Source organism: Leucoraja erinacea, chromosome 3, assembly GCF_028641065.1.
Source record: "Leucoraja erinacea ecotype New England chromosome 3, Leri_hhj_1, whole genome shotgun sequence".
Lineage (NCBI taxonomy): Eukaryota > Metazoa > Chordata > Chondrichthyes > Rajiformes > Rajidae > Leucoraja > Leucoraja erinaceus.
The window spans coordinates 59,166,567-59,454,924 of NC_073379.1; positions in this window are offsets into that span (position 1 = coordinate 59,166,567).

The window sequence follows — 288,358 nt, forward strand, 5'->3', positions numbered from 1 at the left end:
AACCAGGGGCCACAGTGTAAGATTAAGGGGTAAGCCATTTAGAACGGAGACGAGGAAACACTTTTTCTCACAGAGAGTGGCGAGTCTGTGGAATTCTCTGCCTCAGAGGGCAGTGGAGGCAGGTTCTCTGAATGCTTTCAAGAGAGAGCTAGATAGGGCTCTTAAAAATAGCAGAGTCAGGGGATATGGGGAGAAGGCATGAACGGGGTATTGATTGGGGATGATCAGCCTTGATCACATTGAATGGCGGTGCTGGCTCGAAGGGCCGAATGGCCTACTCTTGCACCTATTGTCTATTGTCTATTTATTATCTATCCCTGGAGGAGTTTAAGGATTTGAGGAACATACCCAAGAAGAAAATCAGAATGTCAAGTATAAAGTACATCCAGCCTCCCAACTCAGGACATTATGGAAGATCCCTGAACTCACTGGGGAATCCATGGAAAGAGACAAAGTTCTGGAGTCCCAGATGTTCTGCACAGTTGCACTGCAATGTGCAACCTGGGACATGTTATAGAGCTATAGTGTCATAGGGATGCAAGCAGAAGCCTCCACATGGCGCATGCCAGGCAATGCTGACGACAGAAACTGTACCACAGTGATTGACTGAAGTAGCCAATTCTGCAACCACCGACCATCAACTGTCACGGACCGACCGGAAAGACGTGATATAGAAGATGGCCGGACACGAGGAAGAAGAAGAATACAGCGTGATACTGTGTCAAAACAGGCCCTTCGGCCCAACTTGCCCACACCGGCCAACCTGTCCCAGCTACACTAGTCCCACCTGCCAGCATTTAGTCCATATCCCTCCAAGCCTGTCCTATCCATGATCCTGTCTATCTGCTTCTTAAACGTTGGGATAGTCCATGCCTCAACTACCTCCTCTGGTAACTTGATCCATACACCCATCACCCTTTGTGTGAAATTCCTATTTCTCAGATTCCTATTAAATCTTTTCCCCTTCACCTTAAACCTATGTCCTCTGGTCCTCGATTCACCTACTCTGGGCAATAGACTAACTAGCAAGAGATGTTGACACAGGGCCAGCTGACGAGCTGGTGATTCTCCATGGAATTGCCTGTGACGCTACTGCACCTTTTATTATGATTCACTATCCTACCCTTTCATCAGGATTACATAATTTATAATGTAAGATCATTGATCTGAAGCATTAACTCCATTTCTTTCTTCATAGATGCTACCTAAACTATTGAGTATTCCCAGGATTTTCTGACTCATTTAAAAAAATGTTAGGACAATTTTGTTTTTTAGTTTAATATTTAACAAATGCTTTCAGCTTTAAACTGATGTAACTATTTTAAGTAATTAAATTGAACTGAGTGGTCACTTTCAATCTTCAAACAGCTTGTCTTAAGTTGAGCGTTTCAAGTCGTATGTATTCCTCCATGGGATTGTAAATGACATCAAGATGCAGAGAACCAGGCTATGTCATTTTTGATTTTATTTGAAAATAGGAATGATTCACAATCATTTAGTGCAAATTTGAACACAGAATATGAGAAGCAACACCATAAATAGCTGGACTCTATCTAGAGGAGCCTTGGGCAATGTCATATTCATGCAATACAGACAAGTATTTGCTGTTTCTCGGATTCTGCATCCTTTTTTGGACAGACATGGATTGCAACCACCAGTACTTTATTCTGAAGACTAGGAGCAGCCAATTCTGTACATTATGTGGGAAAAATAGATGCACTGATGATTGAGTGTTTAGTTTAGAGATACAGCGCAGAAACAGGCCCTTCAGCCCACCAAGTCCACACCGACCAATGATCACTCGTACACAAGTTCTGTCCTACATACTTGGGACAATTTACAGAAACCAATTCACCTACAAACCTGCATGTCTTGGGAATGTGGGAGGAAACTGGAGCTTTAAGTCGTCAACCTATTTTTTTTAAATCACAGTACTGTGCTATAAAAAAGGTTTTACACTACTTTTCCTTGTGATCAATATGGGATAGATTTACCTGTCCAAAGAAGATCAAAATAGTTTGAAAAGTAAATGTGTTGACAAGTTTGGTTTCACAGGTACAGTATATTCTCTAATTGCCAGAATAGTGTAATGATGCAATTATTCCATTATCTGCAGCTAGAACAAACACAAAATAAAGAAATATGTTGTCACTGGTATTTTTGAAAACAAATGTTGCAAACATTGGTAAAAATACAGAAATTCGAAGTACTGTAATGTGGAGCAAGAAACAAACTTCTGAGGTATTCAGTGGGTCAAGCAGTATCGGTTGGGGGAAAATGAACTGTTGACCTTTTGGATCTGAATTTCTCAGTCAGTTCTTTCCCCTCACAGATTCTTGAAATGACTTCCTCCAGCAGTTTGCTTTCTGCTCCCGATTCCAACATCTGAACTCTCTCTTGTCTCCACTGTAACATGGACGTTCACCTCACTCCTGAAATTTAACTTTCTTGGCTTTAATGGAACTGAATTTCAGGATCAATTTCGTAGTTCGCTGGGCCCGTCACCATCTTAGTGTGAAGAATGAAGAGGAGATTTCCACCTTACAAGCTTGTTCATATATCCTTCCCATTATAACTGTGCTACTGCTACTAACCTGTTGTGACCCGGAGATTGCTCAGTGACCTCCAGTCTCCTCCCAGGTAGCATGTTAGTAGATTTATCGTGGAAATGCTTTTGCTATTAGAATGGCCATGTGATGCCTGGAAGGTATTCACCAACTGAAAGGCCTAGCCTGATTGATACCTTTCCCATTTGTGCCTCATGTCCCTACAAGGTGCAGGATGATAAAGAGATCAGCGATCACAGCATGCAAAGAACAAACATAGAACACAGTCAGTGCAGTACAGGAACAAGCCCTGCAGCTCACTATGTCTGTGCCGTACATGATGCCAAGATAAACCAATCTCAACTGCCTGCATTTTTTGTCCATATCCTTCCATTCGCTGCATATCCATGTGCTGAATTGTATTTGAAAGTGTCTGGACCAATATTATGATGGGCACAATTTTAACATCAAAAGGATCGCTAATACAATCTAACCTGAGTAAAACTGATATTATATGTATTTTGCACATTACAAATGTGTGCAAATGGATTCAGACTTTTGATTCATTTTCATTACTGAACTCTAAGATGATAGTTTTTCACGAGTAGCTGACTTCTCTTGCACATGTTTGGTGCTCCAGATGACCAGACAGTAGCAGAATACCACTACATTAATTGTTGATCACAGGGACTGGATTGTATAATATTTAGCATCACATATTATGGAGAGTGAGAGATAGTTCCTTCCAAGCAATGGAGCCACACTTCATCCAAAATCCCATTTCTCAAGCTAAGATCATGAAGTCAGCTTTTTCCTCTATTCTACCTTGACAACTTTCTTTTTTAACAACTGCAAGAACTACTCTGCGCACATATATAAATAGATATGCACAGAACTCTTTCTTGTTCGAGAACTCTATTATGGCCCAAGAGGCACACTCTGATTACATCTAATACAATACTCAGCAGTTTCAGAGAGATATCTGTCACTTAAATAAAGTAGCATTAAATAACTTCAAAGCCTTTACCCTGAGAAGCAAAATACAATTGTTAATCACTGGAATTTTCTGGCGAATGCTAATATCTACATTTAGCCTTCATGTTTTCACGTTTAGCATGCCTTCACGTTTAGCATTCCATTGGGATGATAATAATCTTAGCAAAAAATGATTATCTAAGTTGTAAATCTTAAAATCTAATTCTTAATTGATCATTTTAAGAAATCCAAAAGTGGCACAAGTTGTTAATGTTTGGGGTGATAAATCATAGCAATGGAAACTGACAGCTTTTTTTAACACAGACATAGGCTTTGTTCCCAGGTTTGAAAAATGGTGATTAAAGCTGCGTAAATGTATCATAATCACCTTTCAAAAGAATTTCATAGCCCTGAAAATGAGGTGTTGTTATTGATCATATGCTTGTCAGTGGTACGAATGATTTGTAAAACTGTTATTCACATTGTCCATCATATTGGCCTTGTATTTCTGAAATTCATAGAGGTTATTGGCACGAAGAAACCTGCATAGGATCTAATGCATCAATGTTGGATACTGAGGAATGATGCATGACTTTGCTTTGAGAAAGACTAAAAGACAATTGCCACAATATTTAACCTCAGCCTGTACTATACAGAGTATCTAAATGGAAGCGCACTGTGAAGGCAGAATACAACATGTGGCTGATTATTTTATGCTACCAACAAAGGGATGAATTTCTAGGCAAATATGAATTACAGTTTTTAGCTTGTTAATGGCAACATTTTATTTATTTTTTCCTATATGAGCTGCACTCGAAAGAAAACTGCACACTTTGATGAATTCTACTGCGCCATCATCAAATTTTCACAATTGGCTGAGGCACAGAAATATGTTGCCACATTCCAGCATTGCCACTTAAATAAATTTATATCAATATAAATCTCAGACTAATACAATTTTATGATGTACAAGTCTTGGGCACGGTTTCTTTTGATCAAGATAATTTGTGAATTGTAAACTCAGCAGAAGGCTCTCCTACGCTGTCTGCGTCTAGCAATTGAGAAAGACAGACAACAGTAAGGGTAGGTCTTCGGCCTCTGGGCCCTGCTTCACCATTCAATAATGTCATAGCTGAACATCCACTTCAACACTTTGTTTCCACCTTCCCCAGATATCCTCCATCACTTTGGCATTAAGAAATATTCCACCTTATTCTGGAATATACATACAAAGTTGTGATCCCTGGTTCTGGATTCTCCAGTCCTTTGGGGCATTATCTCTGTATTTAGTCTGCCCAGCCCTGTTAGAATTTTATAGGTTTCTATGAGGTTATTTTCAATCTTCTAACCTTCAATGTATATGATACAAGATAATATCTGGAAATGCTTTTAGTTCCCTCATGCATATACTGTAAATCTCTAGCTCTAGCCCAAACACGGACCCACCCTTATCCCCCCATCAACCAGTTTCTTTTCCTTCCCCCACCTATCCCGCCAATCAATCACTCATACTCCTCCGGATTGTTCCTCTGCCCACCATCCCTCCCTTATTTGGGTCTGTACTTCCTTTGTTATCAGATGCCATAATCTGCAGCCCTTTGTTTTCTCTACATGACCCCCCCCCCCCCCCCCCCCCACCCCCCCCCCCACACACGCCTTTCTCACCACTCCCCCTTTTCCTCTTACATATGACTATCTTCCAATCAACCCCCCTCAAATTGATCCACCTTTCACTTGCCAGCTCTTGACCCACCCTTCCACATCATTCTTTATACTGGCTCTATCCACTCTATACTTTCAGTCCAGACGAAGCATCTCAAACTAAAACACTGACAGTCCATTTCCCTCCATGGATGCTGCCTGACCTGATGAGTTGTTCCACGTTCCTACATCTCTTGCGTCTCCAACATCTCTTTTCCTTCCCCCACCCATCCCACCAGTCATTTCTGACTACCAGCCAGTCAACAATTCTTAATCATGCCAGCATAACGCAGTATAACTCCAATTACACAGCAATCAGCGGACTTGGGGCTATGGAAATGGCAGATTGTTCAGCACAGGGTTTCTTTAAACAGAAGTTTAAAGGGAACATAGAAAACATCAGCTGGTGAGCCAAATGCCAAGCCACCAGGATTTGTGAGCAGTCAGATGTGGACTATGAGGGTTTTATTGAAGACACAGACACAAACGACTAGAATAATGCAACAGGACAGGCAGCATCTTTTAAGAGATAGTTTAGAGACACAGTTTGGAAACACGCCTTTCGGCCCATCGAGTCCACGCAAACCAGTGATCCCCGCACACTAACAGAAGCCTACACACACTAGGGACAATTTTTTACAATTTTACCAAGCAAATTACCCTACATACCTGTACAAACGATGTCGGAAAGAAGGGGATGAATATTCTGCAGCGTGACTTCAGAGAGCTCGGAAAAATGCTGAAAAGCAGGACCTCCAGGGTTGTTATCTCCGGTTTGCTTCCAGTTCCTCGTGCTGGCGAGAGCAGGAACAGGGAGATACGGGACCTGAATGTGTGGCTGAGGAACTGGTGCACGGTGCAGGGATTAGATTCTTAGATCACTGGGATCTGTTTTGGAGTAAGGGGGTGCTGTACAAAAGGGGCGGATTGCATCTTAACAGGTGGGGGACCAGCATTCTGGCAGGCAGGTTTGCCATTGCTACACAGGTGGTTTTAAACTGAATAAGTGAGGTGGGGTGTCAAATTGGATAGTCGAGGATGAAGTTAAAGAGAAAGAGTTTCTTAAATGTGTGAGCATAGAGAGAGAGGGGTGTAAAATGAGGGTAGAAGCAATAGGTGGCAAGGTGAAAAGTAAAAGTGGCAAGTAGACAAATCCAGGGCAAAAATCAAAAAGGGCCAATTTTCACCATAATTGTATAAGGGGCCTACCAGAGGACTGGGAGAAATTCAGAGTCCAGCAGTGGAGGATAAAGGGGTTAATTAGGAAAGGGAAAATAGATTATGAAAGAAAACTGGCAGGGAACATAAAAACTGACTGCAAAAGTTTTTATAGATATGTGAAGAGAAAAAGATTAGTTAAAACAAATGTAGGTCCCTTGCAGTCAGAAACAGGTGAATTGATCATGGGGAACAAGGACATGGTGGACCAATTGAATAATTACTTTGGTTCTGTCTTCACTAAGGAAGACATAATACCTCAACAATATTATAATGGATGGGATCAAAAGCATCTAAGATTAATAAGAGACAACAATTACTGAAGGTAGAGAGTGAGATGAAACTAGTTCTGCCATTTTTTGGAAGGAACATATGTACTGTACGTACGTTGAATTTAATAATATCATGAGACCTCCTTTGTATGTTTAGATCTCCATATATTGCATATATGTAGCCTGGGGATCGCCTGTAGTTACGTTTTCGAAAACCCGCTCTCATGCGTGAAATAAGCGATCTCAGAAGTATGATGATGCTACTCTGGAAAACTGAGGGTATTAGTTGATAATGCCATGAAAAATAAATGTCTAGGTTTAAATATTTCCCAGCTCATAGGGTTTGCTTTGCTTTCATATAAAATGAAAAACATCATTTCTTTATTTGCTCTGTTTTAAAGCAAGACACTTCAAAGCTAATTTGCACCAATTAGTATCAGTGGGAGGTGAATAGATTTTATTTAGGAACTGTTTCTGCAGAATTATAGTTTCAAAAAAGGCATCATATTTTAATACCACCAGTGCTATGACTGGCTGCTGTACATTAATCCAGTTTTTAACATTTTAGACATACCATACGGACAGTTAAGGTCACAAAAAAACTCTTCAGATCACATTTATAAGGTATGCATCATATGAATTTGCAACATGGTTCTATCAATGTTCACGGTGGAAGGAGTAGAGTAGTCTTTACTGTGATCCAAGTGGTTATGCTGAAACCATAAGTTGTTTACGGCCAGGTGATACTGATGCTCTAACAGGTGCTTCCCAAGCCCCTGCCAATCCATGCACTTAGTAAATGCAATGCTGATTTAATCAACTCTTCCTCCCCTTCATCTCATCCCTACCCAACCTCAATACACTCTTTAAAGGGATTGAGTTGAGACTTTGACTCTGGGCTTTCCACATAAAGGTCATTGAGTTCTTATGGAGGGCCCAGACCTGTGTCTGGACCTCTGCCCACTGCTGTTAGGACTCATCGACATTCATCCAGAAACCTTACACTTCTATTGCCATATCATAGTTCACTGATAAAGCAGATCCTTCCCAGCCGGGGAACTGGGGACTTTCTATATCAATAGTCCTTGTCCTTTCAGCGTCTGCCCTTTGCAAAGTCAATGGAGACAGATATAGTGTATAATCCTGTGGGGGAGGTATAATTGCAGCCTTCTGAAATTATATTAATCATTGTTCATAATGATGCTAAATATGCAGGTTCCCAACACAGTGAACAGTATAATGACAACTAATTGATGGTCATTTTTTAACAGTTATCAAAACTCTGATATCATATCTGTAACTTGTTTCCAAATCAACTTGTTTCCAAGCATCTTCCTTCGCAATCCCTACAATCTCTTCCTGTACTGCAATCTTAAAGGATATCTGGATTTCTGATCCTGTTATCTTTCCTACATTGAGTTACTCCATCATTGCTGACCATGTGTCTACTGCCAGGACCTGGTGCTTAAGCTTACCTACGCTTATCTACATCTCCACATTTGCAAGTTTAAAGCATGCCTCTTTGGCTGGGATTTGGTCAATTATTATACGCGTGGATTATTTAGTCATTTTGTTTTGATGGTTACCCTGTGGATTCCCTTGGGATGTTTTATTATATTAAAGACATTATATAAATGATTTTGATTCTGTAATCATATTAAAAATTTACAGATATCCACTGTGGAGTCACAGCTAGAAATCATATGATTAATGTGCCTGTCATTTGAATTTGCAACAGTACATCTCACTCTTTGGCTCTCCTTCCTCTGGACTTGCACTCACTGTAGATGTGAACACTCTGAACTGAAACCTCAATCCGATCCAGCACTACTTGGATTTTACACAGCAAAATTGACCGGTGTAATCAGATCTGATCTAATCCAAGGGATCGCAAGGATGAAGTTGTTGGTCACACAGATAGATCATTCTCAACTCAACTCATCATCAACTGTTCCAGCCACTTCCTCTGTTTAACTCTCAATAATAGATTGTCCATGGAAATGTCAGGGCCCAAATATGCTTAAACAGACAGAAACGCTAATAAAATCAGTGATCAAGCAGTACAATCTTTATTTCGCCAGGTGGGTGTGGTAAAACTCTTAACGGTATGCAAATTACAGACTATACCATCCCCACAAAACGGGGCAGTGATCTAATTACATATATATACTCCAATAACCAACGATTCAGCAATAACTTATATACAGATCATAGCACAGCCTCTTGCTTCTTAAGATTGACAGATCCTTAAGATTGACAGCATCAGAAGATTGACAGGTTCTTCTGACAGAGGAAGGGTTAGCCATATATGGTTATATGAGAAGGTTATATTTCTGCAGAACAAGCATTTTGTTTTTTCTACTTATGAAGCACATCATAATCGTGTGGAACTAGGGTTAGTCTGAATTTTCTCCTATGTTTATGTTATAGAGGAGACATTCGTGAAACTTGTGCTTGTTAGCTCGCTTATGTTATTGGAAAGAGGATCGACAGTCTGATGACCTTGTTAATGTACTGAAAGCAAGGTGTAGTGCTTTTTTGCTAGCTTAGCAATTTAATAGAAGATGGTGAAAGCCTGTCTTAGTTTCATCGGAGTCCATTTTGTATCTTTAAATCATTATTAACTTCCACAGAATAATAGAAATTACAAAGCTTCTTACCGTCCGTCTTCAAGCTTCTGAATGGTCCTTGCATGAGCAAGGATACTGTCGGTCTCACTTCTTCTTTGTGGTCATTGGAGTTTGACTATGGTATTGATGTGCTGCAATACTGAGAACTCTATTCTGCACTCTGTATCCTCCCCTTTGCTCTATCTATTGTACTTGAGTTTGACGATTGTATTTATATATAGTACATCTGATCAGTTTGCGCAGCAAAGCAAAGGTTTTCCTAGTACCTTTTTACACATGACAAGAATAAACCTAAACCTAAACATCAACGTCAATTGGACAACAGTGTCTATCCTATGCTGATGCTCTCTCCTAGAACACCATTACACCTTTTTATAATAGTTTGTCATTCCATTTAAACTGAGATTGTAATCTCTTTCTCCATGACCATTTGAGAAGACGGATTCTTTGATCTAACAAGTCGAGGCTGCCGCAACACCGCCGCAGACCCAAAGTCGGCCAGCCTCGCGTTGGTAAGCCTTGTCTGGCTCTGCCTCCGGAGCCTTGAGTTCAGTCCCAGTTGGAGGCCGCCAGCTCCGCGATTAGGCCTCGGCGCAGACAGAGACGAAGATGGGGGATACGACAAGAAAAGGTCGCATCCCCTCCGAAGGAAGAGACTAGAACAAGTTTCTAGTCTCTTCCTTCATACACAACCAAATAAACCAAAATAAACTGTGACAACGGGACAAAAAGAAAACAAAAAAAGAAAAGATGAACAGACTGCAGGCGAGCCGCAGCTGCTAGGGCAGTGCCACAACTTCCTAATTGCATCTTCATCTATTCATCAATTTTTTTTACCATATATCCAGATAAAATTCCCACAACCACCACTTCTTAGATCCACCAAACCATGTCCCCATTGATATTGAATGGATAGACAGCATTTTAGGTTGGGACCCTTCCTCAGATTGATGGAGTAGGTTGAAAAAGCTGGAAAAGAGAATTAGCCAGCGATAAGCACAATTGTCTCCGCAGATTATTTCCATGCCTTTCCACCCAACCTGCCCCTTCCCTTGTAACAGCTGTTTTGTAAACCTCATTTATTGAATTTATTGGATTTGGTGCCCCTGGTGTGGCCTCCTTTACATCGGCGAGATTCAGCATAGTCTAGGTAGCCATTTTGCTGAACATTTGTGGGCTGACCAACAAGGCCTGGTGCTCAGTCAGTTGCTAATCATTCCCATTAACTCCCCTTCCTATTCCCACACTCCTGGGCCTCTTCAAATGCCCGGGTGAGGCTACATGCAAATGGAAGAACTGCACCTCAATATTCTGCGTCGGTAGCTTACAATCCAATACTACAAACATTGAACTCTCCAATTTCAAGTAATATTTCTCCAAATCCCCTCTCTTTCTACTATCCCTAACCCAATGTACATACAGTTCTCCCAGCACCCTGTCACCTTGCTCCTTTCCCCTCCTCAGTACATTCATCACCTATCTCCAAGTCAGATATTTCCCTTATATCCGCCTTTCTTCCCTCCCCTCTGATGATGTCACCCACATCCCTCCCTCCGGCTTTACATTTCACACATTTCCTTACCTGATACCCTTTTGTCTGTCTTTCACCTGGAGCCTTTGTCACCATCTGTATCCACCTATATCAACCCAACCTTTGCCTCACCCCCACCTCTCTTTTCCAGCTTTCTCTCACTACTCTATGAGTCGGAAGAAGGGTCTCAAACTGAAATAGTGTCTGTCTATTTCCCTCCACAATCACTGACTTCCTCCAGTAGTTTGTTTTTTGCTCAAGATTCCAGCATCTGCAGTTTATTGGACACATTCCCTTCCTGATTCCTCAGAAAATAATGAGCCTCATGCATATTTAATTCCCCAGCCTCCTCCATATCACAACCATGGTATCCACACTTCTTCATCCTCTGACCCCTCCCTTTTTTACATCCCTCGTCTCCTTCAACTCCTGCTCCGGTGTCATTTAAGTTCCATGTTAGGAACAACACTTCCTCTTCTACTCAGTCACATACTTCTTCTCCCCTCCCATATTGAGATCTACTTAATCCCCTATTGATCCTTTTCCAGCACACTACTCGGTCTACATCTCCTTTATCACGACAAATGTCTCTTTGAATCCTAGTCCTTCTTCTCCAAGAAATAAAGTCCTAGCCCAACGTGACGCTATAGCTCAGGGCCTTGCAACAGCCTGGCAACATCCTTGTACATTTTTTCTGAACCCTTCCCATCTTAATGACATACTTCCCATAGCAGGATGATCAAAACTGAACATAATACTCCAAATGCAGCCTTCCCAACATCTTGTACAACTGCAACATAATATTCCAACTTCTATACTCAATATCCTGACTGATGGCGGCCAATGTACCAAATGTCTTATTTACCAACCTATCTACCTGTAATGCCAGCAAGAAAATTAAATATGAAAGTTCTCCCGACTTACTATTCACCGTGTTTGAGAACATCATACATCCTTTTAGACACTACCAAACAACCAAGGAAATTAGCCATCTTTCACTGAATAGGGACAAAGTGTGATGTCCTTCATGGTGTATCCAACTTCACGCTGATTACGAATGTACATCCATCATAAGCTGTAAATGAAGAAATATGGGAGAGGAAGGCATCAAGGCATTAATTGCTTATTCACTTAATTTTTAAGGAATCTAATTCTGGGATGCATTTCAATTGTGTTGTTATTTTTTCTCTCTATTCCTTTCAGACTTTGGATATATTCAGATACAAGAACTATGTTCTTCTGACAATAGTCAAAATGGGGGTTGTTGAACCAATCTGAGAATAAGTGGTGACAGAATGGAAAAGCTGATTGTTAGCAGCTACCCATTTACTTTTAAGTGCCCAAATCATAAACCCAAATGTGGTCATTTTGAATGAATCCATTAACGTCATGAGTACTGCTAAAATAAGCTTTCGGCTGACACATCCAGACAGCAGACTTAAGCAGCAGATTGTCTGCAGTTATCCTCCACTCTGCACATTTTAAAGCATAGTTACAAGGTGCAAATGAAACTATTACTAAAAACATGGTACGTACCCGGTTAGTGATTTCAAACTGTGATGATAGATACTGGCAACAAAGGAGTAAGATATTAGCATGAAGAGCAAAATAAAATGTCAGTGCTTGAAATCTGAAACAAAATATAAAACGCTGGCAATATTCAGCAGATCAAACAGTATTTGTGAAGAGAGAAAAAGGATCAATGTTTCACATTGATGACCTTACAACAGAAGTGAAAAGAAACATGCAAACTCAAATACGTTATTGTAGTGCAGAGAAGGACAAAGGTTGAAGAAAACAATGGAAATGTCTGTGATGGGGAAAATAGATTTCATTTATTTATTTATTTATTTAATTAATTCTTTATTTCGAAAAGAATAAAAGAATAAAAAGCAAGTGTGAAACAACATACAAAAAACAAAAAAACAAAACAAGAATATTTATAAAATGTCATAAACAGTATCTATAAATAAATGAAATTGTATGTGTCCGAAAAGGAGCAGGAAGGAGCCAAAGCTTATTAATTCCCATCCCTTATTCAACTGCTTATAATTATCTTATAAAAATTTAGCAGTTGAATAAGGGGTGTACACCATATGTACACCAGCAGCCATATGTACACCAAATTATTTACATTTATACACCAATCAAATATTTACAAAGATCAAAATAAGTGTGGTGCTGCAGCTGCCTGATAAAGGGCAGTGAAAACCTATCAATTACAGACGATCCATACATTGAAGGAGACAAATAAAAACAGAGAAGGGGAAAAGGGGGAAAAGAAAAATAATGAATGCTGCAATAAAACGGTGCATTCCAGTTGGAATTTTAAATTAAAACAGAGAATTCTAATAATACTCAGCAGATCAAGTAGAATGTGAGGAACAAGAGATGGAATTAGCAGTTCTGTTTATCATTCATCAGAATTCCCCAATTCTGATACAAACATGAATAGTTTGTTATCTGAAAGTGTTCAATCCACTATTGAATTTGCAAAGGATGTTTAATACTTTGTCAGAAGATGAGCTGCTGCTCCACAAACTTGTCATGGATTCCTTGGCACGGCATAAGAGGCGAAGGACAGAGTCATCAGAGAAAGAATGGAACGAAGAATTAAAAGGACAGGAAACTGGACGCTCAGGTGTCTCTTTTGAGGAGGAGATCTGCACATTGCTTTCAGCTGCTTCTCTGGTAGGTTCATGGTCATCACCAATATTAGATTTCATATTCCAGATTTATTTAATTGATTACATTGAAACCCCAAGCCTCCATAATGAGACTCAGATACACCTTACTGCATCGTGAGTTCAGGCCCCTGAGTTACTAATTGAATAAAATAATCACCTTTCCAATGTGCCCTATAAATATGAATAGGAATTCAAAGCACCTCGGATCAAAACAAGACTGTTAACGGGGCGAATAAAACCCAGATCTATTTAATATCTACACACCAACAGAAAACAAGCTGTACAAAATATGGGGCATTTTGGACACTTGGTTGCACCGTTAGAGGCAACTGGACAAAACAGAACATTGAAACCATTGCCAAATCAACCATCTCCAGCAAATTAAAGCATGAAATCATCAAAGATCCAGAACATTCACATTAATGATTTAGAAATGAGGTGCTGAAAGCATCAGCTCTGCAATACAGATTGTAGAGCTAATTGGAAAATGATGCCTGAAGGAGACAACTCCTAGAAGACAGATTAGACATTGAGCTGAAGATAGGTCTTTGATTGCAACCGAATTTCTTGTAGTTACCCCAGGCAAGATAAAAATCTTTAAAAAATAATTGAGTTGATCTCCTCTGTTTGCTCACTGATAAGATCCTAGACGCATGTTTACAAAACTAAATTTGTTGGTTATATTTCCTGCAGTTGTGCTTGCCACCTGTTTGTACTGCAGTGAGTTCTATATTTATAGTAAATTGAAGAAAATAATTGAATTTTGCATCACAATTCACATTATGCCCTTTTTGCAAGGATTTTATTGTGTACCACAAAAATTAACGCTTTGCTTCTAGCTGACCTGATCCCCACTTCTGCAGTTGCTGCCCATGGTCTCCTCATTCTCACATTTACTTGATGCGGATTGCAAACCCCTGTACCAGACGTACCCTTGACTCCAGCTGTGTGATTTGCATGGCAGCAGAGCCTCTGGCAATACATTGAGGAAGGTGCATTCATGAAATGCTGGAAATTTCAGGTGCATGCTGGAAATGTTGCTAGTTGTGATGGACCTCTCTCCTGACGTTGACATCTTTTAAAATCTGTAATTTGTACCAGTTTGTAAATGTCACTGACTTTCAGACCATTCCACCATCATCATTGATTTGATTAGATTAGATTCGTTTATTGTCATTCAGACCTTTCGGTCTGAACGAAATTCTGTTTCCCTGCAGTCATACATATAATTTAAAAAAATGACAAAACACATAGTCAACACAAATTTAACATCCACCCCAGTGAGTTCACCAAACACCTCCTCACTGGGGTGGAAGGCAAAATCTTAAAGTCGCTGGCTCTTCCCTCTTTGTTCTCCCTCTGCGCCGAGGCGACGGTTCAAACTCCGTGGGTGGTCGCTGCCTCGCCACAGCTCAGAGGCCGAGTCAGGTCTCCGCTGCTGCTGCTGCTGCCGCTGCCACAGCTCCAGGGCCGAGTCAGGTCTCCGCTGCTGCTGCCGCCGCTACAGCTTCGGTGCCGAGTCAGGTCTCCGCTGCTGCTGCCGCTGCCGCCGCACTATCCACTATCAATCCTCTACCTCCACTATCAATCAGCAGACCAACAGTTCACCAAACCATCAGCCGCATGCCACCATCAACTAGAGTTAGATCCCCCAATACACCATCTCCTTTCCCTTGGTCTAGTAAATAATTAAAACTCTGATTTTGTTATCTTACTATTTGCACTAAAACAGTTTGTGATAGCACTACAAGTTTTCGCCAGTTCATCCACCGTTAGCCTGTGCTGCAAGTGCACCTAGTTTTGTTCCGATCGGTTGAATGTCATAAAGGTTAGCTAGGTTTAAAAATCTTAAAAAAACGCACGTGCACAGATCGATCACTTCTCCTGCCAGTCGGCGCCGCTTGGATTAATATCTTCCCCTGTGACTCCCCGGGATGATCCACCCCTTCCTGCGCCATCGCGTCTGTACTGGACCTGAGGATGGCCGGCGTGGGTTTCCAACCGGACACAATTTTTGGAGGGACCCAGCCGCAAGCAGCCCAGCCCCAAGAAGCACAGCATCAGAGACCCTGCCTAGCCCACCCAGAGTCAGAGATCCAGCCCAGCCCAGTCCAGAGTCAGAGACCCAACCCAGCCCGGAGTTGGAGATGCCACTGAATGGAAAGCGGAGACTCGTATACCGGCGGAGAACGACCAGTGACCAGCGCCCACTGTGAGTCCCCATCGCACCGCCAATTATAGCCAATACCCCATCGCACCTCCATCCCCCCTCCAATGCCTCCCTCGCTGGCTCTTCCCACATCCTCTGAGCTCCCCCCCCGATGCCACACCCCTCTCCCCCCATGGCTCTTCCCCCACACATCCCTCTTCCCTGAGCACAGTCCCCCCCCGCCCACACATTCCTCCCCCCCCCACAACTCCCCTGCCCGCCCCCACCACCCATCCCTCTTCCCCCCCACACACCCACCCACATCCCCCCTCCCACACACCCTACCCCAGCTCCCCCCCACAACCCCCCCCAGCCCCCACAACCCCCCACCCCCCACCCCCCCCATACACACCCCTCACCCCCACACACCCCCCCCATCCCATGCAAACCCTCCAGCCCCAAAACCCCCCTCGCAAACCCCCCCCCCCCCCCCCCCGGCTCCCACAAACAGCCGCTACCACCCACGACAACCCCACATGAAAGGGAAAGGCCCCCCGGTGCCCAGTTGATTCTGCAGCGGCAGGAAACAGTTGCCCATGGCCACAGCCACAGCCACAGCCGGGCAGGGAGGAGGAGGGAGGCGAGGGAGAGGGGGGAAGTAGGGAAAGAAGAATAGAGGAAGAGAGGGAATGCAGGGGAGGGCAGTGAGGGAGGGCAGGGCAGGAGGGATAGTGGGGGGAGATGGGGGGGATAGGGGTAGGTAGGGGAGATGAGGGAAGTGACTGAGTGTAGTGGAAAGGATAGGGATTGGGGGAGGGGAAGGGGTAAAATAAGAGGGAGGGTGAATAGGAGGGGGAGGGAGTGCTTGGGAAAGAGGGAGAGGGAGAGCAGGGGAAGTGGGGAAGGGGAGGAATAGGGGACAGGAGGGCAGTGGGGGAGGGCAGGATGGATAGTGGGGGGATAGGGGGAGGTGAGGAGTGGGGGATAGATGGATAGGAAGGGGTAGGAAGGGGAGAGGATGGGGAAAGAAGAGGGAGCATGAAGTGGAGGGGGAGGGAGTGCTGGGGGATAGTGGAAAATGAGCCACACCTGCGCAGTTGGGGGTGATGGGTAAGTGGTGCAATATTGCACGGGTTGTGTTGGGGGAATGGGTGAGTGGTGGAATATTGTGGAATATTGTGTCGGGGACCAGGCCTCCCATGGGGGCTATGGGTGAGTGGTGGAATATTGCGTTGTGGACCAGGCCTCACATGTGATAGGGAGCGACGGGTCCCAGTTTCTAGTATATAATAAATGAGAAAATAAAATTGTAACATAATATAAACTTTTTTTCTCTTGTTTATCATATTGTTTACATAGTACTATATTTACATATTCTGTTGTGCTGCTGCAAGTAGGAATGTCATTGTTTTAGCTGGGATATTTGACAATAAGACACTCTTGGCTCCCTTTACTTTTAAGTCTTGAGTTCCACCTGGTAAAGCAGACTTGCCATTCAGTGAACCCACCGCCTTCACATTCCCAATCCCTGTCAAGAAGCATACCTGTAGATGGAGCCACATAAAAAGTATCTCATCAGGTGCTGCATTTAAGATCTACAGGACATTCGTGAAACATTGCCGGACATCTGAGGTTTGGAAACAGTTGAACAGGTTTCTTGAGTGCTTTGCTGATTTTAAATTCAGATATCAAGAACCATTTAAACAATTACAATTTTAAAATATCTTGAATGAGCAATCCAAATTAAGAGCCAAAATTGAAACAGTGCGATTGCTTCTGATTATTTATTTATTTATTTTTATTTAAATTTTCCAAAAATTATAATAAATAATCTGAATTTAAATACTGAATTATGGGATTATTTAATAGTATCAAAATTATTACAAGACATATATTAAATACTGTATAAATCTAGGTAAATGTATAACAATTTTATTATGCAATTGTTGAAAATCCTTTGCAGTATCCTCCCATTTGTTCATGAACATTACTTCCTTTTGCTCTTACATATGGTTGTGCTGTTCCCTGAACCCCGCCCATTATCGATTGCATTGAATTTCCATTCATCACATTGTGTGACATTATAGCTCTGTCCTCCATGAAATGAAGCTCTCTCACATGTTTTCAATAGATTTGAGTTTTTGGGCTGCCTGCCAGCATGAAGCTCCATTTCATCATCTTTTGAAATTGCGAGCTGAAACTTAGCTACACTATTTGGCCCCTAAAACACCTACCACTTGCAATCAGAAGGACTGACAGCCAATTAGGGGAAAAGCCCATTTAAGAAGGCTCCTCTTTCACACTAGAAGTGCAGCAGGTCTAGTGTGAAGATCTTACAACCATACCAATGGCCGTGGAGGCTAAGTCAATGGGTAATTTTAAGGTGGAGGTTGACCAATTCTTGTTTAGTAAGGGTGTCAAGGGTTAGAGGAGAGGGCAAGATAATGGGGTTGAGAAAGAAAGATAGATCATCCACGTTTGAATGGCGGAGAAGACTTGATGGGCTGAATTGCCTACTTCTGCTCCTATGACTTATGAACACTCATGCTGATTTTATCAACTGTGCCTCCCAACTTGATTATCATTGTGTATTTTCTTATATTCATGTAACCTTTGGTAATTTAACGGTCAATTAATTACATTTAAATTAGCACTGCCCGTAAATAATTTGAGACTTTGGGTTATGGGCTTCAAGCTGTAAAGCAGCAGATATTTCAGATGCAATATTAATTTGTTAATTCATGTTCCCTACCATGCTCTTTCTGGTGTTTTTAATCTGATTATATATTTATTTCCCTTTCTCCCTTGAGGGTTTCCGATTTTGGCTGAAGTAAGCATTAGAATAGCATTGCCAATGAAAATTGTGTCCACTGCCAAGTAAGCAGTACTTAACCAGCTGCTTATTCACCACTGTCCACATCTAAACCATTGGCTCACTACAGCTGGAGTGTCTAAGGTCAACATCAATAGCATTGTTCAATATTATCCTTGATTTTTGGCAGATAACAGCCATCTTCACATGCACACACACAGCTCTCATCTGAAACAGTGCAGCGAGTTGGGAATTATTAACATATTCATAAGCTGAACTATTATAACTTACATGGCAGTAAACTTTAGGAATTGATTTCTTGAACGAGCTGTGCAAAGCTCAAATTTCCATCACACATCCTTTCTCCGTATTTTACTTCCTCTGTCTCTATCTTACTTGCATTTTGGGGAATAATATTGACTGGCAATGGTACAAAATGAGCAATATTAAATCAGCAGGCTAAGCTCATCTCACCTGATTCTTTAAAAAAGACTTGCAGTGCTGGAGTAACTCAGCAGGTCAAGCAGCATCTCTGGAAAATATGAATAGGTGATGTTTCGAGTCGGAACATCACCTATCCATGTTTTTCAGAGATGTTGCCTGAACCACTAAGTTACTACAGTCCAGTGTGTATTTTTCTTTTGAAAATCAACATCTGCAGTTCCTCGTTTCTCCTGAGGATAATTTGTATTTATGCAGCTTATTTCACGTAAAAATCGAACGTATGGATGATATGGAGGGTCCAAAAAGGAGGCAAAGAGGCGATTCTTCAAGTCAAGAGTGTTTTATTGTCATATGTCCCAGATAAATTCTTACTTGCTGCAGCGCAACAGAATATGTAGACATAGTACATTGTAAACAATATGATAAACGAGAGAGAAAAGAAAAGTTCAGTGTGTCTATATATACATACTCACAAGTACACACACACACATACACATACACACATACTCAAAAAACAAAGCTGTTCCTGAACCTGGACATTACAGTTTTCAGGCTCCTGTACCTTCTTCCCGGTGGCAGTAGTGAAATGAGTGTGTGGCCAGGATGGTGTGGGTCTCTGATGATGTTAGCTGTCTTTTTGAGGCAGCGACTCCGATAAATCCCTTCGATGGTGGGGAGGTCAGAGCTGGTGATTGGCTGGGCAGTGTTCACAACTTTTTGCAGTCTTTTCTGCTCCTGGATGTTCAAGTTGTCAAACCAGGCTACGATACAACCCAGTCAATACTTGTACGCCTGTCACCTGCACAGTAGAGAGCATATTCACTGAACCCTGCCCATTATAGATTGCATTGGCTTTCCATTCATCGCATTGTGTGACATTACAGCTCTGTCCTCCATGAAGTGAAGTTCTCTCTCATGTTTTCAATAGATTTGAGTTTTTGGACTGCCTACCAGCGTGATGCTCCATTTCATCATCTTTTGAAATTATGACCTGAATCTTAACTACACCATTTGGCCACTAAAGCACCTTCTACTTGAATTCAGAAGGAATGACAGCTAAAAAACGATTTAAGAAGGCTCTTCTTTCACAGGGTGGTTTCACACTAAGGTCACTATCCTCAACCCCAATTGAGAATGCACAATAAATGCAGATTTCCCCCAACAAAGCCTATGAGCATGACTGATAATGAATAAAAGCAAATTAGAATTCCCAAAGTGACACAGTCCCCCTGTTATCATTCCTCAGTTTATAATCAGAAGAGTATTTTCTTTTGCATAATCTGCAACCCAACCAACTGACACATAACAGTGATAGACAGTGAGAGTACAAGTGCAACGAAGGAATCACCAATACATTTTCACTGTGATTTTTCCTCATTCCTCCATCTGCCTTGGTCCACCTAAACAGTGTTTTTTCAAGCACTTAGATGGAGCCAAGCTGATATACAGATCTCCAATTGCAGTGGAAGGGGTTGCTGATTGTCTTCAGGGAGTTCAGCAAATAGGTGGCCAGACCTTGATCTGCAATGTCTTGCTAAAGGCACAGCAGAGTGGATTAAATGGCCAACAGGCAAGTGCAAGGACATAGTTGAAATAGTAGTGGTGAGAGTGCAAATGCTCTGCTCCCCTGAGAAGATAGCCTATTCATGTTCCATATAGTCATCTCTGCTCAGAAGAGATGGTTTTTCAACTAATATAGACACTCAAAGAACATGCCAACTCTCAGAATTCTCAGAGCTCTGAGTCGTCTCATAGCTCTGATATCAAATCTCTGAATTTGCAACGTGGGTGACTTGACTTAGCACGACAGAAGTCAATGATTCAATGCAAGTCACATTGAGCTGTTTCTACAGGGTGGTTTCTACTTGTGCTATGATGTAGGTCCAAGTAACACTCATTGTATGCCAAGGAAAGCCACAAAATGCTGGAGTAAGTCAATAGGTCAGGCAGCATCCCAGGAGAACATAGATAGGTGACTTTTCAGGTCATGACACCTCTGCAGACCTTTCTTCTGTGTTCTCCAGAGATTCTGCCTGACCCGCAGAGTTACTCCATCACTGCATGTTCCTATATTATCACTGGATGTCCCTGGTTGGGTTTACAAGTGTTAAGACAAAACTGATCAATGTTTCCATCCAGAAAGGACGGGCTCTACAATCCACACTCAAAATTTTAAAAAGTTGGAGTTGAATTCTGAAATGCCCCAGGCATCTTGCTCAGATTCCAAACAATTATGTTCACACTCATCAGTTTTTGGCAATGGAAATATCCATCATATTGCTTCAAGAAATTGAAGTGCATTAGAAATAGATTGAGAAACAGAAACATGCACCTTGAGACAGTTCAACTTGTCAATGTGATTATGACTGCACCTCTCTCCCCGTCACAACCACATGTTCCCAAAACTCTGTCTAACTCTACAGTGAACAAATTCATTGACTCCATTTCCACAGCTCTTTAAGGTTTATAACCCTTTCATCATAAACATGCGTCCCATTTTTTCTAGATTCCTGCACTCTGTGAATGAAAGATATGTAAAAGAGTAACAATGATAAATGAAACTGTCATTGTCAGCTGTTTGCAAGGTGAGAACAAAAAGCTGGTGTGACGTGGGTCAGGAAGGGATGGAGAGAAAGTGAATGCAAAGGTTACTTGAAGTTAGAGAAATCAATTTAGATACATCTGGGTTGTAAGCTGCCCAAGCGAAATATGAGATGCTGTTCCTCCAATTTGCATTTAGCCTCACTCTGACATTGGAGGAGACCTAGGACAGAAAGGTCAGTGTGGCAATGGGAAGGGGAATTAAACGTCTGGTCCCTCGACTGTCCAGGGATCCCGACAATCCTTTCAGGTTAGGCAGAGGTTAACTTGCACCTCCTCCAACCTTATCTATTGTATCTGTTTTTCAAGATGTGGACTCTTATACATCTAACATTTTTATGAATAGACCAAACGTAGACCGTGCGATCTTTTCGCTGAATACCTTCGCTCAGTCCGCATGGACCTATCTGATCTCCCACGGTTGCTGAACACTTTAATTCTCCTTCCCATTCCCACGCTGACCTTTCTGTCCTAGGCCCCCTTCATTGTCAGCCATTCCTCCCCCTACCTGGCCAACCGTTCAAGATCCTGCTGCAATGTTTGACAACCATCTTCGCTATCTACACTACCACCCACTTTAGTGTCATCTTCAAACTTGCTAATCATGCCTTATTCAGTCTCATCCAAACCATTCATATGATGACAAATGCAATGGTCCCAGCACCAACTCCTAAATCACAGGCCTCCAGTCCAAAAACCAACTGTCCACCATCACCTTCTACTTCCTTCCATGAAGCCAGTTTGTGACACAGTCAGCTATCTCTCCTTGGATCTCATGTGATGTAACCTTCCAGAATAGCCTACTATGCGGAACCTTGTAAACTGCCTTATGAAACCCATACATATAACGTCTACAGCTCTGACCACATCAACCTTTTTGGTCACATCTTCAAAGAGCTCCCACATACAAAACCATGCTGACTATATCTAATCAGCCCTTGTACATGCATGCATATCTTATTCCTCAGAATACTCTCCAGTAACTTTCTGACCACAGATGTTAGACTCACTGGCCTGTAGTTCCCTGGGTTTTCCTTGCAGCCATTCTCAACTAGAAACACAACATTTGCCACGCTCTAGTCTTCCGGCACATCATCCGTAAGGTCTTGACCCGAAATGTCACCTATTCCTTTGCTCCATATATGCTGCCTCACCCGCTGAGTTTCTCCAGCATTTTTGTCTCCCCATATTTTGTGATGACTCATAAGTCTCAACCAGGGCACCAGTAATTTTGAATTGAATTGAATTGAATACATTTTATTAGCCAAACATGTATACATACAAGGAATTTGCCTCGGTGCATTGCTCGCAAGTAACAACACGATGCACAGTAGACAATTAAAAATGAAACATTGTAATTTAAACTTGAGAAGAGTGAAATAAAATACCAGAGCAAAAGGAGGCTGTAGACATTTGGCTGTTGAGTAGAGCTACTGCTTGTAGAAAAAAGGTGTTTTAATGTCTGGCTGTGGCGGCTTTGACAGTCTGAGTCGCCTTCCAGAGGGAAGTGATTCAAAGAGTTTGTGGCCAGGGTGAGAGGGGTCAGAGATGATCTTACCTGCTCACTTCCTGGTCCTTGCAGTGTACAGTTCGTCAGTTGCAGTACAGTTGCAGCCAATAACCTTCTCGGCTGATCGAACAATGCGCTGCAGCCTCTGGGTGTCGTGCTTGGTGGCTGAGCCAAACCGGACTATGATGGAGAAGGTGATGACAGACTCTATGATGGCTATGTAAAACTGGACCATCATTGCCTGTGGCAGATTATGTTTTCTCAGCTGCCGCAGGAAGTACATCCTCTGTTGGGCCTTTTTGACTGTGGATTTGATGGTGGCCTCCCATTTAGGGTCCCTGGACATGATGGTTCCAAGGAACTTAGATGACTCCACAGGTGTGACTGTGGCATTGTTGATGGTGAGTGGGGGGAGGGGGGCTCTCCTAAAGTCTACAATCAAATCCACTAACTTAAGAGCATTGAGCTCCAGGTTGTTGCAATGGCATCAGGACACCAGCTGTGTCACTTCCTGTCTGTAGCCAGATTCCTCCCCATCCTTGATCAGTCCAATCAGGGTTGTGTCATCTGCAAACTTGAGAAGCTTGACAGAGGAGTCTGTGGAGGTGCAGTCATTCTGCACAGCCTTGCGGTGCTCCTCTGCGAAGGGTCTGCGGGTCCGAGATGTGCTTTCCCAGTCTCATGTGCTGCTTCCTGTCTGTCAGGAAGTTGATGATCCACTGACAGAGGGGTTCAGGCACAGTCAACTGGGAGAGTTTGGAGTGTAGCAGTCCTGGCACAATGGTGTTGAATACAGAACTAAAATCCACAAACAAAATTATTGCATAGGTCCCCTGATGGTCTAGGTGCTGGAGGATAAAGTGCAGGCCTAGGTTGTCTATGTCATCCACTGATCTATTTGCCCGGTATGCAAACAGCAGGGGGTCCAGCAGGGGGTTTGTGATATTTTTCAGGTGGGCCAGCACAAGTCTTTCATGGGTCTTCATGACAACAGAGGTCAGTGCGACAGGCCTGTTAGTCATTAAGACCAGTACTCCTTGGCTTTTTGAGTACGGGAACAAAAGTGGAAACTAAAGCAGGCAAGGACAGTGCAGGTTTGCAGGGCCCCGATTGTAAATGTCTGTGTAGACTGGTGCCAGTTGTTCAGCAGAGAGCTTGAGGGTAGATGGAGAAACATTGCCCGGTCCTAGAGATTTCCGGCTTTTCTGTCTCCTGAATAGCATTTCCAACTCCTCAATTGCCATTGTTAGTGATGGAGAAGTGGCCAGATTGATGTTGGGCAGCAAGGTAGTGGATGAGAGTAGTGGACGAGGGGTCTGTCTTTGCAGACTAGAGTCTGGCTGTAAGTATGTGTGAAGTGGTGATTGGGGAATAGTGGTTGGGGGAGGGAGGGAGGGGGTACCGAGATTATGTTTCTTCTCCAACTTCCCACAGTGTCCTTGGATATATCTTCCTTTCTTATCCATCTGCACCCTTTTGTCTTCCCCACATCACCTCCAGTCTTGATTAGTATCTCCACCACTCTATCCCAACCTGACACATCTGCCTATCAACCGCTCCTTACTTGGATCCACCCCTCACGTTAGCTCTTGCCACACCTCTTCCCCTCACCTCTTTATGCACCCATCTCTCCTCTGCTCCATCAGCCTGAAGAAGGGTCTCGATCTGAAACAAAGCCTGTCCACTTTCCTCCACATATGCTGCCTGACTCATTCGGTTCATCCAGCCGTTTCATTTTGACCCATGTATTCTGTCTCCCTCTGTTAGTTAGCCAAGTCCTCTGTCTGTGCCAGTGCATATTATGAACATATCATGTGCAGTAACTTTTTGTGTGACATCTTACTGAATGTATTTTGGAAAAAAGAATAGACGTGACATAGAAACATGGAAAAATAGGTGCAGGATTAGACCAATTGGCTCTTCAGGCCAGCACCGCCATTCAATATGATCATGGCTGATCATCTAAAATCAGTTTACTGCTTTTTCCCCATATCCCTTGACTCCTTTAGCCCCGAGAGCTAAATCTAACTGTCTCTTGAAAACATCCAGTGAATTGGCCTCCACTGCCTTCTGTGTCAGAGAATTCCACAGATTCACAACTCTGGGTGAAAATGTTTTTTTCCTCATCTCATTCCTAAATGGCCTATCCCTTATTCTTAAACTGTGACCCCTGGTTCTGGACTCCTCCAACTTGGGAACATTTTTCTTACATCTAGCCAGTCCAATAAGAATGTTATATGTTTCTTTAAGATCCCCTCATTAATTCCAGTGAATATGACTGTGAATACCAGTGAAAATAAATGTGGATAGCTAAGTATATGTTTCACAAAATGCTAATATGCAGGTAGAACACTAATTAGGGCAGCTAATAGAATGTTATTATGTACTGTGAGGAAAATTAATTACAAATTTGGCCGATTAGGAAAGGGGGAGATGCAACGAGACCTGGGTGTCATGGTACACCAGTCATTAAAAGTAGGCATGCAGGTGCAGCAGGCAGTGAAGAAAGCGAATGGTATGTTAGCATTTATAGCAAAAGGATTTGAGTATAGGAGCAGGGAGGTTCTACTGCAGTTGTATAGGGTCTTGGTGAGACCACACCTGGAGTATTGCGTATAGTTTTGGCCTCCTAATCTGAGGAAAGACATTCTTGCCATAGAGGCAGTACAGAGAAGGTTCACCAGACTGATTCCTGGGATGTCAGGACTTTCATATGAAGAAAGACTGGATAGACTTGGTTTGTACTCGCTAGAATTTAGAAGATTGAGGGGGATCTTATAGAAACTTACAAAATTCTTAAGGGGTTGGACAGGCTAGATGCAGGAAGATTGTTCCTGATGTTGGGGAAGTCCAGAACAAGGGGTCACAGTTTAAGGATAAGGGGGAAATCTTTTAGGACCGAGATGAGAAACACATTTTTCACACAGAGAGTGGTGAATCTCTGGAAATCTCTGCCACAGAAGGTAGTTGAGGCCAGTTCATTGGCTATATTTCAGTTGTAAGGACATTTGTGAAGTCACAACTAGGTGCGCTATTATTGTCCTTGTTTTATGAAATAATTTTAACGTAGTGGAAGCAAAAAACCTATTAGACTAATACCTGGAATGACCAGGTTTTCGTACAAGGAAAGGTAGGATAGGCTTGGTCTGTATCTGCTGATGGTTAAGAGTAAGAGGGGCCTCGATTAATGCATATAAGATCTTGACAGAGTAGATGTGGAGCGGTCCCTTCCACTTGTGGAAACATGTAGAATTATGATCATAGTTTTAGGAGAGGTGGTTACCCAATACAGTCGGGAGATGAGGCAAATATGTTTTTTCTCTTGGAGTGCTGCGAGTCTCTGAAACTCTCTTCCTCAAAGGTGGTGGAAGTAGAGACTTTGAATATATTAAAGGAAATCCAAATAAATCACTGATAAGCAAAGGCGTAAAATGTTATTGTGTGGATAAAATGTGCCTTCTTTTCTGCACCTTCACCTTAATATAGTCCTTTAACCTTTTATTTCAAAGAGGCATATAATACTACCTATGTGGTCGACCACCTACATAGCAGAGCCATTGGAAGAAGGAGGGGAAGTGGAACAAGATGATATAGAGGAAGGAGAAGAAGGTGAAGTAAGAGATAAAGAAGGAGAAGGCTCAGTGACTTTGGCAGTTACATCCATGAGCCCAGGTACAAATACAGATGAGAGAGGTTGAAAGGCAGGGGCTGCATGGATCACAAAGCATGAATAGACAACAGCCAGTCAAGTAGAAATTGTATTTGGGTTGAGTTTTCACAGCTGAGAAATTTAGCCGAGTTCTTTCAGCATGGAACAATCAAATTAAATCAAGGGGAACCAATGGATTTATGAACACAAGAATTAGGGGTCAACAACTAAGTTACAGAGATAGGTTGAATAAGTTAGGTCTTTATTCTAGGAGAGCAGAAGGAAGAAGGGGGGACCTGATAGAGATGATAAAATGATGAGAGGGATAGACAGAGTTGATGTGGACAAAGCTTTTCCCTTCAGAGACTAGGGAAGATTCAAACAAGAGGACATGACTTCAGAATTAAGGGACAGACAGGGGAATATGAGGGGGAAAGGCAGGGTGGTGGCGGTGTGGAATGAGCTCCCAGTGGAAGGGGTGGAGGCAGGTTCATTGGTATCATTTAAAAATAAAAGGGATAGGCATATGGATGAGAAGGGACTGGGGGGTTATGGTACTAGTGCAGGCCGGTGGGACTAAGGGGAAAAAAATTTGTTCGGCATGGACTTGTAGGGCCGAGATGGCCTGTTTCCGTGCTGTAATTGTTATATGGTTAGGGGCGAAAATACGGAACGTAGTCCCTCGAACCTGCTCCAACAATTGGCAAGATTGTGGAAGATTTAACTGTAATCTCAAATCTGCATTCGCGGTCTCCGGTAAGGAAGCGGCAGCTCCAGGCATCCCAAGCCGCTGAGAGGGTTCTCCCGACGCCAGAGCACCCTGCGAGAGGGGCCTGAAACTGCGGAGGCCTCAATAGGCCCGACTATGGGTGGACAAGGGGATGGGGACTGGACTTTGTGCCTTCCCTCACAGTGGAAACCATTGTGTGGGGATGTTTTTATGCTTTATGTTAAATTCTTCTTTAATGTTGTGTTGTATTCTTATTAGGTATTAATAATTAAAATATTTATCACCCTTAAAAAATTCCTCTATTCTTGATAAAATTATAAATCTTACCGGTTTTTTCAAAAATTTCTTGTCCCGACAATTGGTCATTTACCGTCACTCACCTTTGTTGAGCCGTCCCACATGGCTATAAATAGAATAGACGCGAACTTCCGACCTCAAAAGACCGCGGGATTCGAAAGTCCCCTACCTTGTGAATTTCTCCTAATTCGTGGGACAAGAAGCGTGTGAAAACTCCGCTTTTTACTGCACAACGAATGAGTACCTTTAATCAGCACCACCTCTGAAAGGTGCTGAACTCTTAAATCAAAAAAGACAATTTTTTTCCCTGTTCTGGAGAACAAATCGTGCCATCTACCATTCATCCAAACGATATGGCCAGGCATGGCCCCCAGACACTAGCCCTTACCCTAGCACTTGACCCTAGCCATGACCCTAGCCCTAGCCCTAACCATAACCTTAGCCCTATCATGAATAGAGAATTTTTTTTAAGGGTGATAAATAATCCTAGCCCTAGCCCTAACCCGAACCCTAACCCTAACCCTAACCCTAGCCATAACCCTAGCCATAACCCTAGCCCTATCTAGGATTTTTTTTTATTTTTTATTTTTTTTTTTTTAAAAAGGTGATAAATATTTTAATTATTAATACCTACCCTGGGGGGGGGGGGCATCGAACATCGGGGAAAAAGGTAAAAATATAACACTTTATTCATTTAGGGTTTAATCTTTATTTATGAAGATTATGTTTATTAACAATACAGCAAAGGAAGAAATGGGATAGAATTACATATTTTCCTTATATACAGCATCAAAATAGTGGGACACCAAAGTCGGCAAAGTCATCTCCAACACGTGACACTCTCGTACTTGATCATCTCCATCATGCTGAGTCATGTCTGTCACATGAGTATTTTATGCTCATCATGTGTAAAATAATACAACAATTACCATAATTATGAATTGTAATTTGATAAATGAACAGAATGCTTCTGCCTATTCATCTGAAGTTAATATTGTTTTAGAGGAAGTTGGTGAAAAGTTATGCGACAGTCACCATTCTTGCTGAAAATCACCACTTTTCAGCAGTAAGCTGTTACGAAGGTTTAAAATTAATGCGTTAGACTGAAGACGTTTTTTTTTTGGTGGTTTATTTGAGGAAATTTATAATTTGAAAGACTGTGACAAAAATTTGCTTTTATATTCTTAAATCAGGTATATTTTACAGTGTTGTTCATCATAAAAATGTGACGGATATGACTGAATGCAATGGCAACCTGGAAAAAAGAGGAGGAAAAAAGAATTAAATTCTCTAAAAGATTGCACCAAACATATTTTCCCCATAGTAGAGATGTTCATCTATGTGAAACAACATTCAAAGTTGCAAAAATGTAAGTTTTATAATCGGGTTTCCAGAAACTTCAAAGTGGACGCTTGCTGAAGAATCACCCACAGGTTTGTAGGCTAATTGGCTTTGTATAAATGTAAAAACATTATCCCGTGTATGTTTTGGATAGTGTTAATATGCAGGGATCGTTGGTCGATGGGCCGGAGGGCCTGCTTCCGTGCTGCATCTCTAAACTAAACTACTGGGACTGATGGGTACAGATCCCCACATTGTACTATTTTAACGCATTATTTTATGGCGTTGTGAATTTCTGGTCCTTTGCATTGAGAGCTAGGGCAAATGTGTAATGCATTAAGCAGATGGTTAAATCAAGCAGTCATCTCAAAAACAATTGATTTTTGACAGAATTTATCATTACAGTTGCTCCGTAATTTCTATCCCCAAGTCATCTTGGCAGTTCCATATCTTTATCGTTCCATTTTCACTTTAACATTTATGCCCTTCATACTTCATTGCTTATTTTTTTTTATTATTTTCAGCAACAATTCCTCAGTAGAATGATTTAATCAGCAGGTCATCACAATCTGTTGATGCAAAGATTTGAATTATTTTTATTTCAAACAGTTGTAACGGGTATAGCTTGGACCCAATAGCAGCACAGAATCAGGCATCTATAATTGGTAATGAACCTTATTACGATACTGTAACACAGAGTAGTAACACAGGAATGGGTACACCGTACTCACACAGAGGCTCAGGATTGAGCGAGGGTTCCAAACAGGGGCAGGCAGGAGACGTAGTCGGGGTAGCGGAAGGTCCGGTAACCAGGAGATCCAACACACGATGCAAACAAACCAGTGAGGGACAGACGAAAGGAGAGTCGAAGCCAGGCAGGTAGTCAAGGAGCCGTTGCAGGGATACACCAAACAGCCCAGGAGAGAGGCAGACAGAAACCAGGAGGTCGGGGACAGAAGGCTGAGGTGCTATCCGGGAAGATGACAGGATGCGTTGGTCAGGGGCAGGCGGGTTCGAATCTGTGTAGTTAGTCGGGAAATTGCTGGAGAGTCTTGCATGAATGCTGAGAACAATCTGGCACTGTGTGAATAGTGAGGAGCGTCTATATACCGGGTTAATAGGTGATCAGAGGCAACTGAGTGCAACAGGTGAGGAGAGTTAGGCTGATGAGAGGGGAGTGGCAGGCAGGCAGGTGAGGAGAAGGAGGGACCAGTGGATGAGGATGAGAATGAGAATGAGAATGAGAATGAGAATGAGAATGAGAATGAGAATGAGAATGAGAATGAGAATGAGAATGAGAATGAGAATGAGAAGAGGGCAGACTGTGATAACAGTCTGGTTTCCAATTTCAGCAAACCATCCCGTCAGTAAGATCCTAATATCTTGGCATCACCTGATGGTAAAATGGCTCGTGAAGATTAACACTTGAAGAAAGTTGTGCCTTTAGATCATAATCGTACTTGTTGAAAGTTGTCTGAACCCTTGAATTGGAAGTTATGCAAACTTCATGCAAGTCAACAATGGTACAATTTTGCATCTTAAATCAGGTAAGTGAGAAAATTGTAGTACTTTCATGTCGGGCTGAATATTGCTCACCACCAGCTCTCAAACTTTCGGCCAACATCATGTCCTGGATTTCCACGCATTCGCAACCAGTCACAAGACACCGAGGCAGGTTGCAAGTGAAATGCCAGCATTTTCAACCTCCAGTTCTACTGTTGGATTCACCCAGTGTGGGAAGAAGGAGGAAAGGATTGTGATGCACCTCATATCCAGCCATAAGACCATAATTAGGCAGAATTAGGTGCAGAATTAGGCCATTCACCTATACTTCGCCATTTAATCATTTCAAAGACATACAGGTTTGTAAGTTAGGCTTCAGTATTAATTATACCTCCAGTGTGTAGGATAGTGCTACTGTACGGGTGATCACAGGTCAGAGCTGTATCTCTAAACTATATCTGTACACTGTATCTCTAAACTAAATACAATCACACTCCACTTTTTACTGCATTGAAAACTAGATTGCAGTGTGTGGGACATCTGTCACTGAAATTGTTGATCTACATTGAAAAAAGATGCATGCACAGTAATGTGAAAGATATGATTTACTTTGTTTGCATTCATTAGCTACAGAAATAAAATGAGAAAATGGATCAGTTACATATTGCGAGCAAGATTCCTATTTGCATTGTAACTCAAATATACACTTTGGGATTGTGCTTTCAATCACATTTGTAAACAATGAAAACAATAACTTCCAATCTTTTCATTTATGATTTCCCATCAAAACAAAACTAATTAAACAAAGAATAGATTGAACCAATTTTTCTTTTTAAGCAGTCCCCGGGTGCTCCAGAGCTGTGAGATGACTGTGAGATACGAGGCATGCAGATGTGGTCACAAGTAAGGCAGTAGGTGCTTGGAGGGATGGTGGCTAGTTTATTTAACCATTCTGAGCAGTCCAGAACCATGGGCCTTAAAATTCTCAGTTTCCTCCTGTAAGGTCCTTTTCCATTTTAAGCAATTTTGGGCCATGGATTCTGGAGATGTTGGATTTATACAAGGGCAGTATAATGGAATACTCATGATACTTGAATCCTTTCCGTTGTCTTGTCAGGAATCTCCTCCTCTGACAGAACTTGGAATAAGGTCATGGTTTTGGTAATCTGAAGTAAGGCATGTGTTTGAGGGAGCCTGCACAACTGATCAAACTGATTGTAACTGGGGCATCAGTTCCGGGGAGGATCACCTCTCCTGCCATTTGGATTTGGAGGACATCATGGAAACCCATTTCGCATATCCCGGTGGATCATGAGCTTTCTGTTGGGTTCGGCGGAGTGTAGCGATGGATCTGAAGGGAGCCACTGACAATTAGTTGCACCCAGATCAGTATATCTTCCAAATTTGCATGGGGCTAATGTACCTGTCCCACTTAGGTGATTTTTCAGCGGACTGCCGGCGACTGTCAAGTTGCCAGCAGTTGCCAGAAAAAACGGGAACTGGAACGGCGACTGTCAGAGTGGAACACACACACAAACATATCGCAAAGGTGGGGGCCAGGGAAAGCAGGGAAGCGCTGTCTAAAAAATTCCCACGGTGCAAAGCCAAGGTGATACAGACACACACTGCGATGAACAGGAATGTTGGCGCTGTAATTAAGACGGCTAAAGCACAGTGTACGGTAAGTCCTTTAAAAGAGGGGATAGAGGGGGGAGAAGGAGTAGAGACAACGTTGAAGAAGCCAGAGATACACGACTGTGAAGTTCGTCAGACATTTATCATTACCTATTCTGAAAACTACTGCTTACCTTTTTTTTCCCCGATGAGCCGATGAAATTCATCGGTCAGCACCGGCTCCAACCTACGAGAACCTCCAAGAACCTTCGACCTCCTGGCAACCCATTAGGACATCCTTGCGACCCACCTACGGCTCGAGAATTCTCGCTAATCTCCATGGCGACCTCATTCTAGTCGCCACTAATTTTTCAACATGTTGAAAAATTCTAGGCGACCATAATGAGGCCGTGACTAGTTCCCAAAACGTGGGAAGGCGACTCCCCGGCAACCACCCGCGAACATGTGGCGACCATGTGGAGACTGCAAAGTCTGCTGCAGTCGCCTAAAAAGTGGGACAGGCCCATAAGTCAGAGGTTTGATGCACCCGTTTGTTAGGTGAAATGAAGAATTGTTTTGTGTATAAGATCATGATAAGAATAGATAGGGTGAAAGCACAGAGTCTTTGACCCAGAGTATAGGAATCAAGAATCAAAGGATATAGTTTTAAGGTGAGAGTGGAAAGATTTATTAGGAGCCTAAGGGGCAACTTTTTCGCAGAGGGTGGCGGGGAAATGGTACAAATTACCAGAGGAGGTAGTTGAGGCAGGTACCATCACAACATTTAAAACACATTTGAACAGGTACATGGATAGAAAAAGTTGAGATGGATAATGGTCAAACGCAGGCAGGTGAGACTAATGTAGATGGAGCACTTTGGTCGGCATGGACAAGTTATGCTGAAGGCCCTGTTTTTGTGCTCTATGACTCTATGGCCTGTTCTGGACTTGCCTGAGGAATCATGAGTCAGGAATTAGGAATTAAAAGATCAATTCAGTTAATTATTTTTAATTATTTTAATATTTTTTAGGATGTTAATGTATCTCAAACTGCAGTATGTATATATTAATTATTTAACATAACTAATAGATTTTAAATGTCATAAAGTTGAAAAGAAAAATCTTTACAAATCTTTTCTCCCTGTCTCCCCTCCTGTTAAATACTATCACAATGTTTTGGGGGCAAAGTCTCATAAGTTCATTGGTTAAGACCGTTTTGCCAATAAAACATTACCACCTGACTGTGTCCATATTAGTTTAGAAGTTAATGGGCAGGGATTGGGGAATGAAATAAGGCTACGAGCCAAATCAAACACAATTGGACCTATCTCAAATATATATAAATGAGGGTGATCCCTTGATTTCTGTAATTATGCATCTCAATAAACAAAACACTTTGTTTTACTCCAGTATTCTATCTAATCAAAGCCTATTCCAAAGTGGAGTTTATTATCCACTCAAAGTGCCAAGTCTTTCATGAAAAGTGCAATTCCCTGACATTGGGCATCAAACGTCATCTATCTACGAAGCACTAAAGGTCATACTTTCAAGTATTCAGCTATCAGTCCATCTAAGATCAATACAGAGCTGCTGAATTTGAGGACATGTTTTGATGATTTGTAAGCTATTGCATTTTATTCTGGTTTGCTGAACAATACAACTAACAGCTGATTCTCTCAATAGTTACCTTCAAAGTGCAAGGATCTGTAAAAGTCAGCAGAAAAGTGCCTTAAGAACAAAATCGAATAAAATAAATTCATAGTGATGTTAGAATGACTACTACGCCAGTTAAAGATTCTAAAAATATTGGAATCTTCTTGAATATTTGTTTCTTTGGGATTCTGGAGGGTTCTGAAAAATAAAGATGCAGGTACAATACATTACAATGCAATACATTCAGAAGCAAGCATGAAACTGATTAAGAAGTAATTTGGCTTATTAGCATATTCTGAAGCATGGTTCCTTGAACCATGATCATTGCTAGCTTAAGTGGTTGTGTTAGCTAGATAAAGACTCTGCTTCCAAAATTGCTAATGATAAAAGAACATTATCTGAGTGTATTCAAGGTTTAACGTAATGTCTGGATGAGGATATGATTAATCAACAGATATCTCTTTAAAACTAATAAACTTTCACGCAGAACCAATTTTCTGAAGATTTTCCATTGTTATATTGTTGTGTCCCTTGCACTTGACGAAGCACTTAGATGCACAGAGTCTCTTGCCCAGAGTAGGTGAATCGAGGACCAGAGGACAGTGTCTTAAAGTGAAGGGGAAAAGATTTAATACGAATCTGGGGGGTAACTTTTTTCGCACATAGGTGTATGGAACAAGCTACCAGAGGAAGTAGTTGAGGCTGGGACTATCCCAATGTAAGAAACAGTTAGACAAATACATGGATAGCACAGGTTTGGAGAGATATGGACCAAACGAGAGCAGATGGGACTAGTGTAGCTGGGACATGTCGGCTGGTGTGGGCAAGTTGGGTCAAAGGGCCTGTTTCCACTCAGCATTACTCGATGACTTTCTTAACTGATTAAAAAACTGCATGCAAAACCTTCTACTGCTCTGTTCATCATAGACTATATTGAATGCCAGGAGTACATATTGGTGCTTTGGTGAGAATAGATTGATTTGTATCGGATTCTCATTGACCATTTCATTTTGGTTGGCCCTTTAGCTGTATGGCATTTGCGTTGTGAATTTCACAGTGATTTTCTAGGATTGAAACACCCTGAGGTAGATTTTAATTTGCATTGGTGTGGAGTAATCATTGAGTATGGCACTGATTCCAGGTGCTATTCACAAGATGGGATGATTTTTGTGGTCTGTATCTTGTAAGGAGGCTTACTGAATCACCTGAAGATTAACTACGGAACTAATGCCATCATAATCTGAATATTTAGCTGCCAACATAATCTGAATACTGACAACTATAAATACATTGATCCAATGTTTCTCCTTTCACTGAATCCACCCTTGATATTTACATCCAAAGTTGTTTTTTCCTCTGGTACTTTCTTTTCCAGGCCTACCTGAATTGTACTCAGCATTTCGAATGATCTGATACAGTTGTGTTAGACTGATAGTTACACACCATTCACACTTGAAATTTAAAAAAAAAACAAAGATAATTTGGGACTATTTTATAACAACGGCAGAATTGTATTCCTCTCTGTCCTAGGACTTAACTCTCGCTGTGAATTGCAACAGATCTTAACTTCCTAACAGTATCAGTGGAGAGAGAGAGAGCAGAGTTAATGTGTCAGGCCAATGATCCTTCATCAGAAATAGATTCCCTGATTTGCTTTTTATTGTGAGGTTACAGAGTCGTCAACTTTAGTTTCTCTATCCCCTGATACTTCCGGCTGGCACGGACGATGGTGGCCACGGTGTACTGCTCCTTGCTGTTTTGTATGCGTTTGTGTCATCTGTGAAAACCCTACAAAGGTCACTTTGATAAGAGGGGTACTCATTAGCATCAGACTTCCGGATTGCTCTCACTCGCTGGATTATTTGGACATACTCGTCAGCAGGGTTGTGGCTGTGTTCAAAGTGTTGAGATGGAGGAGGACCCATTGGAAGCGCTCTGGAGCACTTACCTGACTCCAGTGACAGACATTTTCAATCAGTCCTTGCAAACCCTGCTGCTTCAAAGTCTCCACTATTGACCCTGTACCCAAAAAGACAAGGATTACTGGTCTTAATGATGACAGGCCTGTTGCACTGACCTCTGTGGTCATGAAGACCCTTGAAAGACTCGTGCTGGCCCAGCTGAAAAATATCACAAACCCCCTGCTGGATCCTCTGCGGTTTGCATATTGGGCCAATAGATCAGTGGATGAAGCAGTCAACCTAAGCCTGCACTTCATCCTCCAGCACCTAGACCGCCAGGGGACCTATGCAAGGATTTTGATTTTAACTCTGCATTCAACACCATTGAGCTACTACACTCCAAACTCTCCAAGTTGACTGTGCCTGAACCCCTCTGTCAGTGGATCACCATCTTCCTGAAAGACAGGAAGCAGCATGTGGGGCTGGGAAAGCACATCTTGGACATACAGACCCTCAGCATAGGAGCACCGCAAGGCTGTGTACTCTCTCCACTACTTTACTCTCTCTACACCAACGACTGAAGCTCCACAGACACCTCTGTCAAGTTTCTCAAGTTTGTGGATGACACAACCCTGATTGTACTGGTCCAGGATGGGGAGGAATCTTCCTACAGAAAGGAAGTGACACAGCTGGCATCCTGGTACCTTTATAACAACCTGGAGCTCAATGCTCTTAAGACAATGGAATTGATAGCAGACTTTAGGAGAGCTCCCCCTCCCCTCCTCCCACTTACCATCAACAACACCACAGTCACATCTGTGGAGTTTTTTTTTAATTCCTTGGAACCATCATCTCCAAGGACCTAAAATGGTGGGCCACCATTGACTCCATGGTCGAAATGGCCCAACAGGGGATGTACTTCCTGCGGCAGCTGAGGAAACACAATCTGCCACAGGTAATGATGGTCCAATTCTATACGGCCACCATAGAGTATGTCCTCACCTTCTCCATCATGGTCTGGTTTGGCTCAGCCACCAAGTACGACATCCGCAGGCTACAGCGAATCGTCCAATCAGCTGAGAAGGTTATTGGCTGCAACCTTCCCTCCATTGACGAACTGTGTGCTGCAAGGGCCAGGAAGCGAGCGGGTAAGATCATCTCTGACCCCTCTCACCTTGGCCACAAACTCTTTGAATCACATCCCTCTGGAAGGACTGTCAAAGCCACCACAGCCAGACATAAAAACAGCTTTATCCCATGAGCAGCAGCTCTACTCAATAACCAAAAGTCTGAAGTCTCCTTTTGCTCTGGTATTTTATTTCATTCACATGTTTAAACTATAATGTTTTTTTATTAATGTTTAATGTTTTATGTGTCATTCTTAATTGTTTATGTTGTGTTGTTACTGGCGAGCGGAACACCAAGGCAATTTCCTTGTATGTGTAAATACTTTGCCAATAAACTTATTCATTCATTCATAATCTCAATGTTTCCATTTAAGCAGCAGAACTGAAGATGAGGAAAATGGAGCAGAGTCTTCCCTTGAATTCAGTTCACTTGCTTGAGGATTTTTAGGGTATTTTAATATGGTAGCCTTAAGCCCCTGTCCGACTTTCCCGAGTTACTCACGAATTCTCTCAATTCCCCTTGCATCAAACTTGGAGAATGTCCATAGCGAGTTCGTAGGAGGCCGTAGCGAATCCGTAGAGGCCGTAGGCGTCCGTAGTTATTTTGTAGCGGCTCATAATGCCGACCGTAGGTACTCGGGGCATTAGGTAAGTCGGGACAGTTATCAGCATGTTGAAAAAGGTCCACGAGTAAAAAAATAGTCCCGAGTATCTACAGATGGCTATTACCGTAATTCTCCGAGTTTGAATCAAGGGGAAAACTCGTGAGAATTCGTGAGTAACTCGGGAAAGTGGGACAGGGGCTTTACATTATTTAATACCTCACTCAGCATTTACCATGTCGTTAAAAATATTTTAATTTGAGGTCAGTTTGTCCTCAAACTTCCAAAGTCGTAGGCATAAATATCACCAATAATTTGTCTTGAACCAACCACATTGAGGCTACAACAAAAAAAGCACACCAATGCATCTACTTCCTCAGAACACTAAGGAGGTTAGACGTGTCTCTGATGACTCCTGCCAACTTCTACAGATGCATCATAGAAAGTTTATCATTAGGTTGCATCACAGCTTGGTTTGGAAACAGTTCTGCTTCAGGTCGCAAGAAATTGCAGAGAGCTTTGGATGTGACCAGCCCATCATATAGACCAGACACGCCACTTTCGATTCCATCTACACTTTACTTTGCGTCAGGACGCAACCAACATGATGAAGGACTTTTTACACCATGGCCGTTCCCTATTCTCCCCATTCCTGCTCGGCACAAGATACTTATAAGCTCGTGCCACCAGATTCAGGAACAGCTTCTTTCCCTCTATTATCTGAATGGTCCTCCCAAGCCAGAATATATCTTAGTACATGTGACAAAAATAAACAACACCTTTTCAAATAAGTTTGAAGAAGGGTCTCTACCAAAAATGTCGCCTATTCCTTCACTCCATAGACGCTGCCTCACCTGCTGGGTTTCTCCAACATTTTTGTCTACCTTTGATTTTTCCAGCATCTGCAGTTCTTTCTTAAACTTTTCAAATAAATGTTGTTTCAGGCACATGACCATCATTACATGTGATCTACTACAACCTGACTGCATGTGGCTCGCTTTATTTCACAGTGTCCACCTGCCTCAGTTATTCACTCTCGTTGACCTCCCAGCTACCTCATTAGAGATTTTTGAATTATCTTTAATCACAATTTTTCAGACTTCATCTTGCACTAAATGTTTTACCCTTTATCCTTTATCTGTACACTGTGGATGGCTTGATTATAATCTTGTATTGTCTTTTCTTTGACTAGATAGCACACAAATAAAGCTTTTCACCGTACCTCGCTACATGTGACAATAATAAGTTAAACTAAACTAAAAAATATTAACATTTTTACATTTTGTTGCAGAACTAAAATGGCAATATGTACTTTTCTGGTTATATTTGTGTTAGGCAAACTATTGTAATCATGAAACAAATATATATATAGCATGCTGAACTACATTATATATTTAAATCTACTTTCAACTATGCAATGAGCACAGCCAAGGTATTTCATTCTTCAGAAAGGGGTTCCCTGGACCAGTTCTCTCTTCGCTGCTGTACCTCTATTAGAAAATCGAGTGGTGCTGCACAGTGGGCTATCATGTCACCAACACTCACTCTGCATCTATGGCAGCTTTTGCATTATTTAGTTTAGAGATACAACGGGGAAACAGGCCCTTCAATCCACCGATTCCGCGTACACCAGTGATCCGCGCACACTTAAAGCCCTATCCTACTGTACGAGTTCATTCAAAGAGTTCTCCCGAGTTTGCCCTGATTCGAACTCGGAGATTTACGGTAATTGCTGCTCGTGAATGAACTCGTACAGTGGGACAGGGCCATAACACTATCCTACACACACACTAGGGACAATTTACAATTATACCAAGCCAATTAGCTGACAAACCTGTATGTCTTTTGAGTGTTGAAGGAAACCAGAGATCCCCAAGAAAACCCATACAGATCATGGGCAGAAAGTATAAACTCTGTACAGACAAGCACCTGTAGTCGGGATCGAACCCGGGTCTCTGGCGTTGTTAAACCCCTGTCTCACGGTGCGAGTTGACCCATGAGTGACCCCGAGTTTAAAACAAATTAAACTCGTGGTAATCACCAACAATTAACGTAGCGGGAACGTCGGAACTCGTGGACGCAACTTAGCGACTCGTGGCGCTAACGGCAGGTACTTGGGAAACTTGTTAACTCCTGAAAAACTTTAAACATGTTTAAAGATTTCCACGAATCAAATTTACTCTTAAAGCTATAAGAACTCGTTGTGAGAACGTAGTAGCCCGTGAGTTTACAGTAGTGATTCATGAGTCTACCGTGGGCACTGTTTAACTCAGCGGGCAGGCAGCATCTCTAGAGAGAAGGAATGGGTGACGGGATGATGTTTCCAAATTTCTGCTGCGTCTTTGTGTTACTCCAGCACCGTGTTTTCACTTTATGTCAACCAGCATCTGCCCTTTCTTGCGTATGACATTATTTGTATCCGTGGTTCCCTTCAGTTTCCCAGGGGGTCGGGTCGGGGGACTGGAGTTGGGAGGGAAAGGTGTGGGGGGGGGGGGGGGGGGTGGAAGGGAGGGGGGGGGGGGGGTTGGGGTGACTTAGTATGGGTGACAAGTGTACTGACTGTGTGGGCAGACACTTTGGTAGTGATTACCATGGGGTTCACTGTCGAGGACTTAATAATGCAGAGAGCATTATAAACAGTGGAGCGATTAACCCTGGAAAGGGGAAAGACTTCTCTCTGAGCTGGACCCAGGAAAGTGAAGCAGGAATTTTCTTGAGGTTATTAACGACAGATAAATGGATGGGAAGGGTTTAAAGGGATATGAGTCACATGCAGGCAAATAGGACTACCCCAAGACGCCAGCTTGGATGGCACGGCCAAGCTGGGCCGAAGAACCTGTTTCTGTGTTGTACATCACCATGATTAAAGCCTATCCAGTGGGATTGACATGTTTTGTATTTTTCCCTTCACTACACAGTCAGTATACCTCTCCTACACTTGTTTCCCGTACTAAGGCACCCCAACCCCAACCCCCCTCCCCCCCCCCCCCCCCCCCCCCCCCCCCCCCTTCCTCCCCCCTTCCCCCGCCCCCCTCCCACCTTTCCCTCCCAACTCCAGGCCCGTCCCGACCCCCTGGGAAACTGAAGGGAGCGACAATAAATTTCTCCCTGCAGATAAAGCACTTAACCCTTTCTTCTTTCAATTTATTTTCCAATTGATTACTTCTCATGAGTCTTTCCAGTCTATGTTAATCATATAACACAAAACATTGCTCCTCAATTTCTTTATCTAACATCCCCTGTGACCAGAATGTGACTGCATGGGAATAAAACATTGACACAGTCACTCTGCCTCTGCCTTGGCTGATCTGCTGTTTCTCTGAGCACTGAATTTGCTGCTCACTTATTATTTTATCAGCAACACTTGGGAAATCTGCTGATGCACTGCTCCAGATGCCGAGTGAGCTATTGTGCCACTCAATACTGCTGTTGCTACTTAATAATTAACAATTCATCCATCTTGTGATAAAAGGGTATTAGGAAGCTTCACAGCTTCACATTAATTGGATTACATAAATCTCAGATTCCACATTTGTTTCTATTGCTGCTCCCACCCCCCCCCCCCCCCCCCCCCCCCCCCCCCCCCCCCCTCCTCTGCCAACACCCTCCCACCTCTCACTGAGAGTGACGTGGACTCACCACTAGGTGTATTGAGATAAGACAAGGAACATGGACTCAGCAGCCAAATGGAAAGCTTCAGAATTTACTGGGCTGGCTGAATCTACCTGAATCTGGATGCCACCAGGAGCTTCAAGCATTTTACCCTTGTTATGTTTTGACATAGTGCTGTTATACAACTGAATGGAATACTACTACGTTTCCAGCCATGAGTGGAGCAGAGTAGAGAGGCTGTGGGAAGGTTTAAAAGTGTTCAATCAGTTGATTGACATGTACAATGGCTAATAACAAGAATGGTTCTCTGGTCAATGGATCATGGATGCTTTATTTGTCACATATGCAACTGCACAGCAAAATTATTTTTGCATATATTACACTTGCAGGCGCCATCATTTTGGCAGCATTATTCAAGGTCCAAAGTCCAGTCAGCTCCCCATCAGGGTATTAGAGCCATTCCTGCAAACCAAAGTCCCTCTCCTCTCCTTGCCCGGCCATCTTGGTGTCCTGGGGGCGCAACCTGTAGCCTGGGGGGGTATTACCCCGGTTCACCCTCCTTCCAACCCTCACCCCTCGCATCCAATGTCCCCAGCACCCTGCTATCAGTAAAGGCATAGCAGCATGCCCTGTTGGGAGCAACTGTTTAGGAGATGCTGATTGTTGGGATGCAAGTGTTGTGTTTGAGGATAAGTGCAGAGGCTCTGGATCTAGATGCCTTGGTGAGAAGGATGTGCAGAGGGTGACAGCAAGATAAGACAAGGACATGTTTTTGTAACTTTCTTCTTTAGATTAAGTATCGTCAGGGATGGCAGTCAGGCCATTGGTATGCTCCTCTTGTAGGTTGTAGGAAGACAGGGATAGAGAAGATATGAATTACGGTTTTTAAAAGACATTTGGACAGATATGCTTAGGAACATCAGAGGGATATAGGCCAAAAGGAGGCAAATGGACTAGGACAATATGGAAATCTGGTCAGCATGGACAATGCAATACAATAATACTTTATTAGCCAAGTATGTTTTGCAAAATTCAAGGAATTTAATTTGCCAAGTCAGTCATACAAACATAAAGCAACGGAACAAACAAAATACATTTTAACATAAACATCCACAACAGTGTCTCCTCCACATTCCTCACTGTGATGGAAGGCGAAAAAAAGGTCAAGCTCTTCCCTTCTTTGTTCTCCTGCAGTCGAGGGCCTCTAACCGTCTGTTAACGGGACAATCTTGACCAATAGCCACTCCCGAGATTGCAAGCTCTTGATGTAAAGTCTGCAGGCCGCAGTTGGAGCCATCCCAGGCAAGGTATCGGCCCGATGTAAATCCACGCCCTGCGGTGGGGCTCAAAATCAGCCGAAGAGGCCTCCAGCTCCATGATGTTAGGCCGCAGAGCGACCAGAGAGGCGACCCGAAAATTAATCCCATCTCCGGCAGAGTAAGAGACTGAAAAAAAGTTTCCCCCTCCCCCTCCATAAAACAAACCGGAGAACATTTACACAAACTTTTTAAACGCACTAAAAATAACAAAAAAACCCGAAAAAACAGACAGACTGTTGGCGGGTAGTTGACTGTTGCATGTAAGGCCTCTTTTCTATACAACTCTTCGACTCAACGATTATTTGATCTTTTCAAGGGTTGGTGAAGTCTGGCAGGTTTCCTTTCATAAAGGAATCAAGTTTCCCACATGGACTTTATTTCAATTGTGGTTAATAATACTATCTTTTTATTCCACAATGTTCTATCAACTGCATTTTAGTTCTCCGGCTGCCATAACGAGATCCACTAGATCAGTTTGCCAGATTACTAGTCCATTCCCTCAACTTACATCCTACCTAATACCAATAGTACCAAACACTAAACAGATTTTCCATTATACCTCATTAAATTTAAAAAAAACAATTTTGTTTCTACTTTTTTAAGGTAGGATTTAAGATTTCAGTCTGAAGAAGGGTCTTGACCCAATACACTACCTGTCCAGACCCTCTGAATATGCTGCGTGACCTGTTTATTTAATTTAGCACTTTGTTTTTTGCACAGGATTCATGTATCTGTAGTTCCTTGTGTCTCTTCTTTAAGATTTCAGTGATTTTCTATGTTCATTTGATCGGTGTAAAGGAAATTGTCCTGGAGTCTGATTCAGATATGTATTCTCTTGCCTCCAGCCCATTAAATGAAAAACTATCAAAAGAAAAATCTTACAGCTTTTCTAATGTTTATCTCAGTTATTTCCAGTTTATGACTATTGCGCTTTTAATAAACATTGCATTAAATCCATTCTATGGAAGAAAAGAAAGAAAACAGTGATTAAAATCAGTAAGCTTCAACTTCTAAATGAGAGAAGTTTTTATCACGATAAAACTTTTATTTCATTATTGAGATTTTATTGCACCATGGCCCATGCCTTTCTCTGTGTCTAATCTCATCCAGCATTACAACTTTCCCGAATGTCCATATCCCTCCTCCTCCGCTTCTTGTATTTCTCTAATTACAATCACTCCAACATTGCCAACAAGACCATGACCTTTGCTGCCTTTACTTTGACTTTCAACTATAGAGACACAGCGTACAAACAGGCCCTTCGTACCACAGAGTCCATGCCAACCAACGATCGCCCCGTATGCTAGCACTATTCGACACACTAGAAACAATAGTAAGATTAAACGAGAACTTACCAGTTTAAAGTTTGATCGTTATTTTATGAGGAGTAACGTTGAGGGAATACATGAAGAACTCCGCCAGGACGCATGCGTGTCATTCTTCAAAGCAGCGGTGTGAAATCACAGATAACTGTAATGACTAAACATAGTAAGATTAGAGAAGAGATACCAGTTGAGTATATGATCAAGGGTGGGAGCGGAGGGCACGTATTCCCTCAACGTTACTCCTCATAAAATAACGATCAAACTTCAAACTGGTAAGTTCTCGTTTAATCTTACTATTTTACTTCAGAATTACGTGAGTGACTGCGTGAAGATTTTAAAGCTCTGTGATTTCATGCCGTGGAAACGAGTCCATGCATCACATCTGCCTTGATTATGGGGAGAATAGAGTTAACATCATTAGACATCAATACGATATTGAAACCCAACGATAAAAAAATATTTTTATCGTTGGGTTTCAATATCGTATTGATGTCCACCATTGACACCAATTATTGCCCCTATTTATGGGGTAAATTATATTACATAACTTAAATTTGTTTCTGCAAATATTCCAGGTTCAATGACTGGATTGTTATAAAGTCGTTGGAAAGTTTCCTCCGTTGACCATCCTGCTGTCTTGAGGATTTGGTCCATAGGAACGTCCAACTTCATAGCTGCCGATGTAGCTGCAGCCCTGATGGAGTGAGATTTAAAAATGCTAGTGTCTACTCCAGCCTTTATTAGGACCTGTTTTAGCCATCTAGAGATGGTCTGGACTGTCACTGTTTTGAGTGGCTGTTTGTAGCTGATTAAAGTGACATTTCTTCCCTCTGATGATCTTAGTATACTCCATATATAATAGTAAGTGTGTTACAATACAGAGACGACCATCTGTCGGGTAGGCCCTGAATTCCGTTTTTAGGCCTGCTGACCCCTGTCTGTTCTGTTTGACTATTTCATTAATGTGAAAAGTTAAATTTTCAGATTAAATAATCATGTTGTCCAACCTTTGTTTCTGTAGTGACTGGACCCTTAGTGCCGTGGCCAAGGCCATCAGCATGACTGTTTTCATAGTCAGTTTCTGTAGGGACAGAGCTGTAGCTGGAGACCAGTTTCTTAACATGGTCAGTACAACGCTCACATCCCATATTTGGGAGTACCTGGTTCTTGGGGGATTAACATTAAAATGCCCCTCATGAGTTTGGTTACCAGGGTGTGTCCCAACAGAATGCCGCTCTGTTCCTTGCCACAGGTATGTTGACAGAGCACTTCTGGCGCAATTGATGGCACTATGACCAAGCCTCTCATCGTAATGGAGGCTTGCCAGGAATTCCAGAACAGACGGAATGTCCATAGATCTGTGGGTGATGTTTATTGTTGTGACAGTACTTCCCATTTCTTGATGACACCAAGTACTGATTTTTTGGTGGACTGTCTTATGCCTTCTCCAATTCTCTCAAACATCAAAAAACCCGTAAAACTCACTGTTTTTAGTTGCCTGTTGACCCGTTATTCCAACATCTTCAGATGTGATTTTATTTGATAATGATGCAGGTGTCAGATGTCATGGGGAGAAGGCAGGTGAACGGGGTTAGGAGGAAGAGGTAGATCAGCCATGATTGACTGGCAGAATAGACTTGATGGGCCGAATTGCCTAGTTCTCCTCCTATCACATGATCTTATGATCTTACGATCTTTTGAATGTTCCCACATCTGTTTTTATACAAGGGTACCAATAAACACATTGTTTTTTTTGTCATGCACAAGCTCTGCCCTTTAGATTGATGTATAGATTTTAATACAGTACTGTGCTGATTGTGCAGCCTCTTAAAATACTTGCATCACTGTTTATTTTAATCTTTCTATGCTATTATTTTCATTAAATAATTTTTCCATGTACCAAAGTGTTGCCATAAGTATGGTTCTTCTTTCATTCCCAGCTCCTTTACTTCTAGAATTTGAGTTTAAATCTTTATTGTCTTTGGTTTATTTATTTGTGTTGATGGACAGTTAATCTCTTGATTTACTTTCCATGGCACTTGAAAGCATTTCAATAACTTTCTGCTTAATTTCCTTCAGGCCGCTTATTTCCAAGTAATGGCAAGTATCATATGTTATGAAAGAAATATTGAACATGAATACAATTATTATCTATCTTTGCTCCCCTTAAGAAAAACTGTTACAAAATCGAATGGTCAATTAATCTAGTATTGATGACAGTTTTAAGGAAAGTATTTGCAGATGAAAGTTGAAAGTGGCATCACAGGTGGTCAAATAGGCTTTGGCCTTCATTGGTCAGAATATTGATCATAGACGTTTGGAGGTCATGTTGCAGTTATATAAGATGTTGGTTGGGCCACATTTAAAGTATTGTGTTCAATTTTGGGACCATGTTATAGGAAACATGTTGTCAAGCTGGAAAGGGTCCAGACAAGATTTATGGCAATGTTGCCAGGACTCGAAGGCCTGAGCTATAGGGAGAGGTTGACTAGGTTAGGACTCTATTCCTTGGAGTGCAGGAGGATAAGGGGTGATCTGAAAGAAGTGTAAAAAACAACGAGAGGAATGGATCGGGTAAACACAGAATCTCTTACCCAGAGGAGGGGAAATGAGAATCCGAGGACATAAGTTTAAGCTGAGGGGGGAAGGATTTAATAAGGGTAACTGAGGAGTAACTTTTTCACACAAAGGATGACAGGTGTATGGAACAAGCTGCCAGAGGAGGTAGTTGAGGCAGGTACTATCGCAACATTTAAGAAACATTTAGACAGGTACATGGATAGGGTGGGTTTAGAGGGATAAGGACCAAACGCAGGCAGATGGGACTAGCGTAGATGGGACACGTTGGTCAGCGTGAGCACGTTGGGCTAAGGGCTTGTTTCCATGGTGTAAGACTCTATGACTCTCTATGTCTCTATGATGCTATGATCACAACATTTTATGACAAAGAATTCCCCCTAAATATTCCTAAATTACTCAGATATAATTTTCAATATTATACTCACTTGTCCTGCATCACCATTTAGGATAAATGTTAGCTCTTTTATCCATAGTTAATATCTTTGACATTTTCAACTATGATCAGGTCATCCCTTATCTTTTCCAAATCAGATTCAGATTCAGATTCAATTTTAATTGTCATTGTCAGTGTACAGTACAGAGACAACGAAATGCATTTAGCAACTCCCTGGAAGAGCGACATAGCAAACGATTTGAATAAATAATAATAAATGTCCGGGGGGGGGGGGGGGGGGGGGGGGGGGGGGGGGGGGGGGGGTGATTGGCAGTCACCGAGGTACGTTGTTGAGTAGAGTGACAGCCGCCGGAAAGAAGCTGTTCCTCGACCTGCTGGTTCGGCAACGGAGAGACCTGTAGCGCCTCCCGGATGGTAGGAGGGTAAACAGTCCATGGTTGGGGTGAGAGCAGTCCTTGGCGATGCTGAGCACCCTCCGCAGACAGCGCTTGCTTTGGACAGACTCAATGGAGGGGAGCGAGGAACCGGTGATGCGTTGGGCAATTTTCACCACCCTCTGCAATGCCTTCCGGTCGGAGACAGAGCAGTTGCCATACCATACTGTGATGCAGTTGGTAAGGATGCTCTCGATGGTGCAGCGGTAGAAGTTCACCAGGATCTGAGAAGACAGATGGACCTTCTTCAGTCTCCTCAGGAAGAAGAGACGCTGATGAGCCTTCTTGATCAGAGTAGAGGTATTGTGGGTCCAAGAGAGGTCATCGGAGATGTTGACTCCCAGGAACCTGAAGCTAGAAACACGTTCCACCTACGTCCCGTTAATGTGGATGGGGGTGTGCTTGCCGCCTCTGGACTTCCTGAAGTCTACAATGAGCTCCTTGGTCTTCTTGGAGTTAAGGGCCAGGTTATTGTCAGTGCACCATGCTGCTAAGTGCTGGACCTCCTCCCTGTAGGCCAGCTCATCGTTGTTGCTGATGAGGCCAATCACCGTTGTATCATCTGCATACTTGATGATGGTGTTAGTACCATGTACAGGTGTGCAGTCATAGGTGAAGAGGGAGTAGAGGAGGGGGCTCAGCACACAGCCCTGTGGAGCGCCGGTGTTCAGGGTGAGGGTTGAAGAGGTGTGCTTGTCTAACCTCACAGACTGGGGTCTGTTGGTTAGAAAGTCCAGTATCCAGTTGCAGAGGGAGGGGTCGATGCCCAGGTTACCGAGTTTGGTGATCAGTTTTGATGGTATAATGGTGTTGAATGCTGAGCTGTAATCGATGAACAGCATTCTTACGTAAGTGTCTCTGTTGTCGAGGTGGGAGAGGGCGGAGTGAAGTGCCGTTGAGATGGCATCCTCCGTACTCCTGTTCTTGCGGTAGGCAAACTGATAGGGATCCAGTGTGGGGGGTAGGCCTGGAAATATAAACCAAATTTTAGCAAACTATATCCCAAAAACCGCAAGTTCAGATATTCATTTATTATGTACCTGCACAAACCTCCTTGGACAATATCCTCTTCCTGAAATGGTGGCCCAAAACCCAGAAAATGTTCTGCAGCATTGTTGAAGCACACCTCAATCCCCTTTGCTTTCCAGCCTCAGTGAGCCAAAATCCATTAGACTTTTTGATTACAAAAAGCAATTATTGGCAACTGTCATTTAATGTGTTGAGATCTGTCATTTAAACAATTAAAGGTGAATGTGTGGTGTTCATACTCAGAGCGTATTTTCTCCTCAGTCCCTGATAGAGGTCTTCAGATGTCCTTTGCCTTCACTTCCAATACTTGCCAATTAGCCAAGTTTATTGCTGTAATATCTTTACTTCTACTGCTGAATTGTTCAAGTTGGTTGTGTAGAATGATTGCAATGCCATTCAATCCTGTCCTCATGGACACAGGTAATGGACCATCACAGTGCTCTAACATCCTTTGACCTAAGTGCCTATTTTGATTACATCCCCTTACCTCTGGTCTAGTTGTAACTATGAGGCTACCCATCGAATAACAGAGTCTTGAAGTTAGTGTGTTGACTTTGTTTCAGCTGATTGTAAATTGCAGAAATGATGCAAAAAAATTGCTTTCAAAACCTGACTACACTGTTAGAAAAAGAAATGGACAATAACATTCTTATTCTCAAGACCTACTCTGCTGCTTTTTGCCATCATTCATATCTCCCATGGTCATTCATGTCATCTGTCCACAGTTCTCTGCTAATCTTCTTCGCTCATAAGACTAATGCCACCTGTAACTAGGCACTATTCATGTCCTGATACTCCTTCAAAGTGACTATTTGCAGAAATCAGTGCTGGATTTTGAATATGTTGCCTGATTGATTCGCACAAAGGCAGATGATTTCATTTGTGTCCTCTTTGCGAGCCATTCATCTTACCATCTTGTGCCAAATTATTCACTATTATGTCGGTATATGAACTGTTTCACACTTTGTAAACGCACAAGCAATAAATTATGCACAAGCAGGTTTTTATTCCATCAAATGCTGACTTGTTTATTTTGGCAATTTATACATGATATTTAAATTCCCTCTCTGCTGAACAGAGATAATGACTATTCTCCATCACTTGTTAATATTCTCCATAGGAGGTGCACTGGACACAATAATTTCAGCAAAGGTCCAAAGGTCCAGGAGTGTTTGAATACTGTGGTAAATTACGGTAACATTTTATAATTAGAGCAAAATCTGCAGACTTATAAAATCCTCAGAATTGTTAGATGGGAAAGCTTAACTTGGATACCAAACACTCCAAGGGAAATCTCCAGGATCAACCTAATAACCTGTTGCATAGGCTCACCAAAATTTACAAATACCCCTCTCCGCATAACGGAACTGGTCCTTACCCTCAACAACTTTTCCTTTGACTCCTCCCATTTCCTCCAAATCCAAAGCATAGCTATGGGCATGTGCATGCGCCCTAGCTATACCTGCCTCTTTGTACGTCGAACAATCCCTGTTCGAGGCATACCGTGGCCCTATCCCCAAAATCTACCTCCACTACATTGACGACTGCATTGGTGCCACCTCCTGCACCCATGCAGAATTCCCTGACTTCATCAATTTCAGCACTAATTTTCATCCGGCACTCAAATTCACATGGACCATTTCCGACATCTCCCTACCGTTTCTAGACCTCACTATCTCCACCGCAGGCAACAGACTACTGACTGACATCTACTACAAACCCACTGACTCCCATACCTATCGACTACATTTCTTCCCACCCTGCTTCCTGTATGGACTCTATACCCTATTCCCAATCCCTCCGTCTACGCTGCATCTGCACCAAGGATGAGGTGTTCCATATCAGGGCATCGGAGATGTCCTGATTCTTTAGGGAACAAGGGTTACCCACTTCTATTATAGATGAGGCTCTCACCAGGGTCTCCTCTCCATCCCGCAGCTCCGCTCTTACTCCCCATCCCCCCCACTCATAACAAGGACAGAGTCCCCCTTGTCCTCACCTTCCACCCCATCAGCCGTCACATACAACATATAATCCTCTGACATTTTCACCACCTCCAACGGGATCCCACCACTGGCCACATCTTCCCATCTCCACCCCTTTCTGCTTTCTGTAGAGGCCGTTCCCTCTGTAACTCCCTGGTCAATTGGTCCCTTCCTACCCAAACCATCCCCTCCCCGGGTACTTTCCCTTGCATCTGCAGGAAATGCTACACTTGTCGCTTTACCTCTCCCCTCAACTCCGTCCAAGGACCAAATCAGTCTGTCCAGGTGAGGCAGACGTTCACCTGCACCTCCTCCAACCTCATCTACTGCATCCCCTGTTCTAGGCGACAACTTCTCCACATCGGCGAGACCAAGCGCAGGCTCAGCGATCGCTTCGCCCAACATCTCCACACGGTGAATGGCATGAGTTCCACAGATTAACTACCCTCTGACTAAAGAAGTTTCTCCTCACCTCCTTTTTAAAAGAGTGCCCTTTAATTCTGAGGCTGTGACCTCTGGTCCAGGACGAGTGGAAACATCCTTTCCACATCCACTCTATCTATGTCTTTCATTATTCTGTAAGTTTCAATGAGGTCCCCCTCAACCTTCTAAACTCCAATGAGTACAGGCCCAGTGCCGACAAATGTTCATCATAAGCTAACCCACTCATTCCTGAATCATTCTTGTAAACCTCCTCTGGACCTTCTCCAGAGCCAGTACACCCTTCTCCGGATATGGAGCCCAAATTTGCTCACCATCCTATTTCTTTCTTGACAAATGCTATGATTCTGCTGATTGGGTTCAATATTTTTTATAGTATTAGCCCCAGTTTTCATTCCTGTTCAGCAATCACTGGCAGGTAACACTTCATATGGATCCATACACAGAATCTCCCAGATCCAATGCAGCACACAGCAGTCTACCATTCAATCCTGTATAAGCTCCATCTCCCCCATACTTCGTCATCAGATTGCGTCTGATTTATTTCATCCATATCCCTTCATATGCTACTTTGTGACATTTTCAAAATAGTAAATGTGTCCTTTGATGCATTTATCAAATTGCTGAGGAAAATGATGATGAACTATGGTTCCAACATGAGTTGCGATGGCATAATGCTTCTCACTCAGCCTCTTGCAGAAGATAATTATATTCTCTGATTGTGGGAATGTTACCAATTCACAATACATCTCAAAATTCACCCACCAATCATATATAATGAAATCTTATTTAATAGTCTTTTATCCTATCCTTTAATCAGAGGTTTTGTAGAATCAAGGTACATTATCTAGAAGCCTTGCATCTTACATCAGTTTTATCACCATAACCTCTTTTTAACCTCTGCTTCTCCTTTAAAGTCTTTTAAACTTTCAAAAAAATCTTTCATTAATACTGCTAAATATATTGCTGTAATCATTGGTGCTTGGTAGGAAGATGATCACTGGATGTGTCTGTATTGTGTCCTTCTGTTTTGTCTGTGCTTTGTGTTTAAAAATAAGAGCAGTGGGGATTGAAACATTGTGATTTGATTCCTGCATATAGAGCTTCCTTCCTACTGTTTCCCAGCATGGCATGTGTAATGTAATTTATATAATCCTGTTATTAATATCCACTTGCTAACAGCTACCTCACACTCTATTTTCCTTATAACATTATGTTCTATACTGCAGCAAAGACTGCACTTCAAAAGCACCTTATTAGCTTGAAAGTGCTTTGAGACATACTGAGGTCATGAAAGGAACTATATGAATTCAAGCCTTTTTTTCTTAACCCTGTATGTCTGGTGCTGCCATGATTGAGCTAATAACCCCTTAACAAATATTTGAACAGATATCACTCTAACAATAGTTGCTAATATTTGTTGGGCATTGGTGGCATGGCGGTGGTTATATTAGGGTGCAGCAAAGCAGCTTGTGCTGCCAATGAAAGCAATAACATTTGGTGCTTGATGCTAACCTGCACTTGGCTGAAAGAATGGGAAAACTTTGCGAGATGTTGTCACCCCCTTTGCAGGGATATCTTCTCTGCCTGAACTGTCTCAACCCTGTCCAAGTTCTTGAACATAAGCATTTTTTACACTGTAGAAAATTGCTGTCCTCGATTGGTGGGACTAAATGGGCTTTTCTTGAGACTGAACTTACTTCACGAAAGCAATAGTTTGGGACCAAAACAAAAAAACAGTGGCAAGCTTCATGATCTATGAACCTTAAGTTCTTGCTTTTCTAATGCATAATATAACCACCACACATTCTGGCTGCTATCTCCATTAATGAAAAGGAACTGCAGCTGCTAGTATATACCTAAGATATAACTCAACGGGTAAGGCATTCGACAAGGATCCGCATAGTAGGCTGCTCTGGAAGGAAAAAACCCGAGGGTGATGGTGGAAGGTTGCTTCTCGGATTGGAGGCCTGTGATTAGTGGTGTGCCTCAGGGTTTGGTGCTGGGCCCATTACTATTTGTCATCTATGTCAATGATTTGGATAAGAACATACAGTACAAAACAAGATTAGCAAGTTTGCTGATGATACAAAAGTGGGTGGTTTTGCAGATAGTGAAGACGGTTGTGAAGGATTGCAGCGAGATCTGGATCGATTGGCCAGGTGGGCTGAGGAATGGTTGATGGAATTTAATGCAGAGAAATGTGAGGTGGTGCATTTTGGGAAGTCTAACATGGGCTGGACTTACACAGTGAATGGTAGAGCTCTAGGATGTGTTGTAGAGCAGAGTGATTTAGGTGTGCTCCAAAACCAATCTATCTGAAAGCAGCTAATCACCACAGACATTCATGCCACTGGTCAGCAGACATTGAGGCATGTCACCTTATGCTTCTTGGGCACCGGTATTATTGATGCCCTTTTAACAGCAGGGGAAACCTCAGACTTCAATAATGAGAGGTAGCAGATGTCTTCCAAAAACTCCAGCCAGTTGGTCTACACAGGCTTTATAGAACGTGACCAGGTATATCAAGAGGTCCAGATGCTTTCTGAGGGTTCACACCCGTGAAGGTCCGTCAGCTATGCAGGCACATGGCTGTTCTCCCTGTCAAAGCATGCCTAGAATGTATTGAGCTTATCTGGGAGTGATATCTATGCTATGAACTATAAAAATATCCCATAGTCCTTACACCATGTTTACATGGTGCCTATAATGTGTTATGAAGCAAAGTGGCATAAAGTAAGATAAACAAAAGAATTAGAAGTTAAAGAACATCTTCCAGGAAGATTGAAATGTAGAGAGGGAATTCCTGAGCTTTGGGCTCTGAGAACTGCAGACATGGCTGCTGAAGATACTTTGAATTTTGAAAGTAGAATATGACTTTTGTTTGAAGTACCCAAATGGCTGACATGATTTGGTTTCTCTTTCTTGGATAAAAATGATATTATATGCTAGCACAAATTATTATAGACTTTGGTATTGATTCAAATAAACTTTATTTTGTGTGTAACATTACCCAATCATTGATATTGTACAAGGTTTACAAAGCCTAAAACACTCAACTATCAATTGAGCAAACAAAATTGATGAGTTTGTCTACAATTATTTTAGAGTTAAAATTTCAAAACCTCTGTTAGTCTTGAGATTATATGTATGAATTAAATACATTCTGACTTATTAAACATGTTTCTCTGCTATTTACCTGACCAAATCGATTTATCTCATTATTTGGTAGTAAATCAGCCAACAGGTTTTCGTGGTCATTACGAATATTATAGCACTTGTGTTATTAATCTGGAGATTAATTGGTGTCAGTGTATGGCTCTTTCAGGAAAAGAAATCTGATATCTATGCTTTATCTTCACTTTGATCAGCAACTATCTTATTTTATATTTTGGTTGGCAGACAGGAAACAAAGAGTAGGGATTAATGGGTCCCTTTCAGAATGGCAGGCAGTGACTAGTTGGGTACCACAAGGCTCAGTGCTGGGACCGCAGCTATTTACAATATCCATTAATGATTTAGATGAAGGGATTAAAAGTTACATTAGCAAATTTGCAGATGACATGAAGCTGGGTGGCAGTGTGAACTGTGAGGAGGATGCTATGAGAATGCAGGGTGACTTGGACATGTTGGGTGAGTGGGCAGATGCATGGCAGATGCAGTTTAATGTGGATAAATGTGAGATTATCCACTTTGGTGGTAAAAACAGGAAGGCAGATTATTATCTGAATGGTGTCAAGTTGAGAAATGGGGAAGTACAATGAAATCTGGGGGTCCTTGTTCATCATGAAAGTAAGCATGCAGGCACAGCAGGCAGTGAAGAAAGCTAATGACATGTTGGCCTTCATAACAAGAGGAGTTGAGTATAGGAGCAAAGAGGTCCTTCTGCAGTTGTACAGGGCCCTAGTGAGACCACACCTGGAGTATTGTGTGCAGTTTTGGTCTCCAAATTTGAGAAAGGACATTCTTGCTATTGAGGGAGTGCTGCGTAGGTTCACATGGTTAATTGCCGGGATGGCGGGAGTGTCATATGTTGATAGACTGGAGCAGCTGGGCTTGTATACTCTGGAATATAAAGGGATACGAGGGCATCTTGTTGAAACATATGTTTATTAAGGGATTGGACATGCTTGAGGCAGGAAATATGTTCCCGATGTTGGGGGAATCCAGAACCAGGGGCCACAGTTTAAGAATAAGGGTTAGGCCATTTAGAACGGAGATGAGGAAAATCCTTTTCACCCGGAGAGTTGTGAATATGTGGAATTCTCTGCTACAGAAGGCAGTGGAGGCCAATTCTCTCAATGCTTTCAAGAGAGAGTTAGATAGAGCTATTAAAGATAGCAAAGTCAGGGGATATGGCGAGAAGTCAGGAATGGGACACTGATTGTGGACGATCAGCCGTGATCATATTGACTGAGGAACTGAAGGAAATCCACATTAGGCAGGAAATGGTGTTAATAATAATAATAATAATATATTTTATTGTCATTGCACATCAGTGCAACGAGATTTAGTATGCAGCTTCCAACCGATGTCAAAAAAGTAAAATAAATAAATAAGCTGTGTGACGTGACCATCTGAGGGAGACAGTCCAGGGGGGATGGGGGGCACTCAGCATTGGGTAGACTGATGGGACTGAAGGCTGATAAATCCCCAGGGCCTGATGGTCTGCATCCCAGGGTACTTAAGGAAGTGGCTCTAGAAATTGTGGATGCATTGATGATAATTTTCCAATGTTCTATACTCAGGATCAGTTCCTGTAGATTGGACGGTAGCTAATGTTATCCCACTTTTTAAGAAAGGCGGGGGAGAGAAAATGGGGAATGATAGACCAGTTAGCCTGACATTGGTGGTGGGGAAGATGCTGGAGTCAATTATAAAAGATGAGATAGCCACACATTTGGATAGCTGTAACAAGATCGGTCCAAATCAGCATGAATTTACGAAGGGGAAATCATGCTTGAATAATCTTCTGGAATTTTCTGAAGATGTAACTAGGAAAATGGATAAGGGAGAGCCCAGTGGGTGTAGTGTACCTGGACTTTCAGAAAGCATTTGATAAGGTCCCGCATAGGAGATTAATGGGCAAATTAGAGTACATGGTATTGGGGGTGTAGTGCTGACATGGATAGAGAAGTGGTTGGCAGACAGGAAACAAAGAGCAGGGACTAACTGGTCCCTTTCAGAATGGCAGGCAGTGACTAGTGGGGTACCTCAAGGCTTGGTGCTGGGACCGGAGCTATTTACAATATACATCAATGATTTGGATGAAGGGATTCAAAGTAACATTCGCAAATTTGCAGATGACACAAAGCTGGGTGGCCTTCTTCCTATTGAGGGAGTGCAGCGTAGGTTTACAAGGTTAATTCCCGGGATGGCGGAACTGTCATATGCTGAGAGAATGGAGCAGCTGGGCTTGTACACTCTGGAGTTTAGAAGGATGAAAGGGACTCATTGAAACATATAAGATTGTTAAGGGCTTGGACACACTAGAGGCAGGAAACATGTTCCCGATGTTGGGGGAGTCCAGAACCAGGGGCCACAGTTTAAGAATAAGGAGTAGGCCATTTAGAACGGAGACGAGGAGCCATGTTTTCTCACATAGAGTGGTGAGTCTGTGGAATTCTTTGCCTCAGAGGGCAGTGGAGGCAGGTTCTCTGGATGCTTTCGAGAGAGAGCTAGATAGGGCTCTTAAAAATAGCGGAGTCAGGGGATATGAGGAGAAGGCAGGAACGGGGTACTGATTGGGGATGATCAGCCATGATCACATTCAATGGCGGTGCTGGCTCGAAGGGCCAAATGGCCTACTCCTGCACCTATTGTCTTTTGAATGGCAGTGCTGGCTCGAAGGGCCAAATGGCCTACTCCTGCATCTATTGTCTATTGCTTAAGTTATGCACTAATAGTCTTCAAAAAGTAAATCACTTTTTTCTTCACTAAAGCCACATCCTAGCTCCAGTGTTAGTTTTATACCATTACCAATAAAGAATGGTCCCAATACAAATTGTCACCTATCCTTTTGCTGTCTGACCCCCAGAGTTATTCCAGCACTTTGTGTTTTACTCAAGATTTCAGCACCTGCAGTTCTTTGAGTCATCTCTTCTAATATGCTTCATCAGTCCCCGACAGATGAAGCTCCGGAGTCAGCCTCTTCTTACCGGAGAACGCGGCTTCACGGTGTTAAAGTCCACAGGCCCCGCAGTCGGAGCACTTCCACTGCGATCCTCGGCAAAGGATCGCCTGCTCCGCAATGATAAGTCCATGCTGCGCTTGCGGCTTGCGGCTCGGGTCGGTCCCAGGAAAGGTCACACTTATCCAAGTTGTTAGTCCACATGGGGGGGGACGGAGAAAGATCACATCTCCATCATGGTAAGTGACTGAAAAAGGTTTCCCCCTATTTCCCCACCCCCCACATAAAACATACCGAGAAACATTAAAACATATATTTTAGACACACTAAAATATAAAAAAAGTCAAAATGTCACACAGGCTGCTGGCGAGGCTGCTGGTGAGGCTGCCATCACGGTGTCACCCGGTGGACAAATCACAATAATACTTTATTAGCCAAGTATGTTTTGCAACATACAAGGAATTCCATTTGCCATGTCAGTCATACAAATAAAAAGCAACGGAACACACAAAACACATTTTAACGTAAACACCCATCATAGTGATTCCTCCACATTCCTCTCTGTGATGGGAAGTGAAAAAATGGCTAATCTCTTCCCTTTGTTCCCACATGGTTGGGGGCCTTGAGCCCTCCATTGACGGGATGATGTTGACTCCCGTAGCCGGGAGCGGGCCCTCCGCATCGAGGCGATCAGCTCCTGCATGTCAGCTCTCCAAGCCGGACGATCGAAACCCCACGCCGGATGATTGAACTCCGCTGGTCGAACCTTCCAAGACATTGGAGCTCCTGACATCCACGGCCTCTCCCGAGACTGCGAGCTCCCGATGTAAAGTCTGCAGGCCGCGGTTGGAGCAATCCCAGGCAAGGGATCGACTCTAATGTTAAGTCGACGCCTCCGCGGTGGGGCCCAAGATTACTTCGAGGAGGCCTCCAGCTTCATCGATGGTAGGCCGCAGAGCGACCAGAGAATGCAATCTGAAAATTAAACGCATCTCCAGTAAGTTAAGAAAATGTTTCCCCCGACCCCTTCCCTTCCCCCCACATAAAACAAACCGGAGAACATTTACACAGCATTTTAACACTCACTAAAAATAGAAAAAAGACAAAAAACCAAACAGACTGTTGGCGATGCTGCCAATCGTGCAGCGTCCATGATAAGGAGCAAAACTGCCTTCATTGGTGGCATGGGCAAGAAGTGGAGCTTACATACTCACAACAGGCGAAAGAGCCAAAGTGACAAAAGTTAAAATCTTTTCATTCTATAAGTAGTTAGGTTAGACTTCATTGCCAGGCAGAACAGTGGAATAGTTTCAGTGTGGCTTTCAATAAGGAATCAGATACAAAATTGAAGTTAAAAAAGAACCATAAGAAAAAGAGCCAGGAAATGAGACCAACTGGATTGACGCTATAGGAAGATGGCCTGGGGTAGATGCGTTGAATGATCTCCTACTGTGCAACAACAGTTTTATGATGCTATGAAATTAATTTCTTATGGTATTTCATTTTTAGCTTATGCCTTTAGACATTTTTGCATTTTAGCAGCTGCTTTTTTTGTATGCCCCTCCTTTTCTTTACCACTTAGATGCAACAGTAAAATAAAGATTAATTTTGGCTGGGAGAACTATCAAGGCAGACATAGTCTGCATGAGAGAACAGTAGCCCAGGGCTAATAGACCACTGAGTATTTGTCGTTCTTTCAGAAGGATATTGAAAATTCATGAGAATTGTGCTCCATTCCATTGAGGAATGTGCCCATAAATATGAAACTGCTTCCCGATTCAATTATCATCTATCATTATTTGTTCTCCTCTGGTCAAACAGGCATCGTCATTGAGATCCACTCTTTCCTCCTTGATTTTATTAAATAACCTACCGGAGTGTCAGCACTTTCTACAGGTGAAGGCTGCGTTTTACAGCAAATAATGTAATGTGCAAGCTATCATCATTCCTTATACAATGAAGTACAAAGATTTGCCGACGATCACATAATGAAATTCACATAAAAATTCATGGGATAAAGTCTTCCAAAGGTACAAAAGTGAATGACTATAAAGACCGTGAGATTAAAAAAAAGGGAGACAATGGCTTTTCCTCCGCTCAATATTCTGTGTGCAGACAAGAAATTGTGTGCTGGAATTACACATTACAGCATGCAAATCACTGAATTGCTTCAGGAAACTTCTGTCCACATTCAACCAGGTGCTACTGCAGCAGAGTGCACCTTAAAGCAGAAACAGTAGATGTTGCTGGTTATGTGCTTGGTAAGCACCAATTAGCGGCAAACAGGCAAATTAGTTGCAGATTCATTGTCAATTGCCCACTTTTGTAAAATATATTAAGTCAATGCTGGAGCTGGAAAAGGTTAAAAGGATGCGAGTATCAAAGAAAATTGATTTTTCTTTTACAAGGAACTCTACAAAAATAATGCTGCTGTGTGGGACTTGTAGCCAGTATCCTGCTGCTAATTACTACAGAAAGAGAAACAAAGAAAACATGGTTTTACTCTGCACAGTGTGAGCACTACAAGCTTCATGAAATCAATGGAAAGGAAAATTAAACACGCACAAAACCCTTGCACAACCACCCTGGACTCCAAATGATATTTCAGTCTCCAGTCTCTTTCCTTGTTTGCAAGTATGTTGTATATGTTAACATCAATTCAAGGAACACTCCATAGCATCCTGATTGTATAACTGCTGAATAGACGTCAGGATGAGGGCCGAGTTCCTGGTTACAATGTGTTATCTGGCTGGGAAATTTATTCAAGGAAACTCCATGTGTTCAAACTTTGAGAATAAATCGAGCTTAGGTCCCATGTTAATAAGTGACGGAGAGATCAGGAGAATGAAATATTCCATCAGGGATTTCCAACCTGTATTTGAAAATGTGATGGTTAAATATACATCTTATTTTCATTTTCATGTGTTTATTTCCTTGGCATAGATCAGAACATCTTTCAAAAGAGTGAATCCATGCAAAGCACCTGATGCAGGTGATGTTTGTGGCCCAGTACTAAAGACCAATGTAGACCAACTGCTGGCGTATTCAAGGATATCTTGATACTGTGGTCTGAGGTTCGCACTTGTTGCAAAACGGCATCTATCATAGCGGTGCCCCAAAAAAGCGTGGTGGCATTCTCAATCACAACTATTGATCGCACTTCATCCATTGTAAAGAAATGCTTTGAGAGATTGGTAATGACACAATTAACTCCTGCCTCAGAAATGACCTGGATCCATTTCAATTCACCTAATGCCACAACAGGTCAAAAGCAGAAACTATCTCATTGGTTTCCCAGTCTGCTCTGGACCTTTGGATAACAACAGCACATGCATGAGGCTGCTGTTCAACAAGCACAGCTCAGCATTGAACACAACATCCTCACAAAATACAGTACCAAGTTCCAAGACCTGGGCCAGTGTACCTCCCTTTGCTACAATGTCCCTCACTTCCTCATTGGTAGACATCAATCCATTGGGATTAATAACATCTCCTTCTCACTGACTACCAGCACAAATACACATCAAGGCTGCTTAGCCCCCTGCTCTACTCCTTTATATACAAGATTGTGTGGCTAAGCACAGCTCCAATGCCATCTATAAGTTTGCATAGACATGACTGTTGTTAGACAAATCTTAGATAGAGACGAGTCAGCGTTCAAGAGAGAGATAGAACATCTGGTTGAGTGGCACCACAACAACTCTCGCTCAACATCAACAAAACCAAGGCTTTCAGAACACTTCCGAACCCCTTTTGACTCAGTTGAAAGTATCTCTAATCTCCAGCCCTGAAGCAAAGTGATGGGTAAAAGCTGTTGGCTAGATTCACATGGTATCCACTGGCAATTAAATCCTGGTCATGCACAGATGTTGCAGAGCGAAGATTTCAATGTGGCCCATAGCTTCATGCACTTTTCCTCATTAATGTTCAAGTTGGAACATTTCTTCCTTTGCATTTCTCTCCTTTCTCATCCTCCATCTTCTTACAACTCTTCTTGTTCCACATGTCTTTCATATTCTCCCAGGTGAGCACGTTTCTAAGGAATATGCCTACTCCTTCACCTATGCCTTTAGCAACTTGTGTACACAGAAGCCTTGAAATCAGGGCAATGTCCTTTAGCATCTGCCAGATAATTCCCTTTGGAATTTCAAATTTATAAGTCACTTATAACACGGTTCATTAATGTTAAAATTGTGGCATTAGAGAGTGAAATTCAACCAGAAACTAACTTGTTAATTGTGTATTATTTTAAAATAACACTGATGGGAGTTCTTCCTGCTGCTAACCATGTATGCTTGATATGGAGTTAGCTGGAGCACTGAGCTCCCAAATGGCATCAGTCTAGCATTGCCAGCTGCATGTTGATTGACCACTCTAAATGTGCGATGCACGCTCCAATGTATCATTTCATAATTGCAAATGCATGAATGCATCAGACACATTGAACCAAATAGGCATGTATCACCCAAAGGATGTACACCTGAGCTGAATTTTGTAACATACTGTGGCTTGTTTTCTAATCCTTTGTGTGCAAGGATGCCATCTATCTTTGCTTTCATTCATCTTATAATAATCTTTTGTGCATATCCTCTCAAGAACTAGAAATTCTTAAATTCTGACGGACCCACATGGAAGAGTCCAATATAATCTTACTAGCATTATGTATGAAACCAATAATCATTAATTAACTTCATGTCCATTGTGATTCACTTAAAATCCATAATCCTTTTCTCTACCTAAATGTTCTCATTTTGAAATATGAGTACCAGCATCCTCGCCTTTCTGAGTCTTTGAAGGGTCTTACTTCTCTGGAAGTCATGGACTAATCAAGTATAATCAGCATAGATTTGTCAAAAGTAGGTCATGTGTGACCAGTTTAATTGGATTTTTCAGGACTTTGTAGATGAATGTGCACAACATAATCCCATGATATAACAGTAAGGCCAAAGAAACTGCACATACAAATATGGTGATTATTCAATATTAATAGTTCCTCCATCATTCATAATGATTAAGAAATCTCCCTCATGAAAATTTACAACACACCCTATAGTATTCTCACATGTCTTATATTAAAACTATTGCAAAGTGCTCAGGAAAGTGTAGTCATTTGTCAATTATCCTAAACATGGTTCAAATGTATAACATTTTCATTATGCCACAATGTGTTCATCTTTCATTGATATATGAATCATTGAAGAATAGTGACAATAGAACATTACAAATCCATTTCTTGCACTGCCATGGACTTTAAAAAAATGTGTTTTGCACTAATGTTGTGTTTTTTGCACAGTTTTCTTTCTTTTAGAATGTTGATGTGTTATTTATATATAATTTGTTTTTCTGTGTTAGTCTGAGTCTATCTGCCTTTGCTGTTGCTGCAATCAAGGCGAACTCACTGTCTCTCCACTGGTACACTTGGTCAATAAACGCACACTGTCAGGCTGTTGATCATATACTACAGCTTGGTGTTCAACGCCATCAAACTTGTTACCGAGCTCAGGGTAAGGGATTTCAGCACATCCCTTTGCAACTGGATCCTCAGCATTCTCATCAACAGAACACAATCGGTACGAATTGGCAACAACACTTCCTCCTCGAGAATCATCAGCACAGGGGCACCTCAAGGGTCTGTGCTCAGTCCCCTGCTCTACCCACGACTGTGTAGCTGGACACAGTTCCAACTCCATCTTTAAATTCACAGACAACATCACAGTTGTTGGAAGAATAATGGATAACGATGAGTCAGTATACAAGAGTGAGATCGATCATCTGATTGAATGTGTCAGAACAACAATCTTGCTCACAATGCCAGTAAAACCAAGCTACTGATGGTGACTTTAGGAGAGGAAGGATCCACAAATGTGTCTTCATCGATGAGTTGGTGGTGGGCATCAACAAGTTCCTGGGTGTGCATATCTCTGAAGATCTGCCCTGAGCCCAGCACATTGATGCGATCATAACGAAAGCCCATCAATGCCTCGACTTAGAAGATTGAGGAGATTCAGTATGTTGATGAATATTATCTTGAGCTTTTACAGATGTACAGCAGAGATCATATTGACGAGTTGCATCACGGCGTAGTTCAGCAACTTAAACACCCAGGAACAAAGGAAATTACAAAAAAGTGGTGTACCCTGCTCATTCCATCATGGGTACTGACCTCCCTACCATTGAAGGAATCTATAGGAGGCACTGTTGCAAAAAGGCAGCCAGCATCATCAAGGACCCACACCACCCTGATCATGCTTTTATTTCACTCTTGCCAAGAGGAAGTACGTAAGGGAGTCTGAAAACTATAATGTCCAGGTTCAGAAACAGCTTCTTCCCAACAACCATCTGGCTATTGAACACTAGGAACTTCAACAAGACTATAAACTGTTTTGGTTGCTTCCGGGACTTCAGACTTTGTTCTGGTTTGGATTTGTTATTTATTGAATTGGGTTTTTTTTGTTTCTTTATTATATAATCCATTGAGTACTGTGTTAACAAACCTATTGTGCTGCTCCAATTAAGAATTTGATTGTTCTGTTTCGACGCATATGACAATAAAATACTCTTGACTCTTTTCATAGTACCTGTGCATCACCATAACTGTACAGATGACAATAAAATTGACTCAACAGGTGAAAATTGACCTTAAAATAACAGGGATCACTCTTCTGGCAAACAAGCTGATGAAAAATGAGGTATGGAATATAGTATGGGGGAGAAAACTGGAAAAGAGCTGGTGGCTTGACAAAGTCTGACAAGTGGTATGTGGATACAGGTGAGGGAGGTCAGATTGGCAGAGATGGATGGAGAAAGTGACAAAAGGTAGGGATGAAAAGGAGACTTAGGCCTGTAAGATAAGGAGAGACGAGTAATACTGTAGAATGTAAAGCCAGAGGGAGGGATATAGGTGGGTGAGAACGTTGAGGGTGGGGGGCAGGTGGAATAGTAGAAGAAATGGATGAGCAGTAGCTCATGAGATGGATGAGCAATATGCACTCTTTCTGAATGTGCATATTGCTTCCAAACACTAAAAATAAACCTTGCTACTCATGGATTCTTCCTAATAGAGAAATGAAAAGAGTTTCTTCTTAAGCCTTCATTGCAATAAAATGTAGATGTGAAGCACACATTCAGACAACCTTATTGTGGCACAATGCATGTCAAAATCAGGGCTGTAAACAAATGCTAGATACAGTATGACCTTGATAACTACTCTACAATTTTTGAGCTCATTGTTATCACTGCAAAATGAAATTTCTTAATATCACAATCATGTTGTTTTCTTTATATTCATGGTTAAATTACAAAACCTTGATTTCCTGATGTTTTCATATAAATGTTTGATTGTAAACCAATTGAAATAATCCTAGAGAACATGTTCTACATTATACGATTTTAAGAGGAAACTCTTTTCATTTCTCTTAAAAGAGAAACAAGAGGGAATTCAAGAAAAGCAAGCTTGTTTTGAGTATTTGCAAGCCAAGTAGAGTTTGCCTTTCTGCTCTACATAGCAGAGACTGTTGACAATTGGTTAAACATTGGAGACACATGTTGTTCATTGTGCAGGTTGTGGGGCGGTTTTAGGCAGGCGATGTGCATGTACCTGCTTATGAAGAGCAATGCGTTGGAAGGCTCCTGCTGCTTTTCAGACTGATATTGTGCATTCAGGAGATGATGGAAATATGTGGGATGGAAACCCAAAGGGGAAATAATGTTGATAAAATCATGTCATCATGTACAGAAATCATAAAAACTGCATTGAAAAAAAAAAATTCCAATTATGATGTGATAATAGCAAGAAATGGATTACATGAGCTTGCATTGATTATTTGACAAGCTGTTCACGCTATCTGCCAAATAAGTATTGACAGGAAGAAATGCAGTTCTTATCTCTTCTCCAGGTATCCATTCATTAAACGCATCTCAACAAACAGCTAGTAAATTTAAGTTCTATGTACAAACTGCTAACGAGAGTAAATCTTTCAGGATTGTGGCTACCGTAGGAATTGTCTCTCCCTGGCGTTTTCTGGTAAAGATCAAATATTTATAGAAGTTACCTAAAATTAGAGAATTGAATCTTCATACCGCTGGATTGAAAGCGACTCATTTGAAATCTGAGGTGGTGTTCCTCCAATTTGCCTGTGGCCTCACTCTGGCAATGGAGAAGGCTATGGACAGAAAGGTCTGTATTGGAATGGGAAGGAGAATTAAAGTGGTTAGCAACTGGGTGATCTGGTAGGCTTTGGCGGACCGAGAGTAAGTGTTCAGCAAAACAAGACCTGAAGAATAGATGATGAGTGGAAATATCAAGGGAGGTCCAGTAACTTGCTGATAACTATGGCATATCTGAGGTCTTTAGCAGTGACAAGACAAAAGTTGAAAGGCCTAAAGCACTTCGAGCCAGCATCAGAGGCAGGGTTAACAAAGACACTGAGATAGTTGGTACCTGTTGCGAAGAGCATTTCAGAGAACTCGGCCATAATTGTCCTTGACAAAAATAGCCTTGACTCAGTCTTCTTGCAAGCCATTCAGTTCAGCCTCACTATCACCACAGAGAGACAAGTAAGAAAGGCTGCATGTTAACTGAAAGGAAACAAAGCCAAATCGACAAAATTAGCCTATGGAGATGAGATGATCATTGTGGATAACACAAGTAAAATAAAAGTCACGAGTCAAGAGTGTTTTATTGTCATAAAGGGCCAGAACACCCACGACCTTTGCAACACATCAATAAAAAAATGCCAACTGCTCTGTCGCTCGGCCTTATTTTGGGAAGTCTGATCAGCTAGCTTTGCTTCTGCTCCATGCCTACAAACAAAAATTTTCTTTACTCAGAGAGTGGTAGCTGTGTGGAATAGTGAGGATGGAGGCCGGTACATTTAGAGTTGGGAAAATGCTTGGGTTAAACACACATGGATGGGACATCTAACGGCACGGACTAGAAGGGGGTCAGATGGAATGGTTTCCATATGTTATATGGTTATTCCGATACAGAGCGTTAACCTTGTCACACACATGTCTAACGCACTTTGACAAAGGAGATAGTCTAGGATTCCACAGCTCAACAATGTCAGCAAGAAGCAACTTCAGGAAGCAAAGTGGTACACATACTCCAGTTTGCGTTGATGGCGCCGAAGTAGAGATGATTGAAAACTTCAAATTGCTAGGAGTTAATATCACCAACAACTTCTCCTGGAACACCCATATTGAAGCAACAACTGAGAAAGCATACCAACGTTTCTACTTTCTTAGATGGCTTAGGAAGTTCGGCATGTCACCAATAACTCTCACCAACTTCTACAGAAGCGCCATAAAAAGCATTTTATCGGAATGTATCACTGCTTGGTTTGGGAACAGCTCCATCCAAGACCGCTAGTAATTGTAGAAAATTTTGGACATAGCCCAGACCATCACACAAACCAACTTCCCTTCCATTGACCCAATTTATACCTCACGCTGCCTTGGCAAGGCCAGCAGCATAACCAAGGATAAGTCGCACCCTGGCCACTCCCATTTCTTCTGAATCTTCTGAAAATCTATATGTATTAGATACTCCTCATGAAATCACTCTTGTGGGACTACCAGAATGCAAATATCCAATGATTTTCTCTGAAATTCATCTTCAGCTGTTTTCGGAGAGCGTTAATCAATTTAAGATAAACATTAAAACTGCGAAAGAAGGAATTTGAAATGGAAATTATAAGCTTTTGGATGTTTGGTATCCCAAGGTATAATTTCAAACCATTGCTGCTGAAATAAAAATAAATTAAGCAAACATGAAAACTAAGCAGTGATGGATGAATACAATATGACAACTAATTGGTTGTGAGATGAAAGAAACAAGGCCTAACAAGTTTCGTACCCTTGGAATCAGAGAAAATTAAAACATGTTTCAAAAGCAATTTTGCAAGTTACTGCATCATGAACAGTATTTGAAACTACATGTAAGTGGTGACGTAAGTATGTCATGTTGAGTGCAAACGCAATATAGACAAAATGAGTACTATGGTGGGTAATATAGATCCATTTATTATTTATAATAATCAATATGCATTTTTCCTTCAACATTTAACACCCAAGATTCACACTAGTTTTATTCTATGATTAAGAAAGGAAATTATGAAATTAGCCATTGAATTGGGCAGCATTTTCTGAGAGAAAAGTAATTATAATTTCAGGTTATCAATTAGACATCCTCTTGAATTTGCATCACCTAAAATGTAAAGTCTGTTTAACTTTTCATAAATGCTTTGTGATTTGCTGTTTTTCTCTGGCATGCTTTGTTTATTTTTTAGATTGATAGAACCTGTCGTGTTTTTTTTTCACATAGAGCTTTCTAATTGCTCTCTCCCTATATTCCAACCTAATTTGTGATTAATGTTCCTCCATCACAGAATTCATGATGTCTAAATTGAGAATGTGGTATCTGCTGTATTTGATATATGATGGATTAATCTCTAATATGAAGGAAAATATCCAGGATCAAGAATCTGGTTTCGTAATGAAAATCTGAAAATCCTCAGCAGTTTCAGTTTAATTTATTGTCACATGAAGGTAACAACAAAGTAAACAGAGATAAACTGTGGTCGTGGACTATATTTCATCTCTGCTTATTTTGTTATTACCTTCTCCCAGCTAACAATGATCTGTTCTACATTGTCCTTGATCTCCATTCCCTTTGTCACGTTTTCACACCTTACACTTCCTTGTCTATGTATCTCCCTCTCCCCTGACATCAGACTGAAGAAGGGTCACGACCCAAAACGTCACCCATTCCTTCTCTCCTGATATGCTGCCTGTCCCATTGATTTACTCCAGCATTTTGTGTCTATCATGACAATTGATTCCATGGTTTAACTTATCAGAGTTACCAGAACACCATCTCAGAGAACATCTTTCTTTCTCCCTCTCTTCACTGGCCATTTGCAAATAAGACTCCACCAAGATAAAACTGTTTCCAAAGCATCATGCAGCATTTTACATGTGACACTATGCTGGTACCATCAAACCCCTGCACCTCAAAGTCTCAGCAATGAGATTCAAACTGAAACCATAGGGCTTCATCGACACCTGGAGGCTGCAGCGCATCGTCCGATCAGCAGAGAAGGTTATTGGCTGCAACCTTCCCTCCACTGATGAACTGTACACTGCAAGGGCCAGGAAGCGAGCGGGCAAGATCATCTCTGACCCCTCTCACCCTGGCCCCAAACCCTTTGAATCACTTCCCTCTGGAAGGCGACTCCAGACTGTCAAAGCTGCTACAGCCAGACATAAATACAGTTTTTATCCACGAGTAATTACTCTACTCAACAGCCAAAAATCTGTAGCCTCCCTTTGATCTAGTATTTTGTTGGTTCACATGCTTGATCAATGGTTTTTTATCAATAATGTTTTATTATTATTAATGTTTAGTGTTTTCTGAGTCATTCGTAACTGTCATGTTGTTACTTGTGGATGGAGCACCAAGGCTAATTCCTTGTATGTGAATAATTGGCCAATAAACTTACTTAGTTTATTTACTTCTATATTCGGTGTGGTTAAAATAAACAATAGTATGATCAATGAGTCAGTGCTTTGCACATGCTGATGTAAGTAGTTGCTCATTTACCCAAGGTAAACGTGTAACTTGACACAAGCAATAGCTGTACATTGCAAGAAAGTGGTTTACACCTTTGGATAACCTGCTGGAAAATGGATATTCTAGATGTCTTTACCGTGCAAATTCAGTAAATTGTGCAAATTCAAAATTGTGACAGAATGATGGATCAATCCTTCAATATCATTTTTAAATCTGCCCACCTCATTTTGAACAGGGTTATAAAAAAGGTCTCTAGTTATTCTTGCAAATGTATTCTAGTTGGCTTTATTTTGTGGCTTAAATTAACTATTCAATGAGATATGATTATTGCAGATATTTGGACGCTGGAAACCTATTCTATGTTTTCTATTTTCTCCTGGAATGTGATAGAAACATAGAAACATAGAAAATAGGTGCAGGAGGAGGCCATTCGGCCCTTCGAGCCAGCACCGCCATTCATTGTATCATGGCTGATCGTCCCCTATCAATAACCCGTGCTTGCCTTCTCCCCATATCCCTTGACTCCACTAGCCCCTAGCGCTCTATCTAACTCTCTTCTTAAATCCATCCAGCGACTTGGCATTCATAAATGAGCCAAATGAAGACTAGCCACCTTGAATTCCATAAATTCACAACTCTCTGGGTGAAAATGTTTTTTCTCACCTCGGTCTTAAATGACCTCCCCTTTATTCTAAGACTGTGGCCCCTGGTTCTGGACTCCCCCAAAATTGGGAACATTTTTCCTTGCATCTAGCTTGTCCAGTCCTTTTATAATTGTATATGTTTCTATAAGAGCCCCCCTCATCCTTCTAAACTCCAGTGAATACAAGCCTAGTCTTTTCATTCTTTCCTCATATGACAGATCCGCCATCCCAGGGATCAATCTCGTGAACCTACGTTGCACTGCCTCAATCACTAGAATGTCCTTCCTCAAATTAGGAGACCAAAACTGTACACAATACTCCAGATGTGGACTCACCAGAGCCCTATACAACTACAGAAGAACCTCTTTACTCCGATACTGAAATCCTCTTGTAATGAAGGCCAACATTCCATTAGCTTTCTTCACTGCCTGCTGTACCTGTAAGCCAACTTTCGGTGTACAAGGATGCCCAGGTCTCGCTGCAGCTCCCCCTTACCTAACCTAACCCCATTGAGATAATAATCTGCCCCCTTGTTTTTGCCGCCAAAGTGGATAACTTCACATTTATCTATATTATACTGCATCTGCCATGCACCTGCCCACTCACTCAACCTGTCCAGGTCACCCTGCAACCTCCTAACATCCTCTTCACAGCTCACACTGCCACCCAGCTTTGTGTCATCCGCAAACTTGCTGGTGTTGCTCCTAATTCCCTCTTCCAAATCATTAATATATATGGTAAACAGTTGCGGCCCCAACACTGAGCCTTGCGGCACTCCACTCGCCACTGCCTGCCATTCTGAAAAGGACCCGTTCACTCCTACTCTTTGCTTCCGGTCTGCCAACCAATTTTCTATCCATGTCAACACCCTACCCGCAATACCATGTGCTCTAATTTTAGTCACCGGTCTCCCGTGCAGGACCTTCTCAAAGGCTTTCTGAAAGTCTAGTTACATTGCATCCACTGGTACCCGTTCATCCATTTTACTTGCCATATCCTCAAAAAATTCCAGAAGATTAGTCAAGCATGATTTCCCTTTCATAAATCCATGTTGACTTGGACTAATCCTGTTACTGCTATCCAAATGCCCCATTATTACCTCTTTAATAATTGACTCCAGCATCTTTCCCACAACCAAAGTCAGGCTAACTGGTCTGTAATTCCCCGTTTTCTCTCTCGCTACTTTCTTGAAAAGTGAGATAACATTAGCTATCCTCCAATCCACAGGAACTGATCCTGAATCTATTGAACATTGGAAAATGATCACCAATGCGTCCACTATTTCTAGAGCCACCTCCCTGAGAACCCTGGAATGCAGACCATCAGGTCCAGGAGATTTATCATCTTTCAGTCCCATTAGCCTACCCAATACTATTTCTCGCTGAATGAAAATTTATTTCAGTTCCTCTACCCCCTTAGATCCTCTGTCCTCCAGTTCATCTGGGAGATTGTTTGTGTCTTCCTTAGTGAAGACAGATCCGAAGTACCTATTCAACTCTTCTGCCATTTCCTTGGTGCCCATAATAATTTCACCCGTGTCTGCCTTCAAGGGACCCACATTTGAGTTTGCTACTCTTTTTCCCTTAACATATATAAAGAAGCTGTTACTGTCCTTCTTTATATTCCTGGCCAGCTTCCCATCGTACTTCATCTTTTCAGCCCGTATTGCCCGTTTTGTTTCCTTCTGTTGTCCTATGAAAGTTTCCCAATCCTCTGGCTTCCGGCTACTCTTTGCTGCTACTCTTGTCAGCCACAGTTGCCTCCTACTCCCCTTAAAATCTTTCTTCCTTTTTGGAATGAAATGATCCTGCGTCTTCTGGATTATGCCCAGAAATTCCTTCCATTGCTGTTCAACCATCATTCCTGCTAGGATCCCTTTCCAGTCTACCTTGGCCAGCTTTCCTCTCATGCCTTCATAGTCCCCTTTGTTCAACTGCATCACCGACACTTCCGATTTAACCTTCTCCTTCTCAAATTGCAGATTAAAACTAATCATATTATGATCACTACCTCCAAGCGGTTCCTTTACCTTGAGTTCTCTTATCATATCTGGTTCATTGGACAACACTAAATCCAGCCTATTTCCTTTGCTACATAGATGCTGCTGCACCCGCTGAGTTTCTCCAGCATTTTTGTGTACCTTCGATCAACCAGCATCTGCAGTTCCTTCTTGAACACTAAATCCAGAATTGTCTTTTCTCTGGTCGGCTCCATTGCAAGCTGCTCTAAGAATCCATCTCGGAGGCATTCTACAAACTCTCTTTCTTGGGGTCCTGAACCAACCTGATTTTCCCAGTCTACCTGCATATTGAAATCCCTCATCACCACAGAGGCATTACCTTTGTTACATGCCAGTTTTAATTCCTGCTGCAACTTACACCTTACATCCGGGCTACTATTTGGGGGTCTGTAGATAACACCAATTAGTGTCTTCTTGCCTTGACAATTCCTCAACTCAATCCACAGTGACTCTACCTCGTCAGTCCTTATGTCTTCCCTCGCAAGGGAATGAATTCCATTCCTCACCAGCAGAGCTATCCGACTTCCTCTGCCAAACTGCCTGTCCTTTCTATAGGATGTATAACCCTGAATATTAAGTTCCCAGGTCCAATCCTCCTGCAGCCACGTCTCAGTAATCCCCACATTCATATCTACCAACTCATCTACTTTACTTCTTATACTTCGCGCATTCATATACAATACTTTTAATTCCTTACTCATCTCATCTTTCACATGGATCCCTATTACACTTGGCCATACTCTCCTATCCCTTCACAAGCTTCCTTTCCCGTTAATTCTGGGGTCATTAACCATCCCATTACTCTCTTTCCCTTTAACTCCATTCTCGACTATCCCATTTTTTCAACCCACCCCCCTTATTCAGTTTAAAACCACCCGTGTAGCAGTGGCAATCCTGCCTGCCAGAATGCTGGTCCACCACCTGTTAAGATGCAATCCGTCCCTTTTGTACAGTTTGCTCTTACCCCAAAACAGATGCCAGTGATCTTAGAATCTAAATCCCTGCCCCGTGCACCAATTCCTCAGCCACACGTTCAGGTCCCGTATCTCTCTGTTCCTGCTCTCACCAGCATGAGGAATTGGAAGCAAACCGGAGATAACAACCCTGGAGGTCCTGCTTTTCAGCATTTTTCCGAGCTCTCTGAAGTCAAGCTGCAGAATATTCATCCCCTTCTTTCCGCCATCGTTTGTGCCGACATGCACTACCACTTCCGGCTGCTCACCTTCGCCCTTGAGGATTTTCTGCACTCTGTCCATGACATTCTTGATCCTGGCACCAGGAAGGCAGCACACCATCCTCGCATCCCGTCTGTTGCCGCAGAAACCCCTGTCCGTACCTCTCACAATGGAGTCTCCAACTACAACGTTGTCTGACGTTTGGCCTCTTTGGTTTTGGCTCAACAGCCCTTTTTGCTTTGCCGGCCAGTACGCCGCTCAGTGTGATAACGTCTTCTGTACCGACAGCTTCTAAGTGTGTGAACCTGTTCACAAGAGGTACAACACCCGGGGACCTTTGCATTCCATGTTTCCCTCTCTTTCCCACAGTCACCCACCTTCTCTCTTCCAGTACCTTAGGTGTAACAATCTTACTGTAGGACTTGTCAAGGAACAACTCAGTTTCTCGGACGAACCGGAGATCATCCACTTGCTTCTCTAGTTCCCCAACACGGTCCTTCAGGAGCTGTACCTGGATGCACTTCATGATGGAGTTCTTCATCAAAGCTGCTAACAAACCATAGTGTTTCATTTAATTTAGTTTTAGTACAGAGATACAGCATGGAGACAGGCCCTTCGTCCCATCGGGTCCATATGTTATCTCATTTTTGCATCCACTCCCTGCGCACTAGGGGTAATATACAGGGGCCAATTAACCTACAAATAAGAGGCCAAATAATCTTGAATGGATTCAAGATTGTCCTTTTGGGGAGCAATTTTTTTCTGGAACTAGGAAAGAAATTCAGGAAATAGGATGTTCGGATTATACCCTTCTTATGAGAGGAATGGGCCTGTCCCACTTTGGCCGTCAGTTACGCGACAGGCCCATGGTGCACGAAGATTTCGTGCAAGACAATGTCTACACTCCTCCATGCCAGTCCACACTCCTCCACACCACTCCATGCGCCCGTCCCGCGCTACCCACGCGCTAACCACATTGCTACCCACACGCTAGCAGGTCGCTTAAATGGAGCGTGAATGACGGCCAAGTGGGACAAGCCCTTAAGTTAGACAGAAACTATTAGAAGGCCTTTCTGTGCCTGAAGCTGAAGTTCAGCACAGTTGGTTTGATTGCAACTTCACTGGTACAATTGGAAGTACAAACATGCACAGTTCAACCTTTTGCTTTAATTAGGTTTTTCCAAGAAAGCAAAGTGGGATGTTTATTTTCTTCATGTGTTTGGTGCAGCAGATCTAATTGAAGAGCTTGCTCTTGAATCTACAATTGAATTTTCCTTCTGGATTTCTTTAATAGTCTTGCCAGCATGTGCTGGGGATGTCTTAAAGTAATTGCAGAATCCATCATTTTGAGTGTGAGAAAGCTCCTGTCACCATAAACTGGCTTCTTTTGCTGCACCTGAAACCCTTGGCAATTGTGGCAAATTTAGCAAAATGACACTCGTAAGCATAGTGTATGCATCAGGCAAAGATAAAGATCTTTGTCGTGATTAAAATAGGGGTAATACTGGAGAGAATCAACCACAAACTTTGGCAGAATTTCAAGATGAGAGAGATAGTGGAACTGGGAATTTTCAATTTCAGCCACATGAACCATACACAATGAAGCCCCTTCTCCACTGTTCCAACCACATAACTGCGTCATTCAGAACAATCTTAATGAAGATGGGCAAAAAGCATTGCATGGAAGTGCTGGGCCGAAGGGCCCGTCTCTGTGTTCCAACACACTTCACCATTCCACATGACACCATTTCATGGTTAGCATTGCTAATTAGCAGTGAGCAAGCAATAACTGCATATCGCCAGGAGCTGGATAGAAAATACCTATGTTCATTTCCCCTACAGATCAGAGTTTCCTCTCATTAGCTTGGCTTGGCCATGAATCTGAATCCAGAATAATCCAGAATGTGAATCGGTAACCAGTGAATCTTAAAAAATCTGTGAATCTTAAAAAAAAACCTTACAAAGCCATTAATTTATACTTCTGCGTTGGTTACATTTTCTTTGTGACATGGCTTTAAGATTAATTTCAGTGGTAGAAGGAAAACTATTTGGACATGTTGCAGTGAATGTTCAGCATGTGTTGCCTGGAGTAAAGGGCATGGATAACCGGATTCGGGAATCCTGGTTGATGAGGGATTAAGAGCCTGGTCAGGAAAATGAGGCATATGTTAGTAGAGGCAACTGGGAGCAAGCAAGTTCCCTGAGGAATAATAGGGCTGTCATTTTACACTTAAGAAGGAAATAAGGCTATTAGATATAGCTGGTGATAAGGTAAAAGGGAATCTTAAAAAATTCTATAAGTATATTCAGAGCAGGTAATTAGGGTGGGGGTTAATCTGCCTAAGGATCAGTGTGATAATCTATGAATAGAGCCACAGGAGATGGGCAAGGTCTTAAATTGATTTTTCTCTTCAGTATATACCATGGAGAAGGTCATGGAAGAGGGTGAGTTCAGGGAAGAGAACAGTGATATCCTGAAGCACATTAATATTATGAAGGAAGAGGTGTTGGTCGTATTGAAGCGTGTAAATGTGAATAAACCTCCAGGGCCTGACCTGGTGTATTGTAGGACTGTGGGGAATAAGATAAAAGATTGCTGGGACCCTGGCAGAGATTTGTGTAACTTTGTTAACCACATATGAGGTATCAGGAAACTGGAGGATGGCTGATGTTGTGTTTTTATTAAAGAAGGGCTGCACAGATAAGACATGAAACTGCAAGCTAGTGAGCTCAACATCAGTGGCATAAAAGTTTCTGGAAGGGATTCTGAGGAATAGGATGCATTAATATTTGGAAAGACCAGGACTAATTGGATTTAGTCAGCATAGCTTTGTTCATAGGAAATTATGTTTCACATCTCTAATTATTTATTTTTGAGGAGTAGATCAAGAGGAGTAACATAGGGAAAGTTATGGATATTGTCTCCTTGGTCTTTAGCATGGTCTCTAACAAGGTCCTGCATGGTAGACTAATCGAGAAGGTTTGAGTACATGAGATCCAGGGTGATATAGCAAAGTAGGTAGAGGCAGGGAGGTGGTAGTGGAGGGTTGCTTTTCATATTGAGGGCTTGTGACGTGTGTGTGCCTCATGGTTCAGTGGTGCCCTTTATTATATGTCATATTTGTCGTAATGATTTGGAAGAGAATGAACGTAGCATGATCTGTACGTTTGTAGTGGGCACCAAAGTTGATGTTATAGTCAAAGAGAAGAAGGTTGTCTAAGGTTGCAATAGGATCTAGATGAACTGGGAAATTGGGCAAGGGAATAGTCAAACCAGGCCAATATATATACACAATGAATTTGTGGAATGGCCTTGGGAAGTGTTTGAATAGCTAGACACGGGAGTGGGTCCATAGATCTATGATTGTGATGACACAGGTAGACTGTGGTGAAGAAGGCAGATGGTATGCTTGCCTTCAACAACGAAGGCATTGAGTATAGGAGTGATGAAATGTGACAGTTGTGCAAATCATTGGTTAGGCTGCACTTGGAGTATTGTGTGCAGTTCTGCTTGTCACATTATAGGAAGGATGTGATTAAGCTGGAGAGGGTATAGAACAGATTCACAAGTATGTTGCTGGAAGGCTTGAGTTGTAACTAGGGATTGGATAGGCTGGGACAATATTTTTGTGAATGAAAGAAGCATAGAGTGACATAGAGATTTATAAAATGATGAGGGTCATAATTAGGGTAGATAGTCAAATATTTTCCCCAGTGTAATGGAATCTAAAATTAGATGACATAGGTTTATGGCAAGAAGGAAAAGATTTAAAGAAGATCTAAGAAAAAAAAAATCAAAAAAAAGGGCAAGTTCTTCACACAAATGGACAAGTTGCCAGAAAAGTGGTGGAGACAGGGATAATTACAACATTTAAATAAACATTTGCACAGTACGTGGATAGGAAATCTTTCGAGGGATATGGGAAATTGCAGACAAATGGGGGTTAGCATAGACAGGCATCTTGATCAGCATGACCAAGTTGGGCCAGAGAGCCTGTTTCTGTGCTGTATAACTCTATGAGAAATGGAATCAAAAGGGAATGTTTCACAATCTTAATTTAATCACTTAGCACAATACTTATGTTTGCATGTGCTACATGTGTTATGAAATACAATTGCATAGAAAAATTCTTCATCCAGCACTGGCCATGTACTTCAGAGGTGGAATTTTATCTTCAAGTCTTTTTGTGCATCTGGCACACTGGCACATGGATAATGGGCAACATACTGAAAACCTACCTCTTTGTAATGTGAAGGCCTCAGTGAACAAGCTGCATACCTGTACATTACTGAGAGCATGTTTCAGGTAGTTAAAACCATGCCCAGCACAGTAACTAAATCTCACCCAACCCTGATTTTGACCCTGACTCACCACACCGGCATCCCACCTCAGCAGCCAGTCGCAATCTATCTATCTATATATATATTACTAAAACTCTCATCTTGCTTGTGTGTGTGTGTCTGCCTGTCTGCGTGCGTGCATGCGTGTGTGTGAGTGAGTGCGCGAGCGAGTGAGATCCTGAAATTATGCCAAAACGGTACACAATAGCGTTACAATTGTCCTGTGGTGTGGTGTATCAAAGTTTGTTCCGATTGATGTTATAGTTTACAGGTTATTCCCCACAGGCTTTTATTTACAATATATTTACAAATCTCCAAGTTTGCCACTAAGCTGGGGGGCAGTGTTAGCTGTGAGGAGGATGCTAGGAGACTGAAGGATAGGCTGGGTGAGTGGGCAAATGTTTGGAAGATGCAGTTTAATGTGGATACATGTGAGGTTATCCATTTTGGTGGCAAAAACAGGAAAGCATACTATTATCTAAATGGTGGCCGATTGGGAAAGGGGGAGATGCAGCGAGAAAGGGTGTCAGGTACACCAGTCATTGAAGGTAGGCATGCAGGTGTCAGTAAAGAAAGCGAATGGTATGTTAGCTTTCATTGCAAAAGGATTTGAGTATAGGAGCAGGGAGGTTTCTACTGCAGTTGTACAGGGTCTTGGTGAGACCACACCTGGAGTATTGCGTACAGTTTTGGTCTCCATATCTGAGGCAGGACATTATTGCCATAGAGGGAGTGCAGAGACGGTGCACCAGGCTGATTCCTGGGATGTCAGGACTGTCTTATGAAGAAAGACTGGATAGACTTGGTTTATACTCTCTAGAATTCAGAAGATTGAGAGGGGATCTTATAGAAACTTACAAAATTCTTAAGGGGTTGGACAGGCTAGATGCAGGAAGATTGTTCCCGATGTTAGGGAAGTCCAGGACAAGGGGTCACAGCTTAAGGATAAGGGGGAAATCGTTTAAAACCGAGATGAGAGAACTTTTTTCACACAGAGAGTGGTGAATCTCTGGAACTCTCTGCCACAGAAGGTAGTTGAGGCCACAGTTCAATGGCTATATTTAAGAGGGAGTTAGATGTGGCCCTTGTGGCTAAGGGGATCAGGGGTATGGAGAGAAGGCAGGTACGGGATACTGAGTTGGATGATCAGCCATGATCATATTGAATGGCGGTGCAGGCTCGAAGGGCCGAATGGCCTACTCCTGCACCTAATTTAAAAAATAAAAAATAAAAAAAATAAATTAAAAAAAAAAGTGTTCCACCCAGTGCAATGAGGGATTTGTTACATTGTTGTAAGGAGAGGGAGGGAGTGGGGGAGGGGAGAAGGAGAAATGTTATTTAAACATTGTGTTTTGTGGGGGAGTGGGATAGGGGAGAGGTGAGGAGTGTGGTAGCAGGGAGAGGGAGAGGGAGGGGGGTAGGGAGGGGAGGGGAGGGGGTTATGGAGGGAGGGAGGGACGGAGGGGGAGGAGAGGAGGGAGGGAGGGAGGGAGGAGTGACTGAGGGTAGGGGAAATAAGAGGGAGGGAGAGGTGAGGGAGGGAGGGAGGAGGAGGGAGGGGAGAGGGAGGGAGGGTGAAGAGGAGGGGGGAGGGAGTGTTGGGGATGAGGGGAAATGAGCCGCGCCTGCACAGTTGGGGGCTATGAGTGAGTGATGGGATATTGCGTTGGGGGAACGGGTTGCATTGGGGTACAGGTTGCATTGGGGAAACAGGTGAGTGGTGGCAAATGGTCTAGTATATTACTAAAACCTTCACCTTTCATGTATATATGTATGTGCTCCAAATTCAGCCAAAACAGTACATTATAGCGCAACAACTTTAGGCCTACCTTACTCACCATTAGCCTGTGGTGCGCAGTAGCAAGTTTTGTTCAATTTGACAAAGTACTTCCCTTTATAAATTTTAAAAATATAGCTAAGAAGTGTCATATTTTATGCATGCCTCTATATGCCCGAAATACAGCCAAAAGAGTACACGATAGTACTACAATTTTAGAGGCACTTTACTCACCATTCACCTGGGGTGTGCAGTAGTAAGTTTTGTTTGATTTGACAAAGTAATTCCCTTAATAAACTTTGATTTACTTTTCACTCTACTTTATACTGTGAATCAACACGAAAGTCGCACCTGCGTAGTGCACTTGCTGGGCCACGTCCCAATTTAAAATAGTGCCGGTGATGCGCCAGTTGCGCCTGCGCATTGCTGCCCCGTCGGCCATGCATGCGCAGTTAGGAAAGGCTTGCCGGGCCGGGATCGCCATTTTTACTGAACATCGCCTCGTGTATGGGTGATTTTTGGAATATTGCATTGGGGGAGGGGGACCCAACGGGTCCACGCTTGGTCTAGTAACCTTTAAAGCCCAGACACAACCTTCGAAGTCCCAATTAGTCTATTGCTTTCTGCAATCTGCAATAAATGATAGCCTGTTCACAAAAGGTCATAAGTGATAGGAGAAGAATTAGGCCATTCGGCCCATTGCTTACTCCGCCATTCAATCATGTTTGATCTATCTCTCCTGTGATCTATCTATCTATCTATCTAACATCATACTACTGCCTTCTCCCCATAACCCCTGACACCGGCACTAAAATCCTCCCTCCACCACCACAACCACCTCAAAACCTTTCTCCAATTTAAGAGATATTCCACTTTAAGACATTTTGACATTGTTAAAATATAGCTGGAGTTAAAAATAAACTAGATTTTGATAAATTTGACAAGATAGAAAAACAATTGTAATTCAGAAGGTTATACGATTAGCAAGGCAGGAATAATTGATAGAGAGTGGCTTAAGTACTATTGACAGGAAGCAAAGATAACTCACAAGCTTAAAAGGCCAGTAAAAGGTCAAAGCATTTTTAGGAATGGAGAGAGAATGAAAAGATTTCCGTGGCTGGTCTGAAGGTTATTGCCTTCGACCTTCCGGAGAACATACCCAGCCTCCCAGGGCTGTTTTCTTGAATTTGTTTTCGAGCTGAGAGTGACAACAGCTGGGACTATCTAAAGAGATTTGCTTGAAGATGATATTAAGTAAAGGCTCATTTATGATATAGTAATTATGTTGAGTCTTTATCAGACATCCCATACTAACAGTAGAAGGCTTAAGTAAAATATTTCTTCCCCTCCAGTTGTTGATAATGTTCACTATTACTTTTAGGAAATAGCTTTCTCTAAATCCCAAGAGGTGCTCAGCAGTCATTTAAGATTAATTTAAAGCAGAGTTGATGTAAAATGTTCCTGTCTAGTAACATGCAACTACCAACCAGCAATTCTAGAAATAATGTACTATTATTGTACATTTAGGGCTGGCAAACAAATTTGGAATATTTTGTAATGACTAAATCATGCACCCTTTGATAATAATTATGAAAAATTAGCTTGGTAGATAAATTCATATCATTTGTAGATTTTCTACAAAAACTTGTGAAATCTATATTTCAAGCTTTTAACTGTCAAGAAAACAATTCCATTTGACAAGTAAGTCCATCTCACGATAAAAGATATTGTGCATTTACATGTACGGAGGACAGTCTGGTAGAAACCTAATTCCCTTACATAGCTTAAAAAAGGGCTCTGTGGGCAAGTCTAGCTTCTGTCTGCAGCTCTCCTCATTACAATTTGATGTGTTTAAACTATAGATTTGTTCCTTTGAGAGATAGTTGAATATTGTCGGTAGGGAAAAACATTATAATTGATATGAGTGGTCCATTATAAAACGGTAATCTGTGTCATCACCAAGAATTAAATTAGAATTGTTAATGAGTATGACCGGTTTGTGCATGTTGAGCAGGAGAAATAGAAGGAATCAGTGGAGATAAGCATGTGATAAGCATAAGCATATCTTGGACAAAAACAAATTAAATAATCTTATATTCTATAAGATTATGTTCCATATGTTAGAACACACCTGGCAGTGATCTCTGCAATGAGAGGGGAGCAGAATGGTGCACACGATGGCTGATTTCAGATCAATACTAAGTTGCATGTTTATTTCTGCTGAGCAGTGATCATTCCAAATTTATTTCCTCAAAAAATATATTGTCTTTTATAATTTAATGTCTGAAATGTATAAATGGATGAATGTCTTCAGTAGGTGGTAGATTACATGTGTCGTTGATTTCATTTGATGAAATAATATTGTTTATGGTATGGTGGATTAAGAATATGTGATTTTACTTCGGAGTCATGTGAGTGACTACATGAAGAACCCGTCCAGCCCGCATGCGCGACAAGAGCGTTCACGCAGTGCAACAGCGACGAACGGGTGTACAGGGCGCTCCCGCTACAGCTTAAAAAAGACGGACCGTCAGGTAAGTTTATTCTGAGGTCGTATTTCGAAAACGTTGCTTTGCTTTGTCTACACCAGGTCGAGACAACTGGGAAAAATGAGCAAAACAAGGCAAGCAAAAAAGACCGCCCGCCCCCCCCGTTCGACTCCAACAGAGGAGCGTTCCATCAGTGGGGGGCGAGAGGCAGCAAGACCGCACACGCTGCGGTCCGCTATTTCTGACACCGAGCCAAGTCCAGCGCCGCTAGCGCAGCCTGGGCAGTGGGCTGGAAGTAAATCAACATGTAAGACAAACCGGCCAGTAATGTCCGACATCTCCGACGAGGACGTCTCGCCACCCGGGAGCGGCAGAGACAGCAGCCTGAGCCGCATGGAGCGGCTCATGGAGCAAATGCTCCAGCGAGACTTGCTTCGGGAGCTGGAGCAGTCTCGCCAAGGGAATTCAGGCACTCCCGCCACAGCGCACTGGCCATCGCTTCTCCCTCAGCCGAGGGCAGCGTTGGTGACCAGGGCTGGGCTGGTCAGGAACAGGGGTCACTGGCTGAAGATGTCGGGAGTACGCTTGGGGTACAGGACCAGGAAGAGCTGCTGGGTGTGGTTAACCACTGCATGACTACACCACGAGCAGGACGGCCATTGGAGCCAAAACTGCCGGCCAGCATAGACTACCTGTCCTTCAAACCCCTACAAGAGCAGGTAGTCAATGAGGCACTAGAAGGTTACACAAAGAGGCTGGAGAAACTCAGCGGGTGCAGCAGCATCTATGGAGCAAAGGAAATAGGCGCTAGAGCTGTATTCGGCCCCAGAAAACTGCTCTTCGCTCAACGTACCGACCGTCAACAGCCAAATCTGGGGGCACGTTGGGCAGAACATCCGCAACAAAGAATTAAAATTACAGCGGATTGTCAGGCTCCTGACGTCAGCCATTACTTCTTATGCTCGTTCCATGGATGGGGTGGATATTACCACAAACCAGCAAGATACATTAGCTCTGCTGTGCAACACCCAATACGAGATAAACAACATCCGTAAGGAGATAATAAGCCCTGCCCTCAACCCGAAATTTGCAGTATTGTGCAAAACACCGGCCTCAGCCACAAATCCTGCTCTTTGGTAAGAACCTGTCTAAAAAAGTGAAGGACCTGGAAGAAGAGTCCAAAACATTTGGCCTCATGAAGGCAGGCCCCGGAACGAGCAGACCCACAAGACCCAGTCGGCAGCACCCCACCGCGTCCACCAGTCGACCTCAGCCTCATGGGACTGGTGAAAGCTCGGGGTCCGCATACCATCCCCGAAAGCCTTTTTTAGGCCAGGAGCGGACCCCATGGAAAATGCGCCACCCCCAACCAGCAGTACATCAGACAACACATCGTCCAATGAAGAAACAGAAGAAACACCCATAACCATGGAGGTAGGTGGGTCTAGTTCCTACCAGCATATAAAAAGTGGGGGATCTATACTAACAGGGGGGAGATTACACCTGTTTGTGGAAGCATGGAGGTCTATCACAAATGATAAATATATACTCGACAGTATTCGTGGATACAAAATATATATTTTTCAAGAAAACATGCCACCAGTTCAGCATACACCCCAAAGGGTCTTTACTCTCTCAGTTAAAGAAAAACTAGAGGGTCATGCAGAACTGGTGAGGCTACTTACAAAGGGTATCATTGAGAAAACCAAACATGGACCCTTGAAATGTGTCTCAAATATATTCACTTAAACCAAAAAAGATGGTGGATGTTGCATCATCATTGACTTAACTTCACTAAATATGTTTGTTAAGTATACACATTTCAAAATGGAAACATTTGTAACTGCCAAACAACTGATTTCCAAAGGATACTTCCTGGCAAGAATCGACCTTAAAGAAGCTTACTATTCAGTACCCATTCAAAAGGATCATCGCAGATACCTGAAATTTACCAGGATGGGGCAACTATGGCAGTTTAAAGCATTGCCTAATGAGTTAACATCAGCCCCAAGATTTGTTACCAAGATATTAAAACCAGCCTTGGCAATATTAAGAAAACAGAAACATATTGTCATGGCATATCTTGATAGTATGCAAAACTATGGAATTGGCTAAATCAGCAGTGTCAGCTATCAAACAATTGTTTGAAACCTTGGGATTTGTCATACATCCAGATAAATCTAAGTTGACGCCATCCACAACCATGGACTATCTGGGATTCACAATTAACTCAGTCCACATGTCTGTAACATTGCCAAAAGAGAAAGCAGTATAATTGGCACAAACATGTAACAATTTAATGGTCAACGATCGACCAACCATTCGACCAGTGGCAAGAGTAATTGGCAAAATGGTAGCAGCATTTCCAGCTACATAATTTGGACCTCTGCACTATCAAAACTTACAAAGAGCAAAAGTGCAGGCGTTAAAACGACATGCAGGTCACTTTGACCGAGTCATGAAATTACCCATTGAAGCAATATCAGAATTACAATGGTGGGTAGGGAACGTTTGGCATTGTTCCAGCCTTATCGTCATCATTAACCCAACATTAATTATTCAAATAGATGCCCGTGCTCAAGGCTGGGGCGCAAATAACACCATATCCAGCACAGGCGGTAGATGGACTACTCTAGAGTCATCTTTACTACAGATACTGGGCATAAATTATCTGGAAATGTTGGGTGCATTTTATGGTTTAAAAGCATATTCAACAAATATGCATCACTTGCATGTTCGTTTACAAATAGATACTTGCATGTTCGTTTACAAATAGATAATACCACGGTATTAGTCGATATCATGTGACAATTTGGTCAACACAATCTGGCAATGGTGTGTCGATAGACATATTTGGCTATCAGCAACTTACCTACCAGGTAAGCTAAATACAGTGACAGACACCAGGTCACGCACATTCAATGATAACACCGAATGGATGTTAAATCCCAAAGCATTTGCTAAAATTACAAAGCAATATGGCACGCCAGATATCGATCTGTTTGCATCCAGACTAAATCACCAGGTACCAATGTATGCCTCTTGGGAACCAGACCCTGAGGCAGCAGCGGTAGATGCGTTCGCGCTGGACTGGGTAAAATTCTTCTTTTATGCTTTTCCTCCCTTCTGCCTCATCAGTCGGGTACTATGCAAAATACAGATGGACTCTGCTACAGGTATTTTGATAGTACCCGACTGGCCTACACTGCCATGGTTCCCAGCGGTCCTCGACATGGTCATCGAAACCCCAATGACTTTTCCCAGTAACCCAGACTTAGTAACTCACCCGGTATCAGGCATAAGCCACCCATGCCACGATAAAATCAAACTACTGGGTTTGCAGATTTTGAAAAGACCTCTGCTGGGCCTGGGATTGTCAGACAGCACTATCAACACGATGACAACATCCACCGCATGTCCACAAGAAAACAATACTTGTCAAACATCAAGAAGTGGGAAAGATACTGTTCGAATACAGGAACTACATATTCAACTACTACAAATTCCAAACTTTTTTGGGATGCTTTCATCGATGAGGGATTACGTGCCCTCCGCTCCCACCCTCAATTATAGAGATCAACTGGTATTTAAGTTCTCCTTTTCTTTACTATGTTTATTTCAATTATTGTGTCTTTCTGTGATTCCACACCACTGCTTTGAAATATGTCACGCATGCGTGCTGGATGGGTTCTTCACGTAATCCCTCATCATAACTCCTCATAAAATACAGATCAAACTTCGAACTGGTAAGTTCTCGTTTAATCTTACTATTTTATTGCATGGTCTCAATAGAATTAGGAATATCTGGTGCTACACATAATATTTGCTCTTTCAAAGGATAATTTCTAAACATCTGTATAATTGACTAGATGCACCATGAAATGACTGCAGGCTGCTCAAACTCCATACAGTATACTGCAGCTAACATTACACACTTTTTTCTGGCACTTACAATATTTGCGAACACACTCATACAGTGGATTCCTCATGGTAACAACATTGGTTACAAACCATTTCTGGGGTCGTCATTAAGGACATGGGTAGTCATTCAAGATGGGTTGCACACTTAGCGATAGAAGGCAAAGGCCCTACTCCCACAGAGTCTTCAGGGGCACCGCATCACACCTACAACTCCCTGATGAACAATCTATCCACAGGTTCTGGTTTTCCAAGGCTGCCATCTTTGAAGTGTGTGATATTCCACAAGAAGAACTTCAGCCACAGTCCCCTGGCTGGGACTCCTCTTAAGGAGGTTAAAGGCATTTTAACACTTAGCTTCTTCAATTCAGGATCTTTCCAAGGAGCTGCAGTAGATCTTTCCCGTTTTGCTGCTCGCCTCTTCTATTTTTGATTCCATTTTTGACACCAACTTTGATTCCAGGGAGGAAAAGGGGCACCAGGGGCATTTGGATGTTCCTATGTTGCTGGTTTGCCCTCAGCACAGGCATCCTTTGAGTGTATGAGTCCACAAGGACTGACATTAAGAACCAGGGCTTTTCCATTCCTTGTTCCTGTTGTGGATCCTTATGTATCTTTCCCCGAGAACCTTGCAGAATGCCTCAAAGAACAGAGAAACTCCATCATTTGGAGCATGCTGCACTACCTTGTCCATTGTCGTCAGCAGCCAGAAGCTGAGGGAGAAGAACAAGGAGAACTGGAAGCTGAGGAAATCTGGAGAAAAGCAGGAGGAAGAGGAAGGTGGCCAGAATCATCTACACTAACAGTCTCATCTCCCAATAAGTGTAGAAGGCAGGCACTGACCACAGGGGATATAAGACTCAGTAACAGAGAGATGACTTTCAAAAGGAGCCTTCAAAATAAATTTCCATGGTGAAAAGCACACCAAAATCAAAATCAGAAATGCTGCACATCTACAATCAGCCGCAAGAGCCAGATGATGCATGCAATCCTCACTTCCTGCTGTGCTGGTCCATCTGCACTGACAAAAACACTTCAATTAATGATTTCCTGACCCTATAATATCAAATTCTTGTATTTCCTGATGAGTGGCACGTTATTTAAACAAATGCCACCTCTGCACCGAAAGCTCTCTCCTTGGAACAAATTCACCCCACACGTCTAAATATTCACTGATAAATAGAAGTCTTTGGAATGCTCCTTGCATCAAAGATAGCTGGTTAGCATTGCAGCTACATTAGCTGTGGGTACTGCAAAGAACATATTGATTAGATTGGCTTTCAACATGTATTGACATCCACTCAGGGGCTAGAAATTTAACGCTGATAATTTTCATAATTGATCAGCAACACAAAAAATCCCAAGTAATACTGCAAATGACCTTCTCCCTCTCCCTCTCCCTCTCCCTTCCTCTCCGTCTCTGTCTCTCTCTCTCAGAATGATCTACTCTTGCTTCTATTTCTTCATTCTCCATGGATATCTAATCGTCAAATACAGTTTTTGACTACCAATATGTGAGATTTATAGGAATTACTAAACTAAATGGGACCCGTTGGGTCCCTGTCACATGGGAAGCCTGGTCCCCCAACGCAATATTCCACCACTCATCCATTTCCCCAACACAATCCGTTTCCCCTATCCGTTCCTGACAAAACGCCTTCAGCGCGTGTGTGTGAACAAAAAAAACTCCGAATGGCATCCAGTGTTAAGTGGTACACCTCAGGGCACAGTACTTGGCCCACATCTGTTTTTGCTTTACATAAATTACATCCATGAAAAGGTCACGACCAGACTATTCGCTGATGATTGTTTGCTGTACCATCCAATTAAGACAGCTGATGATGAAGATGCTCTCCAAAAGGATCTCGATACTATGGTTGAGTGGTCACAACAATGGGGCATGCAATTCAACCCTTCCAAATGTGAAACCATGTGTATCACCAGAAAGAAGAATCCAGGCAAAACATCTTACAATATACTTGGTCCCACCCTTGAAGAATCCAAACAAACCAAGTATCTTGGCATCAAATTGCAGAACGATCTGTGTTGGAATGGTTAGACTCATCACGCAACAGTGAAAGCAACAGGTGTCCTAAATTTTCTGAGACGCAACTTTCATCATTGTTCAACTTCTGTCAAGGAGAAGCTATACTTCACCCTTGTTAGACCTCATTTGGACTATGCAGTTGTAGCATGGGACCCATACACAAATAAAAACATTTCTTCCATCGAACATGTCCAAAGACAGGCAGCTCGATTTGTTACTAATACCTATGAGAGAGAAGCGAGTGTTACCAAACTTCTGAATTCACTGGGGTGGAACCCTCACCGAGACAGACGTGAAGCTCACTGATTGACCTGTTTTTACAAAATGTTAATTGGACAGCTCGACATAGATTACAAAACCTACACCAAACGCAAACCAATTAGGAGCAGACGAGGGCATTCGATCCAATTTGAGATACCAGCTACCAAGACGTGTACAGCAATTCATTCTTCCCCCACACAATTAAAGCATGGTATAGTCTTCACCCTACCAGTTACCCAACCAGATGCAACTAAATTTAAGGTAGCTCTTTTTCCCCAAAAATCCTCTCTGGCTTACGTCCCTCTACCACCTCCAGTTTATATTCCATTTGAAATATTTTGGAGGACCAAGAAACCAAGAACCAACAACCATGAATGCAATATTCTACCAATCACCCATAGCCCCCAACAGCGCAGGCACAGCTCACGTCCCCTCATCCTCCAGCACACCGTCCCCCTCCTGTTTACCCACCCTCTTCTTTCCCCTCTCCTACTTCCCTCCCCCAATCCCGCCCTATTGTTTCCCCTATCCTACTCCATCCCTCAATAACTCCTCTCCCCTACCTACCCCCTCCTATCCATCTATCCCCCACTTCCCCCACTCCACATATCCCCGTTCCCCCCTCACTATCCCTCCTCACCTCCCCCACTTTCCTCCTCTCCCTCTATTCCCCACTCACTACCTCCTCCACCCCCCCCCTCCTCTCCCTCTATTCCTCTCCTCCCCCACTCTCCCTCCTCACCACCCCCCCCACTTCCCCCCCTCTCCCTCCATACCCCCTCCTCTCATTGAATACCCCCATTCTCCCTCCTCACCTCCCCAGGGTTTTGAGGGCACTGCTCCTTTCCCTCCTTGTGTGCCCGGGGGAGCAGCAGCCATCGGCCTCAGAGCCATGCTCAGCACCCAGGTCTCAGATCCTCAGTGCAGCCTCAGGCCGCCACACGGGCCCGGAGCAACTGCAGCAGCTGTCGGCCTCAGAGACAGCCTCAGCGGCCAGGCCCCGAATCGTCGGCAAGGCCACTCCCCGCCAGCTCTCCCCGCCCCTGTAGTCGGCCGCTGCCACCGCCGCCGCCGCCCACAGACACAGCCCCAGCGGGTCCAGGGTGGCAGAAATTAAAATGAAAGTAATCTTACCTTCCTCGCCTTTGTGAAAAAAAGATGGCGATCTGTAAACTGAGCAGGCGGTTGGGTGCTCTTTGCGGTGCTGGTAAAGATGCGCACGGGAACTCTCAACCAACTGCGCATGTGTGGGTGGGGTCGCTGTTTTAAGTTAGTTTTTTTTAAACATTAATAACTTTTAAAACATACTATTAATCTGAACAAAACTTGTTTCATTTACAGCACAGAACAATGGTGAGTAAGATGGGCCAAAATTGTAGCGCTCTGGTGTACCGTTTTTGAGGTATAATGCAAATAACAAGATGAGAGTTTTAGTTATATATATAGATATTTATCTGTTCCTATATTTACTTTTAACGGTTAATATTAATATTAACATTGACAGAGAGTATGTGTGAGGAGATTACAATAAGTCTGAAGAATTAATGATTCTGGTGTATTACTGAAAATGTGTTAGTGATAATTTGCTGTTGCTGACAGATTTCTTTCATCCTTACATCATTTATTTAAACAGACAAACCTAATTAGTTTGATACCCGTAGCCCCCACAGGAGACAAGGTCCTCCAACTCAAGCCGTTCCCGAACATAAGATTCCAGCAACCCCCTTGCCTCTCTCAGCAGTGCTCTTTAAAATAAATTCCAATTGCACTTGCCTTGCGTGTTGAAATAGCAATTTGCCCCCCCCTGCTAGTCGGTCTGCTCCCCCAATGCACCCGTTCCCTACCCATAGCCCCCGCGGGAGGCGTGGTCTTCCAACTCAAGCCGTTCCCAAAGTAAGATGGCCGGTTTGAAATTCAAGGTATTTTGATTTTTTTAAATTTAATCAGTAAGAAATAGTCGAGCAATATAGCATAAAAAGACAATCACATATACACACACATATAAACACGTACAAGATCAGACTGTGAATATGCACTAGAATAAGTGGGACCCGTTGGGTCCCATGTTCACACTTGGTTGGTACCCCAACACAATATTCCACCTGTCCACCAATTCCAATATTGGTGGCCATTGGAGCGCTAGTATGGGTGTTGTGGGCTGAAGATACTGATATCCAGAGGGCTAGTGTGGACATTGTGGGCCAAATGGATTATTGGCTCAGTCACACAGGCCTAGTGGGCTGGAAGCAAATGGATTATTGGCAGGTCAGTCACTCAGGGCTGGTCGGCTGGCAGCTCATTCACTCAGGGCTGGTGGGCTGGCAGCTCAGTCGCTCAGGGCTGGTGGGCTGGCAGGTCAGTCACTCAGGGCTGGTGGGCTGGCAGCTCAGTCACTCAGGGCTGGTGGGCTGGCAGATCAGTCACTCACGGCTGGTGGGCTGGCAGTTCACACACGGCTATTCCTTGAAATTCCATGTCAAGCGGAGTGCAGACCAACAAATTCGATTTCGTAGAATTTCAAGCAAAACGCAGGCCACCACATTCATTTCATAGTATTTCAAGCAGAACGTAGGCAACCACATTCAATTTCATAGCATTTCAAGCAGAATGCAGGCCACCGCATTCAATTTCATAGCATTTCAGGCAGAGTACAGGCCACCACATTCAATTTCATAACATTTCAAGCCGAGCGCAGGCCACCACATTCAATTTCATAGCATTTCAAGCAGAGCGCAGGCCACCACATTCAATTTCCAAGCATTTCAAGCAGAGCGCAGTCCACCACGTTCAATTTCATAGCATTTCAAGCAAAATGCAGGCCACCACATTCATTTCATAGCACTTCAAGCAGAACGTAGGCCACCACATTCATTTCATAGCATTTCAAGCAGAGTGCAGGCCACCACATCCAATTTCATTGCATTTCAAGCAGAGTGGAGGCAACCACATTCAATTTCATAGCATTTCAACCAGAGTCCAGGACACCACATTTACTTTCATAGCATTTCAAACAGAGTCCAGGCCATCACATTCACTTTCATAGCATTTCAAGCAGAGCACAGGCCACCCCATTCAATTTCCAAGCATTTCAACCAGGGTGCAGGCCACCAAATTGCCAAACATTGTCATTGTGATTGTTGGAGTGGCGGTGCCTTGTGACAGTGGCTACCTGCAGTCTGTCTGCCTTTTTTCATTTCTTTTGTTTTGTTGGGAGTATGTTTTTGGTTTTATTTTAGCTGTGTATATGTGGGGTCTGGGGGGCGGGTGGGGAAACTTTTAAATCTCTTCCCTGAACTGGGGATGCGACCTTTCCCTTGTCATATTTCCATTGTCGTTGGGCCTAACATCATGAGCTGGCAGTCTCCAACCGGAATCTACCTGAGGGCTTCAGCCGTAAGAGCCCGCGGACTTACCATTGTGGAGCTGGCTAACCGGAGCTGTGGCGGTGCTGAGTTGCGGCTGCGACCCGACTTCGGAGCTTAGGAGATTCGGCCGTGGGCCCTGTGGACGGTGGAGTTGGGAGCTCGCCGGTCCCTGGTGTGGGAGACCGATTGGCGGAGCTCCTGCAACGGCAACTACGCCCGCCCGAATCGAGGGTTTGAATCAGCCCAGAGCAGGGCCTTGCGTCGCCCCGCGTGGCTTAAATGGTCACGGGACTTACCATCGTCCACCGGGGGTTTAACATCGGGAGCCCCTGTCGCCTCGACATTGCAGTTTGGCTGCCTGAAGAATAAAGGACAGGGAAGTGATAAGACTTTTGCCTTCCATCACAGTGAGGAGGTGTTTGGAGATTCACTGTGATGGATGTTTATGTGGAATTGTGTTAATTGTGTGTTTTGGTCTTTTTTTGCTGTTATGACTGCAGGAACAAAATTCCATTCAAACCATGCATGTTTGAATGACAATAAACGGCAATTGAATTGAATTGAATTAAGGGTTAACAAATCATTTATTGCAAGTCCATTGCAGACTCACAGTTCAGTTGATTCATAGCTTAGAATCACAGTTGTGGACTCTCCCTCACGATCTCCCAGAGTGAATGACTCACGTCCAGGCATCTGGGGTTTTATAGTTCTGCCCCCCCCTCCCCTCCCACCCCCCCCGGAAGTGGCGTTACCTTCATCATGGCGATTGACAGGGGAGAGGACCAATCAGCTGATCTCAAGATTTTTTAAACACTCATAACTTTTTTTTTTTTCATCGATGGGAAAAATCCTCGGGACTGCCTCAGCCGAGGAGGACTGTGAGTAAGATGGCCAACAATCATAGCAATATAAGGTAGTGTTTTTTTGTAAAATCAATGTACATTGCAGACAGGAAGTGGTCAAGATGAGACTTTTAGTTATATAGATATGATATGATACATAGATATTTACCTGTTCCTATATTTACTTTTAATGGTTAATGTTAATATTAACATTGACAGAGAGTATGCACAAGAAGATTACAATAAGTCTGAAGAATTAATTATTCTGGTGTATTACTGAAAACGTGTTAGTAATAATATGCAGTTGCTGCCAGATTTCTTTTATACTTACATCATTTATTTAAACAGATGAACCTAGTTAGTTTGATTTAAAAATAATCGGGTGATCCCTGAAAATCCTGACATTTTTCTGCCATCAAACCTTTTCCCAGGATACTTCTAACTAGCACTAAGATTAGCTTTAATTATATCTAGCGTGTACTTCATGCTTCCCGAATTGATGAGCCAAATCACTGCATGAACATTACAATCGATTACTTGTGTTTAACTGAGAGAGGGAAAAGGTGTTAGTGGGCTAACAGAGTTAAACAGATTAATTTTGTTTCTGCATATGAATACATTAGGTGGACTTTTAGCCTAGTTTGCATTATCGTAATAACATTGCATACATTCATTGTAAAGCATTCATTTTTCTTTGTGTGGTTTAGTTATTTTAATTTAATGTGTTAAGTGCAAGATGGTGGCTTAAAAATGTAACTACACTGGTGTAAATGTATAAGATTTACAATCCTTGTCGAATCAACATCAGTTTGACCACAGGCACTAGTCGCCGTTACAGGGTGAAACTTTGGCACCAGTTAAATTGACTAATGATGATTAAATTCATGACAGAATCTCCAACCATTACTGGAATACATTGCGCAGCTTTGAAAGCTTCCAATGGCAAAAGAGGGGCACCTCAATTTGATATTGCTCTCGATCGATCAGTTGGAAATCAGAAGTGCCTAGATCTGAGATGGCATCAATAGATTTGGAGTTAGCAAAGAGAGAAGAAAACAAAGAAGGTTAGCGTCAGCAGTGTGCAGATGCAGATGGATTGTCTGAAAGGTTTGGTAATCTCACATAAATTGCCAAGGTCAGTGAAGACATCAGCAAATCACATCTCCCAACAAATGTATGTCACCCTCATACATTTTAAAATAGCACATCTCCATCTAGATGAAATCCTGTCTATCATTCAAGCTACCGACCCTACTCTCATGCATTTCTCACTATTCCAAGAGTCACAACCACGACTCTTAGCTAACAAATATTCTAAGCTTTTAACTATGGCAGACACAGTACGCAGTAATACAGAGATTGGTGAGTGTTTAATTGTACATTGAAATGTCCCCATACCAAACAGATAGACACAATGCTCTCAGCTACCTAGAGGGATGTGTGAGATCACTGGTATAGATTCCATGCTATCAATAATCTGAAATCATTGAAGTCAAAAGTATGCCCATAACTCATCCTTGTCTTCACATCCATGCATGTTTTTTTATCTGCACTTTCTCTGATAGCTGTAACATTATCTTTTGCATTCTGTTCAGTTTCTTTTTTCACCTGCAGTTTTACTCACATATGATATGATTTGTCCGGATAACAAACAAAACAACATTTTTCACTGTGTCTTGATGCACGTGACAATAGTAAATCAATACCTACACATTTAAATTTACAAAATCCTGCTTTGTCTTTCTTCTTTCACCTGCCTGAGTCCTGTTTTTAAGTATGGGAGTAAAGAAAGTAGCACTTCACTTGGTTCGATACATGCATCCTGTAGTTCGGTCATTGGCACACTGCACACAATGTGAAGTAATCTTGGCGCAGGATGTGCTTGTGATGTGTTGTTTGTGGAAGGAAATGTTGAGAGGGATGTAAGCCAAAAGTGAGAAATTTGGACCAGCTTAGATTAGACATCTTGGTTGGTACGGACAAGTTGGGCCAAAGGGCCTGTGTCCACATTGTATAACTCTATCACTCTATATGTCTTGAGGTCAAAACCAGGATAAGATGAGCTCTGCTTTCAGCTCCAGAGGGTGGATTGCACAAGAGCTTTGCTCTGGAGGTCCCCAGTGTGGTCTCCGAGAGAGCAATCTAAATTCAAAGGTTGGACATGCTCAACAGAATGCTAGACAATCATAAAGTCTGTCTAATAATCTGTGTGGAATGCGAAGGAGCACGAGAGGGTGCAGATCCAACCTCGGACATGGGCTTTGTGCAAAGCCTGAAGATCAACCTTGCCAGCATGGAGGTGGCCAACTCCATTTCAACACTCAGCCATCATGCTGTACTTTTGGACACCGTTTCAGTTGAAGCACAAACAGGAGCCAGCAGTGTGTGAGTGCTGCAGTGGGAACCCAGACTGCCCCCATCCTAGCTTGACTTGTTACCATTCAGACTCAAAATGCTACTGTTATAGCCATGTACATCAATATTCAAGGTGTCAAAGCAACCAAGCCTGATGGCCCTCATGGGACTGCTGGGAATGCTTAGATGCTACCCCATGGGAATGAGTCCAGCTCTATGAGGGACACATTAGCTGCTCTTTCTCAGGATGGCTGCATCTATAATTTCACTACCTTAATCCAAATGTCCCTTCCCAGTTTCCCATCAGCCAGTCCAGAAGACTTGCGAATCATACAGCCCAGAAACAGATCCTTTCAGCTCATTGCCAACCATTATATTTGTTTCATGTGCTTGCTTTAAGCCTGTATCCTACCTTTTCTTTCTTTCCTATCTTTCCTAAAGTGCCCATCCCGGGTAAACCTGGATTGTTTTCTCTAGAATGCAGGATCCTTGTGGTGGATGTTAAACTGTATTCATTGTGTGTTCTGTTATTTTATTTTTCTGTCATGACTGCAAGGTACACAATTTCGTTCAAACTAAAAGTTTGAAAGACAATAAAGGAAACCTTATAACTTTATAACCTTTTCTTAGGGTGGAAATGTCAAAGACTAGAGGGCATAGTTTTACGGTAAAAGGGGCAAAGTTCAAAGGAAATGTGTGGGACAAGTTTTACAGGTGTGTGACTGGAACAAGCTGCCAGGGGTGGTGATAGACGCAGATATGGTATTGGCATTTAAGAGGTTTTTAGACAGACATATGGATATGCACAGAATTGAGGGATATAAACCTTCTACAGGCAGAGGCTAAGGCACCTCCCGCTGCCTTAGCAGGGCAAAGAAGATCATCAAAGACAGCTCCCATCCTGCGTTTGGACTGTTCGACCTGCTGCCCTCTGGAAGGCGCTATAGGTGCATCAAATCCAGGACAAACAGACTCAGGAATAGTTGCTTTCCGAGAATTATATCTACTATAAATTCAAATTCACACATGCACTGACTACACCGCCCAACACGGACTTCCATCTGTATATATGTATATATGTATGTAGCGCCGCAGAATTTGTGCACCTATTCCCCCCCCCCCCCCCCCATCTCCCTTCTGTTTTTTGTTTTTTCTGTTTCTTGTTTTTTGTGCTAAATTGTATGTATGCACTGAGTACGAGCAGCTTTCAGTTTCACTGTACATGTATAGTGACAATAAATAGCATATCTATATATATCTATAGAATATTTGTTTACCACCATCATGTTCGACATAGACATTATGGGCCGAAGGGCCTGTTCTTCTGCTGTTCTGTTCTATGTTCTATGAATAAGTATTGGGAAATTGTTGTCAACCATTTAGCTGATTGTTGGAGCGTGGTGTGGTGGTAACAGTAGTTGATGAGATGCCAGTCATGTAAACTGCTTTGATCTGATGAATCCAGATTACTTCCAGTGAGGTTGCTGATATATTCACCCAACATAAAAATGGACAATATTCTCCACTGTAGTTAGTGTTGCAATCCTCCATGCACATGGAGAGGACCCATCAGTGTGGTTGAAGGTCGAATAATCAGGATGAATGGAGGGGATTATACAGTGCAGTTTTAAATGTGATTGTTTAGGAAAATGGAGAAAATTCTGTAGTAAGCCTGGCAAATTGTGAACATGGATATGCAGAGAATGGAGGGATATGGAACCTGTGCAGGCAGATAAAATTAGTTTATCTTGGCATCATGTTCCACCAAGATGCAGCACAGAACGCCACAGGAGATCCTTTTTCTCTGTGGCCATCAAACTGTACAACTCCTCATGGGCGGAAATCCTGGGGGGACGAGGGGGAGGCACGTCCCCCCCATGTTTTGAGAGGTGAGGTCAGCTCCCGATGTTAACATCCACAGGGCCCTCGGCCGAAGCCTCCGAAGCCTCGCATGCGTGTGTGTGAGCCCGCCAAGAAATTATGTCCCACTATGTCTTGATAGCGATTTCCGCCCTTGCAACTCCTCCTCCTTCGGTCACAGGGTAGACCGACTCCCCTACCCTCCCCCCTCCCCCCTACCCCCCCCCCCCCCCCCCCCCCCCCCCCCCCCCCCCCCCCCCCCCCCCCCCCCCACTAAGCAAGCACATCCCCAATCCTTTCCTCTTGTTACTTTAATTTCATGTTTCATATATCTTGTGTTTAATGACTGTTGGCAGATTAATGTCCTTCCTGGGATATATAAAGTTCTATCGTCTTGTATCGTATCGTATCATATCGTTTGACGTATTGATTATGTGCCAAAGGGCCTGCTCCTGCGCTAAACTATTCTACGTTCTAAGAAAGAGAAAATGGCAGTGAATCGTGGCAGTATCTAAAGTAGTACAACAATGACCAGAGGGACACACAGCAATGTCTCTCAGATTGGAATAAATGCTTTAAGTATAACTCACCAAAATAATACTCTTGAGCCAACCTCCTGTTTGGACAAGTGCTTATTCTCAGCGGAGATTGTTTGCAGACTCTTCAAAGGCCACATTGCAGGAACAAACAGGAAGCAGCATTTTGATGTGTGCTGACGGCATTACTGACATACACGAGGAAATCTCGGCATGCTTAGTCATTGCCTTGTGTAATTGATCAGTTGCTGCTCTTGAACTTTGAGTTAGCAGTAAAATCAGCTCCAAAGCTGTAATGCATTGTATGTCAGGAGAAATAATAACAGAGATCATTAAGTAAGACATATAGTAATATGCATTCTATTATCTGTACACATAATGAAACATTCAATATCGTTGTCATTAATTATTTAGGTTATATTACATCTTCTGATGGTTTAGGTGGCTGAGGCCTTTTGCAACAAAGTAACATGGGTCGGATAATCAAAAATATAATTCCTTATCTTTAATGAATCAGCAGATTTTAACAACAGTGAGCAACCTATGTTCAACGTAGGCCATAAAAGACTGACACAGCCAGGATTCCTCTTGCTGGGTGGAGTGAGTTGAGGTTTATTATTGTCACGTACTAATGTACAGTGAAAAGCTTTGCTTTGCACACCCTCCAAACAGATCAGCCATACCATAATTAGATACAAGCAGTTCAAACTCAAGTGCAATAGATAGAACAAAGGGTATAGATACAGGGTATAAAATATTGTTCTCAGCACTGTGGTGCATCAGTTCCTTAGACATAGTCCAATGTCTTCAATGGGGTAGAGATAAATCAAACAGTACTCTAGTTTATTGAAGGACAAATTCACAGCTTTAATAGAATGTGACCACATAAGGTTATTAAGTGAGGTTTTTATCTCCACTTGGTTAATTGGAAGATTGTACCTCATTAGATGTAACAACATTTTCTGACATTGCTCTAATGTTTGCTCTTCTCAGATGAACCGTGAACTTTATATCACTGTTCAATATTTACACTGAATTGGGCTTTAGATAATCTGTTAATATCTTACAAACATCTATTCTATCCACTTTCAGGATACATCTTTTGGAGAGAGGAAAATCTCATTTTCTCCAATATCACTATAATTCAATGAGGCCTACATGGCTATACAAAGCTTTCACATACATTGATCTAATGACTAAAGTTGAATGATGCTTGAGAGAGTCTGATCAAAGCACTGGGTCATATTAGAATTGCTTCTCCCCTGTACCCTTTCCATTTTACTCCATATTATCTAGTCCTAAGTTTGCTGACAAAACTAAGCCAAGCGGTGTTATTTTTCTCTAGAGTACCCGGCACTGCAGATACAGAATTGATTTGCTCTTAAATTGCTTGCGACATGTGTAGAATAAACATTGAGACAAGGTTCAAAGTTGTGCTCAACACCTGTAAAAAATGGATCATAGACATGATACCGCAGTTGCTATACTGAATATCATCCAAAAATGGGTGTAAGCAGGATGCATGATTATACTGTGCCCATTGATGTATTGCAGGCATCTTTACTGCATGTTCATTACGATGATTTCTGTGTGCAGCCACTCTTCACTGAGTCTTGAATTTAATTTATCTTTTGTCATCTTACAAAATTGCATAGATTTGAACACAATTTCATTAATTAAAAAGGAAGAGAGATAGGTAAAGCAGAGAATATGATCGAACTGTAATACTGGAAGTCATTTTTTAAGGAAGTGATAGTCTGGGACTCAGAAAACAGTATTGGCAGAGTCAACACAAAATAAAATTATGATTGCCAAGTTTGTTAGAGCTTATATGAGGTTGCAACCAGCAAAATAAATAATTGATATTGTGTACCTGGACTTTATAACTGTATTTGATGAACTGCTACACAAAGTGTGGTTAACCAAGGCCAGAGGACCTAGTGTTTGAGATACAAGGTCCTGGATGTTTGATTAATGGACAAAAAACAAAGTCATTTTTGTGTGGAGGCCTGTGACCACTGGGCTGCTTTGGTCCACCACTGTTCACAATCTATACCAATGATTTGGATGATGGAATGAAAAATGATTTTTTCCCCCCAGTTCTGCTAATGACATATAAAGCCAGGTGGCAGTGTGAGCTGTGATAAGGATACAGACATATTTCGGAGGCAGTATGGGGGGGATATAAATAGGTTAAGTGAAGGTACACAAACAACTGGAAAATAATGTGGAAAAAATAGAAAGGTTGAGAATTTATTTTTAAATGAAAGGTATTTTTGTTAAAAGAAACCTAGGTGTCCTTGTCCATGAATTAGTTAAAGTTATCATACAAGCTCAACTTACAATTTAGAAGAATTTTTTTATGATGGCTTATACTGCAAGGGAATTTGAGTAGAAGAGTAGAAATTAAAATTATATTGAGATCACCAGTGAGACTGGAACATACTGTACCATCTGATTGCTCTTTATATTCTTCTTTGGAGAAAATCCATGCAGGTCACGGGGAGAACATATAAACTCCATACAGACACGCAACCATAATCAGGAGTGAACCCGGGTCTCTGGTGCTGTAAGGCAGTAGCTATACCGCTGTGCCACTGTGCCATTCCGTTTGAAACATGCAAAGTTCCTACAGGGCCTGACACAGTTAAAGCACAATTGATGTTTCACCTGCCGAGATGATCTTGAACCAAGGGTCACTGTCACAAAAAAGGCCATCAGAAATTTAAACTGCCATGATTTTGAGATAATTACTGTAATTATTCCCTAATTGCAATGAGAATGCAGGGTGACTTGGACAGGTTGGGTGAGTGGGCAGATGCATGGCAGATGCAGTTTAATGCGGATAAATGTGAGGTTATCCTATTTGGTAACAAAAACACAAAGGCAGATTATTATCTAAATTGTGCGAAGTTGGGAAAATGGGAAGTACAATGGGATCTGGGGGTTCTTGTTCATCAGTCAATGAAAGTAAGCATGCTGGTACAGCAGGCAGTGAAGATGCTGAGAGAATGGAGCGGCTGGGCTTGTATACTCTGGAGTTTAGAAGGATGAGAGGGTATCTTATTGAAACATATAAGATTATTAAGGATTTGGACACGCTAGAGGCAGGAAACATGTTCCTGATGCTGGGGGAGTCCAGAACCAGGGGCCACAGTTTAAGAATAAAGGCTAAGCCATTCAGAACGGAGATGAGGAAACACTTCTTCACTCAGAGAGTTGTGAGTCTGTGGAATTCTCTGCCTCAGAGGGCGGTGGTGGCTTTCAAGTTACCTGGATACTTTCAAGAGAGAGCTAGATAGGGCTCTTAAAGATAGCAGAGTCAGGGGATATGGGGAGAAAGCAGGAATGGGGTACTGATTGGGGATGATCAGCCATGATCACATTGAATGGCGGTGCTGGCTCCAAGGGCCGAATGGCCTACTCCTGCACCTATTGTCTATTGTCAAATTAAACCTCACTCTCCTATAATAAAACACACTTCAAAAACTACAATAACAACCAAGGCTTTGGTCTATGGTCCAAACATCTTCTGTGAATCAGTATAATTTATTTTCTTTGATAATAATCTGTTGAAAAACACTAAGACTTTTTTTCTGTATGAAGTGCACAGTATAAATGACTTTTAGGACACAAAGTGCTGGAATAACATAGCGGGTCAGGCAGCATCTCTGGAGGACATGGATAGCAACATTTTGGGTCAGGACCAATTGGTTTATGTTGTTGCTGAGGTGGTTGAGAGTAGTCTGCTGGAAAACACAGTGCTTTTGGCAGTGGCTGGCCACAGAAAATAAATGGCACTAACATTTTCAAGTGCTACACTGAGAGTCCTGGTGTAGGACATGGAATGGAGATGTCCTACATATACACCAGAATGGCAGTGGGGTTGAGGAGGCCCTCTATCCACACAAGGAAATACCATTGGAAACAATGAACCATAGATGTCAATATCAGAAATGCCTCTGCCAGGCACAAGGCTGCAGAAAGTTTAATTACTTTATACAAATGGTTACAATTAGTAAATGAATCCCCAGATGTCTTGTTCCCTCAGCTGCACCATTAGCCTGAGCCACTGCTTAATTCACCATGCACATTTCAGTCACCTACAAACAAGTTCAATCAGTCATGACTCTGATTCAACATCCATATAGTTCACTGCACTTTCATACACTTAGCAAGTTTCACAGATACATGTCTCAGCATGCATACACTTTCAGCACTTCATTGCACATCAATCCAAGGCCCTGCATAATTCTCATTGATTACCTTCCAGGGACGAGTCAATACTGAGGTTCTGCCCGGAAGTGGGTCAGAAACCTTTCTTCCCCCTATCCCCTCATTCTATAATCCCAAATATAGATAAATATTTATCAACTGCAGATGGAAAATCATTCAGATCTACTTTCCACTTTCCATTCACCACAATCCTTACATTTCCTCCTTTATTTCAGATGACTGGTCGGGCAATAGAGAAAGCCCAGGAGAGGAGTCAGTGGTGTTTAACTGTCAAATATACTGAAACAGAACAATTAAATTCTTACTTGCAGCAGCTTAACAGGTCTGTCAATAGAGTACAAAATAAACACAATAAAAACATAAATGGGAAAGATAGACTTTCACTCAGCCGCAGATGTACAGCCACTAGCTCAGATACTGATACTGTAGGGCAAATCGGAGGCTAACATAAAGGTGGCACGTACACCTAGTAGACACCGGGCACATCCATTATGCAATGATAGAGGACAGGATTATCACAGTGCCAGTGTACTGGAAGATCATAATGTATTCTGCTGCTGATAAAGACATAAACAATTGATAGGCGCAATATTAAATGGAAGGTGCCATTCATCCTATGCACAAATGTTGAGGAATGTGTGGGAGTCCCACACATGCAGGCCTTTGTATAGATCTCGGACCCATTTCAGCGCAGGGTGGAACTGGCAGCCAATTCTTTCACCACACCCATGAAACCCTCTATAAAGGTTTGATTTGCATTGGAAAGACCTAACGCAGATTGAGTGATTTGCTCTGCAGGAGTGCCCTTAAGCTTCTGTTTGAGTACCAATTTAGTTCACCATCCTACTCTCATACATATCTGTGGTCTCCTCCATTGATAAAATCAGGCCCAATACAAGATTGAGGAACAATGCCTCATCTTCCATCTGGGCATGCAGCAGCCTACATAACCTGCATTAACCAACTTTTAGTAGCTCAATTTTTCCTTTCTTCACTTTTGTTTTGCTGAAGATTCCAACATCTGCTGTCTCTTGTGTCTTCACTTTTTCTCTTGGTCTGGTTCAGCACTGGCCATTCCTGACGGTCCTCATTGTGGCTCAGGTTTCCTTGCTCTACTTGTATCATCTGGTCTCCTGTACTAGTCCAATGGTCTCGTTCTTAATAATATATTTCACAGGTAGACAAATTTAATGTTTTGGTAACTATCCTCGTTAACCCATGGGAGGCAATGGTTCAATGTTTTTTTATTGGCACCAAAGGAACATTAAAATACATTTTTTTCCATATAGATCATTGCGATTATTTCCATACATAAAGACAGTCCCCGATTAAGTGCCCCATGCATGGAAACAGCCCATATGCAAGAGTTGCCGGATTTTGGTATCATTTTACACAGTCCAAGCTTCAGCTGGGCAAAATGGCCCATTGTAGTCATCACCTCTATTAGTTGCCAGCAAGCCGTCCTTTTGTTCTACCCATTTCTCCCCCACATTCACTGCTACTGAAAATTAATATGTCATGCTCTTTTTCCCAATTCTGATGAATTATCCTGGATCTAAAATGTTAACTGTTTCTTTATCTGCAGATGCTGCCTGACCTACTGCGAACTTGCAGTGATTTTTGTTTTTTCATGGCAATGTCATAGCACCATCACGAGGCACACAATATCTGAAGTGCTACATTGGGAGGTCAACATTCTGCTCCCATCATTCTAGATACTGTTCCTCAAGTAGGCTTCCAGAGATCAAAGCAAAAATCATTATATACTGTAATAGGTTTGTTAGATTGCTCTCGTATTACCCTGGGGGAAGTGGCAGTTCCCATGAAGAATGCATGAGCTGATGTTTTACAATATGACAGCGTTCGTGATCCTTCCTGTCACTCCACTCAATGCACTTGTTGTTGCCTGTCAGCCAGTCAGCATATTCTGCAGCTATGCTGACCAAGAATATACTGTCCAAAGTTGGCCCCTTATGGCACCAAACTACTCAAGGACATCTTGCTGCCTGTCCTGCTCAGTTACTCCAGCATTTTGTGTCTTCTAATGAGTCAATATTCTTTTTTCTAACATGCAGCTGGAGTAACACTGCATGTAACTGCACTAAAAAGGTGGGCACCATAGGAATTCATAGGGGTTAAATAATTTAAATTTGATTTGGAATATTTAGATTCAGAATTGACTTTTATTTTGCTTGACAATCATGAAAACAATGTGATAATCAAAATCGGAGTCATGGTAAGGAATGAAGGAGCAGTGGTATGTCTGGTGTTGGGATTGTCATTATTTTGCAATGGATTTTATTTTACACATTTGATATTACACTTCCTCTATATCTGCTTCCTTGACCTCAACTTCCACTCCTTTATGTTCTTCCTCCTCCTCTTTTTGATCCACTTCCTAAATCCATGCCTGCTAGGTAAGGAAGGAAAGGCCATACATTCCGTTGTGAAACCCATTTAGCCAAATATTGCAGTTTTCCTTCAGTGCAGGCAAGCTATCTGATTTGTTTCTTCAACACACCAACAGTCTATCACATTTGTTTGAAACCATATATTTCATTGTACATACACTGTGAACATACATCTGTGTAGTTTGGAAACTAGCCAGAAAACTGTGCTACCACAGATGCCCTCGCCAATGTATTGTCTGGGGTAGTGAGTCCAATACAGATGGCAGAGAGGATTGCCAAGAATTAAAACTTCATGGCTGATAAAGTACTCAATTTTAGCCTCCAACATGCTTGCCCATTGATCATGCACCAGACAGTCGTGAAGGAAACAGGAATTATCTTCTGCTTCAGATACACATTGCAGAGTTGATATTGGAAGCACACAAAGGACTTTCATGCACTCAATAATTCTGCACCATCAGAAGCTGCCTTTCCTTTCCTTTCCAACCAAAGATAGACACAAAATGCTGAAGTAACTAAGCGGGACAGGCAACATCTCTGGAGAGAAGGAATGGGTGATGTTTAGGGCTGAGACCCTTCTTCAGACTGATGTCAGGAAGGAGGGAGATAGCTAGATAAGGAATTTAGAAGGGGTGAAAACAGGGCAAAGGGAATGGAGATCAAAGAAAATGGAGAATGGATTATTGTTAGCTGGGAGAAGGTAACAACAAAGCAAACAGAGATAAAATGTAGTCGGAGACAGTAAGACTGCTCGGAGAACTGGAAAGGGATGGAGAGAGAGGGAAAGCAAGAGTTACTTGAAGTTAGAGAAGTCAACGTTCTTACAGCTGGAGTGTAAGCTACCCAAGCGAAATATGAGGTGATGTTCCTCCAATTTGTGCTGGGCCTCACTCTGACAATGAAGAAGGCCCAGGACAGAAAGGTCAGTGTGGGAATGGGAGGTGGAGTTAAAGTGTCCAGCAACCGGGAAATCAGGTAGGTTCAGGCGGACCGAGCGGAGGTGTTCAGCGAAACGATTGCCGTGCCTGCGTTTGGTCTCACCGATATACAGAAGTCCACACCTGGAAATTCAGCGGATACAGTAGATGAGGTTGGAGTAGGTGCAAGCTGAAAAGTCTTGAAAAGACTGCCTCACCTGAAAAGACTGTTGTGGTCCTTGGACAGAATTGAGGGGGAAGGTATAGGGACAAGTGTTGCATCTCCTGCGGTTGCAAAGCAATGGGGAGGAGGTGGTTTGGTGGGAAGGGACGACTTGGCCAGGGAGTTGCGGAGGGAAAGGTCTCTGTGGAAAGCGGAAAGGGGTGGAGCTGGGAAGACGTGAATAAGGGTGGGATCCCGTTGGAGGTGGCGAAAATATTGCAGGGTTATGTGCTGTATGCGATGGCTGACGGGGTGGATGTTGGGGACTAGGGGGACTTTGTCCTTGTTACGACTGGGGGGAGGGGGAGCAAGAGCAGAGCTGCAGGATATTTGACAATGAGGGAGACCCTTGTGCTGGCTCAGCCTGCTTCTCTGAAGCAAGAGGGAACAAAATAAAATTAAGTCATTTTGAATAGATAACCTCAGCAACCTTTAATCAATAAATCACTATAAATTACAATATGTGACATGTTCCGAAAATCTCCAGCATCAACATAAGGAGACAGAAGCATAAACATTTATTGCCACGGTCACCTACAAATTCATTGGCAGTCCTTGCCTTGTTCTGGTCAAGAGTTATGGTGGCAGGAATTTGGAAGGTAATTTGCAGACGTTTCAAATTTTGGTCATTGCTGAGGTTCAAGTCATAAGTCTGTCCAGAAGCACACCATAAAAGCTCTTCTGGAGCTGTAAAGGAACATAGTGTTCAAACAAAATAGATGCTCTTACATTTAATTTAATTCCACTTTAATGCTATTATGAAAGGCTGGAAAAAAAACTCATTGTAAGAGGGTTTGCATTATATATTTTGCATTATATGTTTTGTACCTGTTGAGTTTTAATTTTACTATATGTGTAATCATATATAATTCAAAATACTTGAAATTATTGTCAAATGCATACATGTATAACAAGGCAGGTTTGAATTTTTGTGTGCTACCAATTATATATACCCCAAAATAAGAGAATGACTAGGCTTTTGATAGTTTATTGTAATGATCTTTGCTAATAAGGTATTGCCTATTCAAAACTCTTTTCAGTATTACAGTTTATGTATTGATAATATACCATGAGCCTTTTGATCAGCGTGTCTGCATGATTTTGTCAGCAGTAGATGTTGTATTTCTCAATACACGTCAGTAGTAGTAAATATTTCATTATGCATACTGGAGTATTTCTCACTGCCATTCATTTGGAATTTCTGCTTTTAGAAAATTCAAGCTGTTGCATTATGCTACTGAATTTATTGTTAGCATACTGTCACATCAGTGCAAAGGTATACTGTATTTTGATTCATTTCTTGACAAGGTTGCTCTACAATGACAGCATTGATGTATTTTAGCGACGGCAAGATTTTTTCTCTTTTACTTCAGTGAACTACTCTTGTTTTAGCGCCACTTAAGTATGGTTCCTGACAAGTGTACATTATTTAAATTGTCTTTCCCCAGACTTGACTTGTTGCTTTGACTTACCTTAGAGTTAATTTTTTTCTTTTTCAGTCATAGCACTCTTTTTGTTCATTATTTAGAAGAAAAAAAACTGAATGTCAACCAATATTAAGGACGTTTAACTTTATTTATAAAGGGAAGTTTCAGCATTACCCACAAAGAAACAAGTGAACTAGGACCAATGGATGAGATTGTGCTCCACCTTTTAAGACAAATGTTCAGGAAAGAATTACCTGCTAAGAACATAACAAGTTTCATAATATTCCTGAATTCCAAGCCTGCACATTACAATGCGGAAGTACAGAGTCTGCTGGATGTTGGATGTCATTGGAGCTAAATGGGATCATGTACATTTCATAACTGGTCTATAAATGAGTAGGATAACATATGAGGAGCGTTGACGGCACCAGGCCTGTATTCGCTGTGGTTTAGCAGAATGAGGGGGTTCTCATTTAAACATACAGAATAGTGAAAAGCTTGGAGAGAATGGATGTTGAGGATGTTTCCGCTAGTGGGAGAGTCTAGGACTAGAAGTCGTTGCCTTAGAATTAGAGGACATTCTTTTACGAAAGAGATGAGGAGAAATTTATTTAGTCAGAGGATGGTAAATCTGGAATTCTGTGCTACAGAAGGCTGTGGAGGCAAAGTCAGTAGATATATTTAAGGCAAAGATACTTGATTTGCACCGTGTCAGAATTTAGGAGGAATGGGGTTAGGAGAGAGAGAGAGAGAGATCAGCCATGTTTGAATGGTGGAGTAAATTTGATGAGCCGAATGGCCTAATTCTACTATCACTTTTGATCTTATGATCTTACAGACATACGGTTGACATTTAATTGGAAGGGTGATTCATGTTTAAGAATGCTAAAGTGGTTGAGAAATAAGAGCAGAAAGAAATCATTTGTTGGTGTACTGTAGAGTACCTTTAACAGTAACTATATGATAGGACACGGTATACAGGAAAAAATAATGGGAGCTTGTTAGAAAGTTATTCGTGAGGTAAATGGTAAAATCTAATGGGCAATTGTGGCTGGGATGAGGAGTCCGTAGTGTATTTTACATTAGTTTCTTAGAATAGCATAGAAACATGGAAAAATAGGTGCAGGAGTAGGCCGTTCAGCCCTTCGAGCCAGCACCGCCATTCAATATGATCATGGCTGATCATCTAAAATCAGTACCTTTCCTGCTTTTTTTCGCATATCCCTTGATTCTTTTAGCCTTAAGAGCTAAATCTAAAGGCCCTGTCCCACTTACGTCTCCTTGGCACGCAAATTACGTAACCTCGTCGTCGCGTTGTGTGGCCGCTTGGGGCCGGTCCCAATGAGAAGCGCGGAGGGGTATGTAGTTGTGCGCGATATCGCGCGGCGCTCCAAAATTTTGTCGCGAACGAAATCTTCGCTCGCCACCAGCCTGTCGCGTAACTGACGGCCAAAGTGGGACAGGCCCAAGACCGTGACGCGATGCAATGTCTCACCTCCAACAGCAGCAGAAGCAGGTAAACGATCAAGCTCAGCCTGGGGCTCACGGCCGTTGCGGTCCAGATCCGCCCCCACTCTTTTCCCAGAACAGGACCAAGAAAATTGAAGATGGACACAAAATGCTGGAGTAACTCAGCGGGACCAGCAGCATCTCTGGAGAGAAGGAATGGATGACGTTTCGGGTCAAGACCCTTCTTTCAGACTGAAGAAGAATCTCGACCCAAAACATCACCCATTGTTTCTCTCCAGAGATGCTGCCGGTCCCGCTGAGTTACTCATGCATTTTGTGTCAATCTTCAAATGACATCACATGCTCCAGACGGCTGTGCATACGCATGAAGTCGCCAGCGACCTTCGCAGGACCATCGCGCCTCAACGCGACCACGAGGTTGTGTAATTAGCATGCCAGGGACACGTAAGTGGGACAGGGGCTTAACTATCTCTTGAAAACATCCAGTGAATGGGCCTCGGGAGCACTTTTCCTGCATCTAGCCTGTCTGGAGCCAAAGAGAGAGTAGACCATACTTAACGTGGTATTGTCTAATAAGTTAGGATTAATTCATGACACCAGCATGAAGGGATAATGAGGTAGAAGCAATCATAATATTATTGAATTTCCCTTTTTGTTTTAGGTAAAGGAGCCAAGATATGTATTTTGAAATAAATAATAGCTATTATAAAGGCATGATAGAGCAGTGAAGTGGCAAGTTTGTCAAGATGCATCAGCAGACATTTAAAGGTGGTTGTTAAAATATGCATAGTCCAACAAGCAAAAACAGTTATTGGGGTGAAGCCAATGTCTGCAGTTACCAAGTTAAAGATGGAAAAAAAAACCACAAAGTGCTGGAGTAACTCAGCGGGTCAGACAGCATCCCCAGACAACATGGACAGGTGGCGTTTTGGGTCAAAACCCTTCTTCTGATAGATTGTAGTGAGAAGAAAGAAATCTGGAAGAGAGACGGGGATGAATCAAGGTCTGGCAAGTGATCGGTGGATACGGGGGGGGGGGGGGGGGGGGGGGGGGGTTACTTAGCAATTAACCTACTAATCTGTGGGTTAGTTACCTAACATTGGATAATTCAATGTTCATACCGTTGGGTTGTAAGCTACTAGAATATGATGTGCTGTTCCTCCAGTTTGCATGTGGCCTCACTCTGGCAATGAAGAAGGCCCAGGACAGAAAGGTCAGTATGGGAGGTACACAAAAATGCTGGTGAAACTCAGCGGGTGCAGCAGCATCTATGGAGCGAAGGAGATAGGTAACGTTTCAGGCCAAAATCCTTCTTCAGACTGAAAGTATGGGAATGGCCTCTACTATCCTTATCTCCTTCTTTGACACTCATATTTTTCTCATATCTGGCCTTAGTCTGACTATCTGCCAAACAAAGCCTCTTCCTGTATCACTTGCCAAACGTTGTCCCACACTCACCTCTCTTCCCAGCTTTCCTCCACTACAATCAGTTTGAGGAAGGGGTCCCAACCTGGTATATCACCTATCCATGTTCTCCAGAGATGCTGCCTGACCCTTTGAGTTACTGCAGCACGTAATTACTTTTATTGAGAATTACCATTTGCAGTCCCTTGAGTTTACAAGTTAAAGCACCTACGTCAGGAGAAGTCAAGCTACGCTCATTGGCGTCAAGCCAACTTCCGCCAACTGTTCCCGCCAACTATTTGAACATTTCAAAATCCTGCGGCAATCAGAAAAATACTACGATTCTTTGGACGACTGAGGAGACTACTCACGGCCATACAGGCGACACCCCGGCGACCATGTGTCGACAGCCTAGTAGTCGCCTAAGCGGGACAGGGGCATTAGAGAAAAAAAATTGTATTACACAAAGATGGGTAGAAGATTGGACAGCATATAAGAAAACAGCAAAAAGGACAAAGAAATTAACAAGGAAAGAAAAAATAACAATACAAGATGCAGCTAGCCGAAAAAATAAAGCAAGAGGTTCTATCTAGATATTTTTTAAAAGAGTAAATTAACGTTGGATCTGTAGAAGATGAGTCTGGGAACTAACTAATTGAAAACAAGAAGCTGGCAGATGAATTACAGGAATTTTGCATCAATCTTTACTATAGAGAATACAAATAATGTGCCAGCAGTCGATGTAAATTGGAAACTGAAATAGACGATGGAAAATTACAATCACAAGTGAAATGGTACAGAGCAAACTTTTGGAGCTGTGGGCTGACAAGTTCTGATAGACTTCACCCTTGGGTCTTTAAAAAAAAAGGGATGAGTAAGATATTTCATGCATTGGTTTTAATGTTCCAAAATGTCCTGATTTAGGGAAGGAATAGCAAAAGTACAAGCATAGAGGAAGGCAGAATGCATGAAACTGTAGGCCAGTTAGTTGAACATATCTTAGGGAAAATATCAGAATCTATTATTTAATACAATATGTTGTAGGGAGGCACTTAGAAACATTCAAAGTAATCAGACAAATTCCACATGCTTTAGTGAAAGGGAAATCATGTTTGACCAATTTATTGGTGTTCTTTGAAGAAATCTTGATTAGTACGGGTGTCAGAGGTTATGAGGTGAAGACAGGAGATTGGGTTAGGAGGGAGAGATAGATCAGCCACGATTGGATGGTGTAGACGATGGGATGAATGGCCTATTTTTGCTCCTATCTCTTATAATCTTATGATCTTACAATCCTATGATCTTATGAAATAACATGCTGTGATAAAATGGAACCACTCTTGGACGGCATGTGATAAGCTGCCACTTCAAAGATTACAGCAAACAAAAATGTTCATGCTGTAAGCGGTAACAAATTGACATGGAGAGGACATTGTCTGAAATAGAGAGTGGGCAAAACATGGTCTTCTTCTGATAGGCGGGATATAACTAGTCATGTGCCATAGGGGTCATTGCTGGGCTGTTACTTGATGTAATTGCTATTGTGACAGCGCCTCCTCCCACCGATGCCACTCTGATTCCCATCACTGGCAGACAGGCCAGGAGAGGCCAAACCCTAGCGCCATTGACCCGAGGCCAGGGTTAAATAAGTTACTGCCGTGTGCAATTAGCTGATATTGGGTTGGCCACCAGAACCTTGTAATATTTCATGAAATATAGTGATCTGGGTGTTCCAGTGTATGATTCACGAAGACTAGTACATTGTTACTGCAAGATATTTGTAAAAATAACAGAATACTATTATTTATTGCCTGGGCAATAATCAGCCAATCAGACTTTACTTAGTGCTCTTGTTCCCCCCAAACTAAAAACATGGGTGTTGGTAGGTTAATCGGCCTCTGTAAATTCAGTTCATTTCAGTTTAGTTTATTGCCACGTGTACCGAGGTACAGTGAAAATCTTTTGTTGCATGCTAACCTGTCAGCGGAAAGACAATACATGATTACAAACAATCCATTTACAGTGTATAGATACATGATAAGGGAATAGTGCAAGGTAAAGCCAGTAAAATCCAATCAAGGAATGTTTGGGGGTCACCAAAGAGGTATAAAGTCGTTCAGCACTGCTCTCCAGCTAAGATGATCAGTTGTCTAATTGGGAAGAAACTGCGGTTGGTGGTGTGTTTTCACACATTATTATTAAATTGTCCACGTGTCATGATAGAATCTAGTCTAATGCAATGAGTTTGAGACAACAAAATGAATTCCCTCTGACTAGGCAGTATCATAAAAAAAAGATTATAACAAAAAAAAATAAAGAAGATCATCTGTGCTTTTAAATAAGCTTGAGGAGCTGAAATTCCTGCTTCCACATAAAATAAAATCATATTCAAAAACAGTAAATTAAATTGAAATAGAATATTTATTAAAAAAAGCAATCAAACAACTATATCTTCTATTTTTTTTTTGAATTATTCCACTGTTTTTACACAACATCACAAACCTAAATGGAACACCAAGGTTGTCAAAAGGCCATGGCACCAAGGCTAGGCTCCAGACAGCCTCCCCTCCGTGTTTCAAATTTATTGTCATTGTCCGTTTGAGACAACGAAATGAATTTCCCTTACGGGCAGTATCATAAAAAAGAATCATTAAGAAAATAAATAAATAATAATTAAATAATAAAACATATTAAAAATAAAATTGAAATTGAATTAAAAAAAAGCACAAACACATAAAATACAAGACACAACATAACATAAATGGCACCAAGGTGAGGATGGCACCATAGTCCAGACAGCCTCCCCTCCGTGTTCATCCGTGGTCGGGGCTTTCCGAGCACCCGCAGTCGCCGCCCCGGGTGGCCCGATGTTCAGGCCCTCACGCCGGGCTGGTGGAACGCCGACGCCGAACCCCAACGGTGAGCATCCTCCTCCTCAGCGGCCCGGACCTCCTGATCAGCCGCCTCTCGCTGCCGGAGTCTGCAGCTCCTGAGTCCACAGGCCGAGCCGGGCAGAGTCACAGGACCCCGCGCTGTCCATCAGCGCCGCCCGCGTTGGGAGCTCCGCAAACCGCAGCTCCAGGATGTCGGTGCAGCAGGTCCAACACTCCGGGCTCCAGACGGCGACCCCCGGTAAGGCATCGCCAGCCCCGCAATGTTTCAGCGCTGTCCCGCCGCTGCTGGAGCTCTGGTCGATCCCGGCAGGAACGCCGCGCCAATCCAGGTAGGTAGGCCGCTGTGGGGGGAGGGGGGGGGCGAGGACGCGACTCGAATAATAGTCACGTCCTCACCAGGAAACGGCTGAAGGACGGTATCCCCCGCACCGTGCCCTCTTCCCCCACATAAAAACACCAAAAAAACACAAAAAACCACACTTTTACATAACTAAATAAACAAAAAAACAAAAAGATATCGGGCTGTCGGTGGAGGCTGTTGGCACCAGCGCCACCGGAAGTACAACACACTTCATGAAACAGCCGCAGCAGGAAGTGAATCTGTGAGGCTGCAAATGTTAGAGTAGCCGTGGAGGTTTCCACGAGGATTTAAGCGCTAAGCACGAGCTAGATACAGAGCAGCACTGTGGTATAACTGGTAGACCTGCTGGCTCACAGCGTCAGAGAACCGGATTCAATCCTGACCTTGGTGCTGTCTATGTGGAGTTTGAACATTCTCCGTTAGACTGCGTGGGTTTCCTCCTGGCATTTTGGCTTTCCTCCCACATTCCAAGACTTCATAAGGTCATGACATCAAGTCAAGAGCCAAGAGAGTTTATTGTCATGTGTCCCAGATAGGACAATGAAATTCGTGCACTGCTGCAGCACAAAAGGATATTATAGTGATAAATACAGATCAGATCAGTGTGTCCATATACCATAGAATATATATATATATATATATATATATATACACACATCAGTAAACAGATAAAGTGCAATAGGTTGTTATAGTTCATAGTTTGCTTGAAGTTGGGTTTAATGGTCTGATGACTGTGGGGAAGAAGCTGTTCCTGAATCTGGATGTTGCAGATTTCAGGCTGCTGTACCTTCTACCCGATGGCAGCGGAGAGATGAGTGTGTGGCAGTGTAACAGACGTTAGTGCCACTGGTCGATAGTCATTGAGGCATGTCACCTTGCTCTTCTTGGGCACCGGTATTATTGATGCCCTTTTAAAGCAGGTGGGAACCTCAGACCTCAGAAGTGAGAGGTTGAAAATGTCCGTAAAAACTCCAGCCAGTTGATCCGCACAGGTTTTCAAAACACGGCCGGATATACCATCAGTTCCAGGTGCTTTCCGAGGGTTCACCCCTTGGAAGGATCTTCTGACATCGGCCACTGTGACTGTGACCATAATGCCATCACGGCGAATGGGGGCTCGGGAAGGCACATAATTATTCTCCCTATCAAAGCATGCGTAAAACGCATTGAGCTCGTCAGTGAGTGATGCTTCGCTGACATTTAAGCTGCCTCCTGATTTCGCCTTGTAGGAGGTGATAGCATTCCAATGTTTTCAATGTTTTATAGACTCAGGATCAGTTCCTGTGGATTGGAGGGTAGCTAATGTTATCCCACTTTTTAAGAAAGGCGGGAGAGAGAAAACAGGGAATTATAGACCAGAGGTACACAAAAATGCTGGAGAAACTCAGCGGGTGCAGCAGCATCTTTGGAGCGAAGGAAATAGGCGACGTTTCGGGCCAAAACCCTTCTTCGGATTGATGGGGGGTGGGGGGGAGAAGGAAGGAAAAAGGAAGGAGGAGGAGCCCGAGGGCGGGGGGATGGGAGGAGACAGCTCGAGGGTTAAGGAAGGGGAGGAGACAGCAAGGGCTAGAAAAAATTGGGAGAATTCAACGTTCATGCCATCCGGATGCAAGCAACCCAGGCGGAATATGAGGTGCTGTTCCTCCAATTTCCGGTGTTGCTCACTCCGGCAATGGAGGAGACCCAGGACAGAGAGGTCGGATTGGGAATGGGAGTGGGAGTTGAAGTGCTGAGCCACCGGGAGTTCAGGTAGGTTATTGCGGACTGAGCGGAGGTGTTCGGCAAAACGATCGCCCAACCTCCGCTTAGTCTCCCCGATGTAAACCAGCTGACATCTAGAGCAGCGGATGCAGTAGATGAGGTTGGAGGAGATACAGGTGAACCTTTGTCGCACCTGGAACGACTGCTTGGGTTCTTGAATGGAGTCGAGGGGGGAGGTGAAGGGACAGGTGTTGCATTTCTTGCGGTTGCAACGGAAAGTGCCCGGGGAGGGGGTGGTACGGGAAGGAAGGGAAGAATTGACAAGGGAGTTGCTCAGGGAGTGGTCTTTGCGGAAGGCAGACATAGACCAGTTAGCCTGACATCGTGGTGGGGAAGATGCTGGAGTCAATTATACAAGATGAGATAGCCGAATATTTGATAGCAGTCCGAGTCAGCATGGATTTACGAAGGGGAAATCATGCTTGACTAATCTTCTGGAATTTTTTGAAGATGTAACTAGGAAAATGGACAAGGGAGAGCCAGTGGATGTAGTGTACCTGGACTTTCAGAAAGCATTTGATAAGGTCCCACATAGGAGTTTAGTGGGCAAAATTAGGGCACATGGTATTGGAGTAGAGTGCTGACATGGATAGAGAAGTGGTTGCAGACAGGAAACAAAGAGTAGGGATTAATGGGTCCCTTTCAGAATGGCAGGAAGTGACTAGTGGGGGTACCGCAAGGCTCGGTGTTGAGACCGCAGCTATTTACAATATACATCAATGGTTTGGATGAAGGGATTCAAAGTAACATTAGCAAATTAGCAGATGACACAAAGCTGGGTGGCAGTGTGAACTGTGAGGAGGATGCTATGAGAATGCAGGGTGACTTGGACATGTTGGGGGAGTGGGCAGATGCATGGCAGATAAACTTTAATGCGGATAAATGTGAGGTTATCCACTTTGGTAACAAAAACAGGAAGGCAGATTACTATCTAAATGGCATCAAGTTGGGAAAAGGGGAAGTACAACGGGATCTGGGGGTCCTTGTACCTCAGTCAATGTAAGTAAGCATGCAGGTACAGCAGGCAGTGAAGAAAGCGAATGGCATGTTGGCCTTTATAACAATAAGAATCGAATATAGGAGCAAAGAGGTCCTTCTGCAGTTGTACAGAGCCCTAGTGAGTATATCAAGTATATCAAATATCCTTTATTGTCATTCAGACTTTTCAGTCTGAACGAAATTTCGTGCCTTGCAGTCATAACATTGTGTTAAATTTTTAGTGTGGTTTGGGTGTTCTTTATCATTGTACTGCTGTTGGCTAATTCATTTTACTTGTGACGAATAAAACCGTATTGTGTTGTATTGTATTGTATTGTGTTGTATTGTATGGTATTGTAACATAGATTAAAATAACAAAACACACAATAAACACAGATTTAACATCCACCACAGTGAGTCCACCAGGCCATCCTCACTGTGATGGAAGGCAAAAGTCTTAAAGTCCTTGTCTCTTCCCTCCTTGTTCTCCCTCTGCGTTGAGGCGATTCAAGCTTCCGATGTTGTGACCCCGCCAGGTGATGGTAAGTAAATTCATAGCAAAAGGATTTGAGTATTGGAGCAGGGAGGTTCTACTGCAGTTGTACAGGGTCTTGGTGAAACTACACTTGGAGTTTTGTGTACAGTTTGGGTCTCCTAATCTGAGGAAAGACATTCTTGCCATAGAGGGAGTATAGAGAAGGTTCACCAGACTGATTCCTGGGATGTCAGGACTTTCATATGAAGAAAGACTGGATAGACTCGGTTTGTACTCGCTAGAATTTAGAAGATTGAGGGGGGATCTTATAGAAACTTACAAAATTCTTAAGGGGTTGGACAGGCTAGATGCAGGAAGATTGTTCCCGATGTTGGGGAAGTCCAGAACAAGGGGTCACAGTTTAAGGATGAGGGGGAAATCTTTTAGGACTGAGATGAGGAAAACATTTTTCACACAGAGAGTGGTGAATCTCTGGAATTCTCTCCCGCAGAAGGTAGTTGAGGCCAGTTCATTGACTATATTTAAGAGGGAGTTAGATGTGGCCCTTGTGGCTAATGGTATCAGGGGGTATGGAGAGAAGGCAGGGATGGGATACTGAGTTGGATGATCAGCCATGATCATATTGAATGGCGGTGCAGGCTCGAAGGGCCGAATGGCCTACTCCTGCACCTATTTTCTATGTTTCTATGTTTCTATCCTCCAGCTTGGAACAGAAGTCCCTTTTGGCCTTTTTGATAAATTGTTGCCTGTAGGCAGGAAGAACCAGCACCGCAGTATGGTCGGATTTACCGAAGTGAGGGCGAGGGGTAGAGTGATAAGCATCCTTGATGGTGGTGTAGCAGTGGTCGAGGGTCTTTGGTCATAGCATAAGGAGCAGAACGTCAAGGTTTTGCAACAGCTTCTTCCCACGAGCCATCAGACTCTTGAATGCCATGTAATGGGCCGCCACCATTATCTATTTTATCTTTTTATCCATTTTGTCTTTTTATCCATTTTATCCTTTGTTTAATTTTGTGTTGCACGGGGAGCCAAATGCAAAGGAAATATGTTTAGGATTGCATATATCGATGTATTTCTAAATGACAATAAAGTTTTGATTGATTGATTTGATTGATTGGCCCTCTGGTGCTGCAGGTAACATGTTGGTGGAAGTAAGGGAGCGATTTCTTAAGGTTTGCTTTGTTGAAGTCCCCGGCTATGGTGGTAAACACCTCGGGTAAGCTGTCTGGTGTTTGTTGACCATGGCGTGCAGCTCCTCCAGTGCCAGACGGACGTCTGCCTGGTGTGGGATGTAGACCGTGGTCAGGATGATGGAGGAGAATTCGGTCGGTAGGTAGAAAGGACTGCACTTTACCGCCAGATGTTCGAGGTGTGGAGAGCAGGAGTTGGACAGGACTGCCACGTCTGCGCACCACGCAGAGTTGACTATGAGGCACACGCCCCCTCCTCTCCCTTTCCCAGATGCCTATGTACGGTCCATGCGGTGGATGGAGACCCCTTCAGGCTGGACCGCTGAGTCCGGGGAGCTGAGGGAGAGCCATGTCTCTGTGAAACAGAACACAGAGCATTCCCTCAGTTCCCTTTGGTGAAACAGCCTTGCCCTTAAGTCCTCCACTTTGTTTTCTAGTGACTGTACGTTGGCCAGTAGGATGGTAGGGAGAGGGGGCCGAAGTTCCCTACGCTTCAGTCTTACTTGTAATCCTGCCCGACGGCCAAGTTTCCAGACTCCGAAGGCCTCGCCGGTGTTTACAGGTACAGTATGTACTGTATCTGCGCGACTCCGCGAGGTCAGGGATTCCCCTCGGTTCGCGGATTCCCTTACCGTCGCTATCAATGGGAGTTCACAGTAGCGCTAATGCATTTAAATGTATAAGTAGAATCATAGGTAGAATTAGGCTATTTGGCCCATCAAGTCTACTCCAGCTGATCTATCTCTCCCTCTCACAACCCTATTCTCCTGCCTTCGCCCCATAACCTCTGACACCTGTACTAATCAAGAATCTATCTATCTTTGTCCTAAATATATCCACTTACTTTGCCCCCGCAGCCTTCTGTGGCAAAGAATTCCACATGCAGGTTCATTGGCCTCTGTAAATTGCCTCTAGTATGTAAGGAGTGGATGCAAAAGTATGGTAACACAGAACTAGTGTGAATAGGTGATTAATGCTTGTCTTGAACTTGGTGGACAGAAGGGCCTGTTTGGATGCTCTATCTCTAAATTAAACTAGATCAAACATTGACTTGACTTGACTTGATTTGATCTGGCCTAATAGTTATGTTTGAGACAGAAGGAACTGCCAAACCTGGTTTATAAAACAAAAACAAAGCTCTGGAGTAATTGGGTGGGGCAGGTAGCATATCTGGAGAACATGGATAAGTGTTGTCTCAAGTCTGGACCTTTCTTCAAATTGATTGTGAAGTGGGGAGGGGAGGTGAAATCTGGAAGAGAGCAGGGGCAGGACAAAGACAGGGAAATGGTAGGTGGATACAGGCGAGGGGTGCATTTGAAAGATGGTCAGACAAAGGCCAGAGATGAAGAGACAAAAAGTGGGAGATAAGGATAGAAGAGTTGTGAATTGTGATGATAGAGGTGCAAGGGGGCAGAGGAGGGAAAAAGGGAAGAATGGCTGCATGGCAGGGTGTGGTACATAGAAGAGATATGAATGCGGAGGGGGGGTTGATAGTAGGTTAGTTACCTGAAATTTGATAATTCAATGTTCATACCATTTTGTAGTAAAAGGTAAGGGCAAGGGAAATGATCCTTGTTCCATGAAGGCTCAGTTTCAGTTTAGTTTAGTTAAGATGGCTATGTTATGTATGTTAGCAAGGCCTTTGTAAGTCAACCATGGTATGGATTATCCCAAAGCAAAATACTACAAACTCTGGAAATCTGAAATAAAACAGAAAACACTGGAGATATTCAACAGGTCAGGAAAAAGAAATTGAATGAATTTGAGGGTAATATGAGGGGGAACTTCTTTACTCAGAGAGTGGTAGCGGTGTGGAATGAGCTTCCAGTGGAAGTGGTGGAGGCAGGTTCATTGGTATCATTTTAAAATAAATTGGATAGGCATATGGATGAGAAGGGAATGGAGGGTTATGGTATGAGTGCAGGGCAGGTGGAATATAAGGGGAAAAAAATTTGTTCGACACGGACTTGTAGGGCCGAGATGGCCTGTTTCCGTGCTGTAATTGTTATATGGTTATAAGGTTATATGAAGGTTTCAGGACACTAACATTTCATCAGAAAGAAATATGAAGTAACATTTAAAGTGAATGCGCCTACCAAAGTTTAATGATTCATTTGCCTCAAAGATATATAAACAGCCTAGACTATGAGTATCATGGTGAAGAGATGTGTTTTGGAATATCATAGATCATAAAAAGGGCAATAAAGGAGTTGGCTGATGCCTATTGAGTAAGAACCATGGATGAAGCATAAATTGTCTATGATTTTTTAAATGTTCCCAACAAAGTTTAATTTTATGTTTGAATTTGACATTTTTCCGCCAGCTTTATTATTGTGATAATAACAAAAACGTCAAGTTATTGTTCAAGTCTACAAGTTTGGGTGAACCCATATCCATGTGATTTCTGCTTTTTCCCTTTCCAAATGTCATTTGGCTCTTTGGGTGTTTTGCCTATTTGGCCAATTAGCAGCACATCTATACATAACTAATGTATCCGGTTTGCGTTGTTTTGACATTTGCACAAAATCGTAACGTGATAGCGTTACGATTTTTTGCCACCTTACTCGTCCTGTACTGCAAATGTACGAAGTTTTGTTCCAATCGATGCTATATTCTTAAAATTCTTAATAACCACGCATGCGCAGATTGGTCTCCTCTCCTATCAGTCACGGCCAGGACGGCGACACCACTTCCTGCACCATCGCCGCATTGATTGACCGCCTTCGCTGTCTGTCACCGGCTGCAGCCCGCCTTCCTGCTGGCACCCACCTTCCTGCCAGCGCCCGCCTCCCTGCTGGTGCGGCCCGGCTTCCTACAGGGTATCCCGAGGCCAGGGCGCTGAGCCTGGCTCTGAGGGCGCCGACGGCTGATGCTCCTCTGGGGCACGCAAGAAGGGAGAGGAGCAGCAACCTCGAGATCCTGGGGAGGTGAGGAGGGAGAGTGGGGAGATTGAGGGGGAGGAGGGGGTAGGGAGGGAGGAGAAAATGGGGGATGTGAGGAGGGAGAGTGGGGAGGAGGGGAGGTAGAGGGAGAGGTGGGGGGAGTGGGGGAGGTGAGGAGTGGGGAATAGAGGGAGAGGAGGGCAGTGGGGGAGGTGAGGAGGGACAGTGGGAGCAAATGGGGAGGTGAGGAGTGGGGGAGGTGGAGGATAGAGGGATAAGAGGGGGTTGGGAGGAGAAAGGAGTTATGGAGGGAGGGAGGAAGTGACTGAGGATAGGGGAAAGGAGAGGGAGGGATTGGAGAGGAGAGCGGAAAGAAGAGGGAGGGTGAAGAGGAGGGGGATGGAGTACTGGGGATGTGGGGAAATGAGCCGCACCTGCACAGTTGGGGGCTACAGGTGAGTGGTGGAATATTGCTTTGGTGGAATGGATTGCGTTGGGAGACCAGGCCTCCCGTGTGACAGGGACCCCACAATCAGGCTCTCTCATAGATGAACTGAGGCCCAGGCCAATATCAATTTTAAAGGCCCCGAAACCAAGATCAAGCAGAGGCACCTCAATTTTAGAGGCCCCCAAATCAAGATCCCTTTGAAGCAGATAGGCATGAGGCCCATGTCAAATGGCACTCGTTGACCCCCTGATAGGGCCTGCCCACAGTCTAGTTTTAAATAAAAGCACAAAATGTTTAAAATGCTTAGCATGTCAAGTAACATCTGTAGGGCAAGAAATAGAATAATCATTTCTGATCATTATATTTCCAACAAAACCTTCCATCAGTCAGTGGAGCTACAGTCATGATATCCTCTTTGACACCACCACAACAATGCTGATTTTTGGTTTGAATAATGAGGGGTAGATGTCCCAAAGAACAGCCAGTTCTGGTATGGAACTGAAACGTACTGAAAATTGCAATAATGATCACTGCAGGTGGGAGTGACATGTTGTTGCCATAAAGTTGCCAAATGTGTATGAGATCACTGAGAGACACCTCATTTTTACCTGCTCACGACCAACTTTCTTAAATTCAGCTACAGAATTCTTTAAAGGCAGACTGTTTGATAATAATATCATGGAAAATGAGGAGGAGGAGGAGGAGATTGAAGAAAGAAGTCAAGGCTAATATGAAGAGAATGCAGATTTGAATGGTGCCCCATATTCACTGATATCATTTTGACCAAATGTGTAGCCTAAACAATAACTTGACATTTTTGTTGCTATCAGAATAATAAAGCAGGCATAGAAATGTCAAATTCAACTCAGCATAAAATTATACTAGGTTGGGTACATTTTAAAAATCTTACATAATCCATTCTCAGTTCGTGGTTCTGATAGACACCAGCCAACTCCCTTAAGGGGCTGTCCCACTGCGGCAACCTAATTGGCGTGTTTAGAAGAGTTTAGGAGAGTTTGAAAAAGTATCATGTGAAAGACCTCCTTCGACTATGTAGAAGACCTCCTTCGACCTCCTTCGACTATGTTGAAGACTAGCTTTGACTAGCTTCGGGAAAATTGGACACCGAATAGTGGGGAGTGTCGACGACCTCCTTCGATCTCCTTCGACCTCCCTTCGACTATGTTGAAGACTATCTATGATTACCTTCGACTACCTTCGATTATCTTTGACTACCCTCGATTACCTATGAATAACATGTCGACCTACTACGACCTACTACGACCTACTTCGACTAAAGCTATGAGTAAAAAAAATATCAATTTTTTCCATGACGACCTTTTTTTTAACTCGCGAGCCAGTCCCACTGCGGCAACCTAATTCATGAGTTTAGAGGAGTTTGCCCTCGACTCATACTCGCAGCGGTCAACACGAGGTCCTAGGAGGTCTTTGTAACTCTCCTTCATGCTTGAGAGTAGTCCCCGCATACTCGAGGCCTCAGCTAGGTCGCACGTTTTTTTCAAAATGCTGAAAAATGCCCGGGAGTAAAAAAAGGTCGCCATGGAAAAAATCGATATTTTTTTTACTTGTAGGTAATCGAAGGTAACGCTCGTTGAGAAAAAAAGGTAAGTAAACCGACTGGTAATGTTAAATGGCCACTAAACTTTATTAAAAGTTGTCTAGCTTCTTAAAAGTGTCTCCACTCCTCCCTTCCTCCTCCCCTTCTCCCCCTACTCTCCTCTTCTCTCCCCTTCCCTCCCCTTCTCCCTCACCCCTTCCCTCCCCCTCTCTCCCCCTCAATCCCCCTCTCACACACACACACACACACCCCCCCCCCCCCCTGAGCTCTCAAAAGGACTTACCGTAAGTGTGCCAGCCGTCTTTCACCTTCCTGTCCATCGTGGGTGTGAATTTCAGCCAGCGCTCCCCCGCTTTCCCTGGCCCCCTCCTTTGCGATGTGTTTGTGTGTGTGTGTGTGTGTGTGTGCAGACGGTCGATCCGGCTCGCAGTTTCATTGCTGACGGTCGTTCCAGCTCGAGGTTTTTCAGGCGAGCGCCCTCGTGCTTGAAGGTCGAAGACTGTCGCTGAAAAGTCGCATTAGTGGGACAGGCCCTTTATTATTCACCATTTGAAGCTCAGTATTTGACACCTGAGGGACTTTATTAGTGGAGGTGCAGAGTAGGCACATGTTCATCAGCTGAATGATGCACTTTATGTCAGCCATAGAATTCAATGGGCCTGGATTCATGGCAGAGCAGCAGTGCAAAAATGTCATCCTGTTTTACAGAGAATAGCAGACTTTACAAAGTAGGATGCAAAGTGATGGAGTAACTCAACGGGTCAGGCAGCATCGCTGGAGAACACGGATAGATGACAAACAAGGTATTAGATGGATGTCTGAATGAGGGTCCAGACCCAAAAGGTCACCAGTCCATTTTCTCCAGAAATGCTGCCAGACCCGCAAAGTTACTCCAGCATTTTGTGTCTATCTATGGATAGGTGATTTTTAGGTCAGGACCCTTCTTCAATCTGAAAAAGGCTCCCAACCCAAAAAGTCCCCAATCAAGTCTGACGTAGATTCCTGACCCGAAACATCACCTATCCTTGTTTTCCAAGGATGCTGCCTGGCCCACTAAGTTACTCCAGCACCTTGACTCCTTTTTTTGCAAATCAGCATCTGTCGTTCTTTGCTGTTCTGTTGTTCTTTGTTTACAGCATCTAATGTTCTTGTTTACAAAGTGTTGGGTGCAATGGCTAATAATCCTGTTGCTTTGTTTGTTCCTGAGGACAACATCTCAGTTTATAAATGTTGTGTGTCAATTGTAGGATTGGATGACAATGGTTAAGAAACATTTGTCGTTGAAAATGTAGAAACAAAGAACTGCAGGTGGTGGTTAATACACAAAAGGAACACAAAGTGCTGGAATAACTCAGCAGGTCAGATAGCATCCCTGAAGAACATAGATTGGTGACGTTTCAGGTCGGAACCCTTTCCACAGGGACGCTGAGTTATTTCAGCACTTTGTGTTCCATTTGTTCTTCAAAGTTCAGAACAAATGCACACACACACACACACACACATATCACCCCTCATTTGCTACCCTTTTGTTCCCTCATATAATTTTCTCTATTTTGAGATGGCTGAAAAGCCACTGAGAAGGCATTACAAGGAAGCACATGTCAATAACAAAGTGTTCACTGACAGAATCATTGATTTCTGAAAAGGGCATTTTTGTTATTTTAACAAACTGGAAGGACTATTTAGCTTCAATTTGCTTCACTTCAAATTTCCTGCACAGCTACGAATAAATATTCTTCACACATCTGTGCTGAATGCGAACATTCCGAGCAGTGATATCAGAATCTACTGCCATGGCATCTTGTACACAAGGAGGTGTGCACCTGTCTGATCTATGTAGAGGAGCTGCCACTGAAGATGATAGCCATATTTGCCTTTTGCAGAGCCAATTATTTCAAATAATCCAACCTTTGTGTAATGTATAGCATCTACACAATCCTCTTTAGCTATGCTCCAGGCCACTCCAGAGTGATCTCCCAAACTTGGGGCCTTATTGACAGCAGAAATTAAAGGCAGCAGATGCAGGAAAAATCATCACCTTCATGTTCCCTTCCAGGCCGCATACTATCCAGATGTTGATCAGAGTTCCTCCAACATCGAAATCCTGGAGCCCGCTACTCAACAATACAGTGGAATACATTTAGCAAAGAGACTGCAGCAGTTCAACATTACCTTCTGAGGGGCATTTTGGCATGGCTGAACAACATTGGTCTTGACAGAGATGCCAGTGACCTGCAAATGAATAAAAAAAAATAGCTCATCAGATATCTTGTCTGCCTTGAGTCAGGGTCATAGAGTCATACAGCACGGAAACAGGCCCTTCAGTCCAAGTCATCCTTGCCAACCAAAATGCCCCATTTATGACAGCTAACAGTTATTTGATAATGCTATCTTTTAAAGACACAGTTGAGCAGGTAGAATATTATAGAATATTGAAGATTAGAGGACCAAAAGTGTTGATCGGCTTTAAATGCATTGAGTTATGATCAAAATAAATGTCAGTACAAGCTCATGTGGCTGAGTGGCCTATTCCTGCACATGTACTCATGGTCACTGAAGCCTTCCCTTTTTGTTCAGCACTGATCATCGCTGCCTTAATACCTTTTCCTTTTCTCTCAGGGATTGAACTTTTAATTCAGTTTTCATCTTAACACTTGCACACATCAGACCTCTATGCCCTTTGTGACTATACCAATAATAATCACCCGATTAACTAAGTCATCCCTTGACCTTCTTTCACCTGTCAGTGACAGATCGTGAGGTAGAAAATGTTCATCATATAAAACCTAAGCAAACCATCTTGGGCTGCTATTTGACAGTTAGCTGACATTGAACTGACATTGAACTGATTGATCTAAGTATTTTCCTACTTACCTGCACTGTCCCCAGGCTGTTGATGCAATCTTCAATCTCAATTGGCTTTTTTTTAAAGGCAGGGTTTCAATCTCCAGGCTCCTGCAGTACGTTGCTTCCATTTTGCATAGAATTTGTGAATACAGATCTTCCAATTAATATGGAAATGAATTAACCCATGAAATTTGGTGGATTCGTCACTGTGAAGCGTCAACAAGCAAAGCCTGTGACTGAATCATACAAACTGCATAATTCACCACATCAAATTACAAAGCTATGTTTCAGCATTTTAGCTGCATATTAGTCAGTACTTAAATAATAATTCTGTCTTCTGGCAAGACTGTAAGTAGCTAAGGTGCAAAATACATTTGTGAGCTACTTCCCTTGGCATGTTATAGGGTTTATTTTCCTAGAAATTAAATCACTGTGCAAATTTAGGAAAACAGGAAATGTGAGTGCTATTGGGTACTGAAATCACATGGCAGCATTTGTATTTCCTGTTTCCTTTCTCTTGATCTATATTAGGATACTACCACCCATTTGAAACACCAACCGTTTACCCACTGATTTTAACAATGTCCAACAATAGCCAGCAGTACCAAATATAATGTAATTTATTGTAGATAAAGATCCAAAGGAAAAACTTGGTCTTTATTATGAGAATCAAGGGGTGATTTTCCTTATCCCCAAAGGGCTTTCAGAGTCACAGATGAGATGAGTCATAGAGTGATACAGCACGGATAAAGCCTCCGACATAACCTGCCCACATCGACCTACATGCCTACCTACACTAGTTTAAGAAACATTTAGACAGGTACATGGACAGGACAGGTTTATAGGGATATGGGCCAAGCATAGGCAGGTGGGACTAGTATAGATGGGACATGTTGGCTGCTGTGGGCAAGTTGGGTTGAAGCGCCTGTTTCCACGCTGTATCACTCTATGACTATGACTAGTCTCATCTGTGTGTGTTTGGCCCATATCCCCCTAAACCTATCCTATCCATCTACCTGTCTAAATGTTTCTTAAATGTTGCGATAGTACATGCCTCAACTACCTCCTCCAGCAGCTCGTTCCATACACCCACCACCCTTTGTGTAAAAAAGTTACCCCACAGGTTCCTATTAAATCTTTCCCCCCTCACTTTAAACCTATGTCCTCTGTTTCTCGATTCCCCTACTCTGGGCAAAAAATACATATTTATTTCACTGGGTGATCTGACTGAATCTGATCACCTGACTCATATTTCTCTATTGATTTGAATGTAATCAAAATCATATAGATTGCAAAAAAGGGTAGGTGAAATCAGTTCCCAGGTTTCACTCAATAGCCAACATATTTGCCTCTGAATGCAATGAGCCACTATAAACACCAAGGTAATCTTTCCCTCTGCAAGTAAACTCACAGCTGCTAATTAGTCACTGGCTAAAATGAGAAACACATGGAGATTGTCTGTTTATACAACATGAAGTTAAGCAATTTGTGCACATTGCAATGTGTTAACAACAATCATTAATAAGGATGGGTTTTTTGGTGTGAGAAATTTATGAATACCACTGCTGTTTCTCTTGTGCCAGGTTTTACCAAATTATGTTAGTTGTGGTGTTACATCCTAACTTCATTTTTGGACAAGTTTTTCAATCTGATTGGTTCAAATTGTGGCTGATGCCTTTCCCTAATAGATTTAAAAAAAATCTTTCTAATAGTGCTCAAACCTCAAACTGAATGTTTTTCAATTTTAGTTTACTTTTAGTTTTAGAGATATAGCATGGAAACAGGGCATTCAGCCCACCAAGTCCATGCCAACCATAATCACCCCTACACTAGTTCTATCCTGCACTATAGAGGCAATATACCAAAGCCAATTAACCTATCAACCTGCATGTATTTGAGATGTAGGAGGAAACAGGAGCACCCAGAGAAAGTCCATGCTGTCTCAGGGAGAACGTACAAACTCCATACAGACAGCACCAATAATCAGGATTAAGTCGGAGACTCTGACGCTGTAAGGCAGCAATTCTACCACTATGCCACTGTAGGCCGCCCTAAAAAGATTACAAATATCCAAGCACCGATTGCAGGCACAATGTTGAGAAAGTATCTCTTAAGCAGACTGACTTAATTTGGGATCCCCATCATCTCATCCACAGGTGCTTTCAGCAGATGCATTCTCAAATGATGGGGATATCGATGGGGGGAAGCTTTGTGACATTCAACCTAATTTAATTGAAGGATTTTATATTTTTAGATTGCACTTGAGACAAGGGAACTATTATATTTGGTTGCCTATTTTCTATGTAGCAAACTTCAATGGTATTGTAAATGATAACTTTGGTCCTGGTTCCAGTCATTGCACTTACAATTCCTGTTTTCAATGTATAATCAAAATAGAAAGCAATTACATTAATTCTGAAGTGATATGGCAATTGGGAAATTAATTTCAATGAAAACTAAGCATAGCAATACTAGCTGATCACCTATGAGAAGCCTAACAGTACTATGACTGAATATAGAGCTTTATTTCACAGTAACAAGGACAACAACATTTGGTTGTGCAGGGGCCATTGTACAAATTCCCAGCCATGACCAATTGATGGATGTTCTAGATCTCACCATCTCCACCACAGGCCACAGACTACTACAAACCCACTGACTCCCATGGCTATCTGGACTACACTTCTTCCCACCCTGCGCCCTGTATGGACTCTATACCCTACTCACAATTCCTCCGTCTATGCCACATCTGCACCCAGTATGAGGTGTTCCAGACCAAGGCATCAGAGATGTCCTTGTTCTTTAGGGAACAGGGTTTTCCCCTCTTCTATTGTAGATGAAGATCTCACCAGGGTCTTCTCTATATCCCGCCGCTCCCCCTTGTCCTCACCTTCCATCCCATCAGCCGTCACATACAACATATAATCCTCTGATATTTTCGCCACCTCCAACGGGATCCCACCACTGGCCACATCTTCCCATCTCCTCCCTTTTCTGCTTTAAACAGAGACCGTTCCCTCCATAACTCCCTGGCCAATTCGACCCTTCCCACCCAAGCCACCCCATCCCCTTGCAACCGCAGGAAAAGCTACACTTGTCGCTTTACCTGCCCCCTCGACTACATCCAATAACCCAAGCAGTCTTTCCAGGTGAGGCAGAGGTTCACCTGCACCTCCACCAACCTCATCTACTGCATCCGCTGTTCCAGCTGTCAACCTCTCTACATCGGCGAGACCAAGCACAGGCTCGCCGATCGCTTCGCCTAAAACCACCGCTCAGTTCGCACTAACCAACCTGATCTCCCGGTGGCTCAGCACTTCAACTCCCCCTCCCATTCCGAATCTGACCTAGGCCTCCTCCATTACCAGAGTGGGGCCCAGCACAAATTAGAGGAACAGCACCTCTTATTTCGCTTAGAAAGTTTACACCCCAGCGGGATGAACATTGACTTCTCTAATTTCAAATAGTCCTTGCTTTCTCCCTTCTTCCCCTCCCCCTTCCCAGCTCTCCCACAAGCCTACTATCTCCGCCTCTTATTTTCTTTTTCCTGCTCCCCCCCCCCCAACCGACATCAGTCTGAAGAAGGGTCTCGACCCAAAACGTTGCCTATTTCTTGTCTCCATAGATGCTGCCTCACCTGCTGAGTTCCTCCAGCATATTTGTCCACCACCAATTGGCAGATGATGCCTTTCTCATTCTGACAAAGAAGGAGCCCATAGGTTTGTATAGTTATAGAGTTATGCAATGTGGGTCAGGCCCTTTGACCCAACTTGCCCACGCGATCAACATGCCCTGACTACACTAGTCCCATCTGCCCGCACTTGGCTCGTCTTTCTCGTCTTTCAGAGAACCCCATCAATTCCATTGCCTCAGTTTTGCATGCTCATCTGTAATGCACATTGCAGCAATCACCATATTGGGAATGGGGCATGAGCACTTTTGCCCTCCAAAGGTATGGAGTATGGAGAGACAGTGATGTCATTCATCATTGCCACAATGATCTCATTGATGTTAATGACAATGTGAGAATCAACAGCTAAGCAGCAGGATGGGGTCATCCACCTCACCACAATAGATAATTTGCTCGTTAATTGTTTTTTTTTTTAATTGCTGGTTCAAGTTATATTTGAAGAATGCAGTCTTCATCAGAACTTGTAAGTGCATAGGTACCAGATATTGGTACCTATGGATATTTCTTGGTAAACGTAACATGAAAGAGAGCATGAGCAGAAAGCATGCAAAGCATAACAATCTTCTAAAAGAGGGTGAGCATGGAGGAATTCCCCTCCATCCACCTTGGTGAGAAGCAACGCATGAAACGTTCGCAATTCAGTTTGAAGGGGGTCATTAAAAAATGTGCCGTGAAAAGTGTCACGTGAAGCTGGTACAACCGTGGTTACAGAACCGTACAAGAAGCAGTTTGACAGCAGGTATTAAAGTCATAGACATCAATAGTTTAATGTGCCAGACTCACAGAGGGGATATATCTCTGCACTATTGCTTTGGAATGAACACAGAAGCTCCTGATTCCAAGGCATCCTTTGTTAGAGACCAGCAGACAAAACAAACACAGGGATTTCAGGTTGCATTTGGCAATATGCTTTTCACTTAGAAGGTCCCCATTTTGAACTCTTTAAGGCCTGTCCCACTTAGGCGATATTTTCGGCGACTGCCGGAGACTATCAGAGTCGTAACAGACTGCTGAAAATGCGCCGACTGGACACCCCCCCCTCCCCCCTACAACAATGTCTACGACAAGCTAGGACAACCTACCACCTGGTCGACGTCAAGCTATGGCAAGCCACCCACAACCGGCAACCCATTAGGACGTCCACCTGCAATCACACCTACGACAACCTACGACCCCACAGGCAACAACTTACGACAACCAAAGTCAACCTACATCCACCCGCGATAAGCTGCAACAAGCAACGAACCTGTCGGCGACAGCTGAAGGCAAATGAAGACAATTCAGTCGCCGTTACCTGTCGCCGGTTGACGAAGGTTGACCTAGGTAGTCGCCAATGGAATTCATCGAAGACAGCACCCGGTGACAACCAACATCACTGGCGACAACCTGCGTCATCCTGGCGACAAGCTACGTCAAGCCCACAGTCGCCAAAACGTTTTTAACATTTCAAAATCCAGCGGCAACCAGAAAAATGTTAGGACTCTTTAGGTAACTTGAAGAGACTAGTCATGACCATATAGATGATAGCCTAGTCGCCTGTAGTCATCAAAAAAATCGCCTAAGTGGGACAGGGGCTTTAGACTTTAGAGAAACAACATGGAAACAGGTCATTCAGCCCACCAAGGCCACGTCGACCAGCAATCACCCCATACACTAACACTATCCTACACACTAAGAACAATTTTACAGAGGCCAATGAACCTACAAACCTGTACGTCTTTGGAGTGTGGCAGGAAACCGGAGCACCCGGAGAAAACCCATGTGGTCACAGTGTGAACATACAAATTCCATACAGGCAGCACCCATAGTCAGGATCAAGAGAGAGTCAAGAGTGTTTTATTGTCATATGGCCTGGATGGGACAATGAAATTCTTATACCCCTGTCCCACTTAGGAAACCTGAATGGAAACGTCTGGTGACCTTGAGCCCAACCAAAGGTTTCCGTGAGGTTCCAGGAGGTTTTCGTCACTCTCCCTAATGGTCAAAAGTGGTTTCCGTGTAGTCGAGGCTTCTTCTATGTTCCGGCGATTATTTCAACAAAATCAAAACCGGCCTTGACTAAAAATAGGTTGCTGTTTCGTCAAAGCCAGTGGAGTGGTGTTGCTATACTTACTTACAGGCAGTCGAAGGCAATCTCCTTCGCTGGCCGGCCATTTTAATTGGCTCATTGGAGTTTTCAGCATTGGTTTTCAGGACCTAGAAGATCCGCCAGAAGGTAAAATGCCCGCTAACTTTATTAAACTTCTTAAAACTGTCTCCACTCCTTCTTCCCCGCCCCCCTTCTCTCCCCTTCTCCCCCCTTCTCCCCCTTCTCTCACCCTTCTCTCCCCCTTTCTCTCACCCTTCTCTCCCCCTTCTCTCCCCCTTTTGTTCCCCCCTTTTCTCCCCCTTCTCTCCCCTTCTCCCTCCCTTTCTCTTCCCCTTCTCTCTCCCCTTCTCTGTCCTTCTCTCCCCTTCTTTCCCCTTCTCTCTTCCCCTTATGCAGTCCTAACAGCTCTGCTTTTCACAGCTGCTGAATGGCAAATAGCAATGAAACACAAAGAGCAAGTGAGGGGATTACATATCATTTTTAGATGGTCTCTTTGCATGATAGACTGACTGACTAATCCAACTGCCCTATCACCAAGCAAAACCTGAACGCCCCATTCATTCCAGTCATGGTGTTATCTTCTCTTTGTTGTTTACAATTGCAACAACCACCTAGCCACAAAGCAAACATACTGTAAAAATAACTATAAAAATAAAATAACCACCTGAAATATCGTACAATACCATGCGTTGTCATTTTGCCTGTTCATTGTATGGATTTTCTAATGCTAATACTCCTCTTTGGTGTCACACCGGTGGCAGCAACACGGCCCACAAAAAGGTTTTTGACTTTTATTCGCGGATACTGAAGGTGCCTTAGAAAGTAACGTTGAATAGCACTGGATCTATTTTCAAACTAAACCATTTCACATGAAAAACAGCAGTCTTTGCTAACCGCATGAGAGTCAACAGCAAAGGCAATGGTAAAAGGCAGAGTACTGTCTTCCTGGAAGAGGACAGCAGACTCATGTTCTAAACAACTACTTTATTCCCCTAGGGCACCTGTCAGAGCACAGATTGCTGTCTTTCTGTCAGGGCTGCCATTGTACTAAGCAATTTGTTGTGCATACCTGTCAGCATTCTCCTGTAGACTGGCCCATCAAAGTCCTTAGCTGAGTGCTTTGCTGGAGAAATCATCTGCACCATTGCCCTCGAGGGGCTGAATGGCCTACTTCTCTTCCCTTGTGCCAATGCCATGAATGTAAGCAAAACCTATCGATATTGCTTTAATTAAAAAATAACCCAAAATGAACATGGCAATCTGTTGCAGATAATATGAACTTAGCTACCAAGTTAAAAACTGGTTATTTTTTTAATTTTATGCAAGGTGCATAATTACACAAAATGTACACTGTCATTTGCTTTCATTTAACTCTTGACCTTGAACAATGTGGAGCAAATATTTGAAATTATGTTTTCTTGCAGACCTAACAGCACTAAAACAGATATTATTTAGCTTAATATGGCCAGAGCACGATTCATCATGCTCACACAGTTCAACTGAGAATCAGTGCAGCCGGAGGGAGCCAGGAGAGCTTATGACTTATGCCGCATTGAGACTGGCTTCAGTTGACTGAGTTTTCTTATTTCTAGGTCAAACTGATATGTGACTCCAATATGAGACCAAAAGGGCTGAGTAAGTGCACGTAACTAATGGAATTATAGACCTTTGTTTCTGGTGGGGGGGTGGGGTGGAAATTAGCACGCAAGCCTCCTCTGCCTTCGGATGTTTAAGTGCCTGCAAATTTATAGCAGCGTAAAAATCCTTTCAAGTGATGAAATGGTTTAGATAATCATAACGTACTCAGTCTTTTTATTCGTCCCCAAAACAACTGGTATCCATAATTAAGCATTTTAATCTATTTGAATGCAAGGGCATAGTAAAATATAAAGATGTTTTTGAGCGAGTATTTGTTTATAATGGTATTCTTTTTTGTGCAGCCATAAGGGAATGTCAAAAACAATAATTATTATTTTCTCCCCTAATGGTGATTCTTATAACCCATAATTCTCTTTACTACCCTAGTAATCAATGTCACCTTAAAACATAGTGAAGAATCTGAATTATATATCAAATGGTTTATCAAATGATAAAATATTTTCAATTTGTTTTTTAATTCACAAAGTAGCGGGTGCTGAGGTTCAATGGTTCATACAGCAAAGCTCCGAATTGCAAAATTAGCAAGCTGTATGGAAATAAAACACAAGTCTGCACTGCTGGGGGACATAAATTGACCAGAAAGCTTACTTACCAATTCCAACAATGCTCAGCACATTATGCAACATTAGTGCATGGAGGCGCCAACATTGATCATTTGATGGAAGCAGGTGCTTACACTCATCCAGCTGGCTGTGGGATAATTGGGCCGTTGAAGGTCCAACATTTGCCTGAATCGAGCCCTGAACTGGTTTGGATAGTGTACTCAGAGTGAGCTCCATTCATAATTAAACAATCTGAACAGGGTCTTCCCATTATCCAGCTTCAGAGTGTAGATAATAGATACATTTGCACATTGTGTACTCCCAGCTGAGAACTAGGCTGAAAAGACACACAGATTTGAGTATTGAGCATCGATCCCTCTGGAGGACTGAAATTAGGTAATGGTCCCTAGATGAGAGTAGTTACGACATCTCCCTCATTTAACAATCTGACATCACCTTTCACTTCATTACCATCCTCCTGTGACTTTGCTGGAACCTAAAATTAATGTTGCAGAACAGGATAAGGATTATTTATCTATTGGGAAATGATAGGCACTTCTCTCTCAATATGAAGTGGGAGATACATTTCCTGAAAGTATAGTATCTAATGTAGTTGTGAGAGGAGAAATGTATAATTTATACAACTAATTTATACAACACAGCACTCTCACAGTATAAGTTAATGAGTTTGTACACTATTAAGAGTAATCTGATTGTTGCATTGCCAGCAAATAGCTTAGTCAATATCTCGTAAATAGTTTAGTTATAAGTTTTTGGACTATTGAAACTCTTGGCAATGAATTCCGCTTCATGGTATTTTTGGAACTAATTTGCAGTCTTGTGCTTATATAAAATGAGAATTAATTTCATTGAGTGAGTTACTACATTATAATCTTTTTTAGCATCCAAAATTCAGTTGCTCACATCCTAACTTATAACAAATCTGTTCACCCCTAACTTCTATGCTCACACTTACATTCTGTGCTCGCAGTCATAAGTATTAAAAAAAAACTTAATATTAATATTCTCATCCCTACTTTCAAAACTGCCAATGGGCTCAGCCCCTCATGTCCCCATAATTTATCCAGTCCTATATATCTCTGAGAAATGTGCAGTCCTCCACTCCCATCTCCCTGTCTACATTTACATGCTCCACTATGGGTTGCATTTGCTTGAGCTACCTGTCATAAGTTCTGGAATTCCTTCTGTAAATCACTCAATCTTTCTTTGCTTCTTCAAGATCGTTATTGTTATTACACTAAGATACATTTTTAATCCAGTTCCTACAATTCATTTTCATTCTGGCTTTTTTTTTGTATGCTTGGTACCCTTTCTTTCTACAATGCCTTGCTTTGTGCATGTGTCCCTAGAAATATACCCCAGTCAATATAACTAAATGTTTTTGCATCAGCACATTGCACTATGGTATTTGAAATGTATTCCATTGAAGTCAAGAGAATTTCAGAGAAAGATTACTATGTGCTAATACAACAGTAGCATGCTGGACCAGGGATGAATTTCTAGGCAATGTTCTTTGTTAGCTTTGTAGCAAATGCAACTTCAGACCATCACACTCTCAAAATACGAAGATCATCTGCATTGATAGCCCAAAATTAATATCAGGAATTCTGAAATAATGGTTCATAGGCCACTACACGTTCAACTAAATATTTTAATTAACATCATCAATTACTGTTTCTGCAAAATACAAGCAACATCTTAAGAATGGCATGAGGCAGAGCCTATAAACATTAAGAATAGGTTTATTATAAACATTCAAAAAACCTATTCAGAATCTGGAAAAGCAATTTGGAATCAGGACTCAGATGAATCGATCCAGACTCTAATTTGGTGATCGAGTGTTACCGGTTGGTTCGGCGATGTCTGCAATCGACCAGAGTATTAGTGATTACAATATGGATGGCCTTATCATGAGCAGTAAGACAGGGGGAGGCAGTGCTGAGGTTGCTGTATTTATTATAGACCGATGTAGTTTTCTGCCCAAATATTTATTTTGGTTTTGGAAAGGACTTCCATGGTAGTCAATGCCTAATATGAGGTTACATAGTGTTTGCCTGTCTTTTGCTCCAGGACAAAGTCAGCTTGAGTCCTACAAACAATGCAGGCCTAACGTGTGTTCACACAGTTTGTTTAGCCATTTGAGGCCTGCCATCAAAGGTTGTCCAGCATTCCTATTTACTTTTTTCTGTGATAGCTAAACATTGCCACTATTTATATTAAAATAGAACACTGCAGCAAAGGAACTGCCCTTTGGCCCACAATTCTCTGCCTCAGAGAACGGTGGAGGCCGGTTCTCTGGATACTTTCAAAAGAGAGCTAGATAGGGCTCTTAAAGATAGAGTCAGGGGATATGGGGAGAAGGCAGGAACGAGGTACTGATTGGAGATGATCAGCCACGATCACATAAATGGCGGTGCTGGCTCGAAGGGTCTAATGGCCTACTCCTGCACATATTGTCTATTGTCTGTTGTCTAATGTCTGTGCTAACCATATGCCACTTCAAGCTGCACATCTGCCTCCCTCTATTCCTGCCTCTTCTGTTTAAATGCTTCTTACACATTGTTATAGATTCTGCTTCCACTATGTCCTTGGTAGTGCATTCTAGGTACCTAACAATGCATAAATATCATATAAACATGCTCCCTCTCAACTTAAAGCTATGCCCACTAGAATTTGACATGTGTACACTGTGAAAACTACTATGACAATCTGTCCTATCTATGCCACTCATATTGTTATATACTTCCACTGCTAATAACCTATCACACTCTAGAAAAAATAAATAAGTTTGTCCAAGCTTTCATAGCTTTTTGTGCTCCAGAATGTTTTCCATTCACCTTGTAGAGAACTAATATTAATGCCATCTTCAACAATGAGGCCCTAGTTACTCTCAGTCACCCGTGTTGGTCATGCCATATCCTTCAAAAGCCCAATGCCAGACTCCAGAAACTGATACTGCAGGTTTATGTTTAGGTTTATTATTGTCACATGTTTTGAGGTACATTGAATAGCATTGTTTTGCTTGCTATCTAAACAGATCAGATACACAATACATAGTTACAATTGGTTTAAATTAAAGTATAATAGAGAGCAAAGAGGAAAATGCAGAGTGCAGAATATAGCATTGTAGCACATTGCAGTTCATCATTTCCTCAGACAAAGTCCAATATCCTCAATGAGTAAAGGTGAATTGAACAGTACCCTAGCTTATGGAAGAACCATTCAGATACCTGATAATGGATGGGAAGAAGCTGATCCTAAGTTAGGTTTTTTGCACTTTCAAGCTTCTGTCCCTTTTGCCGGACAAGAGCAGAGTGAAGAAGGAATGTCTGGGGTGGGACGTCAAGTTTTTTCTTGTTGTAAACCAGCATCTGCACTTCTTTGTACTTCAATATAATTAGAGCGGGGCCAGGAATTCCCTCATTCCCAGGGAAAATCTCCAGTGAAATTAGTGTTGAAGGAATTTCCAGCAACTAAGTTATACATAATGAGAGTGCAAGAAAACATAGATACCACTATAAAATAACTTGTCTGGTTTTCCCTCACTTGATGTTTGGAAAAGATTTGAACTTGTGCAGTACAATGTCAACAGTACATAAAGTTTGCATCACAAACACCAATAAATGGCTTTAATGACATAAACTGCGCACTGTGGAATTGATGACAATACAGTCAGGCACAATGAATTCAGGATGGCACAAAGTTCTTTAATGTGAGCACTTTTATGGGCAGTTAGGTAGCAAGGGAAATCAGAGAGCATTTGTGCACATTTATTCTTTGCAAATTTGGGGTGAACTGTAGAAGATATATAATCACTAAATATTATAGAACCGTTGTGCTTAATTGGTTTTGTTATCCTGTGCTTCCTTAAAATATATCAAAATACTCTTGAATAGGTAGGGGAAGAATAAATGCAAGGTCTGATAGGATGTCATGTTAGAAATACTATTGAATATTATTGTGAAATTCAGAACATTATGTCAGCAAAACAGATAGAAATATTATGAACAAAAACAAAATACTGAAGAACACAGTGGGTCAATCAGTGTCTGTGGAAGTAACAGGTATAAGTTGATGAAGGAAGGAACTACAGATGCTGATTTACACTGAAGATAAACACAAACCTGGAGTAATGCAGTGGATCAAGCAGCATCTCCGGAGAAAATACAGGAATAGGTAACGTTTCAGGTCTGAAGAAGGGTTTCAATCCAAAAAGACACCTTAATCCTTTACTCCAGAGATGTTGCCTGACCCGCTGAGTTACTCCAGCATTTTGTGTCTATCTAAGGTGTAAGATGATGATTAAAAGAATCTCCTTCGTGACTGAGAGGAAACAGGAAAGATAGTAAGATTAAACGAGAACTTACCAGTTTGAAGTTTGATCTGTATTTTATGAGGAGTTACGATGAGGGATTACGTGAAGAAGCCCGCCACGACGCATGCGTGTCATTCTTCAAAGCAGCGGTGTGAAATCACAGATAACTGTAATGACTAAACATAGTAAGATTAGAGAAGAGATACCAGTTAAGTATATGATCAAGGGTGGGAGTGGAGGGCACGTAATCCCTCATCGTAACTCCTCATAAAATACAGATCAAACTTCAAACTGGTATGTTCTCGTTTAATCTTACTATTTTACTTCGGAGTCACGTGAGTGACTACGTGAAGATTTTAAAGCTCTGTGATTGCATGCCGTGGAAACGAGTCCATGCATCACGTCTGCCTTGATGACTGTAGGAGGAATTGTGTTAACATAATTTGGACATGAATTCGACATTGAAATCATAAAATTTATAAACACAAGTTATAACCCCTTTTTATGGGTTTAAATTAATTTACAGAACTTAAAATTGTTTCTGCAAATGTTCCAGGTTTCATTACTGGTTTGTTGTAAAATAATTGGAATGTTGTTTCCCCCAGACCATCCTGCTGCCTTGAGGATTTGGTCCATTGGTACATCCAACTGTATCGCTACCGATGTAGCTGCAGCCCTGGTGGAATGAGATTTAAAAATATTAGTATCCACCCCAGCCTGTGTTAGCACCTGTTTCAGCCATCTTGAGATGGTCTGGACCGTCACTCTTTTGTGTGGTTGCTTGTGGCTGACCAAAAAGTGCCTTCTCATTGCCTCTTAGGATTTTCGTTTTCTCCATGTATAACGACAGATGTCTTATTATACACAGACGGTCATCTGTTTGGGTATGACCTAAATTGTATATTGAGGTCTGCTGATCCCTGTCTGTTCGCTTTACTAACTCATAGATATGAAACGTAATATTTTCTGTTGAGGAAGTCATGTTGTCCAGTCTTAGTTTATGCAGTGACTGTACCCTCTGTGCCGTGACCAATGCCATTAGCATGACTGTTTTTAATGTCAGTCTGTGTAGGGACAGAGCTGTTGCTGGAGACCAATTCCTGAGCATCTTCAGGACAATACTTACATCTCATATTTGGGAGTACCTGGTTCTTGGGGGATTAGTATTAAAAATTCCCCTCATAAGTTTTGTTACCAGTGGGTGAGTCCCAACAGAGTAACGCTCTGTCCCCTGCCATAGGTAAGTCGATAGGGCACTTCTGGCGCAGTTGTAACTGAGCCCCTCATCATAGTGGAGGCCTGCCAGATATTCCAGAACAGACGGGATGTTCATGTCTCTGTAGGTGATGTTGTTTTTTGTGGCAGTACATCTCCCACTTCCTTATATTGACCAGATACTGTTTTTTGGTTGACTGTCTTTGGGCCGCCGAGATCATGTTCACTGTTCGGTCCATCAGTCCCAGTTGTAGTAGAGGTGTTTTTAAAAGAGGTGAAATTGAACCATTTTTAATATTCACATTATTTATACCATTTGTGGCTAGTCTCTGCGAACCTGAGGGCATTAATGAGTCATAAAGCGTGGAAATAGGCCCCTAGATACATATTGTATGTACTGGACATTGAGTACTCATGTCGACATTAAAACATCTACTGCCTTCCATCCTAATTTGCATCCACCCATTCATCCATCAGGCCTGTGCCTAGTTATCTCCACTGACTTCAAGTTAAACCATGCTCCATATTAAATTCTCACCTTTTTTTTTAATTATTCCACGGTCTTGTCATTCCCCATCTCTAATTTCCTCCAGCCCTGCAACTCGTCCAAATATGCAAGCTCCTCCAGCCCTGGACTTTTGTGCATTCCACTGTCACCACATTTTGGTCACAGTCCCAATTGTTTCCTTGCGTTAAACTTCCTACTGTGACCATATTCATGCTACCCCAAAATTAAATGTTGCAAGTCAAAGCTCCTGTCAACGGCCTTATAATGTTTTATTTTGTGAAAGGGGTAGCATGAATACAAGCCAATAAATTAATTCCAACTTGGTTCATCATTTATACCACAATCGCTCAATACCTGTGTTAATTTCATTTGTCATTACCATTTTTTTTGTTGTATGCTTACTGCATAGTATGTAAGGAAAATACATACTCAATAATAAAATATGCTGTCTAATCCACTGTAAGTTTTGTGCGTTATTCTGTCAACTTCATCGGCTACTGAATTGTTATTGCTAACTATTAAGCCCCTTCTAATCTCTATCTGAATTCAGACCTTGGCAAAGCTGTGCTTGGTCACCTCTGCTGTCTTCTCCGTGTTGGAAATGTTTATAGAGGCCATTGAAGCACAAAGAGACACTGGGGGTTTTAGCTGTGGACAGCCCCAACCATAAAATTAATTGCGTGTAGATGATATACAGCTGCTTATAAAAACTCACTCCCATTTCCAATGCTAAGTAAGCTCTCTGGTGTAGAATAAATAAGGTTACATTTATGGCTATAAAAGGCTTTGTTTAGTATTTTTGACTTTTTAAACAGGGTGTATGGATTTTCGTAAAATACACTGAATGATAGAATGTGCCTGCAGACCAAGTGTAGTTTGAAGTTATAACACATGTGCAATCTGTGTTTAGACCTGAATATCCATGCAAACCCATCTTATTAGCCAATAACATGAAATGTTACCCATGCATTTTATTAACAAAAATATTGGCTCAACTTGGCAAAACAAGGTTGCAGTTGGTTCATCGTTGCTAGGCCTGTTCATTATGATCCTCTAAACTTCATTATTTTTTTACATTGTTTCTTTTTTTTAAATGTATATTTTGCTTCAGATGCAGCTATTGGTATTTTAAATGGAAAAAAACACACTAATGATATGAACCTAGGCCTTGAAGTTAGAGCCTTTTAAGATTGTTTTCCATTCCACAACAGAAATATTGAGAGAAACGCTATTTATTCCTGGCAATGGACTGTCTGCAAATTTCAGCAGCTTTAGAAAAGTTCCAAGGAAATTCCCCCTCTTGATGTGCAGCAGAAGATGATATTGCAGTTCTTGTGACTTTCTTGTGTGTATGTTGGTTGTTTTCCATTGGAATAACAAAAAAATACACCCAGCTGTGTGTGGAAACTGAATCTTACTTCAGTTCAAGGAAGATACTGCCACAATAAATGGTTAAACATCTATTTTTGGCTCAATTAATCAATCTTTGAATTACAATGTTGTGGGTTAAAGGCCTAGCCCATATTGTGATCATGTAATTAAACGTAACTCTTTATTTCTGTCCTCAGACAGTGCTGCATTGTTGAAGGTGCCTTCTTTCAGATGAGCTGTTAAATAGAAACACTGTCTGTCATTTCAAATGGATGCAAGTCCTCTGAGCTGCTCCGAGAACATGCTGCGAGCACGGGAAAACAGTGAACTTATTTTTCTCATTGGCATCCAAGGTTTTTAGAGTTTAGGGTTTAGAAACACAGTGCAGAAACAGGCTCTTCGGCCCACCGGGTCCGCAGCGACCAGCACATTAACACTATCCTACACAATTTACATTTACCAAGCCAATTAACCTACAAACCTGTACGTCTTTGGAATGTGGGAGGAAATTGAAGATCTTGGAGAAAACCCATGCAGGTCACAGGGAGAAGTTCAAGTTCAAGTGAGTTTATTGTCATGTGTCCCTGTATAGGACAATGAAATTCTTGCTTTGCTTAAGCACACAGAAAATAGTAGGCATTTACTACAAAACAGATAAATGTGTCCATATACCATGATATAAATATATACACACATGAATAAATAAACTGGTAAAGTGCAAAAAACAGAAAGTGGTTATTAATAATCAGAGTTTTGTCCAAGCCAGGTTTAATAGCCTGATGGCTGTGGGGAAGTAGCTATTCCTGAACCTGGTTGTTGCAGTCTTCTGGCTCCTGTACCTTCTACCTGAAGGTAGCAGGGAGATGAGTGTGTGGCCAGGATGGTGTGGGTCTTTGATGATACTGCCAGCCTTTTTGAGGCAGCGACTGCAATAAATCCCCTCGATGGAAGGAAGGTCAGAGCCGATGAGGGACTGGGCAGTGTTTACTACTTTTTGTAGTCTTTTCCTCTCCAGGGTGCTCAAATTGCCGAACCACGCCACGATGCAACCGGCCAGCATGCTCTCTACTGTGCACCTGTAGAAGTTAGAGAGAGTCTTCCTTGACAATCCGACTCCGTAATCTTCTCAGGAAGTAGAGGCGCTGATGAGCTTTTTTGATAATTGCGTTAGTGTTCTCGGGCCAGGAAAGATCTTCAGAGATGTGCCGCCCAGGAATTTGAAGTTCTTGACCCTTTCAACCATCAACCCATTGATATAAATGGGGCTGTGGGTCCTCCTCCTACTCCTTCCAAAGTCCACAATCAGTTCCTTGGTTTTGCTGGTGTTGAGGGCCAGGTTATTGCGCTGGCACCATATGGACAGTTGCTCGATCGCTCTTCTGTATTCTGGCTCATTCCCATCAGTGATACGCCCCACAATAGTGGTGTCGTCAGCGAACTTGATGATGGAGTTCGCACTGTGGTTCGCTACGCAGTCATGGGTATAGAGTGAGTGCAGCAGGGGGCTGAGCACGCAGCCTTGAGGTGCTCCCATGCTGATTGTTATCGAGGCTGACACATTTCCACCAATACGAACAGACTGTGGTCTGTGGATGAGGAAGTCGAGGATCCAGTTGCAGAGGGATGCGCAGAGACCCAGTTCTGCGAGTTTGGTAACCAGCTTGGAGGGGATGATTGTGTTAAATGCCGAGCTGTAATCAATGAATAACAGCCTGACATATGAGTTTTTGTTGTCCAAGTGGTCCAGTGCGGAGTGGAGGGCCAGTGAGATCGCATCCACCGTTGATCTGTTGTGGCGGTAAGCGAACTGCAGTGGGTCCAGGTTTTTGTCGAGGTAGGAGTTGATTTGCTCCATGATCAACCTCTCAAAGCACTTCATCACCACCGGCGTTAGTGCCACTGGTCGATCGTCACCTTACTCTTCTTGGGCACCGGTATAATTGATGCCCTTTTAAAGCAGGTGGGGACCTCAGACCTCAGAAGTGAGAGGTTGAAAATGTCCGTAAAAACTCCCGCCAGTTGGTCCGCACAGGTTTTTAGAACACGACCGGGTATACCATCAGGACCAGGTGCTTTTCGGGGGTTAACCCCTCTGAAGGATTTCCTGACATCGGCCTCTGTGACTGAGACTGAAATGCCATCTCAGCGAATGGGAGCTCGGGAAGGCACATCAGTATTCTCCCTGTCAAAGCGTGCGTAAAACGCATTGAGCTCGGCAGGGAGTGATGTTACACTAACATTCGAGCTGCCTCCTGGTTTTGCCTTGTAGGAGGTGATTGCATTCAGGCCCTGCCACAGCTGCCTAACATCTGTCTTGTCCTCCAGTTTGGAGCAGAAGTCCCTTTTGGCCTTTTTGATGGCCTTACCAAGGTCGTATCTGGTCTTCATGTAGGCCATGGTATCATTGGAGGTGAATGCCCTGTGTCTGGACTTCAGGAGAGTGCGGATCTCAAAGTTCATCCAAGGTTTCTGATTGGGAAACACTCGGAAGGTTTTTGTAGGGATGCAGTCCTCCACACATTTCTTTATGAAGTCTGTAACGACTGTGGCATATTCGTTGAAGTCCGTTGCCGAGTCCTTGAACATTGCCCAGTCTACAGACTCCAAACAGTCCTGGAGTTGTTCCTCTCCCCCCCCCCCTTCCCCCCCCCACCCCGACCAGCTCTGTACTGTCCTCACTTCTGGGGGTGCGCTCTTTAATTGTTGCCTGTAGGCAGGAAGAAGCAGCACCGCGGTATTGTCGGACTTACCGAAGTGAGGGCGAGGGATAGAACGATAGGCATTCTTAATGGTGGTGTAGCGGTGGTCAAGGGTGTTAGGTCCTCTGGTGCAGCAGGAGACATGTTGGTGGAAGTTGGGGAGTGATTTCTTGAGGTTCGCCTTATTGAAGTCCCCAGCAATGGTGGTAAATGCCTCGGGGTAAGACGTCTGGTGTTTGTTGACCACGGCGTGCAACTCCTCCAGTGCCAGACGGACGGCTGCCTAGGGTGGGATGTAGACCGCAGTCAGGATAACGGAGGTGAATTCTCTCGGGAGGTAGAAGGGACGGCACTTCACCGCCAGATGTTCCAGGTGTGGAGAGCAGGAGTTGGACAGGACTGCCACGTCGGAACACCACGCAAAGTTGACCATGAGGCAGACGCCCTCCTCTCCCTTTCCCAGATGCCTGCGTATGGTCCATACGGTGGATGGAGAACCCTTCAGGCTGGACCACTGATTCTGGGGAGCTGGGGGTGAGCCATGTCTCTGTGAAACAGAACACAGAGAATGTACAAACTCCATATAGACAGCACCCATAGTCGAGATGAAACCCGGGTTTCCGGCACTGCATGCACTGTAAGGCAGCAACTCTACCACTGCACCACCATAACTTGTTGTAAATAAGTTGTAAATATTTCCTGTTACAAATAGGTATTTTATCATCCTTTTTCTGGAGTGTGAACATTGCAATATAAATGAAAAAGAGGTGTGTACGTAATGTAGTTCGTGGTATACATAGAAGTTACCTTATCTTCCAAAAATAAATGTCTCGGGTTGTCTAATCTTCCTGAAACTATTAGCAATGCATCTCATTTGATTTAAAAAATACTGTTCCAAATTTAATTTTATGACTAAGACAGGAAAATTGAGACACTTGGGAGAAAATAACCACAGCCTCAACGCAATATCACACTAGCCCATTTCCTTAATAATACTTGCGAGAGATAAAGGAAGTGTTCTGAGGCACAGTCCTTTGATAAACTCAGTGTGGAGCTGCATATCGCAATTTCTAGCATTACCTTTACGCTCCATACATTTTATCATACAAGGATAAGAGCAGTGAGCTTTAAAGCTTTATATTGTACCTCTTAAATGCAGGATCCATATTTTATATTATTTATAACATTGAGTCATCTTTCCATGTTACCTCCTGCATAATAATGTAATTTAAAAAATCATTTTATTTTACATGACATATCAGAATTAATTTATTCTTTATGTTACGTAAAGAAATTAAATGGTGCGCTCAAGGATCTATCTGCCCATGCATTCGATGTCGGCTGTCTGATTATACTTTGACCTTGAAAGCTGTAATGACTATTAGAATTTGAAGCAGATGAACAATAAAACCAGTCTCCATACTGTTACTATGGCGATGAGTCCTGTAGCTGACTGCACAGTGGATTGTTCAATCCTATGTCTGTCTGACATGATTTTCTTTTTGCAACAAAGATTGTAGCCATGGAATTGGAAATCTTATTAAAAGAAAACTGGTTTGAGGCTCCTAATTGCCCCCAGGAACTAGCTGTGAAATGCACGTTGCTTAGTCTGCAACTGTGCAAAAAATAAAATGAAAGAATAATCTTTGTGTGTTTGATCCATACAGCCTCTGCAACCTTTGATGCCTTGGTTTCCTCTGAAGGGTCCATTACGGGCAGTTTTCCAGCAAATTTCATAATGACCAAAACCATTGTGAGAGGAATGAAAGAATGGTGCAAAGGCACAAGGTAAATACTCCTCCTACTTAAATAATATTGTAGCATGTGGCCATGTATTGTCTCATTTTTTCATGCTTTTGCAAATTATTGTGATTAAGTTTAACATATTTTTGTCAACTTCCTTCCTTCATGTGGTTTCTGTGGTTTGTTGGGTCTCCATCCAATCGCATCTTTCCAACTCTCTGTAAAAGATTGGTAATTTGATAGAAACTGATTAGAAAGGAAATTAGATTGAGTAGTTTCACAATTGTATGCGACATAATTAAATTTCAATGACAAACAAAATGGCAATGAACATTGCAAATTTCCCTTGAGGATGATGAGGTCTGTGATTTTCATTACCACTTTCTATTGTGGCCATTCTCGCAGTGACAAGCTTCCAACTCACCTGTGAAGACTGTTTCGAAATGAATTAAATGGTTCTCTATATAACCTGGCTCCATGTTAGTATTGGTCCCTATTCCTTACTGGCACTCCCTCCGGCCTCACACTAGTTTCCTGCATGGCGCTGACCTAGACTATCTCACCGCATCTGACCCAACCCACTGATCATCTCAATAGAACTCCTATGGTACCTAATTCCTCACCCCAGCTAATGACCCACCACCATCACCACAACCAGTGAATGTAATACCTCAATTCATGCCACTGTGACCAGTGACATTAGTCTTCCCATTCACCCGCCACCATTGATTAGCAGCACCCTACCCTCCCCCACTTCCGATTTACAATCATTCCCTGCTCCTACCCTGAGTCCCCTCCGCTCCACAAACTCTGAATGCACAAACTCTGACCTGATGTTGGACTTGAGTAAATTATTGTCCACACCACACTCTGGAATGATCTGACCTTGGGTAAGACTGATTCAGTAGTGTTTGATACCTTGATCCTCAGGTGCTATTGAATTTCTACCATGAGATCTGCAATAAGACCACCTCAAAATGCTTGTTTAATGTGCCCTCAAATGAGCCTTGGAAATTCTGGGCCAGAATTATTTTGTAAGACCAGAACTGGCCCTATGATGCATTTCAGGAGCATGTTATGTTCAAGGCGCTAAACAAAAACATGCTGTAGTTAGAACACTTGACTATTTAACAAAGTACGTTGCAACATCTTGCGTTAAGTATTGCAAAAGCAACTTTCATAGGGAAAACAAAGAAACTTCATCATCAAAATGAAGGATAATTATTGAGCTTTCATAGGGAAAACAAAGAAACTTCATCATCAAAATTAAGGATAATTATTGATAGTGAATAGTAAGATTAAATGAGAACTTACCAGTTCGAAGTTTGATCGTTATTTGGTGAGGAGTACATTGAGGGAATTCGTGAAGAACCCCGCCAGGACGCATGTGTGTCATTCTTCAAAGCAGCGGTGTGAAATCACAGATAACTGTAATGATTGAACATAGTAAGATTAGAGAAGAAATACCAGTTGAGTATATGATCATGGGTGGGAGCGGAGGGCACGTATTCCCTCAACGTACTCCTCACAAAATAACGATCAAACTTAGAACTGGTAAGTTCTCGTTTAATCTTACTATTTTACTTTGGAGTCACGTGAATGACTACATGAAGATTTCAAAGCTCTGTGATTTCATGCCGTGGAAACGAGTCCATGCATCACATCTGCCTTAATGACTGTGGGAGGAATTGTGTCAACATAATTTAGACATGAATCCGACATTGCAATCCATGAAAAATTTATTAACACCAAATTATACCCCTATTTATGGGGTAAATTAAATTACAGAACTTAAAATTGTTTCTGCAAACGTTCCAGGTTTAATGACTGGTTTATGATAAAATAGTTGGAATGTTTTTTCCCCTGACCATCCTGCTGTCTTGAGGATTTGGTCCATTGGTACATCCAACTGCATAGCTGCCGATGTAGCTGCAGCCCTGGTGGAATGAGATTTTAAAATATTAGTATCCACTCCAGCCTGTGTTAGAACCTGGTTCAGCCATCTTGAGATGGTCTGGACCGTCACTTTTTTGTGTGGTTGCTTGTGGCTGATTAAACGTGCCTTCTCATTGCCTCTGATAATTTTTGTGTTCTCCATGTATAACAACAAATGTCTTACTATACAGAGACGATCATCTGTTGGGTAAGACCTAAATTCTATATTGAGGCCTGCTGATCCCTGTCTGTTCTGCTTAACTAATTCATAAATATGAAACGTAATATTTCCAGTTGAAGAAGCCATGTTGTCCAGTCTTAATTTATGTAACGACTGTACCCTTTGTGCCATGACCAAAGCCATTAGCATGACTGTTTTCAGTGTCAGTCTATGTAGGGACAGAGCTGTTGCTGGAGACCAATTCCTTAGCATCGTCAGGACAATACTCACATCCCATATTTGGGAGTACCTGGTTCTTGGGGGATTGGTATTAAAAATTCCCCTCATAAGTTTTGTTACCAGGGGGTGAGTCCCAACAGAATGATGCTCTGTTCCTTGCCATAGATAAGTTGATAGGGCACTTCTGGCGCAGTTGATGGCACTATAACTGAGCCCCTCATCATAATGGAGACCTGCCAGGAATTCCAGAACAGACGGGATGTTCATTGATCTGTAGGTGATGCTGTTTCTGTGACAATACATCTCCCATTTCCTGATATAGACCAGATACTCTATTTTGGTGGACTGTCTGTGGGCCGCCGAAATTATGTTCACTCTTCGGTCCATCAGTCCCAGCTGTAGTAGAGGTATTTTTAGACTCTACAAATTAATAAATTCATATAGTAACGACATGGGTTATTATAATCCCTTGTTACGGGATGAACCAATAAATCTGGTCTATTCGGGATGGTAATACATGGTTCTAATACCATGTTGAGTATCACAGGGAACCATGGTTGAGTAGGCCAATCGGGTACTACCAAAATACCAGACGCAGAGTGTTGCTGTATTTTCCTTAATACCCGACTGATGAGGCAGAAAGGAGGGAATGCATAAATAAACAATTTCCCCCCAATGCAGCGAAAATGCATCTGTTGCCACTGCCCCAGGGTCTGGTTCCCACGAAACGTAGTTTGATAACTGGTGATTAAGTCTGGATGCGAATAGATCGATATCTGGTGTTCCATACCATGCTGTAATATCAGCAAATACTTTTTTATTCAACATCCATTCGGTGTTTTCATGTGGTTGATATATGCTACCACGGTGGTATTGTCAATCTGTAGTCTAACATGCTGGTGATATAACCCAGAACAATATGACTTTAGGCCATGGAATGCACCCAACATTTCCAGGTAGTTTATGCCCAGTGTTTGTAATAATGATGCCTCATGTGCAGTCCATCTACCTCCACAGCTGGAGATGGAACTGGTGGCATCCCAACCAAGTGCACTGGCATCAGTTTGTAGCACCATTGAAGGGTTGCTGATAATGATTGGATTGAAACAAAGCCGAATGTTATGTTTCCACCATTTTAGTTCAATTATAGCTTTGATTGGTAGCTTCATTGGTCTGTCAAAATGACCAGCATTAATTTTGAGTGCTCGTACTTTTGCTCTCTGTAAATTTTGGTAATGTAAATGTCTGAATTGTGTGGCTGGAAAAGCAGCCACCATTTTGCCAATTACTTTTGCTACCAATCTGATGGACGGATGACTGATGTCAATGAGGTTATTGCAAGCCTCTATTAAGTCTATAGCCTTTCCCTTTGGCAAAGTCACCGACATGTGAACTGAGTCAATGGTGAACCCCAAATAGTCCATAGTAGTGGAAGGCGTTAATTTAGATTTAACTGGATGGATAATAAACCCCAGTTTTTCAAATAACTGTTTTGTGGCTGTTACGGTTTGTTTGGCCAATTCCAAAGTTTTGCCCACAATAAGTATGTCATCTAGATATGCCATGACCATGTGTTTTCGTTTCCGTAGAAACGCTAGGGATGGTTTCAAAATTTTTGTGAACAGCCTGGGGGTTGATGTTAACCCATTTGGCAGCGCTCTATACTGCCAAAACTGTCCCATCCAGTTGAATTTTAAGTAACATCTGTGGTCACCTCGTATAGGCACTGAATAGTAAGCATCTCTTAAATCGATACTAGCCATGAAGTAACCTTTTGAAATCAATTGTTTTGCAGTAACAAAGGTTTCCATTTTAAAATGAATATATTGTACAAATGTATTCAATTTGGTCAAATCTATGATGATGCGACAACCACCATCTTTTTGGTTTTTGGTAAAGATATTGGACACGAATTCTAGTGATTCGTGTTGGGATTTTTCAATTACCCCTTTTGCATAAAGCCGCTCCAGTTCAGCTTGCGCTTCTGATTTTTCTTTACCTGAAAGTACGAACAATCGGTTCGGTACATGCTAAACTGGAGGGCTGTATTTGTGTATAAATTCTATGGTATATCCCTGGATATTGCTTAAAGTATAAGTGTCGGTAGTTAACATACTCCATGCATCCAGAAAGGAGTGTAATCTCCCCCCAACCTCCATGCTCCTTGCAATTTGTAGGGAACCAGATCCACCTACCCCCATAGTTACCAGTGGCAGGTTTACTTCTTTTTGTAAATCCTTTGTTGATGTTGAGGCGCCGGTGTCTGGGTTTGTGGTTGGGTTGGTGTTGGAGGTTTGCGTATCTTCCAAAAAGGCCGGCCTGGGCCATGGCCTAAAAAAGACTCATGTTTGGTGTACCGGACCTTTGAGCTTTCACCAGTTGTTCTACTGGTGGGTGCGTAAGGATGCTGTTTATGGCCGTAGTAGGTTTTTGATGAAGTCGCTTTTATGAGCCCCAGGGTTTTTGCCTCCTCATCGAGCTCCTTGACTTGCTTCGATAGGTTACCTCCAAATAGTAAAATTGGTGGTTTTACGTTTCCAGGTTTGCACAGACCTGCGAATTCCGGGCTTAGAGCACTCTTCCTGATGCTGTTTATTTCATATTGTGTGTTGCAAAGCAGTGCCAGTGCATCCAGTTGGTCCTGCGACATGTCCTTCTCATCTACTGTGCGGGCGAAAGCTGTTATTCCCGCTGTTAGGAGCTTTAGTACCTTTTGGAGTTTGACATCCATGCCTCTAACTCCTGCTCCGATATGTTTCCATATGCAATTATTTACAACAGGAACATTCAGGAATATACAGTTACCCGGTGCCAAGTGTCTTGCCGTGGTGTCCAATACAGCCTGCTCCTGTAGCTGGTTAAAGGACATATAATCTATACTGGCAGCTAGTTTTTGTTCCAGGTTTTGGCCAGTCTGGTCTGGCTGTATGAAGTTGGACACCATGTCCAGAAGATTTTCACGTTCCTGCACCCCTTGCACACTTGATTTCTCTTCTGTAAACCCCTTTCAGGATCAGCCCAGAACTGACCCTCAGTACTCCCCTCTGACGAGGGAGATGCACTGTGCAGCCCCACAAGAGGTGCTGCTGTGGGTTTAACATAGTGCCCACAGTGACTGGACTCCATCTCCCGGAGCCTGTCACGTTGGAGCAACTGTTCCACACACCGCTCCATCCGGCTCCAGCGCTCACGGTCGCTGGCCGCTCGCGGCTGCTCTAAGTCGGACTCATCTGAGTCAACGACTTTGTTGGTTTTTTGTTTTGCCTTACCGCCCGGCCGCGGAGTGGATCTGGCCAGTGCGGAGGCGAAGTCGGGCACAGCTGTTCCCATTACGGGTGATTCATGTGCCGCTGTTCGCTTCTGGTTGCCCGCAACTTCGTGGTCCTCCCCCGCCAGCTTTATCGCAGCCCTCGTTGTTTTCTTGGACTTGTCCATTGACTCCCCACCTGTAAATCAGTATAGGAACAACACAAAAGACCGCAAAGTATCTCTTACTGCAGGTTCCGGCTTTTAAAACTGCCGCGGGGGAACGTCGTTCCACCCCGCCTGACTGTTTCGCAATGCGTGTAGCGATATGACACGCATGCGTCCTGGCGGCGTTTATCACGTAGTCACTCACGTGAAGAACTGTGAGGAGGATGCTAGGAGACTGCAAGGTGACTTGGATAGGCTGGGTGAGTGGGCAAATGTTTGGCAGATGCAGTATAATGTGGATAAATGTGAGGTTATCCATTTTGGTGGCAAAAACAGGAAAGCAGACTATTATCTAAATGGTGGCCGACTAGGAAAAGGGGAGATGCAGCGAGACCTGGGTGTCATGGTACACCAGTCATTGAAAGTAGGCATGCAGGTGCAGCAGGCGGTGAAGAAAGCGAATGGTATGTTAGCTTTCATAGCAAAAGGATTTGAGTATAGGAGCAGGGAGGTTCTACTGCAGTTGTGCAGGGTCTTGGTGAGACCACACCTGGAGTATTGCGTACAGTTTTGGTCTCCAAATCTGAGGAAGGACATTATTGCCATAGAGGGAGTGCAGAGAAGGTTCACCAGACTGATTCCTGGGATGTCAGGACTATCTTATGAAGAAAGACTGGATAGACTTGGTTTATACTCTCTAGAATTTAGGAGATTGAGAGGGAATCTTATAGAAACTTACAAAATTCTTAAGGGGTTGGACAGGCTAGATGCAGGAAGATTGCTCCCGATGTTGGGGAAGTCCAGGACAAGGGGTCACAGCTTAAGGATAAGGGGGAAATCCTTTAAAACCGAGATGAGAAGAACTTTTTTCACACAGAGAGTGGTGAATCTCTGAAACTCTCTGCCGCAGAGGGTAATCGAGGCCAGTTCATTGGCTATATTTAAGAGGGAGTTAGATGTGGCCCTTGTGGCTAAGGGGATCAGGGGGTATGGAGAGAAGGCAGGTACGGGATACCGAGTTGGATGATCAGCCATGATCATATTGAATGGCGGTGCAGGCTCGAAGGGCCGAATGGCCTCCTCCTGCACCTAATTTCTATGTTTCTATATTTCTATGTTTCTATGTAAGTTTTATTATTGTAACTGCCTTAACTACTTCCTCTGACAGTTCATTCCATATACCCACCGCCCTCTGTATGAAAATGTTGCCCTCAGGTTCCTGTTAAATATTTCCTCTCTCACCTTAAACCTATATCCTCTGGTTCTTGATACCCCTATGCTGGGAAAAGACTATACATTCACTCAATCTTCATGATGTTACGTACCTCGATAAGATCATCCCACACCCTCCTGCACTTCAAGGGATAAACACCAAACAAGAGGACGGCAGGGTGGCGCAGCGGTAGAGTTAATGCCTTACAGCGCTTGCAGCGCCGAAGACCCAGGCTCAATCCTGACTATGGGTCCTGTTTTTACAGTGTTTGTACATTGTCCCATTGATCGCGTGGCTTTTCCCCAAGATCTTCGGTTTCCTCCCACACTCCAAAGACGTACAGGTTTATGGGTTAATTGGCTTAGTAAAATAAATTGTCCCTGGTGTGTGTAGGATAGTGTTAGTGTGCGGGGATCGCTGGTCAGTGCGAACTCGGTGGGGCGAAGCGCCTGTTTCCATGCTGTATCTCTAAACTAAACAAAACAACACTAAAGGGCCTGTCCAACTTGGCGATTTTTTCGGCAACTGCCGGCGTATATATCAGCGACAAAAAATGTTGCGACACTTGAAAAAATACCGCTCGGCATACGTCGTCACTCCGCATCACACCACGTCACGTCACACCACGCCGTGTCACACCGCATCACGCCGTGAATTTTTCGGTGACCTGATACGTCAATCAATGATGCCGGCAATCGTCAAAAAAAGCACCAAGTGGGACAGGCCCTTAAGACTTATGAATGTTTGTAAATTCAAAACACGTTTGTTACCCACGGACAGTTCTATGATTCAGCCACCAAGAAAGGAATCATTATTCATGGTGTTTTGAATAGGATCCCACATTTAAAACGTGGGTGGAAAAATTCCCTCAGATAACTTTTAATTTGTGTACAAACAAAAAACTAGTTACTGAGCGTTGGCAACCTATCACAAAATTGATTTTCCTTCCAAAAGGAACATTCGCTCAAAGGTAAGATCAGCAGATGATTGGCAAGTAACATTTCCCACCGAACCAAAATAAGCAGCACTCTACTTTTTCTGAAAAGTTAAATAGCAGGGTGAAGGTTCAAGGTTAATAAAGTACAAGTATATATTTGGGTAAAATATATATTTGGACGTATTTACATCCTAGAAGAAATAAGGAAGGGAATATAACAAGGAACTGAACAATAACTGAATACAAGAAAATGTAGCCAAGCTGATCTCAGATTCAGATTCAAACTTTATTGTCATTGTGCAGTGTATAGTACAGAGACAATGAACAGCAGTTTGCATCTCCCTAGGAGAGCGACAAAGAATATGAGCAATAAATAAATATATTTACGTGCATATAGTCACAGTAGTGCAATTATTTTTTTTCCTGGTGGAGTGTCCTTCCACCAGGAAGGGGGGGGGGGGGGGGGGGGGGGGGGGGGGGGGGGTAATCTACATTCCAGTGTTTTGATGGGGTGAATTTAGAGATAGTGGTTTGTCTGGTTGTTATCTTGCATGGTTCTATTGATTCAGTAATTGTTTGTGTGGATTAAGAAAGCAAAGAAAGAGAAAACAAGGAACTACCAACCTGGTAACCATGTGAGAGTGTCAAAAAAAAGCTAAAATCTTCACCGAAAGGTAAAACAACAGTACACCTTGAAAAGGATTTGCCAAAGGTAAATTTTGTTTGACTGATCTGTTGTTCTTTGAGAAGGTGAATAAAAGAAAAGATAAGGAGGAACCAATCAATTTGTTGTATTTTGATTTATGAAGGCTTTTAATAAAGTTCCAAACAGGAGGTAGGTCAACAAGGTTTGAGCGATGAATTGGGGCTGATATACTGACCCTAACATAGAATTGGTCCTCAGACAGAAAGCATAGAGCAATCATATCATTCTCTGGTTGGTAGGCTGTGACAGGTGGAGTATTGCAAATATTTCACTTAGTCGCAGCTATTCACAATCTACGTATATCAACTGTTTTCCAAGCTTGCTATCAATGTTAAAGTAGACAGAATTGTAAGTACATAGGAGGATGTTTAGATACTTCATGGGTTGTGGACACGCTGAGTGAGTGGCTGAGAACATGGTGGATAGTACATAATGTGAAATAATCCATTATGGTGAACATTAACGGAAAAATTAGTTTCTATTAAATGGCAAAAAATTAGCGAGTATTGAATTTTAAAGAGATCTGTAGGGGAATAAAATGGAAAGCCAATGTGCAAGTACAGCAAAATATTAAGAGGGTGAATGGTATGTTAATCTTTATGAAAATGCAGGTTTGATTATAGGAGTAACATAGTCATATTGCAGTGTATAGGAATTTGGTGACACTGCACCAAGGATACTGCATACAGTATAGTTTTATTCTCCCAATCTGAAAATATTGTATTTACCACGGAGGAAGATCAGTAAAGGCTCACTTGACCACTTCTGAGGACGACAGATTTATCAACTGTTGAAAGATGGGAAGGACTGAAAATGTTTTCTGCAGAATTTAGCAGAATGAGAGTAGACCTTATCAAAACTTGCAAAGCTGTTAAATGCTCAATGTTGGGTGGATGGTTCCTCTGACTGAAGTGCCTAAGATTGGGAGACACGGCTTGAGAATGAGGGGTTGATCATTTGGAAGTGAGATGAGAAACATAGAAACATAGAAATTAGGTGCAGGAGTAGGCCATTCGGCCCTTCGAGCCTGCACCGCCATTCAATATGATCATGGCTGAGGAAAACTATTTTTCACTATGGTGAACCTTCAGCATTTTTACCCAAGAGGGCTGTGAAGGCCCAGACATTCAGTTCTTTTTTTTTTTAATGAGACTGATAGATTGCTGGGGATTGAATTAATTAAGGAACTTGGGAATGGTGCTGGAAAAGGGCACATGGATAGAAAGGTAGTACATTATTGAAGATTTTCGTATTCTTTACCTTAAGAATGTGGTCAAATCTTTATTGAGGATACTTTGAATTTTTCCCACAAACACACTAACGCCATGTCCTCAGTCCTTCTGCTGAAACAATAATGGATGGATAAGTGAACTCCATATGGAGACACTAGGAACTGCAGATGATACAAAACAATAACACAAAGTGCTGGAGTAACTCAGCGGGTCAAACTGCATATGTGGAGGATATGGATTGGTGATAATTCGGCTTGGGACCATTCTTCAGACACCTCTCTGAATAATCTGAAGAAGGGTCCTGACCCATCACATTATGTATCCATGTCTCGAGAGACGATGCCTGACCCACTGAGTTACTCTGACACATTGTGGGTTTTTTTAGTGAACTTCACATATTAGGTACCCACTAGTTTTCATTTTATTCTCAGTGGACCCTTACTTGAATGATAATGTTCTTCTGGGTTATAGGCTTTTGCAACCATTATGGATATCAAAGACCCCTCACCCTTGATCCTGCAATGTGCATACAACCCACGTGAGTTGTTCACATCAGCAAGTGGCACGGTGGCGCAGCGGTAGAGTTGCTGTCTTACAGTGTTTGCAGCGCCGGAGACCCGGCTTCAATCTCTGTACGGAGTTTTTACGTTCTCCCCGTGACTTGTGTGACCCACACTACAGAGATGTACAGGTTTGGAGGTTAATTGGCTTGGTAAATGTGAAAATTATCCCATGTGTGTGCAGGAGAATGTTAAGACAATAGACAATAGATAATAGATAATAGACAATAGGTGCAGTAGTAGCCCTTTGAGCCAGCATGTGATAAATGTGATCATGGCTGAGCATCCACAATCAGTACCCCGTTCCTGCCTTCTCTCCATATCCCCTGACTCCGCTATCTCTTAAGAGCCCTATCTAGCTCTCTCTTGAAAGTGTCCAGAGAACTGGCCTGAGAATATGCTGAGATCGCTGGTCGGCGCGGTCCCGGTGGGCCGAAGGGCCTGTTTCTGTGCTGTATCTCTAAACTAAACTAAACTAAACAATGAGGTCCTTGGATTTACCTGTTTTCTGTGATCTCTTTGCATGCTACGTGTACCAAATGCTGAGAAGGCTCTCAATATATAAGGCTTTATGCAATCTCTCTTGAGTCCTTGAAGGAGGACTTATAGCAGTTATTGTCTTTCCTCATTACTAACAGTACTGCAATTTTGCTGAATAAAAGTAATAGGTGTGCATTTGAAGTGTGTTTCAGATCTACAGCTGCTTCCTAACTGGATTTTACAATAGGCTGTGTGTTATTACTACAATACTTTCTTTGCACGAGTTGACTCACCATTTAGAAAGTGGAGCTCAAATATCTTATATCATGTTCAAGCATCTATGGTGGGAGAAATGCTTATGAGCCACAGGTGGCAGTGGAGGCCGTCAATTGATACTTTTAAGGTTGAGATTGACAGATTCAAGTTTCGAGTTTTGAGTTTCGTGTTTATTGTCAAATGCACCAATTAAGGTACAGTGATATTTGAATTACCATACAGCCATACTAAGTGAAAACCAACAATACACACAGCCACATAAAATAAAATTTAACATAAACATTCACCACAGCGGGATCCACATTCCTCACTGTGATGGAAAGTAATAAAATTCCATCATCTTCCTCCTTTGTTCACCCTTGGTCGGGGCTGAAGCCTCCGCAGTCGCCACTGCCGACAGTCCGATGTTCGAAGCCCTTGCGTTGGGATGATTGAAACTCCAGCGTCGGGACAAAATGAAAAATTCCACAGCATGGAGCTCCCAAGTCGGCCTCTTCTTACCGGAGACCGCAGGCTTCACGGTGTTAAAGTCCACAGGCCCTTTCACGGGCGATCCTCAGCAAAGGATTGCAGGCTCCACAATAGTATCTCCACATCGTGCCCGCGACTTGAAACGCCAGGCCGGTCTTCAGGAAAGGCCGAACCACTCCATGTTGTTAGGCCGCAGGAGGGACGGAGATACGACAAGGAGAAAAATCGCATCTCCGTCGAGGTAAGTGATTGAAAAAGGTTTCCCCAATTCTGCCCCCCCACCCCACACATAAAACTGACCAATAAACACTAAATCATACTTTTAAAACATACTTAAAATAATAAAAACAGAGAAGGGACAGACGGGACTGTTGGCGAGGCAGCCATTACGGTGGCGCCACCCGGTATTCTTGATTAGTATGGGTGTCAGGGGTTATGGGGTGAAGGCAGGTGAATGGAAAGACTTGATGGGCCAAATGGCCTTATTCTGCTCCTAGAACTTATGAACTTTTCAACTTAAGAGCTAATTTTTCAAATTGTTCAAATTTCATCACTGATGCAATCTGGAAAGCTAGTTCTTGTTGAATTAATTGTTAAATCCCAATCCCAAGGGCTATAATATGGTGGGTTGGAAGGAGATCCTGTCTCCCAAGCCTGTGTTGGGGTTTATTTAAACAGTGCAAGAAGCCAAAGTCAGAATGGGAGTAAGATGGAGAATTAAACTGACAGACAGTGGCAAGCTCAGTCACATAGTTGATTGAACAGAGGTGTTCTGCAAAATAGTAGCCTTATTCTTTGTAGACAATGCCACATCATGACCGCCAGATGCATGATAGTGAATTGGATAATGCGCAAGACTATCCAAAGGATAGATCTTGACCTGAAATGTCAATTGTTCATTTCCCTTCACAAATGCCCGGCATGCTGAGTTCCTCCAGCAGTTTGTTCTTTGCTTAAGGTGCAAGTAATTCACTGCTTAATCTGGGAGAAGATTGCAGGTGCTGTCTGTACAGAGTTTGTATGTTCTCCATTTGACAATGTTGGTTCTCTCCAGGTGCTCTGCTTTCCGGGTGCTCTGGTTATGTAGAACTAGTGCAGACAGAGGAAAACACTAACATCTGGTTGTAGAAACAAGGAACTGCAAATGCTGATCTAACAAGGAATGACACAAATTGCTGGAGTAACACTGTTCGGAATTGTCTCTGTGAGCCAAAGGGCCTGTTTCCACACTGTATCTCTAAACTAAAGTCAGGAGGTGTTGTATCTTGTTGCATTTGAATTAGTTGTAGTCATGAGAAATGAAGCAGGTATTATGAAGATTCAGGAGGAAGACTCAGCTTTGTAGAGGGAAGAACTTTCAGATCTGAAAATGTGTAATGCTTTTAATGAGGAGACTAATGGAATAAAGGGTAAGAAAATAGTAACTCTAAACTAGTTCTGGTTGGGAGGAGAAGGGGTGAGCACAAAAGTGCAGGGACTTGAGAATTCTGTCAGTTAGGGAGAGGAAGTTCGAAATGAAAGTTTGTAACCTCAAATGTTAACATGTTTTCTTGAACTCAAACGCCCAGGAATGAAGGAGATTACAAACATTTCCCACAATTCCCAGTCCATCACGGATAGTGACTTCCCCACCATCAAAGGGATCTATGGGAGGTTCTGCTTCAAAGATGCAACCAGCATCATCAAGGACCCAAATCACTCTGGTCACACTCTCATTTCACTCCTGCCATCAAGAAGAAGGTATAGGAGTCTGAAAACCATGACCTCTAGGTTCTGAAACAACATCTTCCTAACAACCATTAGGCTATAAAACACTACGGATGCCAACTAAACTTTGAACTACAAACTGTCTCGGTTTCGCTGGGGACTTCAGTCATTTGCTTTGATTTGCATGTATTGTTTTCTTTAAACCTTTTTTTTCTGTTTGTTTTATTATTATGTTATCCATTGAGTACTATGTGTACAGACGTGTTATGCTGCTGCAAGTTAGAAGTTCATTGTTGCATTGTGGTATATATGGCAATTAAATACTCTTGACTCTTGATAAACAGAGTATTGAAAAACATTGGATAAAGGGAACACCGCAGATTCTTGTTGTAGGGCACTGGTATTTTAATTGCATGCTTGCCATGAGATCATTCAAACAAACCTTTGAATTTGTTCGGGTCTCTGATCAAGGAAGAACCAGAGGTCACTGAGTCTTTCTTAGAGTCATGCAGTCATAGAGTCATACAGTTCAGAAACAGGCCCTTTTGACCTATTTGTCCATGTCGTTCAAGATGCCCTGTCTACACTAGTCCTGCCCATATTTTGTCCACATCCCTCAAAAAACGTTCATATCCATGTACCCATTCCAGTGTCTTTTAAATGTTGTTATTGTACCTGCATCAATTTTCACCTTTGGCTACTCATTCCATATACCCACCATCATCTATGTGAAAACATTGCGTCTTAGGTTCCAATTAAATCTTTCCCCTCTCGCCTTAAACCTAGGTCCTCTGGATCTTGATTACTCTACTCTGGCTAAATGTGATTGTTTGGATGTAGGTTGGATGGAACTGAACAAGGATGGATGAAGAGGCAGGTGGTTGGACAACGACCTGAGATGAAAAGACAGGAGGTGTGAGTCACAATTTTTTAAACTAGTGAAAGGAGTGCAGGTGGAAGTGGAAGAGGAAGGGGAGGGGTGAAACAGGTGTGCATCCAATTGGGGAAAGGGGCAGAGAGGGAAAAACAGAGGGGGAGGGGGGGGGGGGGACTGTTTAGCTACCTAAAATTGGAGAATTCAATGTTCATACCATTGGGTTGTAATCTGCCCAAGTGGAAAATGAGGTGATGTTCCTCCAGTATGTGTATGGCCTCATTCTGGCAATGGAGAAGGCCCAGGACAGGAAGGTCAGTATGGGAATGGGAAGGAGAGTAAAAATGGTCAGCAACCAGGAAATCCAGTTGGCCCTGGCGGACTGAGCGCAAATGTTCACTGCAATGGTCACCGAGTCTACGTTTGGTTCAGGAGGCCACAACTTGAACACCAGATGCCGTAGGTGAGGTGCATGTGAACCTCTATCTCACCTTGAAGGACTGCTGGGAGTCCCTGGATGAAGGCGGCGGAGGAGATATAGGGTCAAGTGTTACATCTCCTGAGGCTGCAGGGCAAAGTACCTGTATACGGCTAGGCAGTGGTGGGACCCAGGAGAGTTAACATTGCCGGGCTGTGGGAAGCTGTGTAAGTTGGGCCCCAGTCTGAGGGCGGGAGAGCTTACGATCCTTGGTGTATATCAGGTCAGTGAAAAATCGATGGTTGAAGGTGTAGATCCGGTGAAGTGGTGTTATGAGCCAATGGCACATGCAGGAGAGAAACGCCTGGAGATGCAGGTGTGTCTGAGGAAGTGCCAGAGAGTGTAAATAAATCTTGTTAGATGGAATGAAAGTACTTTAGTCTGAAGAAGAGTCCCGACCCAAAATGTCACCTAATCATGTTCTCCAGGGATGCTGCCTGACCTGCTAATTTACTCCAGCATTTTATGTTTTTACTGGCTAAATCAACATCTGCAGTTCCTTGTTTTTATTGTAAGTACTTTAGATCCTGTTTGGGCCCGAAACCAGGCATGGAAATGGAGGTGGAAGCCACATGGGACATGATGATAGTGACGGCAAGTGCTGAGGAAAGTGCTGTGGTAGTGCGTGTGGGTCAGAACATGGTTGAACACCAATAGTGCCGGTCTCAGGAAACAGAGGGAGAAGGTCTAATGGGATTCCTGTCAGAGCATGGAAAACTTCTTCAGAGTAGACTTTGAGGAGATTTTGCAATGAAGCAATAACATGGAAGGCCTTTTCTTTTTCAATGGGGGCGCTTTCTCCCCCAATGCCATCAATCTGAATAAAATGTCTATTTGTCCATTTCCTTCCTCAGATGTGGCCTTGACCCGCTGAGTTCCTCCAACACTTGGGTCATGTTCATGATTCCATCATCTGCAGTTTCTTGTGTCAACGTTTTGAAACTGAAATCTTAGTTGACCATTAAAAGTGTTTGACGTTAATTCCTTACTATTCACATGAACTTTAAATCCAAACTGTGCAGCAGAAATACAGGTTGGTAAAATGTTTACTTGGGAATAAAAATATACATTTCACCAGAAATGACGAATTCATAAAAAATAAAGGAAATTTGGGGTTGAGAAATTGCAAGGGAAGGAGCATAGCTGTCAAAAGGAAAACATAATGAGAAGAAAAATATATTTTAGATTTTTGCTTGGGAAAAAAGTTCCATATTTTGCTTATTGGGAATAGTACAGCAAATAATTATTCCTGATTTATCACTGTAGGGCAGCATAGTGGTAGCTGGTAGAGCTGCTGCCTCACAGCTGGGACCTGGGTTTGATACTGATTCAGGAGCTGATTGGGTGGAGTTTGCACCTTCTCCCTGTGACTGCTTGCTCCGGTTTCCTCCCACATCCCAAAGATGCTGCAGAGCTTTGGCAAAACAAACTGTTCCTAAAGTGTAGGGAGGGGATGAGAAAGTGGGGTTGATATAGAACTAGTGTGAACAGGCGATTCATGGTCACCATGCACTCGGTGGGCTGAAGGGCCTGTCTCCAGCTACTGAATGAGGAGGATCAATCTGAACTGAACATGTTGTAGTTTTGAGCAATGGCTCACAGGTACAGCTTCTATCGTAGGAGTTTCAATTAAAAAAATAATTATAAAACCCCTGTGGGAAAACGTAAGCTACAAATGGATAAGACGCCTCCAGAAACAGTGTTACAGCTGGAACATGAGGTTAATAAAGTTAAGTCTTGTGATATTAAAAACAAAATATTTCTGCCATGCAACTCTTTTGTTATTTCCAATTGAGAATTGTTTTGCTGTACACAGTAATGGAAGGTTGTGATAAAGTCAATGTTGGGTCAAAGGTCTTTAAAGATATCTGTTTATAGATATCATAAGCCATGGAAATAATTTGTTTTTGCTGTAAGAGTGATAGAGGAGCAATAAAGATATATTGAAATACATAGGATTTTCATCTTGAGCATTCCTACGCAAATCAGATTATTTCTCTCAACTATTGATGCAGGAACAACAGTGCAAGGTGATTGATTATCTTATAAAACTTGAAAAAATTATGTTCACAATTATATACAACAACCCTGCTATACTCCATCTCTGGAATTCAGAAGTTCCAATGAGAAGTTTTCAACCATTTATTGAATTTACGCTATTACTGGAAAAACACACCATACAAATCCCGACTATCCTGGCTATCATGGTCAAAACATCTATAGGAATTTAGGCCATTGACTATACTTACCTCCTGGCATTCACTTTATCTTGCTCTAAAGTGAGCAGTGTTGGGCCCTATATCAGAAGAAGGGTGTACTAGTATTGGAGAGGGTCTAGAGAAGGTTTACAAGAATGATCCCAGGAATGATTGGGCTAACATAAGATGAGCGTTTGAAGACACAGAGCCTGTACTCAGAACTCGAGTTTAGAAAGATAAGGGGGGACCGCATTGAAAATTACAGATTAAAAAAGGTCTGGGTAGAGTGAAGGTGGAGAGGATGTTTCCACTAGTCGGAGAGTCCAGAGGCCATAGCCTCAGAATGAAAAGGACAAACCTTTAGAAATGAGATGAGGAGGAATTTCTTTAGTCAGAGGGTGGTGAATCGGTGGAAATCATTGCCACTAAAGCCTGTGGAGGCCAGGTCAATGGATATTATTAAGGCTGAGATTGATATATTCTTGATCAGTAAGAGTGTCAGGGGATATGGGTAGAAAGCAGGAAAATTGAGCTGAGGGGGAAAGATAGATCAGTCCTGATTGAGTGGCAGAGTAGACTTGATGGGCCACATGGACAAATTCTGCTCTTAGAACTTATGAACATAAATGTTATTCCCTTCACCCTTTATCTGTACACTGTGGATGGCTTGAATATAATAATGTATAGTCTTGTCTCGACTGGATAGCACAAAAACAAAAGCTATTCACTGTAACTCGATAAATGTGACAATAATAAACTAAAATAACTACCCAGATTATATGCCATATATAGCCTATGATATCCAAGTTTGTGGATGACACAAAGCTGGGTGGCAGTGTGCGTTGCGAGGAGGATGCTATGAGGCTACAGGGTGACTTGGATAGGTTGGGTGAGTGGACAGATGCAAGGCAGATGCGGTATAATGTGGATAAATGTGCGGTTATCCACTTTGGTGGCAAGAACAGGAAGGCAGATTATTATCTGAATGGTGTACGATTAGGAAAAGGGGAGGTGCAACGAGACCTGGGTGTGCTTGTACATCAGTCACTGAAAGTGAGCATGCTGGTACAACAGGCAGTGAAGAAAGCTTGGCTTTAATAGAGTGAGGATTTGAATTTTGGAGCAAGCAGGTCCTACTGCAGTTGTACAGGGCCCTGGTAAGACCGCACCAGGAGTATTGCATGCAATTTTGGTCTCCTAATTTGAAAAAGGACATTATCGCTACTGAGGGAGTGCAGCGTAGGTTCACCAGGTTAGTTCCCAGGATGGCAGGACTGACATATGATGAAAGAATGGGTTGACTGGCTTGTATTCTCTGGAAATTCGAAGGATGAGGGGATCTTCTAGAAACATACAAAAATTCTTAAAGGATTGGACACGCTAGATGCAGGAAAGATGTTCCCAGTCTTGGGGCAGTCCAGAACCAGGGGTTACAGTTTAAGAATAATGGGTAGACCATTTAGGACTGAAATGAGGAAAAACGTTTTCACCCAGAGAATTGTGAATCTGTGGCATTCCCTGCCATAGAAGGCAGGGGAAGCCAATTCTCTGGATGTTTTCAAGAGAGAGTTAGATTTAGTTCTTAGGCCTAAAGGAATCAAGGGATATGCGGAAAAAGCAGGAATGGGGTATAGATTTTAAATGATCAGCTATGATCATATTGAATGACGGTGCTGGCTCGAAGGGCCGAATGGCCTACTGCACTTATTTTTCTATATTTCTATGTTTCTATAATGAGCACAACTGGTGCATCACAGTCATTTAGTGCGTAACCAAATATAGGTTTCTTCTCATAGATTTTTTAGCAGTCACAACCAACAGCTAGCACAAGCTATTATTTATCTCTTACTTGCAGCAGGACCTTGATCATTTGGCCAGGTGGGCTGAGGAATGGTTGATAGTATTTAATACAGAATAATGTGAGGTGTTGCATTTTGGGAAGTCTAACATGGGCAGGAACTACATAGTGAATGGTAGGGCTCTGGGGAGTGCGGTAGAGCAGAGGGATCTAGTGCAGGTGCATGGTTCCTTGAAGGTCGAGCTGCAAGTAGATTGGCGGTTTTATGGTTGGCTGCACGACTCACGTTGCAGCGCCCCCTACAGCCTGTCTGTCTTTTATTTATTTTTTGTCTAGGTAAATGGAGTTGTCGTGTTTTTTTTATACTGTTTTTAACTGTGTATATGTGGGGGGCGGGTGGGTGAGGAAACTTTTAAAATCTCTTCCCTGCACAGGAGACCCGACCTGTCGGGTCTCCGTTGTCGTTGGGGCCTAGTACCGTTGAGCGGCCTCCAACCGGAACGACCTGGGGGCTCCAGTCGCGGGGCCTGCAGACATGCCATCATGGGGCTGGCCGACCTCGGAGTGTGGGGAGCGGTGGTGGTTTGCTGCTGCGGCCCAACTCTGGAGCTCGGAGGCTTCGGTGGATTGTGATATCGGGAGCTTGCGGGTGCGGCTGGGAGACCGCTTTTCGGAGCTCCCGCAACGCAACTTCTCCAGCCCGTGCCGCGGGGTTGGAATGACCCGGAGCGGGGCCATACATCGCCCGGCACGGCTTAAATGCCCCGGGGCAATCCAAAGCCCGCCGGGGGCTCCAATTTTGTGACATTTAGACCTGGAGCGGGGCCATACATCACCCGGCGCGCCTTAATGGCCGTGGGACTTACCATCGCCCGCTTAGGGCTTCAACATCGGGAGAAAAATGGTGCACAGAGGAGAGAAAAGACTTTGCCTTCCATCACAGTGAGGAGGAGATTCACTGTGATGGATGTTTGTGTGAATTGAATTGTTTGTGTTTTCTTGTAGGAATTGTTTTGTTTGTATGGCTGTAGAAACAGAGTTTCGTTTGAGCCTCACTGAGGTTCAAATGACATTGAATAAATATTGTATTGTATTGTATTGTATAAGGTGGTCAAAAAGGCTTTTCGTACATTGGCCTTCATCAGTCAGAGTATTGAGTATAGAAGTTGGTGTCATGCTGCGATTGTATAAGAAGTTGGTGAGATCGCATTTGGAGTATTGTGTTCTGTTATTGGAAAGATGTTGTCAAGTTGTAAAGGGTACAGAGAAGATTAACAAGGAAGTTGCCAGGACTAGAGGGTTTGAGCAAAAGGTAGAGGTTGAGTAGGCTGGGTCTCTATTCCCTGGAGCACAGGAGGATGAGGGGTGATCTTATAGAGGTGTACTGTATAAAATCATGAGAGGAATAGATCACGTCGATGCAGAGTCTCTTGCCCAGAGTAGGTAAATCAAAGGTCAGGGGACACAGGTTTAAGGTGAAGGGGGAAAGATTTAATGGACGTCTGAGGAGTAATTCTTCACGCAGAGGGTGGTAGGTGTATGAAACAAGCTGCCAGAGGAGGTAGCTGAGGCTGGGACTTTCCCAATGTTTAAGAAGCAGTTAGACAGGTACATGGACAGGACAGGTTTGGAGGGATATGGACCAAAAGCAGGCAGGTTGGACTAGTGTAGCTGGGACATGTTGGCCGGTGTGGGCAGGTTGGGCCGAAGGGCCTGTATCCACATTGTATCACTCTGTGACTCCAAGTCATGTGTTTTGACCTCTTAATATTACTGGTGTTTCGAAATTACTAAGAAATCAAGAGTTGGTGATATGTTTGGTACTGGATATAAATACAGTGGATGGAATTATTCAGGATTTCTTCCATTCTGTAACAACATCCTCAGTTGGCATTGTTGTGTGATCGAGAGGGAGATGCCCTAAACAATTTCTGTAGACACCTACAGTTTGAAAACATGTTAAACCATCCCATTGACTATCACAAACTTACTTTTGACAGCAGATCAATATTTTGAGCCTATAAAAGCTATCAAGTCAAAATATTTGGCAAAATGTTTATACCTCATGTTTGCGTCAATGTGACTGACCTGCATGGGCAAAGGGAGAAACCTGTTTACAAGTGCAAGACTCACCGGAAATAACCACACTTCTGGTTTTCACTATCAGGATGATAAGATCAAAGTTACTAGATCAAAGCTTTTTCCCTGTAAAGGAGTATGTCAAATCCAAATTATTTCTTAATGTAGATGCAAGAAAGAAGATGATATGCTTATTATAATGTCCATTTACTTGAAAAGCATGATGAAGTCTCATTGATGTTGTTGATCGTTCACAAAAGCTTTCATTTACTCTCATTTCAACACATTGCAGCTCGTTTTGTGTGATTAATTTCACAGCTAAAATTCAGATTTATTTTTTATTTTTTGGTATTCTCTAATATTCTACTGCTATTTATACTTGTCTACCTATGCCTACCATATATTATTACATTATTAATCTTGGATTTAAAGATGACTGAGATTTCCTACAAAAGATAAACATCAAAATGGAAATCATCAGAGATTAACTCTTGCAAGTGACCTAATTTATCCACATGGAAATCATTCCGTCGTTTAAAATTTCCCTTCAGAAAATTATTTAATTTCAGAATTGGCCTGTGTGAATGTTTTGAGATCAGTTCTGACTTTTTTTTTAAAACCAGCTTGTACCAGAAACCTAAAAGTCCTGGTTTAACATGAAATACTCATCAGAATTGACAGCACCTACTTCAGAAGTACCCCTTTAATTTGTTTCCTTTCAGGATTGATGAATTGAAGCTTCCCAAACCAATCTTCATTATTGCGTCTACGGACAGTTAACTTGCTTCATCATAGCAGTGGTCCCAGCAATTAAAACATTCTTTGGTCTCAGCATGTAGCATCAAACGTTTGGCTCAAGAACGTAAAGGACTTTTACTAGTCCTTTACATATATTCCATTACTAATTTTTTTAAATCATGTTTTTGAAACACCTTGTTGGTTTATTCTTTGGAGCGCAGAAGGTTAAGGGGGGACTTGATAGAGGTTTTTTAAATGATGAGAGGGATAGACAAAGTTGACGTGGAAAAGCTTTTCCCACTGAGAGTAGGGAAGATTCAAACAAGGGGACATGACATGAGAATTAAGGGACTGAAGTTTAGGGGTAACATGAGGGGGAACTTCTTTACTCGGAGAGTGGTAGCTGTGTGGAATGAGCTTCCAGTGAAGGTGGTGGAGGCAGGTTTGTTTTTATCATTTAAAAATAAATTGGATAGTTATATGGATGGGAAGGGAATGGACGGTTATGGTCTGAGCGCAGGTATATGGGACTAGGGGAGATTATGTGTTCGGCACGGACTAGAAGGGTCGAGATGGCCTGTTTCTGTGCTGTAATTGTTATATGGTTATATGGTTATATGGTATTTGCTTCTCAGACTCAGAGAATGGCAGGGCCTGAATTACACACTATATTTTTTTTAAATCACTACTGCTCTGCAATGTATTTTTTAGATAAAGCTTGCTGCCACAGTTGCATCGGACTGACTTCTAATTTAATATTAAAGTCATTGCAGCCAATTCCTAGCCTGTGATATATAAAGTTTAATGGACGCCCCCATAATGAAGCCACAACAGCCAAGTGAAATCATGGATTCACTTAAAGAGCTAGGCACGGCAATTCTGCTTTCATTCAATTCTCCAAAAGGCTTTTACAAGTCCTCTTTGCTGTTGTGGGTTCATTCATCCTAAATCCTGTGATCAACAAATGCCCTACCTGTCCCGAAAAACCCAATGTTATGGACTGACACCTGTAGTTGTCAAGAAGGAGGGTTCCATTTACAACATCTCGCCATTGGTTTTTCCCACGAGTGGCCAACCTGTCCATCAGTCTGCATAACGGTCTCTTGCAGTTAAATTCAGCAGGACTTCCGCGGACCCTGCCCTAGTTTGGTTTTCCTCACATTATTGTTCTCTCCCCATCTCCACGGAAATATCACAACCAACAATACAGTAAACTTAATAACTCACAGGCTAGAAATTGGCAATGGTGGAGGCCCAGGGTGGAAAGGTCACTATGGGAATGGGAAGATGAGTTAAAATGCTTAGCAACCTAGAGATCCAGCAAGCCTTGAAGGACAGAGTGCAAGGGTTCGGTGAAATGGTTGCCGAGTCTATGCTAGGTCCCACCAATGTGCAGGACACCACATCAGTAACATTAGATACAGTAGGTAAGGTTAGAGGAGGTGCACAAGAACCTCTGGCTAACCTGTAAGAACTGCTGGGGTCCATTGCTGGAAGTGAGAAAGGTGGTACTGTGGTGATACAGCAAACTTTATATATCAAGGGTTAGAAATTGGCTGGAATGTCTTTGATATTAATTTGAAAGTCACTCCGATGCAACTTTGTGGCAGCAAATTTCATCTCAAGAACATATTGCAGAGCAGCAGTGATTTTTAAAAAATTGGATAGTGTGTGACTCGGGCCCTCCCATTCTCTGAGTGAGAAGCAAATATTTTGCAAGAAATACCAAAAAGGTGTTTCAAAAAGATTATTTTAAAAAAATGAACAATGGAACATATGTAAAAAGAAAAGGCAAAATGCCTGTTCATCTTTATTCTCTTGTCAATTTAGATTTTGTATAACTTTTTATTTCAGTTGATTAGTATCGTGCTATCATTTGTTACTCTGCTCAATCAGTCCTTGATTAGGTTAAAAATAGGTTCCTAAATGCATTTTGCTATTAAGATTGAAATTACCATATCTGTTGACAATGCAATGTTTACTCTTCTCACCTTCACTGTAATGAATCCTTGTAATATTTACAGTGCCATATATAAATTACACATTGATCTCTAAAAACTCTGATTGTCACTATCTTCTTTGCCTCGCCCATGCAATATATGGAAAATGATCCAGACATCCCCAAATTCCGCAAGGGTTATGTTCCTTAAACCCCTTCAAAAGTCAGATTTTACATAACTCAGAATCACCATCCCCATCCCCTGTCCGAAGTGGCACAGTGAGAGTTTTAACTGTCTTGGCGGGGTCCAGCTGTGTCTGGGGCACTTTCTGCAGCATGCAGCCTTCTGGGTAAGCAGTGCTGCCATTGCCAGCTTGAGTTCCGTTTCACCATTGGGAAAATTTATGCGGTGTACAGCATTCTGGATTAGCACTGCCACCATTGCTGGCTTGAGGGGTGCAGCAGTAGAGCTGCTGCCTTACAGCGACCAAAACCCAGGTTCGATCCTGACTAAGGATGCTGTCTCTACGGAGTTTATATGGTCTCCCTGTGACTGCATGGGTTTTTTCCAGGTGTTCCAGCTTCTTCCCTGATTCTAGAAATGTGCAGATTTGTAAGCTAATTGTCCGCAGTGTGTCAAATAGAACTAGTGTGTGGGTGATTGCTGGTCGGCATTGTCTTGGTGGGCCGAAGGGTCAGTTTCCACACTTATTTGTAAGCACCACAGCCACTGCCGGCTTGATTCCAATGGAAAATGATGTAAAGTGATCGTAATTGTAGAAATTACAAACTGCCTTGATTGTTCTCTGGACTGAGCACAAAATTGTTTATGCAAGTACGAGTTTATGTAAGTCACCCATTGCATAATGCCTGATTAAGCAAAAGAACCAATTGTTGAACAAATATCCAAAAAGTATAATTTAATGGATGTGGTATAACATACATGCTGGTGGTAAATCCTTTGACATTTTCTAATGTGTTAGTGAAAGTTCAACATTTTCAGCATCTCTCTGTTGCACCACAGAGATGGAGAGCACATTGTCCCAGTTCTTCTGAGCAGATGCTGCCACTGATGCTTAGACTTGACTGAGTTTCTCAGGTGAAGTCCAGTGCTAACAGGAGCATAATCCTGTGGTGATATTTTCTGTGCATGCAGCTTTACTGCCAGCTGTTCCTGTATTGCCTCAGTCGATTCCCCACAGGGTCCAATGGGTCAGTACGAGCCTTAATAGACTCCACAGGTCTCACGTTGGGATATCTGCCTGCTGAGACTGCACCAATACACCAGGCCTGTTGAAAGCAAGAGAAGAAACAGATGGCTGGTGATGGTGGGTCAAGTGAAGATCCATTCTGTAGTAAGAAACACTTCTCTTGTCAAAATAACAACTGTATGATAATATGGCATGAAGTAGAATTAAAATGCAAGTTTAAGGCTACTTAAGGTTAATAAAAGCCTTCTTTTACTGACAACGCCACTCATGGTCTTCATTTTCAGTTCCCTCAGTTTAACAAATGTATGACTTTTCCTCCAGTCTTAATGCAATTTTATTCATAGCAAACGGCTCTATAGGGCTAGAATATTTCTATTTGGTTGAAAGATCATCCAGGGTTATCCCTTCGGTAACTTTGCTGCTTTCCGGGGGCGCTGTGCTGTGCACGGCTGCCCAGCCAGCAGCTGTCTATCTTTTCATCCTTTTATTTTTATTTTAGTTAGTTAAAGTGTTTTGTTTGGAGGTCTAGACTTTTTTATATGGGGGGGGGAAGGGGGAAACTACCTTTCAGGGTCCCTACCTGGTCGGAGGCAGCTTTTCTCCGGGCTGCAGCTTCGACCCATCCTCATGGCCTACCAGCGGGCCTGGAGCGGCGTTTCCTGTTGGGGACCGCCCAGAACCTCGGCTTCGGCGGCGGCACAGCGCTGGAGCGCTATCGCGGAGCAGGCGATGCCTTGCCCGGGTCGCCGCGCTGGAGCTCCGGTGAGCTGAAGATCGCTGAGGAAAACATCGTGGAGCTGCGGGACTGTGGAGCGGCCAGCTGCGGGCGGCGGCGCTGAACTTTACACCGGGAGCCTGGGATCTCTAGATGAGATCGCCAGTTGTGGAGCTCCAACCGGCGCGGCCTTGTTGGCTTCGGGAGCCACGGCCTCCAGTACGGAAGCGGCCGTTCCAGGGTTCCCAAGCCGCTGAGAGGTCTCTCCTGACGCTGGAGCAACATCACCCGGCGAGACTGGCCTGGAACATCGGGCCGCCGTAGAGGCAACTGTGGAGGCCTCAATAGGCCCGACTATGGGTGAACTGGGGTTGGGGACTGGACTTTGTGCCTTCCCCCATAATGGGAACCATTGTGGGGGGATGTTCTTTATGTTTAAAACTCTTATTAATGTTATGTCTGTATTCCTTTTTTTATGTGCTGCAAAATGGCAAGAAGCATTTCACTTCACTACACCTAGGTGTATGTGAATGTGACCAATAAAATACCTTTGATACCTTTCAAAATGATCTGCATAATATTTCTAGGATACCTAATGAATTATGTAATTGCTTAGATGTATATTATAAAATTGATTTGGTTACTCACTAACTTTGTTTGCTTCATACTTAGAAAATAGTATTTTAATGGAAATATTTCCACCTGGGATTGTGCTCTGTTAGGCAGGATGAATCAAACTGTAAAGCATTTTGCACTGATGTGATAGTATTCATTAGATGTAACTGAAAGTATAGGCCAGGTCAAATTATAAGCAGAGAGAAACAGACCATAACTTTAAACCAGTGTACAATCAGTTTGTGCCAACATGATTAGATGGAAATAGACTTGTTGTAGGACATGCTGCATTTGATTTATAATTTCAAGACAAAAATATCAGCACTATCTAGTAACTGACAGTAAGCGAATAGTTGACAATGTTACCCAATATATTCCAGAATATATCTCAATCTGCACTGTAAACTATCCAAACAATAGCATTACGTATTTAGATATTAATGGACATGAGAAACATTATAAATAACCAAGTTTCAGTATAAACACTTTAAGTAAATTTAACTCAATTAATGTTATGCCCAATATTGTGTGAAAAATAACTAACTCTCATATATCCATAAAGCTGTTTAGTGATATCTTGTCACTTACACCATTGCTGTCTTTGGACCTCGATGTATGCCATTTTTCACAGTTACAGCAGTGACCACATTCACAAAGCAAAGGATTTCAGGACATCCTGAGGTTGAATAAATATATCAAATTGGAACATGTTTCAGTAGCATGATTCCTATGCCTGCTCCTGTTAATATTGACCAAATTAAATACATTATAAAATGGAGAATCCCTGCATTTCTCAGAATTCCTTAACCTTTGTCAGTGGATAATTACAGGCTGTTGATGGCACCGGCCAGTCTGAACCTCAGATTGATATGCAGGATGGTGAAAGATCCAGGTGTTCTCCTCATTTCCCCCTTGTTGATAATATGTATTAAAACTCTGCAAATAAACTTAAATGCATTGATATGATTGGATTGCTGCAAAGGGATTGTAAATAATGTAAATAATGTTGCAAGACAGATACTCTGCCGTTTGTTGATTGGCAATCATGTTAAGCCCTGACAGAATTGTTGTGTGTTCCAGGGTAAATGTTGCATTATTCAGTTGACTAGCTTCCTTCCAGAAGCTTCTATAAGAACCATTGTTTAAGACTCTTTGTAATTGGGTTGGGGAACTGTCAATAATGTATTGATGTAATTGATATGTTTGGTTGGTTTGTAAGGGGACCACCCCTGTGTAGTTCGGCCCCTCAGGGTTTGTGGACCTATAAAAGGTAGGCCCATTTTAGATCCGTCGATCCTCTGGAAGGGCGCTTGGGACTGAATAACATTTTGGGTAGTGTCTTCTTGCACGAGGCTGAAGGGCTTGGCGAGGCAGAGACAAGGATCAAACCTGTGGTGGTTTAGGTATCGTATTGGGGAATTTGTGTTAATTCTAAAAATAAAGATTAGTTGGTCCAGTGTTTGAGTCAGTGTTTTTACTGGTCTAGACTAGGGGGGCAAGCTTTAGGAGCGTATTTACACTCCTGTCAAACAGGGGAAACTCATACTTGCCTTTCGCAGGTCACTGATAAAGGCTATGACCTGATTTGGGGCAGCAAGGTGGCGCAGCGGTAGCATTGCTGGCTTAAGGGCCTGTCCCACTGACACGACTTTTGAGCGACTGTCTTCGACCTTCAAGCTCGCAAGCACTCACCTGAAAAACCTCGAGCTGGATCGACTGTTCGCGATGAAACCGCGAGCCGGAGCAACCATCTGCACACACACGCAAATACATCGCAAAGGTGGGGGCCAGACAAAGCCGGGGAGCGCTGTCTGAAATTCACATCCGCGATGAACAGGAAGGTAAAAGACGGCTGGCACAGTTCGATAAGTCCTTTAGACAACGCGGAGAGGGGGTGGGGGGGGGGGGGGGGAGAGAGGGGGGAGAGGGGGAGAGAGGGGGAGAGAAGGGGGAGAGAAGGGGGGGGGAGAAGGGAGGGGGGAGAAGGAGTGGAGACACATTTAAGAAGCTAGACAACTTTTAATAAAGTTTAGCGGACATTTAACATTACCGTTTGGTTTACTTACCTTTTCTTTTCCAACAAACTTTACCTTCGACTACCTTCGATTAACTGCGATTGACATTAACTGATTAACTGCGATTGACCTACAAATAGCGTTATGGCCTACACTACGACCTACCTCAACTGAACCCACGAGTAAAAAAATATTTATTTTTTTCATGGCGACCTTTTTTTACTCGCAGGCCTAGCTGAGGTCTCGAGTACACAGGGAGTACTCTCAAGCATGAAGGAGAGTTACAAAGACCTCCTTGGACATCGTGTCGACCATGCTGCGAGTATGAATCGAGGGCAAACTCGTCTGAACTCACGCATTAAGTCGCCGCAGTGGGACACCCCTTTACAGATGCAATGGATGCATCCTGTTTACCCAACCCTTGAATGATTGACCTCAGAGTTATGAGGTCCTGAGCAGGGGTACGTCAACAAACCTCCCAGAAGATCAGAGGAAACCATACATAAGAGGGACCATCAAGGAAATTGGTGGTGATAACCCAGGAACAACCATCACAGAAGGGTGACTCTAAGTTCACTTCACCCAGGTAGTATTTAAGTCTAAGCCATGAGTCTTGAGATTTAGTATAATGAACAATGTCAAATCAGTGAATCAAATGCAAAGTTATTGCAAATTAAATGTACGGCAGCATTCTAAGTGACTTGGGCACTAATAAAGGCTAAGGTATACTTAAGCTTTAGTTGAGAATCTCTTTGTTCAATTTGTCCTTTGATCCCCGACAGAGGTTATAGGGTAGAGAATGGTATATTGGTGTCCTGTTGGTGGTCCAGAACAAATTCTACCTGAAAGTGGATGAAAAACTGGCTAAACTGTGCTGCAGCTTTTTGGCTGCTAAAGCTTTCAGAGACTTAGAAAAGTCATGATTACCCTTGACATCAAGTACTATTCCAAAACTTATTTTGTCAACTAAATTAAAAAATGTTAAAAAATATATGCACTATTTTTTTTTTAATCAATTAAAACACTTCAAAATATGTTAAATAATTAAAATATTGATTAAGTAAAACACAGCATCTAAATTATCTTATGCATACGTTTCTCTCCAGCAGTCATTCAGCTCCATGCAAATATAGGTGCTCACCATTCTTATGCAAACTAATTGTCCAGTGCAACAGCTGGGGAATACAGGAACTCTGAGAAATTCAACATCAATTGTAGCTCAGAAACCACAAGTAGAGCCTGCCAACAGAGTTGGGACATTTAGCTTCATATATGTGTGCTAAAATTGCTGCCGCTAAAGAGGAGGGGAATTAAGTTTCCTGCAATCTCTCTCTTCCCCCCCCCCCCCCCCCCCCCCCCCCCCCCGCTCCTCCCCGCCCCCACCCCCGCTCCATAGGTCTGAAGAAAGGTTCCATGTCATCCATTCCCCTCGTAGATGTTGCCTGATCCATTGAGTTACTCCACTCTTTTGTTTTAGTTCAAGATTCCAGCATCTATAGTTTATTTTTCTCCACTTTACCCCTCCATTGCAACACATCATCAAAATATGTCTACTTTGAAGAAGTTCTCATCCTCTGTCCGATGGGAGATCAGTGAGACCTTCTCTCTCTGCCAACATCTCCCCCCCCCCCCCCCCCCCCCCCTCCCTTGTGATGCCAGCTGCTCTCCTGCTCTCTTACCATAACCTGACGCTGACTCACTTCTGAACCCACATGTCTTTCCTCAGCACTTGCCTTTGCCACCATCTTGTCCCATGCAACTTCCAGCTCCATTTCCAGGCTTAATAATAATAGTAATAGTAATAGTTTCTTTATTGTCATTGTAACATGAACCATGTACAACGAAATTTAAAATGTCAGCCAGTCAGTGCAGCATTCAACATTTCTAAAAGCTAACGATACATACACGGTAAAATAATAAAGATAAACAACTAAACAAACATCACGAACAAAGCACGCATACACACCCAACCCTCCATCCTTCTGTCGATCTCACAGTTACCACAGTCCCTTAGTCTGTATCGGCGGCTTGGCGGCTACATTTAGTGCTTTCATAGCAGTGGGGTAAAAACTGTATTATAGTCTGTTCGTCCTTGTCCTTGTAGATCTGTACCGTCTGCCTGACGGCAACAGTTCAAACAGGGAGTGTCTGGGGTGGGAAATGTCCTTTATGATATTCTGGGGTTTTTTTGGTGCAGCGGGAACTGTGTAAGTCCTCCAAGGTAAGGAGAGGGCAGCCGACAATCCTCTGGGCGTTGTCAATGGCCCTCTGGAGCGCTTTCCTCTGAGCCGCTGTGCAGCTGGTGTACCACACGCATACACAGTATGTTAGTATGCTCTCAATGGAGCACCGATAAAAGGACAGCAGCAGTCTCTGAGTGATGTTGTTCTTCCTGAGCACCCTCAGGAAGTGCAGTCTCTGCTGGACCTTTTTCAGCAGCGCAGTGGTGTTCACGCTCCACGTCAGGTCCTCCTCAATATGGATTCCCAGGAAGCGGAAATCCGCCACCCTCTCTACACAGTCCCCTCTGATAGTCAATGGTACCATGTCCGTTTTGTTCTTCCTGAAGTCTATTGTTACTTCCTTTGTCTTTAAGGTGTTGAGGAGCAGGTTATTTTCTTCGCACCACACTGTCAGCTGCTCCACCTCATCCCGGTAGGCGTACTCGTCCCCCCCGGAGATGAGTCCCACCACCGTAGTGTCATCCGCAAATTTGACAATGGTGTTGCTGTGGTGGGCGGGGGTGCAGTCATGTGTGTAGATGGTGTAGAGCAGGGGGCTCAGTACGCAGCCCTGTGGAGAGCCGGTACTGAGGCTGAGGGCCGTGGATGTATGATGGCCCACTCTGACTCTCTGGTTGCGACCCGACAGGAAGCTATTTATCCACGTACAGGTGGAGTGTGGAAGTTCCAAGTCCCCCAGTTTGTCCACCAGTTTGTGGGGAAGGATGGTATTAAAAGCAGAGCTGTAGTCCACAAAGAGCATCCGCACGTAGCTCCCCTGCTGCTCCAGGTGAGACAGTGCAGCATGGAGAGCTGTGGCTACAGCGTCCTCTGTGGATCTATTTGCTCTGTACGCAAACTGGTGGGGGTCAAAGCTTCGGGGCAGAAGTGATGTGATATGACCCCGGACCAGTTTTTCAAAACACTTCATCACCACTGGTGTGAGTGCGACTGGCCGGTAGTCGTTGAGGCTGGAGATGTTGGTTTTTTTGGGCAAGGGGACTATGGTGGAGGACTTCAGACAGGGTGGGGCAGTGGACTGGGCCAGAGACTGGTTAAAAATCCTTGTAAAGACTCCAGCCAGCTGGTCTGCGCAGTCCTTCAACACGCGTCCAGATACGCCGTCAGGACCAGTAGCCTTCCTTGGATTGATGGCCCGCAGAGTGCGCCTCACCTCATGCTCCTCTATCTTGAGGGTTAGGCTGCTGTTGACCGTGTGCTGTGATGTGGCTGTCTCGGGTGGCTCCACTTCAAAGCGAGCAAAGAAGTGGTTCAGCTCCTCTGCCAGCGAGGCGTCACCTTCAGCAGCTCCAAGGTTTGTCTTGTAGTTGGTGAGATACTGGATCCCCTGCCACACCTGCCTGCTGTTATTACTGTCCAGGTGGTCCTCTATCTTACTCCTGTAGTTTGATTTGGCCTCTCTGATGCCTCTCTTCAGGTTAGCTCGGGCCGTGCTGTATAAAGCCCTATCGCCAGACCTAAAAGCGGTGTTCCTCTCTTTCAACAGCCGCTGGACCTCCCGGGTCATCCAGGGCTTCTGGTTGGGGTAGACCCGGATGCGTTTGTCCACTGTGACCGTGTCCATGCAGTTTTTAATGTAACACAGTACACTGTCTGTGAACACCTCCAGGTCCCGGTGTTCAAACACCTCCCAGTTGGTCCTGTCGAAACAGTCCTGCAGCTGCTGAGAAGCACCATCAGGCCAGGTTGTGATGGTCTTTGTGATGGTAGGAGCGGTTTTCCTGAGGGGGGCATATGCAGGAATTAAGAGCAGGGACATATGGTCAGACTGGCCCAGGTGTGGTAGTGGTCTAGCCCTGTAGCCCAGCTTGATGTTGGAGTAGACCTTGTCCAGGGTGTTAGCTCCTCTTGTAGCACATTTAACATGCTGGTAGAATTTGGGCAGCATTTTCTTCAAGTCCGCGTGGTTAAAGTCCCCTGCTATGATGTGAACACCGTCAGGATATATGCTCTGTTGACTGCTAATGCTACCATACAAATGTCCGATAGCCGAGTTAGCATTGGCATCCGGTGGTATGTACACAGCAGTTATCATGACAACAGTAAACTCTCTAGGGAGGTAAATGGGCCTGCATTTAACAGTCACATACTCCAGGTTCGGGGAGCAGTGACTGTCCACAATCACTGTGTTTGTACACCAGGTGTTGTTCACGTACACACAGAGCCCTCCACCTCTGCTCTTACCAGAGTCTCTTGTCCTATCATGACGCTGTGCTGTGTAGCCTGCTAGCTCGATAGCAGAGTCCGGAATGAAAGAATGAAGCCAGGTCTCCGTGATCAACAGGATACAGCTGTCCTTCACGACGTTGTTAGCTGCAGTCTGTAGCCTCAGTTCATCCATCTTGTTAGCGAGGGATCTGGCGTTCGTTAGGAACAGGCTGGGCAGCGGTGGTTTCAGTGGCTGCCTCCGTAGCCTCGCTAGCGCGCCGGCCCTGCCGCCTCGCTTTTGCCTTCTGTCTCTGCGCCGTCTTCGCCTCCTCCCCGTGGGGATGGTGATCCACGGAGAGTCGGGGCTCCTCGCTATGTCCGCCGGGATCTCATTTGAGCGGACAAACTCGGCGGTAACCTCCCGTTCGCGACCGGCTCCGATCCTAAGAAGGTCCTGCCGGCCGTAGGCATTGTTCGCCCGACAGTAAGTACACAAAACACAAAACAACACATACACATACACACAAAACACGAAGCACTGACCGGGAGGACATCGAGCCGCTGCAACTGTGTGCGCCGCCATTTTGGGAAGCCCAACCAGGATCTAAGGTACTTACGCTCCTCCCACCACTTCTCACAACAGTTTTCCTTCCACGCAAAGCTGTGTTATCCAGCTTACTCTCCATGACTCCATCAATCTGAAAAAGGGCCTCGGCCACCCTACAATCCACCAACACCCACATGCAAACCCCGCCATCTAACCCTCACCCCATTTTGTCTATCAATCCTTGCCTCAACCCTTCTGTCTACAAATCCAGCTTTAGCTCTCTGTATCCTGGGTCCTTTTCCAGTGCTTGATCCTTTATTCTCTAATTCCTGTACCTCTACCCCTGAAATCCCAACCCACCACCCACTCTAGTGCAACCCAGCCCTACGCTTTGCTAATCCCCCTGACAGGTTCTGCCACAGAGGATCGGAAGAACATTCAGCAGGTAAGACTTGAGTCTCATGAGCATCTAAATTTCCCAAGCAGCGAGCCCTGAAACAAATCAAAAATTTGTTGGCCTTCAGTGAACTGACAGTTTAACAGGACGACTAAGCAGGCATCTGTTAATCACTGTGCAATAAACCGTATCTTGTCAGGAATTTCAAGGCCACCAGACTTCTTTATGGTTTTGGATGAGTGGTGGTAATTTTACGAAAATTCTTTTAATCTAATGAAATGTACTCCATCTGCTCTTTCTTCTAATATTTCTTCTTAATAAATCAACTGCAGGTTGTCACGTGACACAGACAGCTATTTGATCATCAATCAAGGAGATTCAGCGTACTTGGCATTACATGTCGTTTGCCCCAGCTTTGTTCACCTTGAGCTTTCTGTTTCCAGATTCCTTTACATATTGGGTCATGATTCAGTTGAAGTGTAAAAACTGAGCTGGTCCGTGAAACTATTTATTTTTACAGGTAAAAATGTCCCTTAAAAGATTGTGATATATGCAATGGCATTTAGCATGTTCTGATCACCAGACTTACTGATTCTTGATCATCAACTGGTTTGTAATGATTTTGACATACAGACTAACCTATAAATATCATTAACAATGATAAAAAACTATACATATCATTGGAGAACCCAAACTAAGTAAAACTAGTCATAAAGTTCGCTTTTATATTCTGAAGAAACAAAAGATAACCAAGAGCAATTCCAAAACTGGAATCCCACCTCTGGGAATTCAAAAACCATCATCTAAATTCCATCGTTAGGTTGCTGACATAATTGCATAGCTGCTATTTTATATTTAATATATACACACAATGGATGACAATGAATTCATTATTACCTCATTTAAAATACAGACATATGCCCAGGGGAAAGTTACAATATATGGAAATAACTGATTAAAATTACTTTATGCCATCTACCTACATGCACTTATGCACTTATGACAGGGGATAGCTCATTCTAATGAACACTTGTCTGATGTCTCAAGCTCAGTTTAATTGTCTGTCTTTCAAATCGCTCGTAATGTCGATCCATTTGCTCACTGATATTTAAGCTGTGATTTGATAGTGGCATACACTGATCATTTGAGCACTATCAGTTGTGTAGCTGTCTAAACGCATAATGACATATTGCAATTGACAATTTTCAGCATGTTATATGAATCTGTCTAACTCCATGAATATTATATCTTGGGTATACTGCAGTCGAATGCTATTTAGAAGCAATTCTTTTTTCAAATCTCTATTAACAATAAAAGAAAAGCAAAATCTACCAATCTTCATGCACTATGCGATTTCCCCGCCCATGAATTAAAGAAAAGCTGCCTTTACAATATCTTATAGTGAGCTAAAATGCGGAGAGCTATATTCTGCACTTTGTATCTTACCCTTTGCTCTACCTAATGTATTTGAGTTTGACTTGATTGTATTTATGTATAGTATTATCTGATCTGAATGGATATGATGCAAAACAAACCTTTTCGTTGTGCCTCGGTTCACATGACAAAAATAAACCTAAACCTGAAGAAACACAAATCCTTCTTAATAATACTAAGGTGTATCATGATGCTATTAAATTATGTGATGGGACAAATCAAATTCACCAAGGTAGGATTACCATAATAAACCAATGGCTTCCCCAAGGCTAATGCAGGTTGTTACAAGAATGGAGAATATTTCTTGAGTTTGTTTGACATTAACACATGTCGTGAAAGTGATATTTATGTGTATGGTTTTAAAATTGTTTGTTAGTACAAATTCCTTTTTTTTTTCATGCTCTTTGTTCAGTTGCAGCTAATGGTTGCAATTAGTAACCGTATTTCCTCAAAGCCAACTGCTGAATGTAACTGAGAATCAAAGAATAACAAAAATACTTTTGCCTTTAATATAAGAAGGAACTGCAGATGCTGGTTTAAAGATAGACACAAACAGTTGGATTAACCCAGCAGGACAGGCAGCATCTCTGGAGAGAAGGAATGGGTGATGTTTTGGGTTGAGACCCTTCTTCTTGACCTGATACGTCACCCATTCCTTCTCTACAGAGATGTTGCCCGTCCCACTGAGTTACTCCAGCTTTTTGTGTCTGCCCTTGACTTTAAGCCTTAAGGGCCTGTCCCATGAGCATGCGGCAAGTGCTACAAAACCGGAAGCGGGGGCCGCGCGGAGGTCGAGTGATCCCCGTACATGGCCTGTCCCATCAGCATGCGACTGCATGCGGCAAGCGCGACCAAACCGGAAGCTGCGCGGAGATCGAGTGATCCCGTACGAGCTGACGTGAAGTTCGAGCGAAGGTGTACGCCGTCAAGACGCTGCGTATGGCGTCAAGATGCTGCGTACGGCATAGACGCTGCGCACGTCCAGATACTGTGCGTTCGTCGAGGCGGTGCGTACGGCCTCAATGTGTCTGCGGGCCAACAGGCCGTTGCTGCGTGGAATTTATGGACAGTGTCAGTTTTTCGGAGCCTCGCGCGATGTCGGGACCAGCTCCACACAACTCCATACGGCTCCGGCGATCGAAGTGGGACCGGCCCCGCGAGGCCATATGGCTCAAGCGACCATGTTAGGTCGCGCTTGCTACATGCAGTCGCATGCTCATGGGACAGGCCCGTAACTTGTTCCTGAAGAATAGATTTAGTTTTGTACCATATATCTGAGTTATATCTTGCCTAATTGCATTTATATGAATAGGAATGAGTTGGCACAAAATCAGCCTCCCACTCCATATCATCTTTCATTGCAAAGTGTGTTAGGTTAAAATTGGCACATCTGTGTGTCTGACCAAAATTATAGCTGGTAAATCAAACTGAGAATGTTTCAGAAAAGTATATATTTTTTGGTTTGGTGAAAATATTTAGAGAGCAATCATCAGTTTTCCAACTTTTAACATCAGGGTGTGATTAAAATCCTCTGCCATAGGTAAAGGAGCACCTTAAAAAAAAGGTGATTTTTTTTTTTCCATCAGCAGTTTGAAGCACAGTGATTGAGTATAAGACGGTGAATTTGATCTGTGGCATTAAAGACTGAATGGGTGACGTATGGCACACCAGCGCTTATTTCAACTATCAGTCTGTTGCTGCGAATTTCATTGCTGACCATGATTGCCAGTGAATTGCTGCTGCACACTGACCCCCACACACTGATGACCATGTGGCAGAGAAAATGTGAAATCTGGGACTAGCTCTGAGAATTGTAAGGAGACAGGCCTGGTGAACAGGAGCTCATGCAGAGCACATTGTGTGCCCAGAAATCAGAACATAGACCACACAATCATGAAATGTGAATGTGGACCCACAGAAAGGAGGCATTGCAAAAATCTTAGTTGGATAGTCCAGATGACTTGGGGAGGATGGTAAAGTTTAATTCTGACGGACATTACTGAGCCAAATACAGAATCTGGAACATGTTGATAATTTCGTAGTCTTCATTACTAACCACTGATCTTTTTTTCCAGAATATTAATTGAATTTAAATTCCACAATGTGGGATTTGATCTCAACTCGTTGAAGCGCTTTTAGGCATTAGAGATACAGCACAGAAACAGGCCCTTCGGCACACCAGGTCCATGCTGACTAGTGATCACCCAGTACCCTAGCACTATCCTACACACAAGCGACAATTTTATCCAAAGCCATTTACCTACACACCTGCATGACTTTGGAGTGTGGGAGGGAACGGAGCACCCGGGGAAAATCCATGCAGTCACAGGGAGAACGTACAAACTCCGTACAGACAGCATCTGTAGTCAGGATTGAACCCAGGTCTCTGGTGGGGTAAGGCAGCAACTTTACTGCTGCTCCATTGTGCCAACCCTACTCCTGTTACAGGAGTAGCCAATGACGGGTGCTCCTTAGGACAATGAGACCTAATTTCCAGGACAATGCCAAGTTGCACGGGGAGAGATGTTGTTCCATGTGTCACTGGGCAAATTCCATTTTGGCAACTTATTGGATAATATCGAAGATGATTTCAAATATCAGCATCAAGTTTATTGCCTGGGGCACGCAGTTGACGATGGAAAGTTGACGTTATTTTGGTGGAGAAATTTGGGTACCTCGGTGATGGATAGTCAAGCACCAATGAAAGTTTTCCAGCAGGCTGGTAAATGGGGTAAAGGCAAAGCTGCATGGAACAAGTGTGAGACTGCTTAACTATTGAGGGAAGATTGCAAAGTCAATTGGAGGACCACCTGCATTTCTAGCTTCAAATGAGAGGAAAACACATCATGTACACTCCATTCTTGAATAGCAAATAAGGAGCAGTCCAATCTGGAGTCCACAGACGAACCACAAAAAACACCTAAGGTAACTGCACGATGGTACAGCAGTAGAGTTGCTGCCTTACAGCGCCAAAGATCCTGGCTTCGATTCTAATTACTGTCTGTATGGAGTTTGTACGGTCTCCCCATGGCTTGCGTGGGTTTTCTCCGAGTGCTCTGGTTGCCTCCCACATTCCAGAGATGTACAGGTTTGAGGTTTAATTGGCTTGGTAAAATTGTAAATTGCCCCTAGTGTGTATAGGATAGTGTTAATGTGTGGGATCACTGGTGGCGCAGACTCGGTGGGTGAAAGGGCCTGTTTCAGCGCTGCATCTCTAAACTAAACTAAAACCCGACATAATTTTCTTCTGTTAATGAACAAGAGAAACGCAGGGTTGCTTCCTCTGGGCCCCAAATTCTGGCTCCATCCTCTTGTCACCCCTCCCTCCTAGGCTGGAGTCAATCAGTCTGAAGAAGGGTTTTGGCCCGAAACGTTGCAAGTCTGAAGAAGGGTTTCGGCCCGAAACGTTGCCTATTACCTTCGCACCCGCTGAGTTTCTCCAGCTTTTTTGTGTACCTTCAATCAGTTTACAGTCCTCCCAGTTCACCTACATCTTTCCAGGCTGCCACTGCCACTGATCACAGTCAGCATGTTTAATCCTTGGGTCTCACACTAGCCCCAAGGGAAAACCGACATTGCCAACTTTGAGCCTAATGGAGATGGAAGTTAAATTTTCCCCATTGATACTAATATAAAAATCATATCTTCTTTTTCATCACGTTAATATGAAGCGTCATCAGCATCAGCAGTCCCTTCATTTGAGAATAATCTTTGTCACAGATTTACACGTAGATATTGTAATGACTCATGAGTCTGATTCTAACCCCCAAACCTCTACATAAAACCCTCTTCATTGATGAGACCAGACGCAGACAACACAACAGCTTTACCGATTACCTGCACTCTGTCCACTGTGGTCATCTGGATCTCCCAGTTGTTGGCCATTTTAATTCTGCTTCCATTCTCACACTGACCCATTAGTCTTTAGTCTCCTTTATTGCCAGGGTAAGGCCAAGTGCAGGCTGGAAGGACAGCACTTCATATTCCATCTGGGTAATCTACAACCTAATGGCATGAACATTGAATTCTCCAATGTGAGGTGAACTGCACCCATTCTGTCCCGTTCTCTCTCCTATCTACTCTGGTCCATTCATACACACCCTTCTTCCCACAATAACCCCAACCTTTGCCTACTCCATCTGCCCAGCACCCACACATTCTTCCTACAGGATCCCCTTGCCTAATCTTCTGCTCGCCTCTGCATTTTCAAACTTCTCTACCTCCTGCTTGATGGGAGAGGAGAGAAGAGGGTGTGACCAGGGTGAGATTGGTCCTTGATTACGCTGGTTGCCTTGCTGAGGCAGCGTGAAGTGTAGATGGAGTCAATGGAAGGGAGGCTGGTTTGCATAATGGTCCAACCTTTCCTTGTAGCTTATGCTCTCCAATCCAAGCCACATCCCAGTAAATCTCTTCTGCACCCTCTCCAAAGCCTCAACACCATTTTCCTGTAGTGTGTCAAACAGAAGTGCACACAATATGCCAAATGCGGTCAAATTACATTTTTAAACAACAGTGTGGTCAAATTTAATTTTGCAACATGGCTTCCCAGCTATCATACTCAATGCCTCCACTGTCGAAGGCAAACATGCCATATCCCTTCTTTATTCCCTAAGTACTTGTGTTGCCACTTTGTGATGTACAGAAGGATCTTGGCTTGCACCCCAAGACCCCTCTGTACATCAATGCGCCTAAGTGTCCTTCCACTTATTGTATTATTTCATCTTGCATTTGACCCCCGATAATACAACCCCGCACACTCGCTCACTTTAAATTCGATTTACCATTTCTCTACCTAAACTTCCAACTGATCTATATCTGCTGTATCCTTTGACAATCTTTCTCACTATTCACAACTTCACCGCTCCTCATGACGTCTACAAATTTACTAATCAAACCACCTAGATTTCCATCTAGATATCACAAACAGGAGAGGAAAAAGGATATTAGACAAGATATTGAATTGATTAAAAAAAGCACCTTCTCAACAATGTGCCTTAATCACAATGTCAGATGGTGTTGAGCTGCATCAGTGCTTTAATTCTCTGACATCTCTCCTTATTTGATCACTTGAGAAATTATACTATATTATGGCCAGTTTGTGCTATGAATCTATATCCCAATCTCATGTCGCAATATATGCTAACCATTTATCTGGGATAAATCTATGCACGAGTCTCAATAATGAAATGGCAATGTGCCAGGCAGTTGATGGTCATTTGCCAAGAAGCAAACTTTCGTCGTCAAGAAGCAAAGAATACTGTAGTGCAGTATATTTAGAATTCTGATTAAATATGAAGTGATAATTAAGTGAGCTCTGTGGTGCTTCATTATAAGATGAAGGTTTGGGTGTAGAGGGAATCGGAATTTGGTTAGTTTTGAAGAAAAATAGCACCATGAATAAAAAGTGGGAGTTCCTGTTTCACACTTGTTTTGCAAAATTATGAAAAGCAAAATTACTTCCTTGACAGAATATTTTTAATCTAATTTAGCTTCCCTGGTCTTTCTAGCCACACACGTAGTGACATGAAATAAGTGAATTATAATTATGCAAATTATAACAATTTTGTAGTTGCTCTCAATGGCCTTTAATTTACTTGATAGCTTTAGAAACTTAGATTGCAATTAATGTAGAATATAATAACATTCAATAACCAATACTAGTAGAAATGTAAACAAAGTCAATAGATATGCACCTCTGTTTTAAATTTTCATTAGCCAGATAAACACTAACAACAATGACAAACCGCCTCATATAATGCATTTACCGTTGCAAAGGCTCCTCTGGCATATGAGTGCTATCATAGAGAATTGGACACACATTTATTCAGGACCATTTCTTCGATAAGAAAAAAAGTTCTGTGGGGTTCTATGTTGAAGAAAAAGTGAGACAGAGGCCACAATGGTCAGGAAGGGAATGCGGAATGGACAGCTTAGCACTGATAATGGTGGGAGTGAATCACACTTATTATCATAGAATTAAAATTACTTCCTTGCAGAATAGAAATCAGGCCCTTCGTCTTTCTAGCCATCTTGTTTAAGTCAATTATACTTATCTATCAAGTACCTATCCTATACTAATTTAGAAACTTAGTTGCAATTAAGGTAGAATATAATAACATTGGGCGTACTATTTGTAAACGTCAATAGATATTACCTCGTTTTAAATTTTCATTACCAGATAAACATTAACAACATGCCGCGTACGTCATGACGCGCACGTGAAGTGCACATGGCGTGCATTACGCGCACATGGTGGTGGTGACGTATGTAGTGACACGCGGTCACCCCCTGCGCCCCACGATTTGGAGATTCACAAAATCTTTGCTCGCAAATGACACCCAAGTGGGACAGGCCCTTTAGCCTACTGTACCTTGATGATTCAAATGCTTATGCAAACGCTTTTTAAATGGTTTTGTTACACAGAGGGCAGTGGGTGCCTGGACTCACAGCCAGAGGTGTGGTGGAAGCAGATATAATAGTGACATTGAGGAGGCTGTTAGATAGGCATGTGGATATGCAATGAATGAAAGGATGTGGATCACCTGCAGGCAGAGAATAGTTTTACTTTGTAATGTTTGGCACAGGCATTGTGGGCCAAACGACGTGTTCCTGCGCTGTACTGTTCCATTTTCTATGTTCAATTTCTCTTCATAACTGAGACGTTCCATTCAAAGACCAGTTAAAACACCAGGTGAAACTATAGAGACCTCACTGTGTAGTCTTTATATTGGATACAGTTACAAATAGCCTTAAAGGTAATACTACACTTTGAACACATAACTCTTTCTCTAATCCAGGTTTGAATAGAGGAGTTAACCAATTTGAAAATATAGCAGCTCCATTAAATTAGTAGAGAGAAGTTTCAGACAAACCTGCTGAGTATTCATGCATCATTATCACATGGCATAGTTTAAGGAGATGCAATGCATTTCATTACACTCCATCTTGCAGTGATGCTGAAACTGCTTGACAAAACATTTAAACCTGATATACTGGTGCTGATGCTGATCACTTTGACCAGATGGATCAGAAATAGGAAAGACTAATGTTTAAAGTTAGGCCCACCTTTCGAACGTGGTGCAAATTACTCAATCTTGAAAATATCAATTTTAAAATTACTCTTTATTGGAAAATTAACCCAGGCTTCCTTTACACCCACAAATGTTACTTATTTGTGTGTAAATTTATGATGTGAATTTCATGACTAGCATATATATCATGTTGACGGTTCTCGGCACTTGCACTGATATATTATATCAGAAGCCAAATGGGTTTTAATTTTGTTCTCTGAAGATTGAAAGTGACAGTGAGGAATATTTTATGTCATGTGTTAGCTCATCATTCCATGCCTCTAGCCCGAGGGTGTAATAAAGTCTTCAATAAAATTTAATAAATTATATTTTTTTACGACGAGCAAATAAGTTTAAACATAATATGCCTGAGTATATAAGCCTAGCAAATAAGTTTAATATAATCTTTTCCATTTTGTTGTACTGAGCAATATTAGCATTTATTTTAGTCTGCATACATCCAAGTATAGTTCTAAAGGAACTACACTAGATATTCCATTGTTGCCGGTGCTTCCATTGTAGTATTTGGCCTTTTTGATCCAGAATTTTACAAAAGACAAATAACAGCCAACAATGTCAAAAACAACAGGATTTAAATTTCCCATATAATAGCTTTCTTCTTTCTTTGAACATATCAACATTTTACCAATTACCCCTTTGTTTTAACTGTTTGAGGTAAAATGTGTACTTTCAATAAATTTGGTTCCCCTTTTTTTCAATGCATCAGATCTGGATATCACTTACAGTATACAGTATATAGTCATATAGTCACAGCATTGAAATGGGCCCTTTGGCCAGGCTTATCCATGCTGACCAAAGTGCCCCGTGTACACTTGTCCCACCTGCCAATATTTAGCCAATATCCCTCTACACCTTTCCTATCCATAAATCTGTTCAAATATCTTTAAAATGTTGTTATAGTTTCTGCCTCAACTACCTCCTCTGGTAAGTAATTCCATATACCCGCCACTCTCCGGAAGTGGCGGCGCTGGTGAATGGCTGCGGCTCGCCTGCAGTCCGTTTGTTTTTACTTTTTTGTGTTGTTTTTTTCGTTTTGTCTAGCTAAGTTTTTGTTTTTTTAGGTTGTGTTTATGTGGGGGGAAGGGGGGGGATTGAAACGGGGTTTGCTGTCTCTCCCTTCGGGGGAATGTGACTTTTTTGTCGTATCCCCCTTCTCTGCCTCCGTCTGCGCTGAGGCCTAATGGCGGAGCTGGCGACCTCGAGGCTCCGGAGGCAGCCAGTCAGGACTCGCCCTGGGCTCGCTCCCGTGAGGGCGGCCCAGCTCGGGGCTGGAACGGCGCTCCCGTGAGGGGCTGTGACGCTCCCGTGAGGGCGGTCCAGCTCGAGGGTGGAACGGCGCTCCCGTCGGGGTGGCCCAGCTCGAGGGCAACGGTGCTCCCGTGAGGGCGGCCCGGCTCGAGGGTAACGGCGCTCCCGTCGGGGCGGCCCAGCTCGAGGGTAATGGCGCTCCCGTCGGGGCGGCCTGGCGCGGGGCTGAGACGCTCACATGAGGGCAACCCGGCTTGGGGCTGGAACGGTGCTCCGGTGGCTGAGACGGCGTTCTGGCGGCGGCGGCCTGAGTCCGGGGTTCGGCCACGGGCCAGTGGACGACGTCGTCAACAGCTGTGTCCGCTGGACTGGAGGGTGGCAGCTTCGACCACCCCTGGGCCACGGAGTTTGAACCGGCCCGTTCGCGGAGCTCGGTGAGCCGCGGAACTGATTTACCATCGCCCGGTGGGGTATCCCCTCAGCACAGAGGGAGAAGAGGAGGGAAGAGACTGCAGCCCTAAGATTTTTGCCTCCATCACAGTGAGGAGGTGCTTGGTGGACTCACTGTGGTGGATGTTAATTTGTGTTTACTGTTTGTTCTGTTGTCTATTATTATATTACTGTATGTATGACTGCAGGCACGAAATTTCGTTCAGACTGAAAGGTCCTGAATGACAATAAAGGAAATTCAATTCAATTCAATTCAACTCTCTGTGTGAAAAAAGTTACCCCTCAGATTCCTCTTAAATCTTTCCCCTCTCACCTTGACCCTTTGTCCTCTGGTTCTTGATTTCCCCTTGTCTAAGTAAATTACTCTGTCTACCCTATCTAATTCCCTTATGATCTTACCCACCTCTATAAGATCACCTCTCATTGTTCAAGAAGGAACTGCAGATGCTGGAAAATCAAAGGTAGACAAAATTGCTGGATAAACCCAGCGGGTGCGGCAGCATCCATGGAGCGAAGGAAATAGGCAACGTTTCGGGCCAAAACCCTCTGAAGTCTGAAGAAGGGTTTCGGCCTGAAACGTTGCCTATTTCCTTCGCTCCATAGATGCTGCCTCACCCGCTGAGTTTCTCCAGCAATTTTGTCTACCTTCAGCTCTCATTGTCCTGAGCTTCACAGAATACAGTCCTAGTCTGCTTAACCTCCCTAAAGCTCAGACCTTCGAGTTCTAGCAAAATCTTTATAAATCTTTGCTGCACTTTTTCCAGCTTAACAACATCTTTCCTATAGCAGAGTGACCCAACCTGAACAGAATAGTCCAACTGTGGCCTCACCAGCACCTTGTACAGCTGTAACATAACATCCCAACCTCCATACTCAAAACTCTTGATTGATGAAGGCCAATGTGTCAAAAGCCTGCTTGACTGCTCTATCTATTTGTGCCAATACTTTCAAGAAACTAAATACTTGCACTCCTAGATTTCTCTGCTTTACAACATTCCCCAAAGACCTGCCATTTACTGTGAAGGTCCTGCCCTGGTTAGACTTCTCAAAATGCGACACCTCACATTTATCTGCAATAAACCATTCCTCTGCCCACCTGTCCAACTGTTCAAGATCCTTCTGTAACCTTTGATAACTACATTCGCTATCTGCAATACCACACACGTTAGTGTCATCGTAAAACTTCCTAATCATTCCTTGTATGTTCTCACCCAAAACATTGATATAAACCACAAACAGCAATGGGCCCAGCACCGATCCTGAGGAACACAACTAGTCATAGGACTCCAGTCCAAAAAACAACCTTCCACAACCACCCTCTGCTTCCTTCTATGAAACCAATTTTCTATTAGCTCTCTTTGGACCCCTTATGATCTAACCTTCCGGAGCAGCCTACTATGCGAAACCTTGCCCAATGCCTTGCTGTAACCATATATATAACATCTACAGCTCTGCCCTCATCAACCATGTTGGTTACATCGGCAAAAAACTCAATCAGATTCATGGGATACAATCTCGCAACATAAAATACTATGCTGACTATGCTTAATCAGCCCGTGTCCATCTAAATGTGTGTAATAATAATAATAATAATGTTTATTTATATAGCACTTTTCAACAAAACCAGTATTTGAACCAAAGTGCTTTACAGAAATTGATTAAATTAATTGAACAGATCAATGCAATAAATCCATACAAATCAAAAAAAGAGAAAAAGAAAAAAGACACAGAAACAGTACACTATAGAAATCAACATGAAACGTCCCCCCACAGCAGAATTCACTGTGAGAGAAGGCACTAAAAATATCCAGTTCTCCCCCTCATAGTCCACCCGAGGTCGGGGCCTATATCTGGCCTCCTCAGCCAACCCGGTGTTTTCAGGCCCTCTTGCCGCGAAGCTGGATCATCGGCGTCGGTGAACATCCATCAGCGGCTTGGACTGAAGCGGCCACTTCCCACCCGAAGACTGCAACAACTTATGTATGTCTTATCACTCACAATGCTGTCTAGTATCTTTCTGACCACATATGTTGGACTTCCTATAGTTCCCAGGCTTTTCCTCTCAGCCCTTCTCAAATAAAGGCACAACATTTACCACCCTCCAGTCATGCGGCAACTCACCCATATTTAATGATGACATAAATATCAGCCAGGGCACCGACAATTTCCTCTCTAGCTTGTCACTGTGTCCTCGGATATATATGATCAGGTACAGAGATTTGTCTCTCTTCATACAGGTTAAGATGTTCAGCACCTCCTTGACCACAATACTTACTGCCCTCAAGATACTTCCATTGACTGCCTGAAGTTCCCCAGTCCTCATGTCTTTCTCCATGGTAAAGACTGAGGAGAAATACTCATTGAGGATCTTGCCCATCTCCTGTGGCTCCACACAGAGATTACTGCTTTGATTCCCAAGGGGACGCTAGTTACCCCTTTTCCCTTAATGTATTAATAAAAATCTCTTTGGTTTATTCTTAATATCCTTATCCTGCCCTCTTTTTGCCTTCCTGATTTCCTTCTTTAGCATGCTCCTCAGTTCCCAGAATTCCTCCAGGGATACACTTGATCCCAGCTGTCTATACCTGTTCCATGCCTCCTTCTTATTCTTGAACAGAGCCTCAACTTCTCTTGTCATCCAAGCTTTCTGACTCCTTGACCTTCAATGTAACAGGAACATGCATGCCCTGAACTCTTGTTAGCACACTTTAAAAGCATCCCACTTTCCTGACATTCCTTTTCCAGTGAACACCATGCTCCAATCAACTTGAGTGAGTTGCTGTCTAATGCCGTCAAAGTTGCAGGAATTTAGAATTTTAACTAAATAATCGATCAACATTTATTGGCCATCCCTAATTACCCATGAATATGATGATTGGGGTCTTGAACAACTGCAGTCAATCAGGTGAAGGTAGTCCCACAGTATTGTTGTGTAAGGTATTCCAAGCTTTAGACTGCCCCTTTTGCTGTTTAGGCAAGGCAATGAACGGGAATGAAATTTAGCTTTGTAAATATTAATATATATGTGTATACTATTTGTAGTGTGCTATTTTAACAGAGGTATTAATACTCGAGGGAGGAATTTAAATTTTATCACCTGAACCAAGCACAAGAAAATAACATTTTCTGGTTGTGCTCATCTCCATGAATGAACCAAATGTACAGATGCCAGTCTAACTGGTGCCTGATGTGGCTGGTGGCTCATTGCAAACATTAGTGATGAAAGACAATTTTCTCTCCACTTAGATTACACAGAGCACCATATCATACGCTGTTTGGTGATGCTGCAGGTGCTTAGCAGTCTCCACATGCTGGTGCATTGCATGCACTGAAAAGTTGCAACCTGTGCAAAGGTGCATGCACATAGTATTCAGCAACTATATTAGCCTGGAGGTTTCCACATTGACCCGAAAATGGCCTCCATGGCCAAAAGGTTTAAACTGTGTTAATCTGAACTCATTTGATTCTGAAAGATAAAGTTGGTTATCCAATGATGTCCTACTTTGTCGTTTTGTTTGCCTTTAAGTGTGTTTTTTAATTACCCCAATTTTAAAATATGTTGAAGTCCAGATGACATATTCACAATTAAACATTTCAATCTTAGTGCGCACCTTTTGTGAATGGCCTCATCTACTAAACATGTAAGAAATAAAATGCAGTCAAACACAATGCACAATGGATAACAGCCAGTAGCTATTTTAACACATTCTCTGTGGCTTTGCTCTAATTACAAGGTTAAAACTTGGTCAAAAACCTGACTGATAATAACAGTCCATCTGTTAGTTTGTATATATAGGTTTATACCTGTTATCAAAGATAGGTCATTTAAACATTTTAAACAGAGATTCTGATGTTAAAATGCCAATACCTATCAAGTAATATTGTTTGCAATTGTTACTTGTCACAGCATTGGAAGCTGTAGAGAGATGTTGGAGCAGCGTACATGAGGTGCACAGTCGGTAACTAATTTAGGATGGGAGATGATATCATCCTGCTTCGTGGTAGACCGACCATCATCAATCAATGATCAAACATCTGCTTGGCAGGGTGACAAACAAAAAACAGCTGGGATAAACTTTTCCAAACTGGAAAAAAAAAGTTTTCTAGTTGGAACTTGGGAAGATTTTAGAAAGCAGCTAAATATTCTGAAATATATATTATAAACTCTCTTTCCTTATAAATAAATACATAGCATTTTCTTAAAATTAACAGTGTATAATCACCCATGCAAGTAGAGTTTCTTACGTTCAATTATCTTGGATGGTTTGATTTATAACACATTATGCAATACGTGCATTTGACCGCTCACAATTTAGATTAGATATTCGAGGCTTTTGCACACATATATCTTCAGCCTTTGTTACCGGCAGCACAGTCATTAATGCTGCTGTGGACAACTCGGACCTTACCTCAGCAGTTGAGTTTGCTCATTCTCTGGTTTCCTCCCACAATGCAAAGACATGCTGGCAGGTTAGTTGGCTACTGTAAATTACCCCCAGTGTAGGTGTGTGGGAGGTGAATCGGGGGAGTTGACAGGCGATGAGACAGAATGTGATTGATGGGAATGTTCTGAGGCGCTGCATAGACTCGACAAACCAAATTATTTCCTTACATTTATTAAAAATGTAAGACAGTTGTTTGGTTGAGAGGGAACTTTATATAAATTATTCGATTAATTTTATTTCATAGCAAATTAAAACAACAAGCAACAGTTTTGATCAAGTTCATTAACATAGCATATAGAACATAGTACAGCAAAGGGACAGGCTACTAAGTTTAACCAATCTCCTCTGCCCGCAAGTGATCCATATCCCTCCACTCAGTTGAGTTGGCTAGATTTTCCTTCCCATGAGCATGCAGGTGTATCTTTTTGACTTGGGTGGCTGATTTAGGCCACATTTGGAGTTTTCTGTGCAGTTCTGGTCACCCCATTACAGAGAGGATATGGAGGCTTTGGTGAAGGTGCAGAAGACGTTTACTAGAATGATGCTTTGGATTAGAAGGTATTAGCTATAAGGAGAGGTTAGATAAACTTGAATTGTTTTCTCTGGAGCCGTAGTTTGAGTGGAGGCCTGAAAGACATATATACGATTATGAGTGGTATAAATACAGCAGACAGTCAAAAACTTTTTCCCAGGGAGGAAATGTTGTAGACTATTGGGCATAGCTTTAAGGTGAGTGGGGAAAAGTTTAAAGGAGATTTGTGCGACGTTTTTTACAGAGAATAGCGGGTGCTGAAATGCGCTGCCTGGGATGATGGTGGAGGCAGATACTACAGTGGGGTTTAAAAGGCTTTTGAAAATGTGCATGGAAATGCAGGGATATGGATCATGTGCAGGTGGGGGAAAATAGTTGAAACTGGCATCATGTTTGGCACGGACATTGTGGGCAAAGATCCTGTTCTTGTGGTGTATTGTTCGATGTGTGTGAAAGAACTGCAGATGCTGGTTTAAATTGAAGATAGACACAAAATGCAGGAGTAACTTAGCAGGACAGGCAGCATCTCTGGAGAGAAGAAATGGGTGATGTTTCGGGACCCCTTGAAGAAGGGTCTCAACCTGAAACGTCACCCATTTCTTCTCTCCAGAGATGCTGCCTGTCCCGCTGAGTTATTCCAACATTTTGTGTGTATTGTTCTATGTTCTATGTAGTCTGATATTGACTGGTGTGGACTGTATATGCAGCAGCCCTACTCTTGTCTTGTTTAAGTTTCTGCCACTGAAAACTTGGTAGTGAGCACATTTTCAGATAAAATTGCCATGGCTTCTATTAATTATCGAAACCAACTATTTTCCTCCTCAAGTGCATAATGAAACAGTCGTAATTGATCATTATCATTAACATAAAATCTCAGGCTTAAAACAAAATTATATGGTTGTTTAAATATATAACCTGATATAAATCTTGTCCCAAAATCTTCCCTGAAGAAATTAATTCCATAGCATAGTAGATAGTAAAGCACAACATACCCTCCAAAGGCTGGTCAAATAACAACAGAAGAGACAAAAAATGCTGGAGTATCTCTGGAGAGAAGGAATGGGTGACGTTTCGGATCGAGACCCTTCATCAACAAGCACGCAAATACCATGTCTTTGAAAACTGTGACTGTGGAGAAGGAGAAAGTAATCTGGCATTCTGTTGAGGATGTGAGTAGTCTTATTGCAGTCCAGTCCATTGACCACATGCAGATCCAAGCCACCCTTTTTTACTGGTTGAAAACAAAGGTAATCCAGTGAATTTTCTGCTTACATTTTAGTATGCATTGGTTTATTTTGTTTGAAATCATGAAGCTAGGGGTTTAGAAAAGACGAATGTTTCAATCTTTTTCTCATTCCTGTTTAACAGCAGGGAAAATGTTCCCAATGTTGGGCGAGTCCAAAACCAGGGGCCACAGTCTTAGAATAAAGGGGAGGTCATTTAAGACTGAGGTGAGAAATGTTTTTGTCACCCAGAGAGTTGTGAATTTATGGAATTCCCTGCCACAGAGGGCAGTGGAGGCCAGGTCACTGGATGGTTTTAAGAGACAGTTAGATAGAGCTCTAGGGGCTAGTGGAGGCAAGGGATATGGGGGGAAAGCAGGCACAGGTTATTGATAGGGGACGATCAGCCATGATCACAATGAATGGCGGTGCTGGCTCGAAGGGCCGAATGGCCTCCTCCTGCACCTATTTTCTATGTTTCTATGTTTCCATGTAACACTTAAATGAAATCACAAAGATAATGAGCAGCAGCAATAACATATAAATCATTAGGAAATTAAAACTTCAAGGTGGAGAAAGGTAGCACCAGGCAAGTGTAAGATTATTGGATGCTGATTGTTCTAAACTCTCACAGATTTGGTTCCAATTGGAACTGAAAGCACAGAGACAAGTGCAGTACAATCAATACTCCTCCACAATTTTTGTTTTGATGACTAGTGGTGAACATCTCCATCTGCGTCTGGCATTGGATGTTCCTGGGTTTTCACCTACTTGAATTACTTAGATAAAAGCTTAATAGACAATAGACAATACGTGCAAGTGTAGGCCATTTGGCCCTTCGAGCCAGCACCGCCATTCAATGTGATCATGGCTGATCATCCCCAATCAGTACCCCGTTCCTGCCTTAACCCATGTCCTCTGACCGCTATGTTTAAGAGCCCTATCTAGCTCTCTCTTGAAAGCATCCAGAGAACCTGCCTCCACCGCCCCCTGAGGCAGAGAATTCCACAAACTCACCACTCTCTGTGAGAAAAAGTGTTTCCTCGTCTCCGTTTTAAATGGCTTACTCCTTATTCTTAAACTGTGGCCCCTGGTTCTGGACTCCCCCAACATCGGGAACATGTTTCCTGCCTCTAGCATGTCCAAACCCTTAACAATCTTTTATGTTTAATGGAGGTGAGTGAGTCTGGTAAGTATGTGATTCACAATGTGGTGATGTATGACAGTATTTTATCTGCCAAATTTAAATTATTTTTTCAGAATAAATCTCACCGTAAGTATTTATGTAACATCTCATCACGTCATATAATATAGTCAACAAAATATCTTTTGCTTCATTGCAATGTTCTTCCTACTCTCTATGTTCATTATCTGTTAATCAACAAGGAATTTCCTGATATACAATGGTCTCACTTGAAACTGATGCTGCCAGCATTTTTTAGTTTGTTTATATCAGATGTAATCAGGTTAACACCAAGAATCGTATCGATATTCTAATGCATACCCTTTCACCATTTGAATGCATCTCTACAAATGAACAAATTCATAGTGGTACAATGATGGTAAGTATTCAGGATGTCATCCATATGGCCAACCAAGATAGATAGCACCTGATATCACTTTCATCTAACAATTTCAATCTGCTCAGGAAATATTGTCAAGGTGACTTTAGCATTTGCTTGTTTGCATGCAGCAGTTATTTCTACCAATAGTACCGACAGAGATCTCAGAGGTGATATCACAGACATTTCAGCAAGCATTTGTGGCCAAGCAATTCATGAGTCAGCGAATTACATCAAATTCCCTTCAGTAAACAACATTCAATAACCAGAGAGACTTTAACAATAATGCTGTGGATTTCTACTGCTTTTATTTATGTTTGGCTTTTATTCCAGATGAATTTAATTAAATGAACGGAGATCTATAGCTGGCTTGGTGGGATTTGAACGTGCCTTGAGATTTGTAGCTCTGTCCTTTACATTAGTGTTCTAATAACATGGCCATTGTGTTATCGAATTCCTAATACAACTTTGACAACTGCCTCCAATTTGTATCCAGGTTGTCAATTGCATACCAGATGAAAACTCTATTGAATTTAATATCTGTTTCTACCTAAAGTGCATAGGAACGTTGGTGAACACATTCATGCTGATTTACTCTAAACTATGACATACTCATTCATTTATCTTGAGAGTAATTATTACCAACATCAAAGTGATGCCAAAGTGTAAAAGTTATTTGTTATTAATATTAAAAAATGTTTAATTGTTAACTAAAATGCGAAATTTAGTTATTACACCTATGTCATATGTTTTCAAAAGCGAGCAGAGCCAGATAGCACAAAGATCTCATCCAATGATCAAGAAGAAATATAAACTGCAATATTAATTTTCTTTTTTACAGTTCGAAGACATGCAAATTCAATAAGCTTTGATTGTTAAACAGGGACATCCACAAGTAAAGTATACAGCTATTCATAAACTAGCCTGATAATCTGCAGATCTAATAATAGGAAAAAGAAATTTGCCTTTAACGCTGCAGGCTTCGAAAAAATTCTCATAATCATACTTTAAATCCATAAATATTATCTCCCATTAGTTAATGGAATCATAGTGACCCAAACGCAGCACATTGATTGATGCCTCCGTGATGGATTGCTGAAAGGCACGTGCACATAAAAGTTGTTGGCTTCAACCACTTGAAGTGCTGAGTAGAATGAGTTTCCATATCATGCAGCAGTGTTATGATCAGGTTGAACCCAGGAGCACCCACTGAGTGCTTGTGGTGGCATCTGGGGATTAGGAGAATTGGGAAATTCAGACGATAATTCTAAAATTGGGTTGGAAGGTAGAAGTGAAGTTGCTATTCATATTCCAGATGATTAATAGCCAATAACAGCTTCAAACAATTATTGATATAAGATCAATCGTACTGGTCGATCAGACTTAGAATCACAGAGTCATATAGTCACACAGCATTGGCACAGGGTGGTGCCCCGAGCCGGCAGCTTCGCCTGCAGCTGTTCGACCTTTAACATGTTCTTGTTTTTAGTCTAAAAGTGTGTTTTAGTGTATTTTAGTGTTGGGGGGGTGGGGGTGAGGGCGGGGAAGGTGGAAACTGTTTTTAGTCACTTACCTTGGTGGAAGGCGACTTTTCTCCTTGTTGCATTTTTGCCCTCCCTCACGGCCTAACAGCTTGGATTGGTGCGGCCTCTTCCGGAGTCGGGCCCAGAGGTTCAGCAGCGGGTGCAGCACAGACTTTCCATTGGGGTGTCTGGGGTTCCTCGCTGGGGATCGCCGGATAAGAGCTCCAACCGTTGGCCTGCGGCCTATAACATCGTGAAGCTACGGTCTCCGATAGGAAGCGGCCGATTCGGGACCTCCAAGCCGCGGAGTGTCCATCCATCCCGACGTCGGAGTTTCAAGCATCCCGACGAGAGAGCCTGTACATCAGGTTGTCCATAGCGGCGACTACGGAGGGTCCATTGTCCCGACCACGGATGAACAATGGAGGAGGACTGACTGAACTTTATCACCTTCCACCACAGTGAAGAATGTTGATTCCACTGTGGAGGATGTTCATTTTATATTCTATTGTGTATCGTGCTCTTTTTGATTGTGTGGCTGCATGGTAAATCAAATTCTACTGTAGCTTAATTGGTGCATGTGGCAATAAATGTGAACTTGAACTTGAAACAGGCCCTTTGGCTCAGCTTTCCCATGCCAACCAACATGTCCCATTTACATGAGTCCCATCTCTCTGTGTTTAGCCCATATTCTTCTAAACCTTTCCTATCCATATACCTGTCTAAATGTAATTTAAATGTTGTGATATGATTTACCTCAACTACCTCCTCAGGTGGCTTGTTCTATATACCAACCACCCTTTGTGTAAGTTGCATGCCAGGCTCCTATTAAATCTTTCCCGCCTCACCTTAAATCTATGTCCTCTGGTTCTTGATTCAGATTCTCTGGGTAAAAAACAGCTAAAAGTGTATGTGGAGAGGATGTTTCCACTAGTGATAGAGTCTAGAACCAGAGGGTATAGCCTCAGAATAAAAGGACGTACATTTAGAAAGGAGATGAGGAGGAATTTCTTTAGTCAGAGGGTGGTGAATCTGTGAAATTCATTGCCACAGATGGCTGTGGAGGCCAAGTCATTTGATATTTTTAAGGCGGAGATAGGCAGATACTTGTTTGATAGGGGTATCAGGGGTTGTGGGAAGAAGGCAGGAGAATTGGATTGAGAAGGAAAGATTGATCAGCTATGATTGAATGGTGTAGATTCGAAGGATCGAATGGCCTACTGTTCCTATGACTTTTGAACTTCTGACTGTGCATTTACCCTATCTAATTCCCTCATGATCTTATGCACCTCCATGAAATCACCCCTCCTGTGCTTCAGGGAATAAAGTCTTAGCCTGCTCAACCTGTCACTATACCTTAGGCCCTCGAGTCCTGGCAACATCCTCGTTAATCTTCTCTGAACACTTTCCAGCTTGACAACAGCCTTTCTATAACATGGTGCCCCAAACTGAACAAAATACTCCAAATGTGGCCTCGTCAATGTCTTGTACAACTGTAACATAAAACAACCTCCCAACTATTCTCAATACTCTGATTGATGAAGGCCAATGAGTCGAAAGACTTTCTACATGTGATGTCACTTTCAAGTAACTATGTGCCTGCGCTCTGAGATCCCGCTGCTCAACAGCACTCCCCAGAGCACCTACAATTCATATATTTTATTCTGGACAAGGATGCGCCTTCCAATCCTTCCATTCTTCAGCTGCTTCCTCTGCATGCTCTGCTGCTGTCCTCCACTGGTATTAGCAGAGTTACTGCCACTGTTTGAACCTTCCACGGAATGGAACAGGCAATTAGCAGCTTCTCGCGGCTTTATCTTGCTTAGATTAGTTTATTGATATTTTGATCAGTTTCATGTTAATCTAAGAAAACAACCATGAATTATCACTATAATTAATCGTGACAAATTGCACTTGTAGCACATTGAACATAATAGTCTTATATGTGATTTTAAATTAAACTGGCAGTCAGAATTAATGTTTGCATCTCATGCACAGTGGAAAATGTGCTCTAAATAGTAGTAATTACTACCAATTGTCACAGGAAAATAATCATGTTGTTGTTACTGGTAAGAGGTCCAAATCGGTTCAAGTCCCTTTATGCCATGTACGATGGGCCAATATAATTCCACACCTGGATTTTTTTGGAGGCATTTATTTCCAAAAACTGTAGATGAATGGAAAATATTCCATGATAGGAAAGCAGTGAATTCTACTCCCTTCTTGACCTGCAGGAACTAGGACGAGAAATTTATAGTGAGGGAAGAGCAAATTGAATTGGATTCACAGATGGATAATGACAGGTCAAAGGAGCCAAGAAGTAGATTTGTGGACCTTTTGACCCCACTGTCAGCTAATAATTTTTTTCAAATATACACGCTTTCAATGATGGGCTACAACATTCCTTTTAAAAACTGGGTTAGTTCTTCGGACACCGCTAAACCAATGCTGTAAGGGTCATTTTAACCTATTAAGTTTTAAAATGAAATAGTTCCCATGAGAATGTGTGAAATGCCTTAATCCATTCAGATATTTACCCTCGGAGCTGTAGGTGCAGGATCAATCTTTCTGCTGACTAGGGTGTTGAGAACCAGGGGATCACAATCTCAAGGGCGGCACAGTGGCACAGACGGTAGAGCTTTTACCTCACAGTGCCAGAGGCCTGGTTCAATCAAGACCTTGGGTGCTGTCTGTGTGGAGTTTGCCTATTCTCTCCGTGTCTGCATGGGTTTCCTTCAGGTGCTCTGATTTCCTCCCACATCCCAAAGAGTATGTAGGTTTGTATGCTCTTTCATTGGCTTTAATATCCAGGGAGGCGTTAAATTGTCCTTAGTATCTAGGGAGGCGATGGTAAAGTGGGATAACCTAGAACTCGTGTGAAAGGGTGATCGATGGTCAACGTGGACTCTGTGGGCCGGAGGGTCTGTTTCCATGAAAAATCATTCAATTAAGAATGCTGTGAAACCAGTCATTGAACAGATTTCAAGACAGAGTGACATTTTTTTAATTTATTGCAGAATCATGAGGGATGAATTTAATGTAGGAAAGTGGTCATAAGTAAAAAAAATATTAGTCCTGATCTGATTGAATGGCAGGTAGACAAAAATGCAGGAGAAACTCAGCGGCTGAGGCAGCATCTGTGGAGCGAAGGAATAAGGCAACGTTTCGGGTCAAGACCCTTCTTCAGACTGATGTGAGGGTGGGGGGATGAGAAGAAGAAAGAAAGAGGCGGAGACAGTGGGCTGAGGGAGAGCTGAGAAGAGGAGGAGGAGAAAGCAGGGACCACCTGAAATTAGAGAAGTCAATGTTCATACCGCTGGGGTGTAAACTGCACAAGCAAAATATGAGGTGCTACTCCTCCAAGTAACAGTGGTCCTCACTGGCCATGGAGGAGGCCCAGGACAGAAAGGTCAGATTCGGAATGGGAGGGGGAGTTGAAGTGCTGAGCCACCGGGAGATCAGGTTGGTTAGTGCGAACTGAGTGGAGGTATTGGGCGAAGTGATCACCAAGCCTACGCTTGGTCTCACCAATGTAAAGCAGCTAACATCTAGAACAGCGGATGCAATAGATGAGGTTGGAGGAGGTGCAGTTGAACCTCTGCCGCACTTGGAAAGACTGCTTGGGTCCTTGAATGGAGTCAAGGGTGGAGGTAATGCGATAAGTATAAGATAAGTATAAGTTGCAAGGAAAAGTGCCAAGAGAGGAGGTGGTTTGGGTGGGAAGGGATGAATTGACCAGGGAGTTACGGAGGGAGCGGTCTCTGTGGAAAGCAGACAAGGGAGGAGATGGGAAGATGTGGCCGGTGGTGAGGTCCCGTTGGAGGTGGCGAAAAAGTTAGAGGATTATTTGTTGTAGGTGATGGCTGGTAGGGTGGAAGGTGAGGACAAGGGGGACTCTGCCCTTGTTACGAGTGGGGGGGTGGGGAGTGAGAGCAGAGTTATGGGGTATAGAAGAGACCCTGGTGAGAGCCTCATCTATAGTAGAAGAGGGGAACCCCGTTCCCTGAAGAATGAGGACATCTCTGATGCCCTGGTGTGGAACACGTCATCCTGGGTGCAGATGCTGCGTAGACAGAGGAATTGGGAGTAGGGGATGGAGTCCTTACAGGAAGCAGAGTGGGAAGAAGTCTAGTCCAGATAGCCATGGGAGTCAGTGGTTTTATAGTGGATGTCAGTAGCAATGTTACAAAGTTTTGAGATTTTAAAAATCAAGTCTGTAATTTATCCCATCAGATAAAGCATAAAAAGAAGTTTAATTTGACACCTAATTCACTTTCATATCTCAAGTATTTAAAAAGTTATGACCATTTTCATACTCGGAAATTAGCATCTTGTTCCCTATTGATTTTCTATGGACATAACAAAAAAGCTGTGATCATGTGCTGTCAAAAGCCCATAACCTTCTTAAAAATTAAGAGAACTGAATGAAATTTTCAGTTATCGTAGATTGAACCATTCTGAAACAAATATAAAATAATCTTACTTGGATGACCTGAAATTAAAACATATAATTAGTTAGTTACCCAAGTGTAGCTAATTTCAAACTTCAATTACTAGATCTAAACATCTATCCATTTCTTAATAAATTATTAACATTTTTAAATAGCCCAAGTGTCCAAATAATATTCATAAATAATTCACAATAAAACATGATTTTGAAATCTCATTTACATTAATTTATAGGCCAAATGGAAGGAATTTAGTGTTCAATTGCTGTAAATTAAAGTCCATTTAAATCAGCTTTCTAGTGGGTTCCTGTGAACGCGCTGGTTTAGAACGTTCATATTGCACTAGATTTGTGCTCCTAAATGCCCAGAAAAATACTGCGGGATATAAAGAGCCCAAAATTAGCTACTCGCAATAGTAAACTTTGTATAAAGGGTTCTTAAGAAGCTCTTTTTAATGTAAAAATAAGCTACATACCTTCTGTATACAGCTCCATGCGGCCCTGTGGTTGCGTGAGGTCGCGGGTTTAGAGAGTGATTTTTAAACTATTATAACTATTATACAAGGCGATAAAAACTAATAATACCTTTTGCGACGGGGTCTTTCAGCGATTTTTCGTTAATGATTTAGTAGGCTGAACATCTTCGATTGGAACAGCCTAGTGAAAATCGCGTTTTAAACCCGCCCCCTCTAAACGTCGCCAAAATCGCGCACACCCGCAGCGCCAGATTTTCAGCGACGCTTCAGGTAGGCTTTGCAACATACCTAATATCAGTAGTCTATCACCTGCGATGGAGATAGTGAGATCGAGAAATGGTAGGGAAATGTCGGAAATAGTCCAGGTGTATTTGACTGCCGGATGGAAGTTAGTGGTGAAATGGATGAAGTCAGTGAGTTGTGTGTGGGTGCAGGAGGTAGCACCAATGCAGTCGTTGATGTAGCGGAGGTAGAGGTCGGGGATGGGGCCCTGGTACGTATTGAACAAGGATTGTTCAACGTACCCAACAAAGAGGCAGGCATAGCTAGGGTCCATGCGCATGCCCATAGCTACGCCTTGTATTTGGAGGAAATGGGAGGAATCAAACAAAAAGTTGTTGAGGGTAAGGGCCAGCTCCGCTTGGCGAAGGAGAGCATCAGTAGACTGGGATTGGTTGGTTCTGCGGTCGAATGGCAGTGCAGGCACAAGGGATTAAACAGATTACTCCTGAAATTTCTTATGTCTTGACATATTAATACCAATTCTGCAATTACATTAGGAGCTTTGGCACCTATTTTACAACTCTTAAACATGCTTGTCCCAATTTAGTTAATCCTTCATGATTTTGACAATTTCTTTTAAATCTAATTTTAGTCTTCTTGATGAGGGAATCAGCTCTAACCTCTTTCATACTGATGCATAAGCCTTTTGATAAGTCTGCTCTGGCCCCACTTTAAGGCATATGCATTCTTCCTGAAACATGGTATCTGGAATTCACAACGATACCTCAGCTCAGGTCAAATCTGTGATTTACAAACATTCAATATAGCTTTCTCACTTTTAGTACTCTTGAACTAAACCCATGGATCTCTCGTGTTTTTTTATTTAATTGGCTTCCCATCTCATCTCATCCTACCATATTCTTTCTTATCCTCTATCCTGAGGTAGTCTTTGTGACTCATAGAGAATGATGGGCTGGTTAGCATGTGCCAGGCCAATGCATGGTGAACTGCTGAAAAGCCGGAGACTGGAATCCAACCCAAACAGGCATTTCAATTTTAGTCATAGACTCATAGTCATACAGCATGGAAACGCCCACACCCACCAAGATGTCTCATCTACACTAGTCCCACCTGCCTGGTTTTAGCCCATACCCCTCTAAACCTGTCCAATCCATGTACTATGTAATTGTTTCTTCAATAGTCCCTGCCTCAACTACCTCCTCTGGCAGCTTGTTCCATACGCCCACCACCAATTGTGTAAAAAAAAAAATCACTCCTCAGATTCCTATTAAATCTTTTCCCTATCACCTTTAACCTATGTCCTCAGGTGCTCAAATCCCCTACACTGGGCACGAGACTCTGTGCCTCTACCAGATCTATTCCTTTCATGATTTTCTAACATCACGCCTCATCCTCCTGCGCTCCAGTGAAATGGTAAGCAGAAGAAACACAGCTATAATAACCTCATCTAAACGTAGACTCTAAGTAATAACGAATTGAGTAAATAAGATTGAGTTTGCATAATGTAATTTTAATTGTGCAAGATTTAATATAATTGATAGAAAGTAAACCAGCTTAGTGCTTATGGGACTAAACAGAAAAATAAGCTATGAACACTTACCATATCAGGAACCTTGTTGCTTGCAATGCACTGGTATAAATGTGCTGCTCATGCTTGCTTGCTGATGATTATGAGTATAATGAACTCCATCTTGCACTGGCACTTTGGCCACTTGATTCATTCTATCACAACTATCTGACCCAAGGTTGTCAACTGGATTTCTGCCCTTTAGATATTTTAGCTTGGTTTGTGTGCCTTTTGAGATCCAGATGTGTTTTACACATCCCTGTAGTTTGAATTGGTTGAGCACTAATGATAGATCAATGTGGCACTTTGTGTTAAATCGTTTGCTATAGATTCCAAAAGAAAAGTGTGCATTTAATGTTCTGTGAAGATTTACAGCATTCAAGGTAATCTTAGGGTCACAGGGCCAATTCTGGAAGTGTGTTCTGCAAAAAGTAAATCTATAGTTTGGCTCCATCATGACATTGTCTACAGAATGTCTCCATCATGAGTTAATGAAACTATAATAGCTTTCTGGACTTCAAAGTATTTGACATCAAAATGTTGCTCAATCAATAATTCCTGAAGATTTGTGTAGTAGCTTTTAACTTCAAAGGAACAATAGCTGACGGGAAAGGAGATATTCCATTCAATTCAATTGCTTTGGTGATCATTGCTTTTTATAGGATCCCAGCAAATGCAAAATGGTATACACTCCCTGTTAGATATTAAAATTATATAGGCCGTTAACAACTTGGCTGTGTTTGACAAAGCATTGGTCTACATTCCCTGAAGCTAGTAACTATTTATCACCAATTGTTGAGGGAATGTTCCCAAGTGTACTGTTAGACACCATATGGATTTGCACAGGCAAAGGAAAGGCCATATGCTTCACGCATTGGTCCAAACTGTTCATTCTAAAGTCAACGAGTCATACAACATGGTAATAGAGCATTTAACAGCACTGGGCCTGTACTCTCTGGAGTTTAGAAGAATGAAGGGGGACCTCATTGAAACGTACCATATAGTTTATGGGCCTGTCACACTTAGGCAACTTTTTAGGCGATTGCAGGAGACTATGCAGTTGCCACACGGTCGCCACATGTTCACGGGTGGTTGCCAGGCAGTCGCCTTCATGCTCGTGAGGAGTTCCCGCACTTTGGGAACTAGTCGTGGCCTCATTATGGTTGCTGTGAAATTTTCAACATGTTGAAAAATTAGCAGCGACTAGAATGAAGCCACCATGGAGAGTAGCGAGAATTCTCAAGCCCTAGGTGGGTCGCCAGGAGAACCTAGTGGGTTGTCAGGAGGTTGAAGGTTCTTGGAGGTTCTCGTAGGTTGTAGCCGGTGCTGACAGGTGAATTTCATTGGCTCATTGAGGAAAAAAAAGGTAAAGCAGTAGTTTTCAGAACTAAGGATAACCGACCGGAAATGTTAAATGTCCACCGAGCTTCACAGCCGTGTATCTCTGGTTTCTTAAAAGTTGTCTCCATGCCTTCTCCCCCCTTCTCCCCCCCCCCCCCCCCCCCCTTTAAAGGACTTACCGTACACTGTGCTTTAGACGTCTTTTTACAGCGCCAACCTTCCTGTTCATCGCGATGTGTGTCTGTTTCACCTTGGCTTTGCACCGTGTGAATTCTTTTGACAGCGCTCCTCCGCTTGCTCTGCCCCCCGCCTGCATAACGGGCTGGTGAAGGAAACGATGTGTTTGTGTGTGTGTTCCACTCTGACAGTCGCCGTTCCAGTTGCCGGTTTTTGAGGTGACCGCAGGCAACTTGACAGTCACCGGCAGTCCGCTGAAAAATCGCCTAAGTGGGACAGGCCCATAAAGGCTTGGATTGAGTGGCCGTGGAAAGTATGTTTCTATTAGTGGGAGAGACTAGGACAAGAAGTCATAGCCTCAGAATTAAAGGACGTTCCTTTAGGAAGGAGATGAGGAGGAATTTCTTTAGTCAGAGGGTGGTGAATCTATGGAATTCTTTGCCACAGAAGTCTGTGAAGGTCGTCAATGGATATGTTAAAGGCAAAGATAGATAGATTCGTAGTACGGGTGTCAAGGGTTATGGGGAGAACGCAGGAGAATGGGGTTAGGAGGGAGAGATAGATCAGCCATGAATGAATAGTGGAGTAGACTTGATGGGCCAAATGGCCTAATTCTGCTCCTATCATTTATGACATGACTTAGACCTTTTGGCACATTTCATCCATACCACTCAAGATGCCCATTACTTGCCTTACCTGTCCATGTTTTACTTATATAGTATTTCTCTAAACCCTTCCTGTCCAAATGTCTTTTAAATGTTGTTATCGTACCTGCCTCAACCACTTCTGACAGCTCATCCATATAAGGACTGCCCTCTGTGTGAAAATATCGCCCCTCACCTTCCTAGTAACTTTTTCCTCTTTCACCTTAAATGTTATTTTATATTTCTGGTCATTAACGCTGCTGTTAGTTTTAATATGTAAGACTATATTCAGTCCACCCACAGAACAGCAATGAACAGATGGCTTGCACAGCATTAATTCATCCTACTTATTCATTCTAGAGCCTTAACATGATCGGCAATGACTGAGAAAGATCATTATTATTGTCAAGCTATGCGGCCAAGTTATGATTCTGAAATTAGTCCAGGTCCAATAATTGATTTGCTCTCCTGTCAGTAAGCCAACTGTACATTTGACAACATCTGGGATCATCTATCATTGAGCCACCAACAATTTGGAGCACCTGAAACCAAACAGCGCACCAGTTAAAATATTTAAAAACCTGTGCCAAACAAAAGCAAGAAAGATGATGATGAAGTACAAACTATAAAAAACAAAATGTGAAGAAGCACAAATAACAGGAAAGACATAAAACGGGTGTCGGCAGTGCTGAGGTTCTAATGATCAACATAAGTAAACAATCCTGCCCAAGATCATTAAATTCCTGATATTATAGCAGAGGATTACAGGTAGCATCCCATTCATCCAGGTGCTTTGCAAATGTTTGTAAATGCCATTCACCTGGATTGTTGTTTTTTTAAAGCTCCTCCTCCCAATGAAATATGAAGATAATGAACTCTAATGCATTAACTGAATGGTTCAATGAAAAGCCAAACCAAGTTTTCGTCATTGATTATAGTGCAATGTTTATTGAGATGATTTTATTCAGCCTGGTAAGGTTCATTGCCATTAAATGGGGTTGTTTTGATAATTCTAAAGATTTTGAGGCATTGTGCCTGCAACAAAAAACTAAATCCAGTTAGGATAAACATTTCCACTCTGGTAGGTGAACAAAACCTCTCCATGAAATTTTACAGGACTATCTTTCAGTTTATAGGACAGCTTTCCTATAAAATATACCTTATTGATAACCAACCAGGGGCTATATGGATATTGCCTGTGCTTGGGGCACCATCAGTATTCCTAGAGCATTCTATTCAAATTTGAGTTATATTTCTGAAATGAAATTGGGATCCAAGTTTTCTCAAGCTCATTTGTATAATTATAACATAAAAGCTTCCATAAATCAGGGTAATTTGACAACACTTTAGCCCATAAAATTTGATTCTGTAGTGTTCATTGTCCAAAATATCAGCTGTCGTTAGTGCTGCCAAAGTGAACGCCAAGCAGAATGTGAGATTGGTGCAAAAAATACCCAGTATTAGCGGTCATCAGCTTGACAGAATAACTGATTCTCTCTGCACGGGCACTAGCTAACCATGCTAAATATTACAGCTTTTTCTGTTTTCATTTCATATTTTCAGCACCCATATTATTATATTAGTAGACTGTGTGGGACCCGTCGGGACCCTGGCACAAGGGAGGCCCGTTCCCCCAACGCAATGTTCCACCACTCACCCATAGCCCCCAACTGCTCAGGCGTGATTCATTTCCCCTCAACCCCAGCACTCTCTCCTCCTCACCTCTCCCTCCCTCTCCTTTCCCCTACCCTCAGTTACTCCCTCTCTCCCTCCATAACTCTTCTCCACTCCCTACCGCCCTCCTATTCTTCTATCCCCCACCTCCCCTACTCAACTCCCCCACTGCCCACCTCTACCTCTATTTCCCACTCCCTACCTCCCCCACTCCCCCTCCTCTCCTTCTATTCCCCCTCCAACCCCATTCTCCCTCCTCACCTCCTCCCTCTTCTTTCCCCTCTCCACCTACCCTCCCCAATCCCACCCTCATCTCTCCTTTCCACTACCCTCAGTCACTCCTTACCTCCCTCCATAACTCCTCTCCTCTCCCTAACGCCCCTCCTCCCCCTCTACCTCCCACTCTCCCTTCTCACACCTCCCCCACTTTCACCTCCTTCTCCCTCCCTACCCCCTCCTGTCCCTCAATCCCCCCATTCTCCCTCCTCAGCTTCCCCAGTTTCCCCCCTCTCCTTCCCTACCCCCTCTTCTCCCTCAATTCTCCCACTCTTCCTCTTCACCTCCCAAGGATCTCAAGGTTGCCGCTCCTCTGACCGGAGGTTGCCTTGACTGGAGGCCGTGCCGACGGGTGGCCGCAATGACCAGAGGCTGACCGGAAGGCAGGTGCCACCGATGACTGACAGCGGATGCACCAATCAGTCCGGCAATGGTGCAGGGAGGGGCATTGCCGTCACGCCGGTAACTGACAGGAGAGGAGACCAATCTGCACATGCAATAACTTTTAAAATGTACCACCAATTGGAACAAAACTTATTGCACTTGCAGCACAGGAGAATGATGAATAAGGTGGTGAAAAATCATAGCGCTATCGTGTACCGTTTTGTGCAAATATAAAATCAACGCAAACTGGAAGATAACAAGATGAGAGTTTCAGTTATGTACTAGACCTGTCACCCAGGAGGCCTGGTCCCCAACGCAATATTGCACCACTCACCCATAGCCCCCACAGGAGGCCTGATTCCCCAATGCAACATGTTTCCCAAGGCAATATTCCACCACTCACCTGTTTGTTTTTTTCTCTCTCTCCCTCTCTCCCTGTTTGCCTCTCCCCTTTCTCCCTCTCCCCCTCGCCCCCTCTCTCCCTGTTTCCCTCTCCCCTTTCTCCCTCTCCCCCTCGCCCCCTCTCTCTCTCTCTCCCTCTCTCCCTCTCTCTTTTGGCGTAGTTCCTTGGTCTCACAGACAGACAAACAAGACAAGGTGTTTAATAGTATAAATGTAGATTTAGGCTTTACATCAATTCCTGCTTTCCATAACTTCTGTTTGAACGCCCATTCCCATTCATTGGAATGCAACTGTTTGCAGTGTGCTTTAGAGAGGGTTACTGAAGGTTTCTGTGGAAGGGGCTTGAAGAGGCTTTGAAGGGCAGTCTCGAGCAGCTTTCAGCCTAAGCCCCAACACAAAATTTATGGTCCATTGTGTCACTGCCATTCCCCCTAACTGCAGCAGTTCAACATTCCTGGTAATCTGCTGGAGGAAATATTGCTACAAACCTGTGAGAACCTCAATAAACCTCTGAACACTGTATCCTCAGTCATGACGGCAGCTATCTTCACTTCCACTATAGCACTCAGGCAATGGACATTTCTGCTTGTTTATCACTGGATGTAGAAGTATTGGTCACTAAAATGTTGTGTTCACATATTCACTTCCAAGCCAGAACGATAGACTCCAGATAGGAGTTGTGATTGCAGAGAGCAGGAGGGAAAAATAAAAGCTGTACACTTACAATGTCTGCAGTCTGTAACCAAAGAAGAATATGAGGCAAGAGAGAATTATGATGTGGAAAGGATGTTATGAACCAACTGTCATCTTCAATGATCTCTGAAATGCTGCTGTTCACAGACTTCATGCCTTCTGCAGCCCAATTATTGGCAGACATTTGTTCACCAAGCTAGTAAACTGAAGACCATGGGCTGCTGTTGTCCGTGCCAATTGTGCAGCATTTTCTCCTGAAAGAGAGAGGGAATTGTACTCGTGTGTCAGCAAGCATGTCTGATGCACCTGCCATGGTTGAAGATTTTTTCTTGTGAGACGTAAATGTGTGCCTTGGACTGGTGGTGGATGTGGTGTGCTCTAATACTAATATTAGATAGGAGTTGTGATTGATCAGGATCATTGTCAATGAGTGTTGTTGCTGTTGCTCACTAGTTTAGTCAATAGACAATAGACAATAGGTGCAGGAAAAGGCCATTCAGCCCTTCGAGCCAGCACCGCCTTTCAATGTGATCATGGCTGATCATCCCCAATCAGTACCCCATTCCTGCCTTCTCCCCATATCCCCTGACCCGCTATTTTTAAAAGCCCTATCTAGCTCTCTCTTGAAAGCATCCAGAGAACCCGCCTCCACCACCCTCTGAGGCAGAGAATTCCCCAGACTCACACTCTCTGTGAGAAAAAGTGTTTCCTCGTCTCTGTTCTAAATGGCTTACTCCTCATTCTTAAACTGTGGCCCCTGGTTCTGGACTCGCCCAACATCGGGAACATGTTTCCTGCGTGTCCAAATCCTTAACAATCTTATATGTTTCAATGAGATCACCTCACATCCTTCTAAACTCCAGAGTGTACAAGCCCAGCCACTCCATTCTCTCAGCATATGACAGTCCCGCCATCCCGGGAATTAACCTTGTAAACTTACGCTGCACTCCCTCAATAGCGAGAATGTCCTTCCTCAAATTAGGGGACCAAAACTGCACACAGTACTCCAGGTGTGGTCTCACTAGGGCTCTGTACATCTGCAGAAGGACCTCTTTGCTGCTATATTCGATTCCTCTTGTTATAAAGGCCAACATGCCATTCGCTTTCTTCACTGCCTGCTGTACCTGCATGCTTACTTTCATAGACTGATGTACAAGGACTCCCATATCCCGTTGTACTTCCCCTTTTCACAACTTGACGCCATTTAGATAGTAATCTGCCTTCCTGTTTTTTCTACAAAAGTAGATAACCTCACATTTATCCGCATTAAACTTCTGCCATGCATCTGCCCACGCCCCCAACCTGTCCAAGTCACCCTGCATTCTCATAGCATCCTCCTCATAGTTCACACTGCCACCCAGCTTTGTGTCATCTGCAAATTTGCTAATGTTACTTTGAATCCCTTCATCCAAACCAATACAATACAATACAATACAATACAATACAATACAATACAATACGGTTTATTTGTCACATTGCACATAAAGGGCAAGTGAAATGAATATGTCAGCAGCGGTACAATGATATAGAACACACACAAAAACACAATAAAAATTTAACATAAACATCCACCACAGCATTCATCACTGTGGTGGAAGGCACACGATTTGGCCAGTCCTCCTCCATTTTCCCCCGTGGTCGGGACATCAACCTTCCGCAGCCGTTGCTGCGGGCGTCCAGATGGTAAAAGGACAAGGTACAAGTCCAGGTAAGTCCAGGATCGGTTCTTCCCCACCGGAGACCGTGGCTTTAAGTTGGTGTAGGCCGCAGGCTGGCGGTCGAGATTTAAAGTTTAAAGTTCCTGCCGCGCCGCAGCCAGAAGCACCGCAGACCGCAGGGCCGGCGGTCAAAGCTCCCCTCCAGGGGTGATGGTAAGTCGCCACCGCGCCTGCGGTAGAAGTTGGCCGCGGGCCGGCAGTGATGGCTTCTTCTTCCCCCGGGTCCCCCATGAGGGATCCCGGGCTGTAGACGCCGCGCCAGCTGGAGCTGTGCAGACCGCGCGCGGCTTCAGGCTGCCGGCTGCCCCGGGCCAGCGAAACGTAGCGCTCCCCTCCAGCGAGCCCCAGTGAGGGCTCACCCGCTCCACGCCGAGAGTCCACGCTGCGCCCGCCGCTGAAGCCCCGGGCGCGTCTCCGGGAAAGGCCGCGCCAATCCTTACTGTTAGGCCACAGGGGAGGCGACCTGGAAATAGTCGCCTCTCCATGGAGGAGGCGGCCGAAACGGTTTCCCCCTCAACCCCCCCCCCCCACACCACCCCCCACACAAAACACACAAAGACACATTAAAAAACATACTTTAAAACATACTAAAAAAATAAAAAAAGTTGAAAAAACTAATGCGCTGCTGTCAGGGCTGCCGCCATTCCAGCGCCCCCCACCGATCAATGTATATTGTAAATAGCTGGGGTCCCAGCACCGACCCTTGGGGTATCCCACTAGTCACTGCCTGCCATTCTGAAAGGGACCCGTTAATCCCTACTCTTTGTTTCCTGTCTGCCAACCACTTCTCTATCCGTCAGCACTCTAATTTTGCCCACTAATCTACTATGTGGGACTTTATCAAATGCTTTCTGAAAGTCCAGGTACACTACATCCACTGGCACTCCCTTGTCCATTTTCCTAGTTACATCTTCAAAAAATTCCAGAAGATTAGTCAAGCATGATTTCCCCTTCATAAATTCATGCTGACTCGGACCGATCCTGTTACTGCTATCCAAATGTTTGGCTATCTCATCTTTTATAATTGACTCCAGCATCTTCCCCACCACCATCAGGCTGTTAGAGTATGATGGTACAATCTATGGCTAGTTATTTTCAGCCGTGATCTCCTCTAGGTTGCCCTTCAGCCTCTTGTAGCCACTCTCACTGAAACTTTCAGAAACCTTCTGCTCTACCACCCAATAATCAGATGTGTAGCAATGAATCTGTACACTGAGACTGCAGGTGCTGGAATTACAATCACAATCACAATAATCAATCACAATCACAATACTACTTTATTAGCCAAGTATTTTTTGCAACATACGAGGAATTTAATTTGCCTAGTCAGTCATACAAATCAAAAACATCAGAACACACAAAACACATTTTAATATAAATATCCACTACAGAGGCTCCACATTCCTCACTGTGATGGAAGGCAATAAAAAGTTCAATCTCTTCCCTTAGCTCTCCCGTGGTCGTGGGCCTCGAGCCCTCCGTTGAACGGATGATCTTCACTCCCGGAGGCGGTGGTGATTTGGGCCCTCCGTGTCGAGGTGATCCAGCTCCTGGAATGAGGGGATGTCAGCTCCCCCGTGCTGGGCGATCGAACCCCACGTCGGTGCTGGTCGAACCTCTGCATTCATCGGAGCTCCAAACTAACATCTCCCGAGACTGCGAGCTCTTGATGGTCAGTCCGCAGGCTGCGGTTGGAGCGATCCCAGGCAAAGGATCCACCCCAGGATCCCTACCATGTATCAATGCTCCTACCTCTCCTTTCTCGCTTTCTCCCCTCTACTCCATCATATGTCCATTCCCTCCATTGCATCCATAGCTCTCCAAAAACACAACTAGAAATGGTGGTAAAGAAAGCATTGAGTACACTTACCTTTATTGGTCAGGGTATTAAATATAAAAGTTGGGAAGTCATGTTGCAGCTGTATAAAAAATTGGTAAGGCCTCATTTGGACCATCATACGCAGTTCTGGTTGTCACATTACAGGAAGGATGATGGGCCTTTTGAGAGGATGCCAAAGAGTTTCACAACACATGGCCGTCCGAAGGGGGGGTGCGTTGGGTGCGACCGCATCCCTCTTTTTCTCCCAGATTATGAAAAAATCTGGGGGGGGGGGGGGGGGGGAAATAAAATAAAATAAAATAATCGGAATTTCTTTTTCAGAAAAAAAAAAAAATTCGCTGGTCCACGCCACCCCTCCCTGGGCCCACGCCACCCCCGCTGGGCCCACGCCACCCCCGCCGACCCCTGCTGGACCCCCACTGAGCCCACACCACCCCCGCTGGCCCACGCCACCCCTGCTGGGCCCATGCCACCCCCGCAGGGCCCATGCCAACCCCGCTGACCCACGCCACTACCGCTGACCCCGCTGGGCCCACGCCACCCCCGCTGGGCCTACGCCACCCCTGCTGGCCCATGCCACCCCTGTTGGGCCCGCACCACCTTCATCTTTGCCCCCCCCCCCCCCCCAGAAAGGAGGGGCGGGGGGTGGAAGGGGGAGAGAGAGAGAGGGGAAGGGAGGAGAGAGAGAGATGGGGGAGGGAAGAGGGAAAGGGGGATTATCTTCAGTGAGATTGTAAAATTAAAGTAGGTTTTAGAGCTATTATATTTTCTCCTCCATATGAATAATTTTAAACAATATCAAATAATATCAAACAATTGGAACTGCTTTCTTTTCCTTGATAACAATACTGAAAAATATGAATTCCATAGTTTGTGACATAAATATACAAAAGCTCAGCATAGGAGCACCGCAAGATGTGCACTCTCCCCTCTCCTCTACTCTCGCCACACCAATGACTGCACCTCCACTGACTCCTCTGTCAAGCTTCTCAAGTTTGCGGATGGCACAACCCTGATTGGACTGATCCTGGATGGGGATCTCTGTACTCTTTTCAGTTTGACATCTTTCCTATAACATGGTGCCCAGAACTGAACACAATATTCTAAATGCGGTCTCACCAACGTCTTATAAAACTGCAACATGACCTCCCAACTTCTATGCTCAATACTCTGACTGATGAAGGCCAAAGTGCCAAAATACATTTTGGTCCACCAGATATACATGTGACACGACCTTCAAGGAACCATGCAACCATAAACCATTCCTCTGCCCACCTGGCTAATTGATCCAGATCCTGCTGCAATCTTTCACAACCATCTTCACTATATGCAAAACCACTCACTTCTGTATCATCAGTAAACTTGCTAATCTTGCCCTGTTCTGTGACGTTTCACAGAGTGCTGGAGTAACTCAGCGGGTCAGGCTGAGTATAGAAGTTGTGAGGTCATGTTGCAGTTGCATAAGAAGGTGGTGAGGTCGCATTCAGAGTATTGTGTTCAGTTCTGGGCACCATGTTATAGGAAAGATGTCATCAAACTGGAAAGGGTACAGTGAAGATTTATGAGGATGTTGCCAGGACTAGTGGGCCAGAGCTATAAGGAGAGGTTGAGTAGGCTGGGACTCTATTTCATGGAGCAGAGGAGGATGAGGGAAGATCTAATAGAAGTTTATAAAATCATGATTTGAATAGATATGGTTGAGTCTTTTGCCCAGTGTAGGTGAATCGAGGAGCAGAGGACATAAGTTTAAGGTGAAGGGCAAAAGATTTAATAGGAATCTGAGGGGTATGTTTTTCACACAAAGGGTGGTATGTGTATGGAACAAGCTGCCAGAGGAGGTAGTTGAGGCAGGGACTATCGCAACATTTAAGAAACAGTTAGACAGGTACATGGATAGGACAGGTTCAGAGGGATATGGATCAAACGTGGGCAGGTGGGACTAGTGCACATGGGACATGCTATCACTCTATGACTATCTATCTTTCCCTCTCAAACCGATTCTCCTGCCTTCTCCCCATTACCTCTGACACCCTTTTCAATCAAAAATCTTTCAATCTCCTCCTGAAAAATGTCCATTGACTTGACCTCCACAGCTGTCTGTGGCAATGAATTCCACAGTTCACCACCCTCTGACTTAAGAAATTCCTGCTCATCTCCTTCCTAAAGGAATTACTTTTAATTCCGAGGCTGTGGCCACTGGTCTTAGACTCTCCCACTAGTGGAAACATCCTCTCCACATCCACTCCATCCAGGTTTTTACCAGGCTGGGACAGACGGCAACAGCTTCACACCCTGTCCCAAAGCTTGTGTCCTGTCCTGCATCACCCAAGGCAGCAGAGACATTATAGGAGAGGGCAAGCACCGTAACAAAGTAGCTCACGATGGTTTGGGTAACATTCAGGAATGTCTATGCATGCCACATCATGAATATTACTGAAGAAGAGTCTTGACTCGAAATATAATCTATATATTTTCTCCAGAGATGCTGCCTGACTCACTGAGTTACTCCAGCACTCTGTGACGTGTCACCTATCCATGTTCTCCTGAGATGCTGCGTGACCCGCTGAGTTACTCCAGCACTCTGTGAAACATCGCCTATTCATATTCTCCACAGATGCTGCCTGACCCATTGAGTTACTCCAGCACTCTGTGTCTATTTTCCCTTCACCCATCTGCCCAAGCCCACTCTCCCCCCTTCTTTCCTATGTTTTTTTTCTTAACTTTTTAGTCATAGAATGATGCAGTGTGGAAACCCAACTTTCCCACGCCGACCAACATGTCCCATCTAAACTAGTCCCACTCACACACGTTTGGCCCATATCCATCTAAACCTGTCCTATCCATGTACGTGTCCAAATGTCTCTTAAACATTAGGATAGTCCCAGCCTTAACTACCTCCTCTGGCAGCTTGTTACATACATACACCCAGCACCCTTTGTGTGAAAAAGCTTCCTCAGATTCCTGTTAATTTCTGAAATATTGGTCATAAATTTGGTGCAAAAATGCTCTAAAATAAGGCTCAGAATGCATCAGAGAGCATCTAAAACCCCAGAGCTTCCAGGGCCCTTAAGCAGGCCCTGGACCCTGACATCGAGGGACTTCACACTTCGCGCTTGTGATGTGCGCAGCGCGCACGTTATTTCACATTAAATTTTTTGTAATCCTGTCATGCCACCCCCCTTTTTGGAAAGCTTCGTACGGGCCTGCAACATGTTTGGATTGTAGTGTGTTTGCTATAAGGATAGGTTGAGGGATAGTTTGATTGAAGTATATACATTACAAGAGGCATAGATATAGATAGTGGCCTTTTTTTCCAGTGTGTAAATGTCTAATACTAGATGGCATAGATTTGAGATGAGTAGGGTAATGTTTAAAGGCGTTTAGTGAGGCTTGTTTTTTTACACAGAGTGGAAGGTGCCTGAAACTTGCTGCCTGGGGACATGGTAGCATCATTCAGACACGTACAGGAATAGGCCATGGATGAAGTAATATAGACTATGTGCAGGCAGATGGGATTAGTTTAAATTGACATTGTGGAAGCACAGACATGACGTACTGAAGGACCTGTTCCTGTGCTGTAGTTTCTATGTTGTACTGTTCGTAAGGAGACCCTTTTAGTTTAGTTTAGAGATACACCATGGAAACAGGCCCTTCGGCCTACCGAGTCTGCACCAGCCAGTGATCCCCGCACATTAACACGATCGTACACGCATTAGGGACAATTTAAATTTATACCAAGCTAATGAGTTTATTGGCCAAGTATTCACATACAAGGAATTTGCCTTGGTGCTCCGCCCACAGGTGACAACAAGTGACTTCGATTTTCCAGCATCTGCAGTTCCTTCTTAAACACATGGTTCATTATCTCTCCTTGACTGCACTACCATCATTTCTAAAGATCCGGGAGGACAACATATTTCATAGGAATGGGAGTAAATATATCACAGAAATTGAGAAGATATGGTCATCAGATAGAAGAAGATTCAGATTCAGATTCAACTTTAATTGTCAGTGTGAGTGTAAAGTACAGAGACAACGAAATGCAGTTAGCATCTCCCTGGAAGAGCGACATAGAATATGATGTGAATAAATACATCTATTTACATGTATACAGTCATAGTGTTTTTCCTGTGGGTGGAGTGTACGGGGGGGGGGGGGGTGATTGGCAGTCACCGAGGTACATCGTTGAGGAGTGTGACAGCTGCAGGGAAGAAGCTGTTCCTGGACCTGCTGGTCCAGCAACGGAGAGACCTGTAGCTCCTCCCGGATGGTAGGAGGGTAAACAGTCCATGGTTGGGGTGAGAGCAGTCCTTGGCGATGCTGAGCGCCCTCCGCAGACAACGCTTGCTTTGACCAGACTCAATGGAGGGGAGCGTGGAACCGGTGATGCGTTGGGCAATTTTCACCACCCTCTGCAGTGCTTTCCGGTCGGAGACAGAGCAGTTGCCATACAATACTGTGATACAGTTGGTAAGGATGCTCTCGATGGTGCAGCGGTAGAGGTTCACCAGGATCTGAGGAGACAGATGGACCTTCTTCAGTCTCCTCAGGAAGAAGAGACGCTGGTGAGCCTTCTTGACCAGAGTTGAGGTATTGTGGGTCCAAGAGAGGTCATCAGAGATGTTGACCCCCAGGAACCTGAAGCTGGAAACATGTTCCACCTCCGTCCCATTGATGTGGATGCGGGTGTGCGTGCTGCCCCTAGACTTCCTGAAGTCTACAATGAGCTCCTTGGTCTTCTTGGAGTTAAAGGCAAGGTTGTTGTCAGCGCACCATGCTGCTAGGAGCTGGACCTCCTCCCTGTAGGCCGACTCATCGTTGTTGCTGATGAGGCCAATCACCGTTGTATCATCTGCATACTTGATGATGGTGTTAGTACCATGTACAGGTGTGCAGTCGAAGGTGAAGAGGGAGTAGAGGAGGGGGCTCAGCACACAGCCCTGTGGAACGCCGGTGTTCAGGGTGAGGGTTGAAGAGGTGTGCTTGTCTAACCTAACAGACTGGGGTCTGTTGGTTAGAAAGTCCAGTATCCAGTTGCAGAGGGAGGGGTCAATGCCCAGGTTACCGAGTTTGGTGATCAGTTTAGAGGGTATAATGGTGTTAAATGCTGAGCTGTAATCGATGAACAGCATTCTTACGTAAGTGTCTCTGTTGTCGAGATGGGAGAAGGCGGAGTGAAGTGCCGTTGAGATGGCATCCTCCGTACTCCTATTCTTGTAGTAGGCAAACTGATAGGGATCCAATGTGGGGGGTAGGCAGCTTTTGAGGTGTGCCAGGACCAGCCTCTCGAAGCACTTGGTGATGATGGGGGTAAGTGCAACTGGGCGGAAGTCGTTGAGGCTTGCCGCAGTGGAGTGTTTTGGCACAGGCACGATGGAGGTGATTTTAAGGCACGTGGGGACAACTGCTTGGGCAAGTGACAGGTTGAAGATGTCAGTCCAGACGTCTGTCAGCTGCGCAGCACATGCCCTGAGCACGCGCCCGGGGATGCCGTCAGGGCCAGCAGCCTTACGTGCATTAGTCCTACTCAGTGCCATGTACACGTCGTAGGGGGTGAGTGTGAGGGGTTGGTGATCAGCAGGTAGCACAGCCTTGATGGCTGTCTCTAGATTGTCCCTGTCGAAGCGGCCATAGAAGTGATTAAGCTCCTCAAGGAAGGAGGCGTCGCTGGATGTGGGGGTGATGTTGGAGGGTCTGTAGTCCGTGATGGCCTGGATGCCTTGCCACATGTGTCAGGGGTCGGAGTTGTTGTTGAAGTGCTCCTCAATCCTGAGCTTATGGCAGTGCTTGGCCTTCTTGATGCCCCTCTTCAGGTTAGCCCTGGATGAACTGTAGGCTCGAGCATCGCCTGACCTGAAAGCGGTGTCCCGTGCTTTCAGCAGTAGCCTGACCTCGCTATTCATCTATGGCTTCTGATTCGGGAATATGGTCACCTGTTTGAGGGAGGTGACACTATTCATGGTGGAGTTTTATAAAGTCCAGAACAGAGGATGTGTAGGAATCAATGTCCGTGTGGGAGTCAAGGGTGGCCTGGGCTGCAAACGGCTTCCAGTCAGTGTTTCCAAAACACTGCTGAAGTGGGGAGTCCGCCTCTTTTGACCAGACTTTAACGGTCCTCACAGTGGGTTTAACCCGTCTGCTGAGTGGGGAGTACTTAGGGAGCAGGAACAATGAGAGGTGATCAGATTGACCAAGGTGGGGGAGGGGGATGGCTTTGTAAGCTTCAGCCATGTTAGTGTAGACTTTGTCCAGTGTCATGTCTACTCTAGTGGGGAAGGATACATGTTGGTGGAATTTGGGGAGTACAGTCTTCAGGTTGGAGTGATTGAAGTCACCCGCAACAATGAAGGCTGCCTCGGGGATGTGCGTCTGTTGATTGCTAATGGCAGTATGCAGATCTTTCATTGCAAGCTTGGCATTAGCATCAGGAGGGATGTAGGCTGCAGTCACAACAGTGGAGGTGAACTCTCTGGGCAGATAGAACGGTCTGCATCTAACCAAAAGGAACTCAAGGTTAGCTGAGCAGTGACTCTCGATGATGGTGGAGTCCATGCACCATGCTTTATTTACATAAATGCACAGACCCCCACCTCTGGTCTTACCGGAGTCTGTTGTCCTGTCCGCTCAGAGTAAATGATGCCCTGTTAGCTGGATAGCGCTATCAGGAACGTCGATGTTGAGCCAAGTTTCTGTGAAGATCAGGATGTTGCAGTCTTTGATCCAGTTGTGGGAGGTGATCCTTAGCCGGAATTCGTCCATTTTGTTTGCCAGTGAGCGCACGTTGGCGAGGAAAAGGCTAGGAATCGCTAGCCTGTGTGGGGCTAGCTCTAACCTGGCCTTTAACGCACCTCTGCATCCCCGGTGGTGCTTTCGTACGCGTTGCCATCTGTTGGTGCTTCCGGTCGGCCGAGCTGGCTTGGTGCGCGCTGGTGTTCTGCCACTCCGTTGCTCCGCGCCTCTATGGCTCCGGTGGCGTTCTCCAGCCCCGCGGCTCCGCTGGCATTTTCCAGCTCTGCGGCTCCGCTGGCATTTTCCAGCTCCGCGGCTCTGCTTGCGTTCTCCAGACCCGCGGCTCCGCTGGCGTTTTCCTGCCCCGCGGCTCTGCTGGCGGTCTCCAGCTCTGCGGATCCGCTGGCTTTCTCCAGCCCCGCGGCTCTGCTGGCGTTCTCCAGCCCCGTGGCTCTGCTGGCGTTCTCCAGCCCAGCGGCTCTGCTGGCAGTTCCCAGCCCCGCGGATACGCTGGCGATCTCCAGCCCTGCGGCTCCGGAGGTGGTCTCCAGCCCCGCGGCTCTGCTGGCGGTCTCCAGCCCTGCGGATCCACTGGCTTTCTCCAGCCCTGCGGCTCTACTGGCGGTCTCCAGCCCCGCGGATACGCTGGCGATCTCCAGCCCTGCGGCTCCGGAGGTGGTCTCCAGCCCTGTGGCTCCGGTGGCGTTTTCCAGCCCCGCTGCTCCGGTGCTCCGTTGCTCTGACGAGCTCAGGAGCAAGACGGAGATCGCCCAGAAAGTTGTTGCAGCCGCAGGAACCGAAGTCCAGAAGTTCCTGTCGGCTGTACGAAATGGATACAAGACTGCTCCGTGTGAGCAGCCTTGAAACAGGTAGGGGAATTGTCGCTATTTTTCCCATTCTTGGGAGACACGGGGCGTCACGATGCGCCCGCGCCGCTGCCAGTTTGCCAAAAGGCGTGAGAAACAAGATTCTCTGGCCTGATTAAACCAAGATTGAACTCTTTGGCCTGAATGCCAAGCATCACATCTGGAGGAAACCAGGCACCGCTCATCACCTGGCCAATACCATACCTACAGTGGAGCATGGTGGTGGTAGCATCATGCTGTGGGGATGTTTAATGATAAGTTATTTAATGGCAGTACCGTACCATGGACCTGGATGCAAAACAAGAAACTAATAACCATATAACCATATAACAATTACAGCACAGAAACAGGCCATCTCGGCCCTACAAGTCCGTGCCGAACAACTTTTTTTCCCTTAGTCCCACCTGCCTGCACTCATACCATAACCCTCCATTCCCTTCTCATCCATATGCCTATCCAATGTATTTTTAAATGATACCAACGAACCTGCCGCCACCACTTCCACTGGAAGCTCATTCCACACTGCTACCACTCTCTGAGTAAAGAAGTTCCCCCTCATGTTACCCCTAAACTTCTGTCCCTTAATTCTGAAGTCATGTCCTCTTTTGTATGTAGATCAGAAGAGATGGTGCAGTCACTAAAAGTGGTATTGTCAGTGTATAAAATGTTATATATAGATCCATCAATGTAAAATATGTATTATTATTTCCCTTTATAGCATTATAAGCATTCAGACATATTTGCAAATGTGACATTACGGCAATGGGTGTTACAATCCAATTGTACAGTGCACTCAGAAAGTATTCAGACCTCTTCACTTTTTCCACATTTTGTTATGTTACAGCCTTATTTTAAATTTAATTAAATTCATTTTTTTTATCATCAACCTACACACAATACCCCTGAATGAAGAAGCGAAAACAGGTGTTTAGAAATGTTTGCAAAGTAATTAAAAAGAAATAACTATGTATTCAGACCCTTTGCTATGACACTCAAAATTGAGCTAAGGTTCATCCTCTTTCCATTTATTAACCTTTAGATGTTTCTACAACTTGAATGGAGTCCACCAGCAGTAAATTAAATTGATTGGACTTGATTTGGAAAGACACACACCTGTCTATATAAGGTCCCACAGTTGACAGTGCATGTCAGAGCAAAAAGCATGCCATGAAGATGAAGGAATTGTCCGTCAACCTCCCAGACAGGATTGTGTTGAGATACAGATCTGGGGAAGGGTATGAAACAATTTCTGCAGCATTGCAGGTCCCAAAAAGAGCAGTGGCCTCCATCATTCTTAAATGGAATAAATTTGGAACCACCAGGACTCTTCATAGAGCTGGCCGCCCAGCCAAATTGAGTAATTGGGGGAGAAGGGCCTTGGTCAGGGAGGTGACAAAGAATCCGATGGTCACTCTGACAGAGCTCCGGAGTTCCTCTGTGGAGATGGGAGAACCTTCCAGAAGGCCAACTATATCTGCCGCATTCCACTAATCAGGCCTTTATGGTAGAGTGGCCGGACGGGTCACTCCTCAGTAAAAGGCACATGACAGCCCACTTGGAGTTTGCTAAAAGGCATGAGAAACAAAATTCTCTGGCCTGATTAAACCAAGATTGAACTCTTTGGCCTGAATGCCAAGCATCACATCTGGAGGAAACCAGGCACCGCTCATCACCTAGCCAATACCATACCTAAGGTGAAGCATGGTGGTGGCAGCATCATGCCGTGGGGATGTTTTTCAGTGGCAGGAACTGGGAGACTAGTCAGGGTTGAGGGAAAGATGAACGGAGCAAAGTACAGAGAGATCCTTGATGAAAACCTGCTCCAGAGTTTTCTGGACCTCAGACTGGTGCAAAGGTTCACCTTCCGACAGGACAATGACCCAAAGCACACAGCCAAGACAATGCAGGAGTGGCTTTGTGACAAGTCTGTGAATGTCCTTGAGTGGCGCAGCCAGAGCCCGGACTTGAACCCGATTGAACATCTCTGGAGGGACCTGAAGATAGCTGTGCATCGATGCTCCCCATCCAACCTGACAGAGCTTGAGAGGATCTGCAGAGAAGAATGGGAGAAATTACCCAAATACAGGTATGCCAAGCTTGTAGCGTTATACCCAAGTAGACTTGAGGCAGTAATAGCTTCCAAAGGTGCCTCAACAAAGTATTGAGTAAAGGGTATGAGTACTTATGTAGATGTGATATTTCAGTTATTTCATTTTAATTACTTTGCAAAAGTTTCTAAACACCTGTATTCACATTTTTATTATGGAGTATTCTATGTAGATTGATGATACAAAAAATAATGTAATCAATTTTCGAATAAGGCTGTAATGTAACAAAATGTGGAAAAAGTGAAGGGGTCTGAATACTTTCTGAATGCACTGTATATATCGAAGGTAGACACAAAATGCTGGAGAAACAACTGGACAGGCAGCATCTCTGGGGAGAAGGAATGGGTGGCATTTCGGGTCAAGACCCTTCTGTTATTATTATTATTATTATTATTATTATTATTATTATTATTATTATATATATGTTTCAATTGCCAGAAATAATCTATACTCCATAAGCTAAGTTATTTAAATCATAACTCAGAAGATTTTGAAATGGGAAGATGAGAGGCCCTCTGGTCCAACTATTAATGCAAACAGAAACATTATGTGCATCTTGAAGAAGAATTTCATTAGCCTGGCCTCTGATTCATCACAACAATGATATTCAAAATCATTGCAACAGCCTTAATCGACTGTCTTTTGAATGTATTTTCTGAGGTGTTAAATGATGAATGTGGTGCATCAAGTGGTGCATCAAGGTTTACAGATCTGTATTTTAAGCATATTAATCACAGATTAAAACGATTCATTCAAATATGCCATACCTATTTTAAAAGAAGGAACTTGGTTAATATAGTATTTTTTACAATCTCAGGCCATTCCAAAGTACTTGTGGAGCCATTACATTTCTACATCTAGCCATAACTCTGACTCAGAATGTCACTGCTCAACTATGGCAGATGCAAAACAAGAAATAGCAGCAGCATTTCTGCTTGTACAACACCACGCCACCTCGAAGCATCCAACATAACATGATGCCTGTAATTAATGTCAGTGCAGTGATTTTGATAAGTAGCTGAAAGTGGCAGCTTTTAGGCAATAGCAATTTCCCCAGCTGGACAATAAGATGGTTGACCAGTTAATTGTTTATTTTGCATTGCACCAGGAAAATGATTCACATTGCAGAATATTTTACTCTCTAGGAATGGTATATAAATATTTGTAACTACCAATTCTATGAAATTCACTGCTTTCAAAGTTTGATAAGAATTTCACAGCAACCAACAACTTATTTGTAATTGTTTGAAGGTTATAATTTGCCACTATATTTCTCTGAGCTTGAACTGATAATTGGCCTAGTTCTAGATAGATTGTAAATGGTGAAGCAGCATTATTAGCTGGCACAGATGGGCTGTTAATAGCCTTTTCCTTAAGTGGCATGTTTATGTTGTTTTAAGGCTGTGTGAAAAAAATGTGAAAGCAGTGAAGGGTCTGAATACTTTCTGAATGCACTGTATATATCGAAGGTAGACACAAAAATGCTGGAGAAACAACGGGACAGGCAGCATCACTGGGGAGAAGGATGGGTGGGCATTTCGGGTCAAGACCCTTCTGTTATTATTATTATTATTATTATTATTATGTTATTATTATTATTATATATATGTTTCAATTGCCAGAAATAATCTATACTCCATAAGCTAAGTTATTTAATCATAACTCAGAAAGATTTGAAATGGGAAGATGAGAGGTCCCTCTGGTCCAACTATTAATGCAAACACAGAAACATTATGTTTGCATCTTGAAGAAGAATTTCATTAGCCTGGCCTCTGATTCATCACAACAATGATATTCAAAATCATTGCAACAGCCTTAATCGACTGTCTTTTGAATGTATTTTCTGAGGTGTTAAATGATGAATGTGGTGCATCAAGTGGTGCATCAAGGTTTACAGATCTGTATTTTAAGCATATTAATCACAGATTAAAACGATTCATTCAAATATGCCATACCTATTTTAAAAGAAGGAACTTGGTTAATATAGTATTTTTTACAATCTCAGGCCATTCCAAAGTACTTGTGGAGCCATTACATTTCTACATCTAGCCATAACTCTGACTCAGAATGTCACTGCTCAACTATGGCAGATGCAAAACAAGAAATAGCAGCAGCATTTCTGCTTGTACAACACCACGCCACCTCGAAGCATCCAACATAACATGATGCCTGTAATTAATGTCAGTGCAGTGGTTTTGATAAGTAGCTGAAAGTGGCAGCTTTTAGGCAATAGCAATTTCCCCAGCTGGACAATAAGATGGTTGACCAGTTAATTGTTTATTTTGCATTGCACCAGGAAAATGATTCACATTGCAGAATATTTTACTCTCTAGGAATGGTATATAAATATTTGTAACTACCAATTCTATGAAATTCACTGCTTTCAAAGTTTGAGAAGAATTTCACAGCAACCAACAACTTATTTGTAATTGTTTGAAGGTTATAATTTGCCACTATATTTCTCTAAGCTTGAACTGATAATTGGCCTAGTTCTAGATAGATTGTAAATGGTGAAGCAGCATTATTAGCTGGCACAGATGGGCTGTTAATAGCCTTTTCCTTGAGTGGCATTGTTTATATTTGTTTTAAGATGAATGTTTGCTTGTGGAAGTGCATTATAAGAGTTGTCTCTTGAGAGAGATTTCTCTGATCCTCCTTTACAGCACAGTAAGCAAATTTGGAGATGCAAGTGTCAGCATGCAGAGGGGTTATTAGATGAGAAGGTGTCCTATAATGGGCTGTCATTTCATTGCACTTGCAATAGACACAGCTGACCTTACAAACTGGCAGGTTGCCCTAAACCAGGACACTGCAGCCTTGAGAAACAGGCTGATCAAGCAATTCTTGTTAAAGTCACAACATTGCATGGAAAATAAAGAAGCACGTAAAGCTTCCTACTACCTCCCCATAGGACCTGATGTCTTCAAGATACTTTTTTTTAGGGAAATTGTTGCCCAACTCTATTAACGTTTCTGGTGCTATGTCACCCTTTGGTTTATATCACCATAACCAACTCTGAGGCTCTCATAGCAGCCCCCCGACAACTGTACTATTGAGGCGTCTCCCCTCCATCTCAGCACCGACGACCTCATTTCGTTATTCAATACTACTTGCTCTTCCATCCTGGATTTTGTTGCTCCTCTTAAAATGAAAAAGCCTAAGCCTAAAGGCTGGCCGTGGCACAATGACACCACCAGAGCCCTAAGAAGAGAATGCAGAAAATCAGAATGGAAGTACAATTCTGATAAGCTTCAAATTTCCTTTGAACTCCTGAAAAACAATCTTCACAAATACCAGGAAGTAGTAAAATCTGCAAGAACAAAATACTTTTCCACCCTTATTTCCAAAAACGCATAAATCCAAGGTCCTTTTTAGTACTATCACCTCTATCATATGTCCTGCCCCCAGCACCAGCTTAGCTGAGTCCCCTGCTAAGTGCGAGGGATTTACTACATTTTTCACCAGCAAAGTTAAGAACATCAGAACGAATATTTCCCCTCCCATCCATGATCTAGCTGTCTCATTGGTCTGTTCTTCAAAATTAGACTGTTTCCAACCCGTTACCCTACCCTCCCTTGTAAAACTGGTCACTACCATGAAACCTACTACCTGCCCCCTCGACATTGTCCCCTCTGCCCTTCTGAAGGATGTCATTACAATAGCCGGTTCCAGCATCCTCGCCATCTTCAACAGTTCTCTGGCCACTGGCACTGTTCCTACCTGCTTCAAGCACGCAGTGGTCCAGCCCCTCCTGAAAAAACCTAACCTCGACCCCACCTTGCCACGCAGTTGCTAGAGACTTATTTCAAAACTGCCTTTCCTGAAAAGGTAATTTTAAGTCAACTAATGCCTTACCTTCACCAAAATACTATCTTGGAAACTTTCCAATCAGGTTTCAGGGCCCACCACAGCAGAGTCTGCCTTGTTGAAGGTACATAATGACTTACTGCTCACCGTTGACTCTGGCGACTGTGCAATCCTGCTCCTTCGCAACCTCAGCGCAGCATTTGATACAGTTGATAACACCATCCTAATTGACCGTCTCTGGTACGGGGTTGGTATTGATGGCACTGCTGTCATCTCCTACCTCAAACATAGGAGTTTCTCTACAAACATAGGTAACTCTTTCTCTTCCCCAGCTAGCCTCTGCTGCGAGATTCCACAAGGTTCCATCCTTGGCCCCATTCTCTTCTCCCTGTATATGCTCCCCTTAGGCCAAGTCATTCAAAGGCACGGCATTTCCTTCCATTGCTATGCAGACGATACACAACTATCTCCCCCGAAGCCCAATAAACGATCAAATCTATTCAGCCTTATCCACTGCCTCGAGGATATAAAGTGTTGGATGGCCCAGAACTTCCTCCAACTAAACGAGAGTAAGTCTGAGGTCATCCTTCTTGGCCCCTTGGACTCAATCAAAATGATAGCAGGCAGCCTTGGAAGCCTTACCCCATTACTCAAAAACCTCACGTCAATAACCTTGCCGTGATATTTGACTCCCGTTGAAATTTGACAAACAAGTCAATGCCGTGGTAAAAACTAGCTTCTTCCAGCTTCGGACAATAGCTAAAATAAAACAATTCCTCCAGTTTGATGACCTCGAAAAGATCATCCACACATTTATCTCCTCGCACATTGATTACTGCAACTCCCTTTAAACTGGCATCAGACAATCTTCCCTGTCCCGCCTGCAATTGGTCCAAAACGCCGCAGCGAGACTCCTGATGGGCACCCAAAAAAGGGACCACATCGTCCCCATTCTGGCCTCTCTCCACTGGCTCCTTGTGCGGTTCCAAATAAATTTCAAGATCCTTCTTTTTGTTTGCAAAGCCCTTAATGGGCTTGCCCCCACCTACATCAAAAGTCTGCTTGCCCACCACACCACCTCCAGGTCCCTTAGGTCGGCCGACTTGGGGTTACTGAACATCCCGCGGTCTAGGCATAAGCTCAGGGGCGACCGCGCCTTAGCGGTTGCAGCTCCTAGACTGTGGAACAGCATCCCCTTTCCCATCAGAACTTCCCCCTCCATCGACTCCTTTAAGTCGAGACTAAAAACTCATCTTTACTCTCAAGCCTTTCGTGACGTCCTGTGAGGGAGGGCTATATGTATGTATTTATGTCTATACTTAATCTATGAACCACTGTTGTATAACATTGGTACATCCACCAATGTAAAGCACTTTGGTCAACAAGAGTTGTTTTTTTAAATGTGCTATAGAAATAAAAGTGACTTGACTTGACTTGATAACTAATTTTTGGGAAATAGACCCATGATAAAGTCAGACAGTAGAAAAATATTCAACCAAAGTCAATCTATATTGGAAATGGACATTAAAGTTTCTTTCTGTGAGCGTCTTGCTTTAATACACAATGTCAGTGGAGCATAATACTGTTTTTATCTTTTTCAGCCTTCCTGTTTGTTTCGTTGTCGAAGTGTAGTTAGTATTCAGTATTTGCTGAGGAGAAACCACATTTTTCATGTCACTTCGTTTATTGTTGCCAATAATGATATTCCTCTATCTAACTGCAGGATGCTAGTAAACTTGAGCATTGCAGTGCCTGAAGGCAAGTCTTAATTAGGAGGAGCAACCGGCCTTCTGCAGGGTTTCTTAATATATTCTTACGTATAAAGAAAATGCTTAGATTCCACAAATAAACCAATTAAAAGTCTCACAAGCCTTTTGATTTGTAACTATATTTCAGATTGAAACTTCGTCCATCAAATCGATTGTTCATGTAATTCAGAATTCGGAATTATGTGGTCTGTAATAAAAAAACTTACAATACAGTGAACCCTCGGTATTACAGACCTCTTCATAATGGATTTTGGTTCTAGCAGACAGAGCTTTCCCACGGTAATCCCACTGCCTTCCCGTCCACATCCAGGCCAGACCTACCAACCTTCACCGCCAGGCCAGACTGCCCCGCCGGCTCACACCGCCTCCCTGGCCACATCCAGGCCAGACCTACTGCCACACTGCCAGCCCACACAACTTCCCCGGCCGCCTCCAGGCTGCGTCTGCCACCGCCTCCCCCGACCCTCACCTGCACTCCGGCCACCCTTGGGCCGTAACCAATGACTCCACCAATTCGAGCCTCTACGCCAGTGCCCTGCATATCAGGTCCATCATCTCACCTGGATTCCAGGCCCATTTCTAAACCGAGTCTGAAAGGGGGTCCCAACCTGAAACTTCACCTACCCATGTACTCCATGTGATCCACTGAGTTACTCCAGCAATTTGTGTCCGTTTGTATTTTACCCAGCATCTGCTGTTCTTTGTTTCTACCACTTGTGCAACAGGTAATACCCTATTACCCGGTAATCCCTTGCTTGGTGAGAACGGACAATCGGTAATAATAGACACCAATCCCCCCCCCCCCCCCCCCATGATCCGTTATAATGGAGTTTTACTACACCAGAATAGGAGTCATATATCATCATTGATCCAGTGTTGCCAAGTCACTGACCCTTAAATTGAGTAAATAAAAAAATTGCATGTGCCAGAATGTAATAACTCTTTGCGTGCTGTCCCAGAAGAGGATCTACTAATCGATTCGCTCATTTACTTGTGTATGATTGTACTCATGTCCAGTATGATTTGATTGAATAGCTCAGGGAACAAGCTTTTCACTGTATCTTGCTACATGTGACAATAATAAACAAAACTAAACTGGGTCCGAAGGATCTGACGTTTTGGGATTCCCACCCAAAACGTCACCTATCGCAGGGATGCTGCCTGACTCTGGCACCTTTGTGTCTTTTTTAAAACTAAAATAGATATATATTGAGAGAATGTTTTATGACCTAAGGATGTTTCAAAGTGCTAAGCAACAAGATGAAGTTGGTCTAATGTGCATTCACTGTTGTAAAGCAGGCCAGATGGTGGTTGATTTCTGCACAGCAAATTCCCATATACACTGATGTAATCCATTTGGTAATGTTGACAACCTTCTGACCACTATAAGAGTGCTATAAGGGAAAAAAGTTGTTCGGCACAGATTTGTAGGGCTGAGATGGCCTGTTTCCATGCTGTAATTGTTATATGGTTATAAACTGAGCAGTGGTAAATACTCTATCTTTGTTCATTTATGTTCATTATGGAGCAATTTTTAATTTATATTTATATATGTTGTACACGGTTTACGTTTTACTTTCACAGTAAGTGAAACTCATATAATCATAAACCAATGCCAATTAATTTCAGTTAATTTACTGTCATCCATATCCATATCATATCTATCTATGTACTATTAAAAGTGTGTGTGTGTGTGTGTGTGTGTGTGTGTGTGTGTGTGTGTGTGTGTGTGTGTGTGTGTGTGTGTGTGTGTGTGTGTGTGTGTGTGTGTGTGTGTGTGTGTGTGTGTGTGTGTGTGTGTGTGTGTGTGTGTGTGTATGTCAGATTCGGCGTTTGATTCCTTGGTCCGCCAAAACCACATGCTGAAACTCCGTGATTTTTTCCATTTTGCTAGCGAATTCACTTTTACATTCACTCATGCACTGCTCAAAACATTTGGACATTTTTATGTACACATTTTTGAATAAAATTCTATCCCCCCCCCCCCCCCCCCCCCGCCCCCCACTCACTCATTTTGTCGCCGCCTGCTGGCCACCCAGCATAACTCAGTACTCGGCGTCTGAAGCATTTTGTCGGCTGCTGATGCCCGGGTCTGCTCGAAAAACGCCGACATTTTTCCCTACCGCTGGTGCCCGGCCCGGCTCTGTCACGCTGCCTCAAGCCAAACATCGGATGTTCAACCGCTGCTTTTCGCCCTCGGGTAAAAAGCAGCGGGGGAACAGCCAACATGACAGAGCCGGAGTGTGAGAAGCACCAAGGAAGCGAGGCCTCCCAGTCTCTGATGGGGCCGCTTTCACAGACATTACCGTCAGCGGCATGGACAACTTTGGATCCAGCAGCAGAGTGGCTCCATTAATGCATTCATTCCACAGCGAGTTCAGTTCGGTAACAACACCCCCCCTCATCCCCCCCTCCCCATACTCGGAGTGTGTGTGTGTGTGCTCTCTCTGTCTCTCACCCCTCTATCTCTCCCCCTCTCTCTCTCGCCCCCTCTCTCCCCCACCCTCCCTTCCCTAAACCCCCTTCCCTCTCTCCAACCCTCCTCTACCCCTTCCCTCCACCCCTTCCCTCCCCTTCCCCTCCCTCTCTCTCCTCCCATCTCTCTCTCCCCTCACCAACCCTCCCTCTATTCCTCCCCTCCACCCCCTTCTCCCTTTGTCTCTTGCCCTTCTGTCTCTGCCCCTTTCTCTCTGTCTTTCCCATTCTCTCCCTGTCATCACTCTCTCCCCCCCCCCCCCCTCCCTCTCTAGATGTGCCTGCGAGTTGGGGGCTATGCATCAGTGGATAGGGCGGTTATGGGGTAAAAGGAGCAAATTTTAATATAATATCAAGGGGTTAGTTAGCGTGTGTGCGGCGGGGCGGGGGGTAGTTAGTGTGTGTGACGCCACATGCCGCCCCCCAGCCCCTCTCCCACACAACCGCATGTTGGGGGAACAGACCCAACGGGTCTGCACTTGGTCTAGTCTGATTTTGGATATTTGGGTGTTTGTTCGTGTGTGTGTTTGTTTGTGTGTAATCACGTATTCGCAAAAAATTGACGCGGTAATGGTTAAAAATATATATTCCGGTAGAGATTTTTCCCATGGAGTCCAAAGATCATACTTTATTTTTTGAGTTATTAGTGAATATGTTCAAAGATCGGACAAGACTTTGGTTTTAAAATGGTTTTCCAGTTAAAATCATTTCTCAGAGCTTCCAACACATTTTGTTACAAAGTTGCAAGACAGGAACTCTGGCAGGAACACTCTGAACTTTTCAGCTCACAGCAAGTGCACATTTGCAATAATGTTGCCATCATAGCTCCTGGCAGAACAGGAAGGGGAAAGCCAATTGGTATTACAATTGGGAAGATGCTGTTTGGATTTTTTTCCAACTCCAGAGCTGGGAGAGGCTCATGAGCTATGATCTTTGCTGAGGAGTGCTCGAATCTTACCTTCGGCAACGGGTTGAGTTGGAGTACCACGCTTCCCATGGGGGCTGCGGGTAGGGGACGGGTGCGTTGGGGGAGCAGACCCAACAGGTCTGCACTTGGTCTTGTAACTACTAAAACTCTGACCATGGATGTGGATTTGTGTGTTCATTTGTTTCTGTGTGATCACATCTTCTTGAAAAAAAGACACGCTAACAGTAACATTTTTACATATTCCGGTAGATTTTTTCTGTGGACTCCAAAATCGCATTATCTGAAAATGTTGTGTTTTATTTCTCCAGTTATTAATGAAAAAGTTCACAAATCCGAGAAAATTTTGAAAATAAACCTGCACTTTCGCTGATGACATCACAATGGGTCTGCTTGCTGCCGTCTTGCAAGTCACCCCATCCCCCACCTCTCCCACCTCTCCCCACTATTTAAAGGATGTTCGGGCATCGCTTTCACTTGGGGATTTCTCTCGGCTCCTCAGTTGACTCCTCGCTCTCTCTCTCTTCCCCCTGGGCTCTCTCCCCTCCACCCCCCCCTCCCCCCCCCCCCCCCCCCCCCCCCCACAGGCCCTCTTCCCCCCCGGGCTCTCTCCCCCCAGCCTGTCTTCCACCCACCCTTCCCCCAGCCTCTCTTCCACTCTCTCCCCCCTCTTCACCCCTCCCCCATCTATTCCCCCTCCCCCTCTTCCCCCCCCCCCTCTCCCCCGGCCTCTCTCTTCCTTCCCCCTCACCCCCACCCCCCCCCTCCCTCTGCCCCCTCTCTCTCTCTGTCTCTGGGGTGGTTAGTGTGTTTGTGTGTGTGGGGTGGTTAGTGTATGTGTGTGTGTGGGGGGAGGGGTGGTTAGTATGTGTGTGACACCGCAGGCCACCCCCCAGTATCCCCGCGTGTTGAGGCGACGGTACCCAACGGGTCCCACTTGGTCTATCCTTATAACTATAAAACTCTGATCTTGGATGTGGATGGGTGATTGTGTGTATTTATTTGTTTGCGTGTGATCACATTTATTCGAAGAAACGGCGCGCTAACGGGAAGATTTTGCATATTCTGGTAGAGATTTACCCCTTGGAGTCAAAAATAGGCTTACCTGAAAATGTTGTACTTTATTTCTTGTTATTAATAAAAATGTTCACAAATCCAATCCAACTTTGAATTCAAAATGCTTGATTTTCCGCTGATGACATGACAATGGATCTGCTCGCACTGCAACTGACGCCACCTCCCACCCCTCCCTCCCCTGTTGTTCAAAAGTCACCGTCGACTGAAGTCGTTCGCCCGTTCGTGCCTCGGCTCGGCTTGGGCCCTGTACCCAAGAGCTCCCGAGAGCATTGGTCGATGCACTCTTACGCCTCGGCCCACCCCCTCTCTCCCCTCCTCTTTCACTCTCTTCTCACCCTCTCTCTCTCTCTCTCTGTCTCTCTCCTCCCTCTCTCTCTCTCTCTCCCCTCTCACTGTCTCTCCCTCTCCCCCCTCTCTCTCTCTCCCTCCTCTCTCCCATCTCTCTCCTCTCTCTCTCCTCTCTCTCTCTCTCCTCTCTCTCTCCCTCTCTCTCTCCCCCCTCTCTCTCTCTCTCTCTCTCTCTCTCTCTCTCTCTCTCTCCTCTCCCCCTCCCTCTCTCTCTCTCTCTCTCCCTCCCCTCTCCCCTCCCTCCTCTCTCTCTCTCTCTCCCCCCCTCTCTCTCTCCCCCCCTCAAGATATTTTAAAAATTGTGTCAACAGATTGCCTCAACTGTCCAAGAAATCTGCCGCTCTTTGTGTGAGAACTAGATCTTGATATCACCTACCACATGTAAAGTTGAATCCTATTTTTTTATTTGCATGCTCAACAACAATTTAAATTGGATGGATCATATTTACAATGCTAAAGCAGGTTACTCTGAATTCCTCCATTAACTTAGAGTCACAGTGTCGTATAGTCATGATGTGGAAACAGACACTTCAGCCCAACTTGCCCACACTGACCAACATGTCCCATCTACAATAATCCCACCTGCTTGTTTTTGGACCATATCCCTCTAAAACCTATCCTATCGACGTACCGATACTCGGCTTGTACTCGCTAGAATTTGGGAGATTGAGGGGGGATCTTATAGAAACTTACAAAATTCTTAAGGGGTTGGACAGGCTAGATGCAGGAAGATTGTTCCCGATGTTGGGGAAGTCCAGAACAAGTGGTCACAGTTTAAGGATAAGGGGGAAGTCTTTAAGGACCGAGATGAGAAAAACATTTTTCACACAGTGGCGAATCTCTGGAATTCTCTGCCACAGAAGGTAGTTGAGGCCAGTTCATTGGCTATATTTAAGAGAGAGTTAGATGTGGCCCTTGTGGCTGAAGGGATCAGGGGGTATGGAGAGAAGGCAGGTACAGTTGGATGATCAGCCATGATCATATTGAATGGCGGTGCAGGCTCGAAGGGCCGAATGGCCTCCTCCTGCACCTATTTTCTATGTTTCTTAAAGTTGTGATAGTACCTGCCTCAATTACTTCCTCCGGCAGCTCTTCCATACACCCACCCTTTCCCCCCTCACCTAAAACTTCTGTAAAAAAATTGTGACGTGGTCATGTGGAAGTGAATTGAAGGTGCTGTTGGTCGCCCCTTCTGCCAAGATATGTCAACTCCAGTGGAGCTCCATCCCACGGCGCAGCTCAGACCTGCCGAACTTGGCCCTGCCGTAAGAGGTATGGTTGGGATTCAGGCCCCTGAGCCAACAGTGAGAAACAAAAAGCCTTTAATTTTGCTTTTCAGTTTGCATTTTTTTCCCTTTCATTTGTGGATTTGTGTTTTATCACGTGTGAGGCTCACAATTAATGTGGGAAACTTATAATGAGATACCAAACATTAGTAACGCTTAAAGGACTCATTAAAATTCAGTGTTAAGATTAATCCCCTTGGTTAATGCAGTTGTGGAATTAAGATGCATGGTGCACAAAAGAATGTATAGATGTTTTCATTCCATAAGCCTAAAACACTGCAAAATTGCTTCTGAAATGAAATGCTTTAAAAACAATTCAAAAATCAAATTTGCAGCCAACAATTGTGGTGTAGCCAATTTAATTTGGAAGCAGGGCAGATATTAAATTCAACTGCTGGAATAAATTTTTATAATTGTCAGGTGAAAGCTGGCTGGAAGAAATGACTGTGAATTCAAATGAAAGAAATGTATTTTTAATTGTTATTAGACCAAGTACAGACCCATTGGGTCTGTTCCCGCAACGTGCGGTTGGGGGGGGGGGACATGCGGCAGAAGGGGCGACTAACAGCACCTTGCTTACTCTTCCTTCAATTCACTTCCACACACACTAACTACCCCCCCCCCCCCGCACACACGCCAACTACCCCCCTTGTTAATATATTAATATTACTAATTTACTCCTTTTACCCCATAATCGCCCTATCTACTGATCGCATAGTACTCAACTCACATACGCATCTAGAGAGGGTGGGGGGGGGGGAGGGGTAGAGAGTGAGGGCAGAGAGGGTGGCGGAGAGGGTGGGAGAGAGAGGGGGGGGGGGAGATAGGGAGGGGGAGAGGGGGAGAGGGAGGAGAAGGGAGGGAGGGAGAGGGAGAGGGGGAGAGTAGGGGGAGATAGGGATGGGTTGGAGAGTGAGAGGGGGAGAGTGGAGGGGGGGGAGAGGAGAGGAGGGGGGGGGAGAGGAGGGAGGGATGGGGAGAGGGAGAGAGGGGAGGGGGGGGGGAGGGGGAGAGGGGGGAGAGGGAGAGGGGGGGAGAGGTAGGGGGAGGGAGGGAGGGAGGAGGGGGGACAGAGAGGAGGAGGGAGGCAGAGGGGAGGAGGGCAGAGGGGGGGAACAGGGGGGGAGGTCAAGGAGAGGGGAAACAAAGGGAGGGGCGACATGGAGGGGGTCAGGGAGGGGGGAACAGAGAGGGGGGAGAGAGAGAGGGGGAGGGACTGCTGAGAGAGGTGGGGAGAGAGAGATCTCGCGGAGATTCCCCATGTCCCTGAGAGAAAGGTTTCCCAGAGGGAGTAGAGAGAGAGAGCCGCCACCATGTTGAAAGAGAAGGAGGGGAGAGAGAGAGGGAGAGGGGGGGGGGGGTTGCAAGGTGTGGGAGGCATTCTTCTTCTTCTTTCATGTGGCATGCATAGCCTAAAGTTGTAGGACAACTTGTTCTATTTGATCTTCTGTTTGTGCATGTCAAGTTGATTGCATTAGTCGAAACAGGGCGGATCACGTGAAGGTTGCAATCGTCCACCCCCGTGGGAGGCATGGCACGAGCGTACTTGTGTTGGGCGCGGGGCTTTAAACCACAGCGGCGAGGGGCGGCTCCTGGAGGCAGGTGGGCCTGGATGGGTCGGCATGTGGGCATTGTGACGTCAGCAGCGGGCGCCATTTAAAATTGAGTTTTGTGATCCCGTCTGGTTTTCGAGGAGATACGTTTCACATGCAAAATAATACACACACATACACACAGAATTTTCAAAGTATATAGTAGATTGCAGCTTGAAAATCATCCTTCTGAAATCCAGTGTAAGGGTGCGATGGTTTCAGAAAATCTACATACCCTTCATACCTCCATTAGGGGCAACAATGGGCAAAAGAGCTCCCAGCATTTTAGTTTGTGCAGCGGGATGACTCATTATGTAAATGAGACATGAAGAAGTCTGTCAGAGGGAGACATTTCTGTTTGAAAATGGAGGAGATTTGAATATATATAGAAAGGCAAAAATGGTAATTAAAGAAAAAGTAACACAGATAAAGAGTAAAATGGTTGATGCCACGTCTAAAGTACAGAAAGTATAATGTGAAACAATTACCCGAATGTCACTGCAGAAATGTAGTGAAGACACCATTAACAAGCTGCAATTTCGGGAGTGACATTTTATTATTATAGAGCGATGGCATTGCCGTTCGTGAATATTTTCATGCTTTGACATTCTGATTTGCCCTAATGGTTTCTGTTTGTAAAAGAACAGTCAACTAATATGACTTTGTTATAAATGTCCCTGGATAGAGCAAATGCAACTTTATTTTTTCACATTAGTTATAACAAATGAACCTCTGAAAAGGGATTAGCCTGTATCAGACACCAAAAAGGGAAAATATTTTATTGAGCCATCAATGCAATTAGGAGTGGGTGGAAGGGTTTCAAATATGCACTTCCCTTAGATTAACCTTAATATGAGCATTGCAGTTAAAACATATTTTGCCAGTTGTCATTTAGCAGAGTCTCTTTGCTGCAGAAAAAAACATTGCTCATAACCAATATGATAGCTGTGAATTAATTTGGCAGAAGTCATATGCGGTTCAGCAAGCAAAATTGTTATGTTTTATGAGGAATTGCTTTCTTCACAGTTTAATGTGCAAATCGGTGGGTGCCAGGTCTGGCACTTCTTCTTTTCAAATGTTCTTGTCTTTGATTCGGAGAGCCATCGGTTCAAGCCCCTCTCGAAAGAGGATAGTACATTACCCAATTTGGCATTTCAGTGCAGTTTTGAGGGATTGCTTTATTTCTGAAAATTGGAATTTACCCTTTGGAAATTGGAAAGGTATACTATGAAACAAAGAACTGCAGATGCTGGTTAATAATCAAAAGGACACAAAGTGCTGGAGTATCTTAGCAGTGCAGGCAGCATCTAGGTGGGAAGAGGGAGGGGAAGAGAGAGATGGGGAAAGGGGGAGAGGTGTAGTTAGACGTTACCTAAAATTGGAGAATCCAACCTTCACAACTATGGGGGGTAATATACCCAAAGCAGAATATGAGGTGCTGTTCCTCCAGTTTGCAAGCAGCCTAACTCTGGCAATAGAGGAAGCCCAGATCAGAAAGGTCAGTGGGGGAATGGGAAGGGCACTTAAAATGGTTAGCTACCGGCAGATCTTGGCAGACTGATTGTAAGTGTTCAGCGAAACGGTCACCTAGTCGACGCTTGATCTCACCCACGTATAGGAGACCACATGACAGTAGATGAGGTGCACTTGATCCTCTGTTTCACCTGTATGGACTGCTGGAGTCCCTGGATGGAAGCAAAAGAGGCAGTACAAGGCAGTATACATCTCCAGCGGTTGCTGGGGAAAGCACCTGGGGTGATTTGGGTGGGAAGGGATGAATGATCAAGGAGTTGCAGAGGGAGCAGTCTCTGCAGAAAGTGGTAAGGGGTGGAGATGGGAAGATGTGACTAGTGGTGGGATCATGTTGGAAGTGGCAGAAATGTCGGAGTATGATGCAATGGATGCGGAGGCTGGTGGGGTGAATGGTGAGATCCAGGGGGACTCTATCCTTGTTCTGTCTGGGACGGGGGAAAAAGCAGAATTACAGGATGCAGAGGAGACGTGGGTGAAGGATCAGTGTTTCCACTTTGAAGGAAATTACCAGAAATTCGGGAAATTCTGGTTGTCTTCGGATAATTTTAAGGAAAAGGGATAATTTCGGGAAATTTCCGCAACAGGCCCACGAAGGGATGTGAAGGTAATACACACAGCACTGCCGGTTTGGCGCTCAAATGTTTAAACAGAGCACTGTCAGTTTAACGCATGTGAATTTAAACAAAGAGCTGTCGGTTGCAGCACTATGGGTTATAAATATAGCGCTACTTGCTGCAGCGCCATGAGCTTTAAACATAGCGCCATGGCCACAGCGCTATGCATCACAGACTGTTTGGGAAAATTCTCATATAACAATGAGTCTTTGGAATTCTCTTGCTCAGTGGAAGTTGAGCCTTTGATTATTTTTCAGGCAGTGGTAGAATTCAGGATAAGCCTAGTGGTGAAAAGTTACCAGTGGGATTGCCGTTACATTGGGATTGGCCTTGCTCCAGCTCCAACAATATTCCACCATCAGACACACTCCTTACCATCCCTCTTTCCAGCACTTCAAAGGGATGGTAGAAATAAAAAACTGTAGATGCTGGTTTAATACACAAATGGACACAAAGTGCTGGAGTACAGATCAGGTAGTATCTCTGGAGAAAATGGATCGGGGACATTTTGACTTGAGACCCAAGTACATGCTAATACAGGACCTACTCAATCTGAAGAAAAATCACAACTCAAAAGTTACCGATCCATGTTCTCCAGAGATGCTGCCTGACCTGTTGACTTACTCCAGCACTTTGTGTCCTTTTGTGCACTTCCAATTGATAGTTCTCTCTGCAGTTTTGGACAGGAAGATAAGAGCCATCAGGACCTCGAATTCCATGCAGAAGATGTCTAGCACATGTTGTGGCTAAAGGTCTTCCCATGGAAAGTCACATCTCTGTGATGAGAGCCTTGGAAAACATAAGTGTGCAAATCATTGTTTAAGTGTTGCCTCTAAAGATAATGTGGGAATAAACAATGGACTTAACATTGCTTCCAGTCCTGACCCACCCTGGGTTCCCAGTCATGGAGAGCTGGCGGCAGAGTAAATACTCAGAGCATGATCATTTTAACAGCCAAATACAGGAGCAAATACGCCCTGTCCAAAGTAGTAATTGGAAAGTGTTTGAGCAACATGTCAGCAGAGTATTGTTCTCTGTAGGGAACAAAGCAACAAACAAGCACATGATACTTCCAGTTGTACTGTGACTATCCAACAACAGTGATAGATGGCATCCTAAAGCTCCAGGTTATGTCGGGAAAGGCAGAATCGATTTTGTGCAAATCATGAAGACGTTCGATGAGCTTCAGATATAAGAAAAATGTCAGCTTTGCAATTACAGAAAGGCCACAGAAATGCCCAGTGCTATTTCTTAATCGCTGGGTTAATTGAATTTTTATGCTTAAAAAGATGGTGCTAAACATCAAATTTATTTCAAACAAGTTATTAAATCAAGTCCCTATTGTAGCCTTTAGGTGGCTGAAATTGATCCTGTTGCATGATCCAAAAACTGAGATGTTCTGCACCCGGAACAACCTTTATCCATCAGCCATCATCACAGAAACATCGATTACTCATCTTTTCTCAATACTGTTTGTGCTAGCTTCCTGTGTAGGACAGGAGCATTGATTTTTCCACAGATTAAACGATAATTTAAATTAGATTTCCAAGCTGCTCTATCTACACTATTTCTCCAGAATGGTGCATGTTGTTAAATAAACAAGGTTGATGTTGCACCTCAAGTAATGGAATCGTATTGAAGTACTGAAGGTGTGTTAAGGGACAAATTGTGTTTACTGGACCAATGATTTAACTTTGCTGAACCTATTCAGCGTGAGCATTCTTGTGTTGGTTTGGTTCAGTGATAATGTTGGTTGCCTAAGATTTCATGCAAGAACTTTATATAATACCCATTCTTAATTGCCTTTGAGAGGGTGCTAGTGGGCAGCCACTTTGAACTGCTGCAACCCTTCAAGTGAAGGTGCTGCCGCAATGGGGAAAGCATTGCACGATTTGGATCCAGTGGTAATTCATGACAGTTACATCAGGATGATGTGTGTCTTTAGGAGAACCCGCAAACGGTGCTGTCTTTGGTATAAGAGTTCGCAGGTTGGGAGTTGTTCTCAAAGTAAACTAGGCAAGTAACTTCAGGGTATTTGCAGATGGGACCCCCTTGAAACCACTGTGCTCCCAGTGGAGGGAGTGAATGCTTAGGATGGTGGATGGTATGCTGTTCAAGTGGCCTGCTTTGCCTTGTGTGTTGGCAAGCTTTCCAAGTAGGCGCAGCCTAGACCATCGCACAAACCAACCTCCCTTCCATTGACTCCATTTATACCTCATGCTGCCTCGGCAAGGCCAGCAGCATAATCAAGGATGAGTTGTACCCTGGCCACTCCTTCTTCTCCCCTCTCTCATCGGGCAAATGGTATAGGTGTGAAAACACACATCTCCAGATTCAGGCACAGTTTCTTCCCAGCTGTTATCAAGCAACTGAATTAGCCTACCAACAACTAGAGAGCAGTCCTGAGATACTTTCTACCTCATTGGAGACTCTCTGACTATCTTTAATCAGACTTTACTGGACTTTGTCTTGCACTAAACGTTATTCATGTTATTCCCTTTATCATGTGTCTGTACATTGTGGATGGCTCGATTGCAATCATATTTGGGCTTTCTGCTGACTGGTTAGTATGCAACAAAAGCTTTTCACTGTACCTCGGTACATGTGACAATAAACTAAATCCAAGTAGGTATGTTACAAAACCTACCTGAATCGCCATTGGGAATCTGCCCTCAGCCAGGCCCGCGATTTTGGCGCTGTTTGGAGGGGGCGGGTTTTAAACGCGATTTTTACTAGGCTGTACTAATCGCACATGTTCAGCCTAGTAAATCATTAACGAAAAATCGCTGCAAGACCCGGTCGCAAAAGGTATTATTAGTTTTATAGGCCTCGATAATATAGTTCTAATAGATTTAAAATTACTGTTTCATCTCGCAACCTCTCGCAGCCCCAGGGTTTTATAGAGCAAACAATTAAAGGTATGTACCTTATTTTTACATTAAATGGGGCATATATATAACCCTATATATCAAATTATCTATAACGAATAGCTCATTTTGGGCTTTTTATATCCCGCAGTATTTTTCTCGGCACTTGAGGGCACTAATCCAGCGCTATGTCAACGTTCTAAACCGGCGCGTTCCACATGAACCCACTAGAAAGCCGATTTAAATGGGCATTTATTTACAGCAATTGAACACTAAATTCCTTCCATTTGGCCTATAAATTAATGTAAATTAGATATAAAAATCATGTTATATTGTGAATTATTTGTGAATAATCTTTGGACACTTAGGCTATTTAAAAATGTTAATCTTTCCTTAAGAAATGGCCTGTTGACTATCCAAGATCACAGCTTTTTTGTAATGTCCATTGAAAATCAATAGGGAACAAGATGCTAATTTCCGAGTATGAAAATGGTCATAACTTTTTTAATACTTGAGATATGAAAGTGAATTTGATGTCAAATTAAACTTATTGCTATGCTTTATCTGATGGGATAAATTGCAGACTTGATTTTTTAAATCTCAAATTTTTGTAACATTGCTAATCCAAGTGATGTTGAAGCTGCAATCCCTCAGGCAAGTGGTTAGTATTCCATTTGACTCGTGACTTGTGCCTTGTAGATGGTGGAAAATGTGCCAATTGCTATATGACACCAAACCTCTGATCCTCATCACTTCAAGTAACAATGTTATTGAATGTTAAACGTGGGATATTAGACTCCATTTTATTGGAAATACATGTGAACATACAAATTAGCAACCAGTGTTAGCCACTCAGCCTATCATGGCTGATTTGCGTGTAGTTCACTCAACATCCTAATCCAACTATAATAATTTCCTTCTGGAAATCTAAGTGTAGTACCCCTGTATAAACACCAGTTCTCCTTTAATTGCCTGGGGTCATTCCTGTACAGAATTTGTAAGTTCTTCCCGTGACCACGTGGGTTTTCTCCTGGTGCTCCAGTTTCCTTCCACAGTCCAAAGACATACAGGTTTGTAGGTTAATAGGCTTTGGCGAAAATTGTGAATTGTCCCTAGTGTGTGTAGGATAGTGCAGGCACACGGGGTGATTACTAGTTAGCACAGACTCGGTGGGCCGAAGGACCCGTTTCCGTGCTGTTTCTCTAAATGAAAGTAATCTATTGAGAACCAAGAGTGAAGTCTATAAGAACCCAAAAACTTGTCAGCCAACAGCTCCAACAATTTACTCATTGCCACTTCACTGATAATTGTATTTTCCCCTGAGCTCCTTCCTTTCAGTTTACAGCTATTTCTCGATAGTTTCTTATAACATCTATAGTGGAATATATCTGTTTAATTCACCTGCCATCTTGTTTTACATTTATTTTACCAGGCTCATTTTCTATAGGCTTGACTTTCACTTATTGTTTATTTTTATAAATATTTATATTAATTCTATCTATTTGTCTTCTTTACATTTACACTTTCAGTCTAGCATCATCTTGTGCTGTAATTTTAATGCCTTTTTAATCTATCGGTCATTTTGAATTTTATATTCAGTCTATTCCTCTGACCACCCCCTTGCTTTTGTGGAGTCATATGTATTTTATTGAATTTTGACTTTAAACATAACTAGACTAAGTGGGACCCGTTGGGCGGGAGGTGTGTGTGGGCGGGGGGTGTGTATGCATTGGAGGGGGTGTGTGGGAGCAGGGGGTGTGTGGTCGGAGCAGTTGTGGGGGGAAGGTGGTGTGAGCCGGGGAGGGGTGTGTGGCGGTGGGGGATTTGTGGGGGTTGTGGGGACAGGGGGGGTTGTGGAGGTAGGGGGTGATTGTGGGGGCGGGTGTGGGCAAATGTGTGTGTGGGCAGGAGATGGTGTGGGCGGGGTGTGTGTAGAGGGTGGAATGTGTGTGTGTGAGGGGGCGTGGCTATGTGGGGGAGGGGGGTTGTGGGGGCAGAAGTGTGTGGGCGGGGTGGTGTGGTGGGGAGGGGTGTGTGGGGGGTGTGTGTGTGTGGGGGGGTGTGGTGTGTGTGGGGGGGAGTTGTGGGGGAGAGGGATGTGTGGGCGGGGGGAAATGAGCTCGGAGAAAAGACGGGGGAAGAGCCTGGGGGAGGGTGTGGGGGAGGAACCAGCGAGGGGGATCAGAGAGGTAGTGGCTGGAATTGGCGGGCGATGGAGACTTACAGTGGGTGCTGTTCGCTGGACGTTCTCCTCCGCTGGGATCAGCGTTTCCGTTTTCCGTTTGGAGACATCGGCGACATCTTCGACTCCAGGCTGGGCTGGGTCTCTGATTCTGGGCCGGGCTGGGTTGGGTCTCCTACGCAGGGCTGCTGCTTGGGGCGGGGCTGCTTCGGGTCCCTCCGAAAGTCCAGTTGGAAACCTCTGCCAGCCACCCTCAGCTCCAGTAAAGACGCGATGGTGCAGGAAGGGGTGGACGGTCCCGGGGAGTGACAGGGGAGGAGACTAATCTGCGCGGCGCTGACACGTAGGAGAAGAGATTGATCTGTGCACGCGCGGTTTTTAAGATTTTTAAACATCGCTAACTTTTACGACACTCAACCGATCGGAAAGAAACTTGTCACACTCGCAGCACAGAGTGAACGGGTGGAAAATCGTAGCGCTATCGCGAATCGTTTTTGCGCAAATAGAAAGACCGCCAAACTGGAAGATAACAAGATCGGAGATGGATGGATGGATAGAGGATCGATGAACCACAGTCTTCACTTTGGATTTTTTCTTTCCCGTCCGAATGTATCTGTTCTGTGTATTCTGAAAGTTCCCCTGAAATGCCACCCATTGCATCTTGACTGACTGATTTCTTAACCTGATTTATCAGTTCATTTTAATTAGCTATGCTTTTATCACTTATAACGTCCCCTTATTTAAATTTTAAATACTAGTCTTGGACCCATTCTTCTCTCCCTCTGGTTGCATGTAAAATTCAATCATATTATGATTGCTGCCACCTCGGGATGCCTTCAGTTTGAGGTTACTAATTAATCCTGCTTTATGCTCAATAACAGTTAAGAAAAGCTTTCATTTTGATTGGGTTCAGAACATCTTGTACAAAGTACAGTAACTATCCTGATAGCACTACCCAAATTTATCATCTAGGCTTCCTTTGTCCATCTGATTTTGTAAATTAAAATATTCCATGATAATTATTGCACCTTTCCTCAAGCTCCCAATATTTCTTCCTTTCTACTCTGTTCTACCATGTGGTTCATGTCAGGGGGTCTGTACACCATTCCTACTAATGATTCATTGCCTTTACTTTTCATCTATGTCCAAATTGTACCTATGTCCTGATTTCCCTCTCTGCTGTTCTAAGATTATTATTAATTTACAGAGTTACCGCTCTACACTTTCCAAGCTGTTTCTCCTTCCTAAGTTGCATGACATTTTTGTGCCAAGATTGCTACTTGCCACATGAGCCATGTCTGCATGTTGCCTGGGTATTGTGTCATGCAGGCATGGACTGATTCATTGGCTGCAAAATTGAATATGCATGAAATAATGAGCGCACATTCCCACTTAGACCTTAAGAGGGAATGAAGGGGATTGATTAGGCAGCTGAAGATGGTTGGGCTCAGGGCAAACTCTTGCAGTGATATCCTGGGATTAACCTTCGAAAACCAGAACCATCCTTGTGCAAGGTATAACTACAATCATTGGAGTGTTTTCCCTTTTGCGCCCAATGAAATAAGTTCAGCAGGTTTCCTTATGCCATATTTGGAATAGAAACTATTTGATAGATTCAAGTACAGCAAACCCTTGTTATAATGTACCATTAGGGGACGGGGGGGGGGTTGTGGAATAGTGCCCACCGCCATCTCCTCCTCCTTCTTTCCCGCAGTCTCTGACATCTTCCAAGGTGGAGTGTGTTGGAGAGTCTGGGTGTGAGGGAGGAGGAGAGGTGGCGGTGGAGGGGGGAGGAGAGGAGGGAACCCCATGGAGATCGAGTTTGTCCTGTCAGTGGCGACAGCCTGACGAAAGTGTTGTCTCCAGGGCCTATAAGGTGAGCCACAACAACAGCCGTGTCAACCATGCCGTGCGTTGAGTGAAGAAAGGCTCCCTGGGGCATTTTGTAACCCGAGGGTGGTGCCGGGGCTGGGTGGCATCAACAGCTCCATCCGCTGTAATTGGCCAGACATATTGTAGAATCCAAATGCTATGAACCCTGGATGTTTTTATACTGTTAACTACAAAACAAATAGGCCTGAGGTTCTAGTGAAAAAGTTAAGTTTATCAAATAGAATAACTAGTATTGTTGTATTCTTGTATTCAAATTTTATTGTCGTTGCCTCACTTTGAGACAACGAAATGAATTTCCCGTACAGCAGTATCGTTAAAAAAAATCACAAGAAAAATAATAAAAATAAATAATAAATAAATAATAAAACATATTAAAAAAATAAAATTGAAATTGAATTAAAAATTTAACAAAAGCACAAACACAAAAAGTCCACAACACAACACAACATAAATGGCACCCAGGTGAGGACGGCACCATAGTCCAGCCAGCCTCCCCTCCGTGTCCATCCGTAGTCGGGGCCTTCCGAGCACCCGCATCCCCGCCGCCCCGGTGTGGCCCTATGTTTCTACGCTTCGCCACGCACCGACGGTTTTTTCCGGTCTGGTGGTAACTGCTGCTGACGCTGACATGAGAGTCCCACGACGGTGAGCATCCTCCACCTCCAGCGGCCCGACCTCCCGATCAGCCAGCGCTGGACGGACCTTCTCGCTTGCCGTAGTCGGAGTCAGCATCCCCCGAGTTCCTATGCAGGTTGATTTATATCTTCGCTCGTATCAGAGTCACAGTCACCCCGCGTTGTTAGTCAGTCGCCGACCGGCGTTGGGAGCTCTGCAAACCGCGGTATCTCATCATGATGTTTCACTGCTCTCAGGTGTCCAGCACTCCGGCGCTCCACACGGCGACCCCCGAGTACTACGGAGTAAGCCATCGCCAGCCCCGCGATGTTTCAGCGCTGTCCCGCCCCTGCTGGATGTAGCTTTTCTCCCGCGGTCCGTCCCGGCAGGAAAGGCCGCGTCCGCCTTCGGTCGACTCGCCGGCAGGTAGGTAATGCCAGCTGCATAACAGTTCCTGGGGGAGGACGGTCCCGCACTCATGAATAATGTCTCGTTCCTATGCATCCTCCACCAGGAAGCGGCTGAAGTACGTCATCCCCCGCACCGTGCCCTCCTCCCCCCACATAAAGAATGCCCAAAAACACTAGTTTCCCGAAAAAATACACTTTTAACATAACAAAATAAACAAAAAAACAAAAAGATACCGGGCTGTAGGTGGAGGCTACCGCGCCACCGGAAGTACAAGACGTCACTATTTAAATATAAATAACAAGTTGCCTAGTAGCGGCACTCTGGAAATCAGCCCACCAGGTATGTTAACAGAATTTCAGTCCATGCTGTGAGTAAAGACTGCTTGCACTTGTTAGATAAGCTGCAGTGGACATCAGTAGAGACATAAGGTGAGGTGTTCCACAGCAATAGTCAGGACTTCTGAAAAGATGAAGATAAATAAATTCTAGTGCTGCAGCATCACAATGAAAGAGCACATGTGGCTATCAACGATCATACAAATTGGACAAATATAATTTGACAAAAAGCAAATATGCACTGCAGTACTGGCTGTAGACTGAGGAAGCATTTTGCATGAAGGTTTTGTATGTATCAGAATCGTTCCATATAAGTAGATATAAGACAGTTCTTCAGTATAATCAGTGCATCAGCAATTACATTGATATTATTTATCAATAGCAGCTAATTCACTAGCTTCCAGTAGTAATTAATCAAAATCACTCGATTTTAATTCTTGTACTTCAGTGTGTAACATAAACAGGGATTCAACCCAAAACATCGACAATCCCCCTTCTTCCACAGATGCCGCCTGACCTACTGAGTTCCTCCGACAGTTTGTTTCTCGTTGTAGATTCCAGTCTGTTTTGTGTGTTCAACATAAACGTGGTCCATTGCTGGTGTTGGTGGTGAAGATTAGGGCCTGGGTTGGCACAGAGTAGCGGGACACGCTTATTGTAACGTTATAGTGTTTCTGGATTACCTTCCCAACTGCATGGAGACAATGTGCACCCTGCTACTCTGCCGAACATTGAGTAAAATCTTTTGATATCCCACGTTCATGCTCAGATTAGCGCTGACAGTACAGGAATGTCCAGAGTTACATATTTTCCGGAGAGTTTAAGCTACATATGCAGGGAAGCCGAGTGCTATTAAAACCAAATATTTGGGTGTGGGTTGAAATAAAAGGTTTCTCAGCGAGGCCTTTGGTGATTTAATTAATTAATGTAAATCCTCACTCTAACAGCATTCATTTAGTATTCAGGCAGTCAATTATTTGCCTAATTGAAATTCAATGTTGAAAAAATTTTAAAATACTGAATTCACATTTTAAAGTTTGTTTTTTACCATCCGGTCATGGTATGCCTGCTAAATATTCAAGCCTGCGGATGTATACCATAGATAGACACAAAGTGTTGGAGTAACTCAGCAGGTGAGGCAGCATCTCTGGAGATGATGTGTGAGTGTATGTTTCTAGGGTAGAGGCCCTTCTTCCAGGTGTGTTTGTTTTTTCAGACAACGACAAGAGAACAACTTTTTTCGATGACGTGATGAAACAACAATCGAGAGGGGAAAATGACCTTGCTATAATGGGTGACCCAATATTCCCTTAGACCTTGTGACCCTTGGGTGGACCAGTGGACATAAAGGGGGAATTCGCTCAGCTCTCCCTGTCATTCCTCTTCATCACATCTCACACACACCCAGTTTTGCTCTAGAGATCACAGAGCATTACAGGAAGTACCTTACTGACTAATGAGTAGGCATGTGAATGTGGTTGGTGTAATGGCAGGTCTGCCTGAAAACCTATATGAGGAGTTCAAAGCTCCACCAGAGAGCTTAGGTCCAGATGAAGGGAGGCAGGAAACGTCAGAGAGCACCTTGATTATTTCTTGTTGTTGGTAGGAAGGAACTGCATATGCTGGTTTAAACTGAAGATAGACACAAATGCTGGAGTAACTCTGTGGGACAGGCAGCGTAACTGGAGAGAAAGTATGGGTGACGTTTCAGGTCTTGACCTAAAACGACACTCATTCCTTCTCTCCAATTATGCTGCCTGTCCCGCTGAGATACTCCAGCATTTTGTGTCTATCTCCTTGTTAGTAAATGGTCCCAGTGAATGTACCTCTGAGGAAGACTGAGCGCCCAAGGTTAATAGTGGTAGGAGACGGACTGACACTTCCTTGGCCACAGAATGCATGAAAGCTGGAGCATTGCCTCCCTGGTGCATGGAAACAGGTTCCCCAGACCAACCCATCCACGCCGATCAAGGTGTTTTCCTGAGCCAGTCATGTTTGCTGCAATTGGCACTCTCGTTTTAGTCTTCCCAACCCTGGGAAAAAAGATTGTGTCCATCCATCTTATATTTACCCCTCATGATTTTATCAACCTCTATAAAGTCGCCTATCAGCCTCCTTCACTCCAGGGAAAATAGCCCCAGTCTATCCATCCTCTCCCTGTAAATCAACCCTCCAGTTCCATCAATTATTTCTGCATCCTCTCTAGCTTAATCACATTCCTATAGTATGACAACCAGAACTCCACACACCCTACGTGTGGTCTCACCAACAAGATTTTAAGTTGGCTGGGGAGGACAGTGAGGATGTGCATTGTGTTAAGCAGTTAGAGATTGTGGTCTACATCAGTAAAAATACGATATGGTGCTGAAAGCTAGGTCACGGTTTAAAATACAGGACCCTGTAAAGAACAGAGCTGTAATGTCTGGATTACTTCCAGTGCCAACAACTAGTGAGTAGTGGAATAGGAGGATAGGTCAGATGAAAGTGTAGCCAAAGGTCTGGTCTAGACACATACCTTTAGATTTATGAATCTTTGGGATGATTCTTGGAATAGATGGATCTGTAGAAGCTGGATGGATTGCAGCTGAACCAAATTAATTTAAACTCTTGCCAATTAAGCTATCATATCTTCCTTGCAGGGAGGTTTGATAGCACAATTGGAAAGGGTTTAAATTAATTTGCATGGGATTGGGGAGCAGGATAGATGTACAGTTGGAGGAAAGGTGTATTACAATACAGAAGGAAAATGAAGCCAGTCCAGTCAGTAGAGTAGACATGGCCATGATGAGGATTACGGAAGACGAGTAAGGCTAAATTGCATTTATTTTTATGCAAGGCTGGCTAATGAGAGATAAAAAGAGCATTGATCATTACATAAGAATACGAATATGCCTCAAAGGCAGGCAATATCATCAAAGTGTCATTTCACTCCTACCATTGTGAAGACGGTATCGGAGCTGAAAATCATAACATCAGGTTCAACAATTGTTTCTTCCCAACAACCATCAGACTGTTAAACACCACACAACACTAAACTCAACACTGCAACATCTCCAGAAGGTGTGCCTACTTTTGTAGAGTTTTTTGTACCCCTCTCTTTGACAAGAGTTCTGTACGACCTTCTCTCATTGCTCCCTTCTGTGCTTTGTCCTGTCCCTCCCCTTTTCCAGCTTTCTTCTCCCCCCAATCAGTCTGAAGGGTCTCAAATTACACCTATCCATGTTCTCCAGAGATCCCAACTGACCTCCATAGATTCTGCCTTTCCTGTTGAGTTTCTCCAGCTTTTTGTCTGCTTCCAATTTACTCCAGCACTTTTTGTCCTTTTTGTGTATTAACCAGCATCTGCAGTTCTTTGTTTCTATATTTTGACTATCCTCAACTATTAAGTTCTATGGATGGTCTTGGTTGCTTGAAGGACTTTGGAGATTATTTTTGCACCAGTGTTTGGCTTATTAATTAATTGAAGTTTTGTGTACTATATATTATCCATTTGTATCGTGTTTACAGGCCTGTGATGATAGAAACATAGAAATTAGGTGCAGGAGTAGGCCATTCGGCCCTTCGAGCCTGTACCGCCATTCAATATGATCATGGCTGATCATCCAACTCAGTATCCCGTACCTGCCTTCTCTCCATACCCTCTGATCCCCTTAGCCACAAGGGCCACATCTAACTCCCTCTTAAATATAGCCAATCAACTGGCCTCGACTACCCTCTGCGGCAGAGAGTTCCAGAGATTCACCACTCTCTGTGTGAAAAAAGTTCTTCTCATCTCGGTTTTAAAGGATTTCCCCCTTATCCTTAAACTGTGACCCCTTGTCCTGGATTTTCCCAACATCGGGAGCAATCTTCCTGCATCTAGCCTGTCCAACCTCTTAAGAATTTTGTAAGTTTCTATAAGATCCCCTCTCAATCTCCTAAATTCTAGAGAGTATAAACCAAGTCTATCCAGTCTTTCTTCATAAGACAGTCCTGACATCCCAGGAATGAGTCTGGTGAACCTTCTCTGCACTCCCTCTATGGCAATAATGTCCTTCCTCAGATTTGGAGACCAAAACTGTACGCAATACTCCAGGTACAACTGCAGTAGAACCTCCCTGCTCCTATACTCAAATCCTTTTGCTATGAATGCTGCATGTAAGAATGCAATTGTTCCATTGTCGGCATATATGACTGAACATTCTTGACACTGACTCTTGATATTGTTACTATCACTGCAATGTGTTTAAAAGAGAGGCAGGTAACCAAGGCATGACTCCTGGGCAGCTTTTCTCAACCTTTTTACCCTTCCGGGAATCCCTACATAAAAATTATTACATATCTTTATTAATCTCTTTCTTTCTCTTTCATAAACTTAAAGTTCATATGGCAAACATTATATATTTTTCTGATAACTAGTTTAAGCAAATAAATAACACATTTTTCTCAAGTTTATTGACAATGCAAAAAACCCCACCTGAAATCAAACTGCTTGTTCAAAACTAAAGCAAATAAAGGCAAACAGAACTAACCTTGGAGGAGAGAGAGAAAGTAAGAGAGAGAAAACACACATAAACTTTACATAAACTAATAAAAAACATACATAAACTTTTGAAAAACTAACAAAAACAAACATTAAGATACTTACATTTTTTAAATTCATATAACATCCCTAAATGATGTGTAAAAATTACTAAATAATGTGGGTGAATGAGGGACTGTACCTGCACGCCAGGAAGCACAGACAGGACCGATGGAGACCGTGCATGCGTCTGTACTCGAGTGAGTCACTTGATGATGCACAAATCCGTCACGTACCGCTCCTGTCCACTGACCACTAAAGGCCATTTCAGGGGAATCCTGCACCAGCACTCCCAAGTCCCTTTACACCTCTGATTTCTGAATCTTCCCAATTTAGAAAGTAGTCTATGCCTTTATTCCTTCTACAAAAGTGCATAACCGTACACTTTGCCACACTGTACCCCATTTCCCATTTCTTTGCTCGCTCTCCCAACCTGTCTAAGTTCTTCTGCGTCTCCCTCCTTCCTCAACACTGCCTGCCACTCCACCTATCTTCGTATCATCTGCAAACTTGGCCACAAAGCCAACAATTCCATCATCCAGATCATTAACATATAACGCAAAAAGTAGGGGACCCAACACCGAATACCACTAGTCACTGGCAGCAAACAAGAAAGTGCCCCCTTTATTCCCACTGTTTGCCTTCTGCTTGTCAGCCAATCTTCTATCCATGCTAGTACCTTGCCTCTAATACCAATGCTGTACTATCTTGTTTAGCAGCCTCACATGTAGCACCATATCAAAGTCCTTCTAAGAATCCAAGTAAACAACATCCACTGACTCTCCTTTGTCTATTCTGCTTGTTGCTTCCTCAAAAAACTTCAACAGATTCGTCAGGCAAAATCTCCTCTTAATAAAACCATGCTGACTTCTGCATATTTTATTATGTGCTTCCAAGTACCCCATAACCTCATCCTTACTATTAGACTCTAAAATTTTAATAACCACAGAAGTAGCCTAACTGGCCTATAATTTCCGTTCTTTTGCTTCGCACCCTTCTTTAAAGAGTGAAGTTGCATTTGCAAATTTCCAATCTTCTGGAACCATTCCTGACTCTAGTGATTCTTGAAAGATCACTGCTAATGCCTCCACAATCACTACAGTTATCGCTTTCAGAACCCTAGGGTGTAGTCCACCTGGTCCAAGTTACTTATCCACCTTCAGACCTTTCAGCTTTCCAAGCACCTTCTCCTCGGTGATAGCGACTGCACTCACTTCTGCCCCCTGATTCTCTTGAATTTCTGGCACATTGCTGGTGTTTTCTGCTGTGAAGACTGAGGCAAAAAACCTATTCAGTTCATCCGCAAATTATTTTTTTCCCATTACTATGTCTTCTACGTCATTTTCCAGCAATTCAATATGTAGAAACATAGAAACATAGAAATTAGGTGCAGGAGTAGGCCGTTCGGCCCTTCGAGCCTGCACCGCCATTCAATATGATCATGGCTGAACCCTTGCCTTTCCTTTACACATAAAAAGTTTTGTTATCCTCTTCTATATTATTGTCTAGCCTACCTTCATATTTCATCTATTCTCCTTATTGATTTTTAAGTTGCCTTCTGTTTGTTTTTAAAAGCTTCCTCCAGCCACCCACTAATCACTGTTCCGTTTGCTATCTCTTTTGCTTTTGTGCTATCTTTGACTTCCTTTGTCAGCCACAATGGCCTCATTCTCTCCTTGGTATGTTTCTTCCTTTTTGGGATGCCTTTTATGTCTTCTGAATTACTCCCCGCAACTCCCGCTATTGCAACTTCACTGTAATTCCTGCTAGGGTCCCCTTCCAATTGACTTTTGCCTTATGCCTCTGTGGTACCTTTACACAACAGTAAATATTGATGCATCTGATTTCAGCTTCTCCCACTCGATCTGCAGAGGAATTTTTTTTATCATATTATGATCACTGCCTCTTGCACATCACCAAATTCAGAATGTTTAAGAAGGAACTCCAGATGCTGGAAAATCGAAGGTAGACAAAAATGCTGGAGAAACCCAGCGAGTGAGGCAGCATCAATGGAGCGAAGGAAATGGGTGACGTTTTGGGTCGATACCTTTCTTCAGACTGATGTGGGGATGGGGGAAGAGGAAAGGAAGAGGCAGAGACAGTGGGCTCTGGGGGAGCTGGGAAGGGGAGGGGAAAGAATGAGAAAGCAGGGACTACTTAAAATTGGAGAAGTCGATGTTCATACCGCTGGGGTGTAAACTACCCAAGCAAAATATGAGGTGCTGCTCCTCCAATTTACGCTGGGCCTCACTCTGGCCATGGAGGAGGCCCAGGACAGAAAGGTCGGACTCGGAATGGGAGGGGGAGTTGAAGTGCTGAGCCACCGGGAGATCAGGTTGGTTAAAGCGAACCGAGCGGAGGTGTTGGGCGAAGCGATCGCCAAGCCTACGCTTGGTCTCACCGATGTAGAGCAGCAGACAGCTAGAGTAGCGGATGCAATAGATGAGGTTGGAGGAGGTGCAGGTGAACCTCTGCCGCACCTGGAAAGACTGCTTGGGTCCTTGGATGGAGTCAAGGGGGGAGGTGAAGCGACAAGTGTAGCATTTCCTGTGGTTGCAAGGGAAAGTGCCAGGAGAGGGGGTGGTTTGGGTGGGAAGGGACGAATTGACCAGGGAGTTACGTAGGGAGCAGTCTCTGTGGAAAGCCAAAAGGGGAGGAAATGGGAAATGTGGCCAGTGGTGGGATCCCGTTGGAGGTGGCGAAAATGTCGGAGGATTATTTGTTGTATGTGACGGCTGGTAGGGTGGAAGGTGAGGACAAGGGGGACTCTGCCCTTGTTACGAGTGAGGGGATGGGGAGTGAGAGCAGAGTTACAGGGTATAGAAGAGACCCTGGCGAGAGCATCATCTATAGTAGAAGAGGGAATCCCCGTTCCCTAAAGAATGAGGACATCTCCGATGGTTTCCAAACCAGGGCATCAGAGATGCCCTCATTTTTTAGGGACGGGGGTTCCCCTCATTCTTTAGTGATCATAACTCACAAAATTCAAAGAAGTTAAGGAAATGGATAAGGATAGCCCAGAATTTAGTTCCTGAATAAAAGGACTGTTGCTTTCAATATTACATGACGGGACTTGGCAAAAGAAGATTAAAAGCAGTGACTTGCTTCCAATAGGTAAGTCGGTGTTTCAGTAAGATTATCACTGAGAATAGAAGGATATTCAAAAGTGAAATAAAGAGAATCCTGGACCAACAGGTTGCCATGAGGATTACAGAAAGTCTAAAGAACCTGATATCAAAAGATATCTAGGGCTGAATTACAAAAAGCAATGGAAGCATATGGACGGTTTAGATACCTGAAAGCAGTGTAAGCTGCTAAGAGTGTATATTGTAAGTGTATGAGCATATTGAAAAAAAATAGGAGTGTAAAGGGAAGGGGGATGGAATATCACTGGCTAACAAATTCCAAAGCATTCGATAAGGGCATTAAGGGCAAGAGGGAAATGGAGAAAAGAGTAGGCGTATTAGGGGCAAACGAGCAATATCTGCATGGACCTGAGATGCACTGTAGATAAGGTTTTAAATGAATACTTCGCAACTACACAAGTCTGAAGAAGGGTCTCGACCCGAAACATCTCCCATTCCTTCTATCCAGAGATACTGCCTGTCCCGCTGAGTTTAGTGTCTATCTTCAGTTTAAACCAGCATCTGCAGTTCCTTCCTACAAAACTTCTCAACTGTTTTCATTAAGGAGAAAGACAATGTAAGAATTCAGGGAGGTGATGGTGTCATTGTAAATCATGTTATCAGTAAAAAGGTGTCAAATGCCTTGGTCTACAAAAGGTAGAAACTTTCCTTGTGGCCCGATGAGATCTATGCTGGGCTGCTGTAGGAAACAAGGAGGGGGTTGCTGGAGCCTTGACAGAGACCACAGGTGAGGTGCCCCTTGACTGGAAGCAACATGTGTGGTGCCTTTACTTAAGAAGAGTAGTGGGACTTTATGTGCAATATGACGAATAAAACCGTATTGTATTGTATTGAATTACGATCTAGAATCAGTAGAAGGAAGTTTATTGTAGTAGAAGGAAGTTTATTGTAAATTATTCTGAGGGGAAGGATAAATCTACAGCATTTAATCTGGAATAGTCAGCATAGATTTGTAGGTGGTGCATCCTATTTGATCAATTTCATCTACATTTTCAGAGGAAACACGATGTATGTGGGTCACATGGACTTCAGTAAGTCCTCCTAACAGGGAAACAAAGAGTTAGAGCCCAGGCAGTCCAGGATAAGTTGGCCAACAAGATTCAAAGCTGAAGGCAGAGGGTGTTTTTATGATTGGAAGCCTGTTGCCAGTGGTGTGCCACAGGCATTGATGCTGGGATCTGTGTAGTTTGCGTTCTACATTAACAATTTAGATATGAATGTAGGAGGAATGATTAGAACATTTGCTAATGGCAGAAACAATGATGATGTCAATATTGAGGAGCATAGATGTGGGTTAAAGGATGATATTAATCCATTGGTAAATGTACAGAGAAATCACAGATGGAATTTAATCCTGGTAAATGTGAGGTGAAGTACTTTGGGAGGACTAATAAGTATAGGACACAGTGGATAAGATTGCTGGGGTCCTGATAGAGATCTATAAATCTTCATTGATTTATGATTTGAGGAACTTCATTCTACAAGTCCAAGGATCCCTGATGTAAGGCAACACAGATAAATAAGGTGGTGAAGAAGGTATGTAGGATATTTGCCTTCATTAGCTGTGGCATTGAACATGAGACAAGGGAGGTTACTTTACATCTTTCCAAAACATTGTTTCAGCCTGGACATTATGATACAACTTTCCAAAACATTGTTTTGGGCTGAACTGCGGAATTATGTGCAGCTCTGGTTAACATACTATAGGAGCAATGAGATCGCACCTGCAAGGGTGCAGAAGGGATTCACCAGGATGTTGCTTGGGATGGAGCCTGAGGAGAGGCTGGGTAGGCCACATTTGTTTCCCTTGGAGTGGAAGAGGCTGAGGAGAATCTGATAGAGATGTTTTACAGAATGATGAGCGGATAAAGATATGATAGATTGTAAGAAGCTCCTCTTCATAGCAGATGCATCTAAAACCAAAGGACATAGATTTAGTGTAAGGGTAAGAGGTTTAGAGAAGACCAAAGGAAACATTTTGCCGAAAGGAGAGTTGGGATTTGGCACGCCCTATGAGGTTACCTGTGGCCGACAAAGGTAAACTCACATTCAAGAAGAATTTGATTCGCTAAGGCTTTGACAGCTACAGACCAAGTTCTGATAAATGGGATTGGAGTAGATAGGATCCTAATGGTTGACCTGGTCATTGTGGAACAAATGACCTTTTTCTATGCTATGTGACTTTATGACTAAAAGTGCATGTGGATTTGTTGGCAACCTGAAAACTATACATTGCAGCATATATACAGTCCATCCAGTCCATGTCAACACTTGGAGATCGGACCATAGTGCAGCAATGGGTAGTGTTGCCTCTTCTTCCAGTGCTGCAAAAGTGGAAATGTCCTGTCTTGTGGGTTCTTCAAGACTGGTTTACTTCTGTCACTAAAGTTCAGCTTGCTGCTTCGCTAGCACAGAATAGCTTTGGATTCTAGTTTTTGAAGAAAGCTTTGGCAGTTATTTGTATTTATTTGTTCATGGGGTGTGGATATCACTAACAATACAATGATTCATCACGCATCCCTTTTGACTTCTGAAGGGTAGTTAAGAGACATTAATGAGTCTAGTCGCACATAGGACAAACCAGATGAAGATGGTAAATCTAATTCCTTGAAGGATATAAACAAACCAGATGTTTTACTCCAACATTAATTTTGTGATTTTTATTTTTATTCCAGAATCATTTAATTACTCGAATGTATAATTTCCAGTCGCTGAACCCATGTTGCAGCAACTCTAACTGCCCATTCTGCCATTTTACTACATTAACACTGTATTCCTAGAGCATTCCAGTGACCTGCTCTCCAACCAACATACCGATGCCCTTTGCCGGGAAAATGTGTACAAATTTTGTGGACTATGGATCTCCCTTCCTCTCCAAATGACTGGATTTGTATTCCTACGACTGTTATTCTGCTGTTGCGTGACAGCTTGATCGTTATTGCTTACGTCAAGACAGTATAATGTGAAGCTAAAGCACCCAGGTTTGTAGTCATTGCCATCTACAGTCTTCTCCACCATGTGAGGCATGTCCATTACCTTGGTTTTAGGTTCTGAGGTTGCACCGAGTGGTCATAATAGGGCAGCTAAAAGGCACTGGAAAGCTACACTGTAAGATAATCTAGAGTAGCACCATTGAAAGTGTAAACCATGGGCACTCAGACCTGCTTGTTCCAATTGCTTGAATGATGGACATCAGTTTAAGCTCTCAGCTTGTCAGTCTTTGGAAGTTATATTAGAGATACAGTGCGGAAACTGGAACTTTGGCCCACTGAGTCTGCACCGACTAACGATCACCCCAAACACTAGCACTATCCTACACACTAGAGACAATTTACACTTTTTTTTCACCAAAGCCAATCAACCTACAAACATATATGTCTTTTGAGTGTGGGAGAAAATCAGAGCACCCGGCGAAAACCCATGCATTCACAGGGACAATATACAAACTCCATACAGACAGCACTCATAGTCAGGATCGAACCCAGGTATCTGGTGCTGGGAGGCAGCAACTCTACTGCTGCGCCACTGTATTGCCTCTCAATTATTACTTAGTACAATTTCTGATTCACTGCAGTGTGTATGGCAAGAGATCGCTGATAGCTCTCCCTCCCCCACTCCCAAACACTTGTCTTTCTCTACCTCGCCCCTTTCTGCAATTTCTTCACTTTTTTCAGTTCCTATAAAATGTCCTTGACCTGAAATCTTAAATCACTCCCTCTCCCGACAGATGCCATCTGAATTGTTGAGTGCTTCCAGCATTTCTTGTTTTTTTGTTTCTGATAATCCTGATATAACACCAGCTACAACGTACTGAGTAAGGACCCAGGTAACCACATACTTTATTCCACTGTGAATTATTTTATGATGTCCTGGGGAATTGAAAAACATAACACTGGTTTTAATGGGGGGTTTATAAAATTAAACCACTAAATTGCATGATAATAGCTTGAGAGGTTTCTTCAAATCAAAGATAAATTTTCATCAAAATGAAAGTTCTAAGTAAATGCCCTCAATTCTGTTCCCACCAATCCTTTGTAATCTCACCTGAATTAGTACTTACCTCAACAAGTGGGAATTGTTAAAGCTACAGAGGAAAGCAACCTCCTTGGTTTACATTGGAATTCCGTGGTGATTTCACTAGACTTCAAAAAAGATTAACCTGGGCTGATACCTAAAGGGATTCACTGGGATGAGAATTAAACCAGATCTTTTTAATTGTCAACACTTTATGGAACTTAACTTTAGTGTCTCTGGTATTTCATTGATTTGTCAGTGGTATAGATAGGAATAAAGCAAAAACAACAAAAATGATGATATTGAAGCATGAAAGAGGTTTAGTGTCGCCTCCATGACCGTGAGATGGCTGAGGTTTAGATAGGACTGTGAAATTAATATTTTGAAAAACAGTAAGGTAAAAATTCTTTATTCAGCAAAATTTCTGGTGTGGATGGTTGTGCATTGAATCTCTTTCCAAACTTTAGATCTGCAGATGCATTAGAACTGAATTTCAGAGTAAGGTGAAACATCAACCATTACTGCTTTGCAGATTGTACCCCTGCAGAAACCACTATCTTTTAGCGGAGTTGCAGAAGATTCTTTTCAGTAATGGATGTTCTGAGATTGGAATATGATAAAATTCATGTGTATGAAGTGCACAACACTGCAAGGGCATTACAATTTACCAGTGAGGTAAACTAGTCGGCTCTGATGATGTGTTTAAGAAGGAACTGCAGATGCTGGAGAATCGAAGGTTACACAAAAAAGCTGGAGAAACTCAGCGGGTGCAGCAGCATCTATGGAGCGAAGGAAATAGGCAACGTTTCGGGCCGAAACCCTTCTTCAGACTGATCGGGGGCGGGGGTGGGCGGGGACAAGAAAGGAAAAAGGAGGAGGAGCCCGAAGGCTGGGGGATGGGAGGAGACAGCAGGGGGACTGAGGAAGGGGAGGAGACAGCAAGGACTAACAAAATTGGGAGAATTCGATGTTCATGCCCCCAGGATGCAGACTCTGATGAAGTCCCTGGACGGATTCTTAAATTGTGTGCCAATCACCAGGTCACAATCTTAGCCGACATCTATAGCCATTCACTTCAACAGTCTACTGTCCCCAATTGCTTCAAGGAAACCTCCATCATTCCAGTGCAAAAAAACCCATAAAGTGATATCTCTCAACAATTGCTGCACAGTAGTTCTGACATAGACCATAATGAAGTGGTTTGAAAGATTGTTAATGACCCATCTCTATATCAGTTTTAAACAATTTAAACCTCCTGCAATTTGAATTCAGGAAAATTATGAAGAACTCCATCTCCTTTGCATTACATTCAGCTCTGGATCACCTTGACAATAAGAACACCGATGTCAGGATGCTATTTATTGATTGCAGCTCAGCCTTCAGCATTCTAATACCAAGTAAGCTTATCTCTACTTTTCTTTTCTAAACACTAAGAATATTACCTCGCATATCTCCATGTCATTTTATTTTAGTTGAGAGAAACAGCATGGAAACAGAACCTTCAGCCCATCGAGTCCAAGTCGACCATCAATCACCCGTACACTAGTGCTATGTTATCCCACTTTTGCATCTTATACACTAAGGTCAATTTACAGAGCCAATTAACCTACAAACCTGCACTTTTTGGGAATAATATTACATCTACAAATAATAGTTAATTCACTCAACCTGTCCATAATCACTTTCTGGTCTCTTTGTGTCTCCAGAATAATTTGCTGTCTAACTTTGTATCATAAGAAAAATGACCTACAATATGTTTAGTCCATCAGCTAAATCGTTAATATAAATAGTAAATAGGAAAGGCTCTACTTCAGGCCTCAGAAACATCTGACCAGTTACAGCATGAAAATGACCCATTTGATTCTTACTCTTAAACCCCTTTTTCACGGGGCGACTTGACGCAAGAGGTAACCAGAGTTTAACATCGTGGGAACCTTGTGCGATAACAGTACGGCATTCGTGGACCACCGTGGACCACCGTGGCGCTAACGGCAGGTAATCATGTAACTTGGGTACTCGGGAGAAAATTCAAGCAAGCTTGAATTTGTCCAAGAGTGACTTGTACACTTGTGGTTGAGCATTGTAACATTTTATGAACGTAGTGGCCAGTGCGATATCCGTAGTAACTCTTGTGGTTACCGTGGGAACTCCTGCGAACGGTAAACCCGGAAGCTGGACAGAGGGGACAGAAGGTGAGTAAAAAAGGTGTTCTCAATGTCGCCAATGGGACATGTGTCCATCGAGAACGTCCCACCTCATTGTCATTGTTGGAGAATCTTTTTAACAGGAACACTTGCAGAGATGGCTCCCAGAAAAGCTCAAAGAAAGGGGGTAAAGCGTGTCAGAAAGGTTTTCGCCATGCAGGAGAATGAGGAGGAGACGCAGCAAGAGAGACAGGTGGAGAGGCAACAGGAGATGCCAGAGATAACACTGCCTGTGGGCTCCTTGGAGCAGGGAGAGGGTGAGCAAGGTGGATTTCAGATTGCCTCCCCAGTAGCCGTTGTAGGAATAGCCTCTACAGACGCTTATGTAAAGGGAAGATGGCAGAAGGTAAGGCCATATAACTTCTCCAGGGAACAAGAGGGGGATCTTGTAGAATAGTACCAATTTAACGAGATCCTCTACGATAAATCCAGAAAGGATTATAGAAACAGGGAGAGAAAACGGAACCTGCTGGAGACGAAGGCTGCGGAGTATCCTGGGTGCTCATGTGAGTATATATAACCATATATCAGTTCATCAACAGGAGAACCATTTAATGTTATCCAAGATTTAAAAACATACAATGCTATAGATGTAAAAGTGCTGTTTTTGCAGTTAACATAAACTTCTCTTATAAGTCTGTCTGTGCCGTGCAGCTGCAAAGTAAAAAAGTCGCAGACAGCTTTTACACCCTCTGTGTTTGAGGTTGGAATCATGTCTCTAAGAGCCATAAAATAAATTATGACATCATTTGTGCCATGTGATGATTTAATTGCACTTGACAGTTTACAATGCTCATTCAAGATTTAACGGGAAAGCTCGGGAGACGGACAAGTCACTCGCACAAATAACAGAAATGCCGAGTACCGTGGGAACTCTTTGTCTACCCCCCCGTTATATCGTATGATATCGTGCTAGACCACGACCACTTCACTCTGGTCACATCTTGCGTCAAGTCGCCCCGTAAAAAAGCCCCATTATTATGTAGCCAGTCCTCCATCCTGTACACATGAGCTCTTGTCTTGAGCAGTAATAGTCTGCTTGGCACCTTGCAGAAACATTGTATCTAATACTTCCCATTTATTCATCCCACTTGTTGCATCTTCAAAGATTTGTTAAATTCTATTTGCCTTAAATAATAACATTGTTTAAATGCACTATGTGTTATAGACTGTGTTATAGACCCATACTTAGATAAATCAATAAAGGTAGGGAAGCGTCTTGTTAAAACTAAGACCTGTGAATTTTTAAATACATATAAAAAATAACAACATAGCTGATGTTTGGAGAATAGCAAATCCAAGTGGTAGGGAATATTCATTTTACTCATCAATTCATAAAACCTATTCACAAATTGACTATTTCTTATTGGACACAAAATTAATCCCGTATACGAATAAACCATCATATCATAATAGTATTATTTCTGGTCACTCACCATTAACTTTTATACTTAAAATTGAGGGAATGCCGGGTATAAAACCTTTTTGGAGATTCAACGCACAAATATTAAATAACCCGCAGGGCTATGAGTATATAAAAGAACAAACAATTTTTTTTTTCGAAATAAATGACACGCCGGGTATTTCTGCACCGCTATTATGGGAAATCTTCAAGGCATACATTCGCGGCATCATAATCTCTTACCAAAGTTTTCAAAATAAAGAAAATAAAAGAGAACTTCAGCGGATAGAACAGGAAATAAAATTACTAGAACTGGACAATGCAACTGACCCAACCATAGATAAACATAAAAAGATAACTTTATTGAAATATAAAATCAATAGAATACTATCGGCAAGAGTAATAAGATTATTCCAAATTACAAAACAAGCACACTTCGAATTTGGGGATAAGCCACATAAATTACTTGCAAGGCGACTGAAGCAACAAGAAAAGGAAAAAACTATCACTAAAATTAAATCAGACAAGGGTGAGTTTCTAACAGTGCCAAAGGATATTAATAAGAAGTTTGCCCAATTTTATCGTAATTTATATACATCTAAAATAAATACAGATGTTAGTAAAATTACAAATGTTTTAGATAATTGCAATCTCCCAAAATTGGATAGTTTAGAACAAGAGCAATTAGGAGCACGGATTACTAGTGAAGAAATAAAACAAATAATAAACTCACTGAAAAATGGGAAGACACCAGGACCAGATGGTTTTAGTAATGAATTTTATAAAAGATTTATGGAGTCAATTGTTCCAAGATGATTCAATTTATACATGCAGGCTTATACCGAAAATAAACTACCAGAAACCCTAGCAGAAGCAACAATAACGCTTATACCAAAAAAAGATAAAGATTTAGATGAACCGGGTTCTTATAGAGCTATTTCACTTCTAAATACGGATCAGAAAATTTTAGCAAAGATTCTAGCTAGATGACTGAATAATTATATTAATAATTTAATAAATACGGATCAAACGGGATTTATACCCAAAAGACAATAATTTAATAAAAGGGTGATGTTTCGGGTCGAGACCCTTCTTCAGACTGTTGAACTGCAGATGGATCACATCAGTCAGTCACTACCGGCCTGTCGCGTAAATTATGGCGAAGTTTTTTTGACATAGTCACTGCTGTAGAAGAATAGGACATCAGGATGTGCAATCTCAAGGACGTTGATGACCAAGTATGATTCATCCAGGGCCACATTGGCATTGGGTGTTATGTAGATTGACAACAATGGTCACCCATTCCTTCTCTCCAGAAATGCTGCCTGTCCCACTGAGTTACTCCAGCATTTTGTGCCTACCTTTGGTAGTGGTGAATGTCTTTGGTAGATAGGAGGCCATTTTATGATTATGTATTTCAGGTCAGCGGAGCTGAAATGAGTTAACACCGTCACATCAGTGCACCACAAAGCATTCAGTGAACAGAATAATATGGGATGATCTAATTGAAACATATTGAGGGGGGCACAAGAGGCTGCACTTTGCTTTTTGTTCAATATTCTGAGGAAGTTTGACAATGTAGATGCCAGGAGAATGTTCCTCTTCATGGAGGAACTTATAATGGGCATAGCTTTGGAATAAGACAGATTTGCCCATTTAAGACAGATGAGGAGGAATTTCTCTCAGTGCAGTATCTTAGCTTTTATCTCAACCTTAAACAAAAGGATGCCCCTTAATATTTTAAGGCTGAGATAAAGTTTTGTCGTATAAAGGAATTGAGGATTATGGAGATTGTGGAAAAGTAGAACTGAGGATAAGATCAGATCAACCATGATCTTATTGAATAGTGGACAGGCAAATGCTTCTATTTATCATGCTTTTGTGAATTACGCAATTGTGGTTGCACTCCTGGAAATATCTTCCATATCGTTCATAAGAGAAAATGTGGTGTTCAGATGTTCCATAATATTCCATCGGGCTTAACTAGTGTTAAATGAAGGTACAGAGTGACTGCCAACCTTTCGTAATCTATAATAGTTTTGTTTAATTATGTGAAGCAAAATATCTCTCATTCCTTTTGACAGCTAGCACAACATATCCTGCACGTTGACAGATTTGTGTAGACTTATCCTCGTGTTTCTCTGTTCTTGCATTTCTGTGAAATGGTACCCCTTAGTTTGAATTATCTCTGTGAGAACTGCAAGGAATCACTTTAGGCTTTGCTTTCATCTGACAACCACTTACCTATTTCACCAGTCAACTTCTGACATCAGGAAGTCTATTACTCTTCTCCGCACTATTCATGACATTTCTGAGTTGAATGTTATCTGCAGACTTTGAAGTTTGGTTTGGTTTAACAAGAACTAGGTCATTAAAATGTTTAAAAAAGGGCAGTTAGCTTTTGCGGGAAACTGCAGTTGTCATTATTTTCAGCAGGATGAAACTGTTTCCTTATTGTGGTTTCTATACAATCATTGGTCCTATAACTGCATGACCTTCAATTTTGCTAACAAGTCTACTATGTGGTAATTTATCAAATGTTGTTTGAATCTCCACATACATACGCAAAATCTGCAATCTTCATCAATGCCCTGATACTTATCAAAGATGCCAATCAAGATAGTTACAATGCATTCCTTGTGGCTTTCCTGGCTTGATTGCTGTAAGCTTTCGTACTTCCTGTTAATTAATTTTTATCCCCATCACATTCTCTGCAAACTCCTCCTTAACACTGAACTTCACAATCCTCCTTCACAATCTCCTCCTTCACACATAGGATTCTGCTAAAGATGAGTGCAAATTAGTGTTGCAGCTACAATCCTGCCTCCATGAGACAATCTTTCTTGGACCCAGTTGCCTACACACTCCTTTGATTTAAGTAAGGACAATAGTGTCCCCTTAATGGTTACCTGCAAATCTTAACAAAAGCCAGCAATAGGATGCCCGGTATGATGCTGATGTGATCGATCTGCAGTTCAACAGACTGAAAGGGACAGAAATTGTGACTTTCCAACTGTTACATACCACATCATAAAGTATCTGTATTCACTGAACCCAGTGGACCTCAAACCAGCCTTCCCCATCCCACTCTGAATCAACTTTGGGGCAGCAAAGTGGCGCAGCCATGGAGCCTGATGGATTCAATCCTGATGATAGGGCTGTATGTGCAGAGTTTGTACATGCTCCCAGTGAGCATGTGGGTTTTCTCCGGTTGCTCCAGTTTCCTCCCATGTTCCAAAGATGTGTAGGTTTGTAGATTAATTGGCTTCTGTAAATTTGGCCCAGATTATAGGATGCAAAGGTAGGATAAAAAAAACCCTAGTGTACAGGTGATCGATGGTGGGCAGAAGGGCCCGTTTCCATGCTGCATCTCCAAACTCCATCTGCATTTCATCCTGCATCGGGAAAACTGCCAACATAATCAACTCATTCCCTCTTCTCTACTCTCCCATTGGGCAGAGGGTACAATAGCTTGAAATTACACACCACCAGATTCCAAATAACTTCTACAATACTATTATCAGACCTCTCAAATGCAAAGGATGTATTCCCTATCATCATCTCTACCTTGTTGTGGCGCTTGCACCTTTTAAAAACTGCACTTTCTTTGAAGGGGCTGTAACATGGTACTGTTTCTTTTCTCTTTTTGAGCTGCCTAATGTATGCATGTATAGTATTATCTGTAGGAACCAAAGATAGGCACAAAAAGCTGGAGTAACTCAGCGGGCCAGGCAGCATCGCTGTAGAGAAGGAATGGGGGACATTTCAGGTCGAGACCCTTCCTCAGATTATCATCTGCTTGGATAGCATGCCAAGCAAACATTTTCACTGTAGCTTGGTGCACAGGACAGTAATAGACCAATAGTAAGCTTGAGAAAATGAGCTATTTTTTTATTGAGCTATTGTTCTGGGAATAACTGTGTAATAAAGATAGTCTAATGTTATCTAGACTTTAGAGTGATTGAAAGTCTGTGCATGGAATGGATCCTTATTCAGCTCTGTCTTATACTGTTCCTTGAAGTTTGTTACCTTGGAGACCATTTTCCCGGCTGGTAGGACTGAAAGGACTCTCCGGTTAACTGTATATATCACAGGAAATTGGGTTTTTATCATCCAGACTATTAATGGACAAAAATCACGTGCAAAGCAGCTTGGTATCCCAGTGATCTGACAGAAAAGGAAGGTTTCCTGCTGGTGGTGCAATCTCGAGAATTACCTTGTGTGATGACCTTGTTGAACACACATCAGGCATTGCCAGTGCTTAAATTTCACAAGTTAACTTCCATCAGCAGCGCAGAATTGCACACTCAGGCAGATCTTTATATCGTAAACCATACACAAAGTGCAGCAATACATTTCTCACGTAGAATGGTGCTCACAATGTCACGTCCAAAGGCAGGAGAATGCAAAGAAATTGGTTTGCAAGAGGAATATCATTAAGATGACAGCTTAATAGTTCGCTACCAACATGTCAATAAGCTGAAAAGAGGCAGACATACAAATTGTGATTTAAGAATTAGGAGTGGATTCTGGAAGAGCCTGTCAACTTCTTGCATTATTCTTGGAGCTGTCAGACCATTAATTCATCACTAGACTACCATCTTGTGGAGGTCTCAGTCCTGTCAGCATAATTGGGAACCTGTGTTGGCAGGACCTGTGAGCTATTTTTAGTCCCGCATTTGCAATTACTTTGCCTTTAATATATTATATTAAAAAAATCAAGCACAAGGAATTTCAAAACCCGACTTAGAAATCTAGCTTTGGGGTGTTTTTTTGGGCTCTGTGAGGTCACCTATTGCACTAAAATGGCAAGCATGAAGCCCACTCCTCCAAAATCAGATAGTTGCTAGATGTTCTGTTGTGAACTCCTTTTGTTATGTTCCCTTATCTAAACACCCTCAGCTTTCACTCGTCACCTTTTTAAAGTTGTTCACATCCTGATACCTTGTCAAGTTAGAATTGGTGTGAATCTCACTTTTAGGCAGTCCATGGGGATCGAAGATGAATTGCCTCACCTTTGGTTCTGTGGAGGAAAAGCAAACAGGGGCAGGTTGATCAAGGAACATATTGTGGCTGTATAGCAAGAGGTCCATCATTGGGTGGGCAGATGAGAGCTTGGATTTCACCTTTTTAACATGACCTAGTGTTATATCCACACTGCAGCCTACTGACTGAGGTGGATGTTACATTAGTTCTGCGCTGACTGCAAATGTGGGTTCTATTCATCATTGCTCCATTCCAGCAGGAAGCCTGTTGGTACTATATCACAAGATACTAAACTGCAGTAAAAAAGAGTTAGAAAGGTGTTGGAGCCATGGCAGAGCCCAGCTGAATCTGAGAATGCGCTAGGATTGAATCTGCGCTGAAGAAAAATAAATATCAGTGGAAAACAAACTGCGGGAGGAATTCAGCGAGTCAGGTAACATCTGCCCCACTGCGTCAGGGAAACGGACAGGCAACATTTTGGGTTGAGACCCTTCTTCAGACAGTCTGAAGAACAATCCTGACTTGAAATGCCATTTGTCCATTTCCCACACAAACTGCCTGACCTCCAGGTTCCTCCAGCACTTTGTTTTTTACTCAAGATTCCACCATCGACAGTCCCTTGCACCTCCAGTGAATATCGGAGATTGGTTGAAGCAATAGGAATTGAGTGGAATTAGCCCAAGGTGTCTCCTGTCCTTCAGTAACATATCAAGTGGAAGCCTGAAGGTTTGGATAGGACAATATCCCTGACCCGACTAAATGCAAATGGAGAAGGTTCTTGACTTTGGAACAGAAGGCGGGGATTCCTTCCAACAGTCAGCAGCCATTGCGGGGCGAGTTTGCAGGGCAGGCAGAAATCAGATACTTGGAGAAGTCAGCTCCCTCATCTTACATCTGCAATACATTATTATATAATGCTAATATATAATTAATGTTATTACATAACTGCAAACCTTCTGTACTTTGTGTCTGAGAAAGAAACGTCAAGTTAAATCACATCCTCCAGCCTAAACAGAAATTATTTTCATAATTTATGTGAGCACAGGCCTGAAATGGGATTTTTCTTCCACATGTGGAAGAGCTCCACATCTGAGGCTGCTGCTGAGTAATTGCCTATTGATGCCCACGGGCCCTTCAGGCCTTTGTGTCTATGGCAGCCATCAAGTACCTATTAATACTAATTCCACTTCCAGCACTCAGTCTATAGTCTTCTGTGGCATTGCTCAACAGAATACTTAAATGTTGTAAACATTCTCACCTTCACCATGCAGTGAATTTGAGATTTCAACCAGTCTCTGGGAATAAATAATCTTTAAATCCCTTCTAAATCTCCTTTCCTTAAACCTATCCCCTCTGGTTATATACATCTCTGCTAAGAAGAAATGTTTTTCATAATTTGCTTTATGAGTAATCCTTATAACTTTGTATACTTCAATCTAATCTCCCCTCTGCCTTCTCTGCTCTGAAGAAAAAAACAAACTCAGCCTATCATCCTCCCCTCATAACTGAGCATACCGTCACTGACAACATCCTGGTGAATCTTCTCTGCACGTCCTCCATTGGAATAAAGTCCTTTCCATGGTATGCACTCTACATTCCAGCTGTTTCAATCAGTCATACAGCACAGAAGCAGGCCCTTCGGCCCAACTTGCCCATGCCGACCAAGATGCCCCATCTACAGGAGCCGTTGGTGCTAGGAGGAGTTACCTGGAGCTGTGAGTATAAAAACAGCGCGGGGCTGGCTGCTACAGAGTTACCTGGAGCTGTGAGTATAAAAACAGTGCGGGGCTTGCTTCTACAGAGGCCCGGGGAGCCGTTGGTGCGAGGAGGAGTTACCTGGAGCTGTGAGTATAAAAACAGCGCGGGGCTTGCTTCTACAGAGGCCCGGGGAGCTGTTGGTGCGAGGAGGAGTTACCTGGAGCTGTGGGTCTAAAACAGCTGGTTTCCTCTACAGAGGCCCGGGGAGCTGTGAGTATAAAAACAGTGCGGGGCTTGCTTCTACAGAGGCCCGGGGAGCCGTTGGTGCGAGGAGGAGTTACCTGGAGCTGTGAGTATAAAAACAGTGCGGGGCTTGCTTCTACAGAGGCCCGGGGAGCTGTTGGTGCGAGGAGGAGTTACCTGGAGCTGTGAGTATAAAAACAGTGCGGGGCTTGCTTCTACAGAGGCCCGGGGAGCTGTTGGTGTGAGGAGGAGTTACCTGGAGCTGTGAGTATAAAAACAGTGCGGGGCTTGCTTCTACAGAGGCCCGGGGAGCTGTTGGTGCGAGGAGGAGTTACCTGGAGCTGTGAGTATAAAAACAGTGCGGGGCTTGCTTCTACAGAGGCCCGGGGAGCCGTTGGTGCGAGGAGGAGTTACCTGGAGCTGTGAGTATAAAAACAGTGCGGGGCTTGCTTCTACAGAGGCCCGGGGAGCTGTTGGTGCGAGGAGGAGTTACCTGGAGCTGTGAGTATAAAAACAGCGAGGAGGCCCGTTAGCCGTTGGTGCGAGTGAGTTACCCAAATCTGCAACGTTCCATCTCACTTCCAGAGAAGGAGTCTGGTGGAAGCCTCTGATTGGTGGAAGAGGACCAGAGGAAGCAGCTGATTGGGTGCAACCCCGGGTTTACATTTCTGCTTTCAGGTTAAGGATTCTGGGAGTTAAGAATTCTGGGAGTTAAGGATTCTGGGAGTTAAGGCCCAGGAGCCGTTACAGAGGGAGGAGCGACGTCCATGTGGTGAGTGTAAAACCCATCGCGGGGCTTGTTTCAACAGAGGCCCAGGAGCCGTTACAGAGGGAGGAGGACCAAAATCTGCAACATTCCATTTGCAGATCACACTTCAAATTAAGGGGGCTGGTGGAAGCCTCTGATTGGTCGAACGGACCAGAGGAAGCAGCTGATTGGCTTGTATCCCGGGTAAGGCTTTATTGTATCCAGGATAAGGGGGAGAATGAGGGCCGGGGCAGTTTACTGTTCTGGATGTCAGATGTGGGAGGTCATGGAGTCGGAGTTCCCTCCAGACGTCCACATCTGCGCCAGGTGCGTCGAGATGGGGCTCCTAAGGGACCGTGTTAGGAACCTGGAGCAGCAACTCGATGACCTCTGTCTGCTCAGGGAGAGCGAGGAGGTCATAGAAAGGAGTTACAGGGAGGTGGTCACTCCAAGACCACGGGAGACAGAAAACTGGGTCACAGTTAGGAAGGGCAATGGGCAGAGGCAGGGACTGGTGAGTACCCCGGTGGCTGTACACCTTGAAAATAAGTACTCATGCTTGAGTAAGGGTGGGGGAGACAGCCTACCTGGGGGCAGCGACAGCGGCCGGGCCTCTGGCACAAAGACCGGTCCTGTTGCTCAGAAGGGTAAGGAAAAGAAGAGGAGGGCAATTGTAATAGGGGACTCTATAGTCAGGGGGTCGGATAGGCGATTCTGTGGACGCAGACAGGAGACCCGGATGGTAGTTTGCCTCCCTGGTGCCAGGGTCAGGGATGTGTCTGAACGTGTCCAAGAAATCCTGAAATGGGAGGGAGAGGAGCCTGAGGTTGTGGTACATATAGGTACCAACGACATAGGTAAAAAAAGAGAAGAGGTACTGAAAGAAGAATTTAGGGAGTTAGGTAGAGAGTTAAGGAGAAGGACTGCAAAGATAACAATCTCAGGATTACTGCCTGTGCCACGCGACAGTGAGAATAGGAATGGAGCGATGTGGAGGATAAATGTGGATGAGGGACTGGTGCAGTGGGTATGGGTTCAAGTTTCTGGATCATTGGGACCTCTTTTGGGGAAGGTGCAACCTGTACAGAAAGGACGGGTTGCACTTGAACTCGAGGGGGACCAATATCCTGGCGGGGAGATTTGCAAAGGCTACTGGGGAGACTTTAAACTAGTATGGTTGGGGGGAAGGACTCAAATTGAGAAAGCTAGCAGTCAGTGTGTGAGGCAGGAGGCAGAGAATGGTAGCACTCTGACCCAAAATGTAGGGGAGAGAGAAGAAAAATACAATAAACAGAGAATAAGAGAGGGTGGGTTTCTTAAATGTGTATATTTTAATGCTAGGAGCATTGTAAGAAAGGTTGATGAATTTAGAGCCTGGATTGACACCTGGAAGTATGATCTCGTGGCGATCAGTGAAACATGGTTGCAGGAGGGCTGTGATTGGAAACTAAATATTCCAGGATTTCGTTGCTTCAGGTGTGATAGAATTGGAGGGGCAAGAGGTGGAGGTGTTGCATTGCTTATCAGGGAAGATATTACAGCAGTGCTTTGGCAGGATAGATTAGAGGGCTCGTCTAGGGAGGCTATTTGGATGGAACTGAGAAATGGGAAAGGGGTAGCAACACTTATAAGGGTGTATTAAAGACCGCCAAATGGGGAGCGAGAATTGGAAGAGCAAATATGTAAGGAGATTGCAAATATTAGTAGTAAGCACAAGGTAGTGATTGTGGGAGATTTCAATTTTCCACACATAGACTGGGAAACACATTCTGTAAATGGGCTGGATGGGTTGGAGTATGTAAAATGGGTGCAGGATAGTTTTTTGCAGCAATACATAGAAGTACCTACTAGAGAAGGGGTGGTGCTGGACCTCCTGTTAGGAATTGATACGGGTAAGGTGGCAGAGGTATGCGTTGGGGAACAGTTCGGAACCTGTGATCACAATACCATTAGTTTCAATATAATTATGGAGAGGGTCAGAACTGGACCTAGGGTTGAGATTTTTGATTGGAGAAAGGCTAACTTTGAGGAGATGCAAAAGGATTTAAAAGGAGTAAATTGGGATAGTTTGTTTTATGGGAAAGATGTGGAAGAGAAATGGAGGACATTTAAAGGTGACATTTTAAGAGTACAGAATCTTTATGTCCCTGTTCGGTTGAAAGGAAATAGTAAAAATTGGAAAGAGCCATGGTTTTCAAGGGAAATTGGACACTTGGTTCGGAAAAAGAGAGAGATCTACAATAATTATAGGCAGCATGGAGTAAATGAGATGCTTGAGGAGTATAAAGAATTTAAAAAGAATCTTAAGAAAGAAATTAGAAAAGCTAAAAGAAGATATGAGGTTGGTGAATAAATCCAAAGGGTTTCTACAGCTATATTAATAGCAAAAGGATAACGAGGGATAGAATGGTCCATTAGAGAGTCAGAGTGGACAGCTATCTGCAGAGCCAAAAGAGATGGGGGAGATATTAAACAATTTCTTTTCTTAGGTATTCACCAAGGAGAAGGATATTGAATTATGTGAGGTAAGGGAAACAAGTAGAGTAGCTATGGAAACTATGAGATTCAAAGAAGAGGAAGTACTGACACTTTTGAGAAATATAAAAGTGGATAAGTCTACAGGTCCGGACAGGATATTCCCTAGGACATTGAGGGAAGTTAGTGTAGAAATAGCAGAGGCTATGACAGAAATATTTCAAATGTCATTAGAAACGGGAATAGTGCCGGAGGATTGGCATACTGTGCATGTTGTTCCATTGTTTAAAAAGGGGTCTAAGAGTAAACCTAGCAATTATAGACCTGTTAGTTTGACGTCAGTGGTGGGCAAATTAATGGAAAGGATACTTAGAGATAATATATATAAGCATCTGGATAAACAGGGTCTGGTTAGGAACAGTCAACATGGATTTGTGCCTGGAAGGTCATGTTTGACTAATCTTCTTGAATTTTTTGAAGAGGTTACTCGGGAAATTGATGAGGGTAAAGCAGTGGATGTCGTATATATGGACTTCAGTAAGGCCTTTGACAAGGTTCCTCACGGAAGGTTGGTTAAGAAGTTTCAATTGTTGGGTATTAATGGTGGAGTAGCAAGATGGATTCAACAGTGGCTGAATGGGAGATGCCAGAGAGTAATGGTGGATGGTTGTTTGTCAGGTTGGAGGCCAGTGACTAGTGGGGTGCCACAGGGATCTGTGTTGGATCCACTGTTGTCTGTCATGTACATCAATGATCTGGATGATGGTGTGGTAAATTGGATTAGAAAGTATGCAGATGATACTAAGATAGATGGGGTTGTGGATAATGAAGTAGATTTTCAAAGTCTACAGAGAGATTTATGCCAGTTGGAAGAGTGGGCTGAAAGATGGCAGATGGAGTTTAATGCTGATAAGTGTGAGGTGCTACATCTTGGCAGGACAAATCAAAATAGGACGTACATGGTAAATGGTAGGGAATTGATGAATGCAGGTGAACAGAGGGATCTGGGAATAACTGTGCACAGTTCCCTGAAAGTGGAATCTCATGTAGATAGGGTGGTAAAGAAAGCTTTTGGTGTGCTGGACTTTATAAATCAGAGCATTGAGTATAGAAGTTGGGATGTAATGTTAAAATTGTACAAGGCATTGGTGAGGCCAATTCTGGAGTATGGTGTACAATTTTGGTTGTCTAATTATAGGAAGAATGTCAACAAAATAGAGAGAGTACAGAGGAGATTTACTAGAATGTTGCCTGGGTTTCAGCAACTAAGTTACAGAGAAAGGTTGAACAAGTTAGGGCTTTATTCTTTGGAGCACAGAAGGTTAAGGGGGGACTTGATAGAGGTTTTTAAAATGATGAGAGGGATAGACAAAGTTGACGTGGATAAGCTCTTCCCACTGAGAGTAGGGAAGATTCAAACAAGGGGACATGACTTGAGAATTAAGGGACAGAAGTTTAGGGGTAACATGAGGGGGAACTTCTTTACTCAGAGAGTGGTGGCTGTGTGGAATGAGCTTCCAGTGAAGGTGGTGGAGGCAGATTCGTTTTTATCATTTAAAAATAAATTGGATAGTTATATGGACGGGAAAGGAATGGAGGGTTATGGTCTGAGCGCAGGTATATGGGACTAGGGGAGAATACGTGTTCGGCACAGACTAGAAGGGTCGAGATGGCCTGTTTCCGTGCTGTAATTGTTATATATGGTTACACTATCACCCCACTTCCCACCTGCCCATGTTTAGCCTTTATCCCTTTAAACCTTTCGTATCGACGTACCTGTTGAACCCTAACCTTCCTGCTTTTACTTTCCATGCCCAACTGATGACTTATCTGTGCTGTGGTGTTAATATATCACCTACGGTCCTTTCATTGTGTACATCCTTGCCTACCGATGAAATTCCATTTAAACACCATTTGCCATTACTTTAAGGGCCTGTCCCACTTATGCGTCCTTGGCTCACAAATTACGCGACCTCGTGGTCGCTTGAGGCGTATGGGCACCGTATGGCCGCGCGGGGCCGGTCCCACTTAGAAGCGCGGAGGGGTATGGAGTTGTGCGGGGCTGGTCCCAACATCGCGCAGGGCTCCGAATTTCTTGCAGTGAACTAAATCTTCGCACGCCGACGGCCTGTCGCGGAACTGACGACCAAAGTGGGATTTTGTACGTTCTCCCTGTGACCTGCGTAAGTTTTCTCCGAGATCTTCGGTTTCCTCCCAAACTCCAAACACGTATAGGTTAATTGGCTTGATAAATGTAAAAATTGTCCCTAGTGGGTATAAGATAGTGGTCGGCACGGACCCGGGGGGCCGAAAGGGCCAGTTTCCGACCTGTATCTCAAAACTAAACTGCAACATGACCTCCCGACTTCTATACTCAATGACTGATGAAGGCCAAAGTGCCAAAAGCCTTTTTTGATCACTTTATCTACCTGCAACTCGACGTTCATGGAAACATGCACTGAACTCCTAGATCCCTCTGCTCCACAACACTACCCAGAGGCCTACCATTAACTGTGTAGGTCCTGCCCTTTTTCGACACCCCAAAATGCAACACCTCACACTTCTTTGTATTAAATTCCATCAACCATTCCTCCGCCCATCTGGCCAATCGATCCAGATCCTGCTGCAATCGTTCACAACCATCTTCACTATCTGCAAAACCACTAACTTTTGTATCATCAGCATCCTTGCTAATCTTGCCCAGTATGTTCTCATCCAAGTTATTGATGTAGATGACAGACAGTAACGGGCCCAGCACCGAACCCTGAGGCACGCCACTAGTCACAGGCATCCAGTCTGAGAGGCAATCTTTCACCATTACTCTCTGCTTCCTTCCATGGAGTCAATTTGCTATCCATTCCACTATCTCTCCTTGGATCCATGCGATCTAACCTTCCAGAGCAGTTTACCATGCGGAACCATGTCGAACGCATTACTGAAGTTCATGTACACATCTACAGCTCTGCCGTATTCAACCTCTTTGGTCATGTCTTCAAAAAAATTAATCAGATTTGTGAGACATGACCTCCCACGTACAAAACCATGCTGTCTATCCCTAATCAGCCCTTGTCCATCCAAATGCCTGTATATCCTATCCCTCAGAATATTCTCCAGTAACTTATCAACGACAGATGTTAAGCTCACCGGCCTATAGTTCCCAGCATTTTCCCTGCAGCCCTTATTGAAAAGAGGTACATTTGCCACCCTCCAGTGTTCCGGCACATCTCCTGCATTTGAGGACGACTCATAAATTTCAACCAGGGCTCCCGCAAATTCCTCTCTAGTTTCCTACAATGTGCTCGGATATATCAGATCAGGCCCTGGAGATTTGTCTACCTTCAAACACGACAGCACCTTCAATACGCCTTAGACAGTAACCCTGACTGCTCTCAAGACACTTCCAGTGACTGCTCCAATTTCCTCCGACCTACTGTCTTTCTCCTCAGTAAATACAGAGGAGAAATACTCATTTAGGAATTTGCCCATCTCCTGTGGCTCCAGACAGGGGTGACTGCTTTGATTCCTGGTCCCACTCTCTCGTTATCCTTATGCGCCATGTATTTATAAAATATTTTGGGATTGTCCTTGGGATTGGATGATGTTCTTGCTTCCTATAAGCCTAGAATGAAAGTCATCGGGTCCTGGGAATTTATCCAACTCGAAGCTGCTGCGATATCTATTATCTTTTCCTTCTCAATAGTAATTTGCTCTCCTAATTCTCCAACAACTAAGTCCTGCTCTATAGTGAAGTTGGATGAGATGTATTAATTTAAGGTTTGATCGGGGTGGAAGATTGCAACCTTCACGTGGTCCGCCCTGTTTCGACTAATGCAATCAACTCGACGTGCACAAACGGAAGGTCAAATAGAACAAGATGTCCAACAACTTGAGGCTGTGCACGCCACACTAAAGAAGAAGAAGGTTTGATCCATGCACAGATTTCTACTTTGGGACTTCTTTCCTAGTTACCCACTTGACCTCCATAATTTATAAAACACTTTAGTATTCCCCTGTATCTTGCATTGCAATGCTGCGTTGAAAACGCCAGACAAACCTGCAATCAAGGAAGCCACGGTGAAATGTTATATAAAGGTAGGTTTAAATTTCCTCTCCTATACACAAGCTGGAAGAATCACTTGCGCGTCCCTATCCCACAGGTTGTTTCCAGCAGGATCGATCGCTCATCATCACCACACTCCGTCAGTCTCTTACTCACTTCTCCAGCACACAATCTCCTCACTTACCCAGCCATTGCTCCTGTAATGCCTCATGCTGTCTGCTACTTCTCAGCAAAGTGAATAAGGAGGTCAGGGACTTGGTTTCCAGAGTCTATCGAACCTTTGTATTCAATGCATCCAAATATGTAGAGGGTTTATTGGGAAGGTACACCAACTTGGTGCAATTAAACCTTGGAGAACAGTGGCTCATTGATTTGAAGCCTGATCTGCAGTGAATGATCCTAACTCAGTTGGAGGAGGGGGAGAGGGGATAAGAGTGGTCTGGACTGGCCTGGCTCTAGATGTGAATCGCAAACTGCAGCTGAAATGTATTGAGGAAACATCAGCATTATTTGCGATAAAACTATGATTAAACACCTGCCAATAGACAAGGAGTTGTACCTTGCACCATGAAAGCAGCAGATACATTGGCAGAACTTACTTTCCCTTTCATCGGCGACGTCAAATTGAATATTTACAAAGCTCTCTGCATTTGCCAATCCTACCCACACTTACATTGCTCCTCTCGATTGTGTACCTTAAGACAATCTCCACATCGGCACAGCAGTAGAGTTGCTGATTTACAGATCTAGAGCCCTGGCTCCGATCCTGACTATGGGTGCTGTTTGTATGGAGTTTGTACGTTCTCCCCGTGGGTTTTCTCCGGGTGCTCCGGTTTCCTCCCATACTCCAGACATACAGGTTTGTAGGTTAATTGGCTTATATGTATAAATGTATTATATGTATAAATGTAAATTGTCCCTAGTCTGTGTAGGATAGTGTTAATGTGCAGGGATCTCTGGTCGGCGTGGACTCGGTGGGCCGAAGGGCCTGTTTCCTCATTGTATCTCTAAACTAAACTATCTATGCGCCTACTGCACCTGGAACCCTTCGTGCATTGAAAGGACGCAACGCGTGATCTGTGAGCACCCCTTACTTCTGCAGGACGTCTTCAGTGACCCCCTCGAGTAACAGTAGCCGGCTGGTGAAACTGATGCTGCTGATATAATTCAGTGAGAATGCATCACTTGCTACCAGTGGTTGGTGTCCAACACCCCTGCCTGTCAGAGGTAAGGGCAATAAGTGGAGCACTTTTACCGATTCCTTTGTGAGCAAGCAAAAAAAAAAGCAGCAGACGAGACAGGAGGTGACTTTCACTGCCACTGGCAGTGCTGTCTCCACGATGCAGTTTGGCTGCAAGTGCCACGAGCAGATGGCACAGATTTGGCTCCTGCTGACCCCCGAGCCTGCAGAAGCAGTTCCCGTGGCGACTCTAGTTAGAGGTTGAGAGAAACAAAACAAATACAAAACAAGCACCGAGCACTCCAACAAAACAACGAGTGGCTTAATGAAATGCCGGCGAATATTTTGCAAAGCAGTATTCTAATTACCAGTGGAAAGCCTGCTCGGAATGTTCACAACTGAATCCTTAAACATCTATCGTTTCTCAGGGTTAAGAGAAGAGGGGAAACAGCAAACAAAAATAAACAAGCTGATTCCAGTGACAGACAAATCCAAACTATTTAAGATTAAAAAAAAATAATTGGTGCAGTTCTAATAATATGTGTGGGGGACAAATTTTGACTGTACATTCACACAGAACAAGTAACAGCGATCTGGATGTTAATTAGCTGCAGCCATAGGGGGGGGGGGGGGTTGCAGATTTCAAGCGAATAAATTTGCAAAACTCCTGGTCCCGTCTGAAGCACAGCAGTGTCGCGGATCTCCCAGTAGCCCAGTAGAGAGAGCGAGAGCCTAATAGCGAGTGGCCAGGATCTCTTTCCCCCACCACCACAATCCCTATACCCTGATCCTCCCGTCGCCTCACTTAGAGTGCATTCAGAAAGTATTCAGACCCCTTCACTTTTTCCACATTTTTTTCACGTTAGACTTATTCTAAAATGGATTAAAAAAAAAAAAATTAATCATCAATCTACATACAATATATACCCCATAATAAAAAGTTATTTAAAAAGAAATAACTGAAATTTCACATATACATAAGTATTCAGACCCTATACTCAGTACTTTGTTGAGGAACCTTTAGCAGCGATTACAGCCTCAAGTCTTCCTGGGTATGACGCTACAAGCTTGGCACGCCTGCATTTGGGTAATTTCTCCCATTCTTCTCTGCAGATCCTCCAATGCTCTGTCAGGTTGGATGGGGAGCGTCAATGCACAGCTATTTTCAGGTCCCTCCTGAGATGTTCGATTGGGTTCAAGTCCGTGCTCTGGCTGGGCCACTCAAGGACATTCACAGACTTGTCACAAAGCCACCCCTGCATTGTCTTGGCTGTGTGCTTAGTGTCATTGTCCTGTTGGAATGTGAACCTCCGCCCCAGACTGAATCCAGAATGCTCTGGAGCAGGTTTTCATCAAGGATCTCTCTGTACTTTGCTCCTTTCATCATTCCCTCAATCCTGACTAGTCTCCCAGTTCCTGTCGCTCAAAAACATCCCCTCAACATGATGCTGCCACCACCATGCTTCACCGTAGGTATGGTGTTGGCCAGGTGATGAGCGGTGCCTGGTTTCCTCCAGATGTGACGCTTGGCATTCAGGCCAAAGAGTTCAATCTTGGCTTCATCAGAGAATCTCGTTTCTCGTATCTTTTAGAAAACTCCAAGTGGGCTGTCATGTGCCTTTTACTGATGAGTAGCTTCCGCCTGGCCACTCTACCATAAAGGCCTGATTGGTGGAATGCTGCAGATATAGTTGTCCTTCTGAAAGGTTCTCCCATCTCCGCAGAGGAACTCTGGAGCTCTGTCAGAGTGATCATCGGGTTCTTTGTCACCTCCCTGACCAAGGCCCTACTCCCCCAATTGCTCAGTTTTAGCTGGGCGGCCAGCTCTATGAAGAGTCCTGGTGGTTCCAAATTTCTTCCATTTAAGAATGACGGAGGCCATTGTGCTCTTCAGGACCTGCAATGCTGCAGAAATATTTTTTTCGCCTTCTCCAGATCTGTGTCTCAACACAATCCTGTCTTGGAGGTCCACAGACAATTGCTTCATCTTCATGGATTGGTTTTTGCTCTGACATGCACTGTCAACTGTAGGACCTTATATAGACAGTTATGTGCCTTGCCAAATCATGTCCAATCAATTTAATTTACCACTGGTGGACTCCAATCAAGTTGTAGAAACATCTCAAGGATAATCAATGGAAACAGGATGAACCTAAGCTCAATTTTGAGTGTCATAGCAAAGTGTCTGAATACTCATGTAAATGTGATATTTCAGTTATTTATTTTTAATTACTTTGTAAATATTTCTAAACACCTGTTTTCACTTCATTCTGGGGTATTGTGTGTAGATTGATGATAAAAAAAAAGAATTGAATCCATTTTAAAATAAGGCTGTAACGCAACAAGATGTGGAAAAAGTGAAGGGGTCTGAATACTTTCTGAATGCACTGCTTATCTGTCCCTCTGGCTCTACATTTCACTCCTCTTCTCTCCTTATCTAGCACAATGTGTATCCTTTTCAGGTCTAGCATTTGTCCATCCATTTTCCAATCACCTACGTCCACCTGTCTCTTGCCAGGCATGGTCCCCCAACCCCCACCTCTTTTCCAGCTTTATCCCCCCCCCCTACCTCAATCAGTCTGGAGAAAGGTACCAGCCGGGAAATATCGCCTATCCATTCCATCCACACATGCTGTCTGACCCGTTGAGTTACTCCAGCACTTTGTGGAGTGCACAGTTCCTTGTGTCTCCAGGTTTACACAACATTTGGCCATCCCTGCTAATCCCCATCATCGCTGTTTCCCCATCATCCTCCCACCCTGGCCACTGGCTGAACTAACCCCAATCTCCTCCAGCTGTCGGGGCCCATTCTTATATGTTTTCCCTCACCAACAGCTCTCCTACGCAGTGATCAGTTTGGCCTGTGGCTAGTCTGGAAGCCGATTGCAAAACTCGGTCTCAACTTTGGAGTTCTCATCATTATTGCTTTGTATTCCCAGTGTTCCAGCAATTAGGCCACGCACAGCTGGCCCCATCTCGCTTCCCGTACATACACATTCAACCCACAGTTGCTGTGCTTATTTTGCATTGGGTCCATGGAGATCGATGTTGAACGAGCTGCTGACTGACTGTGGTCAACTCTCTACCCCTTGATAACAAAAGTCCATTTCATGAGAGTCATAAAAGAGCAAGCCAGCTTCCTACTTCCCAGCATTGGATTGCTAGTCCGCGAGGTCACCATCCTTCATACATCCCAATTCTGCTTTGTGATAATGGCTTCAGCTTCTACCACCCCTTGGGTAGGACGTGAGGGTGCAAGGGAAGGATTCCTTTTCAAGAACAAGAAAGCTTCATAAGATCATAAATGATTAGAGCAGAATTAGGTCATTCGGCCCAACAAGTCTACTCCATGGCTGATCTATCTCTCCCTCCTAACCCCATTCTCATTATCTCTGTCACCCGTACTAATCAAGAAATCCTCCCAGGCACATAGTCTGTGCCATTTCCACATATCCCCCAACACCTCCATTCCTCACATATTTATCTATCTCCATAATCATTATTTCTAATCACATAGCCTCCACCACCCTCATGGAGATGTACAACATGAAACCTGGGCCGTTGTCTCAACTTGTCCATGCCAACCATGGTGTCCAAACTAAGCCAGCCTCCTTTGTCCACGTCTGGCCCACATCCCTCTAAAGCTTTCCTATTCATGTAACTGTCCAAGTATCTTTTAAGTCTTGTAAATCTATACGCAGTGGGTGGCTTGATTGTAAACATGTATAATCTTCTCTTTGACTGGATAACACACAACAAAAAGCTTTTCACTGTACCTTGGTACACATGACAATAATAAACTAAACTAATTAATTGTTGTACCTGCCTCAACTAACTGCTCTGGCAGCTTGTTGCATACAATCACACCCTCTGTGGAAAAGGTTGCATCTCATGGTCCTATTAATTATTTCCCCTCTCACTTTAAACCTATGCCCTCTAGTTCTTGATTCTTCTCCCCTTCGGAAAAAAGAGTGCATTCATCCTTCGATTCCCCTCGTGATTATAAACACTCCTGTGCTCCAAGGAATAAAATCTTAGCCTGCAAATATCTTCCTATAGCTCAGGCCCCAGAGGCCTGCAAACATCCCCAAATGTTCTCATAACTCTTTCCAGCTAAATGTTATGTTTTCTAGAGCAGGGTTACCAAAACTAAACAGAAGACACCTGGTGCAGCCTCACCAATATTTTGTACAAGTATAGCAACATCTCAACTTCTATATTCAATTCCCTCACTGAAGGTTTGCATGCCAAAAGCCACCTTCATCACCCTACTTACCTGTGATGCTACTTTTATGGAAGATCACTTACTTGGAGGTCTTGCTTTTTAACCCTTTGCCTATCTCCCTATATTCACTCTGCAGTTTCATGTCCCTTTTCCTACCAATCTCACTTGTGACAATGTGCACAATAACTGCTGGCTGCTGACCCTCTCCCTAGAGAATGTTCTGCAGCCACTAGAGACAACCTGGGCCCTGGCATTGGAGGGGCAATGCACCATCCTGGAATCGTGTTTAGAGTCATGGAGTCTCCTGTCTGGCCCCCATTTAATGGGTCTCCTCTCACAATCCCTCTGTCTGACTTCACTCTTCCCTACCGTGCCTTTGAACCAGTCTTGGGGCCACAGATCTGCTTGCAGATTCTGTTTCCAAGATGGCGCCCAACCCAGGCGACATTTGCATGCTAGCCACAGAAGCAGATCTACAATCACGTATTACAATCGGTCCAGTCTTAAATCTCTACTCCTAGAGCAACATTTATTACTTTAACTATGATATCTATACACTACAAATGGCTCGATTGTAATCGTATTGCTGACTGGATAGCACGCAACAAGAGGTTTTCACTGTACTTCAGTACATGTGACAATAAACTGAGCTGTGATCTGGCTGCTGATGCTGTTCTTTTTGAAAGAACATACTTGTTCAAGGGGAATGGCCACAGCGGAATCTTGCACTTTTTGCTCACTCCCTTTCTCTTTCCTGATAGTCAGCCATATAGTTTCTGTCTGCACCTTGGATTACAACTCGACAAACCCCTCGGCCTCCCAGATGTTCCCGAGAAGGTCTAGCTCCTGCTCCTTCATACGGTCCATCAGGAACTGGAGCTGACCACACATCCCCCAAGTGTAGATCTCAGGAACGCACAAGGTTTCCCTGATCTCCCACATCCTGCAGATGGAGCATATCAGTGCCTCATCTGTTATCCCGAGTGCAGCAAGACCTAAGGTAGCAATGAAGAAAAATGGCCTTTCATCATTTTACCTTCGACCTACGCTTAGCATCTTCGCCAAAGTCTCTTGAGCCAAAGCAATCGAATTTACCCTAAAAACACAGCACTGCACCTCAAAATACAGTCTCTCCCATAACTGGGCCTGTCTTCCTTTAACTAGGAGCAGCCATTCCCAGAAATTGATAGTTCCTCAAAATTTTCCTACTTTTCCCCACAGATGGGTACTTGCTGATGAAACTACTGATTAGAAATAACCTCACCTTTTCACTTCCTATCAACTCTTTCATTTTTTATCACCGCTCTTTTAATTTTTATCGTATCAATAATTATCAACACTGAAATGGATAATACTGAGTTTTCACCTCTCTGCAGATTTAATTAAATCCTTCACAATTAGCCCCCTCACTGCATTTAACCCCCTCATCAGAGTTAGATTGGAGCTCCTAGGGCTAACAGAATCAAGGGGTATAGGGGTCCACTAATTTTGGATGATCAGTCATGAACATATTGAATGGCGGTGCTGGCTCGAAGGGCCGAATGGCCAACTCCTGCACCTATTTCCTATGATTTTAAATGCCTTAAGTCTTGCCCTCAGCCTTCTCCATCCCAGTGGAAACAGCTTCAGTTTATCTCATCTTTCTTCATAATTAGCATTTTTTCAGTTCTCGTAAAGTCCTTGTAAATCTTTTCTGCATCCTCTCGTGCAATCAGGTTTCCTGTGATTTGGTGACTAGATTTGCATCTTTCACAATGCTTGCTCAGCTAAAGCACGACTTTGGTATAACTTCTTATACTTGATGTCTCAATTAATAAAATAACCCATCCTGGATGCCTCTTTAACCACCTTACTGTCCCGTCCTGGTACCTTTAAGAACCTGTGATGCACATTCTAGTTTCATTTGTTCATCCGCACCCAAACACCTTACGTTAGCCATACTTCTCAGAATTAAATTCCATTTAATGTTTTTCAGCCTAACTTATCAGACCATCTGTATCTTCCTGCAGTCAAGCTTCTCCTCAATATCAACCATGTGATCAGTTCTTGCTCCAATAACTGCAGTTGAATTCTCCATGGAGATACATAGATGGTGAAATGGATAATGCTGAGCAAGAACTGAATTTTGCCTGTTTTAAAAGGAGATAAAAAATGCCTGAATTTCTTAAAAGAGCAATTACTTGAATTTTTCCTCATAATCCATAGTGAAATAATGTAATTCCAATGATTAGTGTAATAAAAATTATAATTATATTTGCAATTTATAAAAGGTGTGGATAAAATGTGGCTAATAGCAAATTATTTTACATAACTGCTGTGCATCTCTTCTCTCGCTATTCTTATTGGCATCTCATCAACCATATTTATATGGAAAATCATTCAGTGACATTGATAGTACATCTGTGTATGATGGAACTGCAGATGCTGGTTTAAACCAAAGTTAGACACAAAATGCTGGAGTAACTCAGTGGGACAGGCAGCATCTCTGGAGAGAAAGAATGGGTGACGTTCCGGGTTGAAACCCTTCTTCAGACTTTGATAGTCCATCTGTTGCATGACATTTTGTAATATCGGGTTATTTCAGTCCTATATGTAAACGCAATGCCAGAGCAAATGTGCAAATAAGGACCACATCCCGCCAGCATTCAATTGCGAGTTTGGTACCTAAGCAAACAGCCATTTGAGCATCATCCTCCTTAATTTAGCATATGGTTATGTGTCACAATTTCCTGCCAGCTTCTGAATTAAGAAAGCAGAGAAAGTTAAGATGAATTACAGCTTCTGTCACCCTTGCGCTGCTTGGGGAATGGCTTGTCAGGTTCAGATGAATAGTCCTACTATTAGCTGTGCTAACAGATCTGCATAAAGCTCTTTCCTCGTGTAACAGCCAGAATTTGGAACGGCCAGCTGTTCAAGTACACAGTTGGATATAGAGAGAGTCTCACATTTGTTGCAGATGGTTTTTCATTATTAAGACTCACACTTTGGATTTGTGAATGTGTCAAAACATATCCCATTTTTATGGATGTAGACTGCAGTGCAAATAGAGTAATGCCCTGGTAAGTGCAACAGGGCAAGACTGACAAAAAGGGGAGAAACAGCTTCTGAGGAAATAACTTGCACATAAAAGGAATGGCTATACCAGAGGTGTCTCACACTGCATCTGGTGCAGAACGCTTCTTTGAAGCTATGCTTGTTGCTATAGAAACTGCTGTTCCACAGCAATTTTTATAACAGCTGGATCCACGCTAAAATAAATGTGCACATTTGTTGTTACATTTGGAACTATGATCTAGTTTTGCTGTTTTGTCCAACAGGGTTCTGGGCGGGTTACCGGGAGAGGCACCTTGTCATTGATGCTCATGAGGTATGCCTCAAATGCTCTCACACATTTCTTTCAATACAATAGAATCACAATGCCATCGCACGCTACCCCTAAGGAACCCTTACAGTAATAAAAGGTGCCTGGTTGTCTTTACAGGAAATGACAACTGGTTAAGATACTGCAGTAATAAAATAAAAATACAGGTCAGGCTGCATCTGGAGGAAGAGAAACAGATAACATTTCAGGTCAGAGTTGACAAGTAAACAAAAGAGCTTATTGACCAATAACACTGGCCACAAGTTAAAATTCCATTATGAAGCTCATGTAAAATCCACACTATCATTTTGCAGGAAAATGTTTAGACTCTAATTACAGACCATACAGATCATTCTTAATGGGCTAAGAGCTGGTAAATATAAAGGAAAAACTTGAAATTTAACAATAGCTTGGAAATGCTTAGTGTTTCAATGGTGATCCCTTGTTGCTGGGAGTGACATCTTGCACCCCTGCACAATCAACACTTTACACTACTCCAGGCATATTTTAGAATCTCCCACCTTTTCTGCACCTGCAACCTCCTGGTAAATCATTCCCAATGGATACAGCTCTTATCCTGGAAGATGAAAAGAAGCAAATGCATTCAAGCAAGAGAACAGAAGCCTGCTTTTAAGAACAATCTACCCACCTTCCCAATCATCATTACTTATCATACAGCTGGGAGTACCATTTCAGTGGAATAATATACATTTTTTAAATGTGGGACTCCAACACAACAAATGTCGCTGTGTAAATCTAGGGCCTCGATGGAAGGAATCTATTTTTTTAATGAAAATTTCTTACTTTGCTGTAAAATGCAATATTTAGCAATCCTGACCCATATTCAATGTCCCTATACATTACATTGACAACATAGCCTTCAGACCAATCTCCTGGAAGATCCTCTGTGCATGAGGGACTTAATCCTCCCAGAGTTCATATCCTCATAACCTCTTTGAATAAAAAACGCTAATCGCATGCCAGTTCTTCGAAATGAAAGGGCAGTTCTCTGCACTGGACACAAGTCCATTGGGAACCGGACTGAAACTCATTTAAGATAATTAACAGCCAGCTGAGAAAGGAAACTTTTCTGCCATCTGGCTGTCTGGATTCAAACACAGGCCCCAGAGGTAAATGGGCAATGTTTTGTTCTCACGACCTCATCGATTTCCAAATAACATCTATATATGTCTAACTCCACGACAAATGCAATGATGGTTACAGAAATGGAAATCTCCCGAAGACTTGCTACAATTGCTGGGATCTGGAAATGAAACATTGCAGTGACTTTAAAAACCGTACAAAGTATTAGTAAGAATGGAAACCAGAAGATAAAAACTGTATTTTTACTTTAGACATCTGGCAGGCTTCCAACCGACAAACGATCCCCGCACATTAACACTATGCTACACACACACACTAGGGACAATTTACACATACACCAAGCCAATTAACCTACATATCTGTACGTCTTTGGAGTGTGGGAGGAAACCGAAGATCTTGGAGAAAACCCCCACGGTCATGGAGAGAACGTACAAACTCCGTAGACAGCACCCGTAGCCGGGATTGAACCCGGGTCTCGGGCGTTGCAAGCGCTGTAAGGCGGCAACTCTACCTCTGCACCATCGCGGCCGTGTTGTCGGCAAAATTAGCCAATAATGGAAATGATCGATGCAGTTTTTGCCTGATTAACCCGTTTTAAGTTTTCTTTAATTATTACTGATTACTTTATTTAATTATTGATTACTGGAGGATTTGAACCACCCACCAAACCCTATACATCCCGAGTAGTACTGGATAGAGGGCGAGAGGAAGCATTTATGGTTCTCCTGGACCTTTTCATATAAAGGTTTTCTAACTTTCTATCATCTCCGATTGTGAAATAATTTGCTTACAAATTAACATACCGCTGAAGTGCCTACATCACATGCTGCTGCATCATATCTGTTTAAACTGACAGTGGGTGGGTTTCAGGTGGGTAAGAATCCAGAATCCAATCTATAAACCTAAGGCACCCACGTAACTCATGTCCAACTGTTTATGCAGATTAAAATTAACCTGACAAATATCACAAGAATTGTTAAGCATTTACATGCATAAAGACTCACTCCCCTAATAACTTTACCCCTTCCCTGCATGGGAAGTAATCAGACTTGTTTGGAGAAATTTCCCAAAGTTCATCCCATTTATTTAAACAGAATCCATTAAATTTCCATTTTGCTTGAAGAATATCGAATGACAACAAATACATTTCAGTTTAGCAGCGTTTCAGAAATTCAAAATGTCCCCGAGCGCTCATATTTAAAGTAGGTCTAAGTGTAATTTAGGTAATTATATACTGTGGCAATATAGGGAAGTGCAGTATTCACTTGGCATAAGCTACATTCATATGGAGACACAGAGAGCTGCAGTTAGATTTAAATAAATTCTGTCTGAGCTGTCCGTTGTACTGAAAGTGTCTGGAGAGTGCAAAATAGTGCCATATGGTTGTGCTGGATCAAATTCTGCTTGCAGATTAGTTTCTTTAAGTTTAAACTTACAAACCATCCAACGCAAACAGCAGTTACAATAGACACTGAAGTCAAATAAACAAAAAATTGGTTTGGTGTATAATTGGGGTGATCTGATATTGTTTCTTAAAACTATCAAATGCAAATCTGAACCTACTTAACATTAATATAATTTAATAGTAGTCCATGGTTAGTCCAACCTTCACCCTTGATGCTTCTGTCAAACCCAGTGGAAAATGGACTATGGTCCTTATCGTATAGGCATACAACATCACTAACTAAAGACTAAAGGTTATACGTTGTATCCTGTGTAGCCAAGCTGATCCGCTAGGAATTAGCAAGAAAACCCATTATTTTTATAATCACCATGCTTCATCTTTAACAGACAATTATGCAGCACAAACAAAATGCATGATTGTAAAGAATATTTTCAGCACCATTTAATCAGCTCTAATGTTCATGCAACAATGATTTCAAGCCTTGTTGGGCGAAATGTGCAGAGTTTGGGAAAATCATAATTCACAGTATTACTAAATATCAATATGAGCAGAAGATAGACACAAAAAGCTGGAGTAACTCAGCAGGACAGGCAGCATCTCTGGAGAGAAGGAAAAGGTGATGTTTTGGATCGAGACCCTTCTTCAGACTGGTTAGGGATAAGGGAAACGAGAGATATAGATGGTGATGTTGAGAGATAAAGAGCAATGAATGAAAGATACACATCAATATTAGCAGTATCATTTATCAGGTTACAATTCCTTGTAAAACCTACATTATGCAGCAGATAAAACCTACTCAAGAAAAGACACATATACCAAGGAGCACTTATACGACATGGAAACAGTAAGATAATGATTGCCGCAAGATAAATAGTACAATAAACAGTGAATACAACTGATTAAACCATGAATTGGTCACTAATTGTATATTTCAGCCATCAACTGAACACATCTTGTACACAATTTGAAGTGACGCTTGTGATACAGTGAATTGAAAGGTTCTGATCAGTTCTTGGAAAATAAAATACAACCCCTATAGTTTGTACGAAGCAATGGATTAGAATTTATCGATTATTTTGGGAAGGAGGCGAGAAGCACAGCACCATAATATGGATCTTCTGGCAAGATGGCAGAATTGCTGCTCCTCCTGCACATCCCAGTTACATCAGTCCTGGTGTTTGCAGGACATACTGTAGATCCCTCTGGAATACAGCGTAAAAGCAATGCATGCACAATTATACGACAAGCTGACTAGAACACAAAATCAATTCATCCCCAACAATCAATTGCCCTTGCATTTTAAAGTACACTTCATGAATAATTGCTGCTCCTTAAACTCCATGCCGATTGCGCCTTTGAATGACAAGAGCAAATCACCAAGTTACAGATCCTCATAGGATCAAAGTGCTGTCACTTTGTGGTGCTATCAATAAGGAAGTCATAATTAGGCCACGTTGTTGGAAAGATGTTTCAGAGCACTCCATTATTGCAAGTAAAGGCCACCGCACATTCTATTGTGAACCGATGCATCTAAAGAAACTTGACGGATCTATCCCAGATGCACAAAATAGTCCCCGACTGCCCCGTGTAGCTCACTAGGCTGCCATGGGAGTTGCCACTGATGCTAGCAAGTGTTTGCAAAGGCTTTCAGAATGCCAGACCAGCGCTGCAATTTATTCTCAACCACATATACACAACGGGGCTTATACCACATTAATGTATTCAGCTAATGCCTGCAATTACATCAAATAATACAATATTTTTGATCTAGATTTTGGGTTGCTGGCGATACTTGCGAGGACATAACCGAGTGGATTCAACAAGGATAACTCAAACAATGTGGGGGTTAGACAAGTTGAATAGTTCATGGCGGGAACTTGGAGCAAATGTGAAAGAGCTCTGAAGACAAGAGGAAATGTTTTAACATGGAGCTGTACCACGTTACCTAATAGCTTGATGAGTTGTCCAGGATGAAATGAGGATTTTGGGCAGATTTGCCTGAAGGCAAGTACAAAGCAGCTGGATATGGGACAAGTTAATTCCCTTGATGACAATGGGGGCAGATAATGTTGGTGCAT